The sequence below is a fragment of the Aulostomus chinensis genome, chromosome 11 (genome assembly GCF_037954235.1).
Source record: "Aulostomus chinensis isolate RoL2024-O1b breed Wild chromosome 11, RoL_Achi_v1.0, whole genome shotgun sequence".
Taxonomy (NCBI): domain Eukaryota; kingdom Metazoa; phylum Chordata; class Actinopteri; order Syngnathiformes; family Aulostomidae; genus Aulostomus; species Aulostomus chinensis.
In genome coordinates this window covers 10,367,635-10,643,172 of record NC_141330.1, presented here as the reverse complement: position 1 = coordinate 10,643,172, position 275,538 = coordinate 10,367,635, and the positions used below count along the sequence as shown (strand labels likewise).

The 275,538-nt window shown below is 43.0% G+C and overlaps 25 protein-coding genes across 54 annotated transcripts; 18 read left to right on the top strand and 7 right to left on the bottom strand.

The window, feature by feature from the left end:
• Positions 1-4,425: 4,425 nt before the first annotated feature.
• setdb1b (SET domain bifurcated histone lysine methyltransferase 1b) lies at positions 4,426-15,893 on the top strand. Its single transcript, XM_086217197.1, has 25 exons — positions 4,426-4,573; positions 6,068-6,271; positions 6,849-7,015; positions 7,112-7,155; positions 7,421-7,550; positions 7,642-7,812; positions 7,973-8,174; positions 8,255-8,328; positions 8,475-8,665; positions 9,370-9,499; positions 9,920-10,073; positions 10,361-10,474; positions 10,599-10,896; positions 10,983-11,244; positions 11,955-12,045; positions 12,143-12,259; positions 12,429-12,598; positions 12,689-12,910; positions 13,046-13,216; positions 13,751-13,872; positions 14,257-14,276; positions 14,369-14,487; positions 14,571-14,830; positions 14,917-15,005; positions 15,566-15,893. The coding sequence occupies exons 1-25, from the start codon at positions 4,557-4,559 to the stop codon at positions 15,681-15,683; spliced, it is 3,657 nt and encodes a 1,218-aa protein (XP_086073323.1). The 5' UTR covers positions 4,426-4,556; the 3' UTR covers positions 15,684-15,893.
• A 257-nt stretch (positions 15,894-16,150) lies between these two features.
• LOC147253275 (meiotic recombination protein REC8 homolog) lies at positions 16,151-23,439 on the top strand. Of its 3 annotated transcripts, none has more exons than XM_086217195.1 (17): positions 16,151-16,276; positions 17,331-17,399; positions 17,476-17,618; positions 17,703-17,778; positions 17,866-17,986; positions 18,082-18,172; positions 18,879-18,949; positions 19,030-19,108; positions 19,193-19,307; positions 19,389-19,557; positions 19,943-20,141; positions 21,335-21,492; positions 21,671-21,713; positions 22,155-22,239; positions 22,313-22,393; positions 22,485-22,579; positions 23,014-23,439. In XM_086217195.1, the coding sequence occupies exons 1-17, from the start codon at positions 16,221-16,223 to the stop codon at positions 23,115-23,117; spliced, it is 1,755 nt and encodes a 584-aa protein (XP_086073321.1). In that variant the 5' UTR covers positions 16,151-16,220; the 3' UTR covers positions 23,118-23,439. The 3 variants fall into 3 exon arrangements, with proteins under 3 accessions (XP_086073321.1, XP_086073320.1, XP_086073322.1); XM_086217194.1 differs by having other exon boundaries at positions 19,190-19,307; XM_086217196.1 differs by lacking the exon at positions 16,151-16,276 and adding an exon at positions 16,632-16,750 and having other exon boundaries at positions 19,190-19,307.
• Positions 23,440-23,864: 425 nt separating this feature from the next.
• Positions 23,865-28,842, top strand: clk2b (CDC-like kinase 2b). The gene is made up of 11 exons (XM_086217193.1): positions 23,865-24,167; positions 24,627-24,717; positions 24,798-24,864; positions 24,954-25,070; positions 25,148-25,314; positions 26,717-26,811; positions 27,757-27,886; positions 27,972-28,054; positions 28,135-28,214; positions 28,314-28,404; positions 28,480-28,842. The coding sequence occupies exons 1-11, from the start codon at positions 24,102-24,104 to the stop codon at positions 28,654-28,656; spliced, it is 1,164 nt and encodes a 387-aa protein (XP_086073319.1). The 5' UTR covers positions 23,865-24,101; the 3' UTR covers positions 28,657-28,842.
• A 6,173-nt stretch (positions 28,843-35,015) lies between these two features.
• On the top strand, positions 35,016-38,193 carry LOC147253273 (complexin-4-like). 4 transcript variants are annotated; one of them, XM_086218358.1, is made up of 4 exons: positions 35,016-35,294; positions 35,573-35,909; positions 36,112-36,199; positions 37,130-38,193. In XM_086218358.1, the coding sequence occupies exons 2-4, from the start codon at positions 35,674-35,676 to the stop codon at positions 37,346-37,348; spliced, it is 543 nt and encodes a 180-aa protein (XP_086074484.1). In that variant the 5' UTR covers positions 35,016-35,294; positions 35,573-35,673; the 3' UTR covers positions 37,349-38,193. The 4 variants fall into 4 exon arrangements, with proteins under 4 accessions (XP_086074484.1, XP_086074483.1, XP_086074486.1 ...); XM_086218357.1 differs by having other exon boundaries at positions 35,504-35,909; XM_086218360.1 differs by having other exon boundaries at positions 35,017-35,173; positions 35,504-35,909.
• Positions 38,194-38,568: 375 nt separating this feature from the next.
• Positions 38,569-43,722, top strand: cyp11c1 (cytochrome P450, family 11, subfamily C, polypeptide 1). 2 transcript variants are annotated; one of them, XM_086218355.1, is made up of 9 exons: positions 38,569-38,879; positions 39,129-39,284; positions 39,632-39,846; positions 41,777-41,980; positions 42,071-42,249; positions 42,380-42,546; positions 42,974-43,052; positions 43,136-43,348; positions 43,593-43,722. In XM_086218355.1, the coding sequence occupies exons 1-9, from the start codon at positions 38,857-38,859 to the stop codon at positions 43,701-43,703; spliced, it is 1,347 nt and encodes a 448-aa protein (XP_086074481.1). In that variant the 5' UTR covers positions 38,569-38,856; the 3' UTR covers positions 43,704-43,722. The 2 variants fall into 2 exon arrangements, with proteins under 2 accessions (XP_086074481.1, XP_086074482.1); XM_086218356.1 differs by having other exon boundaries at positions 38,578-38,708.
• On the top strand, positions 43,615-56,322 carry pklr (pyruvate kinase L/R). Of its 3 annotated transcripts, XM_086218352.1 has the most exons (13): positions 43,615-43,730; positions 43,885-43,978; positions 48,355-48,519; positions 49,011-49,102; positions 49,191-49,322; positions 50,373-50,559; positions 50,650-50,923; positions 51,500-51,650; positions 52,343-52,495; positions 52,588-52,754; positions 54,848-54,914; positions 55,705-55,819; positions 55,938-56,322. In XM_086218352.1, the coding sequence occupies exons 2-13, from the start codon at positions 43,885-43,887 to the stop codon at positions 56,042-56,044; spliced, it is 1,704 nt and encodes a 567-aa protein (XP_086074478.1). In that variant the 5' UTR covers positions 43,615-43,730; the 3' UTR covers positions 56,045-56,322. The 3 variants fall into 3 exon arrangements, with proteins under 3 accessions (XP_086074478.1, XP_086074479.1, XP_086074480.1); XM_086218353.1 differs by lacking the exon at positions 43,615-43,730 and having other exon boundaries at positions 43,743-43,978; XM_086218354.1 differs by lacking the exons at positions 43,615-43,730; positions 43,885-43,978 and adding an exon at positions 45,484-45,649.
• A 1,045-nt stretch (positions 56,323-57,367) lies between these two features.
• On the top strand, positions 57,368-73,317 carry LOC147253270 (uncharacterized). Of its 2 annotated transcripts, XM_086218351.1 has the most exons (10): positions 57,368-57,919; positions 58,106-59,392; positions 65,058-65,264; positions 65,595-65,808; positions 66,085-66,246; positions 67,204-67,422; positions 68,050-68,196; positions 68,294-68,534; positions 68,691-68,855; positions 69,218-73,317. In XM_086218351.1, the coding sequence occupies exons 2-10, from the start codon at positions 58,698-58,700 to the stop codon at positions 71,821-71,823; spliced, it is 4,656 nt and encodes a 1,551-aa protein (XP_086074477.1). In that variant the 5' UTR covers positions 57,368-57,919; positions 58,106-58,697; the 3' UTR covers positions 71,824-73,317. The 2 variants fall into 2 exon arrangements, with proteins under 2 accessions (XP_086074477.1, XP_086074476.1); XM_086218350.1 differs by having other exon boundaries at positions 57,368-59,392.
• Positions 73,318-75,346: 2,029 nt separating this feature from the next.
• Positions 75,347-94,315, top strand: zbtb7b (zinc finger and BTB domain containing 7B). Of its 3 annotated transcripts, XM_086218348.1 has the most exons (5): positions 75,347-76,370; positions 78,545-78,641; positions 87,561-87,689; positions 92,427-93,505; positions 93,626-94,315. In XM_086218348.1, exons 4-5 carry the CDS (start codon positions 92,433-92,435, stop codon positions 94,233-94,235), a joined length of 1,683 nt encoding a protein of 560 aa, XP_086074474.1. In that variant the 5' UTR covers positions 75,347-76,370; positions 78,545-78,641; positions 87,561-87,689; positions 92,427-92,432; the 3' UTR covers positions 94,236-94,315. The 3 variants fall into 3 exon arrangements, with proteins under 3 accessions (XP_086074474.1, XP_086074475.1, XP_086074473.1); XM_086218347.1 differs by lacking the exon at positions 87,561-87,689 and having other exon boundaries at positions 75,351-76,370; XM_086218349.1 differs by lacking the exons at positions 78,545-78,641; positions 87,561-87,689.
• A 3,139-nt stretch (positions 94,316-97,454) lies between these two features.
• On the top strand, positions 97,455-104,186 carry LOC147253268 (NADH dehydrogenase [ubiquinone] flavoprotein 1, mitochondrial-like). 3 transcript variants are annotated; one of them, XM_086218346.1, is made up of 11 exons: positions 97,455-97,704; positions 98,991-99,073; positions 99,170-99,340; positions 99,436-99,619; positions 100,564-100,753; positions 100,873-101,085; positions 101,178-101,344; positions 101,420-101,501; positions 101,620-101,765; positions 101,870-101,982; positions 103,313-104,186. In XM_086218346.1, exons 1-10 carry the CDS (start codon positions 97,615-97,617, stop codon positions 101,963-101,965), a joined length of 1,422 nt encoding a protein of 473 aa, XP_086074472.1. In that variant the 5' UTR covers positions 97,455-97,614; the 3' UTR covers positions 101,966-101,982; positions 103,313-104,186. The 3 variants fall into 3 exon arrangements, with proteins under 3 accessions (XP_086074472.1, XP_086074471.1, XP_086074470.1); XM_086218345.1 differs by having other exon boundaries at positions 103,316-104,185; XM_086218344.1 differs by lacking the exon at positions 103,313-104,186 and having other exon boundaries at positions 101,870-102,340.
• Positions 102,456-108,799, bottom strand: khdc4 (KH domain containing 4, pre-mRNA splicing factor). 4 transcript variants are annotated; one of them, XM_086218337.1, is made up of 14 exons: positions 108,625-108,797; positions 108,023-108,200; positions 106,952-107,080; positions 106,766-106,845; positions 106,620-106,672; positions 106,345-106,523; positions 105,988-106,199; positions 105,825-105,885; positions 105,467-105,527; positions 105,102-105,340; positions 104,875-105,018; positions 104,146-104,255; positions 103,977-104,062; positions 102,456-103,141 (listed from the first exon to the last, which is right to left on the bottom strand). In XM_086218337.1, the coding sequence occupies exons 1-14, from the start codon at positions 108,651-108,653 to the stop codon at positions 102,909-102,911; spliced, it is 1,794 nt and encodes a 597-aa protein (XP_086074463.1). In that variant the 5' UTR covers positions 108,654-108,797; the 3' UTR covers positions 102,456-102,908. The 4 variants fall into 4 exon arrangements, 3 of the variants coding, with proteins under 3 accessions (XP_086074463.1, XP_086074464.1, XP_086074465.1); XM_086218338.1 differs by having other exon boundaries at positions 108,023-108,241; positions 108,625-108,780; XR_015118538.1 differs by having other exon boundaries at positions 103,071-103,141; positions 104,146-104,227; positions 108,625-108,799.
• On the top strand, positions 108,228-143,185 carry kcnj14 (potassium inwardly rectifying channel subfamily J member 14). Of its 4 annotated transcripts, none has more exons than XM_086218343.1 (6): positions 127,694-128,060; positions 134,460-134,578; positions 134,802-135,140; positions 135,422-137,910; positions 139,327-139,644; positions 139,760-143,185. In XM_086218343.1, the coding sequence occupies exons 4-6, from the start codon at positions 136,855-136,857 to the stop codon at positions 139,982-139,984; spliced, it is 1,599 nt and encodes a 532-aa protein (XP_086074469.1). In that variant the 5' UTR covers positions 127,694-128,060; positions 134,460-134,578; positions 134,802-135,140; positions 135,422-136,854; the 3' UTR covers positions 139,985-143,185. The 4 variants fall into 4 exon arrangements, with proteins under 4 accessions (XP_086074466.1, XP_086074469.1, XP_086074468.1 ...); XM_086218342.1 differs by having other exon boundaries at positions 134,802-135,217; XM_086218341.1 differs by having other exon boundaries at positions 134,802-135,726; positions 136,139-137,910.
• Positions 118,330-119,472, bottom strand: uts2r3 (urotensin-2 receptor 3). The gene has a single exon (XM_086217192.1). It carries the CDS (start codon positions 119,470-119,472, stop codon positions 118,330-118,332), a length of 1,143 nt encoding a protein of 380 aa, XP_086073318.1.
• A 758-nt stretch (positions 143,186-143,943) lies between the features above and the next one.
• Positions 143,944-173,891, top strand: myh14 (myosin, heavy chain 14, non-muscle). 6 transcript variants are annotated; one of them, XM_086218336.1, is made up of 45 exons: positions 143,944-144,292; positions 147,262-147,442; positions 149,502-149,708; positions 151,275-151,431; positions 152,873-152,900; positions 153,788-153,902; positions 154,702-154,749; positions 156,422-156,514; positions 156,606-156,669; positions 156,875-156,973; positions 157,111-157,254; positions 157,345-157,559; positions 157,659-157,811; positions 158,047-158,220; positions 158,360-158,533; positions 158,629-158,743; positions 159,492-159,560; positions 160,492-160,697; positions 160,800-160,921; positions 161,117-161,186; positions 161,260-161,420; positions 162,496-162,604; positions 162,727-162,858; positions 162,952-163,158; positions 163,309-163,446; positions 163,534-163,657; positions 164,095-164,266; positions 164,364-164,576; positions 164,703-164,847; positions 164,926-165,132; positions 165,276-165,380; positions 165,512-165,664; positions 165,865-166,113; positions 166,224-166,337; positions 166,446-166,544; positions 166,616-166,828; positions 166,897-167,058; positions 167,147-167,275; positions 167,387-167,475; positions 167,555-167,678; positions 167,779-167,987; positions 168,641-168,749; positions 169,194-169,366; positions 169,623-169,656; positions 170,471-170,619. In XM_086218336.1, the coding sequence occupies exons 2-44, from the start codon at positions 147,275-147,277 to the stop codon at positions 169,648-169,650; spliced, it is 5,985 nt and encodes a 1,994-aa protein (XP_086074462.1). In that variant the 5' UTR covers positions 143,944-144,292; positions 147,262-147,274; the 3' UTR covers positions 169,651-169,656; positions 170,471-170,619. The 6 variants fall into 6 exon arrangements, with proteins under 6 accessions (XP_086074462.1, XP_086074458.1, XP_086074457.1 ...); XM_086218331.1 differs by having other exon boundaries at positions 143,945-144,292; positions 169,623-169,646; positions 170,471-173,891; XM_086218332.1 differs by lacking the exon at positions 169,623-169,656 and having other exon boundaries at positions 170,471-173,891.
• Positions 173,892-175,736: 1,845 nt separating this feature from the next.
• Positions 175,737-178,415, bottom strand: c16h19orf85 (chromosome 16 C19orf85 homolog). 2 transcript variants are annotated; one of them, XM_086217190.1, is made up of 4 exons: positions 178,255-178,415; positions 177,639-177,731; positions 177,324-177,522; positions 175,737-176,893 (listed from the first exon to the last, which is right to left on the bottom strand). In XM_086217190.1, the coding sequence occupies exons 1-4, from the start codon at positions 178,370-178,372 to the stop codon at positions 175,768-175,770; spliced, it is 1,536 nt and encodes a 511-aa protein (XP_086073316.1). In that variant the 5' UTR covers positions 178,373-178,415; the 3' UTR covers positions 175,737-175,767. The 2 variants fall into 2 exon arrangements, with proteins under 2 accessions (XP_086073316.1, XP_086073317.1); XM_086217191.1 differs by having other exon boundaries at positions 177,639-177,685.
• Positions 178,416-179,569: 1,154 nt separating this feature from the next.
• LOC147253262 (mpv17-like protein) lies at positions 179,570-182,054 on the top strand. Its single transcript, XM_086217189.1, has 6 exons — positions 179,570-179,687; positions 179,870-180,047; positions 180,167-180,510; positions 180,890-180,960; positions 181,052-181,081; positions 181,157-182,054. Exons 3-6 carry the CDS (start codon positions 180,177-180,179, stop codon positions 181,274-181,276), a joined length of 555 nt encoding a protein of 184 aa, XP_086073315.1. The 5' UTR covers positions 179,570-179,687; positions 179,870-180,047; positions 180,167-180,176; the 3' UTR covers positions 181,277-182,054.
• A 312-nt stretch (positions 182,055-182,366) lies between these two features.
• rpl18 (ribosomal protein L18) lies at positions 182,367-185,957 on the top strand. The gene is made up of 7 exons (XM_086218330.1): positions 182,367-182,487; positions 183,100-183,186; positions 183,298-183,405; positions 183,864-183,962; positions 184,049-184,172; positions 184,855-184,924; positions 185,825-185,957. The coding sequence occupies exons 1-7, from the start codon at positions 182,392-182,394 to the stop codon at positions 185,898-185,900; spliced, it is 660 nt and encodes a 219-aa protein (XP_086074456.1). The 5' UTR covers positions 182,367-182,391; the 3' UTR covers positions 185,901-185,957.
• A 246-nt stretch (positions 185,958-186,203) lies between these two features.
• sphk2 (sphingosine kinase 2) lies at positions 186,204-198,197 on the top strand. Its single transcript, XM_086218327.1, has 8 exons — positions 186,204-186,375; positions 188,039-189,618; positions 192,250-192,399; positions 192,486-192,580; positions 192,702-192,817; positions 193,210-193,413; positions 193,575-195,180; positions 195,869-198,197. Exons 2-8 carry the CDS (start codon positions 189,156-189,158, stop codon positions 195,929-195,931), a joined length of 2,697 nt encoding a protein of 898 aa, XP_086074453.1. The 5' UTR covers positions 186,204-186,375; positions 188,039-189,155; the 3' UTR covers positions 195,932-198,197.
• A 1,084-nt stretch (positions 198,198-199,281) lies between these two features.
• On the top strand, positions 199,282-207,960 carry cyth2 (cytohesin 2). Its single transcript, XM_086218329.1, has 12 exons — positions 199,282-199,465; positions 201,519-201,669; positions 202,099-202,165; positions 202,258-202,376; positions 202,457-202,537; positions 202,841-202,953; positions 203,244-203,392; positions 203,501-203,612; positions 204,191-204,267; positions 204,740-204,811; positions 204,919-205,073; positions 205,335-207,960. The coding sequence occupies exons 1-12, from the start codon at positions 199,399-199,401 to the stop codon at positions 205,420-205,422; spliced, it is 1,251 nt and encodes a 416-aa protein (XP_086074455.1). The 5' UTR covers positions 199,282-199,398; the 3' UTR covers positions 205,423-207,960.
• Positions 207,961-207,976: 16 nt separating this feature from the next.
• LOC147253258 (neuronal pentraxin-2) lies at positions 207,977-217,271 on the bottom strand. The gene is made up of 6 exons (XM_086218328.1): positions 216,995-217,271; positions 213,069-213,847; positions 211,104-211,557; positions 210,376-210,629; positions 209,504-209,683; positions 207,977-209,142 (listed from the first exon to the last, which is right to left on the bottom strand). Exons 2-6 carry the CDS (start codon positions 213,723-213,725, stop codon positions 208,933-208,935), a joined length of 1,755 nt encoding a protein of 584 aa, XP_086074454.1. The 5' UTR covers positions 213,726-213,847; positions 216,995-217,271; the 3' UTR covers positions 207,977-208,932.
• A 3,656-nt stretch (positions 217,272-220,927) lies between these two features.
• Positions 220,928-232,385, top strand: LOC147253257 (BAR/IMD domain-containing adapter protein 2). 2 transcript variants are annotated; one of them, XM_086218323.1, is made up of 15 exons: positions 220,928-221,072; positions 223,126-223,258; positions 223,344-223,419; positions 223,510-223,596; positions 224,143-224,204; positions 224,891-224,962; positions 225,230-225,367; positions 225,837-225,989; positions 226,322-226,498; positions 226,748-227,390; positions 227,464-227,662; positions 227,937-227,999; positions 228,315-228,474; positions 228,585-228,625; positions 229,465-232,385. In XM_086218323.1, the coding sequence occupies exons 2-15, from the start codon at positions 223,211-223,213 to the stop codon at positions 229,535-229,537; spliced, it is 1,992 nt and encodes a 663-aa protein (XP_086074449.1). In that variant the 5' UTR covers positions 220,928-221,072; positions 223,126-223,210; the 3' UTR covers positions 229,538-232,385. The 2 variants fall into 2 exon arrangements, with proteins under 2 accessions (XP_086074449.1, XP_086074448.1); XM_086218322.1 differs by lacking the exon at positions 220,928-221,072 and adding an exon at positions 221,165-221,384.
• Positions 232,386-233,000: 615 nt separating this feature from the next.
• On the bottom strand, positions 233,001-234,903 carry ndufa3 (NADH:ubiquinone oxidoreductase subunit A3). 2 transcript variants are annotated; one of them, XM_086218326.1, is made up of 4 exons: positions 234,865-234,903; positions 234,050-234,124; positions 233,259-233,336; positions 233,001-233,178 (listed from the first exon to the last, which is right to left on the bottom strand). In XM_086218326.1, exons 1-4 carry the CDS (start codon positions 234,881-234,883, stop codon positions 233,087-233,089), a joined length of 264 nt encoding a protein of 87 aa, XP_086074452.1. In that variant the 5' UTR covers positions 234,884-234,903; the 3' UTR covers positions 233,001-233,086. The 2 variants fall into 2 exon arrangements, with proteins under 2 accessions (XP_086074452.1, XP_086074451.1); XM_086218325.1 differs by lacking the exon at positions 234,865-234,903 and adding an exon at positions 234,378-234,454.
• Positions 234,448-240,271, top strand: tfpt (TCF3 (E2A) fusion partner). The gene is made up of 7 exons (XM_086218324.1): positions 234,448-234,669; positions 236,040-236,141; positions 237,474-237,596; positions 237,737-237,807; positions 237,900-237,969; positions 238,475-238,633; positions 239,679-240,271. The coding sequence occupies exons 2-7, from the start codon at positions 236,040-236,042 to the stop codon at positions 239,751-239,753; spliced, it is 600 nt and encodes a 199-aa protein (XP_086074450.1). The 5' UTR covers positions 234,448-234,669; the 3' UTR covers positions 239,754-240,271.
• A 232-nt stretch (positions 240,272-240,503) lies between these two features.
• cnot3a (CCR4-NOT transcription complex, subunit 3a) lies at positions 240,504-249,603 on the top strand. Of its 2 annotated transcripts, XM_086218320.1 has the most exons (18): positions 240,504-240,646; positions 241,252-241,322; positions 241,470-241,537; positions 241,637-241,711; positions 241,819-241,908; positions 242,007-242,135; positions 242,375-242,470; positions 242,597-242,816; positions 242,931-243,064; positions 243,264-243,320; positions 243,621-244,548; positions 244,632-244,737; positions 244,835-244,976; positions 245,878-245,977; positions 246,703-246,898; positions 247,000-247,132; positions 247,228-247,353; positions 248,051-249,602. In XM_086218320.1, exons 2-18 carry the CDS (start codon positions 241,298-241,300, stop codon positions 248,147-248,149), a joined length of 2,724 nt encoding a protein of 907 aa, XP_086074446.1. In that variant the 5' UTR covers positions 240,504-240,646; positions 241,252-241,297; the 3' UTR covers positions 248,150-249,602. The 2 variants fall into 2 exon arrangements, with proteins under 2 accessions (XP_086074446.1, XP_086074447.1); XM_086218321.1 differs by lacking the exon at positions 243,264-243,320 and having other exon boundaries at positions 248,051-249,603.
• Positions 249,604-250,031: 428 nt separating this feature from the next.
• prpf31 (PRP31 pre-mRNA processing factor 31 homolog (yeast)) lies at positions 250,032-255,498 on the bottom strand. The gene is made up of 14 exons (XM_086217188.1): positions 255,333-255,498; positions 254,521-254,736; positions 254,384-254,441; positions 254,207-254,290; positions 254,020-254,117; positions 252,912-253,018; positions 252,631-252,800; positions 252,376-252,533; positions 252,206-252,295; positions 251,890-252,017; positions 251,402-251,474; positions 250,537-250,665; positions 250,356-250,454; positions 250,032-250,282 (listed from the first exon to the last, which is right to left on the bottom strand). Exons 2-14 carry the CDS (start codon positions 254,734-254,736, stop codon positions 250,169-250,171), a joined length of 1,524 nt encoding a protein of 507 aa, XP_086073314.1. The 5' UTR covers positions 255,333-255,498; the 3' UTR covers positions 250,032-250,168.
• A 280-nt stretch (positions 255,499-255,778) lies between these two features.
• On the bottom strand, positions 255,779-275,206 carry lmtk3 (lemur tyrosine kinase 3). 2 transcript variants are annotated; one of them, XM_086218318.1, is made up of 16 exons: positions 274,997-275,206; positions 272,688-272,836; positions 271,594-271,741; positions 271,326-271,399; positions 271,041-271,159; positions 268,945-269,032; positions 267,778-267,926; positions 267,575-267,659; positions 267,085-267,206; positions 266,411-266,560; positions 260,161-266,332; positions 259,890-260,053; positions 259,167-259,300; positions 258,303-258,637; positions 258,138-258,222; positions 255,779-257,231 (listed from the first exon to the last, which is right to left on the bottom strand). In XM_086218318.1, the coding sequence occupies exons 1-16, from the start codon at positions 275,085-275,087 to the stop codon at positions 257,104-257,106; spliced, it is 8,193 nt and encodes a 2,730-aa protein (XP_086074444.1). In that variant the 5' UTR covers positions 275,088-275,206; the 3' UTR covers positions 255,779-257,103. The 2 variants fall into 2 exon arrangements, with proteins under 2 accessions (XP_086074444.1, XP_086074445.1); XM_086218319.1 differs by having other exon boundaries at positions 272,703-272,836.
• Between the last annotated feature and the right edge of the window lie 332 nt (positions 275,207-275,538).

Here is a 275,538-nt window from a genome sequence, read left to right as displayed (position 1 = left end):
TTTGAATTAGTTTGAATTAGATCATTTTTTCCCCATCTTGCATCGTCTGTGTGTAACACACTTGTATGTGAACTCAGTTTCATTTGGATGGTATGTTTGTGACTGTGTTGTCTGTTGTTGGAAAACTCTGGCTGCTCTGCGTCCAGTTTGGGTTTTTTTTCAACGATGTGAACGTCTATCACTCAGAAACACAAATATATAAATATACTGTAAATGTTTATGAAATGTTACGAGAGAAAGAAATGTTTGTTTTTTGTATTAAATTGTTATATTGTCAAAAACATGGATTAGATTGAATTCTTCGACATTGTCATTTAATCCTTACTCACACCTCCATGAAGCGATGGACTGATACTGATATTTACAGAGCAGGGAAGCTGATCCTCCGCAGGTTTTTTAAAACGAGAAAATAAATTCAAAATTAAACAAGACACAGACTGCAGTACACTTACTTCAGATGAGAGTAGATATATATATATATAGATATATAGATATATAGCTGGATAGATATATCAACAACACTAACATCCTATGCAATAAAATAGAATGGACTGTGTAAAAAAGACACTTATGAATAAGTTATCTTCTGAAGCATGCCAGTGCACTGTGCTGGTCTCACTTCTGATCCTGGAGCTGTCTCTAGGTTCTGACCCTCTCCTCTTTCACAGCTCTTTTCAGGCTCTCCTGAGGAAGTTTTACTGGGTGTCCCTAAACCCGAGGGGCGCGCCCTCTTCAAGCCGTTGCTCTCCACTGGGAGATCTTCACGGAGTCGCAGACAGGCTGTTAGTTTGTCCCCTCTCAGCCTTTCCTTTGTATTTATCACTTCAATATTCTCTTTCTGTGTTTGAACCTTGTATTAGTAGTTTATTGCTGCTTGTTGTCAAACCTTTTTTTAGGGCCTGAGCCAGAAGGTACTTCTGGTTATTATTGTATTATATCACGTATGTAATTACATCTTAAGAGCCCAAGCAGTGGATGATGCTAAATATCTTAAAAATGCAACTGATCTGCATCTATTAATCCTTGGTTATTTTCCTTTATGCCTCAATTTATTCATTTTAGGTGCTCAGCTCTCATGCCAGCGTCATGGCGCGTACATTCGCTTCTTTGAAACGGGTTTATGTTGCAAACAAAGCCAACTTTGCTGGAAACGGCCTATATATCTGTTTCCCCTCCTGTGCGTGGACGCAGAGACGTGCGGGTATCTCCTGGGATCAGTTTCTACCTTCGTCACTCCCTCCTCTCTTTCACACCCCGGGGGGACAGATGGAATGAATGCTAGCACTTGTCTAACACAGGTTTAGGATATCAGCTCTGTTTGGGTTGGGGTCGTCTTTGAGCCGTGCATCTGTTGACATTTCAACACAGGAAACTAACTGGATTCTTTCTGTTCTTCATTTATTCTTGTATCTCAGTTTTTTACTCAGATCAACGCCAGCCACTTTAGTTTTATGTTTTATCACTGTGGCCCTACCATTTGCAACAAATCTCTTTTCTCTTCTCAAATATTTTCTGATTCTTTTCTACCGGTACATTTTTTCCACAGATTCATTTCTACAACTCATCCAACTGGCACCAAACCTCACTCTGGGTGGATTATGTGTGTAGGGAGTTGACTGATTCTTAATTTGCATGCAACATTTACCATTTGAAATCTGACCAAAAAAAAAAAAATGCATGGCTACCTTTATTTGTCGTGTTCTTGTGAGTTTCTCGTGTTAATGTGTCATCTCCAATAAAGGTCTGGTCTGCTGAAGGGACCCGAGAGATGCCGAGGTGTTCTAATCTCAGGAACAGCCTGATCGTTACCAAACTCCTTATTAAGTATTAATGGAGGTCACAGGTGCCAAATGGAGCTCCGTGTGTCCATCGTATCTCAGGGAGGAGGACAGTAGGTGTCAAACAGAAAAAAGAGACAGAGAAGCAGGTTATTGCATTAAACAAAACTGAGAATGTTCTTATTTTTAGGGTAGAATCTGCACTGTGGAAGCTATGATTTAGTGAACGCTTTTAAATTGAGCACTCAGTTGATGGTATGAATGCTTGGTAGAGTTCTGTCCTTGGTGGACCTGACATCACGGACCCTCCATTGCTCCCTATTGCCAGGATGGAAGTAGATGTGGATCTTGGTTTTGCCCTCTTCTTCTTCCTCCTCCTCTGCTTCTTCTTGTTGGTCACCATAGTTCGCTGTGCTCAGACGGTGCTGGACCCGTACAGTGCCGTCTCTGTCACCACATACCAGGAGGAGCAATCAGAGGCCTGATGGACCCCAGAGACCAACACCTTATCATGGAAACACCTCTCGTCCCCTGAAAGGAGCAATGACGTGTTCTCAAACTTTACAGACGGGTTGGAGTTATTTCTGACACGAATGAAACTTTTTTTTTTTTGTCATGCTAACATTTTGCACAAACATTCCCATCGAGCTACTTCAAATGATGTGAGTATGAGATAAGTTTATTCCTCGTGCAAGAGCTGTCGATGAAGGTGGGAGAAATAAACAAACGCTATCAATAAGCAACACTATAAAACCCAGCAGTAGGACCAACGATCAGAATATTCCAAAATCAACAACAAGCAGCATTGATATGATCATTGCTGGTACAGAGGGAAACATGCTGGAGGAAGTATTCATCTCCTTAAATAAAAACACGAAGGAAAATGGTACTTGCATAAAAGTAGCGTCATGAAAATGTGTTTAGAATAATTAAACTCAAGAGGCTTGATGGAGGAAAAAGCCCTCTTGTGACCGTAATACTGATCATTATTATTTAACCACCGATGCAAATCCAGAATCTCACTGTTGGGGCTGGATGAGGTGGAGCTCATTCTGAACTACTGTGTATTTTTAACCACAATTAATCATTTTCCCCCATGATTGCTAATTTTCTCTATTAATCTGCAGAGTTTGGGGTTTGTAACGCTTCAGTAAAATGTGATTATAAATGATTTAAAAGATGATTAAAAATATTCTCTTTCTTCAAACAACATAGTTGGTAAGTGCTTTACATGCTTTGTGTGCAAGAATTAAAGTAACTAGCAACCAATTGTGTCAGATAAATACGACGAATTAAAGATGAAAGTACATACCAGTAAGATGTTGTTGGGTCAAAGTAAAAAATGACATGAGAAGACTAACACAAGCATCTAAATTAGTATAATACAAGTACTTTCCCCTCTGGAAAGTCATCAAAATGATGGCACGTAGCTGTTATGGAAAGAAATGTGATTGCAGTTTTTAAAAATGTGCTGTCCGTTTAGTGCGGTCAACTTAAAATGTTTGACTTTATTAAGATCCCACAAAGTAAAGTCAGCACCCATTTTTACCAGGATGAAAGATGTCTTTTAATGGCATTCACATGAACTGAGCATTATTTCTACACATTCTGATTAAAAGCTACAACGCAATGATCCGCCATAAATGCGTATGTGTCCACATATCATCTTTAGAATGTCACAACCCTTTGAAAATGGCATATTTATTTTGGATTCTCTGAAATGATCCTGAAATCAAGACATGAAAGCCCTGAAAACCTTTGAGCCAAGTTTCTGAGCAAATCCTGGTCGTACAGACGTACAGTTCTTCCACACTAATAGGACACAGATGTTTCCAAATTCTCAAATTATACAAGTATAACAAAAAGCACATGTTTTATTCTTTTCCATTTGCTGTCACACTATGTTTTGAAACTTGTATTCCAAAAACTTTCATGCAAGTTGCTTGTTGTTGAGAAATGTAGCCCCCCTCCTTTGTTTCTTTTGTAGTTGCATGCAACTGTAATTTAGCGGTGATGATTCGTCATTGTCCGCAGCAGCAAAATAAAATTATGAAAAGATTCCTGAATCCTGTTCTAAGGCAGTGGTTCTCAAGTTGTGATGATTCATAATAATATGTAATCTCTAATATTCACTACAAGTTGCAGCTGGCTGGAACAGTTCATCCTCCTTATTGGGACAAATGTAAATATTAATTCTGGCAAACGTACAGTAATTCACACTCTTGAAATTGAGTTGCTTGAGTGGTTCCTGCAAATACTGTTCAAGTATTGTTTTTTATTCAGCATTACAGTACTGTTGTTTGACAAGCATGAAATACCCTGTCCGGCCACTGTAGTAATAAATTACAAATGTAGAAAATACAGTGGGGTCAGTTCAATACTGACTACTGTTTTCCAAGTATAAGGTTTTTAATTTAAAAAAATAGTATTTAGAAAAGCCCAACTAATCTGTAGTTAAAGTAATACACGCAAAATCCTAGTAGAACTGATATTAAAACTAATATATAGCTGACAAGCCTGCCACAGCGAGCTGGCGTCTGTTTGTCCCTCTATCTTTACTATTCTATGCAGAGATGAAGGCGCCTCTTTGACCTGCATGTGCACAGCTACTGTGGACGTTTGTGGATACCTGGATCTCCCGAGAAGGCGGCGCTTAGGTCGCAGGAGTCGACTGTGCCGAACACCGCCCACTTAGAATACTCCATGAAGCAAAGTACGCGCTCTATAACATAGCTAGTAGGTAGCTATAGCTAGTTATCAGTATATTTGGCATACAGGATGGAAAGCAGTGAAGGGTGAGTGTTTTAGAGATGTGTCGTTTTTTAGTTTCAGCTGAAATGTTTGACTCCGCTCGGACTCCCAACAGAACAGAGTTGGTTATTTTCCTGACACCTGTATTAGTCAGTCAGCAGATAGAGCATTGTCCATGCTAATGCTAGGCTAACGAGCTAGCATGTTGACTCTTGAATGAATCCCTTGCTAACTGTCGCTGTAGGAGTTTGTCTCATGAGTTAGTTGAGTTATTGAGGCTCAGGCTAGCAGACGGGTAACGGATATTATCCCGGTTACCTCATGCAAGTCTTTCGTTGTGCTAATCATTTACCCTTCACATTAAACTGTGGCCGATTTATTAAAGCTACATTCATGTAAATTAACGGCTCCATCATATCACGTTTGCAATTGCTTCTTTAGTGTTTGATTGCGTACTTTATTAGCCGTGTGTTGTTGGGTTGTACACAAAAACAACAACGTGAGTAGCGTGATAATAGTGATGCAGACGTACACACATACACACACTGGTTACTCTGCTCCAGCTGCAGACTTGATCCGAATCTTGCTGCATGCATGGCTGTAGCAAATCTATTAGTGTTATCTCAGGGGAACTTAAACTTTCTGAGATGATTGCAGAAATAAGTATCTCTTGGCTTCAATAAAAATGTGCAGTGTTGAATCCTGCTGCCTGAATGTGCTGAGGGATTCATCAGTGTGTATTTGTACTCTGTATTTACAATAGGAGCCGATACCAACACTGATGGGTATCATCTTGTACTTATATTTACTGGCCCTCACAGACATGCAAATGCATCTTTGATCAGCCTTGTCAGCGGGGTCACAGTTAGCGTTGAGTGATGATTATGTTGTTCAAGACAAAGTGCTCTTGCCAACTTATTAGTCAAAACTAATGTAGTATTATACAGCACCCCTGCAACAAATCCCTCATTCGTGAGGCTTGTAATATTCAGTTTCTGATGTCGGAGAGAAGTGTATATTTACTTTCATGGTCATTTGAAGGCAGTCATGACTTTCATGTGTTTCATTTATATGAATTATTTATTGATTTATTTGTTAGTCAAGTAGAGAAAGGTCCATTAAAAGTTAGTCCTACCTGTTTATAAGTGTGGCCAACCTTCTTTTCTGAAAAAATAATCCATTTACAGTAACCTAAAAGGAGCCAAAAACAGGTTAATACCTCCGATTTTACAGTCTCAAGCCAAAATGTATTTGGGGCTTATTGAATTTGGGATGAAATAATGAATTGAAGTAATAATTTTGTGGTTCTAGAAATTATGTCTCAAGCTTCTATTCTGCTGGTCTGACTGCAAAATCATGAAGTTTTTTTGGCAGTAGAATATTGACCCTCAACACTGAGTAAAGTTGTTGTTTGGCGCCCCACAACATCATCTGTCGTTACTGTCTGACATTCCTCGGAATGCGTCAGTCTCTCTGGTGAAAACGCATGTGCCGACATTACAGTTCTATTTACGTGTTTTCTACTTTTCTCGGGTCAGAATGGAGGTGGAGGGCTGGGACTCCAGTCTGGAGGAAGAACTGGGTGTATCTCTGGATGAGCTGAAGAAGTGGATTGAAGAGGCAGTGGAGAAGAGTGAGATTGTGCAGAAGAAGAAAGCTCAGCTGAAGGAGCTGAAGCAATGGGTGGAGCAGAAAGAGGAGGAGGAGGCGATCACAGAGACACTCCTCAATGATGCTAGTCAGTAAGTAAATACAAAACTAATGGTCCTGTAGTATGAACCCTTCCCAAATTTGCTTGTGGCTTTCTGGCCTCAATTTGAATTTCTTTGACGAATTAGTCTGTTGTTTTCAGTGCTGTCTGACTTTTTTTTAGGGTTACACGAAAAACATTTGGCCATTTTCATCAAACTTCTTGGAGTTGTGTGACATGGACCAAGGCAGAAAGCTTTCAATTTTGGGTAGATTGTTTTTACACAGCAAAGAATTTTATTTATTTATTTTTTTATTATTTTGGGTTGAGTTTAGGTCACCACATAGGAGGTATACACCCTCTATGTGTCCTCCTTTACATATCATTTTGTAGACTCATGGTTCTTTTTCTTCATCTGCTGTTTACTTGTTGACTATTCACCCTCAACTTCCTGTAAATGGTCTGAACCACCCTAAGTAGCATTATGGAACTATGTAGGTGTGAAAATGTCTGTAGTTGACGCAGTCGAAGCTCTGAATCCTATTTATTGATGAATAAGCCATTTAACTGGAGCCGTCACATCTCGGCTGGTACCTGCTCAGGTGACCTTTTTCTTCTCTGTTCCTCAGGTCCCTGTTAGAATGCGAGAAGCTGGTGAAAGCAACATATCAGCAGAACGGCCTCGTCTACCGAGAGAGCAGCTCAGAGGACGAAGGGGGCGGGGGGGTTCTGTCCTCCGAGGTTATTGAGATTGATGACGAAGATGATGACGATGATGTCATTGCTGTTGGCTGCTGTAAGTCGTGCTCCTTTCTTAGAGGAACAGTTGCAATGAGAAAAAAAACCAAAACAGAAAATACTGAATTATTGTTTACTTTTCGTGATGTTTCAGTGGTTCCACCACTGAAGCCTGTCACTCCTGTCAAAGATCCACTGGTGAGAGCAATGAAACGATTCTGTGTTCTGTTTATGGCCACTTTAAAAGTGCCATGTAAAAGTGTTTTTATTTTGATACAAACATACATGCAGACTCAAATAAATCAACAGAATGTAAACAAATAATGTTTGCATTACATTAAAGGCGTGTATTGTGATAGCATGCTAACCAGCTAACCCCTTGTCCAAAATGAGGAGTTAGCGCTGCCCAGAGGCTATTTTTATTGATAAGATGATGCATCTTCTTTTTTGTCCTTCATGTCAGTTGAAAGAGACCTCCACAGCTCTACAGAAAACCTCCCAGCAGGTGCAGAAGCTGGTCCATATGGTCGCCAAGGGTTCTCAAGGTACTTCATTGCTCAGGTCTTCCGCTCAGCCTCCTCCAACCTCATCAGGTAAGGTACACACTCCTCAGGAATGTTCATACCTGTGTGAAAGTTCTGTATATACAGGAATAAAAGTGTGTGTGGCCTCTCTATCCACTAGGTATTCATTCTTCAGCACCAGCAGTGTTTGTATCCCAGGTTCCTTCTCAGTCTGTGACGCAGCCCAAACCAAATGTAAAAGAAGACGAGCTTCGAGTTGGGATGAGTATTATGGGAAAGAAACGGATGAAGACCTGGCACAGAGGCACCCTTGTTGCCATCAACCCTGTTGGTGAGTCTCTGGAATAAATACTAAGTCTTCTAGATTCTTCAGGAAGTGACATTTTATGTCAAAGTTGAGGTTTTCTATCAATTTTACTGGTATTTTTATTATCTACCATATTTATACTATGTTTGAGTTTTAATGTTGCCCGTCTTCTGCCCATATTCAGGAAACGGTGTATGTAAATATAAAGTCAAGTTTGATAAAGGCAAGAGTCTGCTTTCTGGAAATCATGTGGCTTTCGATTATAACCCCACCCTGGAGAGTCTGTATGTTGGGGCCCGAGTTGTTGCCAAGTACAAAGACGGCAACCTGATGTGGCTCTATGCTGGAATAGTAGCAGAGATGCCCAACAACAAGAACCGTATGAGGTGGGTAGACAGTGGACGCTCAGAACGGTGGTTGTGGGTGTCTTGTTTGTTAGTTGACAACCTTTTCGTGTGTGTTTCAGGTTTCTGATCTTCTTTGATGATGGCTACGCCTCTTACGTGGCTCTACCTGATCTCCACCCTATTTGCCGTCCATGTAAGGACCCTCGCTATCTTCCGCTGCTCTCCAATCCACCAAACACCACTGATGAGACTGTTTGATAAGAATGAATCAAAAAATTATCATCATAATTGTGTGATGATGCAATCAACACAAGAACGGTAATCTTATCTTTTTCACAGTAAAACATACATGGGAGGACATAGAGGATGCATCGTGTCGGGACTTCATTGAGGAGTACATTACTGCATATCCCAGCAGACCTATGGTGCTCCTCAAAGTTGGTCAGATCATCAAAACAGAGTGGGAGGGGACATGGTGGAAGAGCAAAGTAGAGGAGGTGGATGGCAGCTTGGTCAAGATCCTCTTTCTGGTATGTTTGCAAATGTTGATTTTGATTGAACCAAAAACCAAAATGATCCATTCAGTTCTCAGCTCAGCTGAACTTTGAGTTGTGAGTGAGGAAGGGAAAACAAAAAAATGACCTGCATTCCTGAGTGAGTGCATCCCCGAGCTAACGGCTAATGTAGCCAGGAGTTAGCACAATTACACTTAGATGGCCACAAACAAACAAATGCACACCTTCAAGCATCTCTGACATTCAGCAAGGATACTTGTAAGATGTCAGGATTTATAATCAGTGTCTGGTGTGTTTGTCAAAGCGACAGCATTTATTGAATCTAAGGGCCCAAAATCAAATGAATCTAGTTTTCTTTAGTGTCCATCACAGATATCATGACCTGTTAAAAAAAAAAAAAAAAAAAAAAAAAGCTTGGTAGCAGTTGACCTGCCTTTATAGCAGGTGACAAAGGTCGGGTCTGTAAAGTCTTGAAAGTTTGTAATAATTTTAAAGGTTACATTTTCAAGGTTAGGAATATGCTTCATATTGGGAATATTCCATGGACACAGTCTTGATTTTCAACTTAATCTGGTGTTTCATCCACATCTCTATATTTGCTTATAGTGCAGTGATGGCTAACTCTGAAAAATCTGGGTTGAATAGGTAATGGAAAAGTACTTTTTAAAAAGCTGGACCAACCCTGCAAGAGTAACTCTGTGTGCCTTGATGTTGATCAGGATGATAAGAGGAGTGAGTGGATCTATAGAGGCTCCACCAGGTTGGAGCCGATGTTCAACTTGAAGATGACCACCGCCAACACCCAGGAGAAGAAGCTGGCCGGCCAGCAGAGGACACGACCCAACATGGGTAACCTAGACTTACACACACACACGCACACGCACGCACACATCCACAAGTCTCTCTCATACATGCACCACAAATATGAGAACACAAATGTCAGAATCCGCCAGACTTGCGTGTGAATAGAGGGGCAGGCAATTGTCCGAGCTAGTTTGCGAACATTGTTTTATGATTCGATAAGCATGAAACCAGAAGCACACAAATATCTGAGGGGGAAGAAGATGGGTTGGTTCCACAAAACTCAAATAACAATGTTAAATTGGAAATACTTGAGTCTGGACAGTACAACTGTAAATTTTCTTAAAAAAAAAAAAACTGTCTAAAACTGTCAAAAAAGTTAGATTTCATTTCATCAAAAAACTTGACTGTTTTTCAAGTACTTATTTCAGCAATTCACTTGTAATAATTTCATCTTTTTATCTCCAGGGGCACTGAGAAGTAAAGGCCCTGTAGTTCAGTACACCAGTGATGGACACGTCGGAGCATCTCCTGTCAAAGCCCAGCAGACTCCGCCTGGACAGACGCCTCAACTTCAGCCGCACCAACAAACCCCTCAGTCCACACAGCCCCCACGTGTTGAGTGAGTCATGCTGGTGTTGAAAGATGCACACGTTGAAAAAAAGATGCAGCTGTAGTTCCCTTTTTGGCCTCCAGTTTACTAACAGCTAATAGCAGAAAAATGATGGAGAATCTTAAAATCCCTGTTCCAGAATGACAGAAATTATTATCACTGAAGTGAGCTCTGTCACTATCAACTACATAAACAGATGAGGTGCCATCATGAGTATCTCCACATCCTCATTATTATTATTTTCTTGCCAGGTTTTGTATGTTTGGTTATAGACAGAATGTTTTCTCTCCTCAAAGCAATAAACATCAGATGGCAAAGAAGAGCACTTCTCCATTTGTCCCGGGTGTGGGCGGCACTCATGCCTCCAAAGTCATGCAGGCTCTGTCCCCCAGCCCCAGCAGCCTGACCAGGTGAGGCCTCCTGCTGTTTCAAGTTGCTGCTTGTCACACTGACATGAGGACGACTGGAAAGAGCTCCATTTGTTAACTCTATCTTTTGTCTTTCTGTCCTTGGTTCATCAATTTATCATGGAAGAATATTAAATACCCCAAACAGCGTTGGCTCCACCCCCATACAGTCATTTCAGAGACAGGTATCCTCTCTGTCTCCCACCACCCCTCCTTCGCCTCACGGCCAGGCCGTCATCCCACATCAGCCTTCGTACCGTGCTCCGACTGACCGCATCTTCTACATGGCGCACACTTGTCAGCCAGCCTGTCTGAACCGTGTCAGGCCAGTGAAAGCAGACATGCACCGTGGAAAGAACCCCCTCCTCACACCGTTACTGTACGATTTCAGACGCATGACAGGACGACGCAAAGTCAACCGCAAGGTAAATAACATCAGGACTGAGGGCTTCTTCTCTCGTGGGTTTCTCTTGTCTGTAGTTAACCTTGAAACTGTCAATTAACCCATTAGATGACCTTCCACGTGATCTACAAGGCTCCGTGTGGGCTGTGCCTGCGGAACATGGCGGAGATCCAGCACTACCTCTTCCAGACGCGCTGTGATTTCATATTCTTGGAGATGTTCTGTCTAGACCCCTACGTTCTTGTGGACAGGCCCTTCCAGCCACAGAGACCCTTCTATTATTTCCCAGACATCACTGCAGGAAATGAGGACATCCCACTTTCCTGCGTTAACGAGATTGATAACACTCCGCCTCCTAAAGTCGCCTACAGTAAGACGGGAATTGGGATGGTGAAGGGCATATTGATTTGGGCTTCTGCTGTGATTAGATTTTGCAGCGTAGTGGGGATGTGCTCTCTGGAAAGCACTAAATCGTTCTTACCTTATCTTTTTTTGGTGATTGCTAAAAACCTTGCATTGAAAATGATGTTGGTAAAATGTGTGTCTTTAACTTTGGAGTCTCACCGCAGCTCTTATTATCCACACACTCCCTGCCTCATTTGAAAATGATTCTGTGCCAGACACAATAGGAGTAGAGTGTCAGCCAAAGGATTAAACCCACCTGCTCGTAGAAAGGTTTTCGTTTTTAAATTATTTGAAATTCCACAAATATAAAAACAGTCAAATGATACGGATGTGGAGCACAGAAGTGGATATAAGGATACAATATTTGGAGTTTGCATTGATTACGTTGTAATGATCATTGAATTAATATATTGACAAACATATATCCTTGTACTATTTGAATTTGTCTATGAAACCATTTCTGCACTTAAGCTTTGACCCTTTTACATCAATATGTACTTAAATGTGAGAAACCTACATTCCAGTACGTGTAGCCCAAGTTTTTGGTTTTACTGTTTAAGGTTGAAAAACGACTCCATCCATGCAGCTGCTCTTAGCTGCTCTGTTGTGGTGTGATAAATGGCTCCAGTGAGTGATAACAGAAAAATTGATCGACCTCCTTCTTCACTCTTCAAGGTAAAGAGCGTATTCCCGAAGACGGAGTATTCATCAACACCAATCTGGACTTCCTGGTTGGCTGTGATTGCACTGATGGCTGTCGAGATAAGTTAGTGGAGTTTCTCCTCTTTTTTTTCTTCTTTTTTTTAACAAACTCTTCATTTTCAGAAGGTTTGGTTTCTAAAGTCTTTGTGTCTTAATCACAGGTCCAAATGCTCGTGCCACCAGCTGACCCTTCAGGCTACAGCATGCACCCCGGGGGCACAGGTCAACCCAAACGCTGGATATTTGTACAAGCGATTAGACGAATGCTTGCCCACAGGGTCAGACATACTTCCCCCTTGAGGTGTACTCTACAGAAAGAGTTGCCCCTCGTAACCTCCTAAAACATAATTACTGTGTTATATAACAGCTCATTTGGCTATCCAGTGGTAGAGGTCATGACCACTCACTCTCCCGCTCTGTTTTTCCTGCTCCCTCGCTCTCATTCAGGATCTATGAGTGTAATAAGCAGTGCAAATGCTGCGCTCAGATGTGCACCAACCGACTGGTGCAGCACGGCCTGCAGGTGAGGCTGCAGCTCTTCAAGACTCAGAACAAAGGCTGGGGCATTCGCTGCCTGGACGATGTGGCCAAGGGTTCTTTTGTCTGCATCTACGCTGGTGAGGAAGACAGTAAACAGTCTGTTTATTCATCACACAGCTGCTACAGCATAGATAACGTCGCTCCCTCTTTTATTCTCACATCACCAGGTAAAATCTTGACAGATGACTTTGCTGACAAAGAAGGTTTAGAGATGGGTGACGAGTATTTCGCTAACCTGGACCATATAGAGAGTGTGGAGAACTTCAAGGAGGGCTATGAGAGCGAGGCTCACTGCTCAGACAGTGAGGGGAGTGGTGTGGACATGTCCAGGTTAAAAATCCAACCGTCCTCCCTATCATCATCCAACCCTATGGGACGACCCAAAAAAGGTGAGTCCCAGTCAATCTGTGCAGGATTTACTTGTTGTTGTCATGACCTTTGTTTGTTGTCATGACCTTTGCAGGCAGACACTGTTATTTAGCATTCCTGATGTGAGTTCTCCCTATTTTGATTTCCTTTCACAGCCCAAAGCCCGAGCTCATCGGGGGAAAGCAACGACGATGATGACAAAGACTCCAAGAGCGAAGATGAAAGCGACAGTTCAGATGATACGTTTGTAAAGGACAATTATTACAGCTCCAGCTCCGTGTGGAGGAGTTACACCACACGCGGGCAGGTTAAAGGCAACAAGGAAGGTGAGCTGTGGCATCTTCCCCTCGTCTGCAGCACTACTTTCAAGGTTAACATCACTTCTAACGTGCTCTCTCAGCTGGTGGATGCCCTCCCGTTTTCTCCACAGGCAGAATTGTGACTGTCTAATTAGCTCACCATTTTAACCCTGACTCGTAGATTAAAATTTTCATTATGAAAGATCTTATTTTAATTTTGTTTTTTCAAAAGAGGCACTCAGGTCTCCTTCATGCCTGACCGGTCACTGCATGAAGACTGTGAAAGTCAGATTGTATGATTGCTTGACTTCCACCCTCTGTTACAAATCCTTTAATATTTAAAAAGGAAGATGACTTTGGAAAGAGAGAAACATCTACAGAGAAAGTTCAAAATATAGAAACATGGTAATTCAGTCATTAATCACATGGAATTGTTGCTGCTTTTCTCCCTTTGCTGCCTGTAAAATAATGACTGTTTTCTCTCAGCATTATCCTACTGCCTCAAAAGGTCATATTGGAAATTATTTGCTTTGTCACTCACTTCTTTCATTTCTGCCTCAGGGAGTCAAGACAGCAAAGATGGAATGAGTGGGAGAGGAACGGATGATAAGCCACTGTCCATGCCAGAGGAGACCGGGAAGAGCAAAGTGGCATCCTGGCTGACCAGCCAGGGACTGAAGAAGGTGGGTTTACTTATCGCAGCTGCTCAAATTGGTTTGTCAAGTGTTTAAAGACATAAAGATAATCAGGGAAGTTATTCATATCAGGGAAGTTATTCATAGGCTTTTATTATACTCATCAGCATGTTGAATATATACATATTTTTTGTCTGGGTTTGGGTTACAGTTTTATGGAGCAGAAAACATAGCCATGATCAGTGTTTTAAAAAACTCAAGTGTATTTAGTGTGAGTCATCCCCCAAATGAAATGGATTCTTCCACAGTCTGCGCTCCACCCCCCCCCACCAGGTTGGTAGCTAGAGGTAGTAAAGCCCCAACAGCCTTGCTATCGGGAAGCTTGTGGTGTATAATGACTGAGGAGACTCACGTTTCTTTTTTTCATCACAGGATACCAGTGATGGCAAGAGGTGAGTTATCACAGCTAGCATTTGTTTCCTGGTCGCACCCATAATCAATCCTCAAACCTGCTGCTTTGAATTCATGTCCTGTTTTCTTGCAGTCAAGTGAAGCCTGAGATGGGGAAGAAGCAGGATGTGATGACTCTCTCTGACAGTGACGATGTTCAGACCATCAGCTCTGGATCTGATGACAACAAGGAGAAAGAGAAAGCCCGTCAGGGTGAGAGGAGAGACGGTGATGGTAGATAAATGCACGTTGATGGCGTTATTACACCCCTAGCTGCTCTCCTCTTTGCTGCGCAGGTCCGGGAGTGACTAAGAAGCAGGTAGCGGTGAAATCTACTCGCGGCATCGCTCTGAAGACCAGCCATGGCATGATGGTGAAGTCAGGAGTACCTGGGGGCGGGGGTGCACAGGGAGGTCAGGGAGGAAAGGGGCAGCAGGGACAGGTGGGACCGGGAGGAGACAACGCTCCCAAAAACACCCGTCAGTTCTTTGACGGGGAGGAGTCCTGCTACATCATTGATGCCAAGTTAGAAGGCAACCTCGGGCGTTACCTCAATGTAAGCGTGCCAGCCAAGCGGAAGACTTAACTTCTGTTTCAGTGTATCTTCCTCTAACGGTGCCATCTGCCTCCTCTGTGTTGCAGCACAGCTGTAGTCCCAACCTCTTTGTCCAGAACGTGTTTGTGGACACACATGACTTACGGTTCCCCTGGGTGGCTTTTTTCGCCAGCAAGTGAGTTTAAGAGCAGAGTTTTCCCCTCACTATATCATTTTAACTTATAATACTTGCTAATTTATAACCATGCCTTGTCAGTGACTCAAGTTAATGCATTTTTAAGGTCTGAAATATTGTATCCAATTCAATAGTTCTAATAGACTTCATACTCTGTGTTAAATCCTGTGCTTATACTGCTTCAACCCTCCAGCTGTTTGCCTGTCCAGCATCCATATATATGATGATGACATTAAACTACAACTAATTAATTTGTGTAAATGAGATATCTGCCATAAGGCAAATGTGTCCCATACTCCCTGAGGGGGGCACTGCTGTGTCACCTCTACTGTCGACTACAGAGATGCTGAATGATGCCTGCTAATGAGTCAGTCGTCAACATTTGAAATGAAAGCCACAATCAGAGCAGAAGCTCGTAGCTGTCGGTCGTTTCACAGGAAAGAAACCCTGAAGTCCCTAACTAAGGCACTTCATTGATTAGCGACTTGAGTATTGGATCAGTGCCTTCCGTCGCAATCACGATTTCCAGCACTGACGACTCTCCCCGTGTCCTTGTGCAGGCGTATCCGGGCCGGCACCGAGCTGACCTGGGACTACAACTACGAGGTGGGGAGCGTGGAGGGGAAAGTACTGCTCTGCTGCTGCGGCTCCACCGAGTGCCGAGGACGACTGCTGTAATCCGCATCTGGGCTGGACTGTAAATCCCTCGATTGAACCTGTAGAGCCCTTCAACACTGTAACTTTAAGTTTAGTTCTTTTGTTGTTGTTGTTTTATTTTATTTTATTTTATGACAGCTACTTCAATTCCATTGTTTTATATGAATGTGTTTCCTGATTTGTCTCATTTTACCCACATCATGTTTCTTTACATTTGAATAAAATGTCATTTTCTTCAATGAACTTCTTATTCCAGCCTTTTCGCCTCTGTCAAATAGGCTATAAAAGACAGAATAACACCAAAAAACAAACACCTTACTTCGATTTATTTGAATCGAAAGAGCCAAATAAAAGACAAGCTAGTCGTAGCTGAGGATTTTACTGTCTTCTCATAGGTACTTGATCATTTGTTTTCACTGTTTTTGACCAATCAGCTCGTCCGACACAAACGCTGGTCATCAGCCAGCAGCCCTCGGACACTCCGGCGCCGGTGGATGAGCCTTCAGTGACTTCAGCCTTGAACTTCTGACTTTATTCATCCATTTTCTCTAAGAAAACATGTTTTATTACCCCGCAGTTTTAAAGCGTCACACAGGATGTTTCGCTACTATTTGGTGAGTCAGAAAGTCATCGTATTACCAACAGTTCATCAAATTTTGAATTTATCATTTGTTCAATTTTTAAAATGTATTGGTAAAATTATTTTAAAAATAAATTACCCCATATTTTGACTTTTTAATTAAAAAAACGGTTGATTTCAACTTTTAAAGAGACGTATTAATGCCACAATTATCGAAGTCAGACATCCGTTAGCCGACTTGTGACGAGAGAAGCACTGACGTTGACTTTCCCCCTCAAGTCTTTCTGCAGTCTCAGAGTTTATTTGGCTTTCAAGTGGTGACATCGTGGGTGCGTGAAACGCTGGTTTCACGTTCGTACCTCAGACATTTTTGCCGGGTTTCCGGTGCAGTGACGTGTGTCGTACATGCAGAAAAGGCTGCAGGTGCGTCCGCGGCAAAGACAACAAGTGGGTGCTCAGGTGTAAACAGTCGATCGAAACCTACATCAAAGACCTTAAAGCTTTGAAGGTAAAGCCAAAGCTTTCGCCATGAAGAACAAGACGAGTGTGCGGTGCACACCTGGCGCGTGTGTGGCAGAACATGGAATGTTGCAATGTTTTTATCAGGTTCATTTAATGTACGGACCAGGAAAAAGCGGCTCGCAGGGACTCTGTGAGTAATAAACGCGAGGCCGATCAGAGAACAGAAGCTTGAATGACTCATGAAAAAAAAAAAACTTGAGGGATCCATCAATTGGCAGATAAACAAACACAACCATTTTCACCTTGCAAAAACAAATCTTGGTTGATTTCTTCTTACTCTGACGTCATGTTGAACTATAAGAGATTAGGAGCAGACACTTTTCCAGATAGTTCTTAATCTCTAAATATCTAAAAGCCGGGTTGTTGGTCTGATAATACTTCTGTTTCAGATGGGTCAATGAGGTTGAGGTGATTTGGATACTGATATATAAAAGCAAGGTGGTGTGTGTGTGTGTGTGCAACTTGTTCCACCTAAACCTATTTACTGTTGCTTGTTCCTCTGGAGAGGTCCTGGATTATGTAATCTCCCTCTGTTAACCTGATGGATTAAGTTTGTGTCCACGCAGGCTCGTGGCTACGAAAGGCGTCAGAGTTCCACGCCGTGACTTCCTCAAAGTCAACGTTAAAAGCACCTGGTGAGGAGACATTCTAGTCAGTTGATTCATAACTAGATAAACTCACTCCACTAACATGAAACTAACGCCCGTGCAGTGAAAACATCATGAACTACGTGCTGGAGAAGGTCCCGCCCCCTCGACCCGGTCTGCCGAGACCTCGTTTCTCCCTCTACCTGTCCTCCCAGCTCCAGTACGGGCTCATTGTGGTCTACCACCGCCAGTGTGCTATTCTCCTGGGTGAGGAATCCCCCACAGATGAGAGAAGGCTGCGACATGTTGGCTGCTCCTTCGTCTAACACCTGAGAGTCTTTGTCCCCTCAGAGGAACTTCAGTCTGTCCTGGGCCAGCTGGTAAAACAGAAGACATGGCAGAAAATCGATCTGGACGAGCAGGGCAGGTGAGTCCATCCAGGAGCTTTGGGATTCACACATTTGTCTGCTTTTATGAACACAAACTGACTGCCGCTTCCTGTTGCTGGCCTCAGACAGACTCTGCTCTTCCAGGATGCTCTATCCCTGTTGGAGGAGACGGAAGGAGCTCCAGACCCCTTGTTTGGAGTGATGCACCTGCTGGAGGGCGTGGCCAGTCCTTCTACGCTGATGCAGGCAAGAGCGTTTAGTTCCCACATGGATATAAAATGATAACCATCTAAATGGTGGTTGATGGTATGGAAGTCGTCTGTCTGCTCTCTGTCTCTCAGATGGGGAAGAAACATTTGAGAGAAGCTTCACCTGAGCAGCCGGAGCTGAGCACTGCAAGTCCAGCTGCTGCTGCTGCTGCAGGAGAGAGCGGTAGGGTCATGTGATCTGGTGTGACGGCATCAGAATAATGATGCCTCCAGGGCAGCGGATTAGAGCAAATTTAACGGGATGTGACGTCTATGCAGTCACAGGAAAGAAAAGGAGACACAGTTAGAGCTCATCTAGGGGGTCATTGAGGACCTGGACAAGTCATTGAATATGAAACCTGCAACTTCCAGGCCTGGAGAAGCATTTCAAAACCAAATGAAGCCAGAAAATTTTGGAAAAATCATGAAGATTTGCTTCACGCATACCTGCATATTATCGTGAATGTGGTTGAGTTAAGATTGACCCATGTTTTGGACTGTATGTCGTTTATAATCATGCAGCTTGTCTTTAATTAAATTTACAGTGATAAATTTGGACACGAATGTTTCGGTTTATTTTTCAAGTGTAAACAGACATATCAGAGAATGTTTGATCCTGGAAAACATCCTCAAACATGGAAAAATCATGGAAATGCATTGATAACGCAAATGAACCCCGTCTATAAATAGAATATGGTCCAGTTTCTAAGCATAGATGATAATTACTGATATTAGATACATCAACATGCTTCTGTACTAGCCAGTGTCTGGAGTCTGGGGAAGCTGTGGAGCAGGAAATGTTGTGTTGCTGGACGTCACTCAGCAGCAGCAGAGCTCTTTAATTATCGCTGCATTAGCCGGAGCATCTCCCAATATTTCTATTGTTCCAGCTGGAATAACTGCATCTCCAGAGGCCATTACTCTACGAGAGACGGAGCCAGCCGCCATCCCGGTTCCGGAGGTACAGCTGTCACATGTAGAGGCATAAACATTTTTAGATTTCACAGCGGTCTCCTCATTTCTTCCTCCGTCTGCTCCTAGTTTGAAGGTGTGGAGCTTTCCGATCATCACCCTGATACCATTGACATCCTGATGGCTCAACCAGATGCTTTCCCAGAAGGTGAGACTGCAACAATCTGGATGTTTATGGGTTTTAACAGATTGTGAATAGTGCTTTTTTTTTCTTCCCCTCGTGCGACAGAAGATGTGGAGGGAGGAGAGGTGACCCCAGCCGAGCAGGAGCGGGAGACCCAGAGGGAGAGAAGAGAAAGAGACCAGGAGAGACAGAGAACCGGAGACCTGACTGGATCCTCTCTGGAGTAAAGATCCACAACACTGCACATGGACACAAACACACACTCTGATGGCACACACACTGATTGTGTTTCTACCTGTGTCAGATTACAGCCCACCACCGTCTCTAATGGAGGCACCACCTTACTACCTCAGGAAGAACCCGGCCCACCCACTGAGGCGACTGCATCCCCTTCCCGTCACCTCACCCCCGTCTCTGCCCCCATCCTGCCCTCACCTCCTCCTGCACTCCGAAGAAGAGGGATGGAGTCAGAGGTGCTGGCTTTTGTGTTTAAGATTTCAAACCCCGTCATGCCCCCTTATTTCCTGTCTGTCTGCAATAGAGAGGATAGGAGTTTTAATAAATGGCTCTATGAATAAGCTATAAGCCATTATTAATGGTCATTAATGGGTTTCTCAGTCCACCGGGACACATAGTTTTGGCTTAAATCAAGTTCTCATTAATAAAGAATCCTCAGCTTCTTTTCAATGAACCGTCATGTCTGCGGTTATGAATGATTTAAAAAAGGAAGTTTATGAAGAAGATCCACCAAATCTGCTGTGGCAGAGGAAAGCAAGAGCATGCTGGAGGAGGAGCTCTGGCTCCTGTAGCTGATCTTTATGGCGTCTATCATTGATAAATACACTGTCTTTCCTCCAGCGTGTGCCAGTTCCAGAGGCGAGGGTGCAGCGGAGGAAGAGGCAACTGATCTTCTTCGATCCAGAGACCCAGATCCCCCAGGAGAAGCTGCAGCAGCAGATCGACAACCCCGTGATTGAGACCAGAGCTCTCCTGTTCCCACCGTCGGAGTCTCAAAGGATGCGCCCTGCTGCGGAGTGCCTCAACAACCCCTGCACCTGTCAGTAGAACATAGCGCCACGAACCCTCGCTGCTCCCAAACTCAGCCAAAACAGCAGCCGGCTGTTGCAACATCAGCAATTAGAGTAACTCTCTTGATTAAACTATTGAGCGTCTGTTAATTATGGAAGTGAACGAGTCTTGTTGGGATTTGTTGTGATGTCATACTCCTCCTATGGAATGACCACAGGGGGAAATAACCACCTGGAAACGGTGGCTGGAGTGCTTTGATGTTTTAGCACCTTGACTGGGTCTCCAGTTTAAACTCTTTAATCTCAGCTGGGAGATGATCTCTGATTTCTGTGCCGGTGCGACAGGTGAAGCCCCGCACCTGCTGCACCGCAGCAGGGGTCGACCTTCCAGAGGTAGCCGACCTCTTCCTAGGAGCCGTTCCACTCCCACGTCCATCACTCGATGATTTAAAACTGGTAGCCCCGTACCAGCAGAGGCAGTAGAGTATTCATCGATTCATTCCTTTGATAGGAGAACAGTCTTTGATTCTACACGTAGAAAATCAGGAAAACAGTTAAATAAATCATACAACCTGGTTGTAGTTGGATAGGGGAGGGGAAATGTCGGCTCCCAGCTCTCCTTTTTTGGATGTGAGTCCTTTGGAGAGTCTGATTGAAAAGTTGAGAAAAACTCTACAATTCTGACTAACTGATCATTTGATAACAAAAGATCTCCTCAGCCTCGTCTCGTCAGGGCAGAGACTCTCGTGATGGCCGACGAACGCGGCGCCTCTCCTGCTGTGTTTGCGGTTCACTTGCCTCTCCGTCCAAAAGTCTCTCTTTGTTGCTCAAACCCAGCTTAAAACCCCAGGACTGAGCTCTTCAGATGAAAACTTCTCACTGGATACACGGCTGCAGGAGAACCTTTACCTGAACCAGACTCAGTTATACATGCCAGTCCTCCTTCTCATGGAGAAGTCACGACACACGCCTCCATCATGGAGGGCTAAACTGAAATATTCAGCCATTAAAGACACACATGCCAATGATCATGCGACCTCTTATTTTACACGACTACTTTTGCTGTAAACTCTGCTCATCGTCTTTATCGATGCTGAGGCCTCTAAAGGGTAGTAGCTTAAGAATATATAGTAGCATGTTCCCCTCCTGATTCTGTTTCAAATGAGGTGACTCCCGTAACCTTAACGAAAATAAAACATAGAGCTATTTTTTCCCCCTGCAGCCCTGCCTGAGGAGTTGCTGTTACTATGGAGACAGGCTGCCACCATCACACCTTTGCCTGGCGATGACCTGCAAGTTGGGGAGAGAGGACAAGAATCTACTGACTCTGAGAGGGAGAGAGAGAGGGAGGTGGCCGAAAGAGAGGAGGACAGACCTGAGGTCAGCTCTGAGGAAGTTTGGATGGGTGTTTCTGTGGAGCCTTTTTGTCTGGTGACAGGAGAAAATGAATAACTCTGTGTGTGTGTGTGTGTGTGTGTGTGTGTGTGTGTGTGTGTGTGTGTGTGTGTGTGTGTGTGTGTGTGTGTGTGTGTGTGTGTGTGTGTGTGTGTGGATTCAGGTCCCCAGAGATGAAGCCGAACCAGACACGCTAGACTTTTCAGGTAAAACACATTTAAAGTTCACAAATGAAGCCACTGGGGAGGAGAGGCGTTTTGATATTAAAAGGCTAGTGCACCAAAAAATGAAAGCTGACCTCCTATCTTTTCCCCTTCATGCTGATTGGAGGTTGCGTGGAATATTTTTAGCCCAGAAACACTGCTGGATTTTCGCAGGAAAAAAGTGTTCCAGTCCTCTTTGAGTGAACTGTCCCTTTAAATATAGTGGGCTGGTTTGTGTACAACAGGAGAGGAGATCATTAAATTGTTTGTGCTGCTCTTGCACCTCGCGCAAGCTAACCAGTGAACCTCTAACCTGGAGGTCAGAGGTCAGAGGTGGGAGGGTGAGGCATGTATCACTTTTGGTTAAGGGTTAAGTTGAGCCTCCAGGGAATGAATGTAAGCTAATGCAGCACCCTCACACTCAACTGAAGTGTGTTTGTCAAGGTCAAGGGTCACTACCGCTGGAGAGCTCTGATCAGAGGGAGGAGCCTCCAGAGATCTCCCCCATGCACCCGCCAGACAGAGAAGAGTAAGTAAACACGGGAAGACGAGAGTGAATATGCCAGCGCTGTCATTGCTCACCAGCACATGTATGTTGGCAGGTCCGTCATGTCCAGATCTGTTTCCACACTGCAGGACATCCCAGAGGAGCTCCCAGGGAGAGAATCAGCAGAGTCTCCTGGGTGACAACATCAACACCTGCTCCTGAACTTGGGGCACATTCGCAGTTTACGTGCATTTAGCTGAAATAATCCCACGTTTCCATGTGTTTAGGTTGATGCCGGAGTACGAACCTGAGTTATTTCAGTCTCTTCTACCACCAGAGGCTGACCGCAGAACCATCAGCAACATTTTTCAGAGGCTCTTGGGTAGGAAAAGCATTTTTGTTTGCATCTCATCTCCGGAAGGATGAATTTTACAGCATCAGAACCTGAGGAAACAGTTTAGTTCCTATGTGATTGGTTGTTCAGGCCTGGAAATTCCACCAAGACTTAAAGGAACACTGCAAATTTTTGGAAAATCAATTAAGATTTTGGACAAGAAGCTGCTCTGTGTGCGCGTTAGAGAGCAGAGACCAGTTTACAGCCAGCTAGCTTAGCGCAATGACCGGAGGAGGATGGGAAGTGTTAGCATACCTCGATGCTGAGCGATACTGCAGCCCCATAACTCCCACATAAAGTACGCAATTTTAAGAAATAAGATAACTTGTTACTTAATATTTCCTCACGTTTTCTATTTTGCATTCTGTCTAAATGAGGTTTGATGGAAAAGGTCAGTAAACTGGTGTGTTTCTTGTGTGTAGAGAGTGTATCCAGCAGGAAGCTGAGTGTGGAGCAGGCCGAGCCGTACGGGGACATCTGGATTCTCCCTGGACCGGATTACAAAACACTGCTTCAGACTTCTTAAAATCACCAGGAAGTTTCAAATGTAATGTCCATGTTCAGTCTGTTGCTCAGGATGGTTTTAAACTTTTCTTGTTTTTCAGTGTATTTCAGGGAAAAGTCGGTATTTAAACCGTAAAACCCAAAGATATTAAGAAAATATTTGTTAATCCGTCATTGACGGGATTTGGTCTTTTGGAGAATCTTGTTGGCATGTTTGAATTATAACATTTCATGGTCATTACTTCATTTTCCTCACGTTTTATCAACTTTTTACATTTCTGATGAATATTTTAACAGTTTTTATTGTTATATTTGAGATATTGAAAGTGTTTTTCTGCGCTGTTCAAACGACATGTCCCTTTGAGACTACAGAATAAATTATTTTAGGAAAAAAAAGTGGTGGTGTTGTTTTCTGTCCCAGAGGAAAGCACGCGATGTGTGTTGGAAGCTATGTGTGCTATGCAGGGCAAGACAGGTGTGGCAAAACATATTGGAGGGGTTAAAGAGGTGTAAGGAGTCGAGTAAGTCGAGGGAAACTGGATCTCTCCCCTCCTTCGCCCCCCCCCCCCGCCACATCTTGAATATACTTTCTCTGGGGGTTGTGACCAAAGTTTATTATTAGCGTCTGTCTCAGCTCTTTCTCTCTGTCTGTCCTGTCTTTTCAGCTCATCTCAGACGCTCACTTTCCATCTCTGTCTTGTACTTCAACTCTCATTCATCTTTTTCTATTCTTCCTCTTCAGATACTTTTTCTTTCTTCTCTTTTCCATTTTACGCTGCTGTGTTTCTTTACTGATTTTTTTTTCTCCCCCTGTCCTTCATTTTTGGTTTCAGCCAACAACACTGACTGCGGGCTATTTTTCTGTCCTCTAGTAAGTCTGGGCCGTTGCTTTTAATGTCCTATTGTCCTGATTTTTTCTCCTCCGCTCCTGGTAGTCTAGTTTTCTACCACTCTACCTCTCACCTTCCTCCATCCTCCTCTCCAAGAGGCTCTGCGCTCCTGCGTAATGGGAAAGACAGAGCTGTACTCCCTTTACAAGAGCTTTCTGGACTGTCTTTGCCTCTGCCTGTCTGTGAGTATCTCACGTTTCTCTGCATGCCTCCTTGATTTCTTTACTTCTCCTTCATCTTTTGCAAATGCATTATTTCTATTTTCTTCACAAACCACGTGTGTTTAGTTTTATGCACACGTCTATACCACGCCTCCCGGTCCTGTACACTGTCTCCTCAGCACATGCTGGGCTTCTGATATTAATAACAGTCTCAGTATGTGGATGAAAATAGAGTCTCCACTCCTGCAAAGAGGCCAGAAGTCATCTGACATTCCTTATTAACCTCCTTTTGAACAAGCTCGGGTCAATTTAAGTTTCAACTCTTTTGAGGTTTTTTTTCTGCTCTCAACTGCAGTCGCATTTTTAATGCATAGCAGAAAAAAGTAAGTCAAGCTGGTGGTGACCTTTGCCCTTTCTGTGGCTCCGTTCCCTGTTTTTTTTTATTCTTTTTCTCACACGTTTGAATGATTTTCTCTCCAGCGAGGCAACAGTGAAGCTGCAGGTGACAATGAGAGGGACAGCAAGAACGGCCACCTGATCTTCAAAAGCGGTGACGTCCTGGAAGACAGATGTACGTATCAGCTCAGTTGTTGTTTGCATCCATCATTAAAAGACCTCGGCATTAATATCTGACCTTCATCTGCCTCCCAGATGAGATACTTGACACGTTGGGGGAGGGAACTTTTGGCAAGGTGGTGCAATGTCTGGACCACGGCAGGTAAAATGTTTCATTTAATAATAAAATCTGCAGCGATATGCAACATGTGTAGTGTTTATTATTTTTGAAGACAGTGTTTAAACATGCAGAGGCGGCAGTCCAATGGCGCTGAAGATTATTAAGAATATGGAGAAATACAGAGAAGCAGCCAAGTTGGAAATTAACGTGCTGGAGAAGATCAGAGAGAAAGATCCAGACAACAAACAGTGAGTAGTTTATGATTTTTAGTTCTTCTTTTATTGGAGATGATGGTTGTCTGTTTAATCCTTCCTGTTCCCCTCAGTCACTGCGTGCAGATGCTGGACTGGTTCAGCTACTACGGCCACGTGTGCATCTCCTTTGAGCTTCTGTCTCTCAGCACCTTTGATTTTCTGAAAGCAAACAGCTTCCTGCCCTATCCCATCAACCACATCCGACACATGGCCCACCAGCTCTGCCATGCCGTCAGCTGTGAGTCCAACCGGCTACGGCGCTTTTTATATTCCTCCTAACTCCTGGATGAATGTGAGTGATGACAGTAAGCAGATTATTCACCGCCCACCCGCAAATGTCACGGCAAACACGCCAAAATTAGAGGGTGAGTGAAAAATGAAGATAGCTGCTTTAAATTCTCACGAGTTCAAACGAAAGAGGCACAAGACTCATGAAGCCATAAACAGATATTCAGCCAGAAATGAGCTTAAATAATAAATCCGTTCAATCTAGATGTTACAATTAGAAAACCGGATTCAAAATATAAACGACATCATGTGGCTGCACAATATGCTAAATAACATCTTATCATGGTTACTCTGACAGTTATTGCAGTTTAACTTGAGATGTATTGAAGTCGGTCATTTTTGGATGTCAGATGATAAAAATAACCAACATTTATACCAACACGAATTATTTAAAAATAAGTGCAGCTTTAGCTCCTTCTTAGCCATCATACGATTTCAATGAAATATGGAGGCAATGGGCAGACATATTACTTCTCTATTAAGATCTTTGCCGGCTTAATTGTCTGTGACAGGATGTTAAAAAAGAATCACCTGTTAAAAGTCCCCACAACTGTAATTTACTCGATGGTTAGGGGTCCACGTCATACCTCTCAACCACTGAAACTATAAAATCCTCCATTATGAAATCATTGTCGTCATCTGATATGGCTGCCATGTGAACAGAACGGCCCACATCCAACAGCAACAGTGACCCAAGTGTCGACCTTATTGAAGTGTCCTGAGTTACAGTGCAGACGTGAATGGAGAGTAAAAACCAGCAGATACGCTCATAGACTGTGTGACAGAGCTGGACGTAGCCTTCAGGCCTGCAAAGAGAAGACCTGCATTCTTTGCAACGGCCAGCAGGGTGTGACTTCAGTGTCTATAGAAATATGCCAGATTGTATAAAAGTTGATGAGAAACTGATCCTCTCGCTCGATTTATTTCATCAGTCATAATTTTTCTAACGATTTGGAAGAATAATTTCTTCTTCAGTGCAGCAAAATGTTTATTTTTATAAATTATTGTGCAAATTAGAGTAAAACAAATGATAAACCAGGGTGTGGCTACCTTGTGTTTACCATGGCAACAAGTAATTCAGGACAGAGGGATACGTCAAACCCTGAGCAGTGATGGGAAAGAGTGCTCGCCGGCTACCTCTGCCGCCATCTCTGGGAAAGCGTTTATCCAAAAATGTCTAGAAAGTGTTGAACACCCAACCAGAGGAGGGCGTGGGCTCACTCCTGATAAAGCGCTCATTCCTGAAAAAGCTCTCTCTCTCTCTCTCTCTCTCTCTCCCTCTCTCTCTCTCTCTCTCTCTCTCTCTCTCTCTCTCTCTCTCTCTCTCCCCTCCTCCCTCTGCCTCACTGCAGTTCTCCATGACAACAGGCTGACTCACACTGACCTGAAGCCAGAGAACATCCTCTTTGTCAACTCCGAATATTCCCTCATATACAACCCTGAAAAGGTTAGATACAAGTGCAGACATCATGGCTGGGGCCTTCGGGGTAAAAGCAGAAGAGAGAGATTGTTTTGTTAAATGCAAATTTGTCTCCGCAGAACCTGTGAATCACCCACATGCAGCCATTTATAGACATACATTTATCCAGGAAAACTGTGCTGGTGACCAAGTTGTTTTTTCCCCCAATAATCGTTTCAGATGAGAAACTGTTTGATTATCTTTCCTCCACCTCTGGTTTTATTTTTGTATTTTCTTTTGGTTATAATAGATTTATATAATTGCTGGGACTTGAACGAACTCCAAGGTTAAACAAACCTGAAAAATAGACAAAAGCAACCAATATATTTATTCAAATATTTTCATGCGATTTATTGGCCCAGTTATTGGTACAACTCCTGTTTACAACTCGTGCTATTTTAGTATTTTTTTAATTAGACTTATTTTGCAATTATGTATGAACCACATTGTTATTTTTTGAGGATTTATTAATATGTTCTTTCACTGAGCATAATATAGCACCAACATTTTCTGAGGGATTATTTTATGGGATTAAATTATCTAATTTGATGGATTTTTTGCTGTGTTAACTTGTTTTTCTCATCTTATCTCATCTCATCTCATCTCATCTTACCTCATATTATGTTATCTCAACTCATCTTATCTTATCTTATCTTATCTCGTCTCATCTTATCTTATCTTATCTTAATTTATCTTATCCTAGCTTATCTTATTTATGACAGAAGTGCCTTTATGAATGTCAACATGCTCACGAGGGCAAAGGTAGCAGGCAGATGCTCAGATCACCATCCTCCTTATCTTAGTTAATCGTGAACTCCCCTACTTTCATTGCATCCTTCCATGAGTTGCTGCCTGTTGCTTCAGTTCGGCTCAAACTGCTGGACTATCCTTCATGTGAGAAGGTCATTTGGATCCTTTTCTCTCCTTCTTCAGAGGTGCAGTGAGAAGAGAATAAATGACACCACAGTGCGACTGGTTGACTTTGGCAGCGCTACGTTTGACCATGAGCACCACTCGGCCCTCATCTCTACACGTCACTACCGAGCCCCGGAGGTCATACTGGGTAAGACATGTTGCTTTAGACTGGAGAGCAACCGGCAGCTGGTAGGCCAGTTGCGTTGGAGCTGAATCTCCTCCGTCTCCTGCAGACTTGGGCTGGAGTCACCCTTGTGATGTGTGGAGTATCGGCTGTATCCTCTTCGAATACTACAAAGGATTCACTCTCTTCCAGGTAGTGTGTGTGTTCACACTGATGGATTAACTTGAAGTTGTTGACACCGGCTTCAATGGTGCATCTGCTGTGACTTGCAGACTCATGATAATAAGGAGCATCTCGCTATGATGGAGCGAATACAAGGACCCATTCCTCAGAGAATGATTCAGAGGAGCAGGTAACACACACACACACACACACACACACACACACACACACACACACACACACACACACATATGTAAACATTGGTTACAACACGACCTTCTCCTTGCAGAAAGCAGACATACTTTCACCGTGGACGTCTCAACTGGAACGAGTGCACCAAGTCTGGACGCTACGTAAAAGCCAAGTGCAAACCTTTAAGGGTGAGCTGAGACAGATGAGGTCTGAAACACAAACTGCTTGAACTCCCTTAAAAAGCACGTTTCTTTCTTTTTCAGAAACACCAATTGTCTCAGGGGACAGAACACCACCAGTTTTTTGACCTCTTGGACAGGATGCTGGAGTACGAGCCCTCCAAGCGTATCTCTCTTTCCTCAGTTCTATGTCATCCGTTCTTCCTGCATCACCTAGGAAGGAGTCAAAATGGTGGGAACAGTTGCAACATGAGCAGATGATGACCTTTAACAGCCCTTTGAGGACCATGAACCATAGTGTTGGTGTGTTTAAGTTGAAGCCCAAAATGCAGTGAACCCACAGTAAAAAAAATGAGACGCACACATCCATCCACACACACACACACACACACACACACACACACACACACACACACACACACACACACACACACACACACACACACACACACACACATATGCACACATATGCACACATGATCAAATGTAGCTTCATCTTGACTGGAGCAATTGGGGGCCCCGCCCACTTTCAACGAGTTAAGACCAGTACGCAAAAGCAAAACACAGAAAAATCTGTGATGCGAAACAAACCTTTTTAATACAAATAATGGATATATCTTTCATTTTTAATACAAGCATTTGTTAAGGGAATCCCCCACTCAACATCCATCCATCAATTTTCTACTGCTTATCCTGTTAAGGGTCACGGGGGGCTGGAGCCTATCCCAGCAGCTTTCAGGCGAGAGGCGGGCTTCACCCTGGACAGGTCACCAGTCCATCACAGGGCCAACACATAGAGACAGACAACCATTCACACTCACAGCCACACCTACGGTCAGTTTAGAGTATCAATCAGCCTCGTCCCCTCTTGATGTCTTTGGACTGTGGGAGGAAGCTGGAGTACCAGAGAGAACCCACACAGGAACAGGGAGAACACGGAGACTCTCACAGAAGGTTCCAGTTCCTGAGCTGGGACTCGAATCTGGAACCTTCTTGCTGTGAGGTGACAGTGCTGACCACTGCACCACCGTGCTGGCCCCCCCCCACCAACATATATAACTGATTATAAATGGGCCCTTTAATGTTATGACATCATATAAATGAACTCAAACTTCTGTCCAAATAACAAATGTCCTTTTTTAGTGACCAATAGCAAAATGATCTCTAAAAAGTTTCAGACGTTTTCTGGGAAAACATTTTTTCTTCATTATTTTTAATGAAATCAATTAGCTGAGCCTTTAAAACCGACATGTATGGTCGGGGATTGTGTAATAAAAACACAATATTCGTATAGAGATGACATGTAATTATACAACCAATATGTGTCAGACAAACCACCAGCCTGCTGAATGTAAATTTACGCTTGAATAACAATGTTGTGTCCATGCTCAGGTGAAAGTTGATTTTCTCCCCATTTATTTAGTGTTTTGCAGAGAAATGCCTTTTAGTTAAAAAAAAAAGAAAAAAAGATAAGCTTTGGGTAATACTTCCTCAGGGTTAGGTGTCTCCTGTTGTCATGGCAACAATATTAAAAGTAACCATGATGTTAGATGTTAAATTTTGACAAACACTTGCTCCCAGGACAAAGTCTGGTCTTTAGTTACACGATATATCATTGTCATTATTATTATTATTAGTAGTAGTAGTAGTAGTAGTAGTAGTAGTAGTAGTAGTACTGTAGGCACTAGCTGGTATCTGGTGTTCCTGCAAAATAATGAATCTACAAACTGATCTGAGGTCCAGACTCCAGACTATTCTGGTTTCCGTGTGTCCAGGTTGCACTGACCAATCACTTTGAAGTGAGTTTTGGCTCTGAACCGGTAAAGAAAGTGTTTGCAGTGAAAGAAATCCAATCTCCCAACTCATCTGCTACTATATGACAACAATTAGCTTTTTAGTTGATCCAACATCGGTAAGTTTGATAAAACACTCAACAATCTCATCTTGAACTACAGTCAAACAACCAAACAGGAAGGCTCAGTCGGTCTGCTGGCTGCTCAGGAGGCCCAGAAACGTTTGCAGGTGCTACTAGAGGACATTCCTCGCTGAAGGGAGGATGAGTGGAGGCTGAATGCTGTGAAATGTCAGTGAAAAGCAAATAACGTGTTGTGATTACACATATAATGCTTTTTTTTTTTTTAATGGTGCTTCATTAGACAAAAATAAAACTCTTGCATCGTATCTGGCAAATTGAACCTGGAGGATTGAGTCTTAAGCTGATTATTATTGGAAAGTATTTCTTTCATTTTAGTTTGATGCTTTTAGATACCAATGTTTTGTAATAATGTTGTGTATGATGTGACTTTTGAGCTGTAAATGAAATTTAGTAACTGTTTTTATGTTTCATACACACACACACACACACACAAACATGCACACATAAACACGCAGGCACATAAACACACATACATACGCACGCATGCTGATATCATTTTTAGCTTCCCTCATTGACATGAAAACAGTGTTTAGCTTCACCAAGATCATAAACACATGCAGTATCATCACTAATACCCACATACAGGCCCAAACAACCACACACACAAACACACACACACACACACACACACACACACAAAAACATACATAGAGCTGCCATTGACTCCCACCCTTCTCTGGTATCTTGATGGAGTGCAACCCAGTAGAGAGCAGAGTCACAAGGCTGTGTGTGTGTGTGTGTTTGTGCATGCGCGTGCATGCGTGTGTGATTCTCTCTCTAGCCTTGGCACATGTAAGATGGGGCTCAGTTTTAGTGTGTGTCTCACTCAATGAGACCTTAAAGTATGTGTTTGGTGTGTATATGTGTGTGTATGTGTGTGTGTGTGTGTTTGTGTTCAACTAAATTTCATACTTCTGCCTTTGTCCACATGTTTCGTATGGATTACTTTCTACACAGTATATTATTTTTTTGTCTATGTAAAATGTGTTTTTTTTTCAGTTAGTGTTCAAATTTAGAAAATACAAAAGTAAGAGACAGGAATTGGACTAAATTTTTTTTTTTATTCCAAGTTTTATTTAAATCATCAAAACAACTGAAAAACACAACTGGACTGAAACTTAAGGTGGAAAAACACAACTTGAAGTTTAAGGTGGACTGACTTTTGCAGGAGCTTCTTCAGATGCTTTAACACCCTGTTGTGTGATTAATGAAGGCTTCACACACACACACACACACACACACACACACACACACACACACACACACACACATACACTCTCTCTCTCACTCTCTCTCTTTCTCTCTCTCCCTCTCTTTATCTCACTCTCTCCTGCATCGTACACTGGCAGATTCAGATTTTAGTGCCTGAAGTTGTAACATCTCCTGGTAAAGGAACTCTTCCTCCGTTATGCCTTCAACTGAAAGTCTAAAAATAAAAATACACGGAATGATTAGAGCATGACAAATTCCTGAATCAACCACATCAACTAGAATCCTAATATGTTCAGGATTAAATGTGAGAATATAATAGGACCAGCGATCCTGATAAATGTTCATGCATGAATTTGATTTATTAGAAATCCTCACGTTTGGTCTCCTTCAAGAAAAATAATCTTTATCTTTCGTGAAGTGAAATAAACATTCAGCTAAACATGTTAAGTGTTCACCCCATGAAGGCGACTTTTATTTAATGTTTTATGTATTGGGGTCATCATGCTAATAAGATATGAGGAGATGTATATTTGCTATTTTTAGTGTTATATTAATATTTATGCTGTGCTATATAATATTTTATGTATCCTTCATCCCTTCACTAAGAAGTAGAAAAGTTGGACCTGAAAAAATTGTACGTTTTACTGTAAAGGATTATGTAAAGTATATGTGAGTGGTTCGTAAAGCTGCAGGTTTTCATTTGTGGATATTAGTTGCCAAGAATGTTTGACTTGGTGTGAAACTGTAACGACAGCTGGGCCTGGATAATGTGTGTGTTTGCTGTGTCATGTTCACATACTGAGCATTTGTGTGACCATGTGTACACGCTTGCTGTGTCACAGTAATTGAGGTTAACAAGCTAACATCAGTTAGCCTTTTTTCCTCTGATACCGTGGCCTCACGCCATCGCTGATCTTTTTAGTTTGTCAGTGGGATTGCGTGTGTGTGTGTGTGTGTGTGTGTGTGTGTGTGTGCGTGTCTAAAGCAGGTTTTTGTGTTAACTAATGAAGTGAAAAGTGTGAGCAGGTGTGTTTGTGTGTGAGTGTGGTAGTGTCAGTGATAGTGTGTCACACGTGAGCACTAATCCACCTGAGAATCCCCTAAGTGGCTCGTTCTAGTGGCCTTGCATGGAAGCTCTGATTCACACACACAAACTGTGTGTGTGTGTGTGTGTGTATGTGTGTGTGTGTGTGTGTGTGGTAATCATGAGCTATTTATGTACCAACTGATAATCTCAGGGATTGTGCTGTCTTGTAAATGAGACAGGTTTCAGGATACATTGAGCGTTAGACTCTTACAGGGACAGTCATCATGTGCCTGATCTTTAGCAACGGTGCAGGATATATTCTACATTTCTTCCTTCAACAGGCCACACAACTGATCTCGGCTGAGCGAGCTGAGGGGGGTGTGGCTTCTCCTTGTCATCTTGTTAAAGTATTAAAGCATCCTTGGCTCTCAGAATTGGAGGGAAGGGGAGGAGTGTCAGGAATCCAAGGGGTTTTGAGTTTGTGGGGCGTGGGTGTGTGCGTGTGGGGTTGAAGCCAAGTACAGCACCGGGGTAGAACACCAAAATAATCATGATGAGTCATTCAAAGACACTCAAACATTAAAAAAGGGACAAGAGAAAGTCAGGAGGGATGCTGCAACAATTCTCAGGTTTGATGATGGTGCTTGCGAGTCAGTAACCGCCACATATACAACAGTACTCTCAGTCTGCATTTCTTAAGTGGTCACATCAATATCAAACTATATAACTTTCCAAGTTTCTGTGCCAAGTCCTTGTTCCAGACGGCACCAGGTCAGGTCTGAGTCACCACATCCAGGACTGTCCAGTCATGAAGACAATCAGATGAGAGAAATGGACGAATCGTCTCTAATCTGTCTGGAAGTGTCTCACATCAGATGACTCATTCAGGCTCCTTTGGAGACAAAAATGCAGCGATGAGTATGATTAGTCACTGATTAAATTGAAGTGTGTTCTCTGCCTCACTTAGTCCTCATAAAGAGCAAACATTATATCACTCTGGTCCACATGAAATTAAAAAAGATTTTACTTTCCATATACATGATTCTGTTTCTACACTTCTGTTTCAGCTAATACACAACTCTCTGTTGGCTTGGACCCCCCAATCCCAGGACTTCTCTCTGACCTCAGATCAGCCTATTGCCAAATAAGCTAGTGTTAATTTTATGCTACATTAAGGCATTCACAACAACAAAACAAACCTCCTTTAATTTTGCAAAATACATCTTTAAACTCCCTTGAGGTGGATTTTGGCTTTTTTTTTTTCAAAAGAGTGACTGTGCAAGACGGGAGATGAAAACTTTTCTTTTTCAAATAAAAACTCTGAGCTCTTTCTCTTGGGTAACTGACTTGCATCTTCCTGAATATTCTTAAACTCCCCATCTCCAGACAGCATGCAACAAATGACTAGCTGGCATGAAAGAACGAGTTGTCCAGCTGAAGGTAATTCCTCAGGATGTCTCTGTTTTTATTCTTCTACTCCATTTATTACAGCCACAGACATGCATAACGTTGCCATTACCGTCATCTTTTGACAGCATTACGTAACCAGTGTGCAAACATTAAGTGAAGACTCATCTAATTTATATTTCTTTTTGTTGCAACATACCCACAAATTTGCTTGACATTTATAAATGGAGACACAATTGTAGATGTACGTAGGCCAGAAACAGGGACATGCCGACTTACAATCGCGAGCTGGAAGCTACAGCTGCGAGCAGGCAATTTATGTTTATGCTTGTGTCCGTTTCGAGCTTAAAATGAGTTTCCTATGAAGGATGGTTGAGCTCACAGTGAGAGATCTGAGTGCAATTTATTCACTGCAGTGACTCACCATCGCCCCGTGAGGTAAAGCTGTATTACAAGATGAGACAGGAAAGTGTCAAATAGTATCTTTAAGTACTTTGGAAGACCTGTACGACACACACAGCTCCAGACTCATTTCACTCTCCCTCTTGTCTGTCTCAGCTCTAATGACCCACCTACTTCACCCATCTTCTTGGTCAGAGGTCAGCAAGGTGCTTAGCACGGTTCCTGGTTCTTGGCACAGGCCTCTGCATCCCAGGTTCTGTCTGTGTGGAGTTGCATGTTCTCACTGTGTCTTTGGTTCTCTCTGGCCATTTATCTTATCTACCTGGCACAGTCCAGGTTCTGCCGAACATCTATCAACTCCTCTCGTCCTTGCAGTCAACCCCCTCCCTCAGCCATCCCTCCGTTAACGACCTCCACCCCTTCCTCTCCAGAACCTAATCTTCATAACTAAACTTCGAAAGACTTAAAGAAATAATGCAGCCTTATGAGACTGAATAAGGGTGAGGTCAAGCTTGTGTGTGTCTCTCAGCATGACATCACAGGTGTGTCCAAGCTTTCAAAACCAACACGTGAGTCATTGGGTGCATTCCCTGTCACGGCTAACGAGATTCCCCTCATTAAGTCCGTTAAGTGATAATCTGTATAGGAGAGTTGGAGGTGGAGAACAGAGGAGTGAGAGTGGAGGAGGGGGAAAAAAGAGAGACACAAAGACTGAAATCTCTAGTAAATCTTCAGGACAACAAACTGTCAGGACAAAGGAGAACACCAACCAAGATGTGGTGGAGAATTTTGAGGTGATTCTTCTTCTCTTCTCCGGTTCTGCAGGATTGTCTGATAGTATTGGAGGCCATCTGGCTGGAGCTTTATCAGGGCTTTATGCTGTGAGCCTTCAGCCAACTGTGACCACCTGCATGGGTAAGAACACTCTGGTCTCACTATGTTAAAATAGAGACAAATGACTTGGAAGCTGTCCATAATTTGAATGCTTTTGTCAATCTGTGCAATTGTGTTTCCTTACATGGAGGGGACCAAGCTTCTTTTGTTCATCAACTTCTGTAAGCAGGTGTATGTGTGACTGAGAGTGTGTCTGAGCCTTGTTTGACTCCCGTCCTTATCCTGGCTAGGTCTCAACCTGACTTATTGCAGCTGCCACAGGACATGAGACTGTGTGTGTCCTGAATCTGTCCCATCAGAGCAATACAACATGAGAGGGGGCGAAAACCAGTTCACGTCCCTTCATCTTCTCATCGAAAAGTAGGCGTGTGGGTGTTTGCTTCCCTCCTGAGAGCTCATCATGGAGTCTGTTGTCAGAGTTAAAAAGTCGCTGAGGAGGCCCATCAGGAGGCTGAGCAGCTGTGTGCTGGGGGTGAAGGAGAGGAAATTATGTGCCAAACACAGGAACAAGAGGAGCAGAGGCGGGGGAGGTAGAGGCAGATGCAACAGGTTGGGCAAGACCCCTCCTCTTGGAGTTGGACACACCAGAGATGCATCAGTCATTCGCTCCTACCAGGCAGACTTGGAGAAGGAGAGGCAAGTGTTCCTATAAGAAGTCGATGATTTACTGTTGGACAAAGGAAATAGGGAGAAAGTGCCAAAATAAACATCTTACCTTGATTTTTACGTGGGTTTCATTATCAAAAGGGTTCACGTAGAGGAGGAAGAGGTGTTGCCCCAGAGACATGACATCAAATAAATTGCCAGGTGTATTGATTTGTACTGCCTGGATTTACAGAAAGCTGCGGGAAACGATGAATGCACAGAAGAACGCAGAGAGAGCAGCCATGAGAGCTCACTTCAGGAAAAAATACCAGCTGTCTGAGGTTTGTGAGACAGACAGACAGACAGACAGACAGACAGAAAAATATGTGTCTGTTTGTTGTCAGAAACTGCTCAAGAGACTGTAGGACTTTGGCCTGAGAAGCTTTAGACGTCATCATGTTCATTCTCAGAATGCAGATTTTGGTGCCCAGCATGTCTGTGAGCACATGATTTCCAGCTATTTTGAGTTGTCTTCAAAATTCTAAAGTAATGTTTATTCTATTCTTTTCAAAATTAAGAAATCATTTGCAAAGAAAACATAAAGGTCAGTCTTGAGATGCTCTGAAGGAAAACAAAAGACCAATAATAAACATGAAATAAATCAACAGAATCATTCTATTAAATGTATTCCATTCAGTTTATAATAATGATGTGGAATTGTTTTATTAATCAGCTTTTTTATTGAAAGTTTTTTTTTTTTTTACAATCAACTCTAAAATTGAAGTTATCCATTTCATTCATTCATTTATTTCATAATTCATAGTTTCATTACATTTCTCTGCCTTGATTCTCACCTGGTTCTTGAAGTGACACAGGACTGTTAAATGTCAGTCAGACTCAGAATAAAATGCACTTCACTTTAACGCCACTGCAAAATTTTAATTGCCATCAATGGTCGTCGGTCTGAATTCCTTTAAATGATTTCCTCCCTGAATTCTAGTCTTGAGAATGTAATTCATGATGTTTTTTTTTCCAGGAATGATCCCACTTGTCCATCTTGTGTATTCTGCACCTAACAGATCCAGACTGAGATTTGAAATAAAATACAGAAATAGTTTTGATTCTGTGGCCTGTATACTTTTCTAAAGAAAGTTCTTGCACTTTGTTGTCACTTAAAACAATAAGAGCCTATTTGCATGAGAACTTTCAACAGGAAAGTAAAATCCTCCTTTCACTCATCTGGTTCTTTATGATTCTCTACCATTTTTAAGAGTCCCAAGGACACAAACCACCTGAGGTCTGTTAACGGGAAAGTGTCCCTCCCCCGTGAGCTGTCGAAGATCATCCACCCTGAAACCAAGAGCAAGGATGACGGCTTTGACCTCCTGAGCGCATTCCAAGGCCTCAGCTTCGGCACGCCAACGCCAATGGGAAAGAAACACACCAAAATGCTCACACCAGCCGGCAGGCACTCCTGTAAAGTCATGTGATCAATAAGTGGTCACATGTTCTCGCGCATGACAGCTGCACACTCACACTGTTGCTGACACTAGTTGTTTATATATATATCTTATATTTGACTTTGGCCTGCGCTTTTTTTTTGGGGGGGGGGGGGGGGGGTTGTTGATGTAATAAGATAATATAAAGCCTGCCTAGAAAAGAACACTGAAGTGGGACTCAAATGCAATAAAACTCGTATGTTGTAACTTGTAACTTTTAACTTTATTAATTAGCAGGTAGTCAAAATCTCCTCACACATGATGTTAAATGTGGTTCTAGGTTACGAGGCTGATACTGATCGTTATCACTCACCATAGCAACATTCTAGCAATATGTCTACCTTTATTCACTTTTTATTGATTCTTGAAAAATTAATTTTGACCCTTTTTCAGTCACTGTTGTGTAACATAAATTATGATATCACATGATCTGTTTCTGCAAGCTTGTTATGGTGAAGAACACTGTTGTTGTATATAGAGAAGTAGATAGATTTTGTTTGTAGAGCCGTCTGAGCTCTGTCGATGACCCAACTGGGTGATCTACACACAAGTAAGGAACCTCAGGGAAAAGTATGATATATTTATCAATACGTTCATTTTGTATTGAAGTACAAATCAAATTGAGAGAGTAGTTTAGCTATTAAGTATTGTCTTGCCTCTGTCTTATGTGAGCCAAATTTTTGTTTTGCTCTTAATTCCTTGGGATTATTACAGGACCAATTTTTTTTCTTTTTTTTTTAATAAACAACATGAAGCCAGAGCCAAGAACACTTACAATAACAAAGTTGTGAAAAGTTTAAATATTAAAATAAAGATCTTTTTGGCCATTTGGACACTCTCTCTCTCTGCAACATGCATTTTAGAGTGTTTTGGGGAAGCCTGATTCAGACTCTGTTGTTTTTCTCTTGACCTCTGCACCTTCACATCCATAAATCCTCACCTCCTATCAGTGTATAAGAGTGACAGAGTACATTCAAGGCTATTGGGATGGGAATGGAGGAGGAAAGTACGCAGATCCTCAGAGACCTGGATGAGACTGACATACACGTTTGGTTCAGACCATGAGGAGAATCAATGTCTGCACCTCCAAATGTTTGCCCTGTTGCTCTGCACGACTGAGGGCTTTTTGTATGACTTCAGCAGGGGCGGTGGTTAATGGGAGGGTGGAGGGGAGAGAGAGCACCGGGGTTAGAAAGAGGGGTGTTGATGGACGAGCGAGGAGCTTTGAGGAGATCCCTCACACAGGGAGGAACGGCTGGCTCAACCTGGTGAAATTCTGGAGAGAAGGTAATTTCCAGCAGCTCCACAAGTACATGGAGAAGAGCTTCAAAACCCTCGGACCCATCTACAGGTACCACTCTGGTGTGTATTACAAGCCTAAAGGTGGGGTGGCATCATGGCTCAGGAGGTAGAGTGACCATCGAGTCTCCCTGGAGGACTGGGTCCACGGGTTCATAAGCAAGATACTGAACCCAAAATTGCTCCAGGGGGCACATTGCATGGCAGCCACCACCATCAGTGTGTGAGTGCATGTATGGCTATGGATGTGTGTGCGTGTGTGTGTGTGTGTGTGTGTGTGTGTGTGTGCATGCACGCATGGGTGAAAGAGGAATAGAGGAACGAATAGGCTTAAAAACACACGGCATGCATAGCAGAACACAACATTGACCGTTATTAATGATTATATGTGCACGCGCGTGTGTGTGTGTGTGTGTGTGTGTGTGTGTGTGTGTGTGTGTGTGTGTGTGTGTGTGTGTGTGTGTGTGTGAAGGGAGCATCTGGGCCTCCAAAGGAGTGTAAACATCATGATGCCGTGTGACATCAGTCAGATGTTCATCTCTGAGGGGCTCCTACCTCGACGGATGCTCCTGCGTCCCTGGGAAAAACACCGTGAGATCCGCAAGCACAGCAAGGGAGTCTTCCTCAAGTCAGTACCAACACCTGTGTGTGCGTGTGTGTGTGTGTGTGTTTGTGTGTGTGTGTGTGTGTGTTTGTGTGTGTGTGTGTGTGTGTGTGTGTATTTTCACATTCATTTCAAATTTTTTGATACTTTAATTATTATTATTATAATTATATTATTATTATTATTCCATATTATCATTTCAAGCATGGCTTATGAAGACATTAGATTGAGCAAAATCATCTTTTTCCACATGATTTTAGTTAAAAATACAAACATACACACACACACACACACACACATAAATTCTGTTCTTTGCTTCAATATGACTGCATACATGAAATGGACCAACTCTGTGAATCTTTTCCTCACAGGAATGGCGAGGAGTGGCGAGCTGACCGTCTACTCCTGAACAAGGAGGTGATGATGACTTCAGCTGTGAAGCGTTTTATCCCCCTTCTTGATGAGGTGGCGCGAGATTTCTGTCAAATGCTGGGTGATCGAGTGGAGAGGGAGGGAAGAGGCATGAATGGCAAACGCAGGTTGACCATCGATCCCAGTCCTGATCTCTTTCGCTTTGCACTGGAAGGTCAGAGGTCATGTTTTTTTGTTAATTCATATGCGTGGTTGTGCAGTTGAAGAAAATATAGGAAATAAGCCACATTCTTGCCGTTTTTCTACCAGATTGGGTGGAAGATGAGAGCAACCCACTTCTGGAAGGATTTCAATACCTATTCAACTTTTTCTTTAATCAATAACAAAAAAATGTCTGTTATTGATCCAATAAAGAAGGCAGCAACGGAAGGAACGGCTGCACAATGATCCACATTCAAGAATGTCCAGTAAAGGCTCCCGATTACAATATTTAGAAATGCAAACATAGTGAGAAATATTAGTTTTCTACAAAAAAAAGTCACAATTCTTTGTATTCAAGATAGAAACACATATCAAATATTGAAGGAATGTGGCCCAGTTCTACATCAGCACTAGGCTGCTTGATGAAAATTCAGACAAAATGTAATTCTTTAATGATTCACTTATTGGTTCTGGCTGTGTTTTGTACCTTGATTTATTTTCTACAGTACTTCATGTATAACATTATCCGTCTTTTATTTTCTCAACTGACACGCAGTTTGCGGTGAAATCAGCCTTGTTATCATTAGCTTTGCTGCTGACCTTCGTCTGTGCTCACTGCTCAGTTAGCTTGTGTGCGTCACACCTGCATATGTCGCAGCAGAGACATAGAGTGATATCAGGAGCCATTCATGTAAAGAACTGGAACAATCTAGAACCCCACTGGGAGGAGGTTAGGCTACTGTTAGACTGTTCACCCCCCAACTTAAGCTTGTATTGCTAGCATTTATTTTGTCAGATTTAGAAAGAAACACATCAACAGCTTAGCCACGTCCTACTCCTGTAAGAGTTTGACAGTTCAATTGCTGAGTTTATGAAACCAAAAAGCAATATACGACATCAAACATTTCCTATTTGGCAATAATATGATTGCTATATTTATTTTGTCTGTGGATTGTTGGGGTCATTCCTCAGTTTCCAGTTATAGTATTCTGTCTGATTCCAGTAGTTCTCCCTGTATAAATTAGAGGCAGAAATGTGAGGAAATAGGACCCAGGTCTGAAAATACTGCAGTTTTCCTTTACATTTTACCACCAGTGTTTGACCTTGAGCTCCAGGGTCAAGGACGGTACGGATTAAAGTCACTTCCCTCCTCTCAAGGGGTATTTTTCCAGTAACAGTTCCCTCAGCTGAGTCACTGATGTAGGCTGCGACGACTGTGTATCATCTAAAAAGAATTATGCAACATATAATATGCAAATGTCTGAATGTTTCCTGTCTCTCTGGCCTTGCGTTCAAATATTCTCAGGCATATCTGTGGTAAACATATTGGTGATGTAGGAGGTCAAGGAGAACATGCACCTTTTAAAATAGAAACAGGGACAAAGACGATCAAAGCTCCAGCATTCTTTCACCAGGTCTGCTCCTTTCATGTGCCTATCTGCCACATGCCACATTCACAAGTGTGAATGCTTGAGTGACTCACTGTGCCATACACTCGTAATCATCAGTGTGTATGTGTGTGCGTGTGTGTGTGTGTGTGTGTGCGTGTGTGTGTGTGTGTGTGTGTGTGTGCGTGTGAAGAGAGAAAGGGGGAGCTGATGATGACTTTGAGTCACGCTCGTCTGCTCTTAAAGAACCACAGCCAGGTGCTAAGCTGGGGTAGGAATAGACCGTCAAGACACTCCATTCCGGTGGCTGATGTGTTGATGTCTGATAAAGATGGATGACAAGCACTCAGAGTTTGATTTCTGTTGTTATGGAGAGAATTTTGGGGGTTTCCTGGCAACTGCTTTATTTGTAATTCCACAAGAGTAGAATACAGACACAAAAGATATCAGTGTTCTGTTCAGCCGTCAACAACTATGCTGCACTTGTTTTTGTTTCAGTTTACTCACCTTGACACATAACCCACCTATACCCCCACCCCCCCACCCCCCCTGCAGGCAGTGGACACGTGCTCTACGGGGAGCGAATTGGCCTCTTTTCCTCGCATCCTTCCGTAGAGTCTGAGAAATTCATCGTGGCAGTGGAAAGAATGCTGACCACCACCCCTCCTCTCCTGTACCTGCCACTTAGTCTGCTGGTGCATCTTCGCACCTCCCTGTGGACACAACATGCTACTGCATGGGACCACATCTTCAGCCATGGTACCTGAATAGACTCCAAAAATGACATTAAATTGGTCGATATGTTTATCCTCCATTACTCCCATCTCTCTCGACTCTGTCCTCCTCCAGCTGAAGCAAGGATCTATAAGGGGTACCAGCGGTTATCCCCCACGAAACAAGGATCTGAAGGTGGTGCAGCTGGAGGCCGGTACCCTGGCCTTCTGGGGCAACTCATGGAGAAAGGGCAGTTGTCATCAGACCGCATCAAAGCCAATATCACTGAGTTAATGGCTGGAGCAGTTGAAACAGTGTGTTTGTGTTAGTTTGTGTGTTGGTATGACTTTGGGGACAAAAGACAATTCCCTAATTAATGATAGAGTCCTGATCACAGGGTCAGGGGTTAAGGTGAACAGTAACTGACCAATCACCTCTCTCCAGACAGCAGTACCCCTGCAATTTGCTCTGTTCGAGCTTGGCCGTAACCCAGAGGTGCAGGAAAAGGTGAGGAAGCAGGTGAGAGAATCCTGGGAACAGGCTGGTGGAGACCCTCAGACAGCCCTACAGGGGGCGCCACTGCTGAAAAGCACAATAAAGGAGATTCTCAGGTAAACAAAACACCAGATGAATCCATCCATCCATCCATCCATCCATTTTTCTATACCGCTTATCCATTAAGGATCTTGGGGGGGATCCTGAGGATTGAACCAGCGACCCTTCAGTTGTGAAACTGCCCCTCTACCTCCGATGCATGCCGCCCTAGATCCAACTGTGTTTTGATTTTGTGCCATTGTTTACAACCTCAAATGCATTCCACAGTCTCTACATTGCGTATATATCCTGTCTTTTCCTGCAACCACACAGCAACTTATGACATTAAAAAAATCTGAGATAAAACTCTTAGATGTTAAATTATCAAGATTTTTAAACAGAAATTTAAAGGCTACTGATACTGATTTCTAGTAAGATTGAAGCCAAGTATAATCTGAATACATGAATCTGTTTGTGAGTGATTTTGGTGTTGTGGTGCATCAGACTATATCCAGTGGGGATCACACTGCAGCGGTATCCAGTCAAGGATATTGTTCTTCAGAATTACAACATCCCAGCTGGGGTGAGCAATCAGATTTCTTCTTTTCATGAGCTCAAAGGATCAGGGAAATGATAAAACCTGATTTCAGTGACTTCTCCTCTCAGACAATGGTCCAGGCCTGTCTTTACCCCCTCGGAAGAAGCGCTGAAGTGTTTAAGGACCCACAGACCTTTGACCCCTGTCGGTGGGAGAGGACACATGCGGGAGAAGATGTCAGAGAGGGAATGACTTTCCGTTCGTTGGCATTTGGGTTTGGGGCGAGGCAGTGCATCGGGAGAAGGATTGCTGAGAATGAGATGCAGCTCCTACTCATGCACGTGAGTGACAGAGAGGAAATTCTAGAAAACATGAGAAAAAAACCCCCATTACAACGGGGTCAGACAGAAAAAATTGAAAAAAAGAAAAGTTTGGGAAGGTTGTCAAGTCAGCTAGGAAGAATGACAGGATTTGACAATTTTAACCAGCATCTGCTGAAGAGATGTGCTGTTTCTTAACATCTTCCTTTCCCTCTCCTCCTCTCTGTCAACCCTTCCTCCTTCTCTCCCCTCCCTCCTCTTATAGATCCTGCTGAGCTTCCACCTCAGCGTGACTTCCTCAGAAGACATCAGCACCAAGTACACAATCATCCTCCAACCCGAGACTCCACCGAAGATCACTTTCAGCAAGCTCTGACACGCACGCAAGAATGCACTTACAAAAGTAAAATCAACATCTGACATGTTTAATCCTGCAATTTTCTCTGTGTCAGTCTGGAGATCTTTTAATCTTAACGAGCGCAAGAATCGTAAAAAAAATTAAAGTATGATTTCCTTCCCGTGTCTCCGGTCTTCGTTATAACACCACTGTCCATCAGATGGCGCTAAAAGTCCCATCAGTGCACGTATTTACATGTGTCACGGTTGCACCTTCCCACCTCTCTGTCTGGGCCTGCACGGAGCATGAGACAGGTTGGTCATTTTCTTTCTAACTTCATTAGCTTTCATCTGCTTGTTCGTGTGGTCATTTGATCCACACTTTCTCTCTGACGTAAAACAACTTTCACTCTAACTGATCGATTCTCTTGTTCCATTTGTTCAACTACCCTGATGAAGTGTGGAGCACTTGTTTTATGCTGCCTTTCCTCCTGGAAGAAGCATCAGTAACATAATGATGCAGCTAATGATGTAATATTTGAAGTGTTGTAAATTTGAGGTGAATGTCATTTAACAGCACTTTGGATTGAATGTGTAAGACTGACCTTTATGCAGTTTACTGCATTGTCATATCACACTGAGTGTTGTACACTGGGCAGAAGGCTGCAGGATAGATTTCTCCTCTGGAGCAAAGGTCTGTTTGTCTTTTGGCTAACGATTTACACCTTTGGTTAACAACCTGCGCTCATGCGTGACTGTGCAAATCTGCAGAAAGGCAGCAAGAAATGTTTCTAGACGGAGGTGAGAAACTTTTAATAAACTGTGTCAGTGACAGGAAGACACTTCATCTCCGTGTGCCACCTCATTTGTCAAAGTCTAAGTCTTATATAACATCACCGTTATCAGGCCGCAGTTCTCCATGAAATGATGTGTGTGCAATAAGATAGCAGCAGACAACAGTGGGTGAGTGCAGAAGTGTCATGACAGGGTGGTCCCCAAACTTCCTGACACTTGAGACATCACTTCAACATACAAACCACCCCCCCCCCCCCCCAAAAAAAACAAACCCCAGGTCTTATCAGGTTTTGTGGGCTTACACTTCATAAATGGTTGATACATGATCTATTCATGATGTGTAAGCTCTTACAAGCGCTGATTCTGGGTTGTAGCGTAAAGTCACACTTGCTTTGCAGACTCTGACCAGCTGACCATTCATTCATTACTTATCCATAATTGTTGCTCCTGACGCCATATTAGAAATTCTTAACTCATCATAAGTGATTTGACTTTTTAAGCTGTCACAAGACTTTTCACAGTCATGATGAGTTGCTCCCCTTACTGACTCATTAACATATCAATTATTCACAGATTTTGAAGCCTTTATAATGAGAGTCTTTTGAGATATTGGAACCCCCACACTTAAACTATATCCTGTGCTGTGGTTAAAGAGTTATTTAGTGCCGATAACTGTTCTAAGTAAATAATAGTGATCAGTAACAACTTGACGGGGGTCGTTTTGACAGTCATTGTGGGTGACTCTTCACGATGTAATTCATAAAATCATGTGGAAAAAAGTGCACAGTCACTGAGTTTAAAAGTTTGGGGTCAACTGGAGGTTAAGGTAGTAGTTGGAATTACGTAATCTGTAGGAATGCCTCAAATGTGTCACTTTGAACTGCAGTGCATCCTGGCAATCATTACTGGGTCACTGGCAAAGGTTTTTCCATTTTCAGAATCATTTGGGCATGCCTACGCTGATGCATGAAATCCAAACGGAGTGAGAGGGCGGGGAGATAAAAAAAATAGTGGGGTCAAAGGGTAAATGAGTGAGACGAGGTGGCTTTGACTTAAAGTATGAGAGATCTGAGTGACGGCAACAAGAAAGACAGAGGAGGAAATTATTAAGAATCCAAAATAAAAGGAAAACAAAACTTTGGATTTTCTTTCTTTTTTTTTTTTTAATTAAGAAGCTAGAATTCAAAATGGGTGAGTGCTCAAAGTCTTTCTTTTGTGCTGTGGAGGTGAACAGGTTCTCTAGATTGCCAAACCAGATGACTATTGAGAGACTGATGAAGAGTTATTTCAATTGCAAGAAGCTTCGTGTGAGGGGAATTAGCTGTATCTTGGAAATAGAGTCACTTTTCATAATCGGTGGGTCTACAAAACTCATTTCTTTCATCATATATTAGTCAGCTATGGGACAGATAATCCACCACTTTCCTGTCGGATCATTTTAAGCTTCAGTGTCGTGTCATATCAAATCAGCCTCATTATTCTGGGTTCACTGTGACCTGCAAGAACGCATGTCGCTGCAAAAAGGTATTTCCTGGTACGGTCCTGGGCACACCCATCATGTGTACATGCAGAGACATTGTCCGACACTGGTGTCTTTGACCTGTTGTTATCTTGATACATAGTTTGTTATTCAGTAACAGGTGAGTGCATGTGTGTATGTGCATATAAGAGTGTTTGCAGTTGTGTGTATGTGTGTGTGTCCGTGTGTATGTGTGCGTCCGTGTGTGTACTCTGGGAAGTGTCAGAGGAGGATCTCAGTGGGACACGTAATGATGTGTGCAGCAGTGCGGCAGAACTGGGTCACAGGGAGGTGGTGAGAAAGAGACACGAAGACAGAGCGAGAGAGAGAGAGAGAGAGAGAGAGAGAGAGAGAGAGAAATCAAACTGGCAGTCAGTGAATCCACAGGACAGAGCTTTGCACGTTCACGTTACCGTGCAAGTTACTATTTTCATCTGGAAGTCTCCTCTGTAGACTTTGTCACCCTCTTTTGTCTGCACAAAATTAAAAAAAAAAAAATGTAATCAAGGCACCAATAAGATTAACAACCATAAAAGATAACTTTTCTTTCTGTAAGGAGAAAAAGACATATAAATCTTCCTCGACAAGTATTGTTATTTCCCCCACTTCTCTCCCTCTTCTTGGTCGTCACCTCGCCGCTCGGGTTGTGGCGTCAGCACCGACCTTGTCTGTCAGGTTCTCCGCTCTTCCACCTCTATGACTCTCTCCTCCCCCATGGTGGCAGAAATTGCAGGCTTGACTGACTATGACATCCTTTAAAATAGATGCCATTGTACTGGCTCAATGCCCTCAGCCAGGTACCACAAGGCTTTGCATGAAAGACATAATGAACTGCTTTGCACCTCTTGTAAGGGACAGCAATCTTTTCAAATCAATTCAAATTCAAAGCGAGGAAGAATAAGTCGGGAAGGATTCAGAACGGGAGGCTGACTACAGACTGGACAGCAGATTTAGACGAATTTAGCAAATGAACATACTTAATATAAAAGGGTTCACAGTGACTCCACTAGAGAGAAATATCTAGCTATGCAGTGTTGTACACAATGTTTTACGCATTTCAAGAGTAACCCACCCTCCCCTTCAATGTCTTGCCTGTGCTTTCTTCCCTCTACAGTTGAGTACAGGTGAACTCCATGACCCTGTGACATCATCAACGGGTGTGGCTCCGGGTCTTGCAAAGCACATGCCTGGCCACACCCTGCTAAGATTAAACCTGCTTGAAACTTTCACCCGTAGAGGGCAGCAAACCACTGCTTTTAAACGTTATTCTTTAACTTCAGTGTTTTTTACTTTAGTTGCTGTTCTGTAATCTACCTAATTTTTTACATGCAGTTGTGGACTAAGTTTTTGCATTCAGCTGTTGTAGCTTGCTGATCTAAGAGAGGCTTCCCTCCTCTGTGCATCTCCTAAAAGAATCTGTTGAAAGGGTGCTTACAAAGCCCCCCCCCCCCCCCCCATTTGAATCAAAGATCTAAGGACAGAAGGTGTCGTAGCTTGTAGAGACACACTGTGAATGCACACCTTAATTGCTTTCACAGCAAATTTACCTTGGTCATATGTTCCATTCTGGGACCCCCATGACCTTTCGGTGAACTTAAATGGAAACCCCAGCAGATATTCTGATAGGAGGAGTAACAGCAGAAGAGATGTTGCTTAACTGGACAGCTTGCAGAGGAAGCAAGAAGAGTGAGATGATGAAAGGAAAATTAAGAAGTTTTTTTTGTAATTTTTAGCTATACAAAGTAAAATAACTTGACTTGAGAGTTTGCAATTAGCAAGTGGGGAAGGCGGTGTGTTGTTACACAACTGCTCAACTTTACAAGGTGATTATGGTGTTTGCAGCTTGTTGGTACCAACAATTGGTGCAGTTTGAATAAAGATAACTTTATATTTTGTATCGCATATTGAATCACTCATAGTTTTATACTGCTCTCATTTGTAATTTGCGCACAGAGATGAAGAAATAGCTCCAACATTGACTTGCTGCAGACGCACAGAATAACTAACAGTTTTATTTCAGCCCGAATGTCTTTCCCATGTATCTAAGAGCTTGCTGTAATTACTTTTCCAGTGGAGGAGATTTCATTAAACAGCATGTGCATGTGAAAGAAGACACTTTCCTGCCTTCTGTTTGTCAGAGATTCAGCCTTCTTTAGATTTATGTGGCCCCTTTTTTTGTATTGTGTTTTTGTGTCTGTACACTCAGAAATCTGTGGTAGCAAGCTGCTATTTATATCACCCTTCACACTAACACCCAGCAGCAGTATTAACAGAGATGACACTTTTTCTCTGTCCGAGGCGTTTACTTCATTTGTATTCACAGGTTGTTCTGGCAGGCCTGATTCACCCCGCTGACAATATTTCTCTGTCGCCACAGCTCGCATCAGGCGCTACTCTGAGTCGATGACACAGCCGGACTCTTTCATCCAGCGACAGCAGCTGGATGCCAGCATGGCCGACACCTTCCTGGAGCACCTATGTCTGCTGGACATAGACCAGGAGCCAATCACAGCGCGCAACACCAGTATAGTCTGTACCATTGGTGAGTCGGACAAGCGGTCGCAGATAGTCAGTCTCCGTTTCAAGATGGTTGTCTGGCAACTGTTGAGTGTGACTGGAAACTGCTGAGTGGGTCTCACTGACACAGTTTGATTGTGGCACTTGAGAGTCCAGGAAAAGAGTCAAATTGAAAAAAGCGGTTGAATCTTAGTTTTTACAGAGATTTGACTTTCCAGGATTTCATCCCTTGAAGTGAACAAAGAGCTGCAATTACTAACAATCGTTTTCACCACTGACAAAAATCGGGATTATTTTCTCAATCAATTAAGTATGTAGATTATTCAAACACACAGAAAGTCCCTATCTTCGCAGATAAAGCTGACAATATTGTTTGTTTTGTCCAAGCAGCAAAACCCAATCTTTTGCTTTCTGTCACAGGAAACAAGCTGCAAATTAACTTGTACCAGTTTATTGTTTCCTTTTTTTTTCAGTGATTGGCTTCAGTTTCAGCCCAATTTTTATTCTTTTCCTCAGGTCCTGCATCCAGATCCATCCCCAAACTTCAGGAGATGGTCAAAGCTGGCATGAATATTGCTCGTTTGAATTTCTCTCATGGTTCACATGAAGTGTGTATCTCTGTTCCTCACAATTACCTAAACACACAGGTCTTTGCTGTATACTCAGTGATGTATTGATTCTCCCCTGTGGTTCCAGTACCACGGCGAAACTATCAAGAACATCCGAGAGGCTGTGGAGACGGTAACTTCTGACCCCTTGTACTATCGACCGGTTGCCATTGCCTTGGATACCAAGGGTCCAGAGATCCGCACCGGATTAGTGAAAGGGGTGAACATTTTACGCTTCATCTGTCAAGCAGACAAAACCAAATCATCTAGTCATATCAAATCAGGGAGAGGTTGGGCTGGTGCTAAAAATACGTTGCCTGCTTCAGTTCGTGGGGCTGGTGTTTACTTTCTCGCTTTTTGTCCAGCAGCTCCCGTTTTGTGTTATTTTGCTTTTTCAGCATCATCTTATTGTGCTGTTCTTGTGTTAATGTTGCATGCTGTCTGCTTTGCTGACTAAATAACTGGAAGCTGTTGGAAACCTCCTCATGTCTTGATTAGTTTACTAAATGCTCCGCATGACGTGCAAGCGAGCTGAAAACTGCAAACTGTGCACCGATTGTTTAAGTTGATTGGTTTAAGTTTGTAGAGGCACATCTAGAAATAAATCTTGAAAAATAACATACAATTAAGTAAATGTACCCTCCAACTCTAGTTTACTATCTATGCTACGCTATCTTGAAAGATTACTTGGTGCATAATTACAATAATTACATAAATAATCATTAAATGACAGCTGCACGTTTTCAATATGACACCAAAAAAGATATTTTCTCAGATGGGACAAGCTGATCCAGTTGGAGACTTATAGTCACATTTATCTTTATGGGAGTCTAATGGCTCGTAAGGTGCTGGTAAGCAGTCTTCCAGCATCAGGATCCAGGATCTACAGTTGAATTCAGATTGAGATTCAGATTACAAAACGTATTGTAACAATTTATATTTTTTGCAAATCCCATCGAAATCTATGCATTCGTGTTTTTAGATATCCTGTTGTAAACACACCAACGCATGCTGGTGGTCATATGACTTCCTTGGTGGAGGTACAGTAGTAACTACTAATTGGAGGGAATTGAAAAGATCGAAACAAGTGCTGAAAGTTAGAAATGCGTATTCACTGGGCTTGCAAGCGTGTTATAAAATTCTATTTTGTTCATCCTTCTAAGAGAAGAGAACAGTGATTAATTTGTTGTTTTAGGCCATTGCCAAAGTGTCTCTGTCATGTGTGTGTGTGTGTGTGTGTGTGTGTGTGTGTGTGTGTGTGTTTGTGCAGAAAGTGGAGGGGGAGGTGGAGCTGAAAAGGGACAGCCATGTCCGTGTGGTGACAGCAGAGAGTGACAAACACAAGACAGATGGGAAGCTCATCTGGGTGGACTATCCCAGCCTGCCCAAAGTCTTAGAGAAAGGAGGCAAGATCTTCATCGATGACGGTCTCATTGCACTCAAAGTAGTAGAAACAGGTTAGAACACATCTTCCAGCATACTTGTATTGCTTCTGATTATACATTCTACTCTCCAAATCACATCTTACTTATTTATTCCTGGATCAGGACCTGATTGGGTGGATACGGTGGTGGAGGCCGGTGGTGTATTATGCAGTCGTAAAGGTGTCAACCTTCCCGGCTGTGACCTGATTGGTCTGCAGGCGGTCAGCGAGAGAGATGAGGCCGACCTGAGGTTCGGAGTGGCTCAGGGCGTAGACATGGTGTTTGCCAGCTTCATCCGCTCAGCCCAGGATGTCAAGGATGTGCGGCGAGCACTGGGGGCACATGGGCGACACATCAAAGTGATCAGCAAGGTGGAAAGCCGGCAAGGGGTTCAGAAGTAAGTTGAGGAAAATGCCTCTGAGTCAAAGTCATTTCAGTGCCATTATAGTGATCAGTAAAGCAGCTGAAGGGCGTGAGCTGCGGCTCTTATAATGAGGTTGTGACAGGATGTATGACTCCGCTGCTGATGGCGGTCGCCTGCTGTGGACAGCCAGCTGTCAGTAATGGGAAGACATCTATCAGTTCTAGGTTTTCCATGTTTGATAAGCTATCTCTGCGGCTGTCCGGTTGAGTTATGGCTGCCACTTATTGTACCTGACAGCATTTATTTTACAGCTCTCAAGTCTCCATGATTTGTCTCCGGCTTTGTCCCTTTGCTCACCTCCCGCTGACTTTCCACTGTTTAACATTTCATTACGTAGGTGTGTATACACATTTGGCAGGACTGCAACAGTCTCCCCAGCACATCTGTTTGCATTGCAAACATATGAATTTGTCTCCAAATGATTCAGCATTTGGGTCTTGGTGCAAAAGTATTCTGTTTTTGTTTTAGTCCGTTTTTTTTTGTTTTTTTTGTTTTTTTTTACAAGGTCTAACCTTTCCCTCCTCATCCTCCCTTATCTTTACCTGCCAGTTTTGAGGAAATCTTGGCTGAAAGTGATGGTGTGATGGTTGCCAGGGGCGACTTGGGTATTGAGATCCCAGCAGAGAAAGTCTTCATCGCCCAGAAGATGATGATTGGGCGCTGCAACTCTGCTGGCAAGCCTGTCATCTGTGCCACACAGGTCAGACAGGCACAGACACAGACACAGACACACACACCTGACTCTGAACCTAAATTTAACCTTTGAACTACCGTGAAGGACCCACCAGACTGTCCTCATTCCCCCTCACTGAGATGGTTTAAACTCAGACTGGTCCTCTCAGAGACAGCTGATCACGCACACACACACACACACACAGACACACACACACACACACACACACACATACACACACATTTCATACACACACTCCTGCAGCCATGTTGAGTCACAGTGCTATATCTTGTTTATGCCACAGCTCTTGACTCAGTATGACAGTGTTATAGCAGGTTTGCTTCTCCAGACCTGAGCCCACAAACAAGCACCGCACACATACACTAATCAGCATTAGCTACAGCTTCTTAACTTCTGCAAAAAAAAATGCGGTCTCTCAAGCAACGCTGCAAGCTATCTCATTTTCCAACTGTCTGCCTTGATTATTGACTCATAATAGAGAGTCTCGGGCTTGCCAATAATGATCTCTCCGTCACGCTTGCCAGCCTGAGTCTAAATGATCTCTCTTTTCTCCTCCACGACTGTCCACCCATCCACAAAGCCATTACCTCCCTCATTGTCTCTTGCCTTACATCACTTATCTCTGAAAAAAATTTAAAAAATGATCAATTTCAGTGGATTGATTTATCACTTTATCATCTCCTTTTTCCTGTTTATAGATGCTTGAGAGCATGGTGGCCCACCCACGACCGACCAGAGCGGAGAGCAGCGATGTCGCTAACGCTGTGCTGGATGGAGCCGACTGTGTAATGTTATCTGGGGAGACCGCTAAGGGACTATTTCCTGTAGAAGCGGTAGCAATGATGCACTCGGTGTGTTTGTGTGTGTGTGTGTGTGTGTGTGTGTCCATGTTATATCTGACTTAGTGCCCTCTGATAACATTCATTCACTGTCTCTGTCTCAGATCTGCAGGGAGGCGGAGGCGGCCATCTTCCACCAGCAGCTTTTTGAGGAGTTGCGCCGCCTGACTCCTCTGTCTTCTGACCCCACAGAGGTCACAGCCATCGGAGCTGTGGAGTCCTCCTTCAAATGCTGTGCTGGGGCCATTATAGTCCTCACCATCAGTGGCAAGTATGTAAATCAACCCTCTCACCTGCTAGAACATCCAGACTGGAAGGTTCTGCAAACCCTGGATTATGCTTTTATGTCATATGTCAACGTTCACTCTTTCTATAATTTATGTAGCCTGTACAGGTGACTTTTACTTTCTTACTAGGAAATGGTTGAGAAAATCAACACTTTCAACCATTCTGAGATGGCAAACAGACACATTTTTATCCAACAGGAAAGACAGCCTGTAAGAGATCCTGACAGTGTGGCAGTTCTTACTTTGCCAACACTATTTTGTAACACTTCGGCATTTGAATTGACAAAGAAACTGGACATAATGTACAAAGAGTTAAGCTTTAGAGTAGAGATGGCTCATGCTTTCAAAATGTTCAAATGTAAAAAAAAAAAATCTTAAGGCTTTTATGACATTCTGCATTGTGGAAAGTACATTTTCTCCTTGTTTTTACCAGTGCCTGTAATGCACAATGAACCCTAGAAGCATAATTTGTCTGTCATCACTACATAAGTACCTTGAATTGGAGCGGTTTTGAAGCTCTGTAGGAGGATGAGGAATCAGCGCTAACTGCTAACAGCTAACCACGACAATCCAGCGATTCTATCCGGTAGTGGAATTTCCTGATCACATCTCAGTCCTGTATGAGACTTAATGGGTGCTAAATGAAAGCAATGTGGGAGATCTTTTAATAACGTTTGGATAGTTCCCAGTAAAAAAGAAATTGCAATTATTCATGAAATGCCCACGTTTGCAAAGATTTTTGTTCCGAAGACTGTCACGTCTGAATCTTTGTCTTCACTACATGTGCGACACACCAGTTTCTTCATCACTCGCCAATTTCGATGTGTGGAAAGTCCAATATCATTCTCTGCACATTGTGTACACAGGTGTGTGGGCATGATACATGAACCAGAGAAAGTTATTGATACAGGCTATCTGTCTTGTTCAGTCGGTTCAAGGACTTGTCATTTTCACAGCTCGTTCAAATGCACTTCAGTGCATTCATCTTTCAATAATAACACAGTCTGTTGCTGATTCAAACTGATACAGTTACAGCCAATAAAAGCTTAAAAATAATCCAAGCTTTGCAACTTGCCTGCATCCAGCTATCCTGGAGCAGTGATGTCATTGCCCAATTATATAGGTAGCTTTCAGCATCTCTTAATGTCAAAGAATAGAATACTACCTACAGAATGCTTCCAATATGATCTCATTGCAGGAAGTGCTGCACCTGAATGAACATGGAACAGTTTTCAGTTTTTCTTCTTCCTTTCGCAGCCAACATTGAAACTCATAATAAGATGGAGAAGCAGATGTTTGCCTTCCATCACAGAGGAATTCCACAGATTGAATATTGCAGCACCACTCTCTGCTTCTCCTCCACAGGGGGAAGAGTTTTTGTTTACGATTACGTTTTACTGCGTTACACATATGTTTTGTGTATTCAAACGGCTTCTTGGGAATGTGCTCTCCTACTGGGCACAATAAAGTTTCTTGAATCTATGCACAGGCCCATGCGTGCGTGTACACACACACACACACATAAGCACACAAACAATTCTTATTTATCTACAGTAGATACAGTATATACCTACTGCTTAGCTACAGTAAATGCATGTTCTGGAATCACCACATCCATAAAAATGCAAAATATAACTAAAATCTTCAAATAGAATGAGAAGGAATGGAAGTTTTGACATCATTCCATTGATGTGAATGAATAATATTGCAGAGAAATCTAAAGATGCTAGCTGTCTTTCACCGGCCCATCTCAGGTGATCCTGAGTCACTGTAGTATCCAGTTTTTTTTTGTTTTTTTTTACATTTTTTTGATAAATGATGCAGGTAAAGTAAAAGTGTATCGACCCAGCAGGAGACTGACATAAAAAATGGCATTACGCTGCCCCCTTGAATTGAATTAATTATTTAACTCAGCAGTTAGCCTTCAGTTCATAGTACCTTTAAAACCGACACATAAGTAAAATCTTTTTCTTTAAACTATAACTTTGAATGCTGTGAATTATTGTCATTATAGGTTTTAGTGTTCTCTGAAGATTCGGGTGAACCAATACCAATCGTGTATTTATTTTCTCTCCAGGTCGGCGCATCTCCTGTCCAGGTATCGACCTCGCTGCCCTATCATTGCCGTCACCAGAAGCCCACAGGTAGGATCTGCTCCAGTGAACTCAATAACAGAGATGTCTGTCTCCTGACTAGCGGGCCGTGTGTCTTCTCTGTAACAACAATTAATGGTTGATGACTCATACTTTTCACAACAATGACAAATGCAGTCATTATTTACTCTCGCCGTCTGGTGTTGGTCTTCATAGTGACACAAAGTTGCGATCTTGGTTTCCCTGGCAGCACATTTTTATGAGTTTATCTCTGTTTTATTGGTTGGTCTGGTAAAAGTAACATTTTTGGGAAGAGCCCAGAAATCTGTAACTAACTGTCTGACAGTAGCTTGTGATTATATGATACATCATCAGTCATGCTGAGTTAGGACCCCCTCCAATTAAAGGTCAGAGGTCAGAGACAGGTTCAGGGGAGTGTTGAGTTCGTCTCTAAATGAATGGAAAACACAATAAAGTGCATGGGCTTGTCTTCTTGCTCTGGGACAGAGACTGATGCTCTTTTCAACTGGTCACATCACAATCAAACGTTTGCAAGGTGATGGTGCAAGTGATTGCTTCTTCTTGGTGTATAAGTGTAGGTAGGAGGCCAACTAGGTGCATGCTGCCACCTACTGTATAGAACATATATGCAAGTGTACTCTGGCATGGAACTACATCATCAAAGTGTGTGTGGGGAAGGGGGGCATTTTGAGATTTCAAACCCTTGAAAGAGCAAATATCCTGAGTAAAATTGAAAGAAAAAAAACCCAAATTCAACAAATAATATTGCCGTTTTGTGACACAGAGACAGTAAAATAACAAAACGTGTTATTTTTCTCAGGTGGCCCGTCAGTCGCAGCTGTTGAGAGGAGTGTTTCCTGTCCTCTTCCACCCTCTGCCTGCTCCCGTCTGGGCCGACGATGTCGACAACAGGGTAAACTTCGGCATGGACATAGGTCAGTGTGTGTGTGTGTGTGTGTGTGTGTGTGTGTGTGTGTGTGTGTGTGTGTGTGTGTGTCTGTCTTGTATATGATATTCAACTGTATTAATCTCATACTCATTGTTATGCTGCAGGTAAAGCCAGAGGATTCTTCAAGTCGGGCGACATGGTGATCGTGGTGACAGGCTGGATCCCAGGGTCGGGTCACACTAATATCATGAGGGCGGTCAATGCCCAGTAACCTCTCTGGACCCAAACTGTGACTGATGTGTTGATCTGCCAGTTTCGAGGCTCTTCTTCCTCTTCATCATCACCACCGCATCATTGTCATCAGCTGCTGAAGTACTGTAATGAGAACCTGATCACCACCTCTTTAAATTTATCTTATTAATAGAAAAACAATTGCAAGGTTCTAACTTTATTACTTAAACTTGAGTGTGTGTTGCCTCTGGGACTGTTCTTGTGCATTTTGAAGCTATGTTTAACATGTTTTAAAAGCGATTACTCCTTCCAAATAAAACTTGAACTTTAACACGTTCTCCTCTTCATGTTTGGGACTGAAGCTTCTCTAATTTAGCCGTCAACCCTCCTCTTTTCATCTCTGTGTGAGTAATATTGAATTGGAAATGAATGCTGTCTCTTTGCCTGCTATTGTTGAGGGATATCATGATTGCCCGTCTGTATAGAATTCAGAGATAAGGCTTTTGGTACTGTTCATAGTCCTGAGTTTATCTCTGTGACGTTTGGTTATTATGAGCTCAGTGCCAGGAGACGTGGACATGACAGGTATTAGACTACACCCTTCTGCCCACTGAGATGACCCAGATGCCCACATCTGTATGTCGTTAACTCATAAACTAATTATAGTCCTGCATGGGTCTTTCTCATGTCTTACCGTAAATACTTCCCCCTCCGTCCAGCATCCTGTGCTGCAGGCTTTATACATTTAATGAGCACATTTAAAAAGTATAGCAGCAACTACAAATATAGGTGTGGCTGAAGCATTCAGATACTTAGAATCAGTGTAACCCTTTGTACATCATGGACATGTTCCATGGAACATTTAGAATGTGAACCTTGACAATTTTAATTTAAGAAAACACGTCTGAATTGTGGTGAAGGCTGATTAATGCACATAAATACAATAACATTACTTTAAAATTGCACCATTACGACATCATTCCCATTTCTTAGTCTCCGTTCAAATCACTTGATGACTGCTACCTCTCTGCTTTCACTTCAGGGCAAAGGGTGACACTGTGGGTGCGTGTCTACTACATCACGCATCTTTTGTTTTTTGTTTTTTTACAGCCTTTTTTTACCCCTGAAGAGTGCGATGTTCTTCCACCTGGATGCTTTAAAGAACTTGATCAGATTGAATTCGATTGTTGTTCCTCTGTAACTTTCAACCACCTTCGGGAGTCAACGGCTTTCTCTCTGTTTCCGAGATCTCAGCGTCACACGCTCCCTCGCTGTATTGGTGAGGGATGATGACGCGCCACCTGTACCTGCGAGGGGTGCGTGCGTCTTGCGCCGGCCGGGCACGCGGCCTTGGGGAACGGATGATGCGGATGCCATGGAAACAGGCCGATTAAATCCAGACCCTTATGTGCGCATTTATTTATTTAATATTTCATTTATACGCGCCGCGCGCTTCTGTGGATGTGCCTGCTCGACCTCTGAGGCTCGAGTCGGAGCGAGGAGCGCTTTTCAGCGGGGAGATCTGAGCAGCAGCAGCATCCTCCGCCGTTCAACAAGTTGTTTTATTTCGTGAAGCATTCCGCATGTGGTTGAGCCTGATTATCGGTGCCATACCATCGGAAAGGACGGCGCCGTACCCGGGCAGCCGGTGGATACAATGTCAGTGAAAGTCGGCAGGACTGTGAATCTTCGTGGCTGCGCCTGCTGATGAGAGGATTTCGGGCGTCAGACTGTGAACACCTTACCAAGTTAATTCCGTTATCAGTTGGGCTGTGTATAGAGCCCGTGGTGTCTCTTCTGGCTGGCCGAGCGCTTCAGCTTGAAGGCGCGCCTTCTTTCACGATGAGTGTTTTTCCGCTCGGTCACTGAAATGACAACATGCCGCGGATTCCCTGGAAACATGGGCTAGATCCGGGTACAGCCTATTTGACTTGTTTCCGCCGTGTTGTGTGTCCCAGTCGGTGTGTTTTTGTCTGTGTGTATTTGTGGTTGGTGGTAGTGTGCGTTTCACATTGAGTCGGTGCGCCTCGGAGTGTGAGCGCCCGTCCGTGCCTAAGATGTGCGTCCCTGATGTCCATTAACAACCCATCCCTCCTGACAGCGTCCTTGTCATTCATCCGCCGATGAATGTTCGCCACTCACAATGATCCCTCACGCCATGATCCAGAGTTAAACTGGGCGAGCAGCCTGGACACAGACGCTGGACGCCGACGGGCAGTGAGAAGAGACATCCGTTATCTACAAAAGACCGGGAATCTGGTGCCAGCATGACCGGCGTCGGAGCATTGAGGGCGGCTGTGGAGAGGAGAGGGAGGGCCTCGGGCGGGGAGCAGCGTTTCAAGGACGAGGAAGGAGGAATGATAGAGAAACATCTGTGAGGACAAACGAGACACTTTAAGAAAAGAGAAGTGAAGCGAAGCTGCTGGCGTCACACTGAAGGATTTCATGTCTGATTTTTTTTTTTCCAAGGGCACTGAGGTAAGGATGGCCACGCCGGCAGAGAGAGGGCAGAGGTGCGAGCCGTCGACACGCAGAGACACCACTTCTACTTAGCTTTTCAAATTTAATATTTCATGTGACATTGACATTCTCACATATGTAATCAAGACAGGTCGGCTACACTTGTTTTTCTGAGGGGGGCGGGAGTTGCAGTTCTTGGCTACACGCCCTCCTCTAACCCTCACTCGGGTGGGATGGATGGGGTGGCTGGAGGTGTAGGTACCTCCGGTAGCACCGGAGGATCCGGGGGTGATAGTCTCCCCAGGCGGAATGGAGGGGACTCAAAGCGGCGTAGTAAAGGGAGCCTGCCCTCTCCGGGCTACAGGCTGTCCCAGGCCTCGCTGGAGGGGGACAAGGGCTCCTTCGGGGCTGACAGCACCTCCTCAGGTGGACGTGGCCGCCGCCTCTCTATCATGAGCTCCTCCACCAGGGACGGCCTTCCCTTTCGCTCAGCGGGCACGCCGACCACGCCGGTGCCCCTCCCGCCTCCACCCTCCTCCTCCTCCTCAGCCCACCCGCCGTCACGCTCAGTGGGCTTCGCCACGTCCCGCGCCGCCTTGGCCTCCACCTCCTCCACTGGAACTGGAGTCATGGTCGTAGCCACAGGTCAAGAGACCACCACTACCACGGCCTGCAACACCACTTCGGCAGGGACCCCCGAGATGGTGGGTCAGTCTGGACTGGGTGGGTTTGGAATGGGGCTGGACGGAGAGGACTACAGCAACTCTAACCAGAGCACCTTCATCCAGAGACAGTTTGGAGCCATGCTGCAGCCCGGGGTCAACAAGTTTAGCCTGCGCATGTTTGGATCACACAAAGCTGTAGCCCTGGAGCAGGAGAGGCTGAAATCAGCAGGGTCGTGGATCATACACCCTTACAGTGACTTCAGGTATGGAGCCAGACACCTCACACACACACACACACACACACACACACACACACACACACACACACACACACACACACACACACACACACACACACACACACACAAATGCACACTCCACAACATGCCATCACAAAAAAATGTTTTTGCAAAACAACTTGTAGCACATAAAATTTCGTTGGATATAAATGGATCTGAGCAACAAGAGAGGTTGCTGGGGAATAATCCCAGACTCTAGAGAAGGGAGCAGGAAACAGGTCCTGTTGTGTTGAGGATTTCAACTGAGAGGCAAAATGAGGTACAGGAGGTTCAATATATCTTGTCTATTATGAATAATACATTTATTGAAATAGTAATATTGCCTCCTGCAATGTTGGCTGCTCAGGAGGTGCAACATTTAAGAAAAATAAGTGTTTAGATACCATTTTTATAAGATGTTGTGCTGCAGAGATGATCTGGCCTGCAAATCCTATTGTTTAAATCGAAGAAAGCATTGCACATCATCACATTTTCATATGTTTTTTCAGTGACTATAAGTATAGTGGTGTCAATATCAGTTGACTAGCTAAATATAGTATATATAAATCATGTAGCCCTAGTGTACTGCAGGCCTAGTGTTAGAGATGTGGGGGTTGGTTTGAGGAGGGGGAGAATAAGAGGAGTGGATGAAAATTACGGAGCGTGATGGAATCAGGGGGTGTTTATATAAGGGCAAGAGTGCAGCTGAGGAAGACTCCTCCAATTTAGGCAGTACACTGTCATGGCACCTCTCCCCATTGACAGAAAAACCAAGACTCACTGTGGCCTGTTGTTTCCTCAAAAAGTGTTTCACAGTTAGACAGAGATAGATGTGAGGAGTTGCAAATTAGAAGGACAAATTTAGCCCTGAGGTGTTTGGCTGATCAGGGAGGGAGCTAGAGATGCCTTCCATGTCAGTTAGCAACATGAACTTAGCACAGCACCCCCTGCTGTTGACTCCATGCAGGGTTTTTTTTTCTGCTACCTGAGCTGAAAATCAATATAAACTGGAGTGAAATTGACTGTTGAGGATGTTTTATTTTGTTTACTTCCGCTAAAGTGACTCCCAGAGATACAAACAAACCTGACAGTGGTATTATGAAAGGTTTCTCCCCTCTTTGAGTGGAGAGTGAACTTCAGTTTTATAATTCTAATAACACCCACATGCTTTCAGACACTAGCATGTTTCCCTAAAGAGACTTTGCATATCATACACTCCTAAAATGTGCAGGTGCAGAGAGCAGAGGGAGAGACGGTGTTCATAATCTCCAGACAGACAGCAGCAACAATGGATGACTTGATCCCCATGGCTCCTGGCCCACTTTTGTCTCATCAGTCACACACACATACACACATACATACACACACACACACACACACACACACACACACATACACACATACAGAGTCATTTTGTATTGTCTGTCAATTTGATGATCAGTCAAGTGCTGCTCATGCGTCTGCTCACAGGTGATATGGGATCAGTGAGGACCGATTGATGAAGGGGTGTGGATGGATGGATGGATGGATGGATGGATGGATGGATGGATGGATGGATGGATGGAATAATTGAATCTCAGTCCACTTATTGATATTCATGCATGATAGCTCAAGATGCAAATCATCCTAATGATCCTGTTTGAGAATTACAATTGAATTTTGATTAATTATGTATGGCATTCTGAATTATGCAGATTGAGTGTGCATTATGCATAATTCAAGCATCTAACTTTTCAGTTAAGTATCAGTAGTCTGGAGCAATGTCTGAGGCGTGTGGCCGCAGCCAGAGAACCAAAGACAGATTACTACTAAAGCCCCGTCTTGGTTTTTGACCCAGCGCTGACCTTGAACACGCGAGATGGTTTGTGTATGTGAATACTTGTGTGTGAGCAGTGCAGAGTCAGATGATAAGCTCTAACACCCTTCACCTCATTAAGAAAACACATTGCACCGCTACACCTATAAGAATATGAAACAAGTGGCAGAAGAGGTGAAGAAAATACTTAGTCTGGCATGACTTGAGGCTTTTTAAAATGAGCAAAGGGAAACATAAAGAAAAACCAGCAAAGATGTTGGAACAGTCATCACTCCTAATAGTAACCGATGTATTTTATGATAGCTTGCAACTGCTGAGCTAGTTTGTATATCTGGCAGGTTGATGGGTGGAAACCTGCACAGAACTGACATCTGGCCAGCTGCAAACAGGGAACCAATCAAAGACCACATGGGAGACTCTTAGCCTCACTTACAGTAACATTAGCGTTTGGTGTGACAGCAGCTGAGCAGGTAGATGCAGGTCACTTCTCCTCTAGCACCTGTTCATTTCTTAAACGGAATCGCGACGAGGCCACAGATAGCAGCTGTAATTGCATTCGAATATGTGTGTGTGTGTGTGTGTGTGTGTGTGTGTTCACAAGCAACTACACACAACTGTTCATGCATGTCCGCCTGCATGAACTAAACACACACACACACACACACACACACACACACACACAGGTATCTGAGAAGGCAGGCGAGTGTTTAGCATAACATGACAAGCATTTGAGTTTGGATCTGACATCTTGTGTGTTTTGTTGTTCTGCTTTGTTCTCCTGAGCTCATCAGCTGTCACATTTAACAACAACATCCGTGTACGGTGTCTTCTACTACAAAACTAAAACGTGATTCCTTTAATAACATCATTCCACTGTTAGATTCACCCTTATATGTTGTCCAAGAGCGTCCACTCTAAGCTTTTTGAGTCCCATCCTCCGTCTGAAGATAAAGTACCACCATACAGTCTGGATTTAGAATATTATAATATCTGGTTATACAGACAAAAATAAACATCCAGTTATTATGACGCAATTTTAAATGTTGTTCATCATTAACAGAATTAACAATGTGTGTCTTTAAGGTCAGCGATGAATCCTCATCACTGTCACTACAGCAACAGAACCTCCACGTCTGTGTTGCTGTAAATAATCCCACTATTTACTGCCAGTGTTTATGAAGTGATGCTTCTCAGTAGTAAAAGTGGCAAAGTCACTGAGACGTGTGAGTGTGTGTGGCAGTGTGATGACTCATACTTAATCTTCATCAGTCTTGCGCTAGCATCCCACCATGAGGTTGTGTTACTAAATTAGGGCTCAATAGTGATCGACCACAGAGCTAGAGTCTATTTTCTCACAGAAGATAGAGAGCGAGAGAGAGAGGATGCAAGTCATCGATACGGGTTGAGGTGATGGATCAAAGGAATTATGGGAAGAGACAGGAGGATGACAGAAGTCGACTCAAGATGATTGGATCATCTCCTCTGTCATACTTTAATCACTTCCACCATCCCAGTGACACGACTGTTTCCTCATATTTTTATGGGCGAGTTACGTCACAGTCGTTCTCTCCGACATGAAATACAGATTGATGAGGCTTTTCATTCTCTTCTGTTCCGGTCTGCGTCTCCTTTCAATTCAATTCTCTTTACTCTTGTTCTGCTTTATCGGCGTGCAAGATAAAGAATCTGTTGTGTATTTCTAAACTGTTTGCAAATTCATGTCAGATTTATGAATAAAAACCCAGCGTCGCATATCAGAAAGCCTCCAGGGTCTTTACAGCCTGTACAACGTACGACACCAACTGGCTTTAAAACTTCATATCAAATCATGAAGAATGGGAGGGAGGAGGAATGGAGGAGAGACCTGTCCTCCAGGATGGATAGGCAGGAAATAGATCTGTGTAAAATAGAGCAAGATAGTGAAGATAACATGATGAGAAATTATGATAAAGTTACAGGCGGATTGATAACATGGGCCGACAGATGTGCCACTTCTGGAATTCTACAATATAACTCACCCTTATGTGACGAATTGGTGAGTGTGTGCATAAAAAGTGTTTGAAATATTTTCACAGTTATTTTTTTGATGTGTAATAGAAAAGAAATACCTCAAATCAGTCAAATATGATTGAAGTAAATGTGGCAGTGACATTTTCCCTTGTTTTTAATATGAACATTTGCTCTGTTCTATACATTTTGTACTGGATGCTCACCTGCTCTGCTAGCAGTTAACATGCAAGAAATTAACATACTTTACCATTTTGTATGACCAGGAAGTGAAACAAGTGAAATTATGATTTTTATACAGGCATCTTCATTCATGTATTCATCTATTTTAGACTATTATTTATTAATTCGCGGGCCGGATACAGCCCGCCTCCACATTTGGCCCGACCCCCTGAACAATACCAGAGACGCATTTTGATTTTTTTTTTTTCCATATATGTGTATTTGTATTTGATAATAAAATTGATAGCTAGCTATGAACTATTTTCATTATTAACTATTAAGGTGTGTTCACACCAAACGCGACGCGAATTGTCACGTCGCTTTATTCGCGCGAATTTGATCGCTGGATCAATATGTTTATATTCGCGTCATTCGCAAAAAAAAGCGACGCCAAAATTTGCATTGCCATTTGGTGTGAACACAGTCAGTTAGTAACTATTTCATACACGCATAGAATGCGGTATTCTATTCCACCCTTCTGCAGTCTGTGCCCCTATCTGGCAACCCCCAGAAAAAAATCCTAGACCCGAACCCAGAGAGGGTTATTTGGTAGTGTCACTATAGATTTCCTGACTTTTTTTCTGTGAAGAACCCAGAGAGAGTTATCTGGTAGTGTGGCTTTCTGGAAAACAATACATTTTTACGTTTGGGCACCCCTCCGATCGTCACACTTTTTCTGTTACAAACTGACCCCGGCCCCCCATCAGAGAGGGGAAAAGTTATGTGCCCCTCACAGAAAAAAGTTTGGGGACCCCTGCTCTAAATTGACCGTAGGCCCATCCAGGGTGAACCCCGCCTCTCATCTGAAGGTTGCTGGGATAGGCTCCAGCCCCCCCCCCCCCCCCCCCCCCACGACCCTTAACAGGATAAGCGGTATAATATGGATGAATGGATGCGCTATTTTATTGTCTTTTAAGGGAAATGAAATTTTATTTTTCTTATATATGGAAATGCGTACCAAACATGACAATAAATTAAACTGCGCCAGTCAAACTGCAACATCAATATCGATAAACATATCAATATTGATTGATACCTTTGACACTGGTTCCTCAACACTAATGTTTTGAATACAGAAATCAATTTTTGAAGGTTCATGGTTGAAGATTTGCTTCTCAGGTATTGAATTTTAGAACTGAGGGTTGATGCTGAGTTTGGTACTCAGGCCTATAGCGATGTGTCAATGCCAGGTATACTTTTATATAACTATGTTTGCCTTTTTGTTTCTAGAGATCTTGTTTGAGCATTTGAATGTAATTCCACCATCCATCCATTTTCTATACCGCGTATCCATTGAGGGTCGTGGGGGGGGGGGGGGGGGGTTTCTTGACACTTCGACATAGTCATGGGGGGAAGTGAGGATCAAACCAGCGACCCTTCGGTTGCTAGAAGCCACCCTACCACTGAGCCATACCACCCCCTGAATGTAATTCATTTGTAAATAAAAAAAACTTAATTTGATAACTTTTCCAGCGAGGACCATCCTTTTTATCAAAAAGTGCTCGTACGTGATATGGATTAGGGATGTAGAAGCACCAATAGTGAAGGCACAACATCACATACATTGACTACATACAAGAATCTAACTCATTTCTCTGCATCTAGATTCTACTGGGACCTGCTGATGTTACTGCTGATGATGGGGAACTTAATCATCCTACCAGTGGGCATCACGTTCTTCAGAGACGAGAACACTCCCTCGTGGATCATCTTCAACGTGGTGTCTGACACTCTGTTCATGGTCGACTTGGTTCTCAACTTCAGAACCGGCATTGTGAAGGAGGACAGCACTGAGATTCTGCTGGACCCCAGGTCAGGAGGAGAATGAATGTGTTAATGACTCACAAGTGTCAAGGCCACGGTGGGGAGGGTGGTGCTGGGGGAGTATTAATCTAGAATATCAATATGGCAGCCATCAATTTAAATGTCTTCTCCCCATCTGCTGTCTGAGTGTTTAAACAAATCCGTGTGTGAGATATGAAAAGGTGATGTGCAGCCAGTGGCAGAGCTTTGTTCACATCCCAGCTCTATGTCTGATGAATATTGATGAGATGTGTTGAATGCCAGGCAAATGTTGGAGCCACGTCCACAAGGCTATTTCGCCAAATGAGAAATGTCACCAGTCTTCACTCTGTGTCTCAGAGCAATCCGCCAGAACTATCTGAAGAGCTGGTTCCTCGTAGACTTTGTGTCATCTATCCCGGTGGACTACATCTTCCTAATGGTGGACAGTCTGGACTCTGAGGTCTACAGGACAGCCAGGGCGCTGCGTATTGTCCGCTTCACCAAAATCCTGAGTCTGCTGAGGCTGCTTCGCCTCTCTAGACTCATCCGCTACATCCACCAGTGGGAGGAGGTGAGAAACAGAGGCTGGAAACAGAGACCAGAGTCAAAGACATATTTGTTGAAAGAGGTAGCACAAAACTCATTAATTATTTAAGCTATGACTCATCATAAGCACTTTTCTATGAAATATCATCGTTAGGGTAGAATTGCCATAATATGTTGAATATTTTATTGATTTCCAACAGTTTTTTTCAGAAAATCATATATTATACCAAAAAAAAAAAAAACCTTTAAAACACACCACATACCCTCTCCACCTTCACTGCACCCCTCTGCTCCTCGTCAGATCTTTCATATGACCTATGACCTTGCCAGTGCCATGGTGCGGATTGTAAATCTGATTGGCATGATGCTGCTGCTGTGCCACTGGGACGGCTGCCTCCAGTTCCTTGTGCCCATGTTGCAGGACTTCCCTCCTGACTGCTGGGTTTCCAAGAACCTGATGGTGGTGAGTCTCTAACCTGCAGTCTGCATATGAGTTCATGTGTTTGACTGAGTTATTTCTGATGTGCATCTATGAATGCTTTAATTGTGTGATGAACAAAACAGAACAATAATTGATCTGAATCAAATGAAACACAAAGCCATATCTTGCTTGTTTGAACAGTGTGTACAAAATTCATTTCACATGGAAGCAAACCACTAACTCTGAAAGGCCTGGTTCAGGGTTATCTGTGTGTGTGCAGTGACAGAGTGTTTATCAGATTGTTTGCTCCTTATCTGCGTTAATTGGCTCATGCAGAAACACGTCCAATTGGAATAAAAGTGACTATCGTCATCACAGGGGAAAAAAAATCTCCAATTAAAATCCTCAATAGAGATCAGGTGGATGAGTGAATGCGCAAATGTGCGTTGATCACGTGCACGCAGTCGTACGGACGACGTTAAATACACACAGCTGTATGAAAGGCTGACTCATGTCTCTAAGGTTGCCTTGGTGACTGTTGCTTAGCAGGTTGATTGTGGGATATTCCCTCGAGAAAATCCCCTCATCTGTTGGACCATTAACATCTTAGTAATTGGATTCACACACAACCTTACACATGAGGGCATACACATACAAATACAAGCTGCTCTTATTTCAGCCTTAAGGGTATTTAATAATGTATAATGATTGCTCTTTTACTGCCTGTGTGGTTATTCTTAATGTATCATGCAGCCTTCAAAACATAATTTCAAGTCGTAAGCTGTTCTGTCAGTTAAAGAGCTCTGCTTTTACATGTTATGATCCTGGCTGTATTTTGTGAATTAGTGTGGCTAAGCACCGCTGGAAAAAAAAAGAAAAAAGAAAAGATCCCGTAAGCTGACTAAAATAAGAACAACTCAGTATTGCGGCGCCTTGGTAATTAACACTTGAAACTTCTTTTACTCCCCTGTCACACTCGTCTGTCTCTCCCACTCGCAGAATGACACATGGGGCGTGCAGTACTCCTATGCTCTATTCAAAGCCATGAGCCACATGTTATGTATTGGCTATGGTGCCCAGGCTCCAGAGGGGATGACTGATGTGTGGCTCACCATGCTGAGCATGATCGTAGGCGCCACCTGCTATGCCATGTTCATCGGCCACGCCACTGCTCTCATTCAGTCCCTGGACTCTTCACGACGGCAGTACCAGGAAAAGGTGAAATGTTCTTTGTCAGTCCATTCATTTCTCCCTCAGTATTCTTTGTAGTTTAGCTATTTGAAATCCAAATATTTCCTGGCAATGGCTGCTGCTAATACTTCCTAAATGAGTTCATCTTTCAATACTTGATGTGATTAGTTGTCTGTAAAATGTAAGAATTAGTAAGAAATGTTCTTGACAACTTTCCAGAGCCTAAGGCATCTTTGAATTGCTTGTCTAGTTGAGCCAAAAGTGCAGAATACAAATGTGTAGATGAAAAATTAATGAACTATTCTTTGATCAAGGGACTTTTGAAGATGACAAAATGACAAATTTTCTTGAACTCCCTATTCTCAGTTGCAAGGAATCTGACAGCCTCAACATAAAATTGTGATGGATATGTTTTACTATATTCTTATATTTTATGGACAATAAAACATTACATTATTCAATAAAATAATTAGACATCCAGAGGAAAAAAGTCTTGAGGTAGTTTTTTTCTCCTTGACAAAATTTGGCATTGTGACGTCAACTTAATGTACAGTCATCATCAAATCTGCATCACCATTGAAACATGTTATTTTTAAAGCGTGTTGGTCTGCAGATGTCTCACCTGTCTGTGTGTGTTCTTGTATGTTCCTGCAGTACAAGCAAGTGGAGCAGTACATGTCGTTCCACAAACTTCCTGCTGACGTCCGGCAAAAGATCCATGAGTACTACGAACACCGCTTCCAGGGGAAAATGTTTGACGAGGAGAACATCCTGGGAGAACTCAGTGAGCCACTTAAGGAGGTAACAAGTTCATGAGCACCCTCACATTTACAAAATCGGATTACAAATGGTTCGTCCTTCCCTGCTGTCTCACATTCTCTGCTTTTTCTCCACATAGGAGATAGTCAGCTTTAACTGCCGGAGTCTGGTGGCGAACATGCCGCTGTTTGCCAACGCTGATCCCAACTTTGTGACCGCCGTGCTGACCAAGCTTCGCTTTGAAGTGTTCCAGCCTGCAGACTTCATCATCCGCGAGGGCACAGTTGGACGGAAGATGTACTTTATCCAACATGGACGAGTCAGTGTACTGACACGTGGCAACAAGGAAACCAAACTGAGTGATGGGTCTTATTTTGGAGGTGAGCCAAGCCAAGCAGTCTAGAAACGTCTTGCAGATAGAGTTTTCAGCTGGGGGATAGAAGATGATGCTAGCTCATGTTTGTACATATTACTGGGGGATTTATTTATCCTATTTATCCTATTTTCCAGTTTTCTTGTCCGTGTTTTTTCCGCAGAGATCTGTCTGTTGACACGTGGCCGGAGGACAGCCAGCGTCCGTGCAGACACATATTGTCGCTTATACTCTCTCAGCGTGGACAGCTTTAATGAGGTGTTGGAGGAACACCCGATGATGCGGCGTGCCTTTGAAACTGTCGCTGTCGACCGTTTAGATCGCATTGGTAATGTATGGATTTCTGACTTGCACATCCTTTTTTGAGAGGTTATTTGATTTATCGTTTTAATTCATCCATCCAATCTTTGAATACACTTCTGAGGAACTTTGTCAGCCACGTCCTCAGCTGAAAAGTCAGAGCACATCTTGGAAACAAGCTGAGAGAAATAATAACGGATTAGCAATGTCTCCAGTGAAGAAAAGCCTTAGGCTGAAACCCCAGCTGTCTAATATTTATTCTGTGTACACCTTTATCTTCTACAAAGTAAAACATTGTTTTTTTCACACCTTCCATATCTGCAATGAGTTGGCACATAATAACTCAGATAAAAAGGGAGTTTTTGCAACTTTTCTTGTATTCCTTCACAGGCAGGAAAAACTCCATGCTCCTGCGGAAGTCATCCCAGGGTGGTTCGCTGGGTGGTAGCATGGGTCGTGGTGGAGGTCGGGGTGGAGGAGGTCCAGGGGCAGGTGGAGGTCTGGCAGCTTGCAATTTGGGCTCCTGTGACAGCATGCTGGTGCAGCAGATTGTCAAACATGACAGCATGCCGGCCATGCAGGATGCCATTGCAGCTGCTGCAGCAGGAAGAAGTGGAGTCATGGGAGGAAGTGGCGCTGTGTCTCCCAGGCCACGCCCTGTCATCTGGGCACCGCTGGTCCATGCCCCCCTACAGACTGCTGCTGCCACCAGTAATGTAGCCATTGCCCTCATGCACCAGCAGCAGCAACAGCAGCAGCAACTCCAGCAGTTGCAGCAGCAGCATGCACTTGGAAGTGCATTCTTCCTCCCCTCTCCGCTTATCTCTCCTTCACCCTCTTCTTCTTTTCCCCTCTCTCCTCCTCGTGGTCCAGTCTTGCAGCCCCTTCGTCCATCAGTCAGCTCCCTCATCGGGATGATGGCAATGGGAGGGATGGGAGGTTTGTCCCCAAGAGGATTTCCTGCTTCCCCCTCAACCATGGGCCCACCTGGTGGGTTGACATCACCTCCAATTGCCAAAACTCCACCCACTCCTGCCCCTTCTGTCCCAACTTCTGTCCAGCAAGGACGGACTCTTCATTACAGCCTCCGCCTTCAGGCTGATCATCCTTCAGTCATAGGTGGGCCTATTGGAGCACCTACAAGTGGGGGGCCAACAACTCCACCCCTCCACAAGGTACCTGCCAACAACACCGCTGCTGCTTCTGGTGCCCCAACGGATGGCAGCACTTCTGTGACAAGTCAACAGGGAGCAAAAGAAGCTCTTTTACGTCATGGAGGAAACAGTTCTCAGGGTCTGCCAGCATTAGGCAGACTCACTCAGGAGGCTAGGCTGCTGTCTGCTTCGCAGCCCACTCTGCCTCACCGCTCGTGGGCTGGTGTGCAGCCTCATCCGCCTCTCCACCGGAAGGCGTCCGGTGGTAATTTGCTGGCAGCTCCTTTCCTGGCAGGGCAGTTAGCCAGAGGTGGCAGCGCAGGCATTCTGACATCCAACACTCCGATACAGCTGATAAGCAATGTGATGTTAAATACCCAAACACAAGCACAGGCCACAGTTCTCACTCAGCCCACTATAGCACAAGCTATCTCTGCAAGTGCAGCCATGTTCACACCGTCTGCCCCTCATGCTGCACACATGCCTTCTGCAGCTTCTTCCTCTTCTCCGAAGCAAACCCCACTATCCTCTGCCACCCCTTCACCTGTGCCCACTCCCCCATCTCCTACCCCGACTCCATCCCAAACACCTCGCCCCAAACCAGTTCCAATGACCCCATCTCGCTCCTCCTCACCTCCACCCTGCTCCACCCCTCCAACAGCAGGAACAACCGCACCATCATTCAATTCAACCCCTCGTCCCAAACCAATCGCTACACCCTCTCCCTGCTCTTCCTCACCCTCTCCCTCCTCCACTCCCCCACAGTCCTCGGTTTCAAACCCTGTTCCGCTTCCTCAAACATTTGGGCCCAAGTCGTCCCTTACTTGCTCCTCTCCTCCATCTTCCTTGGTCACTTCTTCCACTCCTCGTCCCAAACCAATTGCCACACCTTCTCCCTGTTCTTCCTCTCCCTCTCCCTCCTCCACTCCCCCCCAGTCCTCTGCTTCAACTGCTATTCCACTTCCTCAAACATTTGGGCCCAAGTCATCACTTACCTCATCCTCTCCCCCGTCTTCTTTGGTCACCTCTTCAACACCACGCCCTCAGAGCCCCAGAGCCAAAGCATCCAACACACCTCCTTCTGCTTCACCAATGTCTGGTGCGAGTCCTGCACCCACTCCAATACCTTCTCCAACTCAGGCAGCACGTACCCGCACTACCACTCCCTCCCAAACCCCTGCGCAAACTCTCTCATCAGTTTCCTCCCAAAGCCCAACTTCTACCCAAACGACACTGACCCCTACCCCTTCCCTCTCCCCCATCCCTGCCACATCCATCCCCACCCTGAGTAAATCCCAGAGTCCAACACCTTGTTTACAGCCATCTGTCTTTAGTTCAGCCAAGGCCCCCACCTCGAGCCAGATCTCAAAACCCTCTTCCCCTCTAAACCCAGTGCTCACAATCACAAGTTCTCCCACCAAAGTAACTTTCTCGGTTCATCCTGTAAAGCAAACCCCTCCCGTCCTTACCCCAAGTCCCACCTCAGGTTCACTTCGTTCCACAAAATCAACCCCAGCAACAACCTTAGTCTCATCAACTTTATGCCCAAACCTGAGCTCCACTAACCCCTCTACTCCGACCACCACCACCTCTCCTAGCATCTCTCCTGCATCTACACAACCCCCAAAACAACTGCCAACCACCACAACTGCCCCTACCCACTCCTCAAAACTAAACACACCCTCTACTCCTACCAAGACCATTGCTCCACCCACCCAGTCTGCACAAGCAGCCACCCCAGCTAACACCACCTCTCCTAAAGGGGGGAAAAAGGACCCCCAGCTGTCACTAGCCAGAAAAGACTCAGAGGGACTAAGACACAAACTGCCTGCCAATATGTAAAAAAAAAGAAGAAGAGGAAGAAAAGATCTCACGGGAGGTTTTGTGCGCTGATTAGCAAAGCCATGGACATGGACAGAGTTGTGTTGGTATCCAATCTCATGTGGGCAGGTAGATGTTTGCATTCACTCTAGGATGTGATTGTCTTAGAACATCAGTGTTCATGTGACTCTAAACCAAACCATCACTCAAGGAGAAAGACTGTGAGGTCTGTTGATGCGCTCGTGCAAGAGTCTAAAAAAAACGTTCAAATGTATACATACATATCTGCGTTAGTGATTATTGGAGCAAGCAGGGACGTGGAAATATGATTTAGAACTCAGAGAAAAATATGTAGAAAAAGTCTTCAAGTGTTGGATAATTAAAAGAGCAATACATGTAAAACATCTGACATCATGTACAAGGAAATGACCTTGACAATAAAAAATGTGAGAAAATAATCATTTCTCTGCTGCTGCTGCTGCTGCTGCGAATGCTGCTGCTGCTGCTGCTGGGAAGATAGTCTGTTTTGTTTCAAATACAGGCAATAGAACATGTTACTGGTTTCCAGCTCCAACTCCCTCTTGCTTCCCATTCTTCACCAAAGTGTAATATTTTCTCATCAGAGTAATAAGGATCATTATATAGACTTTAAAAATCACTGTAAAGCTGATACTCATGTGAATTTGAATAATTAGGAGCAGTCCACTGGTAGTTTTGTTGTCCCAAGTGTGTGTGTGTGTGTGATGTTTAGTTTTTGAACACTTTTAAAACTTACATGTTCGCTCTGACAACTTCTGTAAATTGTGTTTTTATCGTGCGACACATACAATACTGCTCTGCTGTGCACTGTGGCTCACTTAGTTTTGTTCCACCCGGCTCCGTGTAAATACGTGCCTCTCTGTTGGTCTGTTGTATGCCTCCTCGCTCCTCTGCCTCTTTCATCTCCGTCCGCCTTTCATCTGATTTCACAGCTCTGGTCGCTAACTGTTTCTTTGACGCTTACACACTCTCTCCCACCCTCTCAGTTTCCCCGACACTTTGCTCTCTGCTTCCATCAGCCTTATGTTCAACTGGTGGTCTTCTCTGTCTGTCGCCCATTTCCGGTAATGTTTGATGTTTTGTGTGGGTAGCAACAAGGCATTTCTGTCTTAACCCCTGATACCATGTTGCCTAGACTAAATATTTAAGGACCAAATGTTTTATTTTCTATTTATCACAGCTTTAGCTTTTGAGTGGAGAAAAATAGTTAATAATGTCAAACTGATGATGTTGACTGTGGCATTGAAAATGATGACGACGACTGTGGTGATCTCAGCAACGCTGGTGGTGATGATGATGAAGGTGATGTATATCTGGATGTATGAATAAAGTAGCTTTAGATATCATCTTGTTGAGTGTGTTGAGGCATGTGCTCATTTGTGTTTGCATGTGTATTTCTGTCTGATATGAAAATATATATATTTATACATATATATATATTGATATTTGAATTGCTGTGACAGTAATCAGTGGCAGTAACAGGAAGCAGTATTGATAATGTAGCAAATAATCAATAATTCTCTTCAAACTTTAAAATTTTAGTCATGTGGACTCAAAACACTTCAACTCTAATATTTCAAACAGTTTCATTTCAGATTCCGCAACGCGCTGCTATGTTATTTTTCTTTGCTCATTTGAAACGCTTCTTTAGAAGTGTAAAAAGGACCAAACAAACATTCAAAGAAAATACACAGCGGTCACAAGACAGTTAGATGAGTAATCAAAATGCAGAGAGGATCAATTCAATAATTTTAACAGAAAAAGTGAAGGGCACTTGGAGAGCTCATACCTCAGCCAGGGTCAACTCAGCAAATTCCAGCGTAATTCAAATGCTATTTTATTTATTCATTTTAAATTGATCTCCCTGAAAATTCAATGGATTCTTTCTTGGCTTGCACTACACCCCTCCACCAGATCTGGTGAAAAGTGGCCTTGTACTTTTTGCATAATCCTGCTAAAAGACAATATTATCTCCTTGGCTGAGGTGATAATCATATTAAAGGCTGGTCTAGAATAAGAATAATTGATTTTTCTGCATTTTCTGTCATTTCATAAACGATCCGTTCAAAAAATAATAATTTGCACGTGGATCCAGAAACCTTGTGATACCATAAACATCTCTGGGAGGAGTGGAAGAATATATCTTTGTATTTTGAATGAACTAATAACTTAACCTGTACTTTGTTCTTGCTTAGACTGTAGTATCAGTATGCTGAGTACCAGCTAAGACTCTATAGCATAAGTGACCTTGGGGACTTGGATTTGGACTCATACCGGATCTCTGCGGATTTGGGCGACAACGTCTAGTGACTCATCTTCAACCCCGGTGTCGCCGGTAAAATATTCTTTCCACTGTGTGGTCTTTTCGCCAACTTCCCGGCTCTGCTGCTGCTGGACCTTAATCCTGTTCCTGTCGGCAGAGGGCAGGCACACTTGCATCCAAGGTTAAGCTTGTGAATGTGGGTACACTTAATTCTGCCCCACTCTGAACCTGAATTAAATGAATATCCACCTTCATGAAGATAGATTACAGTCTCACCTATGTGCCTCCTCTCTTACGCTGATGTATTTCCCCCTCTCCTCTCTCATTAATGTCCAGGGGATTTTAAAAGCCCTCCAGCCCATGTAGGCGGTGCTGAGAGAATTACTTTTTACTGCTTGGAGTTAAGAGGCATTAACAAACTGGATTTACACTTGAACCCTGCTTGAAGAGCCCCTGCTGAGGGTCCCCAAGCAGCAAAAATATGTGTCCTTGTCGCGCTAAAAGTCATCATGCAAGGCTGCTAAGCGAGTGAGATTCTCACTGAGGAGGCCGCAGTTGGGGGGGGGGGTGTAAACATGTTCATACATGTTCACTGAGCAGAATTAAGAAGTTGAGGCCTCAGCTGCAAGGATCCTAGTGTGCTAACCGTAATGACCACTAGATGGTGATGGAATTCTGATAATCTTACACAGTAGCAGCGTGACTTCTGCTGAAGTGTGCATCTATAAAATACAGCAGGGAAATGTAAAGTACAGATGAGTGCAGTAAGAAGTTAATGACAGCAGAGCACTGGCCGAGAACAGAGGTGTGCAGAGAAGTAGGAGGGAAGTGGGACTGAATGAGCAGGACCCCAATGTGAGAGGGTCCTCAAAAATCCTGTGATAAAAGTTTCTTTCAGAAAATGCTTGCGTGTAGAGCCCAGAATTTTGTGCTACACTTGTGTGTGTGTGTGTGTGTGTGTGTGTGTGTGGGGGGGGGCAAGGGTGCTTGAGTGAGTAAGAGCGGCTCTAAAGTTTCTTATAATGTTGCTGTTGCATTTCAACACACACAAGTTGTCAGCCTGTGTGCCAAAGTAATAATGTCAAGGGTTGTGGTAGGTATGTTGCTCACTTTGGCACATGTAGCACAACCGCAGAACAAGCAGAGATTTCAGGTTAATGGAGGAGGTAAGAGGTGGGCTGGAGGAGCTCACCACACAATTATATTTAGACTTCCTGTACCATCACTGTGAAACCCACCAACACACTCCAGGAGTGAGAGGAGAACAGGACTCAAACTTGAAGAGAGCGGTGATTCCCATCTCCATAACCACTTCAAACAGGCTAAGCAGTGCGAGCTTTTTTTTTCTGTTGGTTTTTTTCTTTTCTTTCTTTTTTTTTTTTTTGAGAAATGCAGCTGCTTCAAGGCGATGTGTGAATAAAGTGTGTATCAGTGGAAATTATTGGTCACACTTTGCCTGTGTGGTTTATCACAAATGAACCCGTCACTTGAAAAGCTTCTGGTGGTGTTGCCCTTTGCTGCTCTCTGTCTGGATGTGACACATCCTCTTGAGTCATTTGTCAGCCTGAGCCAGGCAACTCTTCGGGTGCTACTTGACCCTCCAACCTGGTCACCTCCAGATGGCACCTCAGGGTTGCTGAGTCATTCATGATGAGGGGGACGGGTCTTTGTTTGCTTGCCAAATATGACAGGTAAGCAATTTTCTGTTACCTATTTAAATAAGCTGAACCACCTGTGCAAGAAGGAGCAGGAGAGTGGTGGGGGTTCTTCAGCCCACCTCTCTTCTATTTCTCAACGGACACCCTTGCTGGCCTATCGCGTCTTAGCCGGACCCCCTTTCGTCCTCCCCCCGTTGTGCCCTGCCCACCCCGGAGGTCTCCTCTCCAGCGATGCCAGAACCAATCCGCGGCTGGGTGTAAGTAGGGCAAGCCGCTTCCTGGTTCTCAGAAGGAGGAGCTGGGAGTTGGAGTGGGCCAGCGGAGGCAGACGGGGGTGGGGGGGGTCAATGCAGCCCAGAGAGCCGGCGGTCTGCCGAGAGAGGAGGCGGCTGAGTGGGAACACGCAGAAAAAGGAACGACAGCGGACGAGTCAGCCCTCCCCCGGGTGTCAAGCTGAGGACGGCGGTGACCTACGGTGGAGACGAGGGGATTAAAAAAAATTAGAGAAATAAAAGAAGCAAGCAGGGTGGGACGGAATAATCCAGGAAGTGTGGAGACCGATCAGGTGGGAGGCGACGAGTCAGGACAGGTGACACACCGGCCCTCAGGTAACTGCGCCGCTCACTTTGACAGAAAACTGTAACACACCTGCGAGTTAATTCAAGTGACATGTCTGTGTACCATGACAGCGCCGGCCGGCAAACTCTCCCTCCTCCCTCCTCTCCGGTTCTGATCGGGGTCACGGGAGGACTATCCACGTCACGGGTGCTCACTAACTCCCCGTCCCTATTTATTCACCCTTTCGATTCAGTTAAAATAAAAAAAGGAGCACTAAATAAAAGTGTGTTTTACCGACTCAGGTGCTGCGCGCGCGGCCAGGTGAGAGAGACAGCGGGGTCGGCGGGTACGTTTGTGGAGACTCGGTTGCTAATTATAGCCGAGAACACAGGCTGATATCCAAAACCTAACCTGCTCTCACGCACATCACCTGCCTCATGAGCACGCACGGCACTGGATCTATCGGATTTAGCCTCTTGCACCTGAATGATCTCCCTGCAGTGGTCGGTTAATCATCATTAGCAGCACCACCTTCGCGCCCGTGGCGCACCCAGTGTGTTACTTTAATCTTGTATAGGTGTGCATGCTGTAATGTTGAGGGTTCCGCCGACATAATGGGTGGGGAGGGTTGCCAGAGCAGTGGGATTTTGTATGTGTGTGTGTGTGTGTGTGATTACAGAAGCTGACTGGCCCCTCTGACAGACCGGCCTAACAAGCTCAACTGGCTTGGGTTTGGTTTCCCTGTCTTGGGCACAGCTTGTTTGGTTAAATCTGTATGCAGGTAGTTAATGCCTTCCTTTTATAGACTCAGGTGTTGTTAAAAGTTCGTTTTATTTTTTGGTGGGGGGGGGGGGGGGGGGTTGGCTGTTGACCCACCCATGGAGCTCAGAGGGCTCGAGTGGGAGGCTGACACATCGTCTCCGGCCTCTGTTTGTGGCCAGAAACATTTCAAGAAGAGAAACCCTGAGTCTCATGTTTTCTCTCCATCTTGCTGTTTTGTTCCCTCTATACCAGTGCCAGGGTTACATACCGCCATCATGTGAGTGGGACTTTTTCACATGCACTCCCATGCTGGGATAGCTCCCTACACATGGAAGAACCATCAGGGTTGTGAAATAAAATCTTAATGCCTGCTCTGTTTGCTTTAACTTTGTCTGCAGCGTAATTGGACATCTGTGCTTCATCCTTCATTCCGGCTGTCCTGACACGACCTCCATTCTGCTCTGTCTCTTGTAGCTCGTATCTCCCTTTGACACTTCATCATTGGATGTTTAGTCTGAATCTGCGCTTATACACATTAACAGCGTTGCCTAAATGGTCTTCATATTTCTTATTGAGCTGTGGCGATCATAAAAGAGCACACACGATCTGTCACTTTAACAAGGGCATGTGTGAGCTTTCCCAACCTTGCTGGCTGTTACGGACGGATTTTCAAAAAAGTAGGAAGTGGTTGGTCTCTACTGGTATCTGTTTTGTTTTTTTGTCTTATTCTTTGACTAGAACACCCGACACCACACACACACACACACACACACACACACACACACGATTCCCAAAATTATGTCTGATGCATCACATGATTGCTTGAATGTGTGCAAACAAGTTCAATCAAATAAAAGCAACATGCCTTAATAAAGTTGCGTAGAAACGATTTAGTTGAAAGTCACTTCTCTTGTCTCAAAGATTGCATGTATTTAATGCTTGAAATAAAGTCTGAGGTTCACACAAGCGGAGTCTATTTAAACTGTTTGGTCTCCAACATGCACAGTGATTTTTGAAGCTTTAAAACTGGTGGTTGCTTACAAGTTGCTAACAGACTACAGAGGTTTTTGCACACATTAAAAGTCTTCATGCTGAAATCAGAGGAATGGGAGAGTTAGTTCTGGTCATGCTGAAGTGTAGTTTGTTCATAGCCCAATCTTAGCTTTGGATTCTAACTACTGAAATTACACTACAATAATCACAAAAGCAGTGTTCATTTATGAGGATTATTTGAATGTCTCATAAACTTTTGGTGCCACAGAGCCGATTTTCAGCAACGGTACAAAATCTAATGTTAAAATCCCTTTATCTTTTATTGAGAGAACTGCTAACTTCTGGGTTGGAATACAGAAATCCGTCATCCCTGTGGTACTCAATTGGCAGCAGTAGTTCCCTTGATAAACTTATAGCCCCATTACAAAAGAAAGAAATAAGATTTTTTTTGTTGCCTTTTCCCCCTCAGGTCTATGACCTCAGTTGACCTCTGAGCAAACAACCAAAGAGGACGAGAGGGAGACACAAAGCAGGCACCCATCGTCTCCTGGGTTTATGGACTGGAGGTAGGAGTCTTACTGAACATCGAGATCAAAGTCATCATCAGAGACTCTATATTTATTAAAGCTGTCAACCAGCAGAAACACTAAATGTATGTTCCTCCGTACACGTATAATGACATTTGCAAAGACACTCCTCTTTATTTGACGCTGATTTTTTCCCCCCCACTGTGTTTAAACACAGCTGGCTCTGCTCTCTATCCACTTTATCAAAAATGATCTTAATCTAAAATTTCAAATGTGCTTAAAAAAACAGTTTACACAAGGTGTCACCTGAAAAAGAAATCTTGTGTTTTACACTCGAAGGTGTGATCAAAAGCGCCCTGTCATCGTTTCATAATGCAGCACTCCTACGTGTGAGCAATTCTACAAGTGAAAAGTGGGGAAAGTAGGTGTCTGAAAGAATGAGAAAAACAAGCCTGTCTTTCTGTCTTAGGCCAACTGCTGAGTAAGGTCGCTGTCATTGTCAGTTCCAGAATGTAACAGAAATTCTTGGAAACAGTTTCTGAAGAAGAAGGTAGTTACCCCTCTCTTCTCTGTAGATGCGTCGCACACACCTGGGACCCACAGAAGACACTGGCTGACTGCTAGTTAGCTTAGCACAATGAGTGGAAGTAGATGGGAATTACTAGCATGCCTCAAGTCATTAAATACACTTTTCCCCAAAATTGTCTTTTCCTGCAATAAGCATAACCTTCATTGTGAAATAATTTGATATTGTAATTTAAGGATTAGGTACATTTGGAACTTGTGATTTTACGCAGCACCTCACAGACCCCGTTAATGTAGCTTTGGTGATTGCTGCTAATAAGCATGGGAGCCCTTGTAAGAGAGGATGGGGATCATTTCCTCTTGGTTTGTTCCTTTAATTCTGACAAGTGAGGTTCAGATGCTGTTCAGGGTTCAAGCATGCACTTTAATACCAGACTGTAACAATAAGTGGCAGTTGAAAAAAAATAGTGCTGCATTTCATTTTTAAAAAATTTGATTTGTCGCCCCCCAAAAAACAAAACAAAAAAAAACGGATACGTGAAAGCCATTTATTACATTTAACACCGCAGCCAAAATGCTGAACTCGGACCTTCACGATGAGGAGAAGTGAATCTTATGATATTTTAGATAACAAGATAATGTTGAATATAAGTGACCAGTAATCATATGACCAACTATACCTATGTTAAAGAGAGAAGCCTATACAAAGGAACATCTGTGTGCATACAAATCCTCAGATGTATTTGATTATGTTCTTTGTGGTCATGTGCGTGAGATCAAGTTTTATGACACAGGATCAGTTTTGCCTTTCTCGCTGCCTGTAGGGCGAGTGGGACCCCAATCCATCGTTTCAATGGCCTGTGTCCATAATCTCCTTCTGTTCTTAGCAAAGGCATGTGATCCCCTCCGAGTAGTGAACATTTTCCATCAATCGTATTTGTGGTATATGCAGTTTACTGCACAACGGCCCCCTGTCATCTGGGTTAGATCCTCCATGAAGAGCACTGCTTTCTGCCCCCTAGTTGTGTGCTTGTCTCTTTGATGACATTTGATAACAGAAACCGTCTATACTGGAAACACATTGTTGTTACAGGCATATTCAACACTCATGGTTGTAAAGGGTGGGAGGGGCTTCAACTGAGAGGGAGGAGCTACTTCTGATCATTCTTGTCCTCGGAAAACTTCAGAGATGTATAAAGTGGTCAAGCACATAAATATTTTATAGCCAACCTAGAAGTTAACTCCTCTGTGGTTCGTGGGCTGCAGACTCTCTACAATTGCAGTCAGCTTGACGATTCAAGAATTGAGGCAAAATTTTTGTATTTTTTTTTTAAATGAACTATTGATTTATTTGTCACTTTGTTCATGATCACATAACAACATGTAACAGCGTAGCGGTGGTTTAAACAGCACAGCACAGCAGCGGAGAAATTTCATCTTTAGCATCAGATAAACATCAAGCTTAAAAAGCTGCAGTTCAAATATCGCTCTATCGAATGTTACTGAAGGTGTGTCAAAATTTGCAAAACTTTAGTGTTAACTGTTGTCATGACACAGACACACAGTCTTGAACCCTGTAACTCAACTTTACTTTCTAAAACACATGAAGCTGCAAAATTTAGAATCACAAATGACTGAATAATTGACTGTGGTGTGTCACCGTCTTGTTCATCCTTCGTAATGCAAATTTAAATTAAAAGTCAGCCGAAGAATCTCAGGCTCAAAAAAAATCCAACTTCACCTCCTGGTTTTAGAACTTAAAACTAGATCAGCAACTGGGTTAATGAGAGTATTTGATATCTACTCCCTCGAAATTGATTTGAATTGAGGAAACGCTCATTGGTGAACATCAGTAACTCCCATAAACATGTTAGATTGTAGTATTATGCTAACTGATAATATGCTAATTTTCATTCCTAATCCCAGGACAGTTCAAAGAAATAAACCCGTACACAAACTGCTCTGAAGAACACTTGGATTCTCAATTTTTTTGTATTCATTTTGGGGATTTGTTTGGTCAATTTTTTAATGTACAAAATATTTCTCTGCTACATAATAAGATATTAGAACATAACTATCAGTACATAAATAATGCAGCCTGGCCCGTCATCCTTTCAATCAAATATCAACGATACATAGAATTTTTAGTGAATGATGCAACTGATAACCTGTGATATTTCACCCCACCCGAGTTGAGCTAGAGGCGTGTGTGAGTGTGTGTGTGTGTGTGTGTGTGTGTGTGTGTGTGTGTGTGTGTGTGTGTGTGTGGTGTGCGTGCGCACTTGTGGTGGTCAAGTTGGTGCAACAAATCATGTGATTTTGCTGAAGTATGGCTGGTGACTACCATGTGTCTGTGAATTGGTGGATAGGAGGAAGTGACATTGAGTGGTCTGTCAGGCGAGATACACACACACACACACACACACACACACACACACACTCTCTAAATTGCATTCTCACAAAAATTCATACATGCACACAGTTATGGGAAATGCTATAATTGGGGCATGTGAGCCCATATAAATTCCCCCATTTCATACATGGGCTTTTCAGTTTCACGTGAGGCAACCGAGTGGGAGGAAAGTGGGGGACACAGAGAAAACGGAGGCGGAATAAGTCAAGGTTTCCCCCTCTTCTCCTGACATTAGAACCTCCTTTTTCTGGAATTTCTGTTCTTCCCAAAACCAAAACAAATGAGGAATTACACATCTGCAGCCGGACCAGTGAGCCATCAAAGGGGAAGATATTAAGGTTTGGTTTTTTTCACCCTGCGTTTACCTTTCTACTTATTCATCCTTGCTCTTGAGCTCTGCTCATTTTGGCTACACATGGCGGTTGTTTCTCCACATTTAGGCAGTAATTGCGTGGGGGAGGGGGGTGACTACATGGTGGCTTAAACTCAGCCTGCTACATTTTACAGTTGAGTCTTGCCCCCACTCGATCTGTGTCAATAGAGGAAGTTCTGTATCTGCCATTTCCTCTTTTCAGTCACGAGTTGCTGTAGCATTTGACAGCCCTCCCTCGCACTCGACCACCAGCCTAGCAGCCCACACTAACCCGACATTAAGAAATCATCAGGTGACCATCACACTAATTCTTGTAAAGCGTCAGAAGGGGAGAGAAAAAAGGAAAAAAAAGGAGGCTTGAGAAACTGATGGAGTGGTCGTGATTCAGCTCTGCTTGGAACAGTGCAATTGTTTCTGTACTCACTGAGCGGGCGGTTATCAAAAACCGTGAAACACTTTAGTGAAAGTGAGAATAAACACCCAAACATGAGGGAGTCACTGCTTCTGAAACTGACCCCTTTTGAAGGGTAACTCCAGCAGCAAATGAAAGCTTTTATTCCAAGAGGCTGCATGTCCTCCTCCTTTTGGTCGAGTCTGTTTGTTTGTTTGTTTTTTGGGATATTTAAAAAAGGCACAGAGATATTTGTATTTCATATGATGTCACTTTTCAACCGTCCTGTAAACAACAGAAACCTTCCATTGTTCCGGTAATGAAGGCTGACGTGACATCACCGCAGCTGTGGAGTCATGCTCTAAGTTCCTCCCTGAAGTTCATCTGAATTTCTGATATAATTCAGGAATTGCATTTACAGTAACAATGATCAGCTCCTGCCCTTCCTTCATGGCTGCTACATTGTATTCAACAGGATGATGACACATCTTTCACTCATGTTCTCCAACTGTCTTTTTCTTCCACCGCTAGCTCGTAAAATGCTGGCTTTCTGTCTTTCAAACTTTACTTTCTGTGTTCCTTCCAATTATCTCTCCATCTTCACAAGTGGTCAACCATCTTTACTCAGCTCAGGAAATGGAAACTGATCAGGATCAGTTTGTTTTGTGACATTCGTGTGTGTACACTACATTTGCAACATCGTCTTCTAAACTTAGTCAGTTCATTTGTGTAGAGAGCAGCGTTTGTTGAGACCCTCCCAGTGATGTGGCAACTCCTCAGCGACATGCATACACGGCCCCGTGTCCATGACGAGCTTTTATCAACACGTGTTTCTGTCCACACGGAAGTGCAGGGGAGAAAAAATGCAAAAAATCTGTTGTTTTCTCTTTCTCATCATCGTACTGTTTAATTTGGGGATGTTTCTCATTTAATTGGATTTTGTGGCAATTACAAGGGTTTGTTATCACAATTCAGAACTGGTGCACACACAGTAACATGTGGTACAGTTTTTCCTCTGGTTAGATGTGTTGCCATGGAGAATTTTGCATTCGTTATCAACATTGCTGAGAGCATCGCCTAGGTCAAGTATTAGAAGTGTAACTACACACGAGCTTTCGCCTCACCGTAGCACCGGGCTGCTGACTTGATAATGGATTTGAGCATGTTGCAGGGATGGCATCACACGCTCTCTGCCAATCTAAAAATACTCTCATTTCCATGTGCTCTCATGTAGTGAAATTTGGCATCGATTGACTGAATCTGTCCCGAGAAGTTTTCATTTCTTTCAATCTACGCCACCGTCATTCAAATATTGACACCGATGTATGTTTGTGAGCCTAAGGGTGTTTCAAACATCTCTTACATCCCCTTTTTTAAACTTTTGCTATTTCTTCTTATTCTTGCTTCTCATCAAAATATAAAGTAATCGGAAGATTTTAAAAAAAAAATAGCAATAAGCTATTTTTGAAATATTCCCAAAAGTTTAAATTAAAGCACCAGTCAATTATAAAGTCATATTTTATGTTTTTAAAGTAACAAGCAAGTTCCCTAATACATGAGTAAATAATGTCTTGCATCTCTTGCAAACAAAATAAATTGATTTAAATAATTCCACGTGAAAACTGGCTCATGAACAAGATAAAGTTGGTGACATGTTCAAAACGTTGGTTCAGATACATTTCAAATGAAATACTCGGCCCTAAACATAAGCCGACATTTCTTTCACTCCATCCCCACTTCCCCGTACCTCAATCTCCAAATCCATTTTTACCTCAAATCCCTGAATGCAGGGCAAAATAAATTCATACAAATAGTGATTTCAAAAGTCTACAAGTGGCCCCAAAAAGCATCTACGTACAGGTACTGTAGTTATACACGTTTCACACGCGGTAACCCCCCCCCCCCAACATGCACGCGTGGAGTTTATCATACGAGACACTGGTGGAGGTGCTTCTCCGTGACGTTTCTAGAGTTACTGTAGTACACAGTTACATTGTTTTATCCAACATCCATGGATAAGATGGGGCAACCTAGAAAATGCAACCACTGATGTGGCTAATATTTTCTTGTGTGTTTGTTTTTTGAATGTGTGACCTCAATGCTGGGATCAGGTGGGTCTCGGAGGGTGCTTTTGGGTGGGAGCAACGGGAAAAAAATTGAAGTACACATTTGTTGTTCACGCGAATAAACTGGGGGGGGGGGGGGAATCAGTTGTCTCTCAGAGGAAATGCGCGATACAAGGTATGATTACTTTACGCACCAGCTCTGTACACACACACACACACACACACCACACACACACACACACACACACACACACACACACACACACTTGTTGAGTGCTTTGGGGGCAGAAAATGCTGACCAGATAAGATGCTAACGGAGGAGAGAGAGAGAGAGAGAGAGCCAAGTGTGAAACTACCCTGTCAGCATGCAGTCTCTCTCTCTGACATCTGTGTGTTCTCCATCTGAGGGTGAAACTCCCTTTTGGTGATGCTAATGATAGAGGTGACTGCTACCACATCTCTTCCTTAGACATCTGCATACACAACCCACACACACACACACACATACGCACGCTCACACCTGCACGGCTAGTTCCTGTATTTGTCTCTTGCTCGATCGCTCTGTTTATCATGTCACAGCTCCTCTCCCTTCTCTTTCTGTCCCCCCCTTCCTCTCCCCTTGTAACTCAACCCTCTCGACTCTTGTTTCATGTCTCCTCACTAACACAGATTGTTCGAAGCCTGGACTAGATTTTCTTGTCTTAACCTTGCCTCCACTCTGCTTTATCTTTCAAAGTATCTCAACACCCACTCCCCATTCACTCATGTGTTCTCCTCCCCCATACCCTTCGTTTTCTTGTGTGATTTCTAAGAATATGTGTGTTTTTAGAAAAGTTGCCTCCCTCGTGTTCCTTTTGTCATCTCATCTAAGTCAAATCTCTGTAATCTCAGACCGTTTTCCTCTTTCCACCTTCTTTTCCTGCTTCTGCGCTTTCCTCCTTCAATTCTGACAAATTTCTGTCTGTCTGTAAGACATTTTTTCACATTACTGAATTTAAAGAATATGTGGTATAAACGTTTACCAGTGTATATATTGAATTTTGACAGAATATGGTTCAATGTTTGTGTGTTTATTGGAAGGTTACGTTCAACAAATATTGTTATAGTTCAGTATTTGTATGTCTTGTTGGATTCTAATTCAAAATCTTTCTCTGCATTAAAATATAAAAAAAAATTGGATAATAGCAAGAAAATTGACATGTTTAAGAGGAAGGTTGATATTTAGAGGTGTTTTCTTTGAAATTTTATAACTAATTTAAAGTAACACTTCACCCAAAAATTTCCTTTTTATATAACTAATTCCTCACTCGAAGACATTTTGAATTTTAGCATTTGCGCATGATGTCTTGGTGAAATTGCTAGCCACATACTTTACATGACGCTGCAAAGACAAACATCAATAAAACTATTAAAAAAAAAAAATCCATGCATCGCCCTCTAAAACAAAGTCCAACCCAATAATTCACAAACGTTTAAATTGTTGAGTTGAAAACAACAACAACAACAAATCATTCTCACTCAACACCCTCAAGGATTTTCTGCACGTGTGTGACCATTTTCGTGACCCATAAGGTCTTTGTGCTGAACTCTAATTGTAGGCTGCAATTATTTACTGTTAATTTATGATCTTATCCATTAACTCATGGCTCATGAAAGTTGATCCTTTTCATCTTTTTGAGATGCGATGTCTGGGATACAATCTGGGATCTACAAAAATACGTTTTCATATCTGCCCACGTCAGCCACCATGTGCCTCAATACTCGTATAGCAATAAAATCCGTGGACGCATTGATCTGAGTCGGGTAATGTATGGATATAATCAACATTTAGTACCAGATATTTGGGGCTGTCAATTCTGCATTTTCCTCTAAACTACAGGAGAATATCTCTGCTGAGGCATCTTGCAGGGAAGTGTTTTTGGAGACTAAAGACCTCAGCTCAACCCAATGGGGGAAAAAAGGAAATTTCACTTTGTTAAATGGATTTGCCTCTAGATTTGATTGGTTCTTCCTTCTTGGCCCATCGGTGTCATTGTTTCAACCCAACCCTGCTGGCAAAGGGCACCAATCAAATAACCTCAGTAGAATAATACATTATTTTGTAGTTATGTCCGTGTAAAATTGAAATATCTCAAAATCTAGTGTGTCTATCTATCTATCTATTTGTCTGTCTGTCTGTCTGTCTGTCTATCTATCTCTATCTATCTATGTATATGTATGTGTGTATAAGTATATAAATATTTACATATATGTATATATATGTGTATATATTTATGTATATATATGTATATATATGTGTATATATATATGTGTGTGTGTGTATATATTTGTATATATATATTTGTATATATATATATATATATATGTGTGTGTATATGTGTGTGTGTGTGTCCATTTGATAAAGAGCAGAAATGAGCTGATATTATAGGACTGAGTGTATTTTGTAATCTTTGTCCTGTTTGTGTGTGTGTGTGTGTGTGTGTGTGTGTGTGTGTGTGTGTGTGTGTGTGTGTGTGTGTGTGTGTGTGTGAACAGACATATCGCAGATTCACTTGGGGGTTCAGGTCTGGCATGCGAACGGGCTGCTGTTGTAGCTCACTGTGGAGTGTTGTGGTGTGGGAGGGCGAGGGGATAAGGGCCTCTGCTCTGCCAGCCAAATGAATAATGTAATGTGTTCTTGGAACTAAGACCACAGTGTGCGCATGCGTACACACACACAAAACACACACACACACACACACACACACACCATAATGCCCCAGTTACATTAAGGACAGGAGGGCTTGGTTGCTGGGGCTCTCTTGGATCGGGCAAACTTCTGCTGAGCTCCGTCATCTCAACTTCTTGTTTCCTCCTTCACTGCAGCAGTCGTGGCACGATGATGGTCTCCCCTCTCAAATTCAAATGCTAATTCAAATTCTCCCTGAGTGAGTGTGTTGTGATATCCTTAGTGTGATGCAAATATTCAGAGCAGAGGGACCTCGTGTTATATCACCGAGCAGAGGCATGATGTGTAATTAGAAGATATATTCATGTATGTATATTTTGCACATACAGTAATTAGTCAACTATTAACATTCTGCAATCCAGATTGTCTCATGAGAGTTGCATGAAGACAGATTTGTCTCGGGATACATGCATATTCTCATCTCTTTGCCACTGTTTCCTCCTCACCTACTCTTCCACACAGAAGGTGTCCCACCACCACCCTCCACTCTCTACCCCAAAGAAGAGTAATGAGTGTCTTCCTTTACCGTTAAAGTCAGTCAGTCAGAGAAGAAAAGTGGTGAGAGGAAGACAAGTGTGTGGAGGAGAAACGGTATGAGCTTGAATCTTACTTTCCGTCTCTTTGGCTGCTGTACTGGTGTTTTTTTTTTCTTCTTTTGCTTCAATGCTTTTTTAGCACCATGAGTTGTTGGATTGTAGTTTGCACAAACTTTTCAAGGATAGTTGTAGGTGTGTTTGCGCCTCGAGCAAAGAGTATAGTATGAGCAACTATTTCTTATTTTTGAGCATCTTCCTAGAATTTTTTTAGCTGTCATTTAAAGCTGAAAACCCGTTGAAACTTTGGCCGTTCACTTTTAATTTTGACTGCAAAGTTCCAAACTGTCAAGAATGATCAATACTTCTGTTATTCCAACATTGTGAAAACGTGCTGTGACACCATATGTGTGCTTGCTCACTTGAACCAACACACACACACACACACACACACACACACGTATGAGCACTTTGGAAAACATCTGACATCAGAATTCATAAAAGCATTTCTCCTTCTCCCTCTCAGCCACAGTTTTCTGTGAGTAGTATAAAGTCATATTTTCCCCCTTTGCACTGGAGCCTGATATAATTGAGGTGGACTAGGAAAACTTACAGACATTAACGGAAAATAAGAGCCGTAAAAATAACATTTCTAGTTCCAGTAATTTCGCATGCACAGAAGGAGTGAAGTGGTATTTCATGATATAGGCGATGGACACCATAAGCTTCAGAAGAATGACTCGTCTTTCATCCAGTCCCGCACAAATTTGTCTCTTTTAACGTGGTAGTTTACATTTTCTCTTCAGTAAAAATGAAGCTTCCGTAGACGGTCAAGAGTGAGGAAGCGAGCGCGCATAATGAAAGTAAGGGATGAGGAGGCGAGTCAAATCACTCAGTCGTTGGAGGGATCTCAATGTCTGCAGTGTTCAAGTTTACCCGTGAATAGATGGGCAGATTTAAAGCTAAAGTTCCTTTCATGACGTATTCATGTGGTTTGTATATTTTGGCAAGAATATGAAAGAGATTAAATGGCACTCCGTAAGGCAAACAGTGGTTATTTGACTTTGAACCTTAATTAACTTGAGCAAACGTTATAAATAACAGTTGTATCAAGGAGCGCGAACTCTTCTTTTCTTTTTGGGTGCACCGTAAGTGCAGTATCTGCTTGTGGGCTGTAAGGTTCAGCAACTTATGCAGATGTGTCCTTTAGAAGAGACAAAAAAAAAAAATCAGGTGACAAAGCATATGCACAGTGTTTGTATGTGTTATTATGTGTCAGTGTAAAGTGATGCAGAAAATTGATTGGAATCTGGTTGATTGGAAATTGCAACTTCTGTATAATCTAGCCATTTTCCGACCGTGTTCCAAAATAACACGCTCGAACCGTCAACCCACCCATGATGCTTCCTTTTCTCCTCTTTGCCCGGAAATTCTTCATACGTTCTTGTTTGCGTTTCCTAAAACCCCCTTTGTGTCTCGCTTTTCTGCATTTTTTTTTTTGTTTACTGAGAGATGACAATTATTAGAAACCACAGAATTATTTAAACAGCATGGATGTTGATACTTAATCTGCTATCAGGTTTACTTACAGTGGGACAAACTGTACAAGGTCAAGGGATGCGTTTGGACTTTGTCCTACAGAGATTTAAGGTTGGTTGGTTGACTGTTTATAAAGTCACAAGATTATTTATCTGTTTGTGATGCAACTGCGTGGTTTATACACCAATAGCTTCTAAAATATCAGTGACAGTGAAAAATGCCTCATCTTCTTCAATAAACTGTTAAATAATATGGCTTTTGTGAACGACATGAAAAAAAATAATGTGTGTGTGTGTGTGTGTGTGTAAGGAGACAAAGAAAACAGACCTTTTGACTTCCTCCCTCTTCTATGTCTCAAACCGCCAACCAAATCTTCACTACTGAGCTGAAAACATAGTTCACATAAAAATGCTTAAAAGTAAGAGTTAGTAGACGCATTTAAAGGCTTCAAATGAAGACATGTGTCTGTGTGGTATGATACAATATCGTTCAAGTCTCATTTAGCACCTACCTGAATGTTTGTTCCTTGGTGTAATATGACTCATAATGTTAATATGATTATTGTTCTTACATGGTTGTTTAACTTTATTATTTGAAAGCAGTTGAATATCGGTATTTCTCGTGTGTTTTGGTTGTACGAGCTGGTTTCCTTCCTGCCAAACCAGTTAAACTAATGTGTGTGTGAGTGTGTGGTCTGGAGCCTTAAGGTTATTTAATCTGCATCCATCGTGCTGTAATGACTAGATATTCTACAACCCATCAACCTGTTGGCCTCCTTCTGAACAGGGAGAGGTCAACAGGGAGATTGTGTTTATCGGAAAGCGTTCGGAAAATGGGCCGTTGGGTTTTGGAGAGAGGGGGCACGTAGGCGGCTAGGGCGGGGGGGGAGGGGTATCTCTGAATCTATCTCCGTCACCCTCTTTTGATAGAACAGGAAGGTAAGTGAGTGTGGGAGTGAAAGAATGTACGAAAGAGGTAGACATCCCCAAGGATAACGCTTGACAGTGTGATCAGATCTTTTAAGTTACACATCTAAAGGAAGGAAGAAGTAGGGGGGGCAGTGCAGGGGGAGATTTGTAAAGAGCAAAAAAGATGGATGCCACGAGACACACGCTACCTCGACTTCTGCTCTCTATGCCCATGAGGATGGGGAAGGTAGGATCACTTTTACGACCGTCCTGGGAGTTTGCAATTGTTTGAGAGTTTGGAAGCATGAAGAAGTTTGTTAAGTTCTTAAAATATTTCTTTAATTGGCTTTACTTTTACTTTTACTTTTTTCTACTGTGTGGGTGGAGCTCCTTTCTGTGTCTTAAATAGACAGGGGTTACGATCATCACACAACAGGTTAAATCTAACAATGGAGGGTGGGGGCAACCACAGATTGGCACGCAATGTGTGTACTGTATATGTGTGTGCATGCTGGTGTGTGTGTGTTTAATAGGGAGTGTTTTGGAGCAGGTTAGTCAGGTGGATGTGCCGTCGTTGTGCAGAGCCCTCTGGGCACTGTGGGAACACTGTTATTGGATGGCCAGGGGGCTGCCAGTTGCTATGGGAGGGAGATGAAGGGCAGGGAGGGGGAATCTGGAGGTTGAGTTGTTTGTGGAAAATCTGGTCTGCTCAGGTGTGTGAGCAATATTGTTGAGCAGGTATAGTGTGGACAGGGTGAGGTGAGAGAGCTTAGGGAGTGGAAGAAGGGAGTTCTTATTACCGGTCGACCTTGTTACGTCTCATAAAAGGGGAGGAAATTTATTGTCCTTATTTGACTTGACTCATTTTCTCAAGTTGCCATTTTCTATGAAACAAAATCTAATTACTGATTGTACCATCAAAGTTGCTTGTCAGAATTCTTAGTGAGTTGCATTCATTCCCACCCTCACAGAGGTTCTTCTGTTTCTTTCCTTCCTCATTCTTACACTCCCCCTTCAGCCACTTTTGCCTGTCACTTCCTCCATTGATTGTGTTTTGCCATGGTGCCTAAGGTCAGGCCTGGGGGTGACTAGCAATATGTGGATTGTGATTAAATGGTACCTTGAGTCAACTGTGCCAACCGGATGATGTCAGTCTGACAGATTTGAATGTCAGTGCCGATGACGACCCCCTAGATCGTCAGAATGACTTAGATGACCTACTGAGAAGTCTCTGTGCTGAGGGGTGCCTGAGGGTCTCCAGTCTGAGGTGACTGACAGATGATTCCTTTTGACAAGCTTTGATGCTCTTTGACATCACCTGGGAGTCAAATCGAACAAAGAGCACAGTGCGATCAAAAGTCAGAGATAAAAGTGGGAACCTCTGAGATCAAAGTCTGATTATTTATGGATATTTTTGTGGCAACTCAAAACTATTGGCATGGCCCCTGGAATTCCAAAAACACGCCATAAACCAACACCGGGTTGTCACTCTGTCTTCTATCTAGAAATAGACAACATGTGTAGACCATAGGACCCTATGATGTCATCAGGGGGCTGTCGCAGAACACAACCGTTTGAACTTCACTAAATTCAACAATCCGTTTCCTTGAATTCCGAAGGACCATATTTTGACAGAGTGTATCTCAGCACACTCGGTGTCATCATTAAAACATTTCAACCTTGTTGATGCGTTTTTACAAAGACAACCACAAGCCTTCTGATCTTGCAACAACCAGACATCAAAACGTTACGGAATCAAACTGGGCACCGTGGCCTTCAACACATTCGAACTCGTCTTTCTTTCTCCTCCGTTAGTCCCTCTCTTTCTTATCCAGGTATTTTAATCAAACGGCTAATGCTATCAGGGGAATTAACCTACTGCCCTGTGGTTACAACACCAACATTGCATAATCCCATGTCCTCTCTGCACCGTCATCATCGATCATTTATTTATGTTCTGCATTGATAATTATTTATCCTTTATTTTTCTATCTAAACTCACCTGCTGGCTCTCTCATCTCCTTTGCATTTCTCCTCTGATGCAGCAACCTCCCATCCCATTGGACAAAATCTCCACATCCACATTTAGTAATCTGGAGAGAAAGTACTAGGGGGTTGGGGGAGAGTTGTTGCTAAGCCTGATTTAAAATGTCTCTCACGTGAAACAGAATGCTTCGTCTAAGTCACGCTATTTACTTTTGGGATGTTTAAGTGACGATGTAAAAGCTCACCTCTCTTTTTAGCATCTGCAAAGATCTTCATGTCTTTTTAAAGCTCTAGATTATGACTTCATTGAGGTACCAAATTTTGAACTCTTGAATCGCTGATCTTCCTCTCATTTCATGCAGGTGGCAATGTCTCCATGCGAGGACGGTCTGATTGGGATCCCTTTCCCGGAGCACAGTAACGAGCTCTTGTCCCACCTAAATGACCAGAGGAGGAAAGGGCTACTGTGTGACCTCACTCTGACCTCCCGTGGTGCACGATACCTGACACACCGCTCCGTCATGGCCGCCGTTAGTCTCTACTTCCGCCGGCTGTTTGGGACAGAAGAAGGTGGTGGTGAGGGTGGAGGAACTTTTAGCGTGTGCCAGCTGGATTGTGTGGCACCTGACGCCCTGAATGCCCTGCTGGAGTTCGCCTACACTGCCACACTGACCATCCCCAGCTCTGCAATGAGAGATGTACTGCGAGGGGCTCAGCTTCTGGGCATCCAGTGTGTGGCGGACGCATGTAGAGACATCCTGGGTGAGACGGCAGAGGCAGAAGGGGAGACGGCAGAAGAGCACAGAGCCCACAACGTAGCTACTGATCGGAGGGCAGAGGGACAGGCTGGAGTGGAGACAGGATCGCGAAGAAAAACTGTCAGAAAGAAGGTGAAAAAAATTGGGTTGTCTCACCTCAACTCCATGGTTTCGAACCCAGCACCCGCTTCTCCAGTCTCATACCCTTCACCTGCGTCTGACAGTATCCACTCTCTGCCATCTACCCAGCCTCCCAGCCCTAAACAGGAGGAGCTCAGTCTCAAACTGAGGCAGAACGGGGATCCAAGAGTGATCAGAGAGCCAGGGAGGGGGGCCACACTTAATGGAGGCCACCTACATTGGTTGCAGGAACCTCCACTTATAGCCCAGCCACCTCCGTTTCCCTCTTTGAAGAACAAGATGTCAGAGGAAGATGAGATGGAAGGCTTTGGCGAGGATGGCATGCTGATGGAAAGCACCCCCATACCTACCTCTGTCGCCGAGCAACAAGCATCTGCATCAGCAGTGGGTGGTGGTGGGAGGAAGAGGAAGTCTCAAACACCTCAGCAGTGTCCTGTCTGTCAGAAGATCATCCACGGAGCAGGAAAACTGCCTCGACACATGAGGACACACACAGGAGAGAAGCCTTTTCAGTGCTCCGCCTGCGGAGTTCGCTTCACACGGTATAGAAACTTCTTAAATAGCAACAGAATGCTTTTTATTGCCACATCCTGCTTTAAACCTTTAAACGCATTTTGCTCCTATTGCTCTCTCAGTACTTTTCTCCTATTGTTTTTAATTAGGAATGATAAGTTGAAGATCCACATGAGGAAACACACAGGCGAGCGCCCCTACCCCTGCCCCCACTGCTCCGCCCGCTTTCTCCACTCGTATGACCTCAAGAACCACTTGTCCCTCCATAGCGGGGCGCGGCCCTTCGAGTGCCTGCTCTGCCACAAGGCCTTTGCCAGAGAGGACCACCTCCAGCGTCACCGCAAGGGACACAGCTGCCTAGAGCTTCGCACTCGTCGGCCCAGACGCGGGCCTGAGTTTGGGGATGAAGGGAGAGTGGAAGGTGGTGGGAGCAAGCAGTCCAGCCCTCCGGAGCCTCTGTCCTTACAAGCCCACTCTTCAATGTTCCGCTCACCTGCAATGCTAGATGGTGGCAGCGGGTCAGAGACCAGTCATCAGCTGATCTTTCATGGAGATGCAGAGAGGGAGCGGTCTTTGGCCTTTCAGGCTTTGGCTCGACTCAGCCCCCTCCGGCTGGCCAACTACCCTGGAATCTTTCTCAGGGGTCTAGAGCTACAAGGGGGCAGAGAGACAGATGGAGAGGATCCAGAGGGAACCCACCTGCCAGCTGCACAGCGTGACAGATGGGCAGAAGAGAAGGAAGCAAAGGAGGAGGAATAGTCAGAAGTGTGTGTGTGTGTGTGTGTGTGTGTGTGTGTGTGTGTGTGTGTGTGTGCGCGCGCGTGTGTGTGTGTGGTAAAGCGTCCATCGTAAAAACAAAATTAAAAAAACTTCACTCAGGTGGCTGGACTAAATGACCTGCTTCTCCTATATAGAGAGCGCTTACAAAAAAAAACTATCAAAAGAAAAAATAAAGAAAAACGGGTTTCTGAGATATTTTAAATGTTTGTCCTCTGGCTCTTGGCATTTGATTTGATTTTTTTTTTAAATTTCTCGTTTGCTGTTGATTTCATGTATATTAGGTTGGCGCTGTCTCTTTCAGTTTTCTTTTTCTAGCCAGACCAGCATGTTTTGAGTTTGTGTGTCTCTGGGAATTTAGCCACCAGTGCAAACTAATATCCAGAGCGTCAAAATGGAATGAAGATGTATATTTTAGTTATTCTACTGATTCAGGTGCAATTTGTGTTACCTTGATCACGAGAGTGCACTGTCCTCTGGTGGTTGTCAGTGGAACTGCAGTCTAATTAATGAAACCGGTTCTTCGCACCAAGCGCAATGCTTGTGTGTCTTTTCTTGTGAGAGACAGAATCATTGATTTGATTTGGTGCTTACACCGAAGAATTTAGTTAAATTATTATTTTGAGAGGAGGAAAGTGAATTGTCGCCAATATTGAGTTTAAAAAAGCTCCTTCCCAACTCTTTTGGTAACCATAAAAGAGGACTGCCTGTTTTAGAGCTGTTGAGCTCCAACTTAAATTAAAGTCCAGGCCTTTGAGTTCTTGTTGCCCCCCCCCCTTGTTGGTTTTGAAGTTGAGAAAAATTATGCTCCCCCTGTTTTCTGTATTTATTTATTTATTGTTATTTATTATGGCTTTTCTGCTGAGACTCCTTGCGGGATCAAATCCAGGGTCGGACAAAAATCACGCTTTACCTGACAAGAAGCTGCATGGCGCCAAAGATTGTGGCTCTCCATATTCATCAACATGTTTTACTTTACCGTTGTCTTTTTCGATGACTCTTCCACAAATGCAGTCTTTGCACACGTGACCCCCGTCAGGTACCGCAGTAACACAGGCACATTCCATCCTCCGGGATAGACAGAGACGGGAACAGAGCAAATATAAGGAGGGCTTAAACCCTCCGGTGTAGCTGGAACACAAAATGCTGTTGGACAATTTCAGCATGCTTCTTGCTTATGAATGCAACATGTACAGTACTGTATCACATGTTATTGCATGGCAGTTCTTTCAGGTCGGTGGCCACTGTGTCCAAAGGGGCCATTAACTTTTGACTTGATCTATCGTTGACCAAAAAAAAACCAAAACCAAAACCAAAAAAAAAAAACCAAACTTTTTTAGTATCTTGAAGCTTTCCTTGTTTAGCCTTGTTCATTATTGCCTGCGGCAGGGTTTTATGCAATCATTAACGTCTTTACATGACTTTTTCTTTTTCTTTTCACTTCTCTGGAGTCAGGTCCTGCTGTAGCAGTTGTGCTGGTCTGGCCTCGTGTGCACTATCCGCTCCTTGTTGTTGTGTAGTTGTTGTTTTTTTTATGTTCAGTTAATTTGCACTGAGATTTGAGAGCTTCAAGCCTTTTTTGTCTGACCTTCAATATCTAGTACATTAACTCACATTTAAGATTGTGATTGAAATAGATGATACTTCTTAAAAATAAAAATACATTGAATACTCTTCCTCAAGCATATTAGTACAGAGTTATATTCAAATATAATATATATTGGGATGAAGTTGCCTTAGATTTTTTTGTTTGTGCTGCAACTATTCTCAGGAACTCTTGAGCAATGCACTAAGTGATTATACAAAACAAAAAATGGGAAGAAACTGTTTGGTGCCGTACGGAGTTTGACACTCTTCATGCAAATATAAGGCCAGTAGTTTCAAAATAAGATCTATTTTATACGATAGAATTTTGCATTCAAATAAATCAAAGATAAATATAGCAACGGCTGTAAACTACTGGTCTTACTGGAACCAGTCCTGCTGGAATGACAGTGTGGCATTTGGTCCTGTACATGGAGGGTGTTGGTGCTCCCAGTCGGAGGTTTGTGAATGAATGAGGGTTTATTAATGCCAGCTGTGAAGTGTGTGTTTCTGTGTGAGCTGTTTGTTTTCTTGGCTTGGGTGAAGGGACATGGGGTCCGGTCTGAGCAGAGACCCCGTTATCAGGGATACATTTTTGTCTCAGTTTTTAGTGGACCTTCTCAGAGATAATTCATTTTCCCATCATTTGTTTCAGTTAATGTAATGGAAATAAATAAACCAAAAAAATATCAAAGCTTGCTGTTGTTTCCTTGGTTTGACTAAAATTCTCCTCCAAGGTCTTTAAAAACTAAAACATGCAGTCATTGGGATTTTAAATCTAGAGCTACATTAAAACAGAATAAACAACATATCTAACAAGGAAAACCCACATTCAATAGAGATTGTGACCAAAATATGTCAATCTGCATAAAAATTTCAGGGATGAAAGAATGCACATCTTGGTGGTAAAGTTTATGTTAGAAAACCAAAGACCAAGACCATGTGGCACTAAGACTGGTATTAGTACGAGACCAGCGAAGTCAAGCCGAGGTGAGCTGAGACTGGTCAAAGGTATGGTGACGTGGTTGAGCGGGACATTGTTGTCCAGAATATCTGTTACTCAGCCCACCTGAAACACCTGGTGGTCAAACCCAACATATAACTAAAAGCTGAGGGGCAAAGAGTGGTTTTCAGGCTAATGTTAGCAGCACATCTGGTCCAGAACCTGGAACAACTGACCCACTTTTACTTCCTGCAGATATTAGTGCAAACCAGGATTTGATTTTGAGAATATGTTCATTTTATTTTTGCTTTTTTATGTTTTGCTCTTTGATATAACTCGAGGCTGTTCCTTCAGAAGACCAGAAACATGCAGGTTTGGTGACTGAATGTCTCCAAATGATTGTTGGAGGCTGTGTGTCCTGTAGCTCCAGCATCCTCCCCTGCTACTCTTCACCGGGACAAAACAAGGAAATATGCATATTCATTAACGACAAACTAAACATGCGGTCATTGGTCAAAATGTAGAGCTGCTCCTTACATGAATAATCTGCTGTTAAAGCTGTACACCGCCTCAGAATCCCTCCGCTGAGGCGCCTCTAGCCAATGACACCGACCCCTGCTCATGTACCTGTGTGGCCGCGCGGGCTGCCGGGATAGGACATGACGTCATTAATCCTCTTAAACTAATTAAGCTGTAACACTGCACTTCATTTCACAGCAGAGGTTTAAGAAACTGTTTTCACTCAACCCGAAGTGGTCCGGGGAGCCTGGAAAGGATAAGCTTCGTGGTAGGACAGAGTTTGAGGGGAGTTGTTGGTTGTCGGGCTCCGGCAGGATGCTGCTGCAGCCCCGGCGGGCGCTGTGGGCCGCTGCGGCGCGTCAGGTGGCCCCGCGTCTGACCTACAGCACCGCAGCTCAGCCCCGGGTAGGCCCGCACTCTCAGCATGCACGCATACGGACTTATACGACCTCAAATCGTTACATTTTACTTTAAACGGAAAATAAACCACTCATTACGGGTCATTACATTGTGGGACATCTATTTTATTGATCTGGTTTAGGCTCTTTTCACAGCAGCCATTTTGAGTCATCGTACGTCAAACGCAGGTGTAATTGATACAATTAATGAATTAGTAAGGGTCTCATTCTATTCAGTGCCCCAGCCACTCCCTTCGCGCGCCACCACCTCGTCAGCACTGGTGGAACAGGACCGTCGTGAATGTCACTGCAGCCCAGCACAGCCTCTGGGACAGGGGCCCGTTTTCTGTTTTTGTCTGTGCTTAGTTTGAAAAACCTAAATTTCATAAAATTTAAGATAAAGGAAAATACGTCATACATTTTCCCCTTAAACTAAACATGCTAAAACTATAGGATTTCCACAAGTTGAAACTTAAATTTGATCTCAGAACATAAAGTTTCAAGTAAGGACCTGTAGTATTAAAATATGGTTCTTCTAGTTGTAGTTGTGTTTTTACATGTGCCATCTAACCTTGGATATTGTAATTAAGACAATATAAATATACAATCAACATTTTATCGTAAACAAGTTAGATATGTTCCTAAATTTGTCTCCCCAACTGCCGAAATGAGGTCTTCCTGATCATTGATCCAGAATGATCCAAAACCATTCCCAGGGGCTTAATACTTGGCTCTCCAATTAGAATTAATCTCTTCAACAAATCTCATCAAAATGTGCTCATATTTTTTAAGATACAGCAACTTTTATCTCAAAAATAAGTCTTCAGCATTTCAGATCGAGTGCACAATAGAGATGACTTCCAGAAATGGAATTATTTTTCTTGACCAAAGGAATTTCATCAAAATTCTGCTTTGACATTCATTTTCTATTCCACTTATGTGTTATGGGTGGTGGTGGGGGGGCTGACATTGGGCGAGAGGCGGGGTTCACCCTGGACGGGTCACCAGTCTGTCGCAGGGCCATCAGGAGCTCAGTATCTTGCTCAAGAACACTTCGACATGGTCACCAGGGGAAGTGAGGATCGAACCAGCGACCCTTCGGTTGCTAGACGGCCACTCTACCCCTGAGCCGCAGCTATGATACGTCCAGAGAGAATACTTCTAATAGCTACTATGTCCTACCAATGGTCCATCCATCCAGGATCTACAATTTCATCCAAGTCACCTCCAAAAGCAATATTAAATGCACATATACAAATCCTCAGCAATACCTAACCCTAACCCTGTGACCAGGAGAAGCCCAAGAAGACCAAATTTGGTCCCCTGGATGATCAAGATCGGATATTCACCAACTTATATGGCCGACATGACTGGAGGTGAAAACATTTACATCAGAAATCCTTCCAGCCCATCTCTCAACGGCTCACACTCACTAGAAATATTTTCATCTCTTCTCTCCTTTCTCTGTCAAGACTGAAAGGAGCCCTCAGACGAGGGGACTGGTACAAGACTAAAGAGATCATACTGAAGGGACAAGACTGGATCCTGAATGAGGTGAAAATCTCTGGTCTCCGGGGCAGAGGGGGAGCGGGTTTCCCCACGGGCATGAAGTGGAGCTTCATGAACAAACCCAGCGACGGCAGGTAGAACCAAATCAGAGCACGTAAATACCTGAAGTGCCCACATGACCCTCCAGTGACATGCCTACACTGTAATAACCTCCATTTGTGTGTCACAGGCCAAAGTACCTGGTGGTGAATGCTGACGAGGGCGAGCCTGGGACTTGTAAAGACCGAGAGATAATGCGTCATGACCCTCATAAGCTGATAGAAGGCTGTCTGGTGGCCGGGAGAGCCATGGGTGCTCGTGCTGCATACATCTACATCAGAGGAGAGTTTTACAATGAGTCTTCCAATCTGCAGGTATATACTAATGAGCAGTGTTGTGTAAAGATTCTTATGCTAAAAAAATAGAACCCCATCGTGTTCTTTCCTAAGTTATTACAGCCTTAATTGCAGTGAGCTGGAACAAGCTACAGACAGACGTCCTATGCCTGTAACTGGAAATAACATGTAAGTGAATCACAAAAAACACAGGATGGGAATCGTCCTGATGGTGGGGCTGTAATTCATATTCCAAAAAAAGTTTCAAAAGGCCACACCAACAGCCTGATTGACTTGAAATTTCACACAGACTTAACCAGCTCATTGTGCCGTAACATTGTAATTTATTTAGTTTTCTGCTATTTACATAATCTTAAAAACTTTCTAGGTTAAGTGCATTTATCAGATTTGGTATATAGCATTGCAGGACTGAGATACACATTTCTGTAATAAGTAAGATGGTTTAAAGACCTTACAACAATATGGTTGCTATTGACCAAGATACCTCTGCAAAGTGCAGTGCCTGTTGGCCGCTCCTCCTAAAACTAGAAACATGATTTTGTTTCACGAGTATACCAACATTTTTTGCAGTAACTATTGCCATACGTGTATGAAAACTCAGAATTAAACATGTGCTGGGAGGCTAGTTTATCCCGACTCAAAGCTCCATGTGAACTGACGCAAGCGTTTGCCAATCATTCACAGTCATGATGCTTCTGAGCCATCTTGATTCAACAAACTGGAGAGTTTCGTTCACATCCAGTGAAGCAGGGACAATCGTAGCCTGCACTCACTGCCGCTGGCTTTGTCATGACAAAACATGTATATGGATTCTTCTGGTAATTAAACTTATAGTGACTAATCTCAAAACCGCCTGTTGCCACATTAGTGTTTCACCTACTGAGTTGCTGCGTTTCACTGAGTGTAAAAACAGTTTGAACCCATAAATTGTGACTATAAATTGTGTTGTGCTCTACCAACAGATTGCCATTAATGAGTCTTACAAAGCTGGGCTGATAGGAAAGAACGCCTGTGGCTCGGGATATGACTTTGATGTGTTTGTAATGCGGGGAGCGGGTGCTTATATTTGTGGGGAAGAGACGGCACTCATTGAGTCTCTTGAGGGCAAACAGGGAAAACCCAGACTCAAGCCACCATTTCCTGCAGACATAGGTGATGTAAACGCTCCACAATCCCCCACATTCAGTTTCCAACAGTAAATCAGACACTGGCTAAATAGGGTAGTATTGTACCAGACGGTTATTCACTGCTTTGCATCTTTCTCCCTTCAGGTGTGTTTGGGTGCCCAACAACAGTTTCCAATGTGGAGACAGTTGCTGTGGCGCCTGCCATCTGTCGTAGAGGCGGTGCTTGGTTTGCCAGCTTTGGGAGGGAGAGGAACTCTGGAACAAAGCTGTTTAATATTTCTGGTCACGTGAACTCACCCTGCACAGTGGAGGAAGAGATGTCTATTCCGCTGAGAGAGCTAATAGAGAGGCACGCAGGTGTGTGTTGACAGTCCACATCTGTGTTGATGCTGGTTTACTTCTCAAAATGTTGACACGACTTCCTCTTTCTTGGTATCTGATTGGTGCAGGGGGAGTGAGGGGCGGCTGGGACAATCTATTAGGAGTGATCCCAGGGGGGTCCTCCACTCCCATCATCCCTCGGCACGTGTGCGATGATGTCTTGATGGATTTCGACGACCTGGTGCGTGCAGAAACTGCTCTGGGTACCGCTGCTGTCATAGTCATGGATAAATCGGTAAATAATTTCCTGCCTAATGACATGTGCTATTAAAGGGCACTATCACTGTGAATACCATGTATTTTCCTTCAGACAGATGTGATCCGAGCCATCGCACGTTTGGTGGAGTTCTACAAACATGAGAGCTGTGGCCAGTGCACCCCCTGCAGAGAGGGTAAGGAACTAACATAACTAACAGATCACACCTTTCAAGTTTTTGCACTTATTTGTACAAAAACGAAGAACTACTGACATATCTTTGTGTGGCCTTCTCTCTTTGAAATGTCCCTCAGGAGTGGACTGGATGGATAAAATAATGTGGAGGCTTGTCAAAGGAGAGGCAGCAGCTTCAGAGATTGACATGATCTGGGAGTTGAGCAAGCAGATAGAGGGACACACCATCTGTGCACTGGGTGACGGAGCTGCTTGGCCTGTGCAGGTGAGAGCTTAGTTTGAACTAATTGTTCAAGCCACACCAGCAAATGAAACTGAACCGACTGGAAAAAAAGGGTCAGAATACTAACGTTTGCTTCATAACCACAGGGTTTGATCCGCCATTTTCGGCCAGTCATGGAAAGTCGCATCATTCAATACAACAAGACAAACCCTCCGAGAGAGCCAGAGATTGAGATGATTTGATGACTGAACACAACTCTGTTAGTATCATCAACCTTGATGTAGCTCATCATGATGTAGTCTGTTATGTACACTTGTTTTCTAACATAGATTTGAAGTGAATTGTTTCCTTGTCAATTAGGAATGCAGTACTTTTCCATTGCAAGACTAACATAGAAAACTGACGGATAACTTCTCGATCTTAGTCTGATATTATCTTTTTACAGTGAGCTTTACAAAAACATGCCTACTTTTTTAGGAAGTACACTTACTTACCACCCTCCCTAGAACTCCCGAGACCAGCTAATTAGCATAGCATAATGAGTGGTAGTGAATGGACAGGTTAGCGTAGTTTCTCCTGTGTAGTGTGAGTCTAATAAAGCTCTGTGACACCGCCAACAGTGCACCCCCACAAATTTTCAAGGTCATTTCGTGTGTGTGTGTGTGTGTGTGTGTGTATAGTTACTCTTCATTAAATTCACACAGCAATAATTCAAGTTCATTTATTTCATAAAATCATGAAATAAATTGAGCTTCCCTACAGTTTAGTCCAGTATGATCTGTACAAAAAGACCAGAATAGCAAAGATGATTTGTCTGACTCTGACTGGGGGGGGTGATCAATGTACAACGTCATTAATGTGATAGTTTTTACAAAGATTATATTCAAAACACAAGCCTCCTAGTTGCCTATGTCATTTCATACCAAATGAAAATGGAGGTGGAATATCGCTCTTCTTAACATTGACAGTTTGAAGTATCTGTCTTAAAAAGTTCATCTTCAAACCTTAAATGTGCGCGAAGAAAAAAACCAAACTTTTCCAAAGTAAGCATGCTCACTTGGACCGAAGTATTAAAGTAAAGCTGAGACCAACACATTGTTAGGAGGAGTTATCCGTGAGATGAAGAAGAATGAGTGCTGGAAAGACCTGGGCTCAGTTTTGATGAAGATCCTGTAAGATTGGGTTTCAAGGTGCCATCCAGAATGGCACCGACTGCTGCTGTGGCTGTGTTTTAGCACGAGGGGGTGGTGGAGGAGGACAGCGATACCCTGGTGTCCAGCCTGAGGAGGTAGACGTAGGGGGGAGTGCTCCAGGGTTACCTGGCCCTGAGGCTCTAGAGCTTGAGTGGTCCTCCTCTTCATCCGAGGAGTCACCTGTATATGCCACCAAACCTGTTTTCATTCTTTTCACTGCAGGCTCTGAAAAAGGAAAGGGGGGGGGCACATTTGGAGGACAAGGAGACAAGACAAATACACACAAAAACCACCAGCAACATGTTTGAGATGTTCAAGACAGATTAAGGTTATTTATGTTCAAGGCATATCGGGAGAAACAAATAGTTAATTGATTGAAATTATGGTTTATGTCAGCAGAGTCGAGGATGGGCAGCCATCCAAGAGCAGCCATTGGTTGGTGGGGAGCGACAGCCGTCCAATGGAGTGGCAGGACAGCAACACAGGACAAGTCGTGCCCCACCCCCAATCAGCATCCAGCATCACCCCAGAGATACATGGAAGAGAAGAAAAACACAGAGAAAAAGAGAAAACACAAAAACAGGAGAGATTCATGTTAGTGAGGAAAGCAAACACACTGGACACTCCAGCCTGATGATGATGTCATCAGAACGGGACGGTAAAGTGGAATAGACTTGTCACACTTCTTGTCAATGGACTGAACACTGGGATAAAAGATGTTCAGTCAGAGCACCACCTCACTATCTGGAGCTTTCTAGTCACAGCAGCAGAGTCCTGTAAGAATCATAAAAAGCATCAGGCCCAGTGTGAGGCTGAGTGTGCGCTGTTTTCTTCCATCTACCAGAACAATACAAATCCTCATCAGTGGGAGCTTTCGGGGCAAATATTGGCCATAGTGCATATGCATCAAAGACATTTAAATTTAGAGCCACTTCAATGGCCCAGGAAAGGATTTACTCTGCAGCTCTACATTAAGGCTGTGAATAGATCCAGGCTACGCTGACAGTCAGAGATTTGGATTTGGGCAGGGATTTCTCAATCCACAGGATAATGCCCTTACCCACAGGGCCTTGCGGTGCCCCCCTCTCCTCCATCTTGGGTCTCACTCCATTCATAGGCAGCGGGGGTGGAGGCATTAGCTGCCTACTGAAGAGCAGAGAGAGAAATAGTGTGAGTTTCTCTTACTATTTAGTTAAAATAATAATACTCTATAACAAAACACACTGTACCTGTCCCTCTCACTCGGCGGGCCGGAGGAACTCGGTGGTGGGGGTCCTGTAGTCTCGGGGCTGACCACTGAGAAGCCTGCACCTAAATTAGTCATATGAATGGGTCCATGCTATGAGCAGAAAAACACACAGGCGCCATTAGCAGACAACCTCTACTATTCCCTTCCTAACACTTCAGATTAATACCTAATGTCCAGGTGAAAGAAATCTGTCACTCCTATCAAGTTATAGCTTACCGCAAATCGACGACTATTTCCCCCAGCCACTATGAAAGATACTTTCATTTTATTGGGGGGAATCTTGATTTTTTTTTTTTAAACTCCATTCTAGCGCTAGAAGCCAAAAAAGTTCTGTGCACAAAAAAGAGGAGACAAGTGCAGGCGATGCTGTCTCAGCCACTGAATCTCAAACATTAACAGAAAGAAAAAAGGGACAGTGAGACATGCTGAGGAGGACGGAAATGACTCATACTTGGACCGACAAAATCTCAAATCAGCTGCCTTGACACAAAATGCATGTACACAATAGTTTAGACAAAAGGCACAATTAAGAGAACACACACACACACACACAAAGAAGGCCGGGCTGTAAGGTGGGGAAAATAGCAATGAAGTAAAGACCAAACCAAATATGTAACGATATCATCACCTTTCATCTGGTATGAAAAACCATGACATCATCTGGGGTGATATTATGTTGTACAAAGAGAGCTGGAAAAATGTTGATCACCTGGTAACCCAGCAGGCTGCTGTCCCTCTCGTCTGGTACCTCCTCTGTGAACCGCCTCTTCTGTGGTGGGTTTGCTGAAGCTGCTTGAGGTGGTGCTTTTGGTGGCACTGCAGCTGATGGAGGGAAGGGCACGGGAGGAAGACTCTGCAGAGAGAAGATAAATACCAGTCACTCTAACTTCTGACATATTCTATAAAATGGGAGATTTCTTTTGGGCTGAGTCCTACCTGAGGAACTGGAGCAGGAGCAGCAGCAGGAACAGGAGATGGTGCCGGGGAGACCGGGTACTGAGGGAGAACACCTGCAGGTGCTGCTGGAGGTATGGGAGGGGGAACAGAGTAGGGTGGAGGAACAGGCTGAGGCTGAGGTGGGGGTACAGGCAGGGGGTAGCCTGGCTGGTATCCAGCAGGGGGGTAGTAAGGAGGCTGTGGGGGCATCCCATTCACCACTGGAGGCTGCGCAAACCCTGGAGGAGGAGGAGGGTGACAGATGTGTCAGGTTCTCTCATGACTTAATCTGTGTCTGACATGAAATACAAACAGCAGAATATTTGATCTCCCATTGAACCACAAGACAACCAGTTCCAGCGTACCTTGCTGTGATGGCATCATTGAGCTCATTTGACTGAGGAAGCGAGAATACTCTGCATGGACCTGATGAATGAGAACAATGTCAAAACCTCACAGTTCGAGGATGAAAAATAGGTCAAACAACAGTCACACAACCCAGTGCTCAGGAACACAGTATTCCCAAACTAATTAGAAATATGACATTCCAGTAAAAATGACATCAAGATAACTTTGAAGTGAGTTTGAAGCACATGCATGGCTTCTAGTATTTGTTTCATGGAATATATAGAACACTACAATCTGATATTTTGAAACAGTTTACTAAAAATAAATTAAATACGCCTATGATTGATCATCTCACACCAACAGGATATAACTCACAGTCTGAAGAAGGTTCTGACACAGAGTTTTTGCTGCTGCAAGACCTTCAGGTTTAGGATGACTGGGGGTGAAAAACACAGCATTTGTATGAGTGGACTATTCCTACATTCATTGGAAAAATCAAAGGCCAAGTTGATTTCTTATTTCACAGAGCAAAACCCACCTGATGTAGATGTACATGGGCTCAAAAGCCTCTCGTCCAGATGCAGGCTCTAAACAGCCTGAACCTTTTCCTCTGAGGAAGACTTTGGCCCCAGTTTCAGCCTGAATGTGCTGCAGGTACGAGCAGCCGGGGCCCTCAACCCGCTCTTTCACCACAAATCCTGGGATAGCGTGCTCCAGGCCAACGAAGATTTTATCCTGAACATAGTGCATCTGGGATAGGCAGAACATTACAAACACAACTATATCATTGTTTGTTGGCAATTACAAACACACTTGACAAAGGAAAATTGAGATTTCTGTTGTTGCATTTTATAGCCTATTTTAATACAATTGTCCCCTATTTTGCAATTCTTACCCCAGTCTGAAAGTGAGGTTTGTGGTTGGTCATCGGGGGCAGCGATGGTGGTGGTGGGTTGTGTTGCTGGTAAACTGTGACAGAAGCGCCACTGGAAGCGAAGGGCGAAGATGATGACGAGGCAGTTGCAGCTTTCACAACACCATTGGTGATGATCTCCTTGATTCTGTTAACTGCCCCTAGAGAGAGAAAGAGAGGGCAAAAAAAAATAAAAATCAATAACAATTTCAGGCCACAAGATTCCATGAATAACTGAGAAGTGATAAAGTACTGACTGTCCACGAGCTCTCTGGTCTGTCCCTGTACGTGCAGGTAAAGAGGTCGATCCCTGAGGGGAAAGAGTACAACAGTTGTGTCCGTATATTAATAAAACACAGCAGCACAGGTTTTCATCAACTAATTAGAAGTGAGAGAAGGTTACCCTGGTAGCGCTTTGCCCTTCTCCTCTGCAGTCATGTAACGTCCTCTGGTTGAAACTGCAGCACCACTCACTTTACTGATCTGCAGACAAATCAAAGATGTTCAGAACACATTAATAACTAACCCATAAGTCCAGCAATTTCGTTCTTTACGTCTGTAAAATGTGATTATTTATAGTAGCGCTGACCTCATCCTGCGTCTGTCCACGTGTGAGGAGATTGCGGCAGGTGATTGGGACGTCATTGATCTCAACCTCCGCTACGACCAGGTCATCCTTGGCCTTCGCTGGCACTGGAGGCTTCCCAAGACACAGCGTCTGAGGGAGGAAGGTGTCAAAAGATATGTTTGTCTCTGCTGGGACACTGTGCGGAGTTTCCTCATTCTATTTCTGAATAGGAGTTGACACAGAAGTTGAAACTTAACTTTGTGATTCGTGGTGGGAAAAGGTAGACTGATTTGAAAAGCTGATATTTTTTGCTTCTAAATCATGATCAAATTAAAAAAAAGCAAAAACGATTAGAACAAATGAGGCAGAAGTTTAAAAAATTATTGCAAAAGTTTCAGTGCTGCTGCATCTCCTTTTCTATGAGAGGCCTATATCAGTAAATTAAAAAAACAAACAAGTAATGTCATTGCATTAAGTATGTGTTTATGAGCTCAAACATTGACCGAGGCGGATTACTTTAAATTTTGATGATGAGAAAAACTCATTTACAATCAAGATAAATCTTGAAGATGCCAGAACAGAGCATCTAGCAGTCTCATGCTGCAGAGTCTGGGGGGACAGTATAATTCTATAATGGTGAACACATCCACACCATACTGAGATGAACTGTTAGCTACCACAATACAGGAGGGTGCAGCTACAGAAAATGATTACTGTTAACTCTGGCAATGATGTTGGCAATTCGTTTTTTTAAGCCATTGTAATATCATGAAATCAAAAAGATAATAAAATTGCAATTTCCCAAAGTCCAAGATGACGTTTCAAACATTAAAGACCTAAATGTATTCAAGGGGCGATGCAATATGACAAATCCATGTGAAAACTAATTTAAAAGTCTGGAACTTTAGTATTTGGTTCTTGTTGAATGATGAAGTAATAACAATATAAAAGCAAATATCTGAGACAAACAGAGCCCCTGATATTATGCCAGCGTTTACATCTCCCACCTCTGTGATTATCTGTGATACAGGCTGACTAGCGTGAATATTCATTCACTAATGGGTGATAATGTTCAATAACGCTGGTATTTGCCTTCTCAGGTGGTCCCGGGATGCCAATCTGTGAGGGTTTGAGTTTGCCCTTGGCCACCAACATGGCATTAATCTTGGCAGCCACAGCAGCAGCAGCATCCAAAGCGCCGGTGGGCGCAGCTTCAGCCTCCCCCATCCCACCAGAACCGGGGCCCGGCTGGTCCCATTTGCTTCGGCGGCTGGGAGGACAGTACATATGAGAAGACCGTTGTTTAGAATGCTGAAATGAGGAAAGGGATGAAATTGATTCTAATTCTGTCACCACGTAAGCAAAAACAACTCCACCGCCCGCTAATGTTGCACCCCTATCGACATTGATGTTGCTGTGACAACTGGCAAAGTCAATTAATAGGCCTAGCTAAACAGTGAGGCACACAATATGCAGTTGCGTACATACGAATATAAGTATCGCCTTTCATAATAATTTTATGTATGGTATAAATCTACAAGCTAGCTAGCATGAGCCAGTGCTCAGTGGCTGCCAAGCCACACTCCACCATGATTATATAAACTAGCTAACATTTAGCTCGGTTAGCTATCTAACTGGACGACGGGTAAAAACACCACCGTCAACTAAAAGAAATGCAGTTGTTATTCACTCACCCGCCGTTTTGGCTTCCACAAAATGACATCAATTTGTTGTCAAGCTTATTTATTTCCCCAATGCAAAAATAATCGAGACAAATATCCTGTCTTCGGCACTCAGCTTAATCTAGATGCTAGTAGCCGTCGCTATTATTAGCTACTGTATATATTTCACCGTTTCCGCCTCCGGTGGATGTTTGTTGCCACTAGAGGGCGCCAGTTACTCACAAAAAGTGCAGTCGTGATGCTGCTGCCCCACCTGCCCCACCTTTCATCACCTCAGTGCCACCCTGGGCGAGTTTACCCCGGGGGGGTTAGCACCGTTTTCAGGGGAGAAGAGAGGCCTTGTGGCAATTCAGATCTCTCATGACTGAACCGACACTTTGAAAGCCCAGGACGGGGTAAGTTTGATGTGTTCCATTTGAAAATCAGTCAGACTTTAGTTGGTGCAGGTATTTGTGCTGGAGCTGCGTTAGTAAAAAATGCTATAAGTTAGCTAATGTTTAGCTAAATTGTCACCCATGTTTGAATGCGTCATGCCCTGTTTTAAAAAAAAAAAAAAAATTAATAGAAATCTGCTCGTTCACCTGTTCTGGAGCTTCTGGAACGAAGTAACAGTGGAAATACACTCTTAAAGTAGTAAAGGCTCCATTTAAAATTCGATTTAAGTAACAGTAGTATTGTATTGTATTTTAAGTATCTGATATTGAATTCAAACTCTTACTCTTCATCTTCCACCACTTTAGACACCTTTGTAAAAATGTGCTCAAGTACACAAGTAAAGGTACACAATCTGTTTTTTGTGTATTGCAGTGCTTGGGAGTATTCACCCTCCACCGTAGCCTTCTGAAGGTCATGTGAAAGTGCTGTGTGTTCCAGTTGTGCTGCTCTGATTATGTCCTTGAAGCTGAAACTTTAAATTTGAAAGTACATCATTTTCATCAGGGTTTCTATGCAAAATCCTTTTTCTTGAAGGTAACTAGTAAATGATGGATTTAGATGAATGAAATGGAGTAAAGTGTGCAATATTTCCTTTGAAATGTAGTGGAGAAAATGAACAAAGTGCCCTGAAATTCAAATAATCAAGTAAAGTTCAGATAAGATATACTTAGTTCCACTATTTGTGTAAAAATACTGAGTTACTTTCCGCCGCTGTGTATGATCGTAGTAGGTGAATGTTACTCAGCTGGAACGGGATTGTAAACGCTCAAATCCCCCTTTTTTCATGACTGTTTAGTCATCGAAAGCCATTGTGCATGATTTCATTGCAACAGCAGACGTCCTGACTGTCATCTCAGACTCTAGACCCTCCTCAGTGTGCTGAGTCGTGAGTTTGAAGTCTGGGGTCTAAAGGGGGCTGAGATTTCATCCAGAGATTTCCTGCTTTTATAGAAATTCTGGCTGAAATAAAAATGAAATTTTAAGGCGCATCACAGTTTTTTGCCAGGAGTTGTAGCACTGACCCTGACATCTGTGTTGTGAGTCTCGGCCTCACAGGTCCTCCTTATTTCTTAAAATTGTCTGTGAATTAAAAAGTAACTTTTCAAAGTGAACCTGGTGTGTCAGAGGCGCTCGGTCAAAAAAAAACAGACCCTGAGTCCACAGCATCTTGCGTGCTGGCTCCTGAGGCTGCTGAGATGTGCAGGGTTACAGAGACTCACTGCAGCAGGTACAGGTGTTCAGTTACTCACCACCCAGGAGCTCAGAGACATGGCCAAGAGGTGCAGGTTACTGTGGAAGGTGAGAATGCGGTGAGGGGGGGGTGACATGGATCAACAGATCGAACGACAAGCCGCCCTGGTTGGATTTCCTCCGTTCAGCATTGCTCGGAGCTGCAAACACTGCTGTGTTTGAGTGTGATTGAGGTGTGTTAAGATTGGGATAGAGGAAGAGACTTATTTTTTGAAAACTTGGTATTCACTTGGAATGTTGGTATGAAGCCTCGTTACATGAAAGTATTCTTGCCAGAGCTCTTGATCATTGACTTATTTGCTCTCAACTTGGTGAAGAGCCCTTGTTCAGCATAGGGCTGAGCAATTTCATTGATTCTGTGATACATATTGATATTTTGTTTCCCCAGAGAGTATCGATTTTTCAGCCGCAAGTATCGCAACATTAAGCCCCATTCAAATCCCCCATGTGCCGTACTTTGCAGGAAGAGCAATTAGGTCTGCCAGCCGCTAGTGTCGCTGTAGGGCATTTCTAGTTACCCAGACGCCGATGCCTTTCTCACCGGTTAGAGCTGAGAGATTCAGGGGAATGGCAGTGAGCACTGTTCCCTCTAATTTGTCATGTGTCTGGACATACACACAAGCTCCCTGAGCACACTGAGGATCAATGTGAGCAAAATCAGTTGTGCACGCTGTGGCGCTAATTGCGGTATCTGTGCTCTGCCAGCAGAGGTTGTGCTTCACCACCAATCTTCTAGGGTGTCCGAATGGTACCGCCGTGTTTAGGTTGTAGAAGTAGGCTGTAGCTGTAGGTCGTAGCAGTAGGACGTAGGTTGCCACTTGGCAATTCGGACGCAACCATAGACCTACTGATCACTCCCAATCGAGCTCTCTGGAGAACAAATTACGTCTTTTCTTTTTCGCTCATCAGGCGAAAGAAAAAACTTGACAGTGACCCCAGTGGTAACTACAACAAACTGAAAATCACAGTACAGAAGCACAGTCGTACACATAACATGTCCTACCTCAACATAGATGTTAAAATAACTGCTAATATACGTCTATTTATAGACGTCCAATAAAGGTCTATTTCTGGACGTCCAAACGACGTCTATTTCTGGACGTCTAATTCTAGACGTCTTATATATGTCTATTCATAGATAATAACTTAAATAACCACAAATATACGTGTGTGTGTTATTCTTCATCTGCCTGTCCATTGAATGTGGGCCACTTGCTCTTCCTTACGTTCTCCATCTCAGTAGCTCTGTGTAGCGGCAGTTTCCTCAGCTCACCGGTGTTAGCTTGCTACTTTAGCTCATTGTGGTAACTGCCGCAGGTCCCGCTAGCATTCCACATGTACTCCTTGGAAACTCTCTCATCCGTCGTAGCCTGGGCCCATCACCTGTTGGCAGGCTCTATTCTCCTGCAGTGGGGATGGAGAACTCTCGTTTGACAAGAATCGTACTCATTGTTCCCTCTAATTTTCCATGTGTCTGGGCGTACACAGAAGCTCCCTGAGCACACTGAGGATCAATGTGAGCAACATCAGTTGTGCACGATGTGGCCACAAACCAGTATCATACCTGTTCAACACCTGGGAGCATTGCAAGGTACATGGCTTATTAAAAGAATCAAATTACAGCAGCTCAACCGCTGGGCTACCGTTGCCTTCTCTTATCTCTGCAGCACTGTTGTTAGCTAACCTGCACGGTGCCGCAATGCTATGATCGGCTGCGTAGCCTAAGTGAACCGTATTGTATAATTGGCTGGACACCTGTCACTCACCGAGTCGATGGGCTGCATAGATTTTCTTGTGCGCTGAGAATGTGCGAGCGGTGCGCAAGTGTGCAGCTTCTAGGAAACACTGGCGGCGAGTATAAATCCAGCGCTTGTATGCTTAAACGCAGATGTGTGGGAGTATTTTGGGTTCAAAAACGAAAAGGAAAGCAACGAGTTAGACAAAAGTATGGCGGTTTGCAAACTGTGTCACACAAACGCTAAGTACTCTGGAAATACCACCAACCTGCGAGCCCACCGAAAACGTCATCACCCGGACAAGGAAATGCTAACTGAGACCGAGCCCAAGAAGCTGCGGTGCAACCCGAAACAAACCACACTGGACAGAGACGGCGGTGGTTGCCACAAGTTCCCATCTTCTTCACCGAGGTCGCAGAAAATTACGGAGTCCATTGCCTACTTTATTTGTCAGGATTTGAGACCTTATTCTGTGGTGGAAAACACTGGCTTTAGGCGCATGGTGAACATGACGGAGCCCCACTATGCTATAGTCGAATTGAATTATTGGCTGCCACGGTTTATTTTTAGTTAACCTGGTGGCTAGACTGGCTAGTAGCTACCTCATATGTTCAGTATCAAGCTAAAAAAGCTGCCAAAGAAGGCCACTTGCTGGACTTAAACTCTCCATTGTTCACTTTACTTTCAAAAGCTTGCAAGTTACAATTTGCACTCAGTTTCAAAAAATGAAACTAATTTTAGGGCATCTGGTGAGGATGCCTCCTGAACGCCTCCCTCGGGAGTTGTTCTGGGCATGCCCAATCGGGAGGAGGCCCCGAGGCCGACCCAGGACACGCTGGAGGGATTATATCTCTCGGCTGGCCTTGGAGCACCTTGGGATTCCCCCCGGAAGAGCTGGTTGAAGTGGCTGGGGATAGGACTGTCAGGGCTTCCTTGCTGAGGCTGCTGCCCCCGCGACCCAGACCAACCGGAAGACGACGAAACTAATTTTCTCACCACATCTTTGATTCATTTTGTCCAGCATTTGCAAGCTGCCAGTCAGAGCCATATTTGTGTAATTGATGCTTTCAGTTCAGTTAATTCAATCCAAGTCAATGGAACACTCACAAGATGTCACCAAAATCACTTTGTTGAAAGGATGTAAGTGTATTGAATTGTATCATGAGCCGAATATCGTATCGTATCGCGAGATTCGTGTATCGCTACAGCCCTAGTCCAGCACTGTCAAGCCCTCAGGAGGTGTCCTCTCCTCTTGGGACGCTGTGACTGGGTGGGTCGGTTATTGAGCCACCCACAGTAGACCTTCAGCCGATGTAAAGACAGACAAGAGGCAGGACATGTTGTGTAACAGAGACGCATGGATGAACTGTGGCTAATAAAAGCTTCAGCGCATTTGAACCGCAAATACAGAACAAGATGAACATCACCATGTTTGAACAATTCACACTGATGCTATTGCAGGATTCATTTATAAAGTTTTAATATTAAAATGTGGTGTTGGATTTTTATATTCTGTCATTGTATCTCGGCTTTTTCATGCTTGTGGCTGTTGGTGCATTTATGAGTTTTTGGCTTCATCACTCTAGTGTATCATACAGCATATAGCTGAACAGTTAATAAATCTCCCCCTGGGTTGGATCTGATCGGTATTTTACACCATGAATGCAACTTTAATAAACTGAAAAATTGTAGCATGTTTAAATCCAATATTGTGTCTTTTTATGTCCGGAGCAAGACGTGAGAGTCCTGAATGGAATCTGCCTCCTCTTGACTCATAATGTAATATCTAATGGTGGCCTGCAGGTGGCACTCTAATTCTAAGTGTGAGCTCTTCAATCATCAACCTTTCTTTGTCAGACAAGGAGGAGCCAGTTATTAAGCTCCTGCAGTTACTTGACATGCTGGAACCAACTGGTTTACTAAGACATCTTATTTGCAGTGAGTCAGTCACTGTGTAAAATCACTCATAGCTGCAATATCTTGGTCTGAAATGCAGTTTTAGCACTGCAAGCAGAAATATACAGGATTAATATCTATTTAACTTTACAAGCAAAGCCGTAAAAGTGAAAAGTGCCATTGAAATGAGTAACGTCTGCCTTTAGAGAAGGGCAATGATCTTCCTGTGTGCTCAACCATGGGGTAAAGATGAGTGAAGTGTCAGAAGGTCAAAGGTTAGGGGAACTTTGACGACTGAGCTGACAGGGATGACTGTTTACGGGCAGTACGCTGCGAAGGGAGAAGGCAGCGGAGAACAGAGAACCGGTGGAACACAGAAGAAGAAGGGCAGACGTGCCATATTTACTGTCTTTCCCTGTAAGAGCCCAAGTGCGAACTGTAATGCGTATGTTGGTTGATGTAACCTCTGGCCTTCAAGACACACAAGCCTGGGTCTCGCCTGATCCTGGCGGCTGACACAGGCGTGTGAAGTCAGGGGACGTGATGGGAAGGAGGCCGCCTCACTGTGGGGTTGCCATGGGTAAAACAAAGAAACACTGTGAGCTCCTTGGTTTCAGTGTTTGCTGTCAAACCAGCAATTACAAGCAATTTTTTATGCTGCATCGAGGATGTGTATCATAAAGCTTGATATATCTGTGACCATATTTAACAATAATGAGATATTTGAGTAAGATCACACAAGAAGAGAAAAGTGTAAAGTACTAGCAAGGCAGAAAGCATACAAAGGATAAAGAGTGATTGAAAGAGGGAAAACATATGTGAAGATTGAATTTTAGAGGAGAGCAGGCGGAGGAGTGCTAAGGGAATTTTTTTGTGTATGTCTGGAGAGAATGGGAGCCTCTTATACACCTCACAGCGTGAATTTGGCCCGAGCTGCAGCCTCGTCTCGTCTACACAGCGTGGTGCTTTCCTGAGCGGGCTGCCCAGGGGAGGGGCACCTGCACCGGCCTCAAACACTGGTCAAGAGGAAGGCTCCACAGGCGGGGCGAGGGGTACCGGTATGGAAAAGATACTTGGTGGTTCCAGGAAAACGGACATCTGCTGGATTTATGAAATCCTCAGGTACAACAGTACGATGTTCCCAGAAGAAAATATTTGTTCTTTTGTATTCCCCAGTGGACAGAGACGATTATGACCCTGCTTGCCATCTCAGGGTGAAATCAAAAGCTTCTGTTGTGCAGGAGATCAAAAGTTATGATTGGAGCGAGTTGGCCGCTGCTGGCAACCACCAATACAAATAACACAAAGTTTACAGATTGGCCAGCCTGCCAACTGAGACAATATTTTCCATCCATTCGGTTGGGTTGACCAAATACTGTGTATTTGAAGTTTATCAAACACTCAGTCATCCCCGCAGACTTGAGGGATGATTTAATCATCTGATATGTTGAGTTTTAGAGTACACAGACAACCAAAACCTGTCCCCTTTACAAACTCAGCAACTGAATCGCCACACCGCCACTGAGTGTCATTTTTGGATCCGTTTCATCCTCACATAAGCGTCACCCTCCATCTTCTGTCATTCTGGTATGACCCAGCACTGCAAGTCTCACATGAGGGCTCATGCGCTCAAACGAAGTTGGCTCTTTGTCTTCCAGAAATTCCTTCTGAATGGACAAATGTGTTGAAAGGGCCACAGTTGTCTGTGAAAGGTGGATGGATATTACATTAACTTCTCAACAGAAGCACCCCCTGTGGTGTGACTGCACAGGGCTCCAGATAACTGGAGTGAGAGCATTGCGCTCAGAGGTAGCCTAGCCAGGTAAATGAAAACACATGGTGGGCAGCATTGACTATAGAGGGGCCCGGCAGCTTCACAAGAAACACCATCGCAGCACAGAGAAAGGCACAGGCTCCCTTGACAAATAAGTTTGGTATGTGTTCTCTTCAACCTGTTGGTGTTACCAACGCAAGCAAAGTCCCACTGGGTTTCATGGCTTCTCCTGCAGCCTGCAGGTTTTCTTTTCCTCAATTAATGTGCTTTTATACACACGGTGTGCAACTGAATTAACTCAAACTTGCAAGATTGCTCTCCTCACTCAGTCGCAGTCTCATTTTACATGATATTTACGGAAATCATTGAAATGACAAACCTTATGATTATGTATTTAGAGAAGTTGCTGAATGTCCAACACAGTAAAGCATATTTAATGGAGATTAATGGAGATTCTGTGTGACTTGGCTGGAAAAGGTGAAACACTATTTCCCCAGATATGTCACTTGAGACGAGTTTGAAACATTCAGCACAGATGATCAGTGTTATTACCCCTTTATTTGCTCCTCTTTCCTTCGGTGACAGCATTTCAGTTCTGCCTGTTTAAATGCCACATGATTTAAAAGTCATTTTGAGGCTTTAAGGGGAATTAATATTGTGGGATGCATTGATGCTACGTATTTGATTAATTATATATGTGTACAAACGTAAAGTTCTCTCTGGTTTTCACTGTACATTAAACATAAAAAAACACAGTTAACTGTGTACCTTAACACAACTGTAAGGAAAACAGTTCTGTGTGAAATACAGTGTGTTTTCTGAGTGCATTTTATTTATATATTGGCAAAGTTGATTGGCCTGCAATCGAAATACACTGTTTGAGGAAGTGACAGTGTCCAAACCCACCGCCGCTTTAAATACACGCAACCAAAACAATATGTTTATGCAAACAATAATGCAAATCCAAGTTACAATTTATTAGTTTATATATGTGTATATATATGTGTATATATATATATATATATATATATATATATATATATATATATATATATATATATATATATATATATAAAACAGATATTAGCTTTTGACTCACAGCTTTTATTTTGGTCGGCTATAAACCCAAACCTTATGGTATTGTCTCTCTTGACATATACAGTGTCTTAATGAGCCGCGGGAAGGAAACAGGAGAGAGGTGTAAGATGATTTGAACCAATGATGTTGCTGTCACTTTGTCGCCATTTTAAACCGTGAGGCCAAAAGTGAAACCCACCGCTTAACAAAACTCACCACCTCCCTGACCGCAGCACCATGCTCGTGCACACTCACTCCGCCTATTCTGTCCAGCGTTCCTGTCCTTACTCCTCTCTGTCAAACAACAATATTTGCTCATCTGCGTCAAAGAGCAGCAGGGTTTGTGCTACAGTACAGTGCAGCCTTTGAGTCCGACAGACAGAGACGGTTCGCTGCCGCAGGGAGACACAGAAAACACCAACGGGCGGGTACACAAAAGAGCAGGGAAGACCTTCTACATTCGCTGACACAGACACACAAACAGAAGAATGAATTGCAACTCAAAGATTTCACTCCACAGCAGTTTTGGATTATTGTTTCTTTTCCTGCGTAGCGCATCGCTGCACCTCCTCATCTGCTTTTCATCATCTTTCTGTTTCTCACCATGAAATGTTGTCTTCATTTATGTTTTGTCGTGCTTGCAAAGCCAAAAGATGCATATTTTCTCCCACCAAAAATAAATGACACTGCGAATATCAGAAAGCATAGTCTTTATTTAAAGCTTTATATTATGCATTATTATAAACATCAGTGGCAACACAAGTTGCAGCCATGCAAAGCGTTGCATGATCCCGAATAAGTACATTTTCAAACCCAACATGCAGGTCATGATGATAAAAAAGTCTGTTATTTTAGATACTTCAGGGTTCAGGGGAAGCAAACAAAAGACTGTTGACCTGCTCAAACATAATTCATTATGTCAACAAACAATGTCTCAGAAAAATGTCCCAAGATCCAGACCAGTTACAGCCAGTTGTTCAAAAACAAACTTTTTCTTTGATTGTTCTCTGAAAACAAGCAGAAGTGCATTGAGGTTTTACTGGAAATGCTTGTGCATTCACAATGTAAACGCTTACATTACTTTACAAGGCTTTATTGGAGGAGAGAAATGCTGCTCACTAAATACGGCAGCCCTGTTAATTTGGTCTGTATGAAGTTAATGTCATGGGTTAATTAGTATAATGCCATTTTATTAATTAATCATAGTTCTAAATGTCATTATCATTTCAACCCATATTGTTTTTGTGTAAACATGGTTTCCAAGCAGCTAAAAAAAATTTTTTTTTTCACTGTTAAAAAAAAAAACTTTTTTTTTTTTTACCTTAAATTTCATGACTGGAAACATTGACCTATCAACAAGCTGTTGTACAAAGTGCTGTCATTGGCTTGGTACTGTCTGGCTCCTCAGTTTATTTGCTAAAGCAATAAGTTCTTTGGTTGTGTAAATCATAATTCATTCACTTACAGTACTATTTCACTCGTGTATATACCAGAAAACACACTCGTATGTACACGCTCACATTATTTTGTCAGTGACGTACACACGCTTCACTGCATCGGACTGCTCTTGCGGCAGAGCTGGTTTGCTGATGTCAGCCTCTGTCGGTTGCGTTTCCGTTTCCCAGTCAACAATGTGTAGAAGAAGGGATTGACACAGGAGTTTCCGTAGGTCAGGCTTGTGAGGATGCGGTTCACTGTCACCTGTGTCCCCACCGGTACCGTCCGCAGCATGTCGGGCTGGTACAGAGGCAGCAGCTGCCAGATCCAGAACGGGAGGAAACAGGCCCAAAAGGCTAGGACAATGCCCAAAATGAGGAGCAGGACTTTTGGTTTGGGAGCACGGGGAGGACAGGCAGTACTGGTCCCACTGGCCCAGGGGGGCCGGGTCTGAGACACCCAGTAAAGTCGGCCTAGAGTCGCATAAAGAGCTCCTATAGCGAGCCCTGGACCCAGAATGCTGGTGCAGAAAAGCACACTCATGTAGGCCTTGGAGCTCTGCTCATCCCACGCAGGCACACACAGCTGGCCCTCCTGGTTCTCCCCATCCTCCAGGTGCAGGGTGATCATCATGGGCAGGCTGAGGGCCACAGCCAGTCCCCAGGCTAGGCTCACTCGCAGCAGGCCAGAGGAGTTGGTAGAGGAGGTGTGCAGTGGATGGGCCACAGCACGGTAGCGGTCCAGGCTCATGGCAGTGAGAGTGAAGATGGAGGCGTGCATGGTGAGGAGGTCCAGGCTCAGGAGGAGACGGCAGCCCAGCTCACCAAAGGCCCAGCCGGACGCCAGACTGTCATACACAATGAACGGGGCGGTGAACAGGTAGAGCAGATCGGCAAGAGCCAGGCTCAGGACCTGCAGGTGAAGAGAGGAGGAGGAGGCAGAGGAGGTGATAGGAGAGGAGGAGGGGGAGGAGGAACTGGCTAAGCAGGAAGGTACAGGCACTCTCATTAGGCAACAGGTCAGCTCTGTTACACTTCTTCTCCTAGTTCTCCTGCGCCTCAAAAGGAGGCCCAGAGTGTAGAGGTTTCCTGTGATGCCCAGTAGTGACAGAAGAGAGAGAAGCGAGCAGAACAGAGCTGTGGATGCCAGGCTGGGGGATGGAGAGATGGAGGGGGAGGAGGATGGTACTGAGAAATTTGGAATAATAGGGAGGGTGTATGGAGAAGGTGGAGGCAAAGAGCTCGAGAGTTCCATAATGTGTTAAAAGATTATTTTTCAGAGGGTTGACTGAGCGGCCCCTTTACTAGAACCAGGGACCAGATGCAAAGTGAAAGATTGAACAGAGAAAAGGAGGTGGGTGGATTGGGGGGAGAGGAAGAACAAAAGGATATTTTTTCAGTCTTTATAATCACAACACTCCTGTTTGGGATTCTGGGGATTGTATTTGTTTCACACAAGGGTTAAAATCAACAGATCTACTGAAGGGGGTTTGGGTTGCTGCATAATGACGTGTATATTTGAATTGTGACACCTAAAGGAGAGTCATATAAACATGTTGTAGAAATGACATTGTCAGCAAATCCAGGATGGTTTATGTTGTAGCGGAAACCTGCTCTGGTTGGCACGGCCCTCTCGCTTTTATAGTTTCACGGGGAGCCAGGCGGGGCAGCCGTGGTTTAAGTAAAATAATTGGATTTTCAAAGTAGGAGGGCTTCAGTTGGGGTTGTAAATCTGGAATGAACCCCTTTGAAAGCTCGTTCCTTCTTAAGGTCAACAGTTGGGCAACAATTAGGTTAAGTGGAATAAGGAGAAGTGTGACACTGAAACATATATGACAGTGCAATGTGACCATGCAAAACAGTCGTATCACGGTCAGGTTTTGATGTGGATGTGTGCATTCGACTGACAAGATTAAGAGTGACGTTTGACTTGATCCGTTTAATTTTAAAAGATAAACCAAAACTTGAGCCAGTCACGGCTTTCATGTCGTCACTCGGTGATATTGTTTTAGTTGTGTAACAAGCCTAATGCTTTTCTGAGACGCAAATGATTTATTGGAGAAACGCAATCAGCAGTGACATCAAAGCAGACGCGGGGTGCCGTGCCTGACAGCAACGGCCTGTATGACACATGGTGACCCAGGCGGCACCGGGGTTAAGAGCTACTGTTGAACTGTGGAACAGCAGCCAGTCCCCCGCCGTGCTCCACGCCGCCGTAGCTTCACCGGCTTTGAATAACACCGACGCCATTACCAAAAATGACAGCACTCCTGGAGATATACAGGATTTAAATCAAGTGTGAAAAATGCACTGAGGTGGAATCTTTAATGCTGACATTTCAATACGTTTAAAATGATAAATTATACGTTTGTTTGTTGTTGTTGTTTTGATGGGTCTGCGATACAGTTGCTAAATAACGCAGGCAGCAAAGTCATTGAACGTGGTTTTGATGTCGTATTTCTGTCCCCAAATAAGATAAAAAGAATTTGTGTTTTCACAGTCGCTTTACTCCCCAAATGTGTTCAGACCTTTGACTTGAGAGGTAAAACAAGAAAGTAGCAGCATATTAAAGCAACTAGGATAAACTAAAATATTAAATAAGCATGACTAAGAATCTACATTCAAAAATTTACGCACAAATGAAATAATAATTTATGTTACAATTTTTTTTATCTGCCTATCTAAAGTATTCACTCAGGCAACTTTATTAGTCATTAATTCACGAGATAATTTGTTTTTCTTGCTCTCACCTTTGAAAAGACGCTGTAGAGATAATATTCCACGGATCGGCTTTATGAAAAAGTTCCATTTCCGTTTTGAAAATCCGCCTCCTTTGATCATGTGTTGTTTTGAAATCCCACTTCAGACGCAGAATTAGTTCATTTTCTTGTCTTCGGTGAGAGGAAGCGCTGCCGGAGTGATAATCTGCTTCCAAACTTTGCAATCTGTACTCGTGTGCCGTCTTGCCCAGCGCTGCTCTGCCTCCTCAGCTCAGTCTTTGATGTGTGTGAGTGGACGGGAGACGAGTGTGTGTGTTTGTGTGAGAGTGTGTGTGCGCGCGCGCGTGTATGTGCGTGAGTGTTTGAGTGGAAAGTGGGTGGGATGGGATGTTGAGTGAGGGGCTTATCCTGCTGCTCAGTGTTGAATATTGAAATGATCTTGTGTTACCCTGAACTGGGTCCAGGAAGTCAAACCAGGTGAAGTTAATTTTATTCATTCGCTACCAGCAGACTAAATACTGATCACCATCCCAATGATAGATTTCACTCTCCAACAATTTAATTATATTTGGATCGTTTACTTTGGCTTCATCACACAAGGCCTGTGGTTGATTTCAGTCTGGCATCAAAAGTTTTGAGGATCCTTGCGCCCTAAAACATTCACTTACTGTTTATACTACTACTGTATAATTGTAGTCATGTCATTGAAGTGAAGTTGAATTCTCAGTACTACTTCACGGTGAAATACAATTGCGTATTAGTAAGTTTGAAATACATGTTCTATTGCCAAGTTTCTTCGGATTTACAGCGAGTTTGTCCTGTTTTGAAGACCGTCTGATGGTTTCAACAATACCCTTGAGCCAGGCATAAATCTCACTGTGAACTCATTGCAAAAAACTTCACGGGTCTGACCATAAATGGTTATCATAACATCACGTTTTGGCAAACAATCATGCGCTGTACAAGTGACAGATATGACCGCTACATTAAGATTTTAAAGCTATCAATTTATCCTGATGGATTTATGAAAGTGGGATGTTGTAACATACAAAGCGCAGCTGATTTACTTCAACCACGGGGATGTTTTAACGCGACGACTTAGCAGATGAAAAAGCGTGCAGCGAAGAACATAAAATAAATGAATAAACATATGAGAGTCCTCATGACACTTAAAACTGGGAAAATCATTTTATTGCAATATCAAAGGAAACCAATGATGCATGTATGGCTCACACGTTTCAAGAAGCAGCGAGCGGTTCCTGATTAGTGTACCAGATGGCCAATGAAGGTTGAACCTGAATCGATGATGACTAAGCAATAGACAAAATCATTTTGAAGAACTCAGTGCTCCCTTCGCTAGAAGAATGTTAAGCGATGCGAGGTCTCGGAGAGAAGACTTGAGTACGATGTTGGTTAAGTCGCTCCAACAGTTAAAAGTTCAGGCTCGATAGAGAGAGGAGCATCAGCAGACGTCTCACATTGTTCTGTGGGGGTTGATTCTTCATAAAAGCTTCCAAAAAAATGTAAATATATATGTTAAACTGATCTTTCCAGTAAGGGTCTTCGAGTTTAGACTCTCTGTTGGAAGACGGACAAAGGTAGTGAACCGGCGTATTATTGGTATTTGCTGTCATTTTATAAGTAATGCCCTTCAGCTGTGACCCAATGTCAATATCACATTGACTCATGTTCAAACACAAGGCGTCTCACACCCCCACGAGGGATTGCTACGATTATTGGCTGTTTAAATTATAGAGAAAATTAAGTATCCTATAAAGTCGCCTGTATCAATATTTTCCCATGTCAGAGAAATGTTTAAATGGTAGATCTAATAAGTGGCTTGACTTTGTGCACTGACAATGTCGCTGGATAAACAGGCCTTTCAGGAGTTATCAAAAGCAACTTACAGTTGCCTGTTACCCACCGAGTTGTTTTTGGCCCAGCACATGTAGAACCCACAGCTGCGGTTTGCCAGCTTCAAGAGGCTGAACAACTTGGAAATGATTTAGTTGTGACTGGCCCGTAAAATTTGTGTGCGTGCATGCATGCATGCGCGAGAGTGTGTGTGTCTGTGTGTGTCTGTGTGTGTCTGTGCGTGTGTACTGCAGGCCTTGTATATTGGTGGTGGGGAGTTCACGTTGACTGCTTCATACATGTGCTGGCGTACATAAGATAGACAGAGACAGGCAGTAAAGATGAGAGGGGACGGGTGGAAGGGGGAGGACATACCTATCCCCACGGGGTGTGAGGAATTTGAACAAATACCTGGCACAGGCATGCCAAAATGGGGGGGGGGGGGGTCATGGAGGCATGAAGCCCAGACTGCCATCATACAAGGAGACAGACAGGTATAACAAACAAATGGGTTGAAGTGGAGCACCAAGAAAGAGTGATGAGGATATTAAAGTTTTAATAATGTGATATCAGGTAATCTTCTAGCCCCAGACTGACATAGATGTGGAAAAAAGGAGCAAGACAGACGATGAACTGTGACACCAGATATGGAATATAACTTTGACATGCAACCATGGAAAAAAGATGTGAGGGAAGGACGACTGAAAGACTGCACTGTTTATTTGTCAGAGCTCATCCATCTCAGTGTGTGCAGACACATTATATAATTACATTTACCTGAGCTATGGGCTCTGCTCTGGTGCTTTGACCTGCTCGTCATGTGTTTCTCCTCATTAATTAGTCTACAGCAGGCTGAAGTATGCAAATATGGCAGGTCTGAGGACGAGAGCGTCCCTGTGACGTTACTAGAAGTACAACAGCTGGTGGTCACCGAAGCTGTAGAGTCCATGGACACCAGAGGGTGAATCACCATCTCAGTATCGACGGTGTGTTCCTTTATCTAAAAAAAAAACAACTGTAAATTGTTACTTGATTCAATTTAGGCTGTGAAATATGAGTGTGGTGGAGAGATTTTGCTAATCTGACTGGGTTTAATTCAAACTCTTTTTTTTGTCCTATAAAGGCATAATAGCCGATTGTTGATTTCAAATATATAATCAGCCAGTGTGTTGTGAAAATAAAATACATATATTTGTTTACAAGTCTGTATATTTCTCGCCTTGTATGATGTGATGAGATGTCATTATTGTTATATAACCTGACATGAACAAATACATCCAGAGAAGGAGACCACACAACTTTGTTCAATTATCTACTTTGACAATTGCCCCACAAACTAAAGCCTTGATGCTGGACACAGTAATGTTTTAATGGCAGGATTTTATCTTGTTAAACGCACTGTTTCAAACGGGTGGCAATTAGTTCTCCTTCTGCCGCTCTAAATCAGTAGTTGCCAGTGGAAGCACAGCACAACTTCCTCTGTAGGATTCTGTTTTAGATTTCTTGTATGTGATATTAGTCAGAGATGACTCAGCTAACTAGCAGGTAGCCGGGAACCATTTGACGGTTAATAAATTGTGTGGTATCGGGTCGGTTGCAAAGTCTTGCATACTTTCCGATAAAGAACCTACATTGCAGTTCAAGCGGTAGCAAGACCAATGCTAGTATTGTTATCGGAACTCCTCGGGAATGTGCAGCTATTATTTCATTATGCATTCATTTTCTCAATTAGCTAGAAAATACACCAGAAAATATGGACATAGCGATTCTTCAAAGCACTTCATTTACGATAGCAAGAGAAACGACAGAAATGTTGTCACATTTGTTAAGCTGGAACAAGGAATTGTTCTCTTTAACTACACAATTGATCATTATTAGGTTTTCTTCTCTTTCAAAGGAGAAAACAGCAAATGAATTGATGTGCTCTGCTCTAGTCTATAATCTTCATCATGCATCATTTAATTAAAACATTGAATAATTAAATTCCCTGTCTTCAGTTTGTTTTATGAACAAATGGGCAGCCCTGTGTGCTGCTCCATCTGCTGCAGTAACCGTGTATATCACTAATGAAACACGGCTATCACAGTGAATATATTAAAGTCCATCTACCGTATTTCATTGCTCTGTGAGCTCGTCATATAGAACCGCTCTCTGCCTTGCGTTGTGCTCTGGGGTTTCAGCGAGTGTTGAGACCCAACAGTCCCTTAGTTGTCTGTGTGCTACTGGGAGTTCACGAAACGTTGAGCTTGTCTAAACACAGCAGAGCTTGAGAACCCACACCCTTGACAAAACAGTCTTTATTGTTCAGTATATCTTTATGCTATTTTGCAGCCCACCCAAATGAGGGGGCCGTAACATGTCCAATCAGTGGGTAGTCACAGCCTGACAAATAACGTACACGAAAACATTAACAACTCCCTAACCTTCTCCTGGCTGTCCTTGCTTTCTCCATTCATTTAATTAATTTGCTTACCCGTTTCTTAGCAAACGGACTGACAAATTGCTTGCTGGTTGACCGTCCTCGGTATCATAGCCTTGATTAAATGGGCGGACGTTTTCTTGTGTGACAAATGGTTGTTGGACCATGCTGATTCACAACTTGTGATGAGTTATTGATTCCCCCTGGCTGTCTGTTTACAGTTGCCCATCAAATTGTCCTATTCCCCTCAGTACTAAGACCAGAGTTTTTACTGTGTGGAAGCACATGGGTCCGCTCTCTAAAAGTCAGCATAAAGCATGATGGTAACTGATGGTAACTGATAGCTCCAGTTAGCGTGATACAGCAGAGTGTAGGGGTTCTTTCCTCTGTCGTGGCCCCAGAAGTGTGCAGAGGGCAAACACCACACATTGAACCAATATGTGCTTAGCCCTGAAATCACGGCGCATTAGGTCTGGACCCTGTGTGGCCTTGACAAAATCTGGAACCTGTTCCAGGACACTGAGCCTGAGTTTGACGCTTCATCTGCAGAAATCAGATCAGCCTTTCACACGCCCATATGGAACGTGATCATAGCGGCCAGAATGTGGCCAACCAGCAGGGAGCTGGACTGGTGCTTACCATGCAGGGTGGTTTAGAGATGCCCTTCCTTCTGTTGGCTAGAAATAGGTGTTAAAACAAAGCAACTAAACAAAGTGTAAAATGAATCAAATCCCTTCATAATTGTTGTAAATGTGCATATTTGACTCACAAGTTCACAAATAGCCTTTTACGCAAAACAGCTGGGATTTTTCCTGCGTGTCATCTCTGCTCAAACACATCTCTGAAGTTGTAAAACACCCTGAGGTGTGAAGTTTGGCACCTTTGTATCCAAGCAGCTGTCGATTTTAAACGTGGCTTGTAATTAGACTCCCGCTAAGCAGGTGTGTAGCCCCTGGTCAGTCTGTTCGCTCTAAATGAGCTGATTACCAGTTTAGAATGAAGACTTTCAAGTCTTAAATGCATGCATTGCTTCCTTAACTGCAGGTTTTCTGTCACATGCAAAAATTGTTGTAACCTGCCCACTGGTGGCTCATCAGCGGTACTGCAGCCAATAATAATAATAATGGACTAATTATATGCAATGCTTCAGCGAGGACACAGGACCGCTTGCCAACACAAAGACTCATGTCTCCACCACCCTGCTGCAGATATTCTCTCTAAATTATACAAACCAAAGTCAAGTAAGTCAACTTTCCAAATTGCTGTAGTGCATTGAATGAATCATTTTAAATGCCACGGCATGGAAGTAACCCATGATTGCGGGAAAACAGTGGAAATGTTGGCTCACTGTTGAGCGTCAGCAACGTGAGCTGCTGGTGGTTTCATGCTTCATTAATGTCAAACAAGAAAAATGGAAAGTTTTGAACTTATTTCTCATCACCCAATCAAATCAGGTTAGGAAGAAGCCCATTATATAAAACAATAATTATTAGTCCATCATTGCTTCGTCTTTTTTTTCTTTTTAACAATTATAAAGGAATCAGCTTTTGAAAGGCAGCATTTGTCGGCTGTTCAATAACTTTGGTGTCTCACCGCAGCAGACAATTTACTGCAATATATTTCTATTTGTGCCAAGGTGTAAGTGCACAGTGATTTATTATTTTTTTTCCATTTTATGCCGGTGGAATTCAAATATGTAAATGAAACCTTCTGGCAGAGGCTGACATCATCATCATCATCATCATCATCATGCCCCCCCCCCCCCCCCCAACGCCCCCCGCCCCCCACAGTTTTCCATGGGTCAATTACAATTACTGTTTGTTTTTGTTTTTTTACAAACACTTGTGCAATTTAAAATGGCAACAGCTTCCCACTTGCAGATGTTATGGGTGTCAATGACTGAGTTTATTGTGATGTCAACATGTTTTGCGCGGCAGCAGATTTAGACGAGCTGAGGTAGAGTGTTAAAGTTTGATGTCATGATTATTTCCATGTGATGGAGACAGGGAGGCATCTGGTTGTTGTGGCTGCTTCTTTGCTGTTTATCATCTTCAATCTGATCCTCATTTTCATAGAATGACAGAGCTCATGACATCATAGGTCACTTCTTGGGCGCCTTGTCTGAGATTAAAGCAGATTAAGTATTAGTAAACACACACACACACACACACACAGTCACTCTTGCTCTCTGTCTCACATAGTCACACACTTTGTTGAACTCCTCAGATTCAGATATTCAAATTAGCTTTATTGACATGAGAACACTGACAAAGTATGTTAACTAAACTTTGCACATATTATGGCCACAAATGAAGAAACGACACAATTTTACAACATCGAAAAACACATTTAGTAAATCTAAGAGCGAGTTTGATTTTTTTTTTTTTTACCTCAACAGTCTGCGCATTAGACACGTGACAGTTTTAATAAGTTCCACTCGCCGAATATTTCTAACATTTTTGCCAGATCGATCGTCCGTCGATCTTCAAATAAACTGAAATTATTGAGTGAGTCCGTCAGGATGGTGTGACAAGGTCACCGTGGAGAGGCGTGTGGTCGCTCATCCCGACGTGAGCGAGCTCATTCAGCACCGCAAGGCTCGCGGACATTTGACGGGACCGCCAGCAGCGTCAGGACAGCTCGCGCACGCTTTCCTCGTTTTGTTTTGTTTGTGTTTTTAATGTTTGTTGTTGTTGTTGTTTGGTTTTTTTTAACCCCCCCCCCACACACACACACACACACACACACACTTCCCTCCCCCAAACGAACCAGCCGTTAAATTGCGTTCAACTACGGTAAATAAACGTCGTTCCACTTAACTGGTTAACAAGAAGAAAAGACAACAATCCGGTAAGTGCAAACGGAATTAATTTTTAATGCGCAAAAAGTTGCCAAAAACAGCACTGAAGTGAAAATCCTTGTGGTTTATATTCAGCCGGATGTTGTGGCTAAAATACCGTGAGCTAGCGAAGCTCAAGTTAATTTAAAAAGCAGGTGAATTTCAGACCCGGCTGACATCACGAAGAGGCACTTTTACTGAGTAAGATTTTGGAGAGCTTTGGTCACTGATGATGTTTTTCATGTTAATAGGCCTGCTGGAGTTGTTCTTGTCACTGACAGCAAATACCACTTTGTTAGTGCATCTCTTAAAAAGAAGTTGAAATGATATAGAAACCAATACAAGGTATGTTTTTGAAATTGGTGTATCGGGTATTTCTGATGATTTTTGCAGGATATGAGGGTGAAGTATAAATACAATGATTGGACTCGGGGAAATAGATAATACTAAAGAGATAAGGCAGTCTTGTTATGGCCTGATGACTTTGACTCTAATCCCCTCTTTCCCTTTGCGACTTGTCAAATGATTAAATAAAAACAACAACAACACAGCTCTGTTTTGGAATATCGTTAAGAAAGATTTAATGGCAGTGAAAAAAGAAAAAAACTGAGATGCAAATTGCTTTAAAGCAACAATTTGGTTATATTCCTTTACGATGAAAGACTGTGCTTGCTTGATTAATGTAGAACGGAAGTAGTAAACGCAGACCACAAAATTGTAGTGAACCACAAGTTCACACCTTACTTTCCTATTTCTCAGTTTCCGTTTGAATCAAGTGGCAAAGTTATTGGTGATGGTTTTTGGAAAGAAACGTGGTACAGGAGTTGGCCAGCAGATTCTCCTCCAGCTGATCTCTTTAAAACATGTCTTAATTTTGTAATTGAGACTCGGTCAACTGCTTCGGCCGTTAATGTTGCTCAGTAAAGTTAAAATAGGTTAACTGGCAACATGCAGGATCGACGGCAGTTACATAGTTAACTTTAGAGGACATTTGAGGACACTGCCGCTAATAGTGCTTGGTTAATTGGGGGAGGTGCAACAGACATTAAAGGAAGCCAAACAGATAGAGAAGAGGGCAAGATACCTTCGATCTTTGTCACACTTCCCAAGATGCAGCACTGTGTCGTCGGCCCTGTCAGGCCAAATCTCAAACCTTTCAATCTCCACTTCCCAGTTGGTTGGTAGTCTTTTGAATTAATTGATTTTTATACTTTTCTCCTCATGTGATAGCTGGTGTGTGTGTGTGTGTGTGTGTGTGTGTGTGTGTGTGTGTGTGTGTGTGTGTGTGTGTGTGTGTGTGTGTGTGTAACATTTGGTGGAAAGATGAGTAATATTACAAGGAACAAGTGATTGGGGGTTGATGGAATTGAAGATCCCGGATGCTGTAAACAGTTCTATAACATTGGCATTGATATAACTTATTGGAAGGCCTAGTTTTGGTAGCAGTGAATGAAATGTTGATATTATATTCACATTCTGCATCCAGGGAGACTATGGTGGGGACATGAGCTCTTTTTCACTTCTGTCGCTTTGGATTTGTAGACTATGAGATACGTGATATGACAGTGTTTGTGCGTGCGCTCGTGTGTTTAAGGACAATATTTAATCATTTTTATTCAAGATCATTTTTGCTGCTCAGAATTCCGTCTGTTGTTGATTTTGTTCTGAACTTCAGGACATTTGAATCATGACATATCTATCGTTCGGTACCAACGCCCCATCTTTCAAGCGTGTCAAGAAGCAATATATTTTAGTAATACATATCTAAATTGAAAGTACTGCATTGACGGGCCCAGTAAGTCAAACCTCTGGCTGGAAGTGTAACTCAAGTTTAACAAAGTATTTTGTAGCTGGCTTCATTTTGCTCTCACTGTGTGCAGGTCAGCTAAAAGCAGGTGATGCAGTCATGATGTGCTTTAGACTTAAAGTGGTCTACATCTTTTTTTTGGGGTCATTACCCAAAGGTGGGTCTTGCAAGCGTGCTTGGAAAAAAATCATTTAAGGGAAAAGTCCAAACAGATTCAGCACTTTCATGATAGAGGTTAAGCTTTTTGCATCATGCAGTGTGAAACCAGCAGGTATCATTGCAGGAGTAGTTTGAGCATTCATTCAAATGATGATGATAAAATAATGCAACGCGAAATCTATTAAGGGTTGGTTTCACGGCGCTGAAGACAAACCGGTAAAAAGCACAGCTTCTGATTGAACACTCTTCAAAAAGTACTGATTATTTAGGTTGGATGAGCTCAAAGTTGCATTTGTGTTAGTCATATTGGTTGATATGATACTTGCGTATTTTTGACGGTGACATATTCTGAAGTTTTCTTCTCTCTTGGGTCTAGACTGAAAAAAATTACCACCCATAATTAAATTGAAAGTATTTCATTACAATATTTCGAGTGGTTGAGGACTGACAAGAATTTTAATCACGACTTATAATGAAGGCAAAAGGTGGGTCCTTAGATTAGACCAGTTGAGAACCACTGGACTAGAGAATAATAATATCTGGTAGAAGTGTACACGTGCAGAGAGGTGTTTGTCATAGTGTGTATTTGTGTACAGTGAATTTCGAGACTGATTTACTTTGTGATGTTGTTTTACTTTCTTGCAATTCAGAGAAGTGACATTTTTATTACATAAAAGGAAATTTTCTATAGAATAATCCAATGAAAGGCCCCAAGACTGTATTGTTATGGCTTCATTGTTGCTTGAGATGAATGTCTATAAATATATTAATGATATGTATTAAATATAAGGGCAGGGCAAGATTGTTGATTGTCTGCTTTTCCGGAGTTCCAAGTCTTTTCTAATTAAAAGAGTTTTAACAAGCATATTGTGACTTGCATCATCTTAACTCCCCTGATTAACATTTGGTCATCGTCACACAATGACCTCGGTCGCTGCACACAGCTGATGGAAGCACAGCGGTAGAAAAGTTTCAATTAGATGGAATAAGGCCCACTGCCAAGAAGACGACACACGTGCTTATTTCAGATGTTTTCGTGTGTGTGTGTGTGTGTGTGTGTGTGTGTGTGTGTGTGTGTGTGTGTGTGTGAGTGGGCACGCGCATGCATGCGCATATGTATTGTTCGTCAGGATATTTTATTTCACACTTTATCACTCTATCAAACAAAATCGAATTAAAATGTAAGCTTTTTTTGCTGGAGGATAAAAAAAAAACAACCTATGTATAAATGATCGCTCTGCAAACTGCAAATTAAAAAAAACATCCCTGAAAATCAGGGTGTTTCAAAGTGAGATGATGATTATAATCATGCTCTCTCTACCTTTTAGAAATGCACTATTAAGTATGTATTTAGAATATTAAACACCACTCTTCAACTGGAAATGTACTGTAAATGATCAGGTATTACACTAGCGTCATGCTATATACATCTTGTATTTTGCAATTTTTCCTTTGAAGTTCTCTTAGTGACGCAGCATCCATTACTGTTTGGTGCTCCGTTATCCGCAGCATCATCCCATGACTGATGCTGCCTGACCACTCCTGCAGCAGCAGATCTGCTAAAATCGTGATGCCACTGCTGTGTTGGAATGGTTCTTTCATGATTTAAAACTGTCGTATTACTTTTACAACTGCCTGTTTCACTGTTAACAGACCTGTTTATTGTGATAAGCCAAATAAGATACGGAGAAAAAAGTCTGAGACAGGAAGCAGCAGAGAGAGAGAGAGAGAGAGAGACCTGATCTGTGCCCTGGTTTCTATCTCCACTGATCAATAGAAAGTATTGATGTCTCCATATTTGCATTGTGGCACTGCGGTGCAGGGATCCAGAGTTCTGTTTTGTGTTGTATACTGTGTGAAAAGAATTGTTGGAATGTTGTGAAAACCATCAAACCAAATGTAAGGAGACGGAAAATGCAGGATATAGTATTCAAGGCCTTTGTCAATAACACTGAAATCATATTCCCTGCCAACCTAATCTGCTCGCATAACACCTTAATATGGCCCCGTAATCTGGATAGAAAGATGACAGAAAAGGTGACGTGAGAGAGAGAGAGCGAGAGAGAGAGAGAGAGAGAACTCATTGGAAGAGATGCTATGAAACACACTAAACGGACTGTCGCTGAAAATGTATTTCTGTGGTTCAGCAGGAGGGCGATAAGCAAAGCAGATCTTTTTCCCCGCTCCAGTTTTTTTAGTTTCACGTGTTTCTCAAAAGTTTTGCTGCTTTATTCCGTATCCATAATGATGAGGGTTTAATATTTGCACTAGTTGGTATTTTGCCTATTTGCAGTCACGCAGGCATGACGCAGCTGTGAAAAAAAATGTCTGTGAACTCAAGACACGTAATTGTGAGCACTTCTAAAATACTGTTTTGGGATTATCACTGTCATGATCCCTGGCTCTGCCTGGCTTGGTTATGATTGTGAATGTATATCCCAGTAATGTGTCTGAATTGTTTCTCAGCCTTTCACCTTAGGGACCCATTATGCTGCATGATTTACATGTCTTCCTGCCCCACCACATCTGATTCACAGGAATGGGCCAGTGTCAGGATTCTGCGTAGCCAGACAAACATGTTAAATGTGCAGGGCGGTCTCGAGACTAGGTGGTGGTGTTTTTCCCATAAAGATTCTGTTCGTTAAAAGAGCCGCATATATCTCCATCACATCTCTTAGCCTTCGTCCTATGTTAGGACTGTGGACGGATCTCTGTTCAGGGGGTCCTGAATCTGTGATACAGCAAATTTACACGGATAATTTCCTCCGACACCCTGCATGAATGTTCCTACACAAGAGCCATTTGAGATATTTGCCACCTCACCATGATAAGGTTAGGCAACACAAGGACACTCGCAGCCTCACATTGTCTTTTGCACGCACACACACATACACATACACACACACACACACACTCTCTCTCTCTCTCTCCCTTCACCTCCTCCTCCAGCGACTGTCATCAGGTGTCCAGCGACACTCTGGCCCAATCTCAGAGATAGCAGACTTGAGGGCCGATTCATGTGGTAGCTTTGAGGTCCCAAGGTCAGGAGTGCCTTTTGAGGCCTTGTATATCATGGAACAAAGAACTTATACTCATGTTATAATTATAGAATGAGACATGGAGCTCAAAATGATGATAGGTTTGGAGGCTCATGGGAAAGGTCAGCACTTTTCATGTGTATAACGCTTTTACTACCTCACTCTTTTCAAGTGTACAGCACCGATTATGCATGGCATTCAGCGATGACGCGCCATCTTCAACTGTGACAGGAATTCATTAGCTTTTGTTGTTGGTATTGTTTTCTAAACTTGTTTGTAAGACATCAGAGACTTTCAAAGTGTGAGGTGGTACCCCAGGGGTGGCTCCCAACTGTTTCAGGGAGGCTCAGTGAATGCAAGCAAGGAATATAAGTTATCAAAGGACATCATGTAGAATCTATTTGGCCCATTACAGTTAGTGTAACATCTCAGGAACACTTGGAGGGAAAGGCTTCAGATTCACCACAAACATCATGTGGGACACGAGGGTGATGTGAAAAGATTTTAATGGCCAGAGGTCAAGGTTATGGTAACAAGCACGCATCATTACGACTATTCTTTTTTTGTAGTTTATAAATATTTTTGGGGATGTTTGCCTTTACTTAACAACAGCGCAGGTGCCTGGAAACAAGGGGGAGTGACATGCAACAAATGTCCTTGAACTGAAGAGGTTTGAATAAGTTGCCATGAATGACATTTGCCAGTGGAGGCAATCAAATGAACCACTTGAATGTGTAGAAGGACATAATAGGTTTGTCAGATGAAGTGGGCTGGAACTGTTGATGACAGTGTTACAGGCATTAGAGGGGAGCTTGACTTCATGGCCTGGCTGAACTAACACATTACTCCATTTATTTTAAATTGATGGCACACATGAGGCTATAGAGGCAGTGGGAATGCTGACTGGCTACAGGTGTCAGTACAGCTTTGCTTGTTTCCCAGTTCATGTCTGCTATGAAAAATAAAAAGCTATGTGTGTTTATAGATATTCTTGATATTTTCTGTAACAGTCAAGGCTGTAACAGAAGTCCACAGAGGATTAGCAGAAGCATCAATGAGATTACCGGTCATAAGCGCAGCTGTAATCCGCAGTATATCACCATCTTCCCAGGAAGACTTAGTATCTCTTCACACTCTATCACACTCCTTCATCTGGGCTACAATCCCAGACTCAACCTTTGCCAACAAAAATCTCCTGCAGCTCTTCCAGTCTATTTACTTGTACCTCTTGTTGTCCCGACCAGCCTCTCTCATGAGTGATGTCCATTTTTATACATGCATCATATACAATACATTGCTATGTGTTCAGATTCTCATCTTAAAGACAGTCGCAAATGTAGTGTGGTTATTTATGTAAACTACAGATGAAAAGTGACTACATTTCTGATGTCTTTTTCTCTTCACAGACTCGATGATATTTCTTCAAGTTAAAATTTTCTGCACAGGACTGTCAGTCACCATATTTGACTCAGAAGAATCCAATCCAAGAGCTGCACATTAGACTACCAAGCAGCAGCAGCAAATGGTAGGTCCTTGATCACCATCTAAAAAGTATTTTAAGCATACATAAAATTTGGGCTGGCATTGCAGTATGCAGAACAGTACTTTGGAGAAACTCTCTTTGAATCCTTCAGGTTCTGTTTTGCCCATATTCTTTGCCACAGTTTTGTAAATTCAGCGACATCTTTGCTAATACTCTGTTACTTTTGATTTTCATTCTTTTTTGTTTGATCTCATTTCTTTTCAAGACTGGCTATTTGGTAGACAAGAGGGCCCTACAGCAAAAGGACACCAAACAGACAGCTCAGTGAAGGGAATGGAAAAAAAAAACGGCAGATTCAACGTCATCTTCCTCTGCGATTCTTTCCCCCAAAGCCACAAAGATTTTTCTGAACATGTGTCAGAAAGAGAAGTCAACACACAAGAGAAGATGAACCCATATGTCACCTCTTACTTCAGGAGGGATCTTTTACCCCATTTTTATTTGTTGTAGACTTCTGTCTGCTCTGCTGCTGTTACTGCAATGACATGGCTTCCTCTGGATTTGTGCAGTTATAGCAGTTGCTAATTTGAAGCATTGATTCTCCGTGAGTTCCTGAGGGGCTTTTTGTTGCTATACTTATCAAGCTCCAGTAGTGGAGTGCCCTTTAAATGACAGTGCAAGGTACATTGTTACACTAGAAGCACACTTTTAATTGCCAGATGTGTTTGCACACTTCCTTTTTGCTCATTTGTTATCAAATCATTGAAGTTACATCTACTTGCTCCTGCTCTCTTTAGAAACTGTTTTGATCCATGATGTATGTCTTGAGTTTTTATTGCACGTTATAATTTTCTCTCTTCTTTATGTAAACTGTCTGATGTTCAGTCTTTTAAGAGCTGGTTGAAAGTGTGTTGCTGAATAAGAAGCCACAATCTGCACTCTCAACCACCCGACATCTCCAAACGTCTCAACTCCACGGGTCTGCAATGTACACCTGATCTATCAACTCCACCTGACCTCCAGAACAATCTAGAAAACACCTTCAGGTGATCCGTGTACTTACCTTTTCCATCCATTTAATCCTTCCACATAACAGAAAAACGAGTAATGCCAGATAGTTCAAAGTAATCTCTCTCTGTTGTTTTCCTCCCATCTTCTTATCTGTAGCTGTAATGCTGAGCTGTAATGAGGTATGTCTGCTCTGGTAGACTGAGTAATGTTGGTGATTGCTAACAGCAGTGTAGTTCAGGTCAATAGCATTCGTGCAAATGTCAGAGCACGAAACAAATCTTCACCAAATTCACCATGGCCATCAAACAGATTTGCAGACCCTTGAAAACAAAACGGGAAATTGTTAAAGCAGTGACATGAATGGGCAAGAAATGGCAAAGAAAATGGGGTTCTTTCAGTTGGGCCCTCTAGTCAGGCAAAAGTTGTACTGACTTTGTTTGTGAAGATGATTTCATGTCTTAAGACTTGGTTCAGTCTTATGAAACAAATACATTGAGTCAGTCCTGTCATTCCTCTGTCCACATTGTTTCCCGTTTGCATTTCACATACTGAAAGTACTTGTGTTCTTGTTTTCCTCACGCCCAAACGTAGGGGTTATGGAACTTTGATCGTAAGAATTAGCATGTTTTTTTCTCTCAACTGCATGGAAAAGAAAAATTATATCCTTCCTTGTTCCCTTTGTTTACAATATTTGTACCCCATAAAAAGCTGAATGTTGTCTCCCAAAATCATCTCCATCTCCATCCTCCTGCCGATTGCATTGTATTGCTTTTTTCCAAAGGATGCCTGCTCTGATGCTTCCTCTCATGTTTGAACTGAGAAAAATCAACTTTGCATGCTCTTTGATGTTGGTTGAGGTCAACCTTGTTACTTTTCCCTTTGACAAACAAATTCCTGCAAACTTGGGGGCACAGATATAGAATCCTTGAGCTATTGCTGACATCCTTGTTTTCAGTCCACCTCATTTTACTGCATTGAGTGTGATTTAAGGACACTAGGTGTTTATGAATGTACCTGTGGACATACTTCAAGAAAACTAACTTTATTGACTGAGGGATTTGCCTCTTAAAAATAGTCTGTACTGGAAAGGACATTTAATCAAGTCTTTCAGTGGTCGAGGAGTGAGTGTCCCTCTTAGTACCATTGGCCAGTATGGATTGCAGTAATCTCTTTGTTACAAAAAACTGAAAAACTAGCACCACACCAAACTTGACTGTATCAAGGTGCTACAATTACAAGTCAAGGCACACTGAGGAACACCACGTAAACAGAGATTTCTCCATAAGAAACAGGAGACTTTGCAGTGCATGATGGGAGCAGCACGTGTCAAACGGCGCTTCAGTGCTGTGGTGGATGGGCCAGTGGAGGAGGAGGAGGTCATGAGGCTGGCACAGAGTGCTGCAGACACAGCAAGGGCAGGGGAGAGCCCAACAGGGTCAGGAACCCCAACCAGCCCCTCCCCAACCCATGCCCTCAATGGCAAAGCTCAACCGCTTCAGAGCAACAGCAACAATGCACGGAGGCAGAGTGCCATTGGAGAGTCAGTTAGGGGAGATGCAGGAGGAGAAGGCGGAGTGAGAGCAGGAAGAATGTGCTCAGGGATAAGAGGTGGAAGAGGCAGTAGTGTAAGAGGAAGAGGGCAAGGCCGGTCCTCCTCGGACCAGGATTCACTCTCCTCCCCCTCCACTACGAGCCGCCGACGTGCCAGGCGCTCAAGCCGCCGGCCCCGACAACGCTTTGTGGGCAAGGACGGACGCTGCAACGTCACCTTCGTCAACATGAGTGAGAGGGGCCAGCGGTACCTAAGTGACCTCTTCACCACCTGTGTGGACATCCGCTGGCGCTGGATGCTGGTCATCTTCACTCTCTCCTTCCTTCTCTCCTGGCTGCTCTTTGGATTTGCCTTCTGGCTCATTGCCTCCGCGCACGGGGACTTCTCCATTCGGCTCACCCCCAGCTCCGGGACCTCAGGAACAGGGGAGGCCGGATCTGGAGGTGAGCTGGATGGAGAGGCAGTGGTTGAACCTTGCTTCCTTCAAGTGAACAGCTTCATGGCGGCCTTTCTTTTCTCCTTGGAGACCCAAACATCCATTGGTTATGGATTCCGAAGCGTGACTGAAGAATGTCCCCTGGCGGTGGTGGCGGTCGTTTTGCAGTGCATTGTGGGCTGTATTATTGACGCCTTCATCATCGGGGCAGTCATGGCAAAGATTGCCAAGCCCAAGAAGCGCAATGAGACCCTGATATTCTCTGAAAGAGCAGTGGTGGCACTGAGGGACGGGAAACTCTGCATGATGTGGAGAGTTGGAAACCTACGCAAGAGTCACCTGGTAGAGGCGCATGTTCGGGCACAGCTATTAAAGGTAAGTGATGGGAGAATAATAAAGGCTGTCATGAAAGTTGAAAGAGGCCGTAAAGTTTGAAAACTATGATTAGAGTGGCAGTCAGAGAGCATTGACCTCCACCGGATCCCTAAAAAAAAAAAAATCTTGTTTCACTTTATCCAAATGTACATCAGGATCTGCACTAATTACTACACATTAATAACTATATCACTGTTAATGTGCTGGATTTTTTTTCCATAACGGTCAGTGTCAATTTGCTGAGAAGTTACTGAAAATGTAAAACAAACAAAAAAATGTCCCAACGTCCAGTGTCAAAGACAGTGAACAAGAAAAACTTCCCAGCATTTAATGGGTGCTTCCTTGGCCCAAGGTCCACTCCTCTGTCAAGTTCTATGAAACTTGTCCCAGTTGTCTATGCTTAATCCTTAATACAGACAAATAAAGTAACTAATTGCAGTGAAAACAATCTCCTTGGTGGAGATAAAAATGACAAACCTGTCCTTTTTGAGAAAAAAGATAAAGGAGTGATCTGTGGGAGAAACAGATAAGTTAAATGAAGTACCAAAAAATGTACAGGTCGCTGTTGTGAGTGATCACGGCAGAGGAAAAAAGGTTGAAGTCAAGAGAGAGTGCTGAGACCATCTGGCCTGTATTCTGTGGACCGTAGTTAATGAGAGCTTGTTTTATTTTCCCTCAGGGGTTAGGAAGATTTACCATGGATTAACTTGCCCACAATTCTTTAACTGAGAACCATTGTCCTTCATCATCTCATTTCCCCCCTACTGTATCTATGAGGATGGGTGATTGGACTCGATACTGATGTTTAACCTAATGTTTCCCTGTTCATGCTTGTGTGAGCATGTCTTGCCGTGATCTTTGCTCATTGTGTGTGATTGTATGCATGTGTGTATGCTCCCACAGGGTCAGTCTGTGGAAAATTGAGTCCACAGCATAGATAATTTTATCTCTCTTAATAGCATGACCATATCAGAGTTCACACAGGGCAGATGGGATTAAAGTTTGTGAGGATCAAAGAAATACAATTTCAAATGCTGGGACTGGATATTGTTCCATAGTAAGGGTTGGATGAGTGATAAGCCTATACATGGCATACAAAGAGGGGCGTTGTCAGATTCTACCAAATATCATTAAAAAACACAGAGCTTTACCTTCAGTGGAGAAAATTAAATTCCTAATGTTTTATTCAGGTGACCTGAGAAAATGACACATGTATTTATAACTTTCATACATTTAGTGCCCTACAAGGTAACAAATACATTTTGTCCTTACATATGTATGAGGCTTACATTGCGCCTGTCAAATCTGCGTATTAACAGTCCATTTTATTTCCCTTCTTTTGCATGCCTTTGGCTGTTGTTTGCAAATTATAAGTACAAATTTTTTATTCTGACTTCATTCCCTACCTGCTTGTAGCCCAGGGTGACACCTGAGGGAGAGTTCCTTCCATTGGACAACGTGGACATCAACGTGGGTTTTGACACTGGCACCGATCGCATCTTCCTGGTCTCGCCGGTGACGATTGTCCATGAGATTAACGATGAGTCACCCTTCTTCGAGATGGACCGAAAGACTCTGGAAAATGACTCAGAATTGGAAGTGGTAGTCATTCTTGAGGGCATGGTTGAGGCCACAGCCATGACTACGCAGTGCCGTAGTTCATATGTAGCCTCCGAAATCCTTTGGGGACATCGCTTTGAACCAGTGCTCTTTGAGAGAAAAAGTGGCTACCAGGTAAGAGAACAAAGATCTGAACATAAAGGATCTTTAGCCCTGTTGCTACTATATCGACAGAAAGTGCTATCATTTAATCTGTTAATCCCGTGTTGTTGTTCTTCCCTTCCAACAGGTGGACTACTCGTTTTTCCATCGAACATATGAGATCCCGAACACACCTTCATGCAGCGCTAAAGAACTTTCTGAGCAGAAATACATTCAAAGCTCACGCTCATCCTTCTGCTATGAGAACGAAGTGGCCCTCATCTGCCCTGAGGAGGAGCCTGACCAAAACCCAGAGTGTCGCACACCTCCAACCAACAGGTTATCACTGTCAGAGCACCTCCACTACAACTGAACTTTTGGGCTGCAAGCCTGAAGGAAAAAGAGACAGGACGTTGGCCCAGTTGCTTTGTGGATTCAAAGGATTAAAAAGACCAGAGCTTAGCACCAAGATTTTGAAAGTGTCCGATTTAGAAGTACTGTAGGGAGTAAACTCGTTCACAGTGGTCAGACAGGAAATGTTAGAATAGCAGTTCAGGTGAATTTTTCAAATTAAACAAGGGTTTGGTCAGTACCACTACAAGGATTAAAGGATGGAACAGAAGAGAAGTCAAGAGATGGACAGAGACACAGAGGAAAGTTTAGGGTCACTCTAATGGAGAGGTGGGTCACAGCGCTGACCTAGTTGTGTGATTGGTCCTGGCAATCTTACCAAATCTTTGAAAACTTAAGTCTCAATCTGGCCCATCACCACCACAGCACACCCATCTGGCTTTGATGCAGCACTGGCAGGATGTACAAGAGCACCCATTGGTGGCTCTGACCTGCTACTGCACCTTCATCTGTATGAGCCTGATGGAGGAATATCTCTTTAATTTTGAGGTGGCTTCTGTTTGCAGTAAATGGTTCCTTCATGGGCTCATCTCAGGAATGTATTTCACTTTTATTTTTCTTATCATTTCAATGTTCTCTTTTTCTTCTGGTAAGTATGGATGGGGTATTTTTTTTTGTCACTTTTATTTTAGGGGCTTGAATATAATGGCCAATGCAGAGCAACAGTTACATGGAGAGTCTGCTGAAAACTAGCAGCGGTTTTGAGCAGTCTCTTTTCCATGTAAACATTTTTTTTTAGCTTTTTCATACTGTCATGGGGGAAATGTTGGTGGATTGTAACACTGATATTCATTTAATCTATTTTGCAATGACCTGGAGCCAGTTAGTCATTTTCAAACCCCGCCAGTGTCAGAAGGTGGCCGATGCTGTCGCCTGTGTCCAGATCAGATTCTTACTTGCACTAATATCTGCATTATCTCTCTGTGTGTTCTTTGTTGCTTCAAATAACTGCGATGTACTGTTTTTGCTGTTACTTTTGGACAAAAGTTAAAAAAAAAAAAAAAAACGAATGAAGAACTCATCAGTTGCAGTTGGCGACTGACCTGTGACACCTTAGAAGTGACTTGGCACTTGCACAGCGGTTTGAGGTTTAAACTGGATTCACAGGCAAATGACTTACCATGATGTAAATACGTTGGCGGCCTATATTCTACCACTCTAGAGGACATCTGAGGTGAACTGGGTAGAAAAGGTATTTCTGAGATGATTGGATGACTTATCGTGTCTACATCTCAAACCAGAAAAAACAATGTCTAACATCTGCGCAAGTGGACCAGGACTGAACTGGAAACCACTTTTACAGTATAAAAGGAGACTTTTCATGTTAGTCCATTCATTACATCATGTGACACCCTCCTCTGGTTGTAAGTGTTACGATCGGTCTCTCTCATGCATTATGAATGCTTTGTAGTGGATGGTGCCTTCATAGCAATCAGAGATTTGCAGCAGCTTGTGTAATATTTGAAAAGTGTAAAACTGTTTGTTTTTGTTTTTTTTAAGTGATGTGGTTGTCACTCACCATAAAAGAACATGCCAATCCTTTTGGAAAATGCTTATTTTCTCATCCTCCCCAGAACCAGAGAAGACAGTAGATACCCCTTTCTGATGTGAATTAGGGAGCTGAGACCCACAGTGCCTGGCTGACAGCTACTTTCTCAAACTCAATGAATGGTAGTGGATGGATAAGTTGGCATACCTGTATCTTGCCCACTCAGCTTCAATAACCACCTCTGTATTCTGGTTCATATGGAAAAGGATCAGTGTCTCAGTTTGTCCAGAAATAATCCTCCTCATCCTCTGTTACAAAGTCAGCCATGACTAGTTGTAGCAGTCAATCTTGTAGCTGTCAAGAAACATTTCATTGTGCTGGATGATGTTATGATGAGGTGCTCTGTCAAATCAGTACACCCACTCAGGGAAGTAGTTCCGGCTATGTATCTGATTCTAAAAATAACTATCTCATAATTTAAAATATTTTATACACCACCTTAGTTACATTAAAGCAGACAAAAGCTGTCTTAGTGAAGCGTTTTTAATGACTGTCGACTATGCTACGCTACACAACCCATTCACTACCATTCACTGTGCTAAGCTTAGTAGCCATCAGTCAGTCTCTGTGGTTCTCAGCTCCTAATTCACCCGTAGAGGGAAGAAGGTGATCTATCATCTTGTCTGGCACCAAGGAGGATGGAAAATTAGTTTATTTCCCAAAATTTTGACATGATCCTTCAGTATTTGCAGTAAATCATGCTAAGTAGACAAACTATGCAAATTAATGACTGTGAATCTGCTCAGTGATTGAGAATTCTCAATATGAACATGCACTGATGACAAAAGAATGCTTTTACCTGTATTATATAGGACAATTTGTAGTAACTGCACTTTTTAGTTATTTTACAAAGCACCTGGAATTGTCTTGTTCATTTAGTTCTTTGTTTTTTTTCCGTTGACAGTAAATAACATCACCTAATTGTGTGTTTTGATTCTAGAAGGTGTCCAGAAAGTTCAGTGTCAGGAGTGCAACATGACACAAAGTGTTGCCCAAATAATCATCCTAACCAACACACAACCTGGGATCTTTTTTACTTTGCACTACATGGAGACAAATATCACTGATGAAGCTTTGCAGCACGTTGATGTTGCAGGTTCAGAATTGATTAGGGAGTAACCTCAACACGTCATCATATAGTGTCCTCTGGGGGGCGGGGGGGGGGGTATTGATAACATATGGTCTGTTTGAATTAGTGTTAATGCCGTTACTTGTTTGTGTCTTCCCACAAGCTTCTCCTTTATGGCTTCTATTTATAGTCAGCGTGATGGGTCATGTTGTTCACCCCCCCCCCCTCCACCTCCGTCATATGTAACTTGAACTTAGAGCACCATCACTTTAACTATGTCAGCACTTTGTAAACGCGGCAGAAAAATTGACAGCTGTATTTTTTGACAATGTCCCTGGTTGCTAGGATTCACTACTCACATTTTTCATTGTATGTATTTAGAATATACATCATGCACAGAACTACATCATTTAGTGATTTAATAAGACACCAATACAAGCTGTAGCTACCTTTCCTCTGGCATTTTTTTAATGAATTGAATGACACACTCTGTTCTAAGCCTGAAAGCGCTTCAGAGCTGCCTCTAAATTGTGTTTTAAAACAAATAAAACTGATATTGAATTGCTATTTGTGATCACTTCTTCATTTTTTATAGTGTGACAGGCACAAAAAAACCTTGACTTTTTTTTCTTCCTCTGGGACAAATGGGGGGGAAAAAACTTAAACCTTATTATGAAAATAAAACTGAATAGCTTGTATTGACTGAATTTCAGAAGTAATACATATGACCAGTAGCACTTTGCTAAACGCTCTTGATTTGACTAGAGAATCAAGTTGTTATCAAACCAGCAGCTGACAGATCAGGAATCTGGGATCGATTTTGGTCCTCAGAATCATATGCTGAATTCATATTTATAGCTAAAATGGCTTGTTGACCTAAAAAAAACAAAACCCCTCAATTCCTGTTTCACTTACTAGTTCTGTGCCAAGTTTAGGCAACAAACCATTTCATTAATCGTCAGTACCCTGGCACCTCGGGATGTCGGGTTCAGTGGGATTTTGGGGGATGATCTGAATCACGCGCCTGGGGTCGGATCTTTCCAAGCTAACCGTCTGTTGTGTTTGGAGCAGATCCGATCCCAGATCTGTGTCTGCGGCACCGGCCGCTGCTGCGTCGTAAACAAAGGGCGCGCAAATCTCCCTTCTCCAGCGCGAGGCGGCCGCGCAGGCACCTGCTGCAGCGCTTTGAGTCGCTGCGCGACACGTCACTCAGGTTTAGCCCCGCCTTGCGTCCGCTATCATAGGCTTTCGTGGAGGATCTTTGGGCTACGCTTGACGCCATTCGCCGCCGCACCCGTTTCATGCCAGTTGAAGGGTGGAAGACTGTTGCTGGACTACTAGGGCGGGCTTACGGTTCGCTTTCAGGTTTTTATTGGAGTGTTTTTATATTAAAGACCGTTTCCTCGCTTCTGGTTGGTCCCCTAACAGGAAGTGCTCCTCCTGAGCTGAAGCCGACGTCTTGCCCTCACTGCTCTGTCTATTTTATTCTCACCAAGAAGTGTGTGCGGCTCTACTGAGGGAACGGTGCAATGATAAAAGCCGCATATGCGGTAGGCTACACACCTATCAGACAGGAAAATACCCCAGAACCACACTCACCCCGTTTCCCCTCGCACCACAGCCTTATCCAGTACTCAGAGCCGGACCTGAAGGTAAGAGATTTAATTGCCTTTACTCTAATCCAACTCGTAAATAGCGAGTGTATTCTCCTGAACGTCTCATATTTCTGTGTGGCTGGCTAACGCTAGGTTAGTCTAAATGCGGTGGCATAACGACTAAAAATGAATCGTTGGTGGGACATGAGGCGTTTACTGGTTTTATCTTTACGTACGCCCTCAAAGAAAGCCTTCATGGAAATAACCTGATGGGAAAACTGTCTGACCATTTTCACAGAGAATTTCGACCCGTATAATGACATACAGACGATATTTGCATATTATATTTGAAATAATACTAATAATGATAATAATAACAATAATACAACCAGCCATTTTCTCTATGGCTTATTTTTATGACTGCCACATGTATGCGGTTCACACAGTCAATTAAAGGTTGGGCCCATGTGATTGCTCATGTCTAAATGTTCAAGGTGTGGTTTTTGTGTGTGCTGGGGGTTGAAACGCTCGTCATTTATTTGCCGGGGTCATGCCGCAGCTGCAACGCTCTGCAGAGGTTCTGTCATTATTATAGCCACTGGCCTCTTAATGTCAGCGCTGATGCCACAATATCACCAGCCGTGCCATGGCTGTTGGCTTCAAAACGGGAAAAAAAGGCGTCTCCAGCTCCCCCACCCGTTTAACACACAAGCAAAGGCAACCATCATTAATTGCACACACACGCACAGATAAAACACTCTACAGGACCCCCGCAGTGGATGACCTCAGTTCAAACTCAGAGGGTATTGTTTGAGGGCTGCTGCTGCTGCTGCTGCTTGGTGTTTAGGATGTTGCTATGGTCATATACAACTATAGAACAATCAAGTCTGGGCAACTGTAGATGCTGCAGTTGTGTGTGTGTATGTGTGTGTGTCCTGACTTAATTTGCATCAGTGGGTCTCAGCTGCTTCAAACATAATCAGAATGTTACAGGATAGACCGATAGCAGTATGTCTTCAAATATATCGTATCGGTCTGATAACCGATATTTATATCAGACCAATTTTGTTGAAGTCTCTTCTTCCTTGCCCATTATCTGTTATTTATGATAAGGGAACAACACAGCATGTGAATTATAGACATTTTCTATTTACAATGTTTATACAAGCTTTTCATTGTGTAAAAAATATGAACATCGTTGATTCTTGTTTGTACAGATGAGAGGCACATCGGTTAATATCGGCTATGGGACAAACCAGTTGTAAAATGTCGGCCAAAGAATCCAATATCATGTATCCTTTATCAGGCCGGCTGTGTCAATGATAAGGCAGACAAAGGGTACAGGGCACCATTGGGGACCACTTTGGCCAGAGCCCAGGACAACTTGACACCCCCATCTAAGCGACCCTGTCCCTCATAGCAAGTTACGTACAGTCGATGTCCCTGTCTATGACCATAAATGTGATTGAGGAATAGGAGTAAAAAGAGAGAGGTGAACAGTGTCAGCAAAGAATGGAAACTACATCTCTGAGGCTCAAAGGGAGTTGGACAATTGTTTGATAATGACTGTTGTACGCAAATAGAAACTGTACCTTCCCGCATCTTTGAACAGTAACTCTCACTGATACACTGCTGTATCATCATGAGTTTTCTCTTTTGAGGGTACGGCTGATTATATGTGCCCACAGCTAAAAATAGTCTGTTTTATTCGAGAATTACAAGTCATAATATACAGTATACTCCTGACTTTACGGTTTTAGATACACAAGGCATCCTACTGTTTTTGTGTGTGTGTGTGTGTGTGTCCCAGAGATGACAAAGACATGTAGGTTTTTCGTACCACAGAGGGATGACATATTTTCCATACTGACTAGCTGGGTGGTGGCGACTCATTTGTCATCATGTTAATTCCACACCCAAATTCATATTGTAGTAACAGGTAGAGTAACAGGGTTGGAGACTGGGTCTTGTCATGCACAGACATAGCAGAAAAAAAGAGAGTGAGATGACTAGCAGGAATCAGGCTTGATGACATACCTGTCGAGGCTTGGAGACGCCTTGGTTCATACACCATATAAGGACAATGCCATCGACTGCTACCTGATCCAGGATTACTCAGGCATCTTTCTCTTCCAGAGGCTACCTTATAAGACTGGGTCGCTTCATTCCTCTATCAAGACTTCTTATTTTTTAATCTTTATATTGCATTGATCTGTTTCATAGGAAAGCAGCAAAATAGATATCAGAAAAGGTTGCCACATGAAAATAAGGCCTTTAAAGACAAAAAAGAGCAAAATTTGCCCATGAGCTAATGATAATTTGCAACTGATTGGTCAGTATGTGATATTCTGGACGGAACAGCCGCGAGTGCATCTGAAATTATGTTATGCCTTGCGGCCTCCTCGGAAAGTTTTAGAATCACGAGTCGTCCTCTTATCTCCTTTTATACTCCTGTCACCTCCTCTTTCATGGGTTAACATTTTGACTCAGGCTACTACATCAGCTGAGGCAAACGGCCTCCACGAGAAGGATGTAGTCTACTCAGTTTTCTCGTAGTTTCTCTCTCTTCACTGCTATTCTTTATTCCTTCTTCCTTGCTGCCCCCCCCCCTCGCTGTCATGTCAGTTTACTCAGTCGATTGATGTGTCTTGCTGCTCCTCCACCCATCCAATCTCTCTGTCTCTCTTCCTCCCCTGTTTTATCCTTGATTTGCTGTGTCTTTCAATTAGGCCATCTCTGGCCCAATCCCAGCACGGATGTGGCCTGCATGCTACTACTGCTCTTTCTTTGTGTGTGTGTGTGTGTGTGAGTGTGTGTGTGTGTGTGTGTGTGTGTGTGTGTGTGTGTGTGTGTGTGTGTGTGGCTTGACACAGAATCACATCAGCATCACTGTCCAGCAGTTCTTTACATCATCCAACTCGCTCCAGTTCTCAGCCTTCCACCAACAGTAAGCCTGTGACCAGAAAACACAGGCGCGCTTTTAATTGTTCCCATTTTGTTTTGTGTCTCCTTCGTTTTTCTTCCAGTGCCAGTAGAACCATGTCCAGGCCAACAGGGGGCGGTTCAAACGATGTCACCCGCTTCCTTTCATCGGGGGCGATGCCAGGGTCTCCCACCTCAAACTCCTCGGTATTCTCTGCTGCCAGCCAGGCCGACTGGGCGGCTAAGAGGTTGGTGTGGGTGCCGTCTGAGAAGCATGGCTTTGAGGTGAGTGTGAACCAAGTCAGGAGAAAGTGGAATCCTGTTTTTTTGTTTTTTGTTTTTTGATCACAATATCTCACTGTGATGTTGGGGTTCTGACTACACATTAATATAATATTACTACACAGAACTACACACAACACTGCATGTGCTCTTAGTTCTACTCAGTGTCATTCTGACTGCCATCCCAGATCCCTTCAGATCCCAGATCCCTTCAGACCCCAAACCCCTCAGACCCCAGACCCCCTCAGACGCCAGACTTCAAACTTCATACTGCATTTCCAGGAGCCTTCAGCAACGCACGGGCCAACTACTACTTGGATTGATGTACTCGTGTTGCGATCATAGAGTCATAGACATACATACAGATGAGGGCTGCACAATTATTTGAATTAATCAAAATCGAAATTGAAATCGCAGTATGACCTGCTGCAGTCTTCAAAGCACAGGAAGGAGTTCTATTTGTGTCAAAATACCATTTTAAATGAAATATTGTGGTGCTGTAGAGATTTCCTGCCACACATCATTTTCTACAGGCTCAAGAGACATCTTTGTTCAACAGGAATCACACCTTAATCACTGGAGGGAATTTTTCAATGAAAGTGAGAAGAATTATGGAAAAAAAATTCACTCCAGCATTACAAACCATTCAACAATCATAACGTCAGTCCAGATTATCAAATATGTTCAAAATTGTTAAGCCCTTAAACAGATTTCTTTCAGGTTTTTTTTCAGGGTTAAATGAATTATCTTTATCTTTAATTTTTACAACTTGCCACAATTCCTTTCTCTTTTATCAGTGTACAGTTTCTGGTAAATTATTATCCCTAAGTGTGTGCCTCGAGTTGAGGGTGTGTCCAACACGTGGCACAAAGCATCAAAGGGTGTGTGTAAATCTTTGTGTGTTATTGTATTTTAGGAGGTTTTTTTTCCCCCACATGAACATGTTCTGTTTTCTCTGCCTTGTGATGCTTTTTGAACACATCGGGGCTTAATGACTATCACAAGGCCATTTGCATTTCTTCCACTGCCTTAGTCCTCATGTAATACACACGACAAGTTTTCGTTGGTGCATATTGTAGGATGTGACATATGAATGGAGCGTCCTATCTTGGAGGCTCCCTCTTTCTGCAGGACTGGTTTCATAGAGAGCTCTATGAATAGAACAATACTCTCCTTCAGCCTCCTAATGTTAAAGAGGCCATTGCAGAGACACTGACTTCATTTTACACTCATGATCTGAGAATGGCACTGTTGGACAAACACACACATAAAATACACGCATCCATACACACACACTCACACATACACATTTTCATCCAGTTTCATATTCTGAGCATGTAGTTCATATCCGTGACTAATAGAGTAGACTCCCACACACACACACACACACACACACACACACACACACACATTCGAATATATTTTTTGTGATGTGCATGTCAAGTAGCAGAATCACAGAGAAAGAAAAGAGCTGTGACCTGGTCAAAGCGTGAGTTCACTACTTCCTGTCCCACAAGATCAAAATGACAAGAGAAGCCCTTTTCTTCCATTTTCTGTCACCGACTATGTTTGTCTGGTGTTGAATACAGAGACACTCATACTCAAAGTGGCATTTGAGACAGTTGCGGGAGTGCTTGCGTTATTGGCTTCATTTTGAATACAGTACACCAGGTTTCTTTAGATGCCCCCCTCATGAATGCAAATACTTTTGACAGTTTTCCAAAGCAGATTTCTTAATTCCGACTTAGTAGCAGGGCAGCCTTTCATGTGTATTAATCTTGAGCCAAAGTCATGCATACATGGTAGGATTTGTGGTAACCCTAACCCCGAACCCAAACGACATCTTTTTCATATACATTCACATCAAATGGATTCTTTTGTATTCAGAATGATTTCCTATAAGCATATCACGTCATGCATTTTTTGGCACCTAACCACGATAACAATAAATGTACGGGGATGTCTTAATTGTTGGTTTATCCATAATAAATCTATAAAATAAATAATAACTCCACGTAGCCATCATATTAAATTTTTCCTTTGTCCTCCTGTCTGATAATAGTCGGCCAGTATTCGAGAGGAGCGTGGCGATGAGGTAGAGGTGGAGCTGACCGACAGCCAGAGGCGGCTGACTCTGTCCAGGGAGGAGGTGCAGCGCATGAACCCGCCGCGCTTCAGCAAAGTGGAGGACATGGCTGACCTCACCTGCCTCAACGAAGCTTCAGTGCTGCACAACCTGAGGGAGAGATACTACTCCGGCTTGATCTACGTGAGCTCAAAATACACTTAATGTATTAGAGGGTGACATTATGAACTAATGACGCGCACCAACCATGCACGCATGTATGTATAAACAAGAAGAAGCATTGTGAACATGTGTATGTGTTAAACAGTGAGGGCTCTGGAATATCTTGTGTAACTGATACAAGGTGGTAGGAGGAGAGAGGAGTCACCTTACAGGGTTGCTCATGGGTGGCATGACTGTGGGGGCATCTCCAGTTTCTGGTGTGGAACAAGAGGGGCAGGAGTTTAAGAACTGAGTCACATAGATATGAAAAGTCATAATGATGCAAAACATCTATAATTGACAAACCCTGGCAGCATGTACACTATGTGGAACTAAATTGTATTTGAGCAACAAATAGTTGAGCTGTCTGTTACCGTTAATTGGATCAATGATGGATGGATGGAGGAGAGAGGTATAATAGTACATGTATTTGTAGCACTGTATTAATCACTGCACATGTGGAATGTTGGTGTGTGCAGAAATTTTTGCAGAGGGATGAACGTTGTCTGTTCAGCTGTCCTACTGCTGTTTTGTTTTTGTTTTTTCTTTTACCTTTAGTGATGATGAACAAACTATTTGCTGGCATTGTTCAGTTATGAAACAGGCTGTAAGTCAAACTCAACCCAAATGTGAACATTGCTGGTATAAGGAAGTAGAGTGTAAGACCAGTTCCCAGTGGCTTTAAGGCAGCTTAACAACTCAAACTGGGCTGAAGCAATAACAAACGTGTGTCAACAGGTTTTAAACACATTATAATAAATCAAGCCCCATAAGTAGGTTGTCTGCTTTTTTGCCAGCAGTAAGAATTCCTTTTAAAAGTGCTGATTTTTATTTATTTTAGAGCTAAAATGTTGATGTTCTTGAGTAAAGTTCACTTTTTCATGAGTAGATTTCCATTGTTGAAAGATATTGTTTTATTCGAGAAAGATTGTGCCATAGTTTATTCAATAAATCACGAGTGGAAATATTAAACCTTGACTTCAAAACTAAGGTACTGCACACACGGGACTACGATTTTTATATACCGTTACAACACCAATGGAGGGTGCAGCTGGAGGAACAGATAAGGAGATGGATAGACAGGTGGAACGGATTGCTGGAATATCTCAAAGGGGCGTATGAAAATAAGAGATAAGATCACTGCATCATTCATGAGTTGGACGGCATCATGTGATCATGTCTGTGTGGCTGTTGCTGGCAAAAGTAACACATTTAAAAGTCTGTCAGTCTGAAATGTTGGGCAGATTGCTCACCTCACTGAAACACCTGTGCCTCCAACAGTTATCAGGGAGAATGTTGCTGACCTGCATGGTATACTTTATCCAGAGATAGACAGAACTGCAGGAGCAGCTGATGCCAGTATTGGTCTGCTGCTGTATCTTCTACTGAAAGAACCATTTATAGAAATGTACTATTCCTGCAGTCAGGCCACCCCGCAGCAACCAGTATTCCCCTTGTGCATGAACAAACATGACAGTTTTACTGATGTGCTAATTGTAAGTGTATATTGAGGTAAAAGTACTCCCTGGTGTTGTGTGTGTCTTCCAGACATATTCAGGGCTGTTCTGCGTGGTGGTGAACCCTTACAAGAACCTGCCCATCTACACAGAGTCCATTGTGGAGATGTATCGAGGCAAGAAACGCCATGAGATGCCCCCGCATATTTATGCCATATCAGAGGCGGCCTATCGGAGCATGCTGCAAGGTACTCAGCGCTATCTTTTACCTCTGACCCCTCCCTAACTCAGAGAAAACGGCTAATCCGTGCATCTGCTATCGGCTGAGGTGGACTGGAATGTGGTGCTGAATCTCATCTGTGACCTTTGTTTGCTAGGCCACACCACAAACACTATTTGAGGGTGTGGCCTTTTGAATCGTGACTGCTATCAAATGCCATGAAAGTGGAAACAAATATGTTAGACTGTATTCTTCTCTACAGGTGTAACATTGCTCATAACAAACACTTGATGTAATCATGTTATTGCATATTTCTTGTGGTGGTAATAGCTATCACACATTTACTTGTATTGACAATGCATTGCCGACATTTTTTTGGAGGTCCCGCCTGTCTGTGAGTCGTACCTGTCGAGGCCATGAAATGAGAGAATTCCCAGCAACGTAAAAGCAGTTAAAGGCTGATTGTGCAACATGTCTGCCCCAGGGTGTCCTCCTGAGATAACAGGACAAGACAGATGACTCTCTGTGACTATGTACTTGCCACCAGCCTCAGCCTCAGGTTGTAGGTGTGTTACTACAGTGATTGAACCTGTAGGACCAGTATGAGTGTGTGGGAAGCAAACAAGCTCACAGTGCTGGTAGTTAAGAGGTGGACGTTAAGCAGTCTGGAGAGACCAGTTTAGCTGCTGCCCTGCTTCTCTCCACACTACTAATTACTTAGGAGTGACTGTTGCAACCCTGGTACAGATTTAAATATCAGAGCAGTGGGCTCAAGTGAGTCCCGCTGTGTGCTTATGTGTATTACCTATCAAAACATGAGGTGTGAGGTCCTGCGGGAGGGGTTCAGCAGCCTAGACTGTTGGGTAGAGGTTTGGTGTAACAGTATTACCATTCTAAAACAGCATTTTTCAGTGGAAGCACAAAGGGATACAACTGAGCTAACTGGGAAGCCGCAAGGTCCCATTTCAGTTTATCAAGGGGCGCTCAGGCCGTGCAGTTCCTAACCAACACAAGGGCTGCTAGTTCAGTTTTTGGCTTCAATAGGGAACTGGGGGGAACGGCTTGATGCTTGCATGCCCTGCATTCTCCTGAACAAACATCGCTGTCACATGAAAAGATGCAACTTCAAATGTGTTGGGGGGAGCGTGTGGTAGTCCATGGTGCTCCCCGTAGCAGTAGAGGGGGCAGAGCAACAACCAGAGCAGCTTGGTAGGGGGAACTGCAATTTTTTTTTAATTAGATTAGAAAAATCTGGGGGGGAAAAAACAAACTTAAATACTTTCCGACACAGATCCTGCATTTTTCACCTGTGGTTTAGTAAAGCAGTCATCAGAACTACTCTACATGTACTGCTCTGTGACTCACGTATCTTTAAGTGTCTTTATCTTTCTTGCCTCCTAAGTAATTAATTCAACTATGAATGGTACGAATGACAATCCACTCATCAGCACAATTTTTTTCTTTTGCAGACAGAGAAGATCAGTCAATCCTTTGCACGTGAGTAGAAAATTTGTCATCTGTGGTTGAATTGTTTGTACCTTGAGGAAGCTTTCTGTGTGTGGGGAGGGGTCATATTCAGAATGTCTTTGCAGTGAGTGTGAAACAAATTTGATTTTTCACTTACAGAAATTTTTTAAATAGTTCTGCACCATTTTCATCAGTGATTTGAGATGTAGTGCAGTTTTGCTTACAAATTACAATTGAAATTAAACTGTATATTTTGTATATCAAATTCCTCTGTACTCACTTACATACATTTCTTTTTTAGCCTTCACAGCAACATTTTATCAATATTTATTGTGGACATTTGCCCTGTTACAAGTCTTGGAAGGAGTTCTACATTATGTCACATATGGGCCATTTCAGACCTAAATTCAGGTCACAAAAATCAGAACTGAACAGTGATGTCAGCTCCTGCATGTCTTTCCCATTGCTTGTCTACCTACCTGCCTGTCTGCCTCTGGGTCTGTCATCCTGTCCTCCAGCCAGACTCTTCCTGTCATTGTCAAGGATCCCACTCTAGGTTCATCTCAAATTAGTATATTTGGGACGAAGCCTCTGCTTCTTTTAGATCGCCTCCAGCTGCTATTTTTTGCTCTATTCTCCTTCTCTCGTTTCCAAAAGCAACAACTGATCCAGGCTGTATCCTCCACACCTGCTGTCTGTTTAGACCTGTGGCTTCCAATGCTCTGCATGGGTTCTCTATTTATTAGTGGGATGAATGTATGTTTGGCCACATGTTCCTGTATGTTCCTCCTCTTAAAAGTTCTTATACCATTTAAAATAGGGGCCATATGTGTTTAAGATGAGAAAGTTTTTATAAAAAGAATGTTATTTATTATGCTTTTCCATATTCCTTACTTGGTTTGATGTGTGTATTTCAGAGGCGAGTCTGGAGCAGGAAAAACAGAGAACACCAAGAAAGTCATACAGTATTTGGCTCACGTTGCCTCTTCTCATAAGGGCGGCACTCTGAGCAGGAGCAAAGAAGCTTTACAGGTATGTTGCGGTATAGAGGCTCATCTCAGAGAGCCTTTAGGACAACTGAGCACGAGGTGGCGTAGTAACATACTTGGCATTTCATTATGAAACGTCACTCACTAAATCCCAGTTGAACGATAATGCAGTCATTTGCAAAAAAATTCACATTAAAATTCAGTCCCTACTGTTAAAAAAAAGATTTACTCCAATAATCACTTATAGTTTCCATCTTGTTTCCTGACATTAGTTTGGACTACTTGCAGAGTTGGTGCAATGGCAACAGTCTACGCTATTATTTGATCGAAAACCTTTCCAAAAAGAATTTGAGATATGGGTTTTGGACGTTCTTCAAGCTGGCTTGTGATTGTGTCATTTACCCCCTTTCAGATCTATTAAAATGTCCATCTCGGTCACAGAGGGAAAGCAACTGGAAACAGAATGAAATCTATTTGTGAATTCAGGATCATTTTTGAATGTAGAACCAATTTGAATTGAATTGTGACTCAGAATAGAATCATAATCACCCTCACAGTTCATGATACAGTAAATGGTTTTTATTTTCAGCAATTGAGTGTCATTATGGTCAGATATCTTCATTAATGTTTCAGAAATTTTGCTAGATGAGCCTTGAATTTCTACATCCCTCCTTCCTTTCTGATTTCATGATTGAAAAATTTTGTCTGCCTGTTTTTTTACACCTTTCCGTGGAGTGGGTTTTCTCAGTCAATCCTGCTTTTTCAACATTTCTTTCCTTCCTTCCGTCCCTCCTGCACTACTCTCTCTGCATCGCCCCTCTCTCTCTCTCCTGCATGATCAGACGGATGGCACTAGGTCCTTAACCAGAGGCAGCACAATGGTAAACAGGGTGAGTTCCCTCCAGCCTGCTGTCCTGTCCTTCCCTTTGCATTCATCCTAAGCTATTTTCTGCATAATGAATCAAAAATGATTCAGACTAACCTGCAGTAACCTTAAACATTACTGATGCCAGTTTTGAACTGTTTGTTTGGTTTTACTTGTTTGTATTCATTTGTTTGTTATTGTTGTCTCATTTGTCTGTTTTTGTTTGTGTATCCCATCTGTTTTTTCACCTTTCCACCCATTCTCCTCTCTCAAAAAACTTCATTTCCCCCCTCACAATTCTTCAGAGTTTGCAATATGTGAGTATAAAAGTATTAAGAACCCTCAGGGGGTGTATATAGTTGGATGGTGAGGTGTAGAATATTTTCTCGATATGATTCTCCTGTGATCAAGAATCATGTCGGCTGCGTTTAGTGCTTTTCTTTCTGACTGCTCCAGTGTTATGCCTTCAAGGAACTTATCATTTTTTTGGGAAATACACTTATTAGCCATCTTCCTCAAAACCAGAACAAAGTATAAATACCCTTCTCTCCTCTTTGAGTGCAGTAGGGAGCTGAGATCCACTGGGACAGGCTAACTGCTAGTTAGCTCAGCACGATGAATGGCAGTAGACAGGCAGGGTAGCATACAGTCAGCCAGTCTCTGTGGGTCTCAGCTCTCAGAGGAGAGAAAAGTATCTATCTTTCTGTCTGGTTCTGAGTAGGAAGGCAAATCAGCACATTTTCCAAAAAGCTTGTGTTTTCCTTTAAGGAAGCATGATAATCTAGTTCAGGCTTTTCCTTTTCCTCGTGGCTTATAAATGCCACAGGTACTTGCATACCTGCTGTAGAGGTGATTTTTTTTTCTTTTTTTCCCCTGCAGATTTTACCGTATGTGTGTATGTATGCAGGTTGAATGAGTGGAGAATGGGTGTGGTTGTAATGTTGCAAACATACATGTGTCGAGTGTATGAACATGTATACCCGCACTGTATACAGTAATTGCTCCGTGTTATGTCACTCTTATGTGTGTGAGTGTGGTGTGTGTGTGTGTGTGTGTGTGTGTGTGTGTGGGTTAATTGATGGCTGACTGACATTCCTTGTAAGCAGCCTCTGTAGCTAACTGTCTTGCAGCCATCACTTGCTGCTGCTGCTGCTGCTGCTGCTGCTTCTGCTGCATTGGCAGCTGCTGCACTGGCAATGTGACAGCAACAGTAATGCATTGCGGCTAGAATCCGCCACTATGGAGCTTTGCTATAGTGTCATGGCATGTGCAGCTGCAGCTTTCCGCCAGCCTTCTTGCTCTATAGCATGGTTCTCAACTTGTTAGAGTATTAGTTACATTCAGGAGCTTACATATTGAAATATTAATATATTAAATGTGAAATATTATAATTGTTTTATTAGTGATTGCGTCACTGATAAGCACCCATTGCTCTTACTAATGTTGAGAATCAGTTCCTTTAAGCTTCAAGTGTGTGTGAATGTGTGTGTGTGTGTGTGTGTGTGTGTGTGTTGTGGATGCTATTTTGGGATCTAAAATGCACCCCTTTGTGCTGCTGCTCTTGAAGTCAGCATCATTTCAGTATTTGCAACAAAGAATAGATGAGTAAATGGTGCATTTTAGTCAATAGGCCATGTGGGCGCCTACTGTTGGGGTTCTGGTGAGTGATGCTGCTCTTACTTCTCCTGTGTGTCCAGGGTGAGCTTGAGAGACAGTTGCTGCAGGCCAACCCTATACTGGAGGCCTTCGGCAATGCAAAGACTGTCAAGAATGACAATTCCTCCAGATTTGTAAGTCCTGACTCATTAAACATCAATTGTACATCCACCAGGTTGAGAAATTACATTAGAAAATAACATAAAACATCTTCTCTTTCCTCAGGGTAAATTCATTCGCATTAATTTTGATGTGGCGGGGTACATTGTTGGTGCCAACATTGAAACCTGTATCCTTTTTTACAGTTTTTGAAAAATCATTCTGACCAGTTGCTCTCTGAGTAAAGAAGCTCATTAATATTAATCTGAATTTTCCAAATCTACTCTAATGAAGGCCATGAATATTATATTGAGCTTGAAATTTAACTACACATACAACTTAAATTTATAAATGTGTGAAATAAGGCTGCACGTGAGCTTGACTTGTAAATGTAGACCTCCTGGAAAAGTCCCGTGCCACCCGTCAGGCCAAAGATGAGAGGACCTTCCACATCTTCTACCAGATGCTGTGTGGCTCTTCAGAGGAAACAAAAGGTGATAGAAAGGAAGTCAACTGCAATATGCAAATGAGTTACCGATATCCTATGCCATAGTTTGATGAACTATAATCAATATTCTGATGTAATCCATGGTTTTTAAATGTAAATATGGATGTTTTGCCTTTTCCATAGCGGAGCTGCTCTTAGGCACTGCTGATGAGTACCGTTTTCTCAGTGGAGGCTCCATCCCTGTTCCTGGTCAGAGTGATTCAGAGAACTTCACACAAACGATGGACTCGATGGCCATAATGGGCTTCAACCCTGAGGAGTTATTATGTAAGAGGGAGAGATTGTCGTTTGTTTCTCACCTATTTGATTGTTACTATAAATCACCTTCCCTGCTGCTGTCTTTCTTGTCCTTTTTAGCAATGCTGAAGGTGATCTCTGCTGTGCTCCAGTTTGGAAACATTTCCTTTACAAAGGAGAAGAATCAGGACCAGGCGTCCATGCCTGATAACACTGCTGCTCAGAAACTGTGCCATCTGCTGGGCATCAATGTGTTGGAGTTCACCCGTGCTATCCTAACACCAAGGATCAAAGTGGGTCGGGAGTATGTGCAGAAGGCCCAAACTAAAGAACAGGTGATGACTGTCTGATAGCCATGGATAATTTTACTCAGATCATCAGACGTTGGTACCTTGGGAGTGTATCTAACAGCGGGCCTCCCTCCCTCCCTCTAGGCCGACTTCGCTGTGGAGGCCTTGGCTAAGGCCACATACGAGCGTCTGTTCAGATGGTTGGTGCACAGGATCAACAGAGCTCTGGACCGCAGACAGAGACAAGGAGCTTCCTTCATCGGCATCCTTGATATTGCCGGATTTGAAATCTTTCAGGTTTGTTTATGTATTAGGTGATTTGTTTTAACACACCAGGTCTGCTCTAAATGTTTGTGAAAAGAAAGGAAAATTATGTCTTTTTAAGATGTGCATGATGGGTGGTCAGTCTTCACAATTATGAGATGTACAAGAGTGTGATTTTTTTTTTTTTTTTTTTACCATGGATTACGTCACAACTTGATAAATCCTAATATTTAATCTTTGTTTGCTTCTCCAAATCTCTCCTCTGCAGCTGAACTCCTTTGAGCAGCTGTGTATCAACTACACCAATGAGAAATTGCAGCAGCTCTTCAACCACACCATGTTTATCCTGGAGCAGGAGGAGTATCAGCGGGAGGGCATCGAGTGGAACTTTATTGACTTTGGCTTGGACTTACAGCCTTGCATCGATCTCATCGAAAGACCGGTATGGACACACTGAGACGGAGGGTTTCCCAGAGAGGAACCCAGAATGTTGATGAAGAGTATAGAGATGCCAGTATCTTGTGCTTAAATTTTCCATACTTCAAACATTTAATTTTGTTGTGTGTCGTTGTCATCGTTAGGCTCACCCTCCTGGTGTTTTGGCCCTTCTGGATGAAGAGTGCTGGTTCCCCCGAGCAACAGACCGCTCATTTGTGGACAAGCTGTCTGCTGAGCAGGGCAGCCATCCCAAATTCTTCAAACCAAAGCAGCCTCGCGGGGAGGCTGACTTCTCCATCATCCACTATGCTGGCAAGGTATCCCTCATTTTTAAGCTTCCTTTATTGCTGCAACCATTCAAATGAACCAGGTGAAATTGACCCAGTAACTTTATCTGAATTCCGTCTGTTAGGTCAACTATAAAGCAGATGATTGGCTTGTCAAAAACATGGATCCGCTGAACGACAACGTGGCGTCTCTTCTCCACCAGTCATCTGATCATTTTGTCTCTGAACTCTGGAAGGAAGGTGAGACAGATTTAGTTAACTTAAAACTGAGCTTCAACAAGAACTAGGGATCACCCAGTATTGTTTTCCATGGGCCAAAACAAATTATTAGTAAGTCAAGTAGGCTGATAATCAATACATGTGTCCGATATTAAATTGCAGTAAATGTTTCAGTACAAATATTAACAGCAACACAAACCCCATTACATTTTTGTTTTTTGTGAACAATTATATGAATACTTAAAAGATCATATTTTTGGTGTCTCCTGTTTCCAGTAGGGATTCACTGAAATTAATGAAAAAATCTTACCGCTCAATCAGATTTTACAGAACAGGGTTTATGCGTTCTTTTTTTTATTCTGGTAAATTACTTAAAAATATTGTGACCAGTAAAGATGTGCTGATACAGATAATGAATATGAATAATGACATCTAAGTCAATAATCAGCCAAATGGATAATTAGTAGATCCCTAACACGATCTGTTGATTTATGTAAAGACCTTTCCTAATAATAAGTTTTCATTCTTTTGTCTCATGCCTTTCAAATATCAACAGTGAAGCTTTCTGGTGGACAATGTATTGATTTAACTGTTTTTTCTCCCTTTCTTTATCACCTGACTTCTATCTTCTGTCTCTTCCTTCCTGTTCTCTCCTGTGTTGTATTTTCCCTTCTACACCATTTCTGTCATTTTTACTAATTTGCCGCTCACTTGGACTTTCTTCGGTCTTTCTCTCCTTTTCCCTCTGCTCTACTTTATCCTGCATCAGATATTCAAACTCTCCCTCGTGTATACTTCTTTGACTCCTATGCCACACTACAGGCAAATGGCTCCGACAGTAGGTTTCTCTCCTCCTCTGTGTGTCAGGCTCACATTCCTCACTCCCACCTCTGCTCACATTCCTGCCTTGTTTTCTGTCCTCCTGGTTTTTGATTGCAGTGTGCTTTTTTGTTTTCTTTTTACTTGTGCTGTAGTGTCAAGTTAACATGTAAATGAATGGATATTCTCACAGTAGTTGCTCTCACTTTGCTCTTTCACCGCGTTTGCTTCTAGTAAGATTGTTGTCTCTGTGTGATGTAGCAATTCACTTGTAGAGAAATGACTTTGTCGAGATAGCAGCATGCTTGTGTTTAGTCACAAAAGCCACATTCACGATCACATTGTTGTGCCAAACAATTCTGCCACAAACTGGTGCTGCAGGAGGAGATACAAGCAAAGTACATGCAAGCAGAAATGTGATCCTGAATGAGCTCATGAGATGCACTATTGGGGAACTAACTTTCCAACAGCTTGAAATTGTAAATGAAGTACAATATAAGATATGTGTGGTTTAAATCCACGTATTGTGACATTTTTAATAGGAGCATGTCACCTTGTGTTGCCTCAAATCAGGACAGAATTGTATGGTTGTTCCTTCAAATGATAGACAGACGAACCTGTAGACTTTCCTGTCTAGACCCATCCAGAGAAAAGAGGTTAAACCATGAACCTTTTACACACAAACACTGTACAAAGACTGTAGATGTGTGTCATACTGAAAGAAAGGGGTGGCAAAATATCCTCAACTGGTATTGACTTGAAATCAATACCACTGCATCTCTAATGAGCTTCCAGACATTTACCCAACATCTCTCTATCCAGAGCTTTGATAGCAAATGTGAAAGAACACAAAAGTCATTATGCCATGATTATTCCATGGCATTAATATGAAGTCAAACATTCATCGTTGCGCCTTCGTAAATGACCCTGTCCTCCGTCCTCTCACCCAGTGGACAGAATTGTGGGTCTGGACCAGGTGTCTACAGGAGAGAACAGCGGGCCGGTCACATTTGGAGCAGCAGGCCTGAAGACAAAGAAGGGAATGTTCAGGACAGTTGGTCAGCTCTATAAAGAGTCCCTTGCCAAACTGATGGCCACACTGAGGAACACTAATCCCAACTTCCTCCGCTGCATCATCCCCAACCATGAGAAGAGGGTGAGACACAGGGGACTCAATGAGGGAGAATCAGAGAAGAAACCTGAATCAAACTGGGATGAATAATGTCTTCACCCTCTCATTTTCCCTCTTCTCCCACAGGCTGGTAAGCTGTCACCCCACCTGGTTTTGGACCAACTGAGATGTAATGGAGTTCTTGAGGGGATCCGTATCTGCAGACAAGGCTTCCCTAACAGAATCCCATTCCAGGAATTTAGACAAAGGTGTGTTAGGTTGTATTTTTAAATCACAGAGGAGAGGGGACAACAGACTCAACAACCTTCCACAACCATCTGTCCCCTTCTTTCACAATGCAGGCTTTCTCAAACACTCTTTGTGGCACCTGCCATTTACCCGTCTTACACATCCCCAATCTTGCGTCGTGCTCACAATCGGCTAACAATATGTTTGTTTTCCAGATATGAGATCCTGACTCCTAACGCTATTCCTCGTACCTTCATGGACGGCAAACAGGCATCAGAACTCATGGTGGGTCCCTTTTCAAAAGCTGGGAGGATAAAGTATGAGTCTGACATTAAGGGTTTGCTGTTTTCTTGCTCAGATCAAGGCACTGGAACTCGATCACAACCTGTTCAGGGTGGGTCAGAGCAAAGTTTTCTTCAGGGCCGGAGTCCTGGCTCACCTGGAAGAAGAGAGAGACTTAAAGATCACAGACACCATCATACGCTTCCAGAGCGCTGCCAGAGGCTTCCTCGCACGCAAGTAAGAGAATCACCAAAGAGTGAATATTAGCAGAGGGACGGGTGTGAGAGGGAATGTTGTCTTGTTCATCTTGATGCTTATTTCTAAGTTTGTTGACATCCTTTTTTTTTTTTTTTCCTGTTAATGATTCTCTGTAAGATGCTTCCTGCTGTGTTGGAGGCAGTTTAGTGTTTCAGTCTTAAAGGCAGGTTGATATTCAGTATTTTGTCAAGTTTTATCAGTGACTTGGGAACTGAGAGATTACAGGTATTTGGAAGCTAATAATATACTGTAAATAATGCAGCAAAAAGCAAGGTATTTTAAAAGTTTTATTAGCTTTTTCTTCAAATAAAGATAAGAATAAAATCAAAGCACAACCTAAAAATACACAGTACAGGGACAACAATCAATACACACAGACATGAAATTACATACTGGATAAAGAGTGTGTTAATCTGGGAAAGTGCTCAGCTCAAAAGAACGGTCTTTTACTAGGTTTTAGAAATACATGGTGAACAGGCAAGTCTTAAGATTCACAAACTTTTCCATAGTTACAATGAAAAAATGCTGAATAGCCTCTCATCAGACGTAGAGGATGGTCAAGGGCCAAAAGGAAGATTTCCACCCGGTGAGCAGAGCAGTCTGGTAAGACTGTACAGTAGATAGTCTGAAATGCACTTCGGAACCAGATCAGCTCGTGCTTTGTAAGTCTAACAATTAGAACGAAGTCTTCCAGCCTGTTTATAATGAATGTGTCTGACAAGGATGCTGCTGTGATGTCATTAATGTGACCGTATCCAAAGAGTGAAATCAGCTGTTCCTGTTTCATTAAACTCTAAAAACTGTTTTGAACAATGAGTCAGTGTTGGAGCGCTACAGTATTTCTTCCCTGTGACAGATGTTTGGAAACACAGCTCAGCACTCAGCATAGTAATCAGTGAGCTGCAGAAGGTGGTCAATCATTCTAAATATACAGTCATTTTGTTCGTCAGTCCAAATGAGATGACTACATTTTACTAAATCCTCTAATTTGTCATCTGTCATGGTAGTTGAAGTATATTGGTTGATGTATTGTTGTGCCCTTATTCCCGATCAGAGCCTTCACAAAGAAGCAGCAGCAGCTGAGCGCTCTGAGGGTGATGCAGAGAAACTGTGCTGCTTACCTCAAACTCAGAAACTGGCAGTGGTGGCGGCTTTTCACCAAGGTATGTGACGTCACACAAAACGACGAGGGAAGGGAGATAAAATCAACTGTATTCATGAAATTATAGAACAGCTGATGCGGAAATGAGGACTCAAACATGGATGTCTGCATTGTGCCTACCAGGTGAAGCCGTTACTGCAGGTGACGCGGCAGGATGAGGAGATCCAGGTCAGGGAGGCTGAGTTGCAGAAGGCCAAGGACAAACTCACACGAGTGGAGCAGGACTTCACTGACCTAGACAAGAAACATGCTCAGGTGAACAAACTTGTCGCTGCAATCCATCTGCTCAGGCTGTCTTTAAACCAGTCACTGACTCATCCCTCCTCCTCTAACTCTGTCACATTCTAGTTGATGGAGGAGAAGGCAGTGCTAGCTGACCAGCTGCAGGCGGAGGCAGAACTGTTTGCAGAGGCGGAGGAGATGAGGGCCCGTTTGGCCAATCGCAAACAGGAGCTGGAGGAGGTGCTGGGTGAGCTTGAGAGTCGATTAGAGGAGGAGGAAGAGAGGGGTGTCCAAATGACCAATGAGAAAAAGAAGATGCAACAGAACATACAGGTTAGGACACATAACGCCCCTCACTGGCACTTGTTTTTTTTTGTTATCATAAATGTAGAACAACCTGTGACATCAAAATCTGACACAGAGCGTCAGTCCGCTCCAGTCCTGACATGTTACTTAAAAAATGGTCCCCTCTGTCCTTGCCAGGATCTGGAGGAGCAGTTAGAGGAGGAGGAAAGTGCAAGACAGCGCCTCCTGCTGGAGAAGGTTACTTTAGAGACCAAAGTTAAAAGTCTGGAAAATGACCTTCTGAGTGCTGTGGAGCAAAGAGATCGATTCAGCAAGGTGGTTATTACTCTATAAATTCCTTAAGAATACAAAATTTGGAGTTTTTTCGCAATTTTTAAAACTATTTCCATTTCATTTGAGCAGGAGAAGAAGCTAATGGAGGAGCGTCTGAATGAGTTGACTGACCAGCTCACCGAGGAAGAGGAGAAAAGCAAAAGTCTGAACAAGCTCAAGAACAAACAGGAAGCTGTCATGGCTGACCTAGAGGGTAAAAGTCCTAATTGTATCCCTGCCAGGACAGAAAGCGTAAATCCTCCTTCCACTGTTAGCTGGTGGTCATGCAACACGAATAATCACATAATTTAGCAATAAGAATTCCATCATGATTTAAAATTGAGACTTGTTAATGTATTCTGGTTTGGTGGGTCATGTGCCATCACATTTCCAGACATTGAAGCTCAGGCTGGAGGTTTCATTACTGTATGTAATAATTTTTTTAAGCTGAGTGAATATTTTTCTTATAAGATCATTATAATAATCATGGCTGGGATTTTTAGTCGTACTTGTACAGCCTCAGCTCGTTGTGTTTTCTAAAATCCCTACTTTAGTATAGAAAGTAACTTTTCAAGCAGACATTTACAGTTGTTGATTAGTGTGTTTAAAACTCAAATGCTGCTGTCATAATCTATTGTTTCAACACTGAAGAGCGCCTGAAACGTGAGGAGCAGGGTCGTTTGGAGCAGGAGAAGTGGAAGAGGAGGATGGAGAATGAGGCAGCGGAGGCCCAAGAGCAGCTTTCAGATCTAGGCATGATTTCCTCTGATCTGAGGGGCAGTCTGTCTCAGAAAGAAAAAGAAATTACCACTCTTCAGGGCAGGTGAGACACAATAAAACACATGAAAACAGAAACAAAAATAAAGATTTTCAAAGATCTTTTTCCACATACTTTTTTTTTCATCTGTGTCTGAGGAAAGGTTGGAGGAAGAGGGAGCACGGCGTGCAGAAGCTCAGAGGTCACTGAGGGAGGCCATGTCTCAGGTGTCTGAACTGAAGGAGGAAGTGGAGAATGAACGAGGGATGAGAGAACGGGCAGAGAAACAGAGGCGAGACCTGGGGGAGGAGCTGGAGGCTCTGAGAACTGAGCTGGAGGACACTCTGGACACCACTGCTGCCCAACAGGAGCTACGGTATGTGAGAAATATCAGCACTTTAGTCTTTGAAATTCAAACGTTGACATTTTGGTCATCACATTTTGGGATTATGTTTCTGTTATACCATCAGATCATGACCTCCTTCCTCTCCCTTCTGTGTAGGTCTCGTAGGGAGGCAGAGTTGAGTGATCTCCAGCGGTGTGTTGAAGAGGAAACTCGCCGCCATGAGGCCCAGCTTTCAGAACTCAGAGTCAAACACAGTGCAGCCATTGACAATCTTCAGGAACAGCTGGACAACAGCAAGAGAGTAGGAAGAAAATACACATTACTCATTAAAACAAGCATTTATCCTCACTCATCATATCTTGTTCATGTTCTCCTTCAGGCGCGTCAGTCCTTGGAGAAGGCAAAGGCTACGCTGGAGGAAGAGAGGCAGAGTTTGACCTCAGAGCTCAAGAGCCTCCAAGCCAGCCGCATGGAGACTGACAGAGGTCGCAAGAGAGCTGAGGGACAGCTACAGGAGTTGGGGGCCCGCCTGGCTCAGGCTGACCGAGAGAGAGAAGAGAGGGAGGAGAGAGCACACAAACTACAGGTGCAGGGTTATGATTTGACTGACTGACTTCTTCTGTTTTACATTCTGTAAAAATCACAATAACAGATTTTAGTGGTATAGTTAAGAGATACCACCATTTTTTCTGATGCATGCTCCTTTTTATTCTACTCTGTCTCTTTCAGTGTGAGATTGAATCTCTCTCCAGCAATTTTTCCTCCTCTGAGTCCAAATCCCTGCGTCTCTCTAAAGAGGTCAACAGTCTGGAGAGCCAGCTGCATGATGCACAGGTAACAAACACACACTCACACAGACACCAGGATTACCTCAGGTATGGCTTCGACCTTCGGCTTCCGGCTAGAGCAGAAACTTCAGGCACTTTTTCCTTTGGATGACCTTCTTACCTTTTCATCTGTCTCAGGAATCGCTGCAGGAGGAGACACGTCAGAAGTTGGCACTGGGCTCCAGGGTGCGAGCACTGGAGGAAGAGAGGAATGGATTGATGGAGAGACTAGAGGAGGAAGAGGAGAGAGCCAAGGAATTGACCCGGCAGATCCAGACTCATACCCAGCAGGTACACTAGAGGCCCACAAAAAAAATGTTTAACACTTGCTTGTCTCATTTTGATAAATGCTCTAATTAACTGAATTGATCCTGCACTGTTTCTCTCTCTAGAGTCACAGAGAAGAGCATCAAAATATTCAAAGCAGACCAAAAATTTAAAATTGATCATTACATTACTCATTACAACACTGCTTTCCTCAAACTCTACAGCTGTCTGAATTGCGCAAGCAGTCTGAGGAGGTGAACACTGCAGTGGAAACCGGTGAAGAAATGCGCAGGAAACTCCAGAGAGAGCTGGACAGCACCATCCAGAGAGAGCGACAGAAGGAGGAGGAGAAAGATAGAGTGGAGAGGCAGAGGGAGAGACTGAGGGAGGAGATAGAGGACATGACACTTGCCCTGCAGAGAGAGAGACAGAACTGCACAGCCCTGGAGAAGAGGCAGAAGAAATTTGACCAGGTCAGGTCACTGGTGAAGAAAGACCTTCATGCTTGTTCACCCTCACAGGCTGCAAACACCGGGTAAATGTTTGAAATATCTTTCCCTGAACTTGTCTATTTCCCCTTCAGTGTCTGGCAGAGGAGAAGGCGGTCAGTGCCCGCCTGGCAGAGGAGCGGGACAGGGCAGAAGCAGATAGCAGAGAGAAGGAGACACGACATTTAGCATTGTCCCGAGCCCTGCAGGTAAATCATTCAGAGCAGACAAAACAGACAATTTTCATGTCTTTCTATTGCCATAACAGATTAATGTTGATTTTGATGGTTAAACTTGATCTGTCTTTTTGTATGTAGGAGGCCCAGGACCAGAAGGAGGAGCTTGAGAGGGCCAACAAGCAGCTCCGTCTGGAAATGGAGCAGCTAGTAAACCAGCAGGACGATGTCGGCAAGAACGTAAGACTGCTGCTGGGGAACCTTTTGCTTTTTCTATGTCTCAGTGAGTCATCCCATTTTGTCCATCTCAGGTACATGAGCTGGAGCGGACCCGGAGGGCTCTCGAAGCAGAAGCAGGAAACCTACGTATTCAGACTCAGGAACTCGAGGAGGAGCTTGCGGAGGCGGAGAACTCAAGGCTGAGGCTGGAGGTCACACTGCAGGCTCTAAAGGCTCAGTTCGAGAGGGAGATCAGCACCAATGAGGAGAAGGGAGAAGAGAAGAGGAGGGCCCTCAGCAAACAGGTAGAGCTGGCAAGCACTGAAAAGATGTTTGGAGACCTCTGACAAACATTTTATTTCTCATACCTCAGGTGAGGGAGCTGGAGATCCAGTTGGAGGAGGAGAGGAGTCAGCGCTCTCAGGCTGTGTCATCCAAGAAGCAGCTAGAAGCAGAGCTCCAGGAAGCTGAAGCCCAGTTGGAGACATCCAGCCGTAGTAAAGAGGAGGCGGTGAAACAACTACGAAGGATCCAGGTACAACTTAAATCCAGGATTAAAAGCATTTATTTTTCTATGCTTGTCAATGTGTTGTATTCAGTATCTTTATTCATATTTATCACAGGGTCAAATGAAGGAAGTCTTCCGGGAGCTAGATGAGACAAAGTTATCTCGTGACGAGGTGATCACACAGGCGAAAGACAACGATAAGAAAATTCAAACCCTGGAGGCAGAAGTCCTTCAACTCACTGAGGTAGGTTTTGAACTTGGATCGAACAAATTTTTAGATATAATCCCCTTCAAGTATTTATTAGCTTTGGAAAGACTTTTTAACTGTTATCTGTGTTGTGTTCTGCATGTGTAGGAGCTGTCTGTGTCCGAGAGGCAGAGGAGACAGGCTCAGCAGGAGAGAGACGAGATGGCCGACGAGATGGTCAATAGCAGCTCTGGAAAGTTAGTCTCTCTCTACTACTGATAGGCTGTGTTAATCTGTGTTTCTTTGGTGTGTTTTGATGCTGAATGTTTTTTTCAGGTCAGTGTTATGTGAAGAGAAACGGAGGTTAGAAGCACGAGTCAGTCAGCTGGAGGAGGAGCTGGAGGAGGAGCAGACTAACTCCGAGCTCTTGGCAGAGAGACAAAGAAAGACAGCTCTACAGGTGCAGCAGCTGTAACTGTAACATGCAAAACCACAACCAGTTGTCATTTACTTACGTATATACTTTATGTAACATCATCACCCTCATCTCTGCTCTGCAGGTGGAGACGCTGACTGTGCAACTGCAGGGAGAAAGGACTCTAGCCCAGAAGGCAGAGGCAGCTCGGGAGCAGCTGGAGCGGCAGAACAAAGATTTCAAGACCCGGCTGGAGGAGATGGAGGGAGCCGTGAGGGGCAAACACAGGCTTAGTGTCGCTGCACTGGAGGCCAAGATAGAATCCATGGAGGAGCAGCTGGAACAGGAGAGACAGTGAGAGAAACTTTAACACATAATCATTTCTAGGCCAGGGCCAGTAAAGAAAAACGACAACAGCGACAACAAATGCACTTGAATCGTTCTCATGGGTTTGACTACACCCATTTTTTAACTCAGCCCAATTGAATGTCATCAACACATCTGAGAATTTTCAGGATTTAAAATGAAATTGGAACAGTGGCATTAAGGGGCTGTGTTCATCTAAGGTTTGTTATTTGACAGCACCCACTGGGAGCTTGGAGAAGCAGCATATTTAGAGCTGAAATGTTTTGGTTGCAATGATGCACAATATCCATGTGAGTAAAAATGTCAGCTTAAGGAAGAGTGTTTCCTCCTTCCTCTTAATGCACTGGGAGAGAGGACGGACCTCCTGGTTTATGTGGACATCCTGACCGGTACTATTGTTCTGCACTACTACATGTAGGAGGGTCGTTGCCCCTCCTCCTTCTTTATGTAAAAAATGACAAGGACTGCGTTTTACCCAGAACAGTCACATGCTATAGCAGCTGGCAATGATGTACTCACCACATGTCTAGAAATGTGATACTTTTCATGGAGCTTTTAACAGGAACTAACTCTGTCAAACATAATGACAAACTGTCTTGGATTGCTTGGTGCAACAGGTTACTAATAATGCTTGTTCTCAGGGAACGAGCCATGGCCAACAAACTGGTGCGGAAGACGGAGAAGAAACTGAAGGAGGTGATGATGCAGGCAGAGGACGAGAGGAGACATGCAGACCAGTACAGAGAGCAGGTAACAAAGATGAGATACCAGAGAAAGGTGGAGAGAGAGAGAGAGAATATTAATGTAATGGTGGTCAGCTCAGCTCTCTTCTAATTGTGCTCCCGACCACAAAGAGAGTGTTGAAAAATCACAGTGATTTCTGGCTCGGCCCCACCTAATCCTAATCCTGCTTGACATCTGTGTGTTTATTGGGAAGGTAGAGCATATTCCACTCTGAAAATTAAATCTCTCAGCCATAGTAGGGACACTGACTCCCCTCCCAAAACATCATCAGTGATAATCTGCCAGGTTTAATCTTACTCCTGATCCTTAGCAGTCCTCCTGCTTCTTCAATAATCTGCCTTTTGATATATTCTTGTTCTTCCCTTCCCTCTTCCATCCATCTCTCTCTGTCTGACATCTGCAATATGCTCCATCCCACTCCTCTCACCTGACTGCCCCCCCCCCTTCCAGCTGGATAAGTCCATGGTGCGACTGAAGCAGCTGAAGAGACAACTGGAGGAGGTGGAGGAGGAGAACTCACGCTCCAATGCTCAGAAGAGGAAGCTGCAGAGAGAACTGGAAGAGCTCAACGACAGCAGCCATAGCATGACACGGGAGATCACCTCGCTTCGCAGCCAGCTCAGGTACGTGTGTGTGTGTGTGTGTGTGTGTGTGTGTGTGTGTGTGTGTGTGTGTGTGTGTGTGTGTGTGTGTGTGTGTGTGTGTGTGTGTGTGTGTGTGTGTGTGTGTGGAGTGACAGAATGGATGATCATCATTTATTGTTTTCTTTGTTTTTAACATTCTATTAACTTGATATGATTTGTTTTGCTTTGCTCTTTTGTCGCATCCATTTATGTCCATCTAACACTGTCCATCTGTCTGCGTCACACCAACATTCAGCGTCCCTGAATGGAGACCAGAGAAGTAGGTCATTGTGAGTGTTTTTGTTCATGTCTGTGTGTGGAAGGGTGTGGGTCTTTAGTAGTATACATTTGACATGATGTGGACATTATTGCACTCTGTGCAGTTCATCTGTTGTTATGTAACCCCAGTGATTTAATATAATCTGTTTTTCTTAAATCTTCCCTGTGGATGGTTATTAATCCACTGGCATTCTGTTCTTCTACTAAACTGCGTACGTTCATTTTGTTGAGTTAATGCCTTAAACGAGTACTACAAAAAAGTCAAAGATGTGTTCTCTTTGCTCCTCAGTTTTAATTTTTCCAAACAAACATGATTATGTATTTTTTGTGTTTTAGTCTTGCTGTTCAGCATTTGAGTCATGTTTCCCATCTTCTAACTAATTATTATGCTAATTTTTTATGTTCACATTTACTTCTCAGGCTCTTGAGTGAATAAGAAATCAAACAACCAAATCAACAAAACCCAACTTTTTTTTTTGTATTGAGATGATTAATAGTAATTAGTAGTCAATCCTTCTTCTTTTTTTTACCCCATCATTTATCATTTTCATTTATCAAGCAACAAAGCTGCTCCAGCTCCTCTACTGTGAGGAATTCCTGAAATTAAGAAACGTATTTGAAATGCTTAATATGAAAAAAAAAATCCATGTGGGAATAAATTGGACTGAATTTGGAACAAGATTTTCTTAACTTGCTTATACACAGTTAATTGATCATTTGAAAAAAAAAATGACACTAAAACTAAACGTCAGCAAAGTTTTAATCCATTGAATGGATTAAAAGTCAGCAGCCTGCGGGTCATAACTCTCTTACTTTCGTGTGCAGGCGTGCTCCGTTACCCTTGGCAATGCGAGGACGTAGAGCACTGGTGGACGACCTCTCATTGGAGAATTCGGACTCAGAGGAGCCCCCCGCCTCTCCGACCCCCTCTTCTGGTCTGCCAGGCACACCGACTCCTTCATCAGACCACAGCCTGGACCCTCCACCGCCGTATAGCGTCAACAACACAGAGTGACACACAAATACTCAACACACGATGCCCACACATACACTAACAAACACACACACACACACACACACACACACACACGCATGGGCCTCTCCCATCCTCGACTTCTCAGGGGTGAAGAAGTGACACACAAACACAGAACATAAGAGAACGCTAGTTTATACAGATAAAAAAGGTCACATAGGAGCTCAAATATCATCACTTAGTGCTCTGTAATATGTCTCCTTGTCTTTTTCTGAACAAGTGCGGAAAAAAAAGATTTTACAAAGAAGCAACTACAACCGATTTGTATTTAGCAACAAACTCTGACATGAAACACCAGAATGACTTGAAATTTCTACATTGCCTCTCTAAATTTCATCTCTCAGCTATCTTAGGAGAATTACTCTTCACTCATTGATCTGCTTTCATGCTAGCTGAGAACCACCCCAGTGGTGGTGTCTTTTACATGAGGAGGTATTTGAAAAGCAAGCCATGTTGAACCCTTGTGACGAGGAGGATTGAACGTATACACAATCTAACTTCACGAAGGCCTGCTGGAGGATGAAAATACTTCTAAAAGGTGTGAAGACAATCTAACTACGTCGAACAACAGAATTAGAAAATCTTTCTGTGTGCTAGTGTAATTTATGACATTTTTATATGTCAGTTACATTGTAAAAACAACAAAGGATAATTTGGAAGGAAATCTGTTGAAGAAAAAGACTGCTGCAGGACAGAATATAAACAGGACTGCACATAAGAAAATGGCAATTATTATTCGTCAAATTTTCTTTGGAGATGGTTAACATTAATGTGAAAATGAATGTTTAAGTCCCCTAATGAATTGATCCCAATGGTAATGACACAAACATTGTCTGCAGACAGCAGAGCCCGCATGCAGTCACAGGCTGTATTAGATAATTTTCTATAGATTAGTATGTTGTTAAATAATGCAGTAGTTAGTATTAGATAGTTTCTTTAACTAAAGTCTAAACATATTTGCTTCATAAATTTGAATTTGTATTATTTATATCAATCTAAATATGAACTTGTGTTATTGATTGATTGTTTTGCTGTACAACTCAGTCTCAAAACATTTTTGTCTCATTGTTTCTGATACTGCTGTCATAGGCTGAACGACATTCATGATCAGTACATATTTGAGTTATACAGGTGGGTCAGCGAGGGAGGCTGGTGCAACTGGTCTAACTGCTGAAGGTTATTAGAATAAATTTATGGATATTCTATCACAGCCGAACACCCTCTGGAGATCATAGTCGTCTTTTTATCCAAAGCAGAGCAAATTGTGGCAATGAATGTTTTGTTTTCTTGTTGTAGACTGATAAAAACACCAAGTTTCATCTTTGTCAAGCATCTTGTACATTGTAATTCTGATTTTTACTGAACTGAACTGTGTAAATTATTGATGGAACCAAGCATTTGTGTCCAACCAAATGGAAGGCGTACGGATGAGAAAAAGGGACTTATTTGTAGTCAATTTAGAGTAGTAATAGAGTAGCGTAGATGACGGGGAGTAGAGCACTGGTGCACTGTCATCCAGTGAATCTGGAGGTTCCTGTGTAGACGACTATAGACTGAGCATGAGACTTAAGTGTTTTCAGAAACTAGTTGTATTAGATATAAAATGACAGAAGGCACGGAGGAATGATTTTTTTAAGGCAACTGGAACATAAATTAGATCTTCTTCTTTTTTTTACACCAACCATCAAAACTCCAAATGGCATACGTACATGTTAAGGTCAATCAACCAAGCAGGCAGTTTGATGATCTTGCTGTGGTACAAACCTGGTTTTAAAGACATTCTTCTTTAGCAGTCTCCCTTTTTACCTGCATTTAAGTTCAACAGATGTAGGTCCCTCTTTGTTGTTGTTCATAAACATGAACAATTGTCACCACATAACTGTGGCACACTAACTAAATGAATTGTTGAGAAATTTTGAGAAACATGCTTTTTGTCTGAGTTTGAGACTGAGTATGAAGCTAATCGAAGCAACCATTAGCTTAGCTATGGCTGGAAATTAGAGAAACGACTTGCTCCATCTTAAAGTCTTAATTAAAAATAAAAATGTTATATGTGTTAAATCTGTACAAAAATGTAGCAGATTAAGCTAACATGCTACAGCATGTTAAATAGTGAATTTTCAAGGTACTGAGATGGATTTTTGGGGGGTCAGGCCTGCTGCTCACAACCATTTCCAGCCATGCTAAGCTAACCAGCTGCTGTCACTAGCCCTGTAATCACTCAGGAGTTTGGAAACAACCTTCTGATGTTGCTCTGCAAGAAAGTTAACAAGTGTATTTCCCAAAATACTAAACTAGTCATTCATTTTATTGAGAAATAATGGCAGAGGTGTTAAGTCTTTAGATTGGAACTAAAGACCATTGTTCTGAATGTTTTCTTTTTATTCTGGATATAAACAGTATGACATATATATACACTGTATGGCAATGGATTAAGGATCCTGTGAGTGTTTACCGCTGATTATGCACTGGACCGGTACAGTACTTTCTGGAAATCAGGGTCATCATTACTGCCCCCTCTTTTTCCTTCAGTTTTGAGTGAACAGCTAGATACTGAAGCAGCAAGCAACAGCGTGTGCAGTGATAGGCCTAAAGTCCCATGTGTATCCATCTTTTCAGGCGTGCTGAGCTTTCTTTTCCATGCCAGGTTCACCGAGATTCACAGGTGAAGCAAGATCAAACATTTGACTACTGACGACATATATTTAATGCCCTGTGAAAGGGTTTCGTTCTGTATGTATTTTATTTTAGCAATATGCAACTTTTTTTTTTTAAGATATTGTGTAAAAGCTGCACTTTACACACAACCAGCCAGACATCGTCCGCACATTGTGTCTGCTTTGTTATCATTTATGTCAGAGAGGCTGACGTCGCGTGTCACGACACAGTTGGTCACTCTGAACGTAAATGTTGTAATCTCAAACTGTCATATCAACGTCTAAACGTGGTGACTTTGCTCATGCCTTGATAGACCAAAACCTAAGGACACGTGGATTGAACTGTTGAGCTGTAGCAGGAGACGAGGCTGGCGCTTCTCTAAGGTGTTATTATTTTTCTCTGCGTGCTTGTTCATGGCTACTGTGGAACTTGAAACTTTTTTGGAAATGTGTTTTGTTGTTTTAGCCTTTTTTTGTTAATGATGCTGTAATTATATAAAAAAAACAACAACATCTGACTGGGGTTCACTTTAATATATGTCGTTGGTTTTGAATTTGGTGCATCTGTGTGTTTCTTTGTGACTCCTCTCCACGCTCTCGTACACATCCCCTTTGCCTGACTGAAACCATTATAACAAATGTGTTTTCAATCCATTTTAAATGTGTTCTAAAACTGACCTCTTGTGACGCTATCACCCAGGACACATTAGAATGCTAGGTCTGAACAGTGCCAAAACCCAACCTAACTTAATCCTAACCTAAACCTCACTCCAGTCTTGACTGTTGAACAAGGTTGTAACGCTTCAGGCATTCCAAAAAGTGTTGTCACTGGTGTGACCTCATCCTCAACCTTATTCCTCTAAAGATAGAAAACCAAGGTGGAAAGAGTCCTGAAATATTCTACTCAAGTAAAATTTCATCAGAATAATAATACTTTTACTTAAGTACAAATCAAATTTGTTCAAGTAAAACTTTTAAAATAAACTAAAAATTCTCTCCTGTGTAATGCAAATATGTTAGACATGGGGATATACATCTCAGAATAGTTGTTTTTATGTAAAGGAAAATCTTTATAGATTAAAGAGCAATAAGAAAATAAAATGTCGAATGACCCCCCCCCCCCCCCACACGCACACACACACACACACATCCATTTTATGTGTTGTATTTGTGCATTTTCCCTTCACAGACCACCCACCCATCTGTAGGAGAGTTTGTGGTTTCGTACCTTAGCATCCTCAACATTCAGGTACCAGCAGTTAATAGGAACTTGAGTGTTGACTGTCTCCATTTTTCAAAAGTTTCATCAGGCAGTTCTGCATGATTGAGCCTATCAGTCATTGCTTGTAAAGCTGCCGAATAAATCAGTGTTTATAAAGGAGTGCCGCCTGGCCTTAATCCAAGCCTCTTCCAGCTCCAACATCAAATTCAATGGCTGCCCTTCCTGAGGACAGACAGTGGCGGGTGTTTGTGTCACACAGTCAGATTTGTCTAAATGACACAAGGTTGTGGTGGGACAATGATAGTGAAAGGTTGTTTTTGTTTTGTTTGTGTTTTTAACATCTAAAGCCACCTCCAACTCCATTTGTTTCTTGATCAAATTCCCTCTTGAAGCAGCGAAGGAGCAGTACCAAAATTCCATCCATCCATCCATCCAATTTCTTCTGCTTATCCGGTTAAGGGTCACAGGGGGGCTGGAGCCTATCCCAGCAGCTTTCGGGCAAGAGACAGGGTTCACCCTGGATAGGTCGCCAATCCATTGGAGGGCCAACACATAGAGACAGACAACCATTCACACTCACAGTCACACCTACGGTCAATTTAGAGTATCAATCAGCCTCGTCCCCTCTTGATGTCTTTGGACTGTGGGAGGAAGCCGGAGTACCAGAGAGAACCCACACAGGAACAGGGAGAACACGGAGACTCACACAGAAAGATCCCGTGCCCGAGCCGGGACTCAAACCTGGAACCTTCTTGCTGTGAGGCGACAGTGCTGACCACTGCACCACCGTGTTGCGTGCCAAAATTCATCAACCTCTTGTCCAACCTGGACCTTGTTTTGGAAGCCTCAGGGCAGGTGATAATGTAATCAATGAGCATTGGCTACCATCAAATTACAGCCACTAGAAGTACATGTTTTCACACTGACATTCTCAGATTGTTAGAAAACAAGAACACACACACACACACACAAAAGACAAAAACCATACCAAGACAAAAAAGCTCACATCTGCATTATCATTGCATTTATTAATATTTAATTATATTATCAATATTTGACACAACATTCCAGGTGCCCTGGCTGAGACATATGTACATCTTACAGTTTAGTGCAAAGATATGGAGGTTAATTACTGCCGCTCAAACCTGTTCAGACTAAATTTCATTCAAAATCCTTTTAATTGACAAAATACAAAGTTCAGTAAGTCTCCTCAGCAGTCAAGTGTCTTTCCTTCCTTCAGGATATCATTGAACAGCCAGTCGTCCTCGTGGGGCGGTGTTGCTATGGGACGGTGATCAGAATCATTGGGAGGTGCAGAAAATGATTGAGCAACGCCCTCGAATGGTGAAAAATTCAGGTTATTTTCACAATCAGCCAGCAGGTGGGGACTGTGAGGATGCTGGAATGTTTCTGATGTGTTGTAATTGTAGCTGATGGAGGCAGGGAGCTGGTTTTGGATGTCGTTAAACTGAAATGGCTTAAAGAAGTTTAACTGTCTCTCTTCAGTGTCTTCATTTGTGCTTTGATCCCTCTGGAAGCAGTTTATGATCAATCCCTGATCTCCATCACAGCTGTCTCTCTCACAGATCAGATCCTCATCCTCAGGTCTCTTCCTGCAGACCGTTCCTGAGTAATGACCATCCTGATCTACAAATACATCCTCACCCCCTCTGACATCTTTACATTCACAGATACTTTCCAAATAGGCTTCTACATCCAAGTCCTTACTACAGTCGCTGAAAAGATCCATTATGTCTGTCCACTGACTCTCTGCGATGTCAGCCATGTTCTTCTGGGCCGGTGTGCAGGTTGAGCTATCGGCGAACATTTGGATCGCAAAATCACAAGAATGAAGAGAGAGTGGAGAAAGCTCAGGGGTGAAGGGGGGAGAGGTTTGGATGGAGCTGGGTTCATGCAGAGTCCGAGAGTCCTGTAGGAAGTTTAAGTTTTCATAATACAATGTGTGCATAATCTCTTCCCCATGGACACCATTTAAATCTTTGTTTATAGAAACTTCAGCCAGTTCGTGATGGTTCTGTCTCTCTGCTACTTGGCTGTTCTCTCTAGAGGTGCAGCTGGTGGATTGGGGACGCTGTCCTGAATCAGGCCCCCTCTTTTCCCTAATTTCATTCTCGTGCGAGCTGATAAGCATGTCACTAGAGTACTCTGAATCTGTGTGTACTTTGCACGGATCAGGGTCACGATAGCCGTCTAAAGTGGGGCCGTCTGACCGGTCAGGGGTCTTGAGCTTCGGTGACGACGCATTTTTTCCCTCTTCCTTAGAATAAAGAGCAGATGCGAGCTGTTGGTTGGCGGCTTCGATGTCTGCAAACTTTCTGTTGAGTAAGAAGGATGAAAGATAAAGTACTGGAATCATAATCGTGACAATATTTTAAAAAAATATATAAACTAACAACATTCTATTATTTGTGTGTGTGTGTGTGTGTGTGTGTGTGTGGGTTTTTTTTGTTTGTTTTTTTGCTTTCTTGTCGAGAACTGGAATCAAATATATAAATAAGCACATTTTCCAAAATGTCAAATAATTCCTTTAAAATTAAACAATACTGACAGCCTTCAAGACAAGAAGCTGGGATCAGTTCAACCTAATTCAGATTCTCCCTTAAGAATGAGAAAATGCTTTTTCCTTTCTTTTCCCTTTAATCATCCAGTGACCTCTCAGATCTTTCTGGAGTCCCTAAGGTGGGTCCTGACCCTTAGGTTGGGAATCACCACCTAACCTAAAACTTTTCTGATCCCCCAACACACCTCTGAATCATGTTGTGCAGGAAGCGGCGGTGGTTGACCTGCCGTTTAGACGGTCGGTTCTTGCGAGGTTTCTGAAGGGTTCTCATCATGTGACCTGCAGCTGATGTTACAAAAGTGTAAAGGTCACGACCCCAGGGGACCCCTCGCTCCAAACTAGGTTCGAGGGTCACAGAGGTAGATGGTCGCATGGCTTGGAAATCTAATACAGCAGCATTGAAGAGCAGAATATTACACGATTTATGACTTTGAAGACGGGAGTTGTTTTACATAAAGAGATGCAGAGTTCATGAGTGTTATCAGCCTGGACGAACTCACCAGAGGAGTCGCACTGCTGATGCAGAGGTAGACTTGAACATCCAGAGCTATGAGAGAAGAATTTCTTCAGGATTGGGACAGTTGACACTGATACTGATGAGGAGTAGTAGGAACATTCACGCTGGTGCCATTATTAAGGAGAAAAACACTGCAAAATCTTTTGTTCATCGATCCCTCAAATGCAGTTGAAAAAACTTATGACGAAGATGTAATGGAGGCAGGGTTGTTGACAGTTGCAGAGTAAACCTTGTTCTCCATAATGATATCAGTGCACTGTAATACTAAACTTCAATAGAAAATAATTGTAACAAACCCAGTGCATATTTTTTTCAATATAATTTGTGTGGGGAAAAAAAGGAAGTTTTTCAGACACCACACAGCAATACCAGTATAACTAAAATAGGCCGATAATGACCAATATTCTGGGCCAACACAATACATCAGTTGAGCTGCAGTTCTTTAAAGATGGAAAATGGAATTTGAGTGTTATGAATGCGCTGAGCAATGAAAGCTGAAATACTGGGTCACAAAACGATACCCATAGAGCAGATTTTGATCATAAAGTTTCCTGAGACATTCATCATCTCAACACCAAACAACCAGAAATCATCCTTACCTTTCCTGGACTGAGGCTGCTGTGTGTTTTCCTTCAACTGCACTGAGCACTGAGGGAGGTGAGCTGCTCCACACACCGCTATGCTAATATAATTGTTATTGTATGTGTGTGTGTGCATGCGTACGTGTGTGTGTGTGTGTGTGTGTGTGTGTGTGTGTGTGTGTTTGGTGAATAAATTAAGTGACATCATCTTTCAATGCAAATGCCCAACTTCCTTTTTTTTTTTTCCCTCCCTCCAGCTGTAATGAATGGAATCCAACTTGACAAATTGATGGACGGAGAGGAAGTGAGAGTCGATGAGAGGCTCTGAAAAGAAAGAAGCAATTATGCCAGAAAGTCAACCGCTGGTGGAGGTGTGGGCACACGTCTCCATTGTGTACCACACAAAAGACAGCTTGTTAACAACTGGGAGACACAAACACATCAGTTGAGACGGTTAACAAGCCCTTAATGGATTGGCTTTAACCGTCGGCCCTAATTAGGACATTCTCAGAGGGAAGAGCTAACATGGTTGCTAGTGGCTTTAATTGACCTTTGAAATTCAGCAGCGCACCTTCCAAGTGTGGCGTTTTACATATCTATGGTAGCAGGTGGGTGACCGGGCTTGTCACTCAGCACAGGAAACACTAAGAAGATGTGTATGGGTTTTTGTTGGGGGTTTTTCGCCTGTAAATTTTAACATTTGTAAGTGAAGCTTCAAAACGACCTTTTTAAATGTGCTTACGGATTGTAACATTTTTATTATTAAACAAAATTATTTGGTATTGTTATAGAAACTTACAGTGAATGAGGCAGAAAAATGTATTTAGATTTATTTCTCGATTATATTGGTGCGAGAAAAATATTGAACATGAAATATATTGCAATATTCTTTTACAATACATTAAATGTTATATGAATATTTACATTATTTTGATATAATAGGGAATAGGAATTTTTCATTCCATTATATTGTCGTTGCGAAGAACCATTTTATTAAGAATATTTTAAAAATAAACCTTTTTCTTCAGGGGTTGTTGAATAGATGCAGCCTGCCAGCTTTTAGTGTCGATTGGTTGGTTTTTTTTGTTTTTGTTTTGGTCTTGAATATAAATTATGACACATATTTAAATATAGTCTTAAGTTGCAGGGTATTTAGAAGCTCTAAATGCAACACATCCCTCTTCTTTCTTCACAATGGTAAAAGGAGGACTTTTAAAAATGTGCCCCAAAATATAAATCATAAATGGGTCCTCAAGGACCTTCATAATCTGAAGACTAAACATCCTTGGAAAAACTCCCCAAGACGCACGATATGGGTCTTGACTCAGGGGCAGGAAGCACTGCTGAATGAAAGGTGTCTATTTATAGTGACGCCACATGTGTGCCTCTGACAGCCACTGCTAACTTTCTGGTCTGCAGTTGGACTCTTGATTCCAGGAGAGAAATGTGCGGTAAGAGGCATTAATTGTTTGATGTGTGTCAGAAATACACAAAGGTATAAACACTGCGTTGAATGACAAGCTTATCTGCTACTTTTGCTCTAGTTTAGTGTGATCCTTTGGTAGGTTTGTTGTTTGTTTGGTCACCTGTCTATCAATCCTCACATGTGGGATTTTCTCACATTCTTCTCCAGTTGGCTGATAAAGCCTCTTATCACACCTTCTCTGCAACGGTGGCAGAACTTTGACCTGTTCAGAAAACCTCCCTGGCACCTAGATTCGTCTCAGCTCCTCTTCCTCCAATCGGAAAACAGCTTGTGCGTCTCTGGCCTTGGAAATTGAAGAGAAGGCTGAGAGGAGCCCCACAGAGAGGTAGGCTTCACTACTCGAATGGAATTATTATTTTCCAAAACCATGTTTGCGCAAAATCGTAAAACAGCGAAACTTCATTTGAAAATGCTTGAGTGATTTCGTCTTTCAATTGTCTTTAGATTTTCCAGCATGAACCGGGCCTGGGCTGCGTTCAGGGCGCACCCGTACATCAGTAACGTCGTGGGATACACAGCGTTGTTCGCCTCTGCTGACCTGATCCAGCAGAGCGCGCTGGGACGGAAGCCCGCCGCTGGCTCCACGTCTCGGGACCCAGCTGGTATCGACTGGTGTCAGACGGCTCGAGTGGCGACCGTTGGCTTCTGTTTCCATGCCAACTTCAACTACCACTGGCTCAGATGGCTGGAGAGGATGCTCCCCGGAGGCGGGGTCAAGGCGGTGACCGGGAAAGTCGTGGTGGATCAGCTGGTTGCAGCTCCTCTCACCATCAGTGCCTTTTATATCGGTACGTTTATCACAAAGACAGTTTGAATACTCTTGTGCTGTGTTTTTCTCCTTAAACTCTCCACTTTTGCTGCTCTATAAATAAAAAACTCTCAAACCTTTGATTCTATTTTACGGACCTTCATCTTTGCTTATTATTTCAAGACTTACATTTCATTTACACCGCATTGTAAACTTGCTTGCAGCAAAATTTCATATTCTGCATGTTCAGCTCTCGATTAAAAGAATTACTGAAGTGTATAAATGGGACGACACACTGGCTCTGTTCTACCTGCAATCTGTATCAAATGATGGAGGTCTTCAAACTGATTGATGGTGGAGCATAAAATAACAAGTGTTTCTAAGGGTAGTCCGCCTCAGTAAAATGTTTCACCTTTTAGGTTTAAGTTTCTTAGAAAACAAAGATGACGTGCTTGAAGACTGGAGACAGAAGTTCTGGACATCTTACAAGGTACAAATGTCGTCCTCATGATGGTGATGATGAGGATGAGGATGAGGATGGCTACATGCAACTGATTCTGTGTCTGTGTTATTCTCTGTAGACAGGTGTGGTTTTCTGGTCAACAATGCAGGTGAGATATTGAATGTACTATCACACTCTGACTGCACGGTTCAAGGATTGATTTTCATCTCTTCTGCGGTCTCAGGCGGTCAACTTTTCCCTGGTCCCGCCTGTGGCTCGGACGGTATTCCTGGGAGGCGTCGCTCTGGTTTTCACGATCTTCCTGTGTCATCTCAGACAGCAGCACGTCCACAAACTTGAATAAATGTAAATAATCTTAGACCCTCAGCAGAAAATAAATGTACGGTATATTCTACTTGGGGACTGTGAGAGCTGATGAAAGAAAGGATTAGGTTCTTTAATAAGCAAGAGACTTGATAATTCTCAGCAGTTGTTGCTTTGTTCCACGGTATCTTAAGACTGCTATAATTGTGTAATTATTCTATTGCTAATTTTTATATTGATTTGTTCTCCTATTTTTGTATCTGTTAATAGGATTGTGGCTTAAATGCTTCACTAACTATTTGTTTTGTTTTATATTTTAAAAAAGTTAAAGATGCTATTTATAAATACTGTGTACTTTTGTGTGGAAACCATTTAAAAGTAATATGTCAGTGTCATTGTGAGTTTCTAAACCGTTGTGCGGAGTTTCCGTTTTGGTTGACATCCATGTTGTCAAAAGGCCTGTGTACACATGCACAAGCTGAGTCCATATTTACATTAATTAAACATTATATTCAGCATGAATCTGCTCTAATAAAACTAATATTATCTCGTACAAAATTGATGTTTCTCAGTGAAAAAACAAAACAAAACTTAACATCAGCTGAATTAAAATACCACTTACAAATCAGTTTTCCATCAAACATGACTTGATGAGGATATGACATTTGCACCGTTACTGGGACAGATCAGTCCAGATTTATAAATGATACTGCACTCTATCCATATTCCTTGTTATCGTGATCTTTTTGGAGAGTTCATTCTAATGCCAGAGAAAACACAACACCTGGAACATCTCCAAGCTGAGGCAGGCAGTATATAGTGATTTATGGAGGAGAATATATCTGGTCAGAATTGTACAATTTAAGATTAAGATTAATATATTTTGTTATATTTGTGATTCTGGCAGTTGAGTGGTTCATTTTTTTACTCACTGTATGGATCAAATAATGTTACTTAAAAAGAAAAATAGTCTTATTATCATTTTCTCTTATGTTTAAATGTTACAAGCGTTCATACTAAATAATAACAAACAGTAAATAGCAATTTTCTCGAGTACTGCTTCGTGCATGGAGATAAATGAATTGCTCATTTGTAACACTGGAGGCACAATCAAAAAACAACAGCGCTGTTTTGCCTTTGGCCTACCGGAAGTTAATGCTCTTTAACCAATCAGAGCCGCGAGATTTCATCGAACTGTTTATCGCGAGACCGACGCTCTTCCTTTTCCCTTTTCGTTCTGAGTCCAAGATGGTAGGTACCGCTAGTAGATTTTAAAAAACACATTCGATTGAGTATCCACGATCATCTTTGAATAGACGACCTCCTATCTTCTTTATTGTAACATTTTTTGATTGTGAACGTTGTATGCGATACATGGCTGTTCCAATTTGGTGTTATTTGAGCATGTATAACAGGTTAGCTTGATCTCTTCGGTGCCGACATTATCGCAGTTCGAGCAATCGCTCCAGCTTGACATTAAGTAGGAACGAGGTCTGAAATTGGCCAGAATATGACGTTTTGAGCCGTATAAGCTTAACCTTCCTAAACCCAACTAATTTCACTGTATCTTAACTTATAGTCATTTAGCCTCTGTGTTGTTCCTTGATAGCAGCTAGCTGAAGAGTGTCAACGTGTGGCTTCTTCTGCCAACGTTATACTACGAAATGGGCCACATGTTTGGTCACCAAATAAATGGTAACTCACTTCGCAACTTAGGGTCTCAGCATATCTATAGCGGTGTAAAGTAAGGGTCGTTTAAGTACCGTTTCTGATAACGCAAAGCAATGGAGTCTGGATGTTGTATTTTTTGCAACCCTCTTTAATTTGTAAAAGTCAAGTTAATACGTGTCTAAACGTTTCTAGGGAGTTGACATCAGACATAACAAGGACCGCAAGGTGCACAGGAAGGAGCCAAAGAGCCAGGACATCTACCTGAGGCTCCTGGTCAAGGTAAATATGATTTGTACTTTGATAAAGTAATGACATGAATTTTTATGTATGTTTATGTGCTTGTGCAGTTTGTGGTTAACCAGTAATCTTAGGAGTGTGGTTTTCTTACAGCTGTACAGGTTCCTGGCCCGCCGCTGCAATGCAACCTTCAACAAGGTGGTCCTGAGGAGGCTCTTCATGAGCAGGACAAACAGGCCTCCCATCTCCATCTCCCGCCTGGTCTGTCTCTTACTCAACTCACCTTCTTCTGCATTACATGAGCAATGTTTTCTTCTCAGATATGTGAATGTAAGGGCTTTGCTCACCTAGATTGCTGGGTCTGCCTGTGATATTTCTACCGGGTATTACTGAGCCACTATCAGGCCTTGCTTTAAAATGCATAACTAATATATATCGTACTTGACGTGAAAGAGTTCAGTGGCCACAAGACATAAAGGAGTGCTCTGGTATTAAATCGGTAACCATTGTTGGCCAGGGCCCAAAATCAGGGTGTCAGGAGAGTTGATTATGAAGTTGTGGGGTTAAGTGATATTCATGGAACTGTGGTTATTATTTTCCTTTTTGGATCCTGTTGAGACTGAAAGGTTTAGCCTGCTTAATATTTTGCACAGCTATGGTCTGTTGTAGAGCTGGATATAATTTTACTCATCCCACCTGACTTTGTATCCTGTCCTCAGATCCGCAAGATGAAGTTGCCTGGCCGTGAGAACAGAATCGCTGTTGTCGTAGGAACAGTCACTGATGATGTAAGGATTCAGGAGATCCCCAAGCTCAAGGTGAGTTACGGAAATCACCTGTCAGCATTTCCCTTCCTTCTCTAAGTGCTTTTTTGAGATTGCTTCAAAAAACTGCTTTCCCATAGATCTGTGCTCTGAGGGTAACTGAGGGTGCCCGCCGCAGGATCCTGAAGGCAGGGGGTAAAGTGATGACCTTTGACCAGCTGGCCTTGGCTTCACCTAAAGGACAAGGCACAGTACTGCTGTCAGGTAACCAAAAAAAAAATGGATGTACTAAAATCACAAAGCATTTAAAGTAGATAATGTCGTATGTCATTGTATTACATAGTAGAGAGCTTAGCTATTGAGCTAATGATATATAAAGAAAATGGTTAATAAACTGTTTGCTCTGTTTTTCTTGTCACTGTAATATCCTCTTCCATGTACTTAGCAAAAAAATGTGTTTTTAACCAAGGTTGGTTGGCATGTTTTCAAGGTCTGGCATTGTCAAATTAGTACTTAAAGTTCCATTTGATGAGAGACATCTTGGATACGCACCCTCATGGTACATGAAGGGCTGCACAAATCATCAAATTCTTATCAAAATTGCAGTATGGACACTTGTAATATCCAAGTATCTGGAACTGCTTAGTATCATTCAGGCCTCATAGACCCCGCTTTAGACAGAGCATCAGACAGCCTCTTTTTACTTGTGCTCTTAGTTTTACGCTCTTTGGGGCAAATTCTAGCTGGAGTGTGTTTGCTGTCCAGCATTTTCCTGTAAATGCTTTTAATTTTGTGTTTTTATTCTTTACCAGAAGTGGGTAAAAACATGTTCAGAGCTACAGCTGATATTTAATAATGCTGATAAATATCCAGTCCATCACTTGTTGCGTCTCAGCAGTTGAGATGAGTTTTGGGTTTGGTTTTTAAACCCTTGTTTGCTCTCCAGGTCCCCGTAAAGGCAGAGAGGTTTACAGGCACTTTGGAAAGGCTCCTGGAACCCCCCACAGCCACACCAAGTATGTGGATAGTTGATATTTTTATTGTTCATAAAACACAGGAAAATATTTAAGGCTATTTTTGATCATTGTGCTCGTCTACTAAATTGTCCTTAATACAAGACAGCTGTTTAATTCTGCAAATGTGACTTTTAGACTTGCAGATAAGAGGATGTATCATATTGTTGGACTTACAGCTTTTCTTCTGACTGCGTAGCTGTATTTCTGTTTCTCTATGGAACATTGTCTCTCCTGTCTCTTTACATCTTGCGCCGTCCTTGATTTTCACTCTTATTTCCTGCCTTTTTTTTCTCTCTGCACATTGCCTCTGGTTAGTGAGGGTTGAAGAGAAAACTAGTTAGCTGATTTGAGCCTCCATTGAACTGAAATTAAATCCAAATTTTTCAAATCAGAATATTTGCTTAATGCTAATTGTGTCAAACTACAAGTTTCAAATAAAATATTGTGGTGCTGCTGAGATGTCCTGCCTCCACAAGACAATTCTCAGACTTAAAAAAAAAAAGATCTTTGTTTGATACAGATCTCCACAAATTCTTTTAATGGGTGTTTCAATGAAAATGATAATAATTAAAATTTAAATAAATACCCTCTTGTGATATGATGAGCAATATTAATATTGGCCAAAATATTTGCAATATATTTCAAAATTCTTAGGCTTACTGTAACTGTCTTCGCCTTAATTGCTTGGTTAAAGACATCTTTTGCTATGGCTCAGTGTCAAGTCTGGGATCAGCTCAGTGGTATTACAGTGGGCACCAAGTAGTGGGGGGGGGTCATCAAGAAGGTGTCACCAATTTAGAGTGGAAGCAATTACCTGTGTGTGTGTGTGTGTGTGTGTGTGGTGAACAACTATAAACCAGTGCTGACATTACACAAATTAAATTTAACTTTTCTTTGTAGGCCCTACATCCGCTCCAAGGGCAGGAAGTTTGAGAGAGCTCGTGGTCGCAGAGCCAGTCGTGGCTACAAGAACTAGTGTCTTTTTGTTTTTCATGCAATCTGATACAAATAAAAAAAATTGACTGTACAAAATGAGTTGTCCTCTTATTGGGCTGCTGACAGACCCACGTAATTACGGCTTTGTTATTGACCGAATGAGCCAAAAGGAACAGATGACCGGATGGTTTCAGCATTGTCTAAACCTCAGTAAACAACCTTTTCCCGCATTCCAATGTCATTTACAGTTCTCACCAATGTCCTTAAATGTATGTAACGTCACGAATCCTTCGGTATTGTAATTGCCTCGCTATTGGGAAAAATGACTGTCAGGAAGTGGTGGTCTGTCAATGATTGGAGAATGTCGGTGGGTGTTGCAATGTTTTCCTTATCGCCATTGGATTTCCTCTCCGCCGCTCAAAGCAGCTACTGCCGAGTCTCCAGACACTTCCTGCACCGGAGCAGCGCTTTCAGAGCAAGCGACTATCTCGTCGTGAGAGGGGAGGCAAGATGAGGTAATGTTTTCTGCTCTGCTGTATTATGTTCAGAGTCGCTTTCCTTAACCCGAGGCTGACAAACGCATTCTGAAAGAGTACACAATTTTGCGTTGTTGGGAAGAATCGTTCATAACCTCAGGTGGCTAACGTTTTCTCGGCTAACTTAGACTTTGAAAACCACCAGTAGATGAGACGTAAAATATCCAACATAAGCCTACCACTGCAGTCACTGTATGGTTACAAAGTAGAGAATGGCAACATTTAAATGTATGTTGAATTTTATTTGAGAAAGGCGTTAATTAGAAAACCGCTAGCCAGTGCTAATTGACAACGTTGCGTTGCTCTTGTCAAGAGGCATTTTAGCCATTCACACATCGATTAGCCTCCCTAACAGTCTACCACATTCCCAGTGTTACTCTTGATAAATTCACTAGATAAAACGGTTACATAAAAAAAGCTCTTTGGCTTGAGTGGTCCCTCCATTAACTTTAATTATAGCTAGGTTAGCTCCAGTTGCAGGCTAATAGCCTGCCAACCAGCTAGCTTACATTAGGAACAAGTTAAACGGTCAAACTTAGCTAGCTTTGAGTAAAGACCACCGGGGCTGATAACTGGGTTAATATTAATCTTGTAACAATACACTTGACATAAAAATATTGCATGCCAGATTTCAGAGTGTAAGCTGACGCAAACCTGCCCTAAATACACCGTAGGTAAAAAGTATGAATAGCGGACTCATTGTGATGGAGTCAAAATTAGCCCGCTGATATTATTTTTTCTGGGTGTCCACGCCCTGCATTTCAAGGACGTAAGGTGCAACAATGGGCATCAGTGAGGTCCTCTTTTGGCTGTGTTATCAAAACAGGACATCAGCCAGGCATTGATTGTGAATGCATCACAGCTTGCATAATGTTTCCTGGTTGATGTAAAACTTGAAAGAAAGACTCATTTATTAACGGTCTTTTTTTTTTTTTTTTTTTTTTAGTGTATAGCAAAGTACCGCAGCGATAGTGTTGGCCATTGATCTTTGACTCATTAGTGTACTCTGGTAACGTTGGGATTTAACATTAATACCACAACTCTAGTATCTAAATTGTGGCACAGACATCTAACATCACTGTTGTGTTCCAGTGTATATGTAACTTAATGTCGAAGTGTAGAGTCTGTACTATGTTAAATATACAGTATATTCCAATGTCATAGGAAACAGTGAATATCAAGTTTTTTGGGGGGTAAATTGTGTTGAAATTGTCGACTAAAGCTCATTGCAAAACATCTCAAATCCGTCTCATTTTTATGCAATTTGCAAAATCTCATTCCTTGAATCAGGTTGTGTAAGAGACATTATGTCCAAAATTCTATTAGTCAAAAGCCCTGAATAAGAACTTATCAAGAAGTTGTGGTCATTGTCTTGAAATCTTTTGTCCCAGATAATGTGGCATCTCAGCAGCAGTAAGAAGCATGACTCTGAGTCATTATGTGCTGAAGCAAAGACGTACCTAAGGTCAAGGAGTGTGATGGATGTTGTATTGCTTCATCCTGCTACTGCAATCTCTTCTTCTTATCGTGGCAGTTGTACTCTACGCTTCTAGAAATATTCCCTTTGAACATTGAAATCCAAGTTAATGACAGACATAAATATGTTAGCTGATCACATATTAAAAGTGTTGTCTTCCCTCAGGAACAGAAACCATTGGGAGGGAACGTGAGGCTTGACTCAAGGACTTTACCATGACATGAACAAAGGATCCACCAGGAACTGTCCTTGTTTGTCTTTTGTTTTGTCTGTTTTTGTTTTTTGTCGTCTAGTCTCCACCTGTATTTTTACATTTAATTTTGCTGTTGTGGAGGACAGATAATTAAGTTATGCAGAAGTGTTTGTTTGGATGAAACTTTAACGTATCACTCTACTGTCTGGAGGACTGGCCTTGTCACTCCTCTCGTCTTCCTGCTATAGATCACTGAGATTAAAACAGCAATAGATGTATCAAAGGTCTTGAGAAAGCCTGCACTCATATCTTTATGGAATCAATTACATTTTTGGCCAGCACTTAACATGAGTAATCTTACTTGTGTTGTAATTTAATTTAATCTTTTTGGCCTCCTTGTTAAAGCAAGGTGTGTTTGTCTTATTCTGACATAGTGGATCAGTTTCACTTTTGTCTGTTCATGTAATTATTTAAAGAGTTATTGTTGATGTCATAGCTGCTCACCTGCCTTATATTGTTATCACAATAGGCAGCTTTAAGTTTTGATGTAAACTTTTTTTCTTTTCTTTTTTTTTTACTTATGCAATCTTTGTGAAGAAGACTTTTCTAAGTCCTGGATGACTGACCTTGTATTGGAAAATGATGTTTTGAAGTCGTATTTTATTTGAATATGTAAATTGTATTGCCTGACAACTTTCCAGCTGGAAGTTCACTGTAGAGGCTGACGGCTCTTCAGATCGAACTGTCAAGGGAGCTTTCTAACTGTGCGTCTGGCAACTTGCAAGTCCTATTTTCACTGGAGAAATACGCTTAACACAAGAACTTATGAACTGGAAACATTTTTTCTTTCCCAATGAAGAGTTCAGAAATGGACAAACAGGAACAGAAACTCAGACTCATTTTCTCTTGAATCGAAGCACTGAAGGAGAATTATTTCAGGGAGAAAGTTCTCAGAGTAATATCAGGATTTGCTACCAAACTCCAATGTGCAAGCTTGTAAATGTAGAAAATTTTCTCTACAGCTTGTGAGACTTTTTTTTTTTTTTTTTTTTTTTCCCCTGCTAAACCTTTTCCACTTCAGCTGTGAGGATGCGATCCCCAGAACCCTCAAAGCTTTCCCCAGCAGAGGCCCTCCTTCATGGCCAGTTTGCCAGCTGGGGGTCTGGCAGTAACAGCAACAATAACAGCTGCCCCAACAGCCCTGGTGGTCCAGGAGGACTCTCCCCTGCTGCCTCTCCAACTCCAGCCCCAACCTCCAACTATGCCTTGACCCTTACTCACACGCACATACATATCCAGCGCCTGTCGCCACGGCCAGGCAAGGAGGCCCGTCTCCTGCTGCCTCTGTCAGAACTAGTGGGTTGCAGCTGCCCTCGTGCCCCTGCGCCCCCTCTTCTAGTGCTCTACTGGTACCCACCAGGCAAACGACGGAAAGGGGTGTCCCGGCGCAGGCAGGTGAGAGCCTACCTGGCAGAAAGCAGGCCTGAAGCAGAGAGATGGTCAGCTGCAGTGCAGTGTCTTCTCAGAGGTGTGATTGTCACTGCTGAAACAGGTGAGTGTGTCTGAGTGCCACCGTCTGTCCCTGTGTTTTTGGTTACAGCAGAGTTTTGGTAATTCTACTCAAATGTTGCATACTTCCCCTCACTGCCAGTTTCACTTCATGTGAGTTTCAGACTGTCAGCCTGCAGAGAGTATACAGATGGATGAAAGTGTGAATAGTACACCATAAATGTGTCTGCATCTTTAAAACGGTGACTCTGCTTTTCTATAAAACAACCTTTTCATAATGTGTAGTTTTAACAAATGGTTTTGTTAAAAAGGATCGTGTCGGTAGATGATAATCTTTTAAAGATTTACCTTGGCTGACTGAAATGTTTGTCTCTATGAATTAGTCTTTCACTCCCTTTTTGTTCTTTAGAAGAAACCACACAATATTGTCTCCTGCCAGCTTGATTGATGCCTCCTTTGTAAATGCTGGCTAAGTATAGCTTAATGTCATGGTGACCCAAGACCTTTTTCAATGTAAGTGTTTTGTTAGTGAGTGCGCAAGTTGTGGCGGAGTAATCAAGCATTTGGGGGATTATTTAAATTGTAACAATGGGGATTAACACTAATACTTTCTAAGAGGCTGTGAGATTTAGCAGTATTTAGTTTGGATTTATTGTGCTTGTTTGGTTCATATAGCCACATCTTTTTGTAACGTGTTTTTATGTCTCTGCCTTAATGTGTTCTGCTCACATAGTCTTTATCATTCAGCATCAAAATGTAGTGACAGCGTTGGTTGCTTTCTATCCATTTTCCACGTGCAGTATCCCCCTCCATCGCCTCTAACTAAACAGAGATCAAGGACCCGCTCTGTGTTTACTTTCACTGTACGTGTAACATTTTTCACTCCATTGCCTATGCGTCACACACTTAGCCAGCATCTCCCATCTTTTCCTGTCTCCTTCCGCCCTCTAGACTTAACCTTTACTGCTTTAATATGTCGTAACTTTATCGTTTGTTTTTCTGACTTCACCTATAACATCAATACATCCTGGTTTCCTGCAATGCTGATAAAACTGTCAGTCTTTCCTCCCCAGTCACTCTGTTTGTTCTCAAACAGCTACTCTTTGAGCCCCTTAGTTTCTAGTGTTCACATGGCTTTTATTCTGTGTCACTTATCTGTTACAGCTCTTCTACCTAATCACCGATTCTCTCTGTTTCTTATTCTGTACATTTTCGTGCCGATGGACACTATGGCACTGCTCAGTTGGGTTTTCAGTTGACTTTATTTTTGCTTCGCTGTAGATTGTTGTGTAATCCAGGATTATCTTTGAGTACAGTCATTTCATCTCCCTCTCCACATTATTGGCATCCAGGGGGTGTTGTGAGTGCATGTTAATTTATAGCTGTACAGACAAGATCCGTTCCATACATGCTTACAGTAACATATGAAGACTTCAACCTGAGGGATTGAGCATATGTTGTGTTAAGAACATAATGTACCTAGACCAATTTCATAGTGTCAGTGTAGATTTCATTCATTTTTGACAAAGTTTTTTGTTATTAACAATTTATAAAATGTTGTCGAGGGCTTTGATAATGTTTTGCAGAGGGATGACAATTCCTAGATGGGCCCATGATTATGGACCTCATGCATGAATGTTTTCTTTCACATTTGTCGGTATGCAAACCATTCACAGTTCAATTAACTGTAAACTGTAGTTTTATGTCTTGCTGTGTCAAAGACTGAGTGTCCGAGACTGATCTGTAGACATGAGAGGTTTGCTGTAATTACTATGTTTTGGAAAATGAATCAAATTCATTGCGAAATTGAGGAAAATTTTTCTGAAGCTGTCTGGACATGAAACTCAGAGCTGAACATCAGCGAGTTTCATGTCGAACCAGCATCTTCCTCTAATATTTGTTTTATGCGCGCAAAAATGCTCCCTCGGATTAAAAATTCAAATAATGTGATTCAAATTCAATTTCTTCCGACACATGTTTCTGCTTGTACACCCACTGTGGCTTCTGAGAGAGTGAGGGAGTACAAGAGCAGGACGAGCAGGTGCAGAGCTAATCGGTGCACTGCCTGCAGCTTCACAGTGAAATAAGATTTTACTCATTTGAAATCCAGGGACCACATGGGTGCACATTTAGGCAGGATAAAAAGGTGATGTAACTCCACCTGACATAGTTGTGATGTTATTGCTGTGAACAAAGTCTGCAGTGTCTCCAGGATGATGTTGTGGCTGGTAATCAAATGTCATGGACAGTGTGGTTTTTGTGGTGGGTTGCCAAAAATAAATCAATATATGAGCAACGTGCTACTTTGATCAAGAGATAAGATTCATAGGTTTCTTTTTAACTAGGGAGTGTTATTCCTGTGAGCTTATGGAGCAGTAAAGAATGAATTAATTGCCTGTCTGGCTTCTCCTTTTATCATGATTGCATTTAAATAATTAACTGACATTCTCTCAAGCAACAGTGCTGAGCTGTGTGAAGTAAATCCTGTGAGGTGAAATACAGGAAGCTTAATGGTTCAGTGCTCTCAAAGTCCAGCGTTGGGCAACACTGTGTAATGACTGCTTACCTTAACGTCCCAGTTGGATGACTTTCACACTGCACTAAACCTTTAGTTCCTTCCTTTATTCTGATCAAAATAATTGTACACCCAGTCATGTTCTCCATTAATTTTCAGAATTTTCAAGAAGTCTGCTACCTCGACCCAGGCGTCTACTGTTATTGGTCAATCCCTTCAGCGGGAGAGGACAGGCAATGCAGTGGTGTCAGACCTACATCCTGCCAATGATTAGAGAGGCAAACATCAGCTACAACCTTATACAGACAGGTAACGCACTGAAGCAGTACCGCTCTCAATACAGTCAAATAAAACTCACACACACCATATAACAAGCTTTGTACTTTCTGTCGCAGAGCGTCAGAACCATGCCAGGGAGCTTATCAGAGAGATATCGCTGCCAGAGTGGGATGGCATCATCATCATCTCTGGAGATGGCCTGCTGCATGAGGTCTGTAAGACTTTTATTTGACTAAGATAAGTGGAAGTTGGGCAATTAAAGCAAGACTCATAACAGTGGATATGTGTGTTCTTGGTCCTTGTCTTCTACTAAAAGTGCTGTGTTCCTGCAGGTTATTAATGGGTTGATGGAGCGTGCTGACTGGGAACAAGCAATAAAAACACCTGTCGGCATTCTGCCCTGTGGCTCTGGGAATGCGCTGGCTGGCTCCATCAACCACCATGCGGGGTAGGCGGGTTACGCTTCCGCAATTGGTTTTTCAAGTCTTGAAGTAATCAACCATTTTGATTCCCCAAAAAATGTTTTCAGTCTAACTGATGGTCTTAGGTGAGAATTTGATTTGATTTGCAGAAACAAAACAGATTATAGAATTAGCATCTCTTTAGGCAGTTAGTTTTTCCTTATGATCTCAAACTTCACTGAAGAAAAAATAAAGATAATGGCTGTGTATTTCTCAATGTGAGATAAACCTGGTTATCTTATCTCTGAACAACAGAGCACAATGCTGTTGGTTTTGTGAACTGATTATCTGGACATAGATATTGAGGAAGAGCTCAATATTGTACAGTTTGTGTTCTTCTACTTGCTGAGAGCATGTGTTGACTTCTTATATCTCTTAGGTATGACATGTGCCTTCGGGAGCCGCTCCTTTTGAACTGCTGCTTTTTGCTGTGTCGAGGCGGTGTACGACCCATGGACCTGGTCTCTGTGACAACAAGCCCTGCACCCTCCAACAATAGTCGCACTGCTGCACCCAGAAGACTGTTTTCTTTCCTTTCCGTTGCCTGGGGATTTGTCTCTGATGTCGACATTGAAAGTGAGAGGTTTGTAACATAATAATGGTTTCAGAGTCTACAAGAAAGGCCAGCTCAGTTCACCTGAGCATATCCACTTTAAAATAACTTGTGTTCGACTCTGTTTTGTATTTTAATTTAGTTTCATAATTATAGATGGATCATTACTAAGATGTTTTACCTTAATCCAGGTATCGTGGTTTGGGCTCAGCTCGCTTCACCCTGGGAACCCTGGTGCGCATAGCCTCTCTTCGATCCTACAAGGGCCGGCTGTCTTACCTACCTCCTTCTATCGTCAGTACATCACCAGACGCTACACCTCCTCAACCAAGGAGACCCCTCTCTCGCAGTATCACTGAAGGCCTTGAGGGCTTCTGCAGAACCCCCATCCACCGCACCTGCTCCGACATGGGCATCAGTGAACAGAGGAGCCTGCGGAGGGGGGAAGGAGAGAGGGAAAAAGAGGAGAGGCAGAGAGAAAGGGAAAGGAGAAGGGAGAGGGTCCGGGGAGGAGGAACTGGTGTAGTGAGGGCCAGCAGCCTGATGGAGGACAGAGAGCGAGAAAAGGAGGGTGAGGTGGAGATGGAAGGGGAGGAGGAGGGGTCAGCTGCATGTTCTGAGAGGTCGGGCACAAGTTCAGAATGCAGTATGGGAAGGGAAGAAAGGCTGGCAGGAATCAAAGATGAAAGGGAAGATGAGGCGAGAGCAGAGCAAGACTCCAGTGAGATGGAGGAGGATGATCGGGGCAGGGACGGGGAAAACAATGGCGGGTCTGTTGAGGTGGAGGGAGTTTTGCATGCTAGAGAGCTGGGAGAGAGCTTTGGGGTAGACATGGGGCAAGAGGCAGATGAAGAGCCAGAGGGTACTTTCACTTACCAAGATGGCCTTCAGGAAGCCAGACAGGCACTCAGAAAGAATTCAGCTCCATCAAGCCAGATAGCTGAAGCTCTCTTTAGCCAGCCCCTAAGCCAGGAAGCTGATGCAGATTCAAGCACTTCCTATGGCGTTGAAGACATGGATTTGAATGGAACCTACTTCCAGAAAGAACCCTACCCATTAGATCATGCCCGCGAACGAGCTCTCACTATCTCCTCTCCCTTTCGTCACTCTCCCTTCTCTTACAAGCCTAGAACTGTGGACCAAAACCAGAACACATCCCGGCCACGGCCACTCTCCCTCCTCCAGCACTCCCACTCAAATTCCCTCCCACCTAAACTTCCGTCCCTCTCGCTCTCTCTTTCTCCTACACCTCCATCTTCCCCTTCTTGTGCCTCCCCTCACTCATCATCCTACCTGGTCCCACGTCCTAATACCCCAAGTTCCACCTCACCCTCCCCTTCTTTACGCACACCGTCTTCATCTTTTAACTTTGACATTGCCGAGCCAGCAGGACCTTTTAAAAACCGTCCTTTCGTTTTACTGCCTTCAAATCTCCCGAGGGATGACTTATTACCCCCCCTTGACCAACCCCTTCCTACCAGAGACTGGGTGACTTTAGAGGGGGACTTTGTCCTTGTCCTGGCCCTTTATCAGTCCCACCTCGGAGCTGACCTCCATGCTGCACCTCAGGCTAGATTTGACGACGGACTAATCCACCTGACCTTTGTTCGGGCGGGAATATCCAGAGCCACTTTACTGAGACTGTTCTTTGCCATGGAGAGAGGAACCCACCACTCAGTCAGCTCCCCGTACGTGAGCCATGTCACCTGCAGGGCCTTCAGGCTGCAGCCTCTGTCTACACGGGGAACACTCACTGTGGACGGAGAACTGGTGCCTTATGGGCCACTTCAAGCACAGGTCAGAACCGACAAAATTTTTTACTTGATACTGACTTCACCTGACACGCAGCACTGCTACTTGTATATTAGCTGTAAAGTCAGATGCTTGAGAAGCTGAAGGGAGAGGTTTTGATGCCTTCAAGATCCACCCAAAGTACCTGCTCATGTACTTGTCATCCGATTTCTTGATATGTTCCAATCATAGTATTTGTATGAGGAATCATTCATCAAATACCATTTCCAAATCTAATGTCAAATTGATGAGCTTTATTTGACCTTGTGTTAACAAATTATAGAGCAGCAGCAACAAACTGGAGTCTGGAGTTCAGTGACAGCAATGTTAGTTATTTGATATATGATACAGCTTTATTGCTTTTGTCTATTTAATAAGGAGCCAAATACATCATGATTTACGTGGATGATTATGGTGGGAAAATGAATTACAAATGAAACACCAGCTGTTTAGCTTTGGGTAAGTAATGCAGGTCGACCTTTATCAACCTACAAAAACAGAGATGTGGTTACAGGAGTCTGGAGATTCTATGAATGTGCCATGGTTCCCTGAGAGTAGCCGACTGATATAAATGTAGGCGATGTATCCAGACTTTTGAGCTTTCAATCACAGCTGAGTTGTTTTCTGGTAGTAACCGAAAGACTTGTCATTGACTCTCTTTTTTTTGCTTTTATAATCTCTCAATATTACACAGGTTCATCCCTCTATGGCCCGTCTCATCGTTGGTGACTCTGGAGTGAAGATAACCAGATTCTAATCAGGGATTGGTTGAGATGATTGAAAGCACTCTACTGAATTATGTAATCTCTGTTGCCATCTATACTCCGGGGGCGGGGGGGCATCTGAGGGACTTAAAATAGCCTGGATTGCAGAAACTGCTTTTCTGGGGTTTAATGAAAGGGATAACCCACCGAGCCATGCATCATTGGAGCAGGACTGCAGGGATTAATAGCGAATTTGAAAAAGGATGAAAAATGCGCCTCATTGCACAGCTGTTGGATTACGCTCAGCGTACCCTGAGAAGCATGAAAACTGCACAGCCTGGGATAACGAGGGAAGAACAATCGAATGTTTGCGTATTCTTTTGTGCAGATAGTGCATGTGTTGGATGTATACATAGTATGCATGCTGAGAAGCACTACCTGTTTATGCCTTACAGTGAGATGGAGATTACATTCTGAGAACGTGGTTCTTAAACATGAAATGCTAAAAAAAAAAAAAAAAATTACACTGAGATTCACTTGGGCCGACCCACCTAGAAGTCCTCCCTGAACTTTCACCTCACCGCCAGTGTTTGAGCCTGACCGTCCCTGAAAAGATTGCCTTATGTGCCACTGGAGAGCGCAGGAGTGATTTATTCTTTTTATAATCTATTTCACTGACCAGATTGTCCATCCACTACACCAGAGCCAAGCATTGGTTATCTACACTCAGACATAGCAGGAGGCTCACTGTACTGTTATCATTGAGCACGCTACTCTTCACATCACTGTAAGCATCAGTGAATACAGAAGACGGTGAATTTAAGTACACTGAAATGACCGTTCTGTTCACACAAGTGACTTAATGTACAGTGAGATCCAGCTCATGTTAGGAGCCGTTGAACGGTGGCCATTACTGACATTTTCACCGAATCTGTTTTTCTTAGCCAGTGGATGCACGTTGATGTCAGTGATATCAGTCTTAGCAGCATACTGAACATAAAGTTGTTGGAACAAAACAAGCATATAGTGATTTTTAAACTGTTCATTGTCAAGAAATACTTCACATGCACACAAACACATTACCCCTCAGCACCAATTTGTCTTGAATAACTCACTCTCTGCGAGTTGTCATCTTTGGAACCATAATCATTAGATACCTCTGTCAGATGTAGTGCATTTATTTTGCACAGTGAGTTGGAGCAGCAAAGAAAATCATTACACTAGAATGCATTACAATTTTTAGATGCATGTAAAGTAAAAGAATCAAACACTATTCTGTTTAGAAAAAGAATGCACTAGTACATGTACCTTCGTCCAGATGCTACGTAAATGAATCAATGAATTCCTAATCTGACAGATTAAATTTCTCAATTTGAACATATTTGAAAGGCAGGAAGATTTTAAAAACTGCTAAACAGACAAACTCACAAAAAGGAACCAACACTAAAATCCCCCAAATCCTTTGATCAAGTAACAACGACTCGGACGGCAGGAATGCCCATCTGGTAAACTGACAAACCTTTCCTTGCTGGTTTGAAATTCTTAAATATTTTAAAATTGCTTCCAAACGATGTGCTCTGAAATTGGATCAAACAGCAGAACTAGCAACTGCTGTGTATGATCATTTAAAACAATGGAATAAAGAAAACCTGCTGATACACTTGGTCAGGCAATGGATTAATCATGAGCATGTGCAACGTATCAATCAGAAGGTGTGTGAACTGCTTGGGTCGTCATCAACGTAGTGTATGTCTTGGTCACACCTAGATTAATCAATGCCTTTGTATTATAAGCCTGTAAATTCTGGCTGTTGATCATCAACTGTTCAAACCTGACTGCAAAAAAAAAAAAAAAATGGAGTAAAACTTTTTTGCTCACCGGGCTGCTATTTTGCTCCTTTTCTTTTGTTTTGTGTTTTATTTTTAGCGCACAATGCAGCTAGTCTACCACAATGACACTGTGCTTTACATAGCTACAGAATTTGTGTCTAGGCTTGTAACATCACCAAATAGAAGAATCTATACAATTTGAGTGGATGTTTTGCCAAAATTAGTAATCTTGTTATAAGGAGACTACAGTAGTTATGGCAGTTTACCTTGCTGAACATGCGTCTTTGACCACAGCTCAGACTGTGGTGTGTTTGAGAACAATTTGTTTTGATAATGCTGGGGTGTAAGACCTCAATTGATAATGCCATTAAGATGTCTGATGTGGACTGCTTGTAATGGATTTGCAATTATTACTAAAATGATGAAATATATACAATGTACAGTTCATAGATATACATGGTTTTGAATAAATGTAACTTGAGAAGTTTGTCTGCACTAAATCTACTGTATTTTGTCTTGTGCTATAGATCTGAACTGTGCATGTGATATAAATGCAGGTAAATTGCTTTTAGATGGAAATGGACTTCATCAAATATCTGTTAAAGAATAGAACAGACTTTGTCTTGATTGCAATGAAACACATAGCAATGACGGTACCATGGTTGATCTGTTTGAGCTCACAGGCCTACTAGTTCTCTGTATGTTTACTACTGGCACAAAACTTTTAATTGGAGTCCCCGTGATGAATACATTCATGGGTTTATAGACACCTGAGGGAACCAGCTTCCCTAAGCCAGGCGGTGTTTGTGTAATGAACTGCACTCTCAACTCAAAGCAACCCTAATCCCCACAGGGGAGACAGTCAATGAAGGCTGTAAGAAAGTTTCACAGTGTAAAAATGAAAATAGAAAAAGTATATATTTTTTTATAGATATTTTTAGTCTTGTTTTCAAAAAAATAACAAACTGTTTGGTTTATTACTGAAGTAAGACTACTGTTTTACTGTATATAACAAATATTTATTTTAATTTAACATTTTCAAATTTACATCTGGTGGCTACTGCTCTGAGCACCCAGAGATTATGTTAACAAAATTCAAAAGTACAGCAAGAAGTATTTAATTCCTGCGTACAATTGACAAAAAACCCAGAGCCTGATTCAGTGTTTTCAATGGCAGTATGCATTTATTTACTTTTTCATCTTTTCACATTAGGGGCAAATTTTGGTTGAAAAAATGCATTAATAGTTCAGAAACTTGCATAATTTTCTGTCCAAGCACAGGTACAAGAGCATTGGATCGGAGCAATTAAATTATTTGTATGATAAAAATCAGTAGTGACAAGGGTGAGATCACCGGTCTCACCAATGTAAGCGGTTATGCAGGTTTATGTCTGCAGGGAGAAATGATATGAATAATACAATTAATTTAAGAACCACCAACCAGTCAATATATCAGAGTATTAATAGTTATGCATGTGTCTGCATGCCATCTCTCAATATAACGGTATAACGAGAAAATTGTATTTTGAAAAAAAAACTGACCGGAAAAGGACTCCTACAAAGCCAGACACCGCTTCCGGTGTCGCCACCTTCTTTGTCTCCGGCCCAACATTTCGACACCAGGGGTTGTCTATTTTCCCTTTACTTTTGAGGATATATTTGCACATATATCCCCTATTTTTTAATATTGAATGACAGTCGACTCTGAACTATTTATGCCTAAAAGTAAAGCGCCAAAAATGGATGACCTGGACTACAGTAAGTGCGCTTTCTGAGGAGCTTTTTGCAGAGGCTATCGCTAGTTAGCTGTAGCTAGTGGCTGACATTATTTGCTCAGGTGTGACACATTGATCTTTCGGTCGAAAACTGGAATGGTTACCGAGTCTGGGGAATGTTTTGCTATCTTTTCCGATAATCACGTGTTGCGTGTGAAGCATATTGTAGCTGTAGGGAAGCACATTGCTGCATTAGCGCAGCCAGACGCCGACTAAATATTGATCGTTTCAGCGCGTGCTCGCTGCTCACCTCGGTGGACATTTAACAGCCTCACCTGAACGCACCTACGCAGCGTCCTGTAAAAACTAGCAGTTGTCCACCGTATCGAATCACTCCATCTGTTATCATTTGTGAACTGTCTACTGGTGTGAGTTGGTGTCTCCAGACTGTGGGCGTGGTTGTTGTGGTGGAGAGCAGCTGTTTGTTTTGCAGAGTTCCCTGTGGTTGTGTGGTAGCTTGGGGGGCTGCGGCTGCTAACCACCGCCGTTTATCGCAGAAGAGATATCACGATATTTTTGTTGATCATTTGCCGTCAGTTAAACTCAACTGATGTGATTGTCCCGCAGTAGTTTCTACCTCCACGAACACTGAAGGGGATTCTGTTTCTTCTGGGTGAACTGGATTAAAGTGAAAGTGTTAAGCTCGCATAACAAAAGTCATGAAAATGCACCTCCCGTGTTTTAAGCCAATAAAAAATTTAGCTGCAATTGGATTTTTACTGAAAATAACTCCCTTTTATCATTACGATTGGCATGGACGAATCGAAGGAATAATAATTCCCACATAATTTCACATTTGTATGAGGGCTGAGCGATATGGACAATCAAATATTTTATTATCAAATGTGCTGCGGCTCTGATGTAGGGATGACTTTGTGTTCTTTAAACATTTTATCACAATTACATTTTTCTGAAACTATTCATCAGCGATATATATTAATTCCGAGTTGGGCAAAGGCAAATAATAAAACAGCTGGAACTGTCTAGTAAGTTCAGAAAATACTAGCAGAGTTTGATTTATTGCAAAGCTGTTGTAAAGAGATTTCTACAAATTTATTGATGAACATTTTAGTAAGTTGCTATGAATTCCACAACATGTATTTGTGGTATTGGAAGACATCTTTACATAGGAATTTTTCAGAAAATGAAGAAAGATATGAGAATGCAGATGAATTGCCTTATGGTATATTGACTGTGGCAGAGTTGCTGTGTTGCTGTCACAGTCAACGACAAAGTATTGAGATTGTATCATATGAGTTACTGTGTTACTGCGTTACTCCTACATCTTCTATTACTGTATTACTGCACAACCCTAAATGTTGAGGACTCTTAAACCTACATTTTCAATTACACTAGGTTTTTTCCTTTTTTTTTTAACCACATGTTCAAATGGAGAACACTTGTGAGAAAATATTTGCTGTTTTTAGTTATGATTAAAGAGTTAATAAATGCGGTTGTTCTACCAGCATGGGGCCAGAAGTGGCCACAGGAACTACATTCAAATTATTAAATTAGGTTGTTAGAACCTTAGAAAAGCCTCCAAATATTCAGTGCAGCTTCCTGAATTGATGGTGTTTAATGGCTACTTGGGTTCGATATACATTCATTGTAGTTGTAAACTGATAGTCTGGGAAAGAATGAGAATGAAATTGTGTTAATTAAAATCATTAGGTTAATGATTTATATTTGCCCCTTTGCATTATGAGTGCTCTGTTCATGGAAATCATATTATCCTAATGAAGTAAGACTGTTTTAGTATTTCTTTGTCTTTTTATCATTGAAAACTGCTTCTTTATATTCCCTGATTAAACCTCACATGCTGCTGTAGCTCTCTCACTTTCTCCACTCCTCTCCATTGTTAGATGTTGATCGCAAGATTTGGTCACAACCGTTTTGAGTAACAATGATGGGCTCTAAATAGGTGTATTTCATGTTTTTTCATCAACCTTATAAAGACAACCCCTGCCTTAGATTGTTTGGACACCGTTGTCGATTGTTATATATGCTGTAGTTATTCTTCCATGCTTCCTTTACAGTCCCAGTAGACCTGAGCCCAGAGGAGCGCTCTGAGCTGGAGGACATCCGTAGGAGGAAGGGTGTCCTGCTGCAGGAGATCCAGAGACTCAGGGAGGAATTAAGAGAGGCTATTTTAGAGGTGGAGGGACTGGAGACCAGCACAGAGGGGAGGTAAGCGGACCAAACACTGCCGGCTTGAAAAACAATGTAAGAAAGTGGGAATATGACAGTACAGCATGGTTTCAGATTTTATACGTCTGCACAGTAAGAGCATGTACATTTTCACAGTTTTTGTATCAAATTGCTCTGATATTCTAAACCATTGAGCCTTTGTTATCCTATAAAAATACATATTCTTAAATCTGGGCTTTATTTTCTTATGTATTTGAATCAAACTGGTTGATCGGGATCTGATTTATTTGATGGATTTAAGTGTTTAACATACATTCTCCCTCAATATTGGAAATTTCCCCTACAGATGAAAAAAAATGGGTCCCAGGTTGAAAACAACAATCAGTTCCCTTTTAATATGCTTTGGTTTGATTGAGGAAAATTCTTTCCTCTTTAAGTTACCTTACTTGTATCATCCTCTCCCTGCAGTAAAACTCTACAGAAAAGTAGACATGTGGCTATGGGAAGGAAGAAATTTAACATGGACCCCAAAAAGGTAAAAACTTACCAACATCAGCAGTTGCAGTAATGTGTGTCAGTCGTAATTAGGTGTGTGGTAAATGATTTTATTTTTCCCCCTCTCTGCAGGGCATTGTGTTTCTTGTGGAGAACGAGCTCCTCAGACACACCCCAGAGGACATCGCTCAGTTCCTCTACAAAGGAGAAGGTCTCAACAAGACGGCGATCGGAGATTACCTGGGAGAAAGGTGCTGGGTCCTGGAGTCTCTAAGGTTTCTCTACCTTCACATACCTGTTCACTGATAGTTCTGTTGCTGCTGCTCTACAGGGACGACTTCAACATCAAGGTTCTTCAGGCTTTCGTTGACCTCCACGAGTTCACTGATCTCAACCTTGTCCAGGCCCTCAGGTAAACTTTGTCCATCTGATGTGGTTTAGTGGCCTCAGCAGTGTCGTGTTTTACCTTCTGTCTGTCCCACCCTGGTTAGCGTGATGTGTCAGTATCGCCTCGAGAGAATTGAATTAATTTTGGCACAGACATTCACTTCACCTGGAGGTTTTTGTGGTGAAAGCTCACAAAGCTTAAGGTCACCATGACGACACAAAACAAGCTCTTGAACTACATGCTGATTGTGACAAAAATTGTGTGGCTCTGCCTTGATGGCAGGATTCCCTCTGTAGTTTGACACGAACCTCCACCTGTCCACTGCAGACAGTTCCTGTGGAGTTTCCGTTTGCCAGGTGAGGCCCAGAAGATCGATAGAATGATGGAGGCTTTTGCTCAGAGATACTGCCACTGCAACCCCGGCGTCTTCCAGAGCACCGGTACACACACGCACACACACACTATCACAGTGCATTTTAAATGACGCTTGGACTGAGGCTTTTTCCCGAAGTAAAGATTTACATAAGACATATCTTTAATATGTCAATATGTTCTTTTTTATATATTATTTGTATATAAAAGTAGCTTTACATGTTTTGCATGTTCAATGCTGAGTTGCTGCTACTAATAACCAACAGCATAAGGTTGTCCAGCATTTTCTGCTGCTAAGGTTAAATGGTTCAATATTCATTCGAGTCCGTCTTTTCTTGCGATTCCATTTTTTCTCCAGACACGTGTTATGTGCTGTCGTTTGCCATCATCATGCTGAACACCAGCCTCCATAACCCGAATGTGAGGGACAAACCTGGCGTGGACCGCTTCATCTCGATGAACCGAGGCATCAACGAAGGCGGGGACCTGCCGGAGGAGCTCCTCAGGGTACGTTAAGTTCCGCGTAGTTTTTGAGAGTGAACTATCGAATCGGGATGGAAACTGTCTGCCACAGTGGGAGCAATTAAATGATGGTTGCCTTCTCTTCTACTACAGAACCTCTATGAAAGCATCAAGAATGAGCCCTTCAAGATCCCAGAGGATGACGGCAATGACCTGACGCACACCTTCTTCAACCCCGACAGAGAGGGCTGGCTTCTTAAACTTGGTGAGATGACACCGGTCAGCCTTTTCTGCTTTGTTGTGGATCCCAGCTTTTCTCTGTGTTGGCTTATTGTATGTGAGAGTCATTGATGGAGGAGTTTTGGAGAAATTGATGGATGCAACTTCTTGTCTGGTCCACAATGAGCCTGCTGCTTTGTTTCTACTTCACAGTGTTAGGACATTGAATGTTGCCTTAGCCTGATGGCCAACAGACACTCACTCTCTTGCGTGATGGCGGCCTAAAATCTGATTGATTTCTTCTGCATGGCGGGGCCTGTGATCTGTGTGTCACTAATATATTCTCTTCTTCCTCCCCCATCTCTCTCTCTCTCTCTCTCTCTCGCTCTTTCTCTCTCTCCCTCCTCCATTTATCCACTGTCTCCCTCTAAATGGTCTGGTCCCCCCTTTCTCTGCTTCTCCCCTGCGATTTCCACCCTCTGCTGCCGCTGCTTGTTTTCTCAGGAGGTATGTACTGGTAGTTACCGAGTAGTTTGAAGTTAGTCTTGTAGTTTTCTGTAGACGAGTATCCCTCCAGCTGTGACCCCTCCTCTATTCTCACTCACTGTCACGACTGTGTTTCAGGGGGACGAGTGAAAACTTGGAAAAGGCGATGGTTCATTCTCACGGACAACTGCCTTTATTACTTTGAGTACACCACAGTAAGTCCGATTCATCATCATCGTATGCTATGAACCGCTCCAACTCCAACAATTTTAATACACATTCTCTAGAACTGTGTAGATTGTCATTCATTTGAGTTAAATACACACAAGTAAGTTTTGACACGATTCCTCTGATATTTTCGTGTTTAAACAAAACATTTATAGAAAGTTTGATCGAGACATTTTTTTGTAAAACTGTTTATGATCCCTGATACTAAGATGAAGGTTCCGAACTGATAATCATTCACAAATTAGACTATGTAATGGACTCATGAGGATGTCGGTAGCTGTCTGCTAGCTCCTGTTTACATGACCGTTTGCTCAGATTGAATTTAGCTTGTCAGGTGTATAAAACAACAGTGTGACAGAGTGGCAAACTTGGAACTTCACTTTCGTCAACAATGACACGGCAACGTGCATATGAAGCTACAGCTATCGTAATGTTAGCTAATGTGTGTGTCACTAACAGGATAAGGAGCCACGTGGTATCATTCCTTTGGAGAACCTCAGCATCCGTGAGGTTGAAGACCCAAGAAAACCAGTAAGTTCACATTCCTGCTGAACTTGTTTGGGTGACAAGTGGCACGGCTTTGTATGCTTTGCAGTTTGTGTTACGATTGCTTTTCTTAAGTTCTGCTCTCCCAACAGAACTGCTTTGAGTTGTACATCCCCAACAACCGCGGTCAGCTGATTAAGGCATGCAAGACAGAGGCTGATGGGAGGGTAGTGGAGGGGAACCACATGGTGTACCGTATCTCTGCCCCCACACCCGAGGAGAAGGACGAGTGGATCCACAGCATCAAGTACGTCCATGATAAAGGCATCAGGACGGGTCCGGTCACTTTTGTCAGTGTAGCAGCAAATCTCAAGTTTTCTCGTGACGCAAATAGAGCAGGTCAAGGACAATTTGGTTAAATTTAGTGTAAAGAGACCCAGCGTTCCTCCGTGAGCCAGCACTTGGCAGTAACAACAGAAGACATCAATCAGGGTGATGATGGATAGATGTAAGGGAGCATTTGGTGACAATCCAGCAACTCAGGTTTGTTTCTTTCTCATCTTCCCAGATCGGCTGTCAGCGTTGATCCCTTCTATGAAATGCTCGCCGCCAGGAAGAAACGTATATCACTGAAGAAGAAGGAAGAACAGCCGTAGATGATTCCCTTCTTTCATCTTTCCCTGTCTTCCTTCGTCATCACTCCCTCCAACATGGGACATGTTTCCGTCCTCACGATCTCTTCTTAGGTTCCCTTACCTCACCGTCCTTGTCCCCGATGCCTCGCACTCCTGTTTAACAGACTTTTGAAGGTCACACACAGTGAAGACGTCCTCGCTGTGGCTGCCTCTGTCCTCCTGGTCCTCTCACTACAGCCAGAGCACGCCCTCGGACCCGTCTCCTCACTACATTCCTCTCTAGATCACAATGTCTTTGGCCGTGTTCACACTAATGGAGATCAATTCAAAGGCCATTATTTTGCCTGTCAGTCTCTCGTAGCTAGATTGTCAAAGTTGCACAACAACATGGAGAAAATGGTGAAACTCTGGTTTTTGAAACCCAGAAGTCACTGTGATTTCGAGCGTCTTGATACATTCTTGAGCATCTTTTCTTACCAGTGCACTTTTATTTTATTTTATTTTTTGGGCAGTGGATGGCTAAAGCAGGCCAACTACTCAGCTGAAGATGCTCTGTCTTTCTTTTTTTTATTGTGTTTTCAGCAGATACTGCAGCCTTGGAGAACACACATATTGAACCTGTTTTAAGATCTCCATCTGTGTGAATATGTTCTTATTCAGGGTAGCAAGCAAGAAGCTCATGTTAGGTCACATGATGCTAGCAAAAGAAGAAACTGCTCTTCTTGATTGTCTTCACACACACACAGACACACACACACAACCAAAAAAAATGTGAACTCACTTTTCAAAAACACTACAAATTTTTGTTACAGTTGTACAGGTTCAAAGCTACAGAGGAAAAAGTTGAGATCAAAAACAAATCAGGAAATAGTTGATGGCGAGGTGCCCGTTGCTTCCTGTAGAATGGCTTCACTCACACACATTTTTATTTTTATTTATATATATATATATATATATATATATATATATATATATATATATTACACACACACACACACACACACATATAAAATGTGTGTATGTGTGAAGGAAATGCATTTCTCACAACAGACATGATGGTGTATCGCTAACCCTAACCCAAGTTACAGGGGGATCTTCTAATGTGGGAGCATCGGTGGAGGTGAAGAGTAGTTAGCTGCTAGTTCCAGCTCACTAAGACAACATATTAGCATGTTTATTAACATGTTTCAGCAATAGTGGAGTAGAAAACTGTAGTAGGAGGCTTATTAACTATGTACTGAGCAACGATCATCATGTCCTCTCTGATGTAACGTCACGGCATGCCACAGATCATTTCCTTCCCGCTCTAAAACTCTCATCTACCTGTTCGAGCCGCGTCTGTCCGCTAGAGTCTCAAGAAGGCAGCTCATTATGACGTATACTTGTTTTGTAAATAGCATATTTGTTTACGATACACGTGCAAATGATTTAATTTATTCTTTATGTTTTGTTAAAAGATTTTTTTTGTATGAGCTACTGTAGGACTGCATGTTGACAAATGGAGTCGTAGGTACTGATGCGTCGCTGATCATGCTAGTGCACTGAGGAGTGTTAGTGTTCCCTGGTGAGTAGAGGAAGATTTACAGTTACAAGTTCAAGTTGATTTTTGCATACATTGAAATGTGCTTATTGGTCATACTGAAATTATTGTTTGTAGTCTGAGTTCACGCCGTCAGACTCAGTGAAGCACAAGCAGGGATCAGTCTCACAGTCTTTTGTTTTCTTTGCCGGCCGAAGTCCAAGGAACACTACTAAATCTTTGATTTATGATGTAATGAGATTATTCAGATAAAAGTTTTGATTTGTGATAGTTTTGCTTGACATCCAGCTGATTAAACTTCAGACATTTATTGAAAAATGCCTTTTAGGTGGTTGGAAAAGTAGCGCTACAATATTTGTCTACTGCACTTTATCAAATGTTAGCATTGAGGAGAAAATGCTCTGTAGCGCACTCTGTTGGTGACCTATGCTGAGGGACGAACCAGAAATATAACGCCACCACCTGGTCATTTCCAGCAACAGTTGTGACCAACGCGTACTGTAGTTTTCAGCTTCATTTCTTCACCTGATAACTGAAGGGTCATAACCTGTAAAGACACTGAGAGCGATCGGTCTCTTCCAGTAGAGCTCCTGTGTTGCCTTTAATTCTCCCGTTTCTCTCCAGAAGCATCAAACTGATGAAGGCCTGACTTTATATTTCTGTTTAAGTGCTTCTGTGTTGGTACACATAACTTGAGTCTGCGTAGGCCTCCACCTTCGTGGCATTCTTGAAGTGCATAGTTGCCAAAAAAAAAAAAAACAACTGTTGGAACAACCAACGTTTCAGTCACTGAACACTGATGGAACTGAAACTGGGCCTGTGTTTCTGGTTGTTTCCACCCCGGAGCCATCTCTCTGAGAAAATGTCTTTATTTTATATTTATTTATTTTATTTACTGTGAGGTGAAGATGGATAGATCATCTGTAAATGTAGCAAAAAGGATAAAAACCACGACACATTGGTGCCAGTCAACTACTGTGTAACAATAAAGTTGAACAGAGATGATTGATGTGTTCTTTTTTTTTTATTGTTTTATTGACAGTAGAGTAGCTGAGCCTCTGCTGCAGCTCTGTGTTTCAAGATGTCAAAAATGGAACATTAATTCAATTTTAATCAGACTAACAGAAGCTATTTGAGGCTCTATTATGAATGTGTCTGACAGGATTAAAGTCACGTTAGCCCAAAAACTTTTACGCTCGCCTGACATCCTGTTATAAACTTATCTGGGTGTGACACACACAAAAACTAAGACACTTCACACCATTTTATTTACATAAAACCATAAATTTCCACCAGAGCTAAAATTGTTGTGTATGTACAACACCAGAAATGTACAATCAAGGCCAGATCACAATAACTTTATAACAACATCACATTTCAAAACATTGAAATCTAAGTTGTTGAAAAAATGTGATTGTCAGTGAGTTCTGTGGAAAAATGTATTACATATAAAAACATGCATTTTATACATATATATATGTATATATTTCTCAAAAACGGCACTATATTCTAAGAATCCAATTGCTCCAGAACACTAAATTCAGTCACAACAAATTCCACCTAGAAAATTAAGATTAAAAAAGTGTATTGTATAAGTGTCATTGATTCTATAGATTCTTTGGTTAATTAGCTGTATCTTCCATGGAAACCTTTTTGAAAGAGAATCCAGATTAGAAATTTCACATTTTTACATCAGAACATGTAAGAAACCTTTCAAAGTTTAAACATATGACAATATGTCACAGCACTTAACACTGACATTCAATGATAGTCAAAGACGGCTAAGTTCCTACTGAGACTCCAACTCACAGTCTGTTCAACATGTTTCTTCATGAAAAAGTCACTAACAAAGTTTAAGGAAGGCATTGATTCTGGGTTGGCAGGACTTGGCCACACTCATCCTTGCATTAAGTCTTTGTTCCTTCTTTAATGTCTGTACTTTCTACAGGACAGTCCAGGGAAGTTACCCACTTGCATCAGATGGCAGCTTTTCAGTGACATGGGTCAAAGGGGTATTTGGCGACGCCTCCATGAAGCTCCACCTCTGTCTCTGACCAGGAGATGACATCACCTTTGAGGTGGCTGCCACAGGAAGCGAGGCTGTAGATGTCACTGGCGCTCAGGACGTGAGACCACATCTGCAAGTCTGACATCTCTCCTACGAATGACTGAGTGGCATCAAAACGACCTCCAAGAGTGTCCTAAAAAAGACAAAGACATTGGAAGATTGGTCCAAACTGGCTGTTACTGCGTATGTGAAAAGGTCTTTTGCAAAAGAAAAAAAAACAAATTCCCACTGCTGTCAGCCATAAAGGAATGAAAAATGAATCTCATTCATGAAATGTTCTTGTGCAAACATTTTTTAACCCTCAGTTTAGCCTGACCAGTTGCAAAAGGTTCACCAAGAGCAAAGAGTTACTGTCCGGCTTTGCTTCTTGATTGTAAGACCAGATTGAGGGTTAAAAAAATCCATTAATCAGTAAGAAATGTATGCATAAGAACATTTCATGAATGAGGCCAAGTGTTCAGTTGGATCTGGTCTTTCTTCATCTGCACTGTTACCTGTTCCTGTCCCAGGATGAAGACCCCTCCTGGTTTGATCGGGTGCCAGGGTGAAAGATTCATCCCGGAGCCCCTCTGCAGCCCGTCCTGGTAGACCTCCCAGTGTCCGTCCCGGGTGGTCCAGGTCACACACACATGGTGCCACTTGCCATCGCTCAGGGAGAGGGGCAGCGTCACAGCCTGAGGATGGGATTAAGATTACAAACCAAAATTGTACTGGGGTATAATGAAGTATTTTTGGACTGGACACAGTTTGTAAATAAACAGAACCAAAACTCCAGTGAGAGCAACTACTGATCCATTACCTCAGCAGGAAAAAGCAACTGTCAGCAAGAAGAGCTTTCACCAGCAAGGATGAACATTCAGTGAGCCATCAGCTAAATGCAGCCCTGGAGTAGGTAAACATTCAGGACAAGACCACTGGACGGTTGTCCTCCCTCTGTCTCTGCTCTCGTTATTCATCCTCTTTACCTGAGCCGTTCACTGGCAGTTTGACAGCAAGTCCACATGAGGAGCTCAGCAAAGGACTAGCGGTCATTTCACTGTATCGACAAGCACTAAATCAGTTACAGTCAACCAGATATATCTGGAGTGCAGCTGTCACAGTGTCCTTGACCTTTGACCACCAAAATCATATCCACTCAGCCTTGAATCCCAGTGGAAATCTGGGTCAAATGGGAAAAATTCCCCCAAGGTGCTCCTGACATCTCGAGTTAAAGCGAATGGAATGGATGAATACATTCATATTTATTAAGTTTTTATCCAGAAAACTCAGGATGTGTTTGAAAGTGATGTCATATTGCAGTCCATTGTAAACCCCCCAAAAACTCATTTGACAGAAGATTGCATTTTGATTGAGTTCTTTCTCTCACCTTGTCATCAATCAGCAGCTCCATGGGGTTGTTCCCCCACTCGATGAGCACCAGCTCGTTGGCCTGTCCAGGTGCTGAGTAAGAGATGGGCGTCCCCAGACTGGGACCAACACCCGCCTTGAGCCAGAGACACAGTGTCAGAGCGAAGATCTCCTGAAGCAGGGTTCTCTTCACGCGTCCGTACATGTAGCTGGTTTTCATTGGGAAACCAATCTGGAAGGCGTCTGGACTCGTGGATTTCTTCCTGCTGGAACCTGTTCACGAAGAACATGAACAATCTCAACCTCAAGGTCCATCGAGCAGCTTTTGGTTTTATCAAACGATGTTCGCTCATTTTGGCAAGGGGTGACAGGCACGGAGTCATCTGTGGATGTATTTGTGGCTCAAATTTGAGTTTGAAAAGGTCACATGAGGAAGACACACAATCACAAAAAATGAATTAATAAATAAAACATCTAAAGTGCCGAAGGTCATTCATGACTTTGAACAGAGGGAACCAGCCAAATTATTTTCTGAGTAAGTTTTTGCCAACTGCTTTTTTGAGGGTCAAAATTCAAGTAGGAGCAGAATCATGAACAGATTATTGCTTTTGACAATGGAAAATATTTCACATCAAAATGATCTTTCCAGGAAAAATCAACATTTGGGTTTTAATTTCTATTTTGCAAGTTCTGAAGTCTGTGGCAGATCAATAACAGAGAGTTTCAGCAGGTTGTGACATCAGGTACCTGCGAGGTGCAGCTGATTGAGCATCATCTCCAGTTTGTTGGCGTGGAAACCTCCCTGCGGCCCATGTGATCTGTATCCCACTTGTGAAAGGTAACTGTGACTGTCTGCTTCATTACTGTGGTGATCGTCATCATCGTCGTCGTCATGGTCGCTGTGGTCGTCATGGTCTCCATCATAATGGTCATCGTTGTGGCTGTCATAGTGAGGGCCAGTGTGGTTCCCACTGTCACTGTGACCACCGTCCTTGTGGTCAGGTGAGTGTCCATCATCATGGTGATCATCACCATCGTCATCGTGATGGTCCCCCTCGTCGCGGTGACTGCTGTGGTCGTGGTGGGGATCCGGGCTGCTAAGAGCGGCCGTGTGGTGGTGCAGCTGCTGTTCCAGAGCGGTGATCTTCCTCTGCAGCAGCTCCTTCAGAGAGCTGGAGTACGTCATCGAGGTGTTCCTCTTCTGCACAGGGAGGAGAAAACACACTGAGGAGGTCTGGACCGAAACATGCAGTTAAGTTAGTGGGGACAGCCTGAAGGAAGCCTGCTGGTGGTCTGTCACCAAGTATCAAGATGGGGATCTGGGTGTTGGTGGCCTCATCAAAGCTCTTACAAAATTCTCATTCTGGCATCTCAACAATAAAACTGAGAAACACATCCAAGAAAGATTCAGAAAAGCTGAATGAAACGTAGACGTCTGCATCTCCTGCTGCTGCTGGAACACTGACCACCAAGAAGACACAACACACAACTCCACCTCTTAGATAATTACACCAGCATCCAGCAGCCTGATGTATAGCGTGCGTGCGCACACACACACACACACACACACACACACACACACACACACACACACACACACACACACACACACACACACACACACACACACAGCTCCACTTTTAGGCCCAGCTAAAACATTTCAAGAACCTGCTTTCAGCAATTACACCAGGAGAGCTTCCCAAGCATCTTAGAGGAGCTGAAAATACTAATTTTGCTGCGTAAATTACAACCCCATCGATGTGGTCTGGCTTTTAATCTGAATCAGAATCAGAATCAGAATACTTTATTAATACCCAGGGGGAAATTCTGTAAATTTTACTACTCTATCTTATTAGGATGTTCAGAGTTCCACGGTAAATTATTTACTTGTGCTGTCAACCGCTTGAAAAACCGTTGGAAAAACATTTAATTTTCTTCTAAAGCTGCTCTATAAACAAGCTTGACTGACTGATTGGTTGATTAATTGAATGATTTATTGATCACTGGTGTAATAAGCATAACTAATAATCCTATAATTGAAGCTGCATTCATCAGTCTTGTATGTTGTGCTCCTCTCAGCGTTTATCAGGTCTTCCTGCTTCCCTCTCAGGTAATCCAGGCTCTGTCCTGGAGTGTGCCCTGATTACCACTCTGTCAAGGGACATCACAATAATTACTGCTGATCTTAGAACCCCCCACGCACACGCACACACACACACACACACACACACACACACACACACACACACACACACACACACACACACACACACACCACACACACACCATCAACCCTCCACACCACAGCTCCTGGCATCTGTCTGCGATCATGACCCAAGCAGTAAAAAAGGAGTCTTCCAAGGACAGCCATGAAGGAAAAAAACATGAATCAACCTGTCTTTCCGACCTCATGAGAAAGTATCTCTACATCCTCTCTTAACTGGATCAGACATCCTCCTCTGCGCTGCTTTAGCGCTCAGAAGTGCCCACCGAGGGACAACAAACAATATGTAGAGAGAGGCTTTATGTGATTAAGTCGTTAATTGTTTCTTTGTCTGAAGTACTTAGTGTAGATTCTACTTTGGTAATCCTCTGATGATAGCAGAGCTGCGTACAAACAAGGAAGAGCCTTGTATGGGCACAACCACAAACCTTTTTCATAAAACTTTACACACTCATTTATTTGAAGTTGTGAAAGTTGCTCTGGCTCACCTGCAGGGTGTCCAGCCGCTCCTTCAGCACCTGCAGCATCCGCTCCATCTGCTCAGGTGAGGATGCTACGTCCGTCACGTGTTTATGCTTCTGGTTGGTGCTGCTGTGCTCGCCATCGGATCGTTGGCCCCCCACAGAGGGGTGGTGTGTGGAGTCTGGGATGAGGTTTCCATGGTGACCGTGATGGTTGCTATGGTGCATGCTGTCAGTGTACATGTGATCCGAGTGCGAGGATAAGCCATGGTGGTTGTCATGAGGCGCCCGTCCCAAGCCCTCGCACAGGGTGAGCTTGGCCGTCAGTTCTCTGATGGTCTCCCTCTGGTCCAGGATGGTCTCTTTCTGCTGGACCAGGCTCTCCCTCAGGTGGAGGATGGTGGCTTTGGCCTCCTCGCTCGCCCCCCACCAGCCAGCGGGAGGTACACTTTGATAACCTGCTCCGCTGGGCCCTGCTGCCCCGACACCCGGACCTGCTGTGGGGAAGCAGGCAGGGTCTGCGTCCATGGGAATGGGGGTGCACACAAAACGTGGGTGTGCTCCGTAGTCAAAGTCAGACCCTGACTTGGCAAACACCGGACACAGGAGGAGTGAGAGTAGAAAAAACACAGCACGTGGAAGGAAGGCGGACAGGTGTGGAGAGTTCCTCATGATCTCCATCATCCAGGAGACTAAAGAGCTTGGCTTCACTTCAGAGTGTGTGACGCTGCGTGAAGTAAGACTTCTCTTGACTTCTGTCTTGATGTGAAGGAGACATGAGGGGGACACGCCATCCAGGAGTTTATCTGAAAGACAGTTTTATCATCAAAGTCTTATTTCTGGATGCTGTGTTGTAGAAGCACTGAAGACCAGAACAATCCTTCAAAATAAAACACCATATATTTGATCGCTCCTTTGTTTGCTGTTCCAGTGTTCTGTCAGTCAGGACGTCTACGTCAGGCTGATAGAACAGGACAGTTCTACTGGTCTCAGCAGGATGCAAGGGAGGACTTGTGACGTCTTTGGCCCCAGGAAGCACAAATCCGTCTGACCACTAACCTTGCATGGCAAAGGGCTGTGCCAAACGAGCCAGACGTGGATTAGTCCAAATCAGAGGTGTGATCATGAGTCCATACTCAGTCACACTACACTCTATTTATAATGTGTACTACGACCACATACACTCATGATGATAAAACACTCACACTCAAGACTGTTGTGCCTGGATATATTTTTCAATTCAAAGTCCTAAATTCAGGGGTGTCTGGCTTTGCCATGCTTTTCTTACTTGTCTCGCTCCGTATTCATCACTCCACAACCTGATCAAATTATGAAAAAGTAAAGGAAGTCCAGCACATTTAAGTGTTCACCTCACAGAGACAACATAAACAGACATCTGAAGTATAATTTCCAAGTACTTTTGTATTATGAAGTTAGTTATTGCTCATCTTATTCTGTACATCTGGTGGGCCAAATCTAACCTTAAATCGGGCTAAATTTGGCCCACAGCCCACACTTTGAGCAGCCCTGGTCTATATCATCAAGGGCAGCTGACCTCTTGGAGCTTTGTGACATGTCCTGCATTATACACACTCGGCCTTTTCAAATGGCACAAACGTGACACGGCTGCTAAACCTCGCTGACCACCTGTTGCGTGCAGTGACCAGAATCTTCCAGTGTGTGTGTGTGTGTGTGTGTGTGTGTGGTTTATACATGATTCACAGTAATTTATCTATTATGACACAGGGTGAAAACATACATTGATGTGTATGTTTTAAAACCTGGTTTCCTCTGAGATGTGGGATCAGAAATGATTCAGTGAGCTGCAGAAACCATAGAAGGATCGTACCTACTCTTCTAAATCACTAACGCACTCGCTAATGTTCTTTTAAAGGAGGAACAACGTACGTGTTCTCTCTTGGTTCCTGTTGAATAGCGGGGCTTAGTGAACAGACAGATGGTCGACATACAGAAGTGTGTCATCCTCAATCTGCACTCTTCGGCCCTGAGAGTCCGTCACCACCCACAGGTCACTCAATTAACCTAATTGCAAGAAGTTGTTGTGCTAACTTAGCAGCCAGAGATAAGTGGGCTCTCACTGTGTGTGCATGTCTGCCTGTGTTTGTGTGTGTGTGTGTGTGTGTGTGTGTGTGTGGTAATCCATGGTGAACAGGGTCGTGCATCATCCCAGCACCATATGGTGAAGGTGGATATTTAAGTAGTACGATTAGTGGTAAATTCACAACTGACAAGTGTAGTTAGAGCTGTGTTTAAAGAACAGTCTTCCCGTAGGAAAGGGGAGCGTTCCTTTCGTAAACAAACTGGACAGATTCAACATCAGCGTCTTTATGTCCACCAGACGCTTCCCTCGAATGTTCCGAGATGCTTTCAGCCAAGATGACAACATCCGCACGTCACTTCTCTGTTTATAGAACCACTTCAAAGACGTTCCACCGCTTTACTAAAATGATGCTCAAAACTTCAGAGTACAAACTCAGTCTGTCTCCTTTAACATGCTGTGTTCATTTGCCTCAGCACGCCACTATTACTGCAACAATAACAATACTACAAGATGGAGGATTCGTTGTCAGAATAGTTTTGAAATGTATCTATTTGTTGTCTGACATAAACTCTCCAATCCGCTCCAGTGTTGTGTTACTGTCAAGAAGCCGTTAGCGCTCTGATATCCTTTCAGCCTTGAATTCTTTCTTCGTCGAATCTTTTTTGGTCTGGTTCAGAGATGGTGCATCATCTCAAAAATTCTTTAAAATCTGCAGATATTTTGGGCATTGGATTCCAGCAGAGCCCCGTTCATTTCCCGTCTTTCTGCTGTCAAAGGAAAAAAAAACAAAAGAGAGCACCAGCAACAACCTTGTGTTGGAAACTGATGCATGATCTCGTTTACCCCCCGACTACAACGACTTCATTTCATTATCAGCAGGAAATATTGGAGTTAATGAATTATATATATATATATATATATATATATATATATATATATATATATATATATATATATATATATATATATATGTTTTTTTTTAACCAATCAGATTGGTTTTAAAGAACCGCTGTAGGATCACCAGGAGCACAACCAGTAGTTAATAACAAACAGCGTTTTTCTTGAACGTCTCTCAGATGTGGAACCTGACCAGCGGGAAAAAAAAAATCAACTCAAGTGAAGTTTTTAGCAAACGTTTCAGACTTAAAGCAAAATCAGAACGACACACATATTTAAACCTGCATGACTAGAGGTATCTTTATCCTTTAACTGCCTTTAATTATTCGTCACCTGGGTACTGAACTTGTTTTTACGGATGCATGGAAGTGTTTTTCTGTTGTTGTTTGTTCTGTTTCTTTGCTGATATCTGATTTCCTTTTATTTTACTCTGTTTTTGGTTTGACAGCTGATGTATGCAGATGTCGATATTATCAGTAGAGGACAAATTTACAGGATAGTCACATTTTTCACATCATGAAAAACACATGTAAGTGTTGTAAATTACTTTTTACTTGTTTCAGAAACATTTGTCAAAGCCAGTGAATCTCATTTTTATCGTTTCTTCATTGTTTGATAGGAGCAGAGAAGAAAGAGACTTGAGTTGATGGACTGTTGCTGATGTACACTGACCAATATCTGCTGATACTGATGGCGTGCTTTTGTTGTCACGCATCCCTACTTGCCTTTTTGACTTTTTTTTTTTTTTAAAAGCTGACTTTTACAAAAACTTGAACTCGTAGCTGGATTTGAAAATGGTCAACATTTGCATGCAGAGCATCAGAACTTCAGACTGTTTATAATGAGCTGAAGTTGTACGGAGTTAACTCGCATCGTCCCCATCAAATCAATCGAGTGCAAAAAACAACAACCCAGTACTTAATAGTAATAAAACTGATGATGAACTGACTGTTTAACATGATGTAACTTTAACTGAGGTAGAATGAGTCCTTACCTGAGTGTCCCGGCTGGTGGATCGGCAGCGTGAACTTGTAGTGAGGTAGTCTTCCTCACACACTGATGAGATTGAGAGAGATTTACTCCAGAGAGCTCAGCTCCTTCTATCCCTTCCCCATTGTCTCTGCCTCCTCTTTTCTCTCTCCTCCTCTTCACCCCCTCCTTTTGTAGGTTGTTTTTCTCAGTCACACCGCACCTCTTTTTGTGTCGCTGCTTTTAATCATCTTACAGCATCTTCATCTGAGATAGACGTACCCTCCTGACACTTTAACACGTTATTTCCAGACCTGCAGCAGCTTGGCCTCACCTCTGCAACACGTGACGTCGCTCACCTACATCTCAGCATGGCCAGTAAGTGGCCTGAATAATTTCTCGCCTCCTCCGGGCTGAGTGACAGCCAGCGAGGCGTCGGCAGGACAGATGGCTGCTTTAAGGTCAAATGAAATCACACACACACACACACACACACACACACACACACACACACACACACACACACACACACACAGTGGAGCCTGCATGTTAATTACAGGCCAACACCTGATAGATTCAGACACGCTGGCATATGTCGGCCTCTGGCAGCTCAGGTGACAAGACTTAACACACCAACGGTAAATAGTGTCCAGCTGAACACCTGAGTACCTGAGTGATGAACATGAACTTCAGTCTTGTCTGATCGCAGCAGGCTGTTAATGTGAGTCTGGAGGAAGCGTCATAGAGCTAAAAGTTCCCATGTTTGAGTTTTGCCAAATTCTATTTGTTTTTTTACAGTGTGAGCCCTACTTAGAACAGTTTGATGAGGGGATGAATCACATTTCACTGAGAAAACATCCAGAAATCGATCAATATCAAGAAAGGAAACTAAATCAGGGAGTTTCAGAACATTGATTATTTCATTATGAGCTCAGTAAAGTGACCAGAACTTATTGGATCATCACTAGAAGCTCTGAAATGCAACATGATAATCGTCCGCAATCTCTAGCACAGAAGACATGCGAGTGACTTTAAGGGTTTAAGATGACCCCTCGGCACCGTGGCTCAGGTTTTAGGGTATTTACACAACTGTATTCCAAAAGTGACACCACATTTTAATTAAATCTTCACATCTTGATAACATTTATTGAGTATTTCTATTTATCTACTAGCTTCACTTTGATGTAGCTTTAAAAATGCTTGTATTACAGACACTATACACTTTCATTGTGGAAAACTGTGAACATGCGTCACTTGAACTTCTCCCACCATCTTGTTTTTGATAAGACACCAAAGCACCTTTAAAACATCATCTTCTTCTTTAATTCGTATATGTAGAGTGTAGCAGCGTAGCGAAGGAACTGTGTTTTGTCTGTGAAGAAACATCTGCTGTAACAACCAAGACACGTTCTCATCATTTTACAGCGATAACAATGAGCCTCACGCAAACACGTTTGTTCTTACAGGATTTTTTTAATGCTCACTTCTGTCCTAAAGACGGGAATAAAAGCCTGAAAAGATTTAAATAAGAGCCGTCACAGTCGAAAGGTCAGGCTGGGTAAATAAAACTGGTACAATTCACTGAGCGAATAAAACTTGAATCAAGATTGAGGCTCTTTAATCAAGATAAAACAAAGAAGTCTCAGTGCATCTCCATGTGCAGGGGAATTACAAGATGCATCAAGATCAAAACTGCAATCACTGGCTTTTACATGAAGATTGTGCTTATTATACAAACTACAAAAGTCTAAATATCAGTTTTATGCAGTAAAAAAACACAATAGTTGAAGGTTGACAGCGGCAAGCAGAATATAGTTATTAAATTGCATATCATGTGTCATTTCTCTCTCTTTCTCTCTCTTTATATATATATTAAAACATTAAAAAGATGTATATATATTTACATATATATATATCTTTATCTTTTTTAATTAATCTTTAGCTATTCTGATGATTCTGCATTCTCATCTCTTCATCTGGGATTATTTAGTTCGGCATTTACTGTGAAGAAGTTGCACTGATGTGTGCGTTTACTTCTGATCACCTGAGACATTTTTTCTGTGTGTGACAAGTTTGGATCAAGTCCAAGAGAAAACAGGAGCTACACGGGAGATAAATATTCAGATTACACACACACACACACACACACACACACACACACACACACACACACACACACATGTCAGATCTGTCAACGTGTTTTGATGTAACGCCGTGAAAAAGGTGATGTTGATGGTGAGATCTTCCTGAGTCATCTTTATGGTTAATAGGTCATCTGAGTCAATCTCATTAGAATTAGACCCAGAGGAAGCGAACCGAGACAAACAGCTTTACGGCTCAGGTCCAAGGACAGAAGACCACAGACACTCCAATGTTCCCCTCAACACTGAACCAAGTGACCCAGACGCTCACTCGTCTGCTGCAGCCCGGAGGCAAACATGACGTCCTCACTTATGAAGGAAGAGATTCTCCCTGGTGGAGGTTTGTGTGTCATTGAAGGAACTGATGGTGGCAGCGCTGCTTCTTGGTTTCTAAACAAACGATATGTAGCAGCGACGAGGTAGGATCAATAAAAGTGACCCATTAACACTCTGAGGAGGAAATGTATGTGAAGCGTTACTGACTTTATTTAAAACTGGCACCTGAACAATATGAGTGACAGCCATGATTTATGAAGGTGTGTGTTTGTCCCCCAGCAGTGATGTAACTGTCTGCACTTGTTGCATGCAGAGGAAGTGCTGCAGGAAGTCATTATCACACATCGCCACCCTCTGGGTAAAAGCTGCAACTGCAACACAAGACAAAGTCCCAACAGGTGATGTGACCACTACAAACGGGAACATTAGTTTCCTCTGTATGTTTAACATGACATCAACTAACTTCCACTATAGTGTTTTGAGTTTAACTACATGGAAAAAACTTGGATTGCTCCTTTACAAAGATAAGTGCAGTTTAAAGCGTCCCACGGAGGACTGAGGGTCCCATAGTAAGACTGAACAAGTGTAAACTATCAAACATGAGACTAATATATGTAGAAAATATAGTGAAAACAAAATAGAATTCAAAAAAGCTATCATAACAGTACCAGGGACCTAATCAGTACATCAAAATACGAGGTAAAATAGCTTAAAGATACAAAGTGGAAATAAGAAACAATGACAAGGAAACACAAATTATAAAATGATTATAAACTATCATCATCATCTTCATCATCATCATAAAAATATGAAAACAATTTGATTCTGTGTAGTTTTTCTTTCACTTTCAAATGGAAGAGAAAAAAAAACTTGATGAAGACATAAAATGTACTTAACTGAGAATTGTTTGTGAATGGAATCTTGGGCCCCGAATTAAAATTGAATTGTGAGATTAATTCAGAATCAGGAAGCCTTGTTGTTTTTCATGTGGTATTTTTGTGTAACACATGACAAACTAACCAAGGACGGAGAGGTAACACGTTTAGGAAAGAGGTCTGTTCGCATTTCTTAAGGGAATTTGCATAACCTGCATGTATGCAGGGTGTGTGTGAGTGTGTGTGTGTGTGTGTGTGTGGGGGGGGGGGGTAAACGGTAATACAGGTGGGGAGGGGGGCACAGATCACACCCAGGGCTCCAACACTGTTAGCACAGGCCCTGCGACATGAAAACTTCCCACACCAGTTAAAGTGCAGCTAATTTAGCCTGATGGAAAGCTTCTCTCAGGCGTCTTCCTCCTGAGTTGTGGGGGCCCGGCCGGGTGTCCATGCAGGCCTCCTCTAACTGGGGAGCAGGAATGCGTGATGGTGCGGTAGTATGTAGGCCAGTGATATGCGTGCCTATGTGCTGCTGCTGCTGCTGCTGCTCTGTCTTCCTTTCGGGGGGCTTAAAAAGTTCAAGTCATTATTCTCCTCCTGCTGCTATTCAGACGAGCTCCTGTCAGCTCATTGTTATTCAGTCCGAGTGAGGGAGAGGGAGAGGGAGGCAGCCTGGTCCGGAGGCTGCTGGCTGAGGTTTCCACGGGGAGCTGGTCGCGCTGCCTGGAGGGAGGAAGGAGGGTGATTTACTGGCCACCGGGTTTTTGCGGGCGTGAAGGCATGTCGATAATCGGCTCAGTAATGAGGAGAGGTACTGAACGGCACCAAATATCTGACCCCGATTCCTGGGAGTAGAGAGAGAGAGAGAGAGAGAGTGAGAGAGAGAGAGAGAGAGAGAGAGAGAGAGAGAGCGAGAGAGAGAGAGAGAGAGAGAGAGAGGCATGTGAATAAGGGGTGGAGGGGAGCTGAGATTTAGTGCTCTGCTGGATGAAACAACCCCCCACTGACTAACGGAGAGGGAAAGTAGCCTCATGGGAAGAGAAAGAGGGGGTGTTGTACCGTTCATTAACGCCCAAAGACGCGCAGGAAGCTTTTATCGTTCCCAACAATGAGATTGAAAAAGGTAACGAGTTTTCCTTTGGTTAAAGTAGCTGATTATTAATGTTACTAATGCAGCTGAGAGGAGATCAACAGGTAGCTGTTGACTGGAAGTTTGGGATTTCCACTCTGCAACAAAGATCCAGCAGAGATCATGGAGTAACAAGTGCGAGCAGGATGTGACTGCTGCTTTTGTCGGGATTCAGAAGAGCTTTTATTCTGTTGTTGCAATCAAATCAGATGAGAGAGACTCACGCTGGGATACTTTAGCAGCGATGGAAATTACTCCTTCACTTTAGTAATTACGTATTGTACTATGCTGTATTACTTAGTATGGGTGTACTTTAGTCACATATGTGACATTTTACAACTATTCAACAGTAATCACCTTTGGACAAGTTTTTAGTTTAAAAAAAAAAGTGAGCGTGATGTAGAAATATGAACAAAAAAAAAAACCCATGGAAAAACATGCAACTTAAAAGCCAAACTCCAACCATTTTCTCATTTGCTTGTTTATTGCAGCATCACTATCATAAATGGTATTTCTGATGTAGCAAACAAATCCTGCTTTAAGTTTGAGAAAGAATGTACTACTTTTATTGAAGTCCCTTTGATAAGGAAAGTGTGCCATCACTGAAATACAGACCTTCTGATCTTTTGCAAAAAGGCATCAATTTAGTATCGGTAAGAGAAGCATTCAAAACCAACAGGACGTACAATTATCTAATCTTGCACGCACTGAAACTTCTTATTACTATTTTTGCTTTTTCTGCGCTTGTTGGTCCTTTTTTGCAGCGTCATTCATGGTTCTTAGGTGCAGCATTTCCAGCTTTAAAGAGGCTAAAACCAAATGAATGCACCTTCTGTATCAGTCCGCCCAACCACCTGCAGGCTGTTGCTAGTAAACCCCCCAAACAAACAAGACTTTATATCTTAGAATGAAGGAACACCAAATTATTTACACACACATGTGCTTCATGTCGCTTCAATATTTCTCGGGATCACCACTCTAAAGCTTCATTTGAGTACAGATGAGGACGGAGCTGCCCGTCTCTCTCTTATCCTGCTGCTGCCACTCTGACAAATTACAGACTGCACCAGGGTGGCCTTAATGAGCAAGAGTCTGGAAATGTTGTCTTTGTGTCATATACCATTAGCTGATCTGGGTCAACATCTTCTCTGTAATCTCACTGTGATAATAAACCAGGGCCGCTCATGGAAAACCCACACCAGTCTTTTGCCACCAAATCCAGACTGGAAATCCTTTGACCCCCGAGCGCTGCCCCCTGATCGTCTTCTCTGCTCAGGAAACCCTGTTGTCGTGTGTTTGTTCAGTGTTCTGACACCTGTGACTTGGACCCAAGGAGACCATTGTTCTTATCTGAAATGCTATAACTTGTCTGGCATGGGAATCTAGGAGAAATATTTGGCTTGCTGCAATGTTGTGGAGTGATAGCGTAGAAACTGGCAGCGGAGACATAATGGAGATCCATGTGAAAATAACTGCTCCCAGACAGTTTGACCTCCGCTCGTATCTTGTCTGTGGCCTTAAGAGTCCTCTACATCTAGATCTCACGTGTCCTTCGCGAACTTACCAAGTGCAGATATGTGTTCGGTAAATACTGCAGTAATGTCCTGTGGTTACTGAAAACCTTTCAGGAAGTCATGAGGAGATTTTAGTGTAGTTTGATGCACATATGACGAGTCAGTTGCGTTCTCCCACGGAGGACATTTACTCACGCTGTGTTCTATATTTTCCTTTACAGGGTGATTGCTGTCCTCTGTAACAACTAGTGAGCAACAAGAAGTAACAAACACACGCAGCAGCAGTGCACAAGTGAGAGAAGGAAAATGTCTCGCACTGAAGAGGTCAACAAGATGACCGAAAATGTCTACAAGGTACATTCGACTTATTTATCATACACGCAGGCTCGCGGTGGTGCTTGAGAAAACACTTCACATTTGTCTTTATCGTTGCCGACAGGGGATTCTAGACCAGTTTAACCCCAGTTTGAAGAACTTTGTAACCATGGGGAAACACTACGAGAGAGCCCTGACAGGTCAGTCAATCACAGGTTTTATCGCTCTGCGTTATGTTTAATCTAAAAAAAACAAAAAACAATTCTTTGCACATGTACTGTCTCCTCCAGGAGTGACAGTGGCTGCCAAGGGGTACTTTGATGCTCTGGTGAAACTGGGAGAGTTGGCGAGCGACAGCCAAGGCTCCAAAGAGCTGGGTGAGAGCGAGGCTGGTGGCGGAGAAAAAGGGTCGGGTGGAGGAGAAAATAAAAATGAGATGCTTACAGACTTAACAGAGTTTAGAGAGTCAATGTGACAGCTGGAGAGGAGTTGAAAATAGTCTGGGAGAGTCTCATGCATGCGTGGAGATGAAGACAAGAGGCGATGAGGAAATGTAGAGAAAGGGGAACAGAGGGAAAGGGAGAGAGTAGGGTCATTGTTGGGAGATTAACAACACCACATGATCTCATTGTAATGCTGAAAACAGCGGGGGAGGCAGGCAGGAGAGTCAGAGGGCGAGATGCCAGCCACCGCATACTACAGCGCTGTGTGACCAAGAGAGGGAACGCCAGTCTGTTCATGAGAAATTGTGTCCAAGCTGCAAGTTTTGAAGCATTTTTTCGTGGGGCGGTGTGCTGCACGTATGTTAATGTCCAATGTCCATGATTAGAAGTGTTTGGTTGAGACCATGAACACACAGTCAAAGAGTGACTGCTCGATCATGTGATTGTGATGTTTTATGTTCCGCGGTGTGACTCTTACAGGAGACACGCTCTTCCAGATGGCCGAGGTGCACAGACAGATCCAGGTGCAGCTGGAGGACGTGGTAAGACCAAGAGCGTTAACAGTAATGGCGCAAATTAAATCGTGCCTCTGATGTCAAGAGTGCAGATTGAGATAATATGGGTGAATAATCCAGGTCTGTTTTATTAGACAAGTTTTTCCATTGTCGCATTGTAACACAGAGCAAACACACAGCAAAAACACACGATTAGGTTTGTGACAGAAGGACTGCAGTGCAATGGTGCAGAGGGCAGAGATGAGAATAAATAGGTTATTATTAATATTTATTAATCAAACTGGAGGTTGGAGGACAATAGTGCAATTGTGCAGACTGGAATAAATATCAAATTATTAACAACAAATGTGCAATTCTTAAGTCTGAAGTATGGAATTGTTATCAGTTTGGAGTGTGTTTGTGCAGTTCAGGTTTAGAACGGAAGGCAAAAAAATTAAAATATTAGTCAAATGTACTACAATTTCACACAGGTTTTCTAGTATTCTACATTTTTAGCGATCACGATCATGCGTTGCATTGCATTTATTAAGTTCTGCTTTAGAACACAATTTCACAGTATTGTGTTTTTCTTTCATGACAGTTGAGTTCATCAAAGACCATTTTATAGTAAAACAATTTTCATAATGCGTGTTTAGGTGTGGCATTTTATAAATGTTTGATTTGACTTTGTCTAAAACGCTTCATCATTCATTCATTCATTCATTCATCGACAGTTAAAGCTGTTTCACTCGGAGCTGCTCGCCCAGTTGGAGCAGAAGTTGGACCTGGACATCAAATACCTCACAGTTAGTAAATGTCACACGTCTCTGTTTTGAAGCATGTAGCTCAATTTTAGGGGTCTAATCAGAAGAAAATGCATCGGGATCACATCTAGTTGCAGTTCTGTTGAATCGACTGTGGAGAAACATATTTGGATAAATACAAAATTTTCCTTTTTAGTGGTGAGAAATTATCCATCTTGTTAAAGAAAAGCCTTAAATAAAGGAGTTGTGGAAATCTACATTTTTAAATGAACTTCTGGTTTCGACTCAGTTTACCTGCCTTCTTCTCAGGGAACATTGAAGAAGTATCAGAGTGAGCGCAGGTCTAAATCTGAGTCTATCGAACGCTGCCAGTCCCAGTTGAAGAAACTCCGCAGGAAGAGCCAAGGCAGTCGTCACCCCAACAAGTACGGAGACAGAGAGATGCAGGTGAGTGAAGATCAGAGCTCCAACGGGGTTACAGAACCTTCGACGCAGAAATCCTCAGTGGAACACATCGATCCTAAATGTCTCACTCAGCGTTATAGCAGATTAAAAATTAGAACTGTGTGAGCTTTTCTGTGAGAAACAGGTCAGTTTGAACCAGATTAAAGACCAATCTGCCTCAGCTGATCTTTCAGAGAGCAACTTAGTGCTCAAGTTCTAACAGGAAGAAATGAGAATGATGTAAGAGGCCGCTTGGAGGGAGAAAATGGGAAATCAAAGAGGAAGGGGTCTCTTGAAGGAAAGGTCAACAGCACGATGACAATTTTCTATGATGTACACTTTTGTTTATGTGTAAGCGGATAGGCTAGCAGGATGTGATGTCACGCGCATTCCTGACACAAAGTGTACAAAAGGTACCTCCATCTATGAGAATTGTGTGAGTACTGAAGGCTTAGGGTCAATTCTCTCTCAGTTTGTAGAGTTGATGAGTCGACGGCAGGTGGAGCTGGACACGCTGGTGGCTGCAGGCTACAGGTCCGCTCTCACCGAGGAGAGGAGACGATACTGCTTCCTGGTGGACAGACAGTGCTGCGTCACCAAACTGCTCATCAACTACCACTCCAAGGTGACCTGCTCAGTTAACGTCTTGAACTAGACAACATCTATGTCCCTCTGTACAGGTGTTTTTAACTATGATTGTTATAATTTGGGGCAGATTTGTTTTATTCTGGAAGATAGTGGATCAAAAAGTCACATGTTAAGTTCATGTAGTTTACACTGTTGCAGAATAGACCACTTTTTTCATTTTCTTAAACATTTTCATCATTTTTCCTTAAAATAATCCATGGCACATACAGTATCTATGATGATGTGTGTAGGATTTAGTGTGGCTACAGCTGAATCTGCTGTACCACCTTCTACGTTCTCATCATTTTTTCGCATTTCTTCACGATCCAGGTGAGGGAGCTTCTCTCTCAAAAACTGTCGTCTTGGCAGCAGTCGTGTTCTCAGCCGACTAAACTCCCCGAGCGCGCTCTCAATCTGCTGCGTCACACTGCACCTCAAAGCTCGGGGGCTGCTGGGATCGCTGAGGTCCTGCGTCACACCAAGCTGGGCTCTGCTCAGCCAGAACAGGTCAGATCATGTAATGAATCTTTCTGTTTAAACACTTTAAAACCTCAACAGGTTGCTTGTTGTTATGCCAAAACAGACTGAAAATATGTTAATGTGGCCACTTAAAACTTCGTGTTGCATCAGGAGATTGAGGCAATTAGATAAAAAAGTAAAATGGTACATTTGAAGGGGAGTTGCACACGTGTCCCCTCGCACGTGTCGATCTGCACAGTGAAGATCAAACATCCGACTTATCTAATTCTCTTACAGAGGCTCTCTGTCCAAGAAGTCCCTCCTTTGTTAAATGGAGACTCCAGTCGCTCCCAGCAGCAGCGCTCGCTCCCGTCCTCCACTCAGAGCGACACCGGCGCTCCTCAGGGTTCCCCCCGCACCTTCCACTCCCTGTCCGCCCTCAGAGGAGCAGCTGGAGATCCCTCACACGGAGCATCTCCTCAGCACAGCAGCACACCCCTCAGTGCATCAGCTAGTCCCCTCGCTGACAGCAGCACCAGCGGCAGCGCCAGCCCCGCAGCATCCACCCCCACCACGTCAAGTGGCTCCGCCCAGCAAAACTCTCTACTCCTCGCCACCAACACGTGCAACCTCTCGCCAAGCCTCATCCCCTCCACTGTGATGTCACTCAGCCAGGTCTCCCCGGCCAGCAGCTCTTCACAAGGCATGACCCTCACCATCCCCCACAGCGCCCCTCACAGCCCCCCACTGCCCCACAGCGCTCCCCTCTCCAGGGCCATGACTCCTGTGCAGTTACTGCACCAAAAGGTGGGACCAGGGGTGAGCAGCTCTTCATCATCATCACACCCCTGGCTGATGAAGACTGCAGAGATGTGTGCAACAGCAACACTGCCACTGCCAAGGAGGCCTGCCAGTGAGATGAGGCTGGGCGGCTTTCAAGGTGCGACCATGTTTCTGCTCTGCTGTTAGATGTACTTGGTCTCCTCCTTCATCCCTCCTCCTCTTCTATCCAGGCTCCAGCCTCCCTAGGATGCTGCCTTTATCTGGACCTATACGTGTGGAGGCCATGTTCGCTCACACACCTGGAGCAGCAGAAGGTGGTGCGGGGGGCGGGGCTTGCTTACTACACTTCCTGCCTGGGGACAGCATCACGCTGCTTATTTCTGAGCCCAGAGACGGGTGGCACTATGGTCAGAATGAGCGAACCGGACGGTATGTGTTCAACAGCTCACACTCACTCGTGTGGCCCGTAACCTTTAACACTGTTGTAGTGTTTTATTATTGATAACAAGACTCAGATTAAGCAGTTACGGAATGTTAAGATTATGCTCAGGCAGCATGTTAACCAAAACAATTCAGGGTCACTGCTTCCCCTGAACCTTGCTGCTCCTTTTTTAGCTCTTCATTTGCAGGCTTCACATACAGCAATCACACACTCGCTGGCTTGTTTCATTTTAACACAAATCACTCATCATGTCCTCCGCAGGAAAGGCTGGTTCCCTTTCTCCTACACCCAGCCTCAGTATGGTAAGATGGATCACCTTGAGAGGTGGGTTGTGACAAAAAAAAACAACAAAACTCTCAGTATTTTTGCACAATCTGTCATTGCAGCACTGTGAAATAAAGGAATTAAAACATAATGATCACAATGAAAGCTTAATGGGGTCAAATGTACCACTGAAACTAATCTGACAGGCTTCCCATTTTCATTCTCGAAAGATCAAAACAGCTTTCATGCCAGACAAAGTTCAGGCTGATACTTGCTGTTTGCTCGACAATCTTTCCATGTCTCTTTCAACACCCATCAACATCATCTCTCTCTCTCTCTCTTGCTCCCTCTGTTTGTCTGCAATGTTCCCTGCAGCTCTCTCTTCTTATCTAAAGCTAACAGCACCAGTATGAGTCAGCTGGATCAGCTGGTGTCTCCGGGTCTCACCCCCGAGTCAGAGGAGGAGCGCTCCCTCCCTCCCCAGAGGATCAGCACCTTCAGACCACGCCCTTACAGCATGGCTGACACCAACAAGGTTAGAAAGCAGAAATACTCAGGAAAAGCTCTCAAGTCTAAAAGTCAACGTGTCCCAAAGTTGATGCATGTGATGGTGGCTATTTACTGAATTATGTTTCTATATCACAGATCTGCTCAGAGTTGGCCTCCCCACCACCTTCCCCAACCAGGTAAGATCGTCTGTGGCTCTGGAAAGAATGCTTAAAATCGAAATGACCAAGATGATGATTATCATAACACCAGCTGTTTTAATAAACTATCTATTTTTGGCGCCGGTCTATCAATATCCCTCACAAGAGTAAGTATCGTGATTGAGTGAAGTATGGATGTGGTCCCACTCTTTAATTTGTTCCGTCAAGTCCCCCAGTTAAGCCCAATACTGGCAACATGAAGAACTTGACATGTTCTTCATGAACTGATACTAAGGTTTTATATTTTATTATCTACCATCCGTCTCTCACGGTATCTGAGATTGTTAGGATTACACGATCAGCACCTTCGACTGTGAGGCTGCTAGGTCATGAACTGTTGTCTGAGCAAGCAAAACCGACTGAAATGATTCATCCATCATCAACTCAAGTCCTCTGTCAATCAGTAAATGGATTAGTTGCTACAGCTCTAGTTCAATTTCATGTCCTAGCCATCATTTTTAAGTCCTACTTAAGGCTTTTGTTGTCTTGAGTGTTGCTGTCTCATCTTGAGTTAGGGCTGCAGTTCATCATCATCTAGCTGGAATTGCAATATGTGAAAATGCAATTTTCAGGAGGGTGCAATATCTGTTAAAGGCTACCAGAGCGTCAGAGTCACACCATTAACATCTTCAGGGGTTTTTCAACGAAAGCGAGGATAGGGATGATAGAAATGAACGTTCTCTCAGATACCACAAATCAGAATTCAAGTGGGTCAGTTAAAATAATTGCAAATGCATCTGTTTTCCAAAATTGTGCAGCTGATGCTGCTCTGATGTAGACCGTTATTGTTGTCTGTAACTTTTATTTACATGTTTCAGGTCAAACCCATTCTCACATGTCCGACTTAGAAAAACAGTCACCAACGACCGCTCAGCCCCCATCATCGAGTGAGCGATGCTCGGGTTGAACCCTGGACTCAGCGGCAGACTGCTTCGTGCTGACTCTCTTGGATAGGTCTTTACTTTCCATGTTCTATTTTTGTGATTTAATCAAAAACAGGTTGTGTTTTTTTTGAGCAAACAAGTGTATTTTTAAATCTAAAGTTTTAGGCTGCTCTGTTCTGTGATTACGTTCCACTTAACTGTCCGATGGATTAATGAAACTGATGTAAGGTGTTTCTCTGTACTCAGCCTAGCCTCGCTTAGTATAACTAACATTTTAGGTTTATCCAGGCCTGCAGAGGGATGCCTCTCATTTGCTGTTTGTTTTACTGTGCAATTTTTAAAACTTTTTATTTAGTCTTTGTTTTGTTTTTGTGCCATATTCAGTGTATCGATGGACTGGATCCTGATAGCAGGCTGAGGTATAATTTCACCTTCACCTGTAATCAAGTGTCTTGGGAAGAGGACAGGTTCCTACTTTTAATGTGCTGTTATATCTTTAGAAAAGCTGCGATCGCCTGGTTCCCATGAAGGTAAAAGTTTAGACGTATTCCGATGTCGTTTGTGTTTTTAGTCCAGTGAGATCCGGAATATTCTAATAACACTGGCACACCGGGTGGTTTTATGTAAACTAAACTTTACAGTTATATAACATGGGTCTATAATAACAACTGTGTACAAATACATCATGTTTATTTCAGTAACGCCATTCATGCTGCTGCTGTAAAGTCACATATCAGTATTGTTTGTGTTGATAACTTGTTACCTTGACTCAAAACCTAGTGTAAAGACAAATTATATGACTGCAGATTAGAGAAATTATGGAGTGGAAATGATTATTAGTGAATTTTTGCAGCTAAAAAAGAGCTTCACAGTCACAAACTCTGCCTGGTGTTGTTATTGAAAGGAGTGGTTTTATTTAGGAAGTTGCAAGTTGTTGAGGGTAAGTTTTAAGAATGAGAATGTTTAGTCATTGGATTTGATATCCTTTTGAGTCCCTTTTCAGTCCCAAATCTTAAAACTCAAAAATATCTCGGCTAGTCGATTTTCGCCGCCTGTTTACCAACTGATTAGACGCTTTAAGAGAGATTTGAAGCTGGGACGGACGACAGGATCTGAATAAATGTGCCTATGAAAGTGATGGAGAGGGTAAACAGGAAGTTGAATGTCAAGTGTTTATGTTAAACTATAGAAATATCCAAAGTAATTCTGTAGCTCTGTAGTTTATAATTACTTGTAATTTTGTATCCGAGCAAAATGAAACTATTTATGTTCTCTTCTAACTGCCTTGAGGTGCTGTGGCCACTGAAGAGGTCACCCACGAGGGTTGAAGCCTAACGTCTCTCTAACAGCCCATGTATTATTGCTTTGGCATCGCTAATGGCATCATTAATAAAATCATCAAGCTAAAGCTACTCCACGTTTGTAAATTGTGCTTAAGTATGTTTGAAATAATGTGAAAATTTTTGATCGAATACTGCCAGTATTTCACTTTGGTAGAACTATTTTGACACCACTGCAGAACTTCCAGAACCTGGAAAAAAACAAACAAACAGGAAATACAAAGTAGTGATGGCCAAAAAAAACCCCAACCATTTATTGTGTCTTCAATTGGAATTTTGATTTTTGTAGACTTAAATTGAATTAAATTACTTTAGGGGCCGCTATTGTGTTGCATAGATTTAAAAAAAAGTAAAGCTCAGATGAGTTTGGCTCAGTGGTACGGTTCAATACATGAACGAAAAATTTAGATCTTAGAAATAAATAAAGGAGATTAAAAATTTGAGAAAGTTTGTACAGATTAATTTAAAATGGTAAATATGGAAAGGTTTATGTTAAAAACATGAAATGGGTTAGACGTTTTCAGTTTGTAAAAAGAAAAAAAAAGAAAAAAAAACTATACGGAAAGATAAACATAGAAATAAAACAACAGCTCATTATCAGGTTAAAGAATAGACTTGACCAGAATCAACACATCATAAAGACCGTATGATCAGAACTCCATGTTGATCTGCTAATTCCACAAGAATGTGCAGAACACATTCATAACAGCCTGTTTTTATCAGAGAAAACGTCTGTCCAAAGCTCAAATTTCTACCAAAGTTAAATATTCACTTTACGCGCCCCGATTTCTCCACATTGTAATATGAAACATAAATATCCTGCTCACGTAGCTGCGATTCTCCTGAAGACTACGATAAAAAAAGATGAATTCTGATGAGAAAGACCTGGTTTTGACATGTTGTGAAATAAAAAGATCTACAAATTTGCTGTTTCCCAATTTGCTGTGAATATTGGTCGTTTTTAAAAAAAAAAAAAAAGAAAAGAAAAGAAAAAAAAGAAGGTACGATTACATTTTACAATGTGTTTGTGAGAGAGGGGTAGACACAAGAAGGAAGGAAGAAGAAAAGCAAACTAAGATTCCTGTGAAATGGCAGTTTGGCTTCTTTAATACATATTTTATCTGAATCCACAGGATACATTTACATAAACAAGCTCCATGTGATTCAGCTGCTTATCTTACTTGTGTAAGTAGAATAATTCTTGTATGAAACAAGGAATTCCTTTTGTAACGGTGTTAATCTGATTTGAACTCAGTCAGTCTAAGCTTCTCCCGGAGGATCAAGATTTACACAGAAGTTTCAAAACTTTCGTGATCTGCTCGGGGATATCACACAGAAATCCCTGAGTCAGGATTTCCGACCGTGAAATTAGGAATGAGGATTTCATGGCGTACTCTATCAAAATGTTTATCGTTGATTTCCTTCCCGATACTCATTCTAATATCTTGACCTGCACATCAGCTGATCGTAGGTAAGCTTTGTTAAACATTTACAAATACATCCAGACAGTGAAGCAACAGAACTTTGTTTTGTCATCTACTTTGACAGTTTACCCTCCAAACTGGAGCCTGATACTTGATTTTAATGGTGGGGTTTTAGATTTTGAAATTGTCACATTGCTGATGTTCTGCTAGCTGTTCAATATCTATCCTTTACTGCTCTGAAGCCAGATTTGCCGGTGGAAGCAAAGCCAACGTGTGCAGACTTAAGCTACAGAGGTATGGCATCCTGTACCAGTATTAGTCGTGTAATGGAGTTACCTGCACAGTCCTCATAAGACCTCCTAATTTCTGCAGTATGGGATTGATGCATTAACTTGCGTACTTCCTGACCCATTTTGACCCCGTATCTGGGGCTATTCAGATTCTTGTATTGGAACGGATCAATAATCCCACTCATTTTGTGTTTAGTGCGATGGCAGTCTAGAAGAAATGTTTCGAGGGAGTGACGGCCACTGCACTGCTGTACGTCTTCACGCTCCCCTGGGATGGATAAGAAGGCACTTGAATTTCTCTTTGAGTTCAATATTCAAAATGAACAGAAAAGTTACAACTTTGGTGAACTAAAAAAACAAAACACTTTTCAACTTAAACACATATTCAATAAGAACCACACCATGTGACGCCAGAGTAGAATTAAATAAACTGTCTTTATTGTGGGGCATCGACAAGAGGCAGATATGAACAGGAGGGACGTCAGATGACAAGAATGCGAAGTTATAACTTTTTAAGCCATTCCAACCTGTCGCCCCTGGTTTCACAAGGATGAGCAGGAATGTCAGGCATGTTTCCGTCATCTCGCATAGGAACTGCAATGTGAAAACAAGGAAAGTTTTAGTAATAACATGGATGGTTTAAATAAGTGCAGCCACAGAAGGACAGAGTTTACCTGGGTAGTTTCTAGGCACCACTGCATTGAGCATTTCAGTGTACTTTGTGTAGGGGCTGATGTATGGAAGACATAAACCTGTGAAAACACACAAATTTACATACAACACACTTCATGTACAGTACATCCATACATGCTGTGAGCATAGTTCAAATAAAGCTTCAGAGGTCAGGTGACTTTAGCAAAGAGAAACACTAAAATCTTATAAAAGAGGGGAAATTTACATCAAAATATTTATGTACAAAAATAGGAGGGACAAAATACTATATAAAAGGAAGAGAGTCCCATTACTCCGATGTAGCTTCAATAGCAAGTATGATTTGGAATGATGTGTTCACATGACATGGTGGAAGCTACTCAAACAAAGATTGAATGAGCATGAAAAGTATTCATCTAAAAAAGAGGAAGCACTAAAATCCTTCATCAGAGGTTTGTCTTATTTGTACAGTCACGTCATTCTATATGGTACTCATTTGGAGTAACCAGGTCACATGTCATGGCAACTTTGGCATAAAAAAAATTACAAAAATACAACAGAAACATCGGTAGAATTGCGTATGTAAAAATTGTATATTATTTGTTCAGTCAAGACTTAATATTTCTTTTTAAACATCAGGTCACATGATCTTTAGGTACATACTTATTTCAAATAGCATCATAACCATCTTTTGCAATCAACATAGGTGTGCTACATGACAGCAAGACAGAACCCTGCCAAACGATGTTCTGCTCCCTTCCACAGCTCGTCCACCTCTCCGGGTTCCCGTTATTAGCTCGGTAACTAAACTCACCGGTTAGTCCAATAACACAGGAGGCCACTATGACCGGCTCCTTGTTCCACATGCGCTTCAAGAAGGCTCCGATACCTGCACACACAAACACACAGAGGCGGTTTGCGTCCAAACATAGCTAGCTAACTTTTGTTAGCCAATGCTAGCAACACATCCAAGGTCACACTTTCCCTCTCTATTTCCAATGAATAACATGATTTCAAGGCGCGGCTGACGTCTAGCTTGCGCCAACAAAGATAGTTTCAACATTTATCGATGTTGTCTGAATGTTACATTTAAGCTAAATTTACCGGTTAAATGAACAGAGGATGAGAAAACACTCACGTACCAGCCATGTTGTTAGATAAAGTCGCATTCGAGCTGGTGCTCATGGGAAGTGTAGTGACTGTTAGGCTACGTACAATTCCTGCGCCCATCGCATGTAAACACCAGGACGAGTGTAGATGAGGAGCTGCTGCTGAACGTACTTGTCTATGCTTACCTCTGTTTACCGCGTAGTATCATGTCCGTAAGTTGAAACCCGAGTTAAGCGTTGTTGCCCGGTGTTAGCCTGATCTAAGGACACGTCTGACTGCGGAGCTCTCAACTCCTAGGTAGAAACCTGCTCCGGTGTTGGGATTGTAAGTACGTTTGGTTTCTCATTGATGACAGCAGGGATTTATCAAGTCATTATTTAGATATTATTTGTATGCTCTCATTTTTTTTATCTTGTAAACAAGGCCGTACGTGTCCTAAAGTTCACTCGTTTGTGGAGGGTACACATCTGTTAGTGTTTACATGTGAGCAGATGTACCCAGTGTAACGGTGAGTATTACATCGCTTCTCAGAATCCATGACCTGCAGCGCTGCGACATTTCACTTACCAACGCGTGATTTATGTGTTCAGCACCAGTGAGCATGATCACCTACGGTGCTAAATCTGCGTTTCAATCTATGGCACCATCACCATCATCTAATGTGTAGGTGACGTCACTGTGGTTGGTCAGCAGGCGATGAGTCAGCCGAAACATCCGGGGTCTAGAAATGGACAGGTGGGCCTGGTTCAGACTGTCGGCCTCATTAGGATTTGTTGCTGGATCCAGATTGGATCAAGCTGGATTTTTGACAGGCTGGACAATTAAAAGTTCTTTTTCTATAAATCTTCTAAACAAAAACATTCAACTCATAGTTTTGGGTGCTCAGACAGGATTCCAAAGTGTCCTTTGTGTCACTGTCTTCTTCATGAAAAATTACTGGCTTAAATGTGTGTCTTTTACTTTAGATAGCATGAACAGAACAAATGTGATCTCATCACTCACAGATAAAAGTGTGGACAGAAAAAGATCTGGTTTGGCAGCCAAATCAGATGTCTGCGTTCTGCAGGAAGCCTTAGCTGTTCAGCAAACGATGTTAGCCTCAACACCACAGCAGCAAAGCGTCTGTGGGAGCACATCTCTGAGGACCCCTCCTGGTCTACCAACACCACTGCACATGTTAGGAAGGCAGAGCAGAGAGTGGACTTCAGTTCCTGGAGCTGCTCGCAGTACCTCTCTGGAGGTAAAGCTGCTGCTGTACTGGTACACCAGCTGCTTAGAGCAAAGAAAATCATCTTCCCTTCCTGTTCCCACTGAGAAAAACACCACCTTATTGACCTTCGACCTCCTGGAGCGAGCTACCAAACCTTCACAGCTTTGACCACCTGACTCAAAGACAGATTCTGTCCCTGGGCTGTAAATACTTTTCATTCCAGGAGGTGCTGAATAACCTCTTTGATGCAATATGATGCCCGTCTTCAAGGGCAATAATCACATTATTATTTTTTATTTTAAAGAGTATTTGTTTGCTGGGGTTGCTGTATTTCTTTGTCTTTCATTGGGGTGATCACAGGTCACTCTGCTAATTTCACTTTATTATGTACATATGACAAAAGAGGCTTTCTATTCCAATCTTGTGTTTTGTAAAAGGACAACTCTCTCTCTCTCTCTCTCTCTCTCTCTCTTTGCCTCTCCAGATGATGGAGGATTTCTCTGATTTAGCTCTTCCTCCTCTATTTGGAGGTCACATCCTGGAGGCGGAGCTGGAGCCAGGTGGCGTAGAGCTGGGACCTGGAGAGGTAACATTAACTTTCGCTGTAGCAGCAGGCACTCATCAGTCGTCTGGTTGAGTGCTGCCAAAAAGAGCAACCGGATCCGTCAACACGATGGAAAGGCAAACACATGATGACCGTGTGCCCAGTTTAGGCTGGTTTGACATGGCGCAACCTTGACACAACTTTCGTTGTTTGAAACTTAAACTAAGTTGCTGCTGAGTTGCGTGATGTGTCACCCTTTTAACTTGTGTGAAATGTGGCTGCAGCAGTGTGAGGATCGACAGGAGCAACTGGTAATTTACCAGACGATCCCTTCCGCTAATGAAGTCAGGGTGACTTGAACGCGCTCCCCAGAGGCTCGCTGGGTTAAAAACAACAAAGATGCAAAACAGCAACAGCAACACTACCCTCCAAAATCAGACAAGATGCAAATACATGATGTTCTCATTTGATTTTGGACATTTAATTGAGCAGGAAAGTCATCTAAAAGTATTTTTAAGGATTGAAAACTGTCCAGTCTAGTTTTCTAACTTTGATTGAATAAACTTTATGTTATTAGTTGCGTGAGACTGATTATTTTTGAAATGCCTCATGTAACTTTCAGGTTGCATGGAAATGATTTATGCAATTTGCAACATGCAACTAATTGCGTGTGTGAAGACATTAGAACTGCAATGGCATTTGATAAATTAGATGGTTATGAGAAAATGTATTTAGCGATTGTTTTCATACTGGATGAATCATTTCAGACTTTTTTCAAGCAGAAACGTCAAACTTTCTGTTTCCAAACTCTTGAATATCAGCAATGAAGAATTTGGGGGTTTTGGATTGTTGGATGGAATTTGAATTGTGATGAGCTTTTTTTTTTTCAAATATCCTAGACTTTTTTATCCACTCTTCAATTCGTCAATAAATCATTGAAATAATCGCCAGAATAAACAGTGATGAAGATGATCATTAGCTGCAGTCCGGGTTACCCTCACACTCCATCCTGAGGCTCCACTGTGATCCTGCATGTTGAGAAATAATCATATAATCTCCACTGTTGTAGAAATTCAATCAATGGGACTCATCCCATCATGATTGATCACTCTTGATCGATTCCTCCACAAAGCTTCACGCTGATTAAACACCAGTTCAGCTGTGATTAACCAGAATGCGCATGATCAGCTTGTCTGGCCCTCAAAGGGAGGAGGAAGACAGAGATTATGTTCAGAGTTTAAATTGTCTCTGTCTGGGACGAACTACCCAGGGTTTCCCTCATCTCAGACTCAAACCTACCTGCCATCCAAGCTTTTCAACTCCTCTTTTTTGGTAACAACTGTCCTGTGTGAAACATGTGAGGTTTGTGTGCAGGTGGAACTGGGCCCGGGGGGCAGTGAGCTGCTGGAGAGCACGGCTCAGGAGGAGGAGGAGAGGAGGGTTCTTGATAAGAGGAAATATCTGGCTCTGAGTAGAAGATGCAAAGAGATTGAGCAGGTGAGTGAGCTGGTGTGCGTGCGTGGGTGTGTGTGTTGCACATTATTCCTGTGTGTCTTGTAACAGTTTTATGGGTGAGATATAACTGGTATAACTGGTCTATCATCCACTGCTGCATCAATTCCACATGCCATGTTCAGGTGAATCAGAAGATCCTCGGTCGCCTTCACCAAGTGCAGAGAATTACACGACGTTTGAAGAAAGAGAGGCGGTAAAAACCAAAAAACTAAAATTCCATTATTTTATGTCCTCATCTGTGTCGTCCCAACGGATGGCTGGTCTCATATTCTGTGTATTACACAGGTTTCTGATGAAGACCCTCGATGCTCATGGCGATGACTACAGAAATGCTCAGCTCACCATCTTCCTTGAGGTGAGATTTAGATGCGTCAGTGACAGATTTAAACAAAGACAAGCATTCTATTTTCTGCACAGTTTTTGAAATGATTTCTTGAAAGCTCTGATATTAGGAGTGTCCAGGTACCAACACCACTCGAATGTGCATTTCTGCTTGTTAACTGTTATGCTTTGGATTTTGCATCATTTTCATCAATCAGCCTTCTCGCAGTGTGTGTTTTTAGCACTTTAGCCACCTGATGGCTGGTAAGGACTTTTGGAATAAGGCTTTATTTGAGAATTACTATGAATATCAATGACACCACTGATAAGGATGCATCATATGAGTAGGATCGTTGATATTAACACACACACAAACACACACACACACACACACACACACACATACACACACACACACACACACACACACACAAACCCGTTAGCTGCTGCGTTGTTTGTTGAACTTCATCTAAATGTGCTCAAGCTTGTCATTACAATTTAGATTTTCCTCCCTCCCCTGCGTTTTTTTTTCCCCCCAGGATGAGCCTGGTGCCCATGTAGATCCTGGTGCTGGAGTGGAGGATGAGAGGCTCAACGGCCTGTCTGGTTCTTCCTCCTCTGCTGCTCTTCATCAAACTGCCGGGCCAAAGAAGAGGAGGCATCGAATTCCAAGGCAGGAAAAGGAGAAAGATCAACAGGTAGGCTTCACTTTGTTGCTTATCATTTATTTTCATTGATAAAACAGATAGATAAATACAGTGGGGGGTTGACGGGATTCATGCCATCTATTTGATGTCCTAGACAGCTTCTGAACATTTTGTTCTTCCATTCCTGAGTGAGTACAATCCCTAATATACCTCGATCTACTTCCTGCTTCAGTCAAAAGCATACCAACCAATGGAAAAGCTGATATAATACATGGGAAATGCAAACATAAATGTGCACACCTACACTGCTTTACACACTTACATGAATAGAAGGTTCCAGGTGCGGAGCTTCAGAAAACCAACCATGAGTAAAAGCATGGGTTGCTGTCATTTAAAGGATTCACAGTGAGCTAGTTTGGTGCGTGTGTTTACTTTTTACTAGTGTGTGACTGCAGTCCTCCATATGTCAACAGATTAGCGTGTCTATTTTCCTCTGACATATGATACTCTTATATTTATCCTCATAGACGGTGTTGGTAAAAATATGAATGCAGCATCAGAATGTAAACATTTTCACACTGTCTGCTAAAAAAGGCTCAAGATATGTCCAGATAAATATGCAAATAAACTTAGTGAGGGGTCAGAACTCCAGCATCAAGATGTGAGTAGTCATCAGATGACCCCGATGAAGGTCACAAGCCAAAACAGGTCAGCCTAATAATAAAGTCGTTCTCCAGTCCAAGTGTTGATGGAGTTTTGACCTCTGCAGTAGCTTTCCTCTCTCTGTGCGTCTTGGTAGTAGGTAAGGCTGCACCGCCAACCCTCACTCAGCCTCAGTAATTCACTAAAGGAATGGTTTATTCTCAACAAACGTCACTGTGAGGTCCAAAACAAACATCTACAATATTTTTTTTCACATTTAAAAAAAGTAACGCTTAATTCTTACAGAAAGAATGAGCTCATTACTGCCAGAAATAGAAGGGAACGTCCAGGTATTTTTATTTTCTATGAAGGCTTTTGAGTTAAAACGCAGTAATGTCCCCAATAGAAATATCTGACAGTGTAAAATAACTGATTTAACTACTTCCTTCCCCAGACTGAACCAGATATGTCAGTGCTGGCAGAGGCACAGTTTGGAGAAATGCCCAGCCCCCCCCCCCTGTCTCACTGACCCCCGGCTGCCCTGGATATGATGAAATACAAAGAAGTCCCGACAGATTTACGAGGTGAACATGCTGCTTCTGCTCACCCAGAGATTGCACTCAATGTCTTTCTACTTCACCAATGTGAACAGATAAAATAGGAGTTACAGTGTACTCGCTCATATTTTGATCTTTTGTACTGATAATTGATCATGAAGACATAAGAATAATCGGTCCAATAATGTTTGATAAAGAATTTCCAACTCTGCTGTAAATGTGTGTTCCAAATGTTTTTTATAATGATGCTAATGAGTTCATCTGGGTTATTTTATCATTATCCATGTTTAAGTAATACAGACTGATATTTGTTTGTATAATGTTTTTTTTCAACTTTTTAATAAACAATGCAAGGTCTTTTTAATTTTTTTTTAGAGCTTTCAGCCTTATCCATGTCCTCCTTCGCATGATTAGTTGTTTGTCTTGGTGATCAGTCACTCCTAGTGTTTTGTCAACATGAATGAATGAAAGAATAAATTTTGACCAATGCAAAAATATATAGCAAATACGAGGTTATGAGTTAATGCATCCATCGATATTTAACTAGCAATATTAGAATTGTCTTGTTCCAGGGGTAGTTTTAGTTTGCGTGGGTCATAAGTCTTCACCCTGCTCAGCCAATGGTTGGCTCCCATTCAAGCGGATGTCCCCTGTTGACAAGCGTGAGGTTTGTCCAATCAGATCTCGAAGATTGGATTTAGGGCGGGCACCGAATACAGAGGTGGGATTTAGCTACCGTCCATCTTCAGCTACATTACACTGAACGAGCTTGTCGAAAAGAAAACACAATTTGGAAGTAAAGAAGACTTTTTGGAATTAGTTTTGGCTGTAATTGAAAAAAGACAAACGAAAGCCCATATCATAGGTAAATGTCGTAAACAAGTATAAATCTTGATGGTCGGGTTGACCTAGTTTCCCTTTTTCCTAAATTTGGCTAGCTGAGCTGCTAGCTAGCATTTTATGCATTAGCTAGCCAGACAGTTAGACAAATTAGCTAGCAGGTTTACGATTAGAACGGCTTCCGATATATAATGCATTTCACAACGCAAAACCACCATATAAAAGCTATACTGGATCCACAAATAATACTGCATGAATATGAACTCAATCATCAACATGCACTCTGCTACTTGTTTTGAAACGGGCCAGTTGGTAATCGAGCGAGGTGGACAGGCTAAGCAGCTGGCTAGTATTCACGTTAGCATGCTAGGTGGCTAAGTTTAGCTGACTTTTGGCCAGGCAATGTGGTAATATTAGCAAGATCGGCTACATTCACTAAAGTATAACGATAGACCACTGTTACTTCAATTGCCCTGGTTGAAAGTGTCTGTATATGCTGAAAATTTGTTGTTATTCGTGCAGCTAACTTTGCAGCTAGCTTGAGTTGAACGTCAGGTTGACTGTAGAAAACGATGCTCACTTGAAATTTATGTTTTGCCTCAACTACGGCTTGTATCTTTACTTGCTCAGCTAACGTTGTGACAGACGGAATGTGGACATTGTCGTAGTCAGAGCCATGGCTGACAAGAGAAAACTTCAAGGTAAGACTTGGTGAAACTGTCATTCTCTAACGTTGCACAAGGATCCATCACAATCCTCAGCCTGGCATGCTGCATTTCCACGAAATACATTTAGAGTTGAATTGAGTGACACACGGTGATGTTGCACTCTTTCTTTCATGTCTACAGGCGAGATTGATAGATGTTTGAAAAAAGTAGCAGAAGGTGTAGAACAGTTTGAAGATATCTGGCAAAAGGTGAGAGATTACTGTCTCCTGTTCTACTTTATCTCCTTTTTACAAAGTGATGTGGGTAAACTTACCTTATCATATAACATTTAACTTAATACATTTTAGCTTCACAATGCAGCCAATGCAAACCAGAAGGAAAAATATGAGGCTGACCTCAAGAAAGAGATTAAAAAATTACAGGTAAGAAAGTTTACAGATGGCAGTGGGTCACTTGTCTGCGTCTTTCTGGACGACGTGCATGTGTGAAGCTGAAAATATGTCTCGACCTTTTCATGCTCTCTTCTCAGCGATTGAGAGATCAGATAAAAACATGGGTGGCCTCAAACGAGATCAAAGACAAACGGCAGCTAATCGAGAATCGCAAACTCATTGAGACGGTATGGCTCTATATGGATTCACACACACAAAAAGAGGATTCGAATGTCTCGTCATAACATTTGACTAATGAAAGTTGTGTGTTTGTGTCTCTGATTAGCAAATGGAGCGGTTCAAAGTGGTGGAGCGAGAAACAAAAACGAAAGCATACTCTAAAGAAGGCTTGGGCCTTGCTCAGAAAGTTGATCCTGCTCAGAGGGAAAAAGAAGAAACGGGACAGTGGCTAACAGTAATACTTCCCCTCTTGTCTCCTATTGTTTGTTTGCTCATTTCCACAAACACGTTTAACGTAGAGCATTAGAATGAAAACAAAACCCGTTAAATTTGTTGTAAAGGTATTTACAAAAACAAATAAGACATCTGTATTAATTATGCTTTAATGAACAAGAAAGTTTCATTACAAATCTGTTCAAAAGTGTTATAATTACACCACTAATACGTTTTTCCTGACCTTCTCCATACCCTCAGAGTACGATAGACACTCTAAATATGCAGGTGGATCAATTTGAAAGTGAAGTGGAGTCTCTCTCAGTTCAAACACGAAAGAAGAAGGGCGACAAAGAGGTAAAGCCTCCATTCTTCTGTCTGCTTTAATTCTACACATCACCATAAGAATTCTGTCATTCCTCTTTGTTAAGATAATAGAGTTCAATTTTTTAACTGCACCGTTGCCTTCTTTCCGTCGTGCAGAAGCAAGATCGTATTGATGAGCTCAAGAGGTTGATCGAGAGGCATAGATTCCACATTCGCATGCTGGAGACCATTTTACGAATGCTGGATAACGACTCTGTGCCGGTGGATGCAATTCAGAAGATCAAGGATGACGTTGAGTACTACATCGATTCTTCCCAAGACCCGGACTTTGAAGAGAACGAGTTTCTCTATGATGACTTAGACCTTGAAGACATCCGTGAGTGATGAAAACATGGCTTAATCTGTTACAGAGGTTCTTAAACATTTGAATGCAGCCTCAAGATTAACATCATTTTCTGCCCCCCCACTTGTTATTGTTGTTCTCTTGTAGCTGCAGCATTAGTTGCGACTTCTCCATCAGGTCAGGGCAACGTAGAAGACGAGATGTATCTCCACTCCAGCAGCACTCCCACCTCCACGACCTCCTCTTCACCCATCCCTCCATCCCCGGCCACCTGCACTGCTGTGAGTTCTTGTGTTTGCATCATTGAAGTCTCAGTCAGGGTTACTGCATATTAAGAAATACATGTTGATTGAATTGTGCACATTCCTTCTTTAAGTTTGCAACCCTTCTGCAAATCCCACTGTGTTATAATCCACTGGCTACTCTGCTGAATCAACATTTCAAAAGTGGATTGTCATATCAAGGTATCTCCTCCTATAGGAGAACTCAGAGGACGATAAGAAAAGGGGACGGTCGACAGACAGTGAAGTTAGTCAGGTGAGAGGCTCTCATCTGTGCTGTGTTAGTAGATGAACAGTTTAGAGCGCCACTCTTCACCCTTGGTCCTGGAGAGTCGCGGTGGCTGAAGGGTTTTGGCCTCTCAGACACTGTAAAGGAACACGCTTTTTCTCTTTCGGACCATGGTTGGAGACTTCTGTTTTGGTTGTATCATCACCTGCATATCTGGGCCTCAATAGTTCACAGTAAACTTTACTCCTCAAACATTCTGTACAGATTTGATTGCCTTGTGGACAGTTTTGTCTGACACGGTTCTCTCTGATGCGTTTTCACTTCTAGTCACCTGTGAAGAATGGCACCCCCTCCTTGCTATCTTCTTTCTCTTCTTCCACCACCTCTGGCTCCTCCTCATCTTCGTCCTTGGTATCCATGGCGAGTATTGTCGGAGGCATTCCTGCAGTTCCCACAAGCAGCAGTCTTATAGGAAGCTTCAGCAGCGCAGTGCAACAACATCAGCATCAACCTGCACAACAGCAGCAACAACAGCAACCACAAAACCAACTGCAGCAGCAGCAGCAGCCACCTCTGACGAAACCCTCGGTACCCTCAAACAACACCCCCAGCCCGCCCAGCAACCCCCTTCTCCCAGCCTCCACTGCATCATCTCTCCCTACGCCGAGCACACCAATTTCATCAGCTCCCAACTCTCTGTCTCAGCCCACATCTGGGTCCACGCCTGGATCCAGTTTGGGACTTGGATTGGGGCTAGGTTTGAGTAAAAGTGGCATGAGTGGGACCAGCAGTGCCAATCAAATGCCAGGGTTAGGCCTGGGGGGCCACCCCACTCCTCTAAACACAATGGCGGGGCTAATTTCGGGTTCTACACCTGCCCCTTATGCTCAGGCAGCAGCATCGGGAGGCTTAGGTTTGAGCAGCACCACCCAGTCCAGTATTTCTGTGGAGAGCAGCACTTCCATCACCACCTCTGGCTCCAGTGGAGTCACCACCAACGGGGCAGGGACCGGGCTCGGTTTGCTAGGTTCCAGCCCCGCTCACAGCTCTCTGAGTGGGAGTATCCTGGGTTTGGTTCCTGGGCAAAATGTATCCCCTGGTGCCTCTCAGGTGCCTCCCAGTTCTGTCAGCTCTACTCCTGGGGTGGTGGGCATGATGGGAGGCAATGGAGGGAGCGTTGGCGTGGTTGGAGGAGTAGGGGTGAATGCAGCTCCTGCAAGACCGCCCAGCGGACTGAAGCAAAATGGAAGCACAAGTATGGGTTGACTTTACATGTTGAAATGAGCAAAGTTTTCTCTGTCTTAAAGAAGCCTAACGTTTCTGTCACCTCACCCTCAGGTTACAGTGCCGTGGTGGCAGAAAGTTCCACAGAATCAGCTCTAAGCACACCGAGCCAGTCACAAAGCAGCCAACCCTCATCTCTCAGTTCTTCTACCAGTCAGCCGTAAGTTAGGATTCATTTACTTCATTTGGGATCGCAAGCTGCAATTCAGCTCGTCATTCCATACACAACAGTTCCTAACGCTGGTGTTGTGGTACAGGATGGACAACGGTCCCAGTTTAATCAGCTCCATCACCCTGCCTCCCAGCTCTCCGTCCCCCTCGTTCTCGGACAGCACACCCGGCGGAGGGAGTCTTCTCAATGGGCCCCACTCCTACACACAGGCCTCTGAAAGCCTCAAGGTGAGCTGAGTGAGGGCCGACTCCAGGATTTGGTCAGAGCCACTTAATGGTCTAATTTAGTAGCCAGAGTTTCCTGTGTGAGACACTGAGATTACAGCAGCAGCAGCAGGCTTGTAAGCTCACGCATGGACAGGCTGTCAGACAAGTGTCTTAAGTCAGCATGAGTCCTGGGAACGTGTGAGGTACTTTTACAAATTGCTGACATCAGACAGACCACGATTATTATTATTGATTTATTGAGAAAAAGAACCAGTAGACTGATAAGGAAAGGAAGCTCACATGACTCTACTGACGAGCTAATTTTGACCTATTAGGACGGAATGTGGATGTACTTACCAAAAAATGGCATCATGAATGAAAGAGTGGAGATGCCTCCACACAGACCTGCTTTTGCAGTCACTCGATATCGACCCATCTGAACAACTTGGCAGATCTCGGACCGACATGTTTGACAGCGCTATCCCCCCATCATCAAAACACTAACTAAATATCTTTAAGAATGAATATGCTCCAGGCTCCAGCCCTCCAGTAGAGACTTGCAGAATCTCTGTCCAAGCATATTGAAGCTCTTCCGCTGGTTTGTGGAGGCTCAACACCTCACTAAGGCACTTGTTGTTGGTCAACTGTGTTCATGCATAAAAGCTAACGATAGCTGTCGGAGAAGATATCTGGTCTCTTCTGACCACCGTACCCCATGTATCCAGTACAAACCATCTTCATCACTGTGGCTGCTTGTTCAGCTGCCACCAAAGAGAGCGGGTCAATATTGTCGTATTTGTCGCTAGTTTTCCTTAATGAATTTCCTCCTGCTGAAGTGCTCCTCTTCATCTCTCTCACCCTTAAATGCACATGACATTAGGTTTCACTCCGTTAATTTTGCCTCATTCTGTTCCCTCCTCAGGCTCCGGAGCCGCTCAGTTCACTGAAGGCGATGGCTGAGAGGGCAGCTCTGGGATCAGGCCTCGATGGAGAGATTCCCAACCTGCACCTAACAGACAGAGGTCAGACAGCGTTTCGCCACAGTAGACCTCTTATCATTGTACACTCACTAATGGCTGAGAGGAAGGTGTTGTACAACTACTTTACATTGAGTATTTCATGTTGCAACAACTGCTGGAGTTGATGAATTGATATGTTGTCAGGTTCGGTTTAAAAAAAGAATAATGACAAACAGCTGGAGCACGAGTGGATTATTTATGTGCTTTACCCCTTTAAAATCAACAAATGGAACAAATGAAAATCTATTTTTAGGGAGCAGAGGGGGTCAACACTGTCAGCCAGCTGGCAACAAATCAGATGTGAAGGCAAAGAGGTGCTGCAGTGTACTTTTTACACTGAGGATGCCTTTGTGATTACAACGGCAGCTCCATGTTACCCTTTCATTTTAATTTTCAGTTAAATAATAGTAGCGATAATATTTTCCTCTTTCTTTCTGATATTAGATTGTATGTGGCATCTCTGACTTGCCAGGAGTCACATTTGTCTCTTGTGGCACATGATAATTATTCATTTTTGTTGGTTTTTTTTCCTCTTGTCCATGGTTGATAAACAAAGAAAGAGCTGTTAATGAGTGCTGCCCTGGCAGCAGTTAAAAAGGTTCCTTCTTTGCTAGATTATCGTGTCTGAGAGCAGCAAGGTTCTCTTGAAGAACCCTGATCCGAGGGGAGCTGAGATGATGCTGATATCTGTTTGTTCATTGACATCAACACTTTCCTTCTTCCGGTAGACATCTTCTCCTCGTCTGGAGCGCCTGGCACACCTGCCGCCCCTCAGCCGTCCGTGTCGGAAGTTAGCATCCCTCCCTCGCTCGGGGTCTGTCCGCTGGGTCCCACCCCCCTCCCCAAAGACCAGCTCTACCAGCAGGCCATGCAGGAGTCCGCGTGGACACACATGCCACACCCCTCGGACTCAGAGAGGATCAGGTGAGGGCGCAGGATTTACGTCTATCATTTTAAACTAGCTTCAGATTAACCCCCTGCTTGTGGCTTCATCCATCTTAACTGTCTGTGCTTCTGTCCTGAAGGCAATACCTGATGAGGAACCCGTGTCCCACCCTGCCCTTCCATCATCAGATACCTCCGCACCACTCGGACTCCATAGAGTTCTACCAGAGACTGTCCACAGAAACTCTGTTTTTCATCTTCTACTACCTGGAGGTAATCCTGCACCTTGTGAACTTCCTCTGTCTTGTCTGCCTTCATCACCGTGTTAGTCACCTTCAGGGCCTCTGTGACCTTCATCTCTCCCTCAGGGCACCAAGGCACAGTATCTGTCAGCCAAGGCTCTGAAGAAGCAGTCATGGAGGTTCCACACCAAGTACATGATGTGGTTCCAGCGGCACGAGGAGCCCAAGACGATCACTGATGAGTTTGAACAGGTGCTGCTTTTCTATCTTAATTGTCGTTTTATCCCACAACTGCAAGAGGAGCTTCACATAACAGAAATTATGTCTTCTCCGCAGCCGCCTCAGTTCACCCTCTGTCTGGAACTTGCTGCTTGCAGCTCTCGTATCTTTCTTTGCTCTCCCTCTCTAAAAGCCTATGTTCTTCTCATTGAGCAACTTCCAAAAGCCTGCTGAGGACAACAAATAGAAAGTGTCCCTGTATGCTGATGTGCGCTCTCCAGGAGACGTCCATAGCAGTCTGACATCAAGCTGCTTGATTAGGGCCAAAATTGCAATCCCATTGATTGATATGAGATCATAATTAGTAACTTCATGCATTCATTGAACTGCCTTGACATTTGAATTAAAATTAAGTGGAAAATCATGTCACAATATCATTTGGAAAATCCTTGGTGCATTCGCTGCTGTGGGCTTTTAGGGAGGATGCAAGGAAAGAGGTGCGCTTGATTTATTTCACAAGAAAAAAAAACAGCAGCACAATTATCATTTTATCTTGATTATTAAAATTGCTGGAAGCCAATATTGTAATTTAGCCTCATCTAATTATCAAGACCCAACACTGTTGCGTTACAAGAAGAAGAAAACCCTTGTAGTGCTCTTCAAGTTGAAGCCTCAAATAGATTTGTGGTCTCAGTGTATTGATCCCTCTCTCCTCCTGTTGTTCCCCCAGGGCACTTACATTTACTTTGACTATGAGAAATGGGGCCAGAGGAAGAAGGAGGGGTTCACCTTCGAGTACAGGTACCTCGAAGACAGAGACCTGCAGTGACGGTCAGAGGGACACGAAAGGACAGAGAGACAAAACATACTGCTGTTGACATTCCGAGACTGAACTCCAAACTGTGGATAGAGATTGTGATGTGTAGTAGAAACCCTCTCCAAAAACGGAGACTGGTGTCTGTATAGGCTGCATCTCACGTGACGCCCTCGACACTCATGTAGCACCTTGCTTGTGACAAAACGCCCCGTGGGCCCGATCAAGCGCGGTGCGCTGCATGAGCCGAGAGGGCTCTCATACGAGATCTGCGTTCGTGCCTGTTTGTGTGCACACTCAGTTTGTGGCATTAGGAAAGCCTACCCCATGCATGTTTCTCATGTTTTGTTTTCTTTTTCCGTTTCAACAAGATTCTCTGTACCACCTACCCAACATGAGCCTGGAAGCCTTTGACTTGACACAAAACAAACCTTGGATTTCATCGTTAAGTAAACTGCCCATCTTGTATTTACTGTAATTTGGTGGTTTAGAATGGGGAAGTACAGTGGACATTTAGTCATGGTGTGTAGGAATGGCTTCTTTTAAGACCCTATGATGCCTGTTGAATATGGTCACTATTAGAGATAGTGAGCGGTTATCAATAGTTTTATTGATATTGTCTTGGTCGATTTAAAACGCTGATTGAGAGTGACCACAGGGCCTCTCCCTGTGACAGGGATAGAGTCCTTATTGGACATGGATTAAATTGCTATGCAATTGAACTGGTCTCTGACTCCCTCTCTTTACCAATAAAATGTTTTTAAGTTATCCTGTCAAAGAAAATGCATTATTATGACGCATTCATGTTTGTGAGAAATTAATAAACTTGTAAAATAAATCTTAAAACATAGGGTTTGAGAAGTTCATCAACCTGATGTTTGATTCTTACACCACTGGGGGGTGGGGGTTGTGGTCCTCACCCAGGAGACGCTGAGATTAGTGAATGTAACTGTACCCACATCACCTCTTAATTACTCCAAATACAGAGTTGGATTTAAGTCAACTTGAAGGTTTTCTTCTGCTGTTTTGATGTTAATTCGTCCCAAAACCCAGTGTTCACTTTACCACCTGATATCTTAGGTGATAACCCTATACAGTGAATGTGCACTGAAACTGTTTACATGTAGAGTGAAGACAAATCCTAAAGTTCGGTGGTAGATTGAACTGTTGGCAAATTGTGGGAAAGTTCTGTTCCGCCGTGGTGCGTTCATGTGTCACGCTGACAAACTGGCAGATTTACACTGGTAATCTGGTTTGGAATCAGATGGGGGTAAGATCCCACCTCTTCTTTACAGTTTTAAATGAACTGAATTTTTTTTTCCATTGAAACAATCAATCACAGCAACTTCAGATCTGTACTGCAGCTCTAATTTTTTTTTTGTTGTGTGTAAATTCAGCTCTGTGTTAGGTCAGGCTCTTTTTTTTTGAGGGGAGGGGAACCTGTGAAGAAGGAAACCAGTAAAGATACAAGATTTGCCTTCTATAGATTCTATTTTTTGGGGGTGGGGGAGGGGGTGTACAGTTTCAGAGAGGAAAGGGTCGGTTAAATCGCTAAAATGTGAATTTTAAGACAGTTACCTTTTTTTCCCTCATCACAGTTCTGCATGGGTGATGTCATGACAGGGTTATTGCAGGATTGTAAAATTTCAATAAATACTTTTAAGAAATTACAAGACAGTGTGTTGTATAGTCCTATTATTGCTCAGTGACTTGTTTGCTGTTGCAGTGTACTGATGTTGTTTAACAGTTCCGGTCACACACAAATAGACAGGAGGCCAAGAAGTTCTCAGCGCACTGGTGGGTTAAGATTTAACGAGTGCTGTTGCTTCTAGGGGTGCAAAGAACCATTTAAAACAGCTAAAACCAACTTCAGATATAAAATCTGAATATTTTACCTCTAAAAGAACAGGATGTTTATAAAGGGTGTAAATATTTTAATTAAAATGGGGAAGAAAAAAAAATCAAAACCCAAAAGAGGTAAAAACAAAATACGAGACACATGAAGGTACACTGTAATGTTGCTGTTGAGTGTGTTCACATCTTCGACTCCTTCTTGACTTTGAGGAACTCCGCCATGTTGGAGAAATATTTCTGATTGGCTTCAGCCACCTTCTTCTCTGCGGCCTGCGGGTTGACGATCTCCAGCCCCTGCAGATGAGAGAGCGTTAGCAGGAATGAACCAGTGTGGTGGAGCCTGTTCAGTCACGGACGATAAAGTAACCTGAAGGGGAGTGAACGCCACACTGGAGCTGGTTCCTGAGGAGCGATCCCTGACCGTTGACTTTCCTCCGTATGTCATGCTCTGCTTCTGCAGTGTCCTCTGTTGGGTAACAAGGCAAAGCGTGTGTTGATGTGAAAGATTCATCTCGGTGAGGCACTGCTTGTTCACCAAGATGGTTTACCTGGAGGGATTTGGAGATTCTGGCTTTGGTGGCCTCGTTGACCTGAGCCTGCCTGACACGGCCGCTGCCGCTTTTCCCGAGCTGACCCAGACTGAAGCCCAGGTCCTCCTGGTACGCATCATCTTCAATCTACAACAAGACAGAAATCAGGTCAAAATATCACTGCTCAAGCTCACCGTCTGTTTGAAGCCGATATTTTAAGCTTCTCGCACTGCAATTTTTTTCTGGAGGAAATTAACTCATTCCAATCTCACTGATGGAGAGTTTCTGTTCAGATTGTTGATTGACACCCGCACAGTGTCAGAATGTTGCAGAGAAAACTGCAACATTGTAAACTGCTCATTGGAACAGTTGCAGGAAGGCTGTTAGCAGCATCCTTCCTTCTGGAGGGGAATCACTGGTCTGACCTGAGCCTCACAGGTGGTACACTGATATGAACCGACAGACGTGTGAAGACAGTACTAAAGTAGGAACACTCAAGTACCTTGTTGAGTATTTGTACCCTACTTGAAAACTTAACAGTATCACTTGAATTTTTCTTTGGAAGAAGACAAAGCCAACGGAGGGAAAACACTAAAGTTTACTAGCTTGTCTGATAATTCAGACCAGAGCAATCGATGCCCGTATCCATCATCCTCTCAGAGGCTTGAACAGCCAGCTGGAGGTGAGGAGAGCACTCACCCAAACTTCAGGCAAATGCTCTGGAGTCTGTGAGGGTTTATATTAGGACATAGTGGTAGGGAGGGTGCTACATGTTTGACATAGATTATCTCTGACTACTACGACGGTATCAACACTGAAAACACTGTTTAATTTCATGTTTGATATCGAGATGAGTAGACTCATGACAGAACATCTCTCTGACCTCGGCGAAGGTCATCCGGTTGGCGTGTTTTCGGATCTCAGTCAGCCCAAGACGCTCCTTCATCTTTCGATACCTTCAGGAAGAGAGAAGCGAGCGGCGTTAGCGGTGTGTGTGTGTGTGTATATATATATATATATATATATATATATATATATATATATATATATATATATATATATATATATATATATATATATATATATATATATATTTAGAGCTGTTGGTGGATGTAGCCTCTGTATTATATAAGCATCTCATCCTACATGCAGCTCTCTGATGTTTTGCTTCACTGCGGTTTGCTGAGTTTCACTTTGTTTTGTTCACAGAATGACTGTTGATAAGTTTCATCTTCCTAAGATCCTCCTATCAGGACTAATATGAGATGAAAGGAGACATAAAATCAATGCATCTGAATATCTCCATAATGCATCGTGTCAGCAGCTGTAAACAGACGAGTGCGTGTTTGGAGCTGCTGACGGCTCGTCTACCTCCTTCCTCCTCTCTTCTTCCTCTGTCCGTCCAACGGCGCTGGCAGAGGTTTGACCTGCTTCACTGGTGGAGGCTCCTGCCATTTATCAAACTTCCTCTCAATTTCTTCTTTTAGATCATAGCCGACCTGCAGAGATGACACACAGATTAAAGCCAACAGGGTCAGAATAACAATATTGCTGGTGCCAATACCGCAAAACAAGAGAGGATCAAATAAGACAGACAGGGCAAAATAAAATCTGGTGTGTAATAAATACTGCGTTGTTGACAGATGAGTGGATTACATTATTTGTGTATTACTCCATTGACGCTCACCTTGCCATCCGAACTCTCGTGAAAACTATCCACTCGAGCTGCCAGCGTGCACTTAGCAGCCACCAGACGAGCCGCCTTCCTCCTGAGATCCTGAAGACAAGAAGACAGTTCTAAAAAGACTGCAATGACGGCATAAAAGTTCCTCATTCACAGATTTTAAATTTACTCACAGGCGGAAGTGACTGCACGACATCACAGTGGTAAATGAAGCCGGTGTGAGGAAGCAAAGAGGTGCTGCTGAAGCCGGACAGGGTTCTCCTCTGAGCTCCCAGCAGCATCAAATTACAGGCGGGCATCTTGGACAGGTTAGTGAGGCCCCCGGCGATACCTGCCGCCAGACGGAGAAACAGCAGGCACGGATGTTAAGAACGGATGCATAGAAACAGGGATCCTTGTTTAAACTCAGCCTTTTTTGCATCTCTGACCCATGATCTTTGCAGCTGTCGATGCTCCGACAATGATGGAGAGGTTTGGGGCGATGAAGGACATTCTGGACTCTACATATTCATAGATTCTGTGTTTGGACTGGTTGAGCTCCAGGGCCATGTCACACGCCTCCTCCAGCTGCTTCAGTTCATCTTCATTCAGCTGAGACCTGAAGCCACCAGTCAAGATAAGGGTGTCATCAGCAGCAGAGAGAATGCTAACAGCAACTAACAGGAGGTTGGATGAGGTGTTTAGTAACTTAAGATGAGAGTCGACTCACCCTTGCGTGGTCGAGGCTGTGACACTCACAACCATAATAGTGGCATTCGTGAGGATTTGCTGTAAAGTTTCATTGTTCTTGCACTTCTCTAGGTTATTTCCCAGTTCCTGAGCAGTAAAAAAAACAAACAAAAAAAACACATGAAGAATTTGTGACATTTAAGGCTACAGCCACATTTGTTTTCATTTTCAAACAAAAGGAATCTTTGTCTCAACAGTGAAAATGAGGTGGAGGAGTTGCTCAAAAGACAACAAAAATGAACAACTTAACTTTGTTTCTATTTAATATTCAAAGCAAATTTAAAGTCAACTGTGTATGTCACAATCAAAGAAATGTGCACCAGGACTGATACCAGTAACAGGTTCTGAGTGAATGAAATTGTTTACAAATGCTGTCAGAAGATGGCGATATAGTCAACGTTACTCGTGGTTGTTAGGACACAGTCGAAGTGGAATAAAGGAGAGGAAAGTTGGACAAATCACAACTGTTCTTTCATGGTAGCTAGTTTAGAACACAAAAAGCAAAGTTTGGAAAGAAACCCTTGAAAATAAAGACAGCAGGGACCGTTATGTGAGTGAAGGATTCTAGGTCAGGGCACATTCCATAATGGGGTTTCCATCGCCTGTTTTGCACATTTAGTCTTTTCGGAGAAAAAAAAAAAAGGGCAAGTACCACCTCAGGCAAGTGTGAAACCCTTCGCTAAACTGAGTGAGGTTAGATTTTTTTTCTGCTTCCATCGACCTTTTCACACGCTTTCTTCAAATTAAGTTGATGGAAAGCTAACTCCTGATAGTCATGGCTGATGTTCATCTGGTAGGCTTGTGACGCATCAGAGAGAGAAACGCCATGACTTATAAGACCTGATCAGGACGCTGACGTCAGTGACCTCATCAGTATTTTCAGCAGTTCTGCCTGACAACGGAACACCACAATCCTGGAGTTTTTAAACTGAAACGGGGTCAGCAGCATTTTCAAAGATCTCAGTTTAATGCATTTGACAACACCAGAGTAGTGTGGTTGTGATGTAATACATGTAGCAAAAGGTATGAGTTTTAAAATAGAAACAATTAACAAGGCACAAGTGATTGCACAGAATTATTCATCTCACCTTGACCGTGCGGATGTAATCTAGAGAATCTGGCACCAGAGATTCCAGTTCTGGGAACCTTTTGGAATATTTGTCCCGGGTAAACTTGTGAATAATATCTGAAAACAAAAATAAATAATTCAACAGAATGAGGATTAACATCCTACACATATTGGGAGCATTGTTATTAAAAGGGAAGCTAACTCACTCAGCTCATTATCAATCTCGACTGTGAGGTTATTAGCTGCTACGATCAGCCTGTATTCTGGGTCGGCCTCCACCGGGCCTGAGACTGCAGAGACAACATAATCAAGTTTATATGGACTCTTGATAAATGCAGAAGGACATAAAACATACTAAAATTAAAAAAAGGGGTTGAACTCACCCTCTGAGTTACGCTGCTTTCCTATATATACTGAAATCTTGTCCATGATCTCTGAAAACTAAAACCAGACAGCGAGGTTAAGCAGAAAGGAAGAAACCAGACATACAGAAGCAAGCCTAACTGTAATTACAGCTCACCTGTTTACTGTTGCGAAGCTTGGCGATGGATGCAACGCTCTCAGCTTTACTGTAGTCCACCTCCATCTCTTCTGGGATGTCTTCCAGCCCTCCCTCCGTCCTTCCCTGTGACAGCTCTCCATCACTGTCACCTTCCTCTCCCTCTGGGTACAAACCGTCCTCCCCTTCATCTCCGGCCTCCTCCAGGTCTGCCAGGAGCTCATCTGCCAGAGACATCTGCAGAGACAGTGAGGATGTAACTAGCTAGATAGAGAGCAGCTACAAAGGTTATAACACAATGCTAAGCTTTTTTTTTTTTTTTTAAAGAGCCCATTTCCCTTAAAATTACATTAAGAGGAGCATCAGAGTCTGACAGCTGGTCTATTACTAAAATATCTACACCAAAACTACATTGACTTGATTACTGACACCTCACAACATGCTCTTTGCCTACATTTGCTTTATTTTCTTTTTTTAAAATAGAAATCCATATGAAAGCTACAGGTACAAATAAAAAGGAAGATCAAAACAAAAGCTAAAAATTCAGATTATACAACCGTCAACAAAATAAAAAGTAAATTACAAGATGAAATGTGAAAAAAGTGAAAATTTACGAGTATCACTAATATTTTCAAAGGCTACCATTATCTACAAATATCTTAGATTTAAATTTGGACATCTTTCCATAGCAAAGTCAGTGACAATACATTTTATATTTTACTTTATTGACATCACCTGTTCAACCAGCTTTATGTTAGTTAGCAGGCATTAGCAAACGTTAGCTTGACGTAGCCGCCTAATGGCACTAAACGATTTCAAAAGCAAAAGCTTACCTCGAATGTTAAAACTCCTGTTGACTAACAAGACAAAGACACTAACGTTTTATCCAAGATTCAATGGCTGCTGGATAAAACCTAGGAAAGCTTTACTGTTTACGTTTGCCTCGTTCGCGCTGCGGTATGCTGTTGTATTGCTTGTCGCAGAGTAAATGCGTAACAGTATTCGCACGGCTTTATGGGAAATGAAGTCATTAATAGAGGGGTGGAAGACAATCGATCTCCCAATTAGATTTGGGACGTTTTAAACATATATAATTGACATTATTTGAATTATAATAACATTATTATAAAATTGATACATAAAAAAACATCAAATTCTCCAGTGTTTTTATGTTGCCTGTAATGCTAGCAATGAATAAATGCATTAAAGTAAAGTATTTTCTCTTACTTCCATTAAAGTACAAGCATAAAGTAAAATACATGTTTACTTCACTCCACTGAGAAGAGTTTCACATTTCACATTTTTTATTTCCCCTTGTTTATACATTATCCCTTGAAAACAATTCCTAAACCAATACAGGTTTTAAAACAACATTTAAACAGACTAAACAAATGAACTATTTGGACCTTGACTGCATGATGAACTGTCATTAGTAGAAAATGGAATAAATTAACAGATACACAAACAAATGACGTTATTTACTGATGAGAGGCTTCAGTTTTTCATGCTAAGCTACATTAACTGTCATTAAACAATGTAAAAGAATGACAAGACAGCTAAATATTCATAGACATTGGAAAATAATGAAACATTACAGGACATCGTTCCATACAGATTGGCATATATTGACAAGTAAATTATACAAAATACATCTTCTTTTTTTTTTTTAGCAATTAAGACGTTTGGGAAAATATTTTGATTTATTTGTTATGAAGATCTTAGAGAAGATATAACCTAGAGGCATTCTGTCCCAAACAAATTATAGCTAATATTCTAAGTGCAACAAAGGAAATAAATAAATAAATAAATAATGAAATAATGAAATTAATAAATAATGCATGGAAACTTGCTTTACATAAATAAATAAAGAAATTATTATATATATATAAATTAAGAGGAATAAAGAAAGCTTTTCAAAACTAAAAATATAAAGAAACATTGCTTGTTTCGTTTTTCGTGCAGTCTAAGAATACATCTAAAAGTAAATGGCTCTAAAATGATATTGTATACACTTGTATTATGATATTTGTACAAATGTGAAAGAGCAGTCTCAAATACAGGAGTCAAGCCATTTCTGTTCCAAACTGCTGCCTACAAGAACAACTGACTGGCTGCAATGAAAAACCTGTAAATTGAGGGATGACTGGAGTCCAAGCGTTTACATAGACGGATGAATGACTAAAGAAAGTGCGTTCCCCGCACATCTGGGGAATAATACAACAGAACAAAGCAGAAAAAAAAGAGAAGGTAAGCTGGTACACAGCAAGACTCCCACTGCATAGCTGTCAAATCTGTTTCCGATTTTACAAAGCTCCAGGCTCCTCTTGTCCTAACATACGCTGCCTTTTTCCAAAGACGTCTGCAGCCAAAGACGTTTGAATAAACTCTGTAAACAGTGGCGGGCAGGAGCTAAACAAGCCCTGTCATACAAAATCCTGTCGCTGGTAAAACCTAGAACATGTCCAGCTTTTAGATCGGGAGTCTTATTCTTTCAGTTGCCTTTTCAATACAAAAATAGCCTCTGGGTGAATGGCTGGTTGTTGGGGTTAATTTGCTGGCCAGTCTCAGAGGGTTCAGCTCTAAAGGTGATGACATCGAGCATCATCACACCAAGTGGGGGTCGTTGGCAGGGCTGACGGTAAAGCGCGATGATGTCACTGGATTGGCCCCCACAGGCAATCTTGGTTTGATTGATGAGTCCTCTTTCCTTTTTGATTCTTTGCTTTTCGGACCTGATGGAGAAACCAAAAGAGTCAACAATGAAGGCATCAGCACCGGCAAACAGGTGGCTTAAAGACCCCTGACACAGACCAGGGGCTCTCAGTCTGGGGGTTGGGACCCCCCACAGGGGGTCATCCAAAGGTTGTGTGAAAAAAAATGAGGCAGAAAACTGTTTTTTACATTCTACCGCACTGATTGAAAAGGTTGCGAATCACTGACATAGACACTGAGATATTCAGACTCAATCTAATAATCTATATCTATTAATATAATGGAGCTGTAGAGACACATGATGATTTATAGCCCAAAATAACTGTCTTTCACGGCCTCTTCTTTCAGGGCTTTGAAGTTTCAGCTCTAAAGGCTATGAAAGATCGTGAAAGCATCTAATTTTGGTGTGCATGCACAAAGAAAACTTTTCATTATGCTGCAAGATGAGGTGATCATTGTGGGATGGAGAGAGGAAGTCAAAAAAAGAGGAAAGGAAAATGTGTTGGGAAGCACAGCTGAGGCTGTATTGTTGAGCACAGGATTGATGTCCTCACTAAAGTTCTACATCTGGGGAGGCCTGGGGCAGCCAAGGCTACTTTAAGAGAGTACTGAACTTGTCAGGTCTACCATCTTGGACTGATTTCCAGCCCTGGACTTAGAATGTTGCCAGAATATCAGTTAATAAACATAAGTCAATTACACAGATAATTCAATGTTTTTCTTTCCAGCCCAATGTGAGTGATTTTAGCCTAAATGGGTGAAAAACCACCCAATCTGGCAACACTGGGGGGGTGGATGCAAATGGATGAGACACTAATTCAAGAAAAAACCACAACAGTTATTATGAATTAAATTTGACAAATCAAATATAAGGGATAGCTACAATAATAATAGGGATATTTAATTTAATATGTTTAAGGACGTACCGTGCAAGTCCAGCTTGGTGCTCTTGACGGACACTGAGGCTGGACTAGTGGGCGTTGACGTGCTCAACTCGTTGGTTGGAGTTTCCTGTTGCAGTAAAGAAACAATCACCTTTCGTTATATTGAACAAGACCTTTCATAAAGCAAAGGAGTGTTTTAGAAAGTACCTGATCAAAAAGATAAATGGTGACATCATCAAAGAAAGACACATTTCTCCCTCTGTCCCTTTCTCTGTCCATTGGTTCCTTCGGGGACTTCAGTAGACTCCTCAGGCCGACACGCTTGTCCACGTCTGTTTCTGTGACGACGATCACCCTCCGTGAGCTCTCGTCTTCCTGCTCATCATCCTCCTCATCGTCAGGGTCACTTCCCGGGGACAGACCTCTCCGTCTTCCCAGACGACTTCCAATCACCCCGTCTCCAAAGCCTCCTTTGCCAGTAGGGGTCAGGGGGAGAGTCAGAGCCAGGGGAGGGAGGGCGAGAGAAAGGCGGGCCAGCTTTGCTGAAAGAATGAGGAAAAAGGGGGTAGGACATAAAGAAAGCCTGACCAAGTCTAATCAGAGCTGTGGTTCATGTTAGCTTTAGCTTTGAAAATTAACCAAACTAACATTTCTCAGGAGATTCATATCTCCGCAAAGGAGTTTATACTCTCACCCTCTTCTGTCCGGCTGTTTCAGGACTTTTTTTTATTATTGGAACATAAATGTTTTCAGTGGCATTTGTCTATCAGCAGGGTCATGCAAATCTACAGGGTCCATCTGGTCAGTTATGCATATTCATCTCTAAGACCTTAAGACTTTGGTCAATGTGGCGAGGCAGCCAGATTTAATATTGTGCCACAGAACAGGAAACTGTGAATTTATGTCATAGCCACTGTACCAACTTGTGGTTGATGTATCAAACATCATTCGATCTCTATAAAAATGACGTTTTCTTCACAATGTGCAACAATATTATGTATATTAAGAGAGTGTTCTCTAGTGCCATCTGGTGGACACAGGAAGTGATATTTACACACGATACAGACTCACCTTTCATGGCCTGGTTCGCAGTTGGCTGAGTTGTTGTGACCTCAGGCTGTTCAATCACAGTTAGCGGTTCAGTTTTTGTTTCATCAGACACCGTGTGAGCTTCACTGTCGGGGACATTTTCCTGCTCCGCTTGGCTACAACAGCAAAAAACAGAGAACTGATTCAAATTCAAGTGTACAAGCATCAGTTTGCCAAAATGACAACACAGCATTCTGTATCACTTTGGTGCTTTTGATTTTATTCTGAGATTTCAATACAACTGAGGTGAGCTTCTACCCATCTTTGTTTATGTTGTTCAAATAATAGAAAAATGACATCTGAACACATAATGGCTTCCAACGACTCCTAGCCTGAACCTCTCAATTCCTATTCCAGAAGAAACAGTCTCTATGAAAGCTGAATCTAGATTACAACCAAGGCCACTGTGTTCTATTCATGGTCTGCCTCTTTAGCCTCTTTAGGCCACAGATGATGATGATGATGATGATGATGATGACTAAAATGTCCTATTTTATTTGTTGAAGCACTGCAATCACAGAAATGTATTGCAGGAATCTCAGAGACAGATATCTCCCAGAAATGATCGCATTTCTTATATTTTTGAGTTATCAACTTGAGCTGGGGACTCCACCGCATTCTCCTAGAGGTACATTGGAAAATAAACACATGAGCTCTGATATGTTACGCATGTTCGGCTGTCCAAGGTCGACTCAGCGTTAATACCTTTCATCCTCGTTTTGTTCTTTCACGGTGACCAGCTCACTGCTGTTCTCTGTAAACTGTTCTCCCCAGGGACGAAGCATAACCGTGTCCTTAACAGTCGCTCCCCAAAGAACATTTGTTTTCACGTCTTCACTGAGCGAGAACTGCAGTCTTTCCTCACACACCTGAAGCAACAAAACAGGAGCGTACACAGAGATGAAATAACACGCAGAGAGGAAACAGCAGCAGCAGCAGCACTCTTTCCTCTATTAACGACCTTTAGACCTATCACCTGCATCATGAGGCCGTTCTTAGTTGTCATCTTGGAGAGAGACCCCTGGTCCTTGACCTCTGATGTTTGGACTGGTGATCTTATGTCATTCCTCTCCTCCTGAGGTGAGAGTTTGTCTTGAGAACTCAGGATCACTTGTGATGTTTGCACCACCAATTTATCAGAGACCCCATCCTCCTCTTCCTCCTCTCCTCCATCACTGACACCACCACTGTTCACTTTTTGATCAGGAGTTTTCTTCAAAGACTCCAAAAGCTCGAGATTCCCCAGGAATAGTTCTCCCAAAGTGTCTTCCTCATCCCCAGATATGCAACACAGCTGTTCCAGTTTTTCAAAGTCCTCCAAGGGCTCTTCATCCAGATCTTTCCATTCTGAGATTAATAGTTCTGGGAGAGTGTTGAGAGGATCTTGAGGTGGAGTGGAAGGCTGGAGCAAGTTATTTTCTTCATCCTGACCCCCTGAGTGGCATGTAAGGTGGTTTTCATCATCTAATGTTATATGCACACATGAGAGATTCAGATTGGCAGAGATTCCTTTACTCTTGGTTGTGGCAGGTGCCAACTCTGGCAGAGATGTTTCTGAGACATCTGTGTTGTGATTTGGGGAAATATCAGGCTCTCCCTCAGCGCTATCGATAAAGTCTTCCAGATTAATGTGACTAATAAACTCATCTGCCCCGGTAACAGATGGCGGTGGACTCGGGAAAGAGTCGTCTAAACTCTCCAGTTTATCATCTTGCACATCGAGGTCGATGCTGGGTGGAGGACTAGGGAAGTCTACAGAGCTGAAATTATCCACCTGCGGGTATGACTTGTCAATCTCCTCCTGCAGGTCAACGGAACAAGAGACGGGATTAGATGGAAGGGACACGTCTCTGTAATCCTCCTCGATCATGCTCGTTCTTTCACCGATGTATTGTCTTGGATTCCATGGGATCACATCCACCTCTGGTTCATTTTCCAGGTGTGAGAAGTTCTCATGAGGAGCTTCGGTGATACAAATGGATATATTTGCACTTTTACTCTCAAACGTGTGACTGATGCAGTTCTCTAATCTATCAGCACGTTCAGCTGGTGAGTTTTGGATCTCACAGAGGTGATTCTGAGGCCATCTGTTAAAATTGTGATTCTCCTCCGTCTCTTTAGACTTTTGCTGACCTTCCCTGTCTCTACTTGTCTCTGAGCATGACGAAATCTGCTTCTCTCCTTGCTCCAGGGTCTCTTGATCTGGAATTTCTATGTTCTCTACTTCATTATCAGAGATTTCTCTTCTGAGGTCTCTGTTGAAACTTTCTCCAAGGTTCTCAATATTTTCCTCCTGTTGTATATGTAACACTTCGGGGTCTTTAGAGACCCACTTTTCCTTCACAGCAAGATTTCCCCTTGTTCCCTGGGTTTCATCATTCCATGTTTCCTCACAACCCTCCAAGACTGCAGGGTGGGGCTCGCTTCCTGCCAGTTCATCATTTTCCTCCGTCTCCCAAAACTCCTGTCCCACAACAAGCCTTTCAGCCACCTCCCATGCCTGGTTACTGTACCCGGAGAAAAATTCAGACCTCAGTTCAATATCCTGGCACCTCTTTTCAGGAGAGGCCCACTGGTCATTTTCATCAGGCCACAAGTGCAAATCTCTTGACTGTGAATAACGATGGCAGTCAAACTCCCCCCTCACAACACCTCGTCCAGTTTTTTCGTCATCTTCTCCCAGCGTGCTCCATAACTCCTTCAAATCCAGCCTCCCACAGGAGTCCTTATCCACATTCTGAGCAGACTCCACCTTACTCACTGCTCCTCTCAGAGGTGACTTCTCCTTCATGGCATTACTCAACTCTGCAGCAGCCAGCTGTTTTTCTGTCTCCGTTTTGACCTCGACCGTCTTTTCCTCACTGTTGTCGGAGCAGTGTAGGTTTCTGAGACCCAGCTCGTTGTGGTCTGTGCGGTGCAGCTCCAGGCCAGGAATCTCTGCACATCGCTCAGGCTCCTCAGCCCAGGAGGGATGTGTCTCTTTATCACCCACTTCGCTTGTCTCGACTACTGATGTTGTTTCCTCACTCTGTCTGGCATCAGCGGTTTGAATGTTGTACAGTTTAGATAATCTGCTGTCAATGTGGGATGAGACCATAGATTCCACAATGTCATTCCCACAGTGCTGGGCGTTCAGAGCAGAGAGATTCTTATCCATCTTTACAACGCTTGTGTACTCATTATTGCTGGGTCTTAATATACAATCCTTTTCCTGGTTATAAGTTACAGACTCAATCAAAATATTTGTCCCAGCAAGGCTTTTGGAATGTAGATTTAATTCTGAAGGGTCCGTTATCTGTGAGATGATGCCATCTGTGTAGTGGTTCTCTTTTGTATACCCACCACTGTGTGGCAGCCCTTTCAGCGGCTCGTCATCTAAATTTGAGAACAATTTATCAATAAAGTCGACACAGTCCCTGGCTTGGGAACTATCAAATAGTAATGTTGATTTTTTACTGTCGTTGTAGAAAATGCCAGAATCGTCCCTCTGGTCAGACTGAAAGCCTTTGCCTACATTATCTGTGTCGTCACCAAAATGAGAGATGTCATTTTCAGGAGCATTTTCATACGGAATAGGAATAATCATTTCCTCAGGTGGTTCAGTAGTAATTTCTGCAGTTTCAGCTTTACTATCTGATATATTGTTTCTTAGAGGGCTCTTGTCTTCTGTCTCTCCCTCCTCCTCAGTTTCAGTTTTCTCCTCAATCCCTGTCAGTGTTCCCCGGTCGCCCCCTCGGCCGCTGCTTGGCCTGGAGGCGATAAGTCCGTCGCTGCTCCTCCTGTTCATCCCATCCCCACCTTCCCACTCACTGTCTGAGAAATAGGCAGAGTCTCGATGTGGCGTTTCATTTCCCAGAGCCCGCCAGCCACTGCTTCCTCCTCCCATCCATGAGTCACTAGGTGTGAGGCAGTCAGCTGAGCTGGACGTCATAGGTGACAGGACTGAGTCAGTGGGGGTGACGAGAGAGACATCAGAGGATGGATCCCAGTCTGGAGTGGTTGGTGTGGCTGCCTTTTCAGCTACATTACTATTGTGTGAATTTTCTGGTATCACCAAGTTTCCGTTATCATTCCGAGAATTAAAACTTTTCAAATGATCTGAATCAGCAGTTGTGATGCTTTCTGAGTCCACTTCTTTATTAGCAGGGTGCTTTTCTTTCTCCAGATCACCTGAAGTGATATCTGTCTTTCCCCATTGTTGATCTCCTCTCTCAGGGCTGCTGGCCTTTAGATCATCTCTCACTATCTCCCCATTTCCAACAAAATCAATTGTTTGACTGCTGTTCGTAATGAGGGATTTGTTCTCACGCAGTGTCACAGTATTGTACTCCTCAGCATCCTTAGTGCACTCGATAGGCGAGTGCTCTGAGAGATCTCTTTGCTCTCCTCTAGCAGGTAAAGCGGGGCCGTCTGAGCTCTCCTCCTCTTCGTTCTGACATGAAAGTGTTTGATTGTGCAGAAGGCCATTCTTGGGCATGATTTCTGAAAACACAAACTCACCAGATTGGCAGTGGGTTGCTGAGGGGTCAGCGCTACTTCCTTGGCTGTCCAGTTTCACAGGCTGTTTACTTGATCCTATGTGAAGGATTGGAATCTCGGGTCTTGTGGAAACTTTGATCTCACTCTTTTTAGCTCGCTTGGTCACTTGGGCATAGATGGCCTCAGTTTGTGTTTCATCCTTTCCCTTGTTGGACGCTCGTACAGAACTCTCTGACTGAAATCTGATGGTCTGAGTTGAGTTTGGGTCAATGCATATGGACTCATATTCAGGGGACAGTGGAGTAGGTGAGGAGGAGGATTCAGCTTCCTTCTTGTTTGCTGCAGCGTTTTGTCTGGATATGATTTCCGTCAGAAAGGTCTCGGCAGATTGGATCTCCTTTAGGAATTCCTCCCGGGTCATTTCTTTTCTCCGCAGCTCCTTCTCAGTCTGCTGTGCTTCAGACTCCTGCTTCCCGATGGTGATCTCAGACAGCAGCGAGCGGGACCTCCTGATACCTTTTGAATAGGCTTCCTCTGCTTCGGTGTATGAGGGAAGCCGTGGAGCGCAGACGTATGGCTGTAACCTGGATCCTGCAGGATAAAGATATTTTACAGGGTCATTTTCTGACACGCCCTCCAGATCTGTGTCCATCTTCCCTGTGTTGATCTCTGTGAGAAAAAGATCCCCCTGGAATGAATCTTTTGTGATTTCATTGTCCTCCTCAGGTCCTGACCTCTTGCTGACTTTCTCCGGCCCCCATGAATGTCCTGCTGAACCCAGTTCGGTGATCAGTGACTGAGAGCGCCGCATCCCTCTGTTGGAGGGCACAAAGTTCCCCCATCTCTCTCCATCTCTTTTCTCCTCCTTCTCTCCGCCCCATGAGAGATCTGACTTAGACTCACCAGACTCTGTCACAGATGATACCTCCGTCAGGAAAAGGTGCATGGGGGATTTCTTGGCAGCTGCCACACGTTCTGCCTGAAGTTCAGCATCTTCCTTCCAAATGGCAGGCAGGATGGTGTCGAGACGTGACTGGGTCCTCTTCATTCCCCTGGAAAAGAGCTCTGAGGCACATGGATCTGCGTCCTCAGACAGGCTGGAGTGAGTGACAGTTGTCCCACCACCGGGTTTCTCAGGGGACATAAAGGGAGAGTCGTCCTCATCTGAGTAGGTGGGACTGGATGATGACTGCCTGTCCATCTGGGGTTGCGGGCGAGGTAAATTGCGATAAATAGGGCGCAACGGGTTTTCCCGACGAACAGGAGAGTCAAAGTCTTTTGCACGCGAATGAGAGGTGTCCTTGGAGTTGTGCAATGATGCCTGGTGTCTGGTAGCAGCTTCTCTATCAGACAAGTCACAGGTTAGTGGGTCTCTACTGGATCTCTGCATCTGCGGCTTATTGTATCTTGAATATGAGTCAGTCGTGCCGTAGCTGGGGCAACTTCTTTGCGGTTTGGAGTGTGGGGGGAGAGGAGGGGGACACATTTGAGGTGCGGGGTAAATGGGATGGCTTGATGGAGGCAAAGAGGGTGAGAGGGATGGGGATGGGGGTAAAGTCTGTCGGGAGCGATGGAGCCCCAGGTGATCAAAGGTAGAAGGTGGGCAGCTGCTCATATGATGGGGGTCTGTCTCAATTTTCCCGCTGATGGTGTAGTGAGGAAGTCCCCTATATCCAAGCGGCGGGGCAGGAAGGGGGCGTGAGTGAAGGTGGTTGGCTGATGACAAGGACATAGAGCGAGGTTTAGGAGGAAGGACCGGGGCTTGAGAAACAGTGGATTTTTTATCAGCATTATTGGTCCTTTTCTTCTCCTCTTCATCATCATCCCCTAAATTGATGACTGAAAAGTCAGTCACTCTGCTCGAAGTGTCTCTGAACTCTGCCACACCTGTGTTGGGTACCTGGAGTTTAACCTCGCTTGATCGAACAGTCTGAATGCCTTTTCCAACTGCACACTTGTCAGAAGAACAATAAGGGACTCGCTCTTTTCCCAGCATGCCACTGCGAATCTCAACCAGCTCCATGTCTCCAGGGCAAATGGAGTCAGTCCGAAAAGACGACTGTGTCTTCCCTTTAAGAGTTGGCGACTTGTCCTGGGGAGTGTGTTCCTCTAATCTGATGTAGTACTCGCTGGCAAGGGAGGGGCTGCGTGCACTGATCACTGGAACCACAGTGGGCGTGTCCAAGGACTGTCTGTGGTTATTATTCACAGTTGGGATTGGCTGAGGAGGGGGAAGGGGTTTGTATCCTCGTCTTGCATGGGCCTTCTCCCAAAAATACTCAAAGTTCAAACCTTTGCTGGTTTCAGTGACAGTCAGGATGTCGTCCAGTTCAGATGAGGATGGGGTGATACGGTGCCCCACAGGGTCCAGCAAGGGGTAGGAGTTATCTCTGTCTTCCCTACTGTACTCTCTGTCTCTTTGTCGCTCATTTGCTGAAGTCTGGAAGGCAGGTGGACGGAGTAAGTCCCAGCGTCTTTCAAACGACTCCTCACTCTCCCCACGTCTTCCCCGGCCCTCCTCATACTCCTCATCCTCTTCATCCTCCTCCCCAACACTCCCTCTTGCCATTCCTCGCTCGGCGGCCAAGAGGGAGGAGAGGAGGAGGAATATCTCAGCTACAGAGGGGCGTTGAGATGGAGGTAGCCAGCAAGACTGCATGATCTCATACCTGAGGAGCCAAGGAGAGAAAAGCATAAGCTAGAACACAGTTAGGACATAATAACTGTCTATTACTGTAAATACTGACCAGTAATCTGAATGGGAGAGTTTGAGTCTGGGCTGGGCCAGTGTGATCTGTCTCTCTCTGATGACGAAGGTCAACACCTCTTCATCGCTCAGGTGTCTGTGGGGCTGAGAGCCAAATTCAAATAGCTCCCATATGACCACGCCTAAGGACCTGGAGGAAGGAGAGATGTAGAGATGGCGAGATGCGACTGATTACAGTTTATTTCCATACTCATGTATGAAGAGCTCCTCTCAATATACAAGACCAAGAGAAAATTTTGTGTTGGATATATCATCACAGCAATTATACCTTCAAATTTCCCCTTGTTTCATTCAACAAAACACTGAATTCGTTCTGTTGGAGCTTGAGCCTTCAGTTCATTTTTGGCTCAAACTCTGCTTCAGTGATTCTGATGTCATACCGATCATGGAGAGGCTGACATCTTTGAAAAAAATGTGTTTCCATCCCAAAAACAGCCTCTAGTGCCTCTACAGCTTCACACAAATTTAATTCGATTTTTTTTCATAATTTGTTATCCGTTAATTGTTTTAAAATGATCAAAATGATTTCAGTTGCAGAGACATTAAGGGACAACAAGCAGGATTTGCTGGCACAGTTTGAAGCTGGAGGCCTTCATCATCAGTTGGGCTTGTCTGATTTTTTTTAGGATTTTTGATACAAACTCTCCAACTTACCACACGTTGCTGGTCTTGGTCTGGTCAGTAACAATGAGAGATCCTCTGTACTCCTCCAGCAGCTCTGGAGCGATCCAACGAAGCGGGATCCATAGCTTGTCTGGAGTCAGGTAATAGTCCTCCTTCACACAAACACAACAAGAATACAGAACATGATTCAATCCAAGAAGATAATGACAAAAACTGCTCAGTGGCATTGGCGGAACTAGAGTTTTATGTAATATATAAAAATTAATCTTGGGCTGATCACAGTTGCCCAACCATGAAAAACAGTTATATCGCCATAAAAACAAATAAGTAAACAGTAAAGCCAAAAATTTAATTTGGGATCAAAAGTAGCTCCATGCTCTGGCTCGTGGATTAGAAAAGGGTGCCATCAATTAAATGCTCATTTAAAAAAAAATTAAAATCCAGCACCTCAACAATAGCAAATAATTGAATAAAGTTTCTGCACTGCTCTGTTGATGCCCCAGCTCGGGATCCCTCCTACCTTATAGTGGTTGTGAGAAAGGCCATAGTCGCCTATCCTGACAGTGAGGTCCGAGGTCAGCAGGCAGTTTCTTAAAGCCAGATCACTGCAGAAAACACAAAAAAACCTCCTTCAGATACTGGTCAAGAAGACCAGCAGATATACTATGTGAGGCTTGGTTGAAATAGAACAGCTTTGTCTCAGCATGCTCAGTCAAGGCAGACCTGTGGATGTAGTTGTTCTCATGAAGATGCAGCAGGCCTGAGGTGATCTCAAAAGCCATTCGTTGAAGAGTCAGTAGGTCCCGGGTCGGCAGGTCCGGGGTCATCCCATCTGACTTGCGCTGGGCTCGGAGATACCGCTTCAAGTCACCCTTGTTGAACATCATCACAACAAGGAGTCAGTAAGTGAAGGTCTTGTGTACAGAAAGAATCAATACCAGTCCAGCAATTAGTGTATGTGCCAACTGTTTGTGTTTTCTCCTAAAACACAGATAAAACTTGCAGCCAGCACTGGCTAGACACATAAGATATTTGTGACTTCTGCAGTAAATATGTCCCTTTTTAGGTGTTTTTCATCCCAGAACCTCAAAGACACCGCAGGAATTGGCAGTGAGCTCGCAGGCTCGCAGTCATTTGTGTTCGAGCAAGGGCAAGAAAATAAAATGAGTACTGTCTAAGAAGATGAAATCCACTAGGAAGGCACAATAGGGGACTTTGTGAAGCAGCGTCTATTAATGTTTGTTTTCTCTTGCTGTAATTGATCGATTTGTGTCTTTGCCTGCCTTGAGAGTCCACTCATATGGTTTTCTTAATTAGTCAGAGATTAACTCGGCTGAGAGGGGAGGAAACTGATTCGAGAGATACAAAGCAGAGAGCGGTGACATTGGAAAGCCTCATAATTCTACATCCCTGCAGCACATAATGTGCAGATCTACTCAGGCAGCATTACAAGAAGGAGCAAGTGCAGTGGGGGTTATGAAATATCAAAGTATTATGACACAAATATCCCACATATTTCCCTTTGCTTATATACATTTCTCATTTACCGAGGAGGATATCGCACATACCTGACAGCCTGCTATTCCTTTTATTGTATTTCTTGTAAGACTCAAGCTGTCATTGAACATATTTATTCTACTCTAAATGCCATATATTTCTTGCCTTGATGTTTCTCTACTTGAGTGTGAGCGACTGCAGCAGTACACAATTTACCCTCAGGGATCAATAATGTATTTCTGATTCATGCAACAGAGCTTTCACAGAAAAGTGAGCCAACAATCAGAGCACCCAAGAGGTCAAATCATTTCTGTCTCAAGTTTAAATGCAACATTATGTGCTATATATTATCAGTGTAAACCTTAATATGTACTGTACTTTATATCCACTTACCAGCTGACAGAACTCCATAACCAGGAGGAAAGGGATGCTTTCACTGCACTGGCCCAGACACTGAAGAATGTTGGGATGTTTCAGGCTCCTGATGGTGGGGAGAGAGAAATGACGCTGGTGAGAAGGTAGTTGTAACAATCTGGATGTCACATTGACAGCAGATAGAAGTTGGTCATAAAAACAAAAACAAAACAGTGCTGGTCCTCAACTAAAACTGCAATCATTAACTTTGCCAGATGTTTGAATTGGCTCAGTGAAAAACACAATTAAAAAAAAACAAAAAACAATGACAGCGGTCCTTAATATTCTGTGTAACAAAAATCAGCTTTTTAATTGAAATTTGAAATATAATTAAATTACTATGAAAAGTTCTAATTTTGGTCACCTGATGCCCTAACCTACACTCAACCAAATATCTAACTGGTGACCAGTTGAGTGCCTGCTGGGAAATGTAGACAAAGGTAGATGGAAGGATAAATGAAGAAAAAGAAGACTCGCAATGCAGCAAAGTCAAATCAATTGGGAAAAAAAGCCTGTTGGTGTATAGCGTATTGAGTAGGTTTGCATTAGACACAAGTTAGTGCAGCTAGCTGGAGAGGGGGAAGATTTGTGCCTCAGCAAGAGCAGAGAGCAGAGATGTAAACAGCATATAAATATGAATGTTAAAACGTCTCCAGGTCGGTGTGTTGGAGTGCAGTGTTGGCTATTGTCGGTTTTTTTTTGCCCAGAGATAGGAATAGAGGAAAAGAACAGACAGCTCCGTCCTTGAATACTTCCTCTGTGTGTTTGAGTATGTATGTGCACGTGTGTTTGTGTGTGTGTGTGTGTGTGTGTGTGTGTGTGTGTGTTAGAGAGCGAATACAGCCTAAATGCTATTCAGATTGTGAGTCAAACATACTAAGCAGGTTGGTTTGGTACACAGACATTATTGCAATTTAACTACAGAATTAATAAGGAAGGAAGGAACAGGAATATGCTAAACAAAACAAAACAAAAAAGACGTTTTAGCCCGTGTGGTTAGTTGACGAGTCTTGAATGCGAGCTGGTGCTTTGATTGTAAATGATTTAAGTGAGGCTATCTGTTGTTGGCTAGACTGATAAGTTCTGGAGAGCTGCTATTCTTTTAAAAAGTAACAAAAAAATAAAGTCTGCATGAAGCAACATAGAGAAAGAACCAGTATTTTGTCGGTACGTAGCCGTTCACCACAGTTACAGGTTTGGAAGTTGCCATGTAATCAAGTGAATTATGAATTGCAGGTATGTATCAAGTATGTGTCTTGCATTGTTTCCATTAATAACAGTACACTTTAATAACAAATACAAGAAAATTAAGCATTTAATGTCCCTGATTTCATATTGATGTATCACACTGACCACTGCTGCCACGGATGAACTACATTTCAGGATACTGACCACACCCAGTTCAGCCATAGTCTAGTTGGGGATCTATTTTGCCAACTCCCCTCTACCATGGCGATTACAGTTGTATTAATATTTCAGGGAACATTACATTGATTTGAACTCTTCAAATGCACCTCTAATCATATTCCAGGTCACAAATAGAGCACCTTTGTTACGCTCAGAGTTTAAAAACATTCCTACACATCTAATGTGGGCCTTTGTGCCCCTCATTTTTAACTCATGTCTCTTTAATGCCCCCTCCCTCACTACAAGCCCACATCCTGTGATTGGCCAATTTCCAGAAGCCTGGAAGGAGGCAGCGTCCTTGTACTTTATAGCATGATGTTCCTGGGGCAACTGAGCACGAAAAACATCCCAAAAACATTGGAAACAGAGTCTTCTGTGCATTCTGAAGCCAGCGCTTGCAGGGTTTTACATACCATTACCTCATTATTTGAAACTTTGATCACATGTCATCTAAGAATCTGAAAATGTCAGATTATATTTATGCCAAAAAATAATGAAAACCATACCAAGTCCCCTCTATGTAATGTTTTAACTTTAAATTAGCATTCCTGTAGAAGGACGTTGCTTAGTCATCTCTCCTCTTGTGCTGTGGTTACGCTCAGTTTACCAATGCATAATCTCACTTTCAGGCCTCAGCTTGGCAACGTGAACTCAACAGTTTCTCCCACCTGTACGGCTCTGACTCAGCCAAGAACTTCCTCTGCTCCAGAGGGCTGGCGCTGACACGCAGCTCCTTCACCACGACCTGAGAGGAGCTGCAGTCACACAGCACTTCAGCCAGGATCACCTAGAAGAGGTGGAAGAGGAGAAGAGTACGACCAGTGGTACGAGAAGTATTTTGAGTTAGAAGCCAATAACAAATACTACATAGCAGAGAATGTCGGACTGAAGATTTCTTATTTCATGTAGTAATACACAGACCGTGATCTGAATATCAGATGCTATCAACTTACTTTTCCGAACCAGCCATTCCCGATCTCTTGAAGATAGTTTAAAGTGTGTCTTTTGAAGCATTGAGGCTTGGAGTCTAACCAAAACAAAAAGATGACAAACAAAAGAAGGTCCAGTAATTTATGACATGATGTCCCACAATATAAAAAAATCCATTTAGAATATTATGATCTCTAAATACACATCATTCACAGTGCTGTTTATAAGTATAGACAGTAATGAATGACAAAGTTAGGGACAAATGCTAAAGCTGAGCAAGAGAGGTGTTACCTGCTCCGTCCTGCAGGGCGGGGCAGTTGGGCCGGTCTCTGACCGGCAGGGTGTAGACCTCCGGGAGGGAAGGACATGATGAGAGGCTGTCCTCCTGGATGGGGCTTGATCCTCCAGAACACTCCTCACCATCCGCATTGTCAAATTCCTGGTTGCACCACACATGCCCAGAACAATGCCATAAAATTGAAAACACACAACAATACTCTTTCACTTAAAGGGACCCTTCACTCAAAATGTTATTTTGCTTATCAAACACTTATAAATAGGTGTCTTAAGCTTAGAATGATGCTATTTTTCCGAGTCCAACTGCCTGTTGTCAAACTCTCAGTTACATCATTCAGTAAAATTCATGGCTAGACGACACAGGAGTTATACGCTTACATCTGATAAAAAAACCCAAAACAACCTAACTATAAAGCTTCTGGTTTGATGCTAGCATGAGCTAATACGCAGGTGTGCAAGCAAGTCAATTCAACTGGATGCCCCAGCTGCCATGCTCCACCCTTGCTAATGTAGCGCCACACCAGGAGGGTATTTTGTTTTTAGCTCAAATCAAAGTCTTTATGCATTATTGAGCACTCGGGTGGGTAAAGAAGATGATATGGAATGATGCGCTTGAGAGTTTGTCAAATGACATTTTGGAAAGTTTCGCTGTTATTAGCCATCAGTCACCATTAGCTTGAAGCTTAATATACATGGCTGGTTCTTTCTGCATTCTGGAGTCACTCAAGAAGTGATCCAGGAGGGGAAAAACATGAATGCACATTCAAGGCACCTATTTGGGAGACCTTAAGAGGCAAAATACAGCTTTTGAATGAAATATCATTATTGATAGAGTGGAATTTAGGGATAAGGCTCAATAACAGATAAAACAACACAGTGAGGCTAAAAGATTGACAGAGCCTGAGGGATGATTATTAAACATTTCTAACTCATTAAGTTGGAATTATTGACTCGTGTTCCATTCCCACAGCAAATCCTCACAAACAACTGCACTTCATCAAGACAAGCTTATATTAAAAAAAAACTACAGGCATGCAAACAGAGTGATAAAACAAAGAAAAGGCGAGAGAGGTGAATAATTCTCTTACATGTTGAAGACTTACATTGAATCCCACTCCTCCTCTCTTGCAGCACAGGCAGGTGAGGAGCAGCAGAACAAAAGAGACAAGCCCCGAGCAAGAGATGAGGATGACGACGTAGGGTGGAGGAGACAGGGAGGCAGCCCTGGTCTGAGAAACTGAGAGGGAGACAGAGGGGGGGCAAGAGGATTTAGTTCTGCGACTCGGGTTATTTGTGTTTCTATTAGGGGAAGGCACACTGTTACTGCAGGTTTGAGTCAGAGAGGAGAAAAAAAGACTTCACTGACTCAGAAAGGTGTAAAATCTGGTTAAATGGGTGTTTTGTCTAAGGGGGAAACCATTGGAGCGTTTTCTTAGCGGCAGGTTTGGGACACATTGGTGAAGCCCAATGGACAGCTTGCATCAGGGATTAAAGGGAGAAAAGCAGGGAAATCCAAGATAGAGAACATTGTCTGGATCAAGTTAAAGAAAACAGAGACTGGAATCAAAGAATTTTGAAGTGGGAGAGTGTACCATTCCAGTAAGGAGAAAAGCATGGGGAGGGGGAGATATCAGAAATGGCATTCCACTCAGGAAACACAGTTAAGAAGCAGGGAAGGGTGGCTGGAGTTGTCATTTAGGTAAAAATAAGGAGCGCTAACTGGGAAGGGTTGTACTCAAATCAGGAAGGTTTACTACTCAGGTGAGAGAGGGAAGGATCGGGACATTTGATATTTGTACCTCAAAGTGGTCGATTGTGGGAAGTGAACCATCTGTAGAAAAGAAAAGGGGCAGGGCAGGGTGGTTAAATACCCTTCAGGTGTTTTCTATAGGTATCATTTAAATAAAGTAGCCAAAATACATTTAATCATTACTCATGACATGAGAGAGACAGATGATGTCCAACACAGGCTGACTACAATGAACAATCTATGAGAGGTACCTTTTCAACAAAACTGCTGCAGGAAAACATTTAGTTTGTAAACAAACCTCGAAAGGCTGCATTTCCTGATATTTTGCATATTGCATTACATATATTTGAAAAAGCTCTCACTGCTTTTCGACCTAAGAACATGAGAAGAAATGGCAATAACTCGTGAGGTCAAAGATAGACTAAAAGATTAAAAAAACATGACTTGTTCGCTGAATGCTAGAATGTCACCACCTTTGGCTGTCTTATAAAAATACATTCACTCACAAGGGTGAGATTCTGTAAACACTGCGTACATACAGTCTAATGTAAATTCAATAACACTTGAACTTAGAAAAAATAATGTTTCTCTAAAAAAAAAACAACAACCACAGGACAAAAATAGGAGTGTGCGGTTCGAATCAATATTGAAGGATTCAGCAATTCGAGCACTTGTTTTTGTTCCTTTTTCTAAAAAAAAAAGAGCAAAGTTGCAGCTCAGACTAAAAAAACAGTCACTTGTTTCACACAGGCGGCCTAAGGAAAGGTAATGAGGATGTGTCCAGCATTTAAAACCACCTTTGTATCAGGCTGAATGGCCTGTTATGCTGCTATAAAAGAAGATTGGACACTGGATGCCGATAAATTATAAATAATCCTGCATGAGTTTTGAAACACGCACACACACGCACGTACAAACACACTGAGTTTAAATACTGGGCTCATATTTAGATATCTCAGTGACCCTTGTGGCGGTGCAGTCCCCTAAATATGCACCATTAAAATAACTCCAATCCTGACGCACAATTCTTGTGCAGTGCTATTCTTTCATCTTTCCCCAGACAGATGCCCAGACAGACACTGCATATAAATAGGAACCTAACACAGGGCCTTCACCAGCAACCCCAATGCCAGCAGCTCTCATCAAAACAATACAACACAATACCATGACTGCACACATCACACAAACACAACTCTTTGCCAGATCTTGAGGGAGGAAGGCATATTGAGAGTCAGACCAATAAAAGATGCCAGCAGTGGTTAAAAGGCTGGATGATCTGCTGTGCCAAGCGCAGGCTATTTAGGGACTGACCGACGATTTTAGCCTGCCATCCATACAGTATCTGCTGTTTTTAAATGCCATCGATGTGAGGCCCAAGATCGACCCCCCTCCCCAATATTTTCATCACTGCATGCAAATGGTACCCTACCCATCACCCAATCAGCCTTGCTTCTGTCTGAGGAAGACACCGCAATAATAATAATAATAATTCGCATTAATACAGTATTCCCCCAGTGAAGAGAGGCCTTTTCATAACTGACTACATCCCCCCCCCCCCCCGCTCTCTTCCTTTCTCCAGCATCACTGACAGGTTTTCACCCCCCCCCCCCCCCCTTCGTCTTCTTCCTCCTCCTCTCCTCCGCTCACCTTCCCTCTGCGGGGCTCCGAGCGCTCTCTCCGGGTTGAAGTACGACATGATCCCCGCCAGCGCTACCACCACCCAGCAGTGTGGCCGCATCGTCGCCGCGTCCGGAGCAACAACAACAACAGCATCCGAGCGACGCTGCCGACTGTCGGTGTCCTCCTCTCTCCCGTCCCCCCCGCCACGGTCTGTGCCGTCTCCGGGCTCACACCGTCTCCCCCTCCGCTTTTCTCCTTGTAATAAAGAGCGTCCCCTTCCCCTCCTTGTTGTGCTCCCCCCCTCTTCCTCCTCCTCCTCTAATCCGCAATTAAACACGGTGTGCGAGATGTTCTATTGTGCATCCCCGGGCCGCCGCACGCTGCACATACATGACCGCTGCTGAAAACATCCTCCTCCTCCTCCTCCTCACCGCCGCTTTCTCTCCCGTTAGATATTGTTCCTTCTCCCCCCGTGTGACAGGGTCGGAGGGCTGTCTGTGTTTTCTCCTCCGCCAGCCTACGTCAGACACACACGGCGCGCATTGTCATGGTCCAGCTTCATCATCATA

What these genes read in the sequence shown, in the direction of transcription:
- setdb1b (XM_086217197.1), top strand. An exon ending in CTCCTCAATGATGCTAGTCA is followed by an intron (nt 6,272 to 6,848) that starts GTAAGTAAATAC and finishes TCTGTTCCTCAG; the next exon opens with GTCCCTGTTAGAATGCGAGA. An exon ending in TGTCATTGCTGTTGGCTGCT is followed by an intron (nt 7,016 to 7,111) that starts GTAAGTCGTGCT and finishes GTGATGTTTCAG; the next exon opens with TGGTTCCACCACTGAAGCCT.
- LOC147253275 (XM_086217194.1), top strand. Translation starts at nt 16,221, where the DNA reads ATGTTTTATTACCCCGCAGTTTTAAAGCGTCACACAGGATGTTTCGCT. An exon ending in GATCTGGACGAGCAGGGCAG is followed by an intron (nt 17,779 to 17,865) that starts GTGAGTCCATCC and finishes TGCTGGCCTCAG; the next exon opens with ACAGACTCTGCTCTTCCAGG. An exon ending in CCTCAACAACCCCTGCACCT is followed by an intron (nt 20,142 to 21,334) that starts GTCAGTAGAACA and finishes TTCCCCCTGCAG; the next exon opens with CCCTGCCTGAGGAGTTGCTG.
- clk2b (XM_086217193.1), top strand. Translation starts at nt 24,102, where the DNA reads ATGGGAAAGACAGAGCTGTACTCCCTTTACAAGAGCTTTCTGGACTGT. An exon ending in AAAGATCCAGACAACAAACA is followed by an intron (nt 25,071 to 25,147) that starts GTGAGTAGTTTA and finishes TGTTCCCCTCAG; the next exon opens with TCACTGCGTGCAGATGCTGG. An exon ending in AGCCCCGGAGGTCATACTGG is followed by an intron (nt 27,887 to 27,971) that starts GTAAGACATGTT and finishes CGTCTCCTGCAG; the next exon opens with ACTTGGGCTGGAGTCACCCT.
- LOC147253273 (XM_086218358.1), top strand. Translation starts at nt 35,674, where the DNA reads ATGGAGTCTGTTGTCAGAGTTAAAAAGTCGCTGAGGAGGCCCATCAGG. An exon ending in GCAGACTTGGAGAAGGAGAG is followed by an intron (nt 35,910 to 36,111) that starts GCAAGTGTTCCT and finishes CTGGATTTACAG; the next exon opens with AAAGCTGCGGGAAACGATGA. An exon ending in AAAAATACCAGCTGTCTGAG is followed by an intron (nt 36,200 to 37,129) that starts GTTTGTGAGACA and finishes ACCATTTTTAAG; the next exon opens with AGTCCCAAGGACACAAACCA.
- cyp11c1 (XM_086218356.1), top strand. Translation starts at nt 38,671, where the DNA reads ATGGAGAAGAGCTTCAAAACCCTCGGACCCATCTACAG. An exon ending in ACCCTCGGACCCATCTACAG is followed by an intron (nt 38,709 to 39,128) that starts GTACCACTCTGG and finishes GTGTGTGTGAAG; the next exon opens with GGAGCATCTGGGCCTCCAAA. An exon ending in TGCAGCTCCTACTCATGCAC is followed by an intron (nt 43,349 to 43,592) that starts GTGAGTGACAGA and finishes CTCCTCTTATAG; the next exon opens with ATCCTGCTGAGCTTCCACCT.
- pklr (XM_086218352.1), top strand. Translation starts at nt 43,885, where the DNA reads ATGGCGCTAAAAGTCCCATCAGTGCACGTATTTACATGTGTCACGGTT. An exon ending in GTCCTCACCATCAGTGGCAA is followed by an intron (nt 52,755 to 54,847) that starts GTATGTAAATCA and finishes TTTTCTCTCCAG; the next exon opens with GTCGGCGCATCTCCTGTCCA. An exon ending in AAACTTCGGCATGGACATAG is followed by an intron (nt 55,820 to 55,937) that starts GTCAGTGTGTGT and finishes GTTATGCTGCAG; the next exon opens with GTAAAGCCAGAGGATTCTTC.
- LOC147253270 (XM_086218351.1), top strand. Translation starts at nt 58,698, where the DNA reads ATGGATGGGGTGGCTGGAGGTGTAGGTACCTCCGGTAGCACCGGAGGA. An exon ending in GACGGCAGTACCAGGAAAAG is followed by an intron (nt 67,423 to 68,049) that starts GTGAAATGTTCT and finishes ATGTTCCTGCAG; the next exon opens with TACAAGCAAGTGGAGCAGTA. An exon ending in TCAGTGAGCCACTTAAGGAG is followed by an intron (nt 68,197 to 68,293) that starts GTAACAAGTTCA and finishes TTCTCCACATAG; the next exon opens with GAGATAGTCAGCTTTAACTG.
- zbtb7b (XM_086218349.1), top strand. Translation starts at nt 92,433, where the DNA reads ATGTCTCCATGCGAGGACGGTCTGATTGGGATCCCTTTCCCGGAGCAC. An exon ending in TGCGGAGTTCGCTTCACACG is followed by an intron (nt 93,506 to 93,625) that starts GTATAGAAACTT and finishes GTTTTTAATTAG; the next exon opens with GAATGATAAGTTGAAGATCC.
- LOC147253268 (XM_086218346.1), top strand. Translation starts at nt 97,615, where the DNA reads ATGCTGCTGCAGCCCCGGCGGGCGCTGTGGGCCGCTGCGGCGCGTCAG. An exon ending in ACCATTTCCTGCAGACATAG is followed by an intron (nt 100,754 to 100,872) that starts GTGATGTAAACG and finishes TTCTCCCTTCAG; the next exon opens with GTGTGTTTGGGTGCCCAACA. An exon ending in GAGCTGCTTGGCCTGTGCAG is followed by an intron (nt 101,766 to 101,869) that starts GTGAGAGCTTAG and finishes TCATAACCACAG; the next exon opens with GGTTTGATCCGCCATTTTCG.
- khdc4 (XM_086218337.1), bottom strand. Translation starts at nt 108,653, where the DNA reads ATGTCATTTTGTGGAAGCCAAAACGGCGG. An exon ending in GACCAGAGAGCTCGTGGACA is followed by an intron (nt 106,524 to 106,619) that starts GTCAGTACTTTA and finishes TTCTCTCTCTAG; the next exon opens with GGGCAGTTAACAGAATCAAG. An exon ending in CCCATGTACATCTACATCAG is followed by an intron (nt 105,886 to 105,987) that starts GTGGGTTTTGCT and finishes TTTCACCCCCAG; the next exon opens with TCATCCTAAACCTGAAGGTC.
- uts2r3 (XM_086217192.1), bottom strand. Translation starts at nt 119,472, where the DNA reads ATGGAACTCTCGAGCTCTTTGCCTCCACCTTCTCCATACACCCTCCCT.
- kcnj14 (XM_086218340.1), top strand. Translation starts at nt 136,855, where the DNA reads ATGATGGGAGCAGCACGTGTCAAACGGCGCTTCAGTGCTGTGGTGGAT. An exon ending in TTCGGGCACAGCTATTAAAG is followed by an intron (nt 137,911 to 139,326) that starts GTAAGTGATGGG and finishes ACCTGCTTGTAG; the next exon opens with CCCAGGGTGACACCTGAGGG. An exon ending in AGAGAAAAAGTGGCTACCAG is followed by an intron (nt 139,645 to 139,759) that starts GTAAGAGAACAA and finishes CCCTTCCAACAG; the next exon opens with GTGGACTACTCGTTTTTCCA.
- myh14 (XM_086218331.1), top strand. Translation starts at nt 147,275, where the DNA reads ATGTCCAGGCCAACAGGGGGCGGTTCAAACGATGTCACCCGCTTCCTT. An exon ending in AGAGGCTTCCTCGCACGCAA is followed by an intron (nt 161,421 to 162,495) that starts GTAAGAGAATCA and finishes ATTCCCGATCAG; the next exon opens with AGCCTTCACAAAGAAGCAGC. An exon ending in CAGACCAGTACAGAGAGCAG is followed by an intron (nt 168,750 to 169,193) that starts GTAACAAAGATG and finishes CCCCCCTTCCAG; the next exon opens with CTGGATAAGTCCATGGTGCG.
- c16h19orf85 (XM_086217190.1), bottom strand. Translation starts at nt 178,372, where the DNA reads ATGCACACACACACATACAATAACAATTATATTAGCATAGCGGTGTGT. An exon ending in GCAGCCTCAGTCCAGGAAAG is followed by an intron (nt 177,732 to 178,254) that starts GTAAGGATGATT and finishes ACTCCTCATCAG; the next exon opens with TATCAGTGTCAACTGTCCCA. An exon ending in TCAGCAGTGCGACTCCTCTG is followed by an intron (nt 177,523 to 177,638) that starts GTGAGTTCGTCC and finishes CTGCTGTATTAG; the next exon opens with ATTTCCAAGCCATGCGACCA.
- LOC147253262 (XM_086217189.1), top strand. Translation starts at nt 180,177, where the DNA reads ATGAACCGGGCCTGGGCTGCGTTCAGGGCGCACCCGTACATCAGTAAC. An exon ending in CATCAGTGCCTTTTATATCG is followed by an intron (nt 180,511 to 180,889) that starts GTACGTTTATCA and finishes TTCACCTTTTAG; the next exon opens with GTTTAAGTTTCTTAGAAAAC. An exon ending in TTTTCTGGTCAACAATGCAG is followed by an intron (nt 181,082 to 181,156) that starts GTGAGATATTGA and finishes CTGCGGTCTCAG; the next exon opens with GCGGTCAACTTTTCCCTGGT.
- rpl18 (XM_086218330.1), top strand. Translation starts at nt 182,392, where the DNA reads ATGCTCTTTAACCAATCAGAGCCGCGAGATTTCATCGAACTGTTTATC. An exon ending in TTCGTTCTGAGTCCAAGATG is followed by an intron (nt 182,488 to 183,099) that starts GTAGGTACCGCT and finishes AAACGTTTCTAG; the next exon opens with GGAGTTGACATCAGACATAA. An exon ending in ACCTGAGGCTCCTGGTCAAG is followed by an intron (nt 183,187 to 183,297) that starts GTAAATATGATT and finishes GTTTTCTTACAG; the next exon opens with CTGTACAGGTTCCTGGCCCG.
- sphk2 (XM_086218327.1), top strand. Translation starts at nt 189,156, where the DNA reads ATGCGATCCCCAGAACCCTCAAAGCTTTCCCCAGCAGAGGCCCTCCTT. An exon ending in GAGATGGCCTGCTGCATGAG is followed by an intron (nt 192,581 to 192,701) that starts GTCTGTAAGACT and finishes GTGTTCCTGCAG; the next exon opens with GTTATTAATGGGTTGATGGA. An exon ending in GTCGACATTGAAAGTGAGAG is followed by an intron (nt 193,414 to 193,574) that starts GTTTGTAACATA and finishes ACCTTAATCCAG; the next exon opens with GTATCGTGGTTTGGGCTCAG.
- cyth2 (XM_086218329.1), top strand. Translation starts at nt 199,399, where the DNA reads ATGACAGTCGACTCTGAACTATTTATGCCTAAAAGTAAAGCGCCAAAA. An exon ending in ATTACTTTGAGTACACCACA is followed by an intron (nt 204,268 to 204,739) that starts GTAAGTCCGATT and finishes TGTCACTAACAG; the next exon opens with GATAAGGAGCCACGTGGTAT. An exon ending in TTGAAGACCCAAGAAAACCA is followed by an intron (nt 204,812 to 204,918) that starts GTAAGTTCACAT and finishes CTCTCCCAACAG; the next exon opens with AACTGCTTTGAGTTGTACAT.
- LOC147253258 (XM_086218328.1), bottom strand. Translation starts at nt 213,725, where the DNA reads ATGATGGAGATCATGAGGAACTCTCCACACCTGTCCGCCTTCCTTCCA. An exon ending in AGCTGCTGATTGATGACAAG is followed by an intron (nt 209,684 to 210,375) that starts GTGAGAGAAAGA and finishes TCCCATCCTCAG; the next exon opens with GCTGTGACGCTGCCCCTCTC. An exon ending in TCATCCTGGGACAGGAACAG is followed by an intron (nt 209,143 to 209,503) that starts GTAACAGTGCAG and finishes TGTCTTTTTTAG; the next exon opens with GACACTCTTGGAGGTCGTTT.
- LOC147253257 (XM_086218323.1), top strand. Translation starts at nt 223,211, where the DNA reads ATGTCTCGCACTGAAGAGGTCAACAAGATGACCGAAAATGTCTACAAG. An exon ending in AGGTGCAGCTGGAGGACGTG is followed by an intron (nt 224,205 to 224,890) that starts GTAAGACCAAGA and finishes ATTCATCGACAG; the next exon opens with TTAAAGCTGTTTCACTCGGA. An exon ending in AAGATGGATCACCTTGAGAG is followed by an intron (nt 228,000 to 228,314) that starts GTGGGTTGTGAC and finishes TGTTCCCTGCAG; the next exon opens with CTCTCTCTTCTTATCTAAAG.
- ndufa3 (XM_086218325.1), bottom strand. Translation starts at nt 234,420, where the DNA reads ATGAGCACCAGCTCGAATGCGACTTTATCTAACAACATGGCTG. An exon ending in TTTATCTAACAACATGGCTG is followed by an intron (nt 234,125 to 234,377) that starts GTACGTGAGTGT and finishes TTGTGTGTGCAG; the next exon opens with GTATCGGAGCCTTCTTGAAG. An exon ending in GGTGCCTAGAAACTACCCAG is followed by an intron (nt 233,179 to 233,258) that starts GTAAACTCTGTC and finishes TTCACATTGCAG; the next exon opens with TTCCTATGCGAGATGACGGA.
- tfpt (XM_086218324.1), top strand. Translation starts at nt 236,040, where the DNA reads ATGATGGAGGATTTCTCTGATTTAGCTCTTCCTCCTCTATTTGGAGGT. An exon ending in CGTTTGAAGAAAGAGAGGCG is followed by an intron (nt 237,808 to 237,899) that starts GTAAAAACCAAA and finishes TGTATTACACAG; the next exon opens with GTTTCTGATGAAGACCCTCG. An exon ending in AGCTCACCATCTTCCTTGAG is followed by an intron (nt 237,970 to 238,474) that starts GTGAGATTTAGA and finishes TTTTCCCCCCAG; the next exon opens with GATGAGCCTGGTGCCCATGT.
- cnot3a (XM_086218320.1), top strand. Translation starts at nt 241,298, where the DNA reads ATGGCTGACAAGAGAAAACTTCAAG. An exon ending in TCGGACTCAGAGAGGATCAG is followed by an intron (nt 246,899 to 246,999) that starts GTGAGGGCGCAG and finishes TCTGTCCTGAAG; the next exon opens with GCAATACCTGATGAGGAACC. An exon ending in TCATCTTCTACTACCTGGAG is followed by an intron (nt 247,133 to 247,227) that starts GTAATCCTGCAC and finishes TCTCTCCCTCAG; the next exon opens with GGCACCAAGGCACAGTATCT.
- prpf31 (XM_086217188.1), bottom strand. Translation starts at nt 254,736, where the DNA reads ATGTCTCTGGCAGATGAGCTCCTGGCAGACCTGGAGGAGGCCGGAGAT. An exon ending in CGAGATTGATAATGAGCTGA is followed by an intron (nt 254,118 to 254,206) that starts GTGAGTTAGCTT and finishes TTTTGTTTTCAG; the next exon opens with ATATTATTCACAAGTTTACC. An exon ending in ACCGGATGACCTTCGCCGAG is followed by an intron (nt 250,666 to 251,401) that starts GTCAGAGAGATG and finishes GTCTTGTTGTAG; the next exon opens with ATTGAAGATGATGCGTACCA.
- lmtk3 (XM_086218318.1), bottom strand. Translation starts at nt 275,087, where the DNA reads ATGCGGCCACACTGCTGGGTGGTGGTAGCGCTGGCGGGGATCATGTCG. An exon ending in ACCAAGACCAGCAACGTGTG is followed by an intron (nt 266,561 to 267,084) that starts GTAAGTTGGAGA and finishes TCCTTCCTCCAG; the next exon opens with GTCCTTAGGCGTGGTCATAT. An exon ending in AGAACGGCCTCATGATGCAG is followed by an intron (nt 260,054 to 260,160) that starts GTGATAGGTCTA and finishes TTGTTGCTTCAG; the next exon opens with GTGTGTGAGGAAAGACTGCA.